The following is a 288,358-nucleotide window of genomic DNA, read 5'->3' as shown; positions in this document are numbered from 1 at the left end:
TAGACTGCAGTCCACGGGGTTGCGAAGAGTCAGACACGACTTCACTTTCACTTTCACTTTTCACTTTTGTGCATTGGAGAAGGAAATGGCAACCCACTCCAGTGTTCTTGCCTGGAGAATCCCAGGGATGGGGTCGCACAGAGTCGGACTCGGCTGAAGTGACTTAGCAGCAGCAGTGGCGGTGGGAACAAGAGACCAGCCTCTGACCAGGGAGACGGGCTGGGAGAACTTTAGCAGGAGCTCAAACTGTTGACTGCTCATGGATGGGAACAGGGTGCACGTATGGAGTAAAATACAGCAACAGAGGAGAAGTGAGGAAGAACATAAAGGGGGACTGTGCAAAGTCAGGAACCGGTCCTTCTCATACACTTGCAATAGGAAGGTATCTGTTGGGAAAGGATTAGGTGAGGAAGGATCCTAAAGTAGAGAAAATAAAGGGAAGAACGAATGTCTCCAACGTTTGCTGAAATTAATTATCCTGAGATTTCAGGAGGAAGAAACGGAAGGCGGTTCTGAAGCCTGTGAAGTTTCGAAAACAAAGCAAAATGCAAACAGAAAGTTTAAAAAATAAAATCATGTTTTTCTTGGAGGAGAAGCTGGGCATTAACAGACAGTTTGATGACAGCAGGATTTGAATTAAGGGGTTTACTTTCAATCTCTAAGAGGAAAGTTTTATATGACATAGATGCAAAAGACATTAGTGGGTGTTTGGGCCACGATACTGGGTTTCAGTTGCAAAGGGGAAAAGAATGATCAGCACATCTCAGATAAATACCAACTAACTGTGCAATATTTTATTTGAGATTTGTATTAGCCCTAATCAAGAAAAAAAAAAAAATAAGGGACTTAGTGAATTTGACTCCGTGGGAAGTCTTGAGAATTATAAACCTAGATTTCCCCCATGGACTAATTTGATATTAAAAATTAATAAATAGAAAGAGAGTCTGGGGACATTAAGATTCATTGCCACCATTTCAAATCATGATCCACACCATTAGAAAAAAAGAGCTTGGGACTTGGAATTCAGGAAGGAGAGGGGGAAAGAAATGACTGATGGATGGGTGCATAAGAAGGGACGGAAATGAATGCTGCAAACCAAATAACTACACAAAGTGTGAGAAAATTAAATGAACCATAGGGTTTGAAGGATATGTAGGTAATGAGGAATATGAGATAATAAGACATTTAAAAATAGGAAATTACTATGGAAAGTGAGGATGAATGATGAATTACACGGGAGAAGATTAAGGGACACAGGAAGGCAAAGAAGAGAGGAGGTAGTTGAGATGGAAACAAAGCATGATTAACAGCTGGAAAGGGCAGGCATGAACCCCAACCTTTGGAGAAAATGCCTAACCTAGAAATAAAGGAGGAAAAGAAGAAAAGAGTTCAGGATTAACATGAGATCATGCGGACAATAGAGGAAGCAAGAAGTGTCATTAGTCCTCAGGAAGGAACGCTTTTCTAGAGAAATGTATTAGTCTGGGTTCTCCATTCATCTATGAGTAGAATTGTCTTCATCTACCTTTTACAAAATGCTGAATTACAAAATGAGTGCTATTAAAGGAAAGAAAAGCCAAGCACTGTTAGGGGAGTTTGAAGAAAAGATTGCATCTAGAACAACTGCAGTGGAGACTCAGTGAGCCAAGCTATTCACAGTCTTTTATATAAAATTTTGAAATTCAGCCTCTTAATGAAAAAAAAAAAACTGGAGAGAATTTATTCAAATAGAAATGTGGGCCATGATGACAGGGCGGGGCCGGGGGGGATAGGTGTTAACTGTTTTAAGTATTTTAGAATATATTCTTCTACAACATTTTTTTCCTCATGAAGTGAGTGAGATTAAGTTAAAAAGCTTCTGGATATTGCTTGAAACACATTGCATGAGAGGGTTTAGAGCAATGTAAAGTATTCCCAGTAGTAGAAATAGCATTAATTTTTCAAGAAGATTAATATCTGGATTAGGTTTAAATGCCTGTGATTATCGTTCCGCTTGTTCATGTTTGTAGAGTGGGTTCCTTTCAGCCAGACAGTACCAGACCCCCTTCGGAGGGAAGCTGATAAAGCAATTTAGGTGGAAAGGCCTAATGAGATAATGATGCGAAGGCCAGTTAACACCTAATAAGAACATAACCACCAGGGATGATATTGTTGCTTATTAATTATAATGATGATGTGGAGGAAGGAGGCAAGGTGGCACTCATTTAGCAGAGAGCACTCAGGAGTAAAGCTGTTTTCTCAAAGGGCGAGTTGCAGGCAGTGGAGAGTTAGAAGTAGGGCAACATGTAGCCGAGTTTGAAATTTATGGCCGTTGGGTTGCACTGGCGACCACGGAGTGGGCGGCCGGGCAGGAGGTAACAGATGCCTTCCTGATGGGGACCAGAGCTGGAACGGAGACTGCTGCGGTTGCAGGGCCGGGCCGTGCTCAGAGGCAGAGGCTTCAGGAGGAGTTCTGGGGGCTGCCCGCTTGCCTGAGATTCCACAGTGGTCATTCGTGGGCAGACGGGCCGGTGTCCAAAACTGGACTGGGCGTGCTTCCAGTTCTGGGACCTTCACCTCCCCTCCCCTCCGTCCTGGGGAGTCAGACCCGCAGCGCAGCTCTTCAGCCTGCGTTGGTGCCCTGGCCTGTTGAGGGCGCCCAGAAGGTCCTTCAGGCCTGTCTTTAGAGGCACAGACTTGATCTGTTGCCTTCATCTGCTGACTCGAATGTAAGGTTTCTTGGTGTTAGTCACTGGCCCTGCTCGGCTTTCTGAACTCCCAGTGGGTGTGGTCCACCCGGGGCAGGGAAACTGTATCAGTGGGTGTTTGCAGATGCACTGCTGTTTGTATTAGTCAAAGAGCAGGAGTCGAGGATGTTAGGAAGAAGCAGCCAGGAGAAAAAACATGAAGATTTTGGAAATTTTGTGAGTCCTCAAGGGAGACATAGAAACGTGAAGTTCAGGACCAGTCTGGGGGAGCAGATTCCGGGCCTTAAGGAACACTGGAAACTCGCCTCCTCATTCACAATCTCTCCCCTCACAGAGCAGGTCTCTGTCTGGCCCCTAGAGTTCAGGGTGTCATTCACCCCTCTCTCAGCCTTGGATGCCACCTCTGCAATAATAAGAGGTAGTTTTCCACACCTTCCTCTGCTATTAATTTTACTGCCTGGATGAGGGCCATCTCACAGGATTTTTCTTGTTCTATGTGATGATGTCACTGACCCTGCCATTGAAAGGAAATAGCATTCTCATCATTAACTTTTTAAAGCAAGCGTTTTTTATGTTTGTTAAATGTGTGATTCGAGAGGCAGGAAGTGAGGAGTACTGGATGGGAAGACAGAAGATGCGGCTCTACTTCTGACTCTTCTCTTACGTATCTCTGTTGTTCAGTGGCTAAGTTGTGTCCGACTCTGCGACCCCATGGACGGTAGCCTGCCAGGCTTCCCTCTCTTTCAACATCTCTGTAATCTCGGATAAATCACTTGCCTTTTTGATCCTCCAGTTTCCCCATCCACAAGTTGAGAGTGTGGTGAGGGTCACCTTTATAGTTTTAAAGTTATTTCCAGCCTTAAAATTCTACATTTAAGTATATATATGTATAAGGATCCTACCTGTATTAAACCTTTATGAGAAAAGGACAAATAAAACCTTAAATCCATGGTTCAGAGTGGACAATGAAGTTTGGAGTTACCAATGACCCAATGGCAGAACTATTTACTGAGCAGTAACTAGCTACCTGGCAGGCACATACCAACCTTTAAAGGCAGGTGTTTTACAGGTGAGGATGTAAAGGCTTCAAAAGGTGGAATAGACTGCTCAAAATCCTATAGTTAGTGAAGGGGTGGGGTCAACTTTCAACTCAACTCTTCTTGAAACAGAAGTCCTTGACCTTAATGGCCGTGTGTGCGTCTAATACTTATGTCCCAGACCTGCTGGAACCAGCCACTGAAGTTTTCTTCAATTACAGAGGTTCTTAACTGGTGACGGAAGGAAGGAGCAGTGCAGGAATGGCTTGAGAAATCTGCCCAGTCGATTCCGGCACACACATTTCTCTGCCTCTAACCCCACTCTGAAACATCACCGGGTCAGAATCACAGTGACATGATGACAGGAACAGTACCTTATTGGGAGACTTCCCGCCCTGGGCCAGCTCTCATTTCCGCTTCTGTCAGCATGGCTTGTGGGTAGGCAGAGGCACCAGACACAGTTATTTCTCTTGTCTTCCAGATGGGAAACTGAAGCAAAGAGAATTGAACTTCACAGAACTATTGGTCACAGAACAGTGTGAGGACTCCTACTTTGAGACTCCAGCCTCTACAGAACATTGTCTTTCTAGACAATTCAATTAATAGTGTATTGTATATACAGGAAAAATGCCACTTTCCTCACCTGCAGTTTCCTAGTAGATGTGTCATTTCAGTGACATTCATTTATTCAGAATATCTGTAAAGCCAGCCTCTCTGAATAGTATCAACTGTAATAGCCATTGACAAATATCAAATGGAGGAAAATGATTTCTTAACCAGGCATTTTTATGAACAAAGATGACTTTCTAGAACTTCACTGACTCGTCTCAGAAAAATGTTTCATCAGGGTTGTTAAGAAGATTTAGGCACCCAAAACAAATAGATGCTCTTCATTTTCATATCTTTGAACATATTAAAAAGATTAATTCCTTTTTGAAAATAAAATATTAGCACCTAGAATTTCAAATTGCTTTTCCAGAATTTATTTTAATGCCACATAGACAAGGCCCCAGACTTAGTTTTAATCTACAATTCTTTATAGTGTAAAATGCCTTCTTTTGGTCTTTCTATATTTTGGTTTTTCTCTTTTCTTTTGATGAATAAATTCTAAATTTACTCATTATGGTTGATTTCACTCCATTGCAAAAAGGTAGAAATATCAGTTATAAGATTTGATTAAGTAAGGATAGAATACAATGTTGCCATTTAGAAGAATGAGGCAACTGTAAGTGGAATGATCTCCAAGACATATAGTTAAAAGTTAAAAGGCAAGATATACAATGAGATATATGGTGATTTACCATTTATATAAATACAACATATAAACATATGTTTATATACAATACCCAGCTGTGGAAGAAAATTTAAAGATCTAGTAATAGCGGTTGCCTCTGGGAGAAACAGATTGCTGGGAGATTGGAGGGAGATTCTATATATACCCTGTTGTCCCTTTTATATAATGTATCATGTTCCTGTATTACAAGTTCGTATTTGTTTTATAAAGACAGAGGTAGAAGCCTTTTTATTGAGATGGAAAAACACAAAAGACATATTGTTAGGTATAAAAAGCAAGTTGCAGAATAGCATGGAGAGTATATGGTTCTATTTTTGTAAATTAATTATACATACATACATGTATGTGTAAAACTACACTCATACACAGCTCTAAGGATGTGCATCAAATTGTTAACAGTGGTTCTCCCTAAAGAGTAGAATATGAAAAAAAAAAAAAGAGTAGAATATGAGAAGAGTGTGTGTATATGCTTTCATTTTTTTCTGTCCTATGTATTTCTATATTGTCTGATTTTTTTTACACAGAGCACATACTAATTCACAATAATATATAAACTTATAAACCCAACCAAAGGACTGCACTTGACTTCTACACACCTACAATCAAAACTTCCCAGAGCAGCCCTTCCAGTTGCCCACAGATTGACTTCAGATCTCTTCCTTGACCTCTTCTCTGAAGTTTACTGAACTTTCTGTTCCTTTCTCTTTGCTCTCCTACATTCCCCCTTTTGAGCAGGGCCCAGCTAAGATCATGACCAAGAAACGATAGTAATACTAGTGGTATTTCCTCAATTTGCCCTTTAAATCAATCCAGAATGATGCAGCTAAAATCCCCCTCATTCCTACTTTAGAGACTTCAAACTTGCGTTAAATCTAACCACCTATTTCAAGAAAATTTCTATGCTTTCTAGGTCAACCCTATCAGCATACAGATATGCTATAGCTCTAGTTTCAAACAAATATTTGTTTTATTTTGTTTGCTTGGTTTTAGTGGTGAAAACTCCATTCAACCTCCAAACTCCACATCTTCTCCAAATACTGTCCCCATTTCTCTATACTTCTTTACACGAATTTTCCTTGAAAAATTTGCCTTTCCTTTTGTAAAGATACTTCCTCTCCTCACTTGCATTTCCCCCCCATCCCAAGTCATTCTTTTTTGAAAAAAAAATTATTTATTTTAATTGGAGGCTAATCACTTTACAATATTATGGTGGTTTTTGCCAAACGTTGACATGCATCAGCCACAGGTGTCCATGTTTCCCCGTGTCCCAAAAGCCCCTCCCACCTCCCTCCCCACCCCATCCCTCTGGGTAGCCCCAGAGCCTGGCTTTGAGTGCCCTGTTTCATGCATCGAACTTGGACTGGTCATCTATTTCACATATGATAATATTCATGTTTCAGTGCTATTCTCTCGAATCATCCCACCCTCACCTTCTCCCACAGAGTCCAAAACTCTGTTCTTTATATCTGTGTCTCTTTTGCTGTCTCACATATAGGGTTGTTGTTACCATCTTTCTAAATTCCATATATATACATTAATATACTGTACTGGTGTTTTTCTTTCTTTCTTACTTCACTCTATAACAGGCTCCAGTTTCATCAACCTCATTAGAACTGACTCAAATATGTTCTTTTTAATAGCTGAGTAATATTCAATTGTGTATATGTACCACAGCTTTCTTATCCATTGGTCTGCCGATGGACATCTAGGTTGCTTCCATGCCCTAGCTGTTGTAAACAGTGCTGTGATGAACATTGGGGTACACGTGTTTCTTTCTATTCTGGTTTCCTCAGTGTGTATGCCCAGCAGTGGGATTTCTGGGTCATATGGCAGTTCTATTTCCAGTTTTTAAAGGAATCTCCACACTGTTCTCCATAGTGGCTGCACTAGTTTGCATTCCCACCAGCAGTGTAAGAGGGTTCCCTTTTCTCCACACCCTCTCCAGCATTTATTGCTTGTAGACTTTTTGATAGCAGCCATTCTGACTGGTGTGAGATGTGATTTTGATTTGTGGTTTTGATTTGAACTTCTCTGATAATGAGTGATGTTGAGCATCTTTTCATGTGTTTGTTAGCCATCTACATATCTTCTTTGGAGAAATGTCTGTTTAGTTCTTTGGCCCAGTTTTTGATTGGGTCATTGATTTTTCTGGTACTGAGCTACATGAGCTGCTTGTATATTTTTGAGATTAATTCTTTGTCAGTTGCTTCATTTGCTATTATTTTCTCCCATTCTGAAGGCTGTCTTTTCACTTTGCTTATAGTTTCCTTTGTTGTGCAAAAGCTTTTAAGTTTAATTAGGTCACATTTGTTTATTTTTGCTTTTATTTCCTACTCTGGGAGGTGGGTCATAGAGGATCTTCCTGTGACTTATGTCAGAGGGTGTTCTGCCTATGTTTTCCTCTAGGAGTTTTATAGTTTCTGGTCTTACATTTAGATCTTTAATCCATTTTGAGTTTATTTTTGTGTATGGTGTTAGAAAGTGTTCTAGTTTCATTCTTTTACAAGTGGTTGACCAGTTTTCTCAGCACCACTTGTTAAAGAGATTGTCTTTTCTCCATTGTATATTCTTGCCTCCTTTGTCAAAGATAAGGTGTCCATAGGTGCATGGATTTATCTCTGGGCTTTCTATTCTGTTCCATTGATCTATATTTCTGTCTTTGTGCCAGTACCATACTGTCTTGATGACTGTGGCTTTGTAGTAGAGCCTGAAGTCAGGCAGGTTGATTCCTCCAGTTCCATTCTTCTTTCTCAAGATTGTTTTGGCTATTCGAGGTTTTTTGTGTTTCCATACAAATTGTGAAATTTTTTGTTCTAGTTCTGTGAAAAATACTATTGGTAGCTTGATAGGGATTGCATTGAATCTATAGATTTCTTTGGGCAGTATATTCGTTTTCACCCAGTCATTCTTAAAACCACTCCTCTCAGGCCTTCAGCCTTAACATTCTTCCTCAATTATCCAGTAAATGTCACAACATTTACTTCCCAAATCTAATGGTCAATTTTTAATCCTCATTTTCTCTAGCTCTCAACTAACTGGTTACAATTGGTCACTTTTTCCTTTTTGAAACACTTCTTTCTCTTGGCCTTCTGGACACCTTTCTTGGATTTGCTTCTATGTCACAATCTGCTGCTGCTTCATTTCTTCTTTATCTTCTTCATCTTGAAGTATCAGCACTGCTCAAGGCTCGGTTCTTGTGTCAACCTGCCTTTTCCATTTAAACTCTTCTCTTGGTGATCTCATCTAGCCTCTTGACTTTGAATATCATTTCCATGCTAATGTCTTTCAAGTTTTATGTCCAAACCCCAACCTGGCCCTAACCTACAGGCTCCTTGTCTTCAAAGCCTATAATGCTTTCTGAGTCCACCCTATCTATGTCCCTGAACTCATCCTCTATCACCCTCTTCCTTGTTCTCAGGCCATATTGACCTCCTTGCTGCTTTTTGAACATGCTGGGAATGCTCCCATCTCAGGACATTTGCACGTGCTATAGCATCTGTCTGCAAAGCTCTTTTCTCAGATATCCACATGGCTCAGTTCCCTCCTTTTGTTCTGCACAAATGTCACCTTATCAGAGTGCCTTCCTTCAACCCTTATAAAACAGTACTTGCCTATCTCACTGTGCCTCTTTACTCCTTTATTTTTTTTCTGAGCAGTTACTATAATTTGAAGCACTATGTATCTGTTTGACTCATGTTCAGTTGGTCAGCCCTGTCTAACTTCTTGTGACCCCATGGACTGTAGCCCTCCAGGATCCTCTGTCCATACGATTCTCCAGGCAAGAAAACTGGAGTGGGTTGCCATTTTCTTCTCCAGGGGATCTTCCTGACCCCAGAACTGAACCCACATCTCCTATTTGACTATTATATATATGCCCTGGAATGTAAGCTCCTCGAGAACAGGAACTTTATTTTGTTCACCACAGTATCTTCAACATTAAGAAAAGTGATTATTATAGAGAAAAGTACTAAAAAAATATTTCTTGAATGTTGAATAAAGAATGTTGAAAGAATCACTATAGTTTCCTTTAGCATATTCAAATTACATGAAATTTGTCTTAAGACAATTTACTTCTCCATCTCAACTTTCTCATTTTGTTTTCTTTTTTAAAAATTTGTTTAAACTTTTATTTTGAAATAACTATAGACACAAACTGTGCAAACATAGTACAGGGAAGTGTCATATATCCTTTGCTCAGTTTCCCTCTGAAGTTACATCAGATATAACTATCATTAAAAAAAAATTATTATTAGTTCCTTCATGTCTTTTCCTCAAGTTTTACCTGTTTTCTTCTATGAGCATTTCTACACAGGCTTCCAGAACTCTTCATCTCTTACTTCTTGCCAAGTCATTGATGAACTTTCTTCAACACCAACATCAAATCTGTTCTCCAGGATAACTGTCCTAATCATGGGAGGGATAGAATACTTCAATTAAGTGGGAAAAAAATAAGTTTTATTTTATTTTTCATACCAAAACAAACTGTTTCATCTCTTTATTTTTCATACCAAAACAAACTGTTTCATCTCTCTTAAGGATCTATAGAGAGATACTGTCTCTTCTGTAAGTTCTGAATAGCATCCAACGTGTTTGCTGTTATTTCCAAGAACTTGCAAAATAATTGTTGACTCCAGTGTGTACTTTTATTTCTTTTATGTAACTATTTAGAAAGAGTTGAATAAAAACAAATATATGATTTTCTACATATTCATATTTCTTTAGAAATTAATTATTCTGCTGAGTACATGTCTTTCATTTATTCAACAAATATTTACTGTGTACCCACTATGTGCCAAGACTCCATGCTACAATGGTTTTTATCCCCCAAGATGATCTAGAATAAACATTACCTTTAAGACACTACAAATCCAAAAGGATAAACTGAAAGCTCCTATTTTCCAGGTAAGTGGGTTACTTCCCATGGCAAGGGCATTCATATTCAGGAGACAAGCACATTATTATGTTCTAATAATTGGTTTTCAGTGTTAAAAAAAATTGATGTCCCTTTCAATATGTCTGAAATATGTAAACTAACCTACCATTTGACAAGATAAGATTCACTGATTTAATAATTAGTACAAAGAGGATATGTACTGGGATATCACCACCCTCTATAGTTAAAATGAGCATGTATTAAACACCGTAAAAAAGCTGTCTTCATATTAAATACTAATGAGAAACCTGCTCCATGTCAGTGTTAAGCTATAATCAATCTCTTTTCTAGTATTAGTAGGGTGATCATTTGCCCTGTTTGCCTGAAATATTTTAATTTACACCTGTTGTTCCAGCATAATTGCTAATTGTACCTCCTTTCACTCTAAAAATATCTTAGCTTGGATGAGAAATTACACAGTCAAACTAAGCATTAGGGTCTCTGGGATAAACCATCAAGGCGTCATTCCTATTTATTGGCACTACCTTGTCACAAGCTGTAAAAACAGTTTTCCTTTTGACTGTTTCTTCCTGAGTTGTCACAAAGACCTTCACATAAAATCACTCTGTCCCATTAAAGCAGTTATCGAAACCCCCTTCAGTAATGACCACTTGTTTTAGTTTTCCTCCTCGGAGTCCAAAGATGAAATAAAGACATTGCTTTTGCTGGGTCAGCATCATGATTGTTCAGAGGCACAGCCTTGTACAGGGAAAATTTTGTCTGACTATCTAATCCACAGGAATCTTAAAGAATTTTTTTCCTGAGTAACATTATCTGGTTGAAAGAGTCTGTGACTGACCGCTAATGTTTGCCCAAAGAACGGAAAACCCAACATACTTAATTTCAGTGGAACATATACATTTCTAGACCAAGATATTTAATGTCTCTAGAGTATGACCAGGGAATGAGAAATGGAAAGGTAAATTTGGGTGGCCTTCTTAGATATAATCTGTTAAAACTATTTAATCTTTGTGGTTCACAAGGAAACATATCCTTGAGTTAATGAATGGAAGGACATTTCTGAGATTAAATATCTTTATAACTATTTTCTTGGCTTATTCTAGTAGCAAGCAGCACCACCACTGACTCATTATTTAGTTTTGGAAAATTGATCACTTTGTTTTCATTTGAGGTTGTGTCCTCCTAGCACCAAAGTACTCAATCAATTCAACGTTTGTTTGTTTTTTTAAGAAACATGGGATCATGTTTAGAAACTTGGGATCATGAAGATAAAACAACTAGTGAGGGGCTAAATTGTTTTTACCTAATTTTTGCTTGTTTCTTAACCCATCTGTAAATTATGGATAATTCTGTTGGCTTTTGTCTTCCTAATACAATTTCTATGAGAGTAAATTACATATTTAGTAAAACATTAGAAACATTTGGAAAAACAGAGGCTGGATGAATTTATCATTCTTATTTGTAGTTTGCCTGAATAATTGAATAAGACGAAGTGGCTAAAGTGTGTTTTTCACTTTTTTTTTTTCCTCCCTACTTATGATGAAAGTACATCTTTAAAAAATATTATTACTGACATAGCTTTATTGGAAGATACTAGTGGATCCTGAAAGGTCAATGACACTCTCCCGTTGTTGTTTTAAATCCAGAAGGTATCAGGAAAATCAGGCTCCTAAATTTTTGTTAACCCAAGGGGCTGTGTTGAATAGCTAAAGAAATAGTTTCCTGATAATTATCTCTTTTCCCATTTCAGGCATGAACTCTGCCTCCTTCACCCTACCTCATCTGTACCTCTAGAAAACACATAGTAAAACCTGCAGCGCCCCCTTTCTTATGGGTCAAGATAGCTCCTTTCCCAGGAGTTCCAGGGCCTATTTATGAAACATGGCCTGGGCAGTTTCCCAGAGTCCCACAGTCCTGAATGGATAGGGAAGTTTTGTGATTTGGAAGTAGTGGCATCAAACGTTTGGAGGTCTGATGATAGTCCAGGCTTCTGAGCCAAATGGGAAGCACCACCCCCCCAACACAGACAGGTGTGTGTGTATATACATACATACATACATATATATATTTTATTAGAAACAATGACCTATTCTGGACTATGGGACAGGAACTACCCAGAAAGTACTGTATCTTCTTTTGACAAGGTTATGCTGAGTAGCCTGTTCATATCTCTACAGTTCTCAAGGGATTTACTTGCTATGTTTTAGCCAACAATATGACAAAGATATATTGATTTTCCAATGTGAGAGCTTGGGTGTCAAAACTGAGAAATCTGAGATAAAATCATTTGGTTGAAGAGCTCTAGGTTCCTTGAATATCTTGTTCCTCCAAAAAACCTTGGAGGCTGCTGTAATAACTGTAAGTTTTGCAAATGAGAAACTGGGGCAGAGGGGCAGAGCGGGGGTGGGGTGTTTGTTTACAGTAGAGGGGTGACATTTTTTCACAATATATTTCGCTGGAAGGTCTGCACTCCAGCAGAAGAACCAGCCTTAGGAAATGCTGGTAAGTGGTTCTTGGACAACAGTTACTGATTTTGGAATGGCCCTTCCTCTTGCCTGCTTCCCCTGCCTAGAGGTATAATTTTGTAACCTGGTTACCCAAGGTCCCCTCACTGTGGCCCTCACTGGAACTGATATGGCCTGGACCTTTTCCATTTCTCATGTTGACCAAATTTTCTATCAGATTCTGTCCGCATTGTGCCCCATCACATTGCATGTTTATTTCTGCTTTCAAAAGGGTAGGACATTATCTGGTAATCCAATTAGAATGACAGTAGAAAGGGTAAAAGCAGTTAACACATCACTCCTCTTACTATGGATGATTAGCATTAACTTGAAGATGGTGATGTTTAGTGGTGACGTTTCAGAAGCTATGTTGCAGATTGATGGGAGTAATATTTTAGGGACTTAGACACATTTTTTTTTAGCACCCTTAAAATCACGCACAAAGACAAGTACCTAGTCTGAGTAAGGAAGGCCCCATCCTCAAACCTGGGAGAGTCCAGAGTACCTGTTGTGCATAGCCAGGTCTCATCACTGCTGGCAGGGAGCAATACAGCAGGAGAACGAGCCTAACTGCCTTGTCAGTAGGTAGACCGAGGACTCTACATCCCTTTCTCCTGGGGGTGGGGGTGGCACTGAGGGAAAGTGCTTGGTACCCCTCCCACGTGCACATGCACCCTTCCCCGGGCACTCCAGGCCTCACCCTTGTGGTACCTACAGGCTGATTCCTAAAAGATCAGAAAGACAAATGATTCAGAAGTGCCTGCAGCTGATTCCTACTCAGAATATGTACTCTCACAGTTGCGCCTGTTTTCTTTTAAGTGCTTATGTGCCTCTGATCAAATCTTTCCTCTGCTCTCTGTCCCTTTGAAAGCAGCAGCAATGCTTTACTTCTGATTACATGAGGACTTAAGCCAAATAACTTTAAAAAACGCCCACAGCAGTTTTGATTTGACACTATTTATGTTACATTTTGGCTCTCCTAATCCAAGATTTTCTCAATATCTTCGTAGCTTAGCTGGGACACATTCGCTGAGTTATTGACTGGGCAAGGCTCTGATTTAAGCACTTATGAAAATTTCCCATGTGACTTAGAGTAATTTTCAGTGAGAATCAAGAGTACCATTGTTGGTTGCTAATAATTGCATGGTTTCTGTCTGTAAACACATGTCTTTCACATGCATAAATGCACATAGGGCATAGGATTCCCAGCACTGGCACACACACATACACCATGAATCTCTAGTCTTCATTTACTAATTTTCTTTCATTTCAGGTAACTTCCTCACTGCTTCTATGGCTATTGAATAATAACAACTACCAAAAAAAAAAAAAAAAAAGCTTAGAGAAAACAACCTACAGTCATAATTTATCATTTTTAAGAAAGAATGGCATTAACTAGACACACACAACTAAACAGGGAAACAGATGAGGTAAATACATTACAGAACTACAGCAAACAGCATCTGCTTCATCAGCAAAAGAGTAAATAAGTTTTATTATTCCTCTAAATGGTGATAAAATATGAAGAAATGCTATTCAAAATGTTTTTTTTTTCCCAAATGCAATACATATCTGTGTGTGTAAGCCTACAGCCTTCCTTTCATTAAAACCACAATATTAACAATGTCAAGTGATGACTACAGTGGTGCATAAACCTGCAGTGATGCTGCACTCACAGAGTCTTCAATAAACCTGGGCAGGGGAAAGTATATATGAGAAGAAAACAAAAAGTTGAAAGAATTGTAGATTAGGTTCAAGGCTGTTCCCTGTAGGGAGGAAGATATTGGTTACTGGGATTGCACCACATTAAAAAATAATTCCCATATCATGTAAGTCATTAAATAATAATGGAAGATGATTTTTGAGTACTGCCTGTTTCAAGCACTGTGCTTAGCACTTCACTTGCTTTCTCATTTGAGACTTCTCATTGAGAATTTTTCTGTGCTGTGCTATGCTTAGTCGCTTAATCGTGTCTGACTCTTTGCGACCCCATGGACTGTAGCCCGCCACGCTCCTTTGTCCACGGGGATTCTCCGGGCAAGAATACTTGAGTGGGTTGCCATGGCTTCCTCCAGGGGATCTTCCCAACCGAGGGATCGAACCCAGGTTTCCGGCACTGCGGGCAGATTCTTCACTGTCTGAGCCACCAGGGAAGCCCAAGAATACTGGGATGAGTTCTCCAGGGGATCTTCCCGACCCAGGAACCGAACCAGCATCTCCTGCATTGCAGGTGGACTCTTTACCAGCTGAACTACCAGGGAAGCCCATAATTTTGCTATAGGTGAAACTATTATCATTCCTATCTTACAGATATGTTTTAGAAATGTACATGTAAATACCAACACTTAGATTGTGTGACTTTGAAGTCACCCCAGATCTACATGACTCGGGAGTGGTTTTAGGATTCAGCGTAATACTTTTTCCCTTGAACTTACTATTGATGGGGTCTATCCACTTCTTGATGTTTCTCTGCATGTGCACATGTGTAAAACACATTTTAGGTTCTGTCACCAGTTTTCTCCCTTTTCTATTACCTTCATATTTATAATGGACAAATTTCACTTTGAAGTCTCTTGCCTTGGAATCTCTTTCCAGTATAATTTCATGGTAGTTCACATTTGCCAGAAAGTCACCTTTAGAACTTTCAAAGGGATATTAACTTTTTAAAACACAAACATACAAAAAATCTTACACTCATCATGAGAGAAAGGTTATGTCTCCCGGTGCCATCTTCCAGGTTACTGCATACACCCTGAAGGCTAATGTCATTTCAGCCAGGACCCCACCCCATTCCTTTTCTGTCTTTCTTGTGGCTTGGGGCCTTTACAGCTTTCACATCAGTTTGCCTGGCTTTGAGATCAGGCTCTCTGACACTATACCTCTGTGTTGCTTGGAGAGGCAACTTAAAATATACAATCTCCAGACGGGAATGATTTAGCAAAATTAAAAACAGACAGGGGGCAGAAAAGGCGGGAGGTGTCAAATGTTCCTTCCACCCCACTATCAGTTTGATGTGGTGGCCTTGTTCCTACCTAGTCCCCCTCATGCCATCCACTCCCCAAAGTTAAAATGCCTGAAATGTTAACAGAATACACATGGATAGCGATATGGATATCCTTCCTCTGTCTCGTAACCCAACACATGGAGTTTTAATTGTGGCTTATTTCAACTTAATTTTGCTTCACCCTTAGGATGAAACAAACTTGTTTCAATAGCCCTCAAGAAGTATTGTAAAATGTAGAAGTACTTCAAGAATCTGCTTAGCCACCTCAAAAGAATACTAGTGGATACTAAGCACTTGCTTTTGGAGTGAACTTCCTTCCTCTTTTCAAACACAGACATGGTCATATTGATGCATCAATATCGGAGTTGTTGAATGTATAACAAACACTCTTATTTATTATTAAAATTCTTGGATAAGCAAAAACTCTGCTTTGGTTAGAAACAAATCCAATAGAAAACAGGCAAAAGAGATATGGACTGAGAAGCAATATCATGTAATGTAGCCTTTCCTCAGTCCCTGCCAGAGGTGAGATAAGGTAAAAGGCAGCTCAACAGTGCTGGGAGGTTTTATTACAAATGCAGAATTCCCCAGTTATCCCAGATCTTGGAATCAACCTGGTTCCACATCACCCATTCAGTCATCGTTTGGCCCAAGGGAAAGACTCACATGGTGATGGGATGGCTATCACTGAATGCAGAGATATCTTGCTCCACTGTTTTCAGATCTTATGCTCATTTAAAAATCCACGCCAGACAAAAGGCTACTACAGGTTTTAGGTTGTATCTAATCTCTAGCATGACTCTTGAATAGTGTTCAGAAGTGTTAAAGTGTTAAAGCTGTGTTAGACTGTGACCAACTTTCCAAGTGGTTTCAGGCACAATTTCTGAGTTTTAGTGGGGATGAAAGCCCTTGTACCTTGCTCTAGTTTCTTCTTAGTGCCTTGCATGACTCTCTGCAAGATATGACCCACGGAATTCTGCAGCACAAAAACGATAAGATGTTTGCTATCTTTCATTTTCTGCAAATAGTCTGTATTTACAATACTACTCCAGTGGTTTCTGACTACCGCTTAGGGCAATTTTGCTTAGCCTAGCGGAATGTCCTGGAAACTACTGGCAATGATTTAGCCTCCAAAATTGGAACGCATTAGTAGAGACAGAGAGCCTATGAACAAATAGTGGGCATGTGCCAGAGTAAATATGTGTGGTTCATGAGCTGCGGTTAGAAATGTCTCTCTTTCAGTATGCAGGGCAAAGCTGTTGCCAGCATTTGCCATAAAGTCATCACACAAAGCAGTTTTTCCTCTTGGTAAGACAGACTCAATGACAGAGGACTTCTAGTTTCACAATCGACTGTTGAGGCTGCAGTCATAGGCCATGCAAAGGAGACCTGGACGGAAGGGTCCTTTCCCCAGCTAGACTTTCTCACTCTGCCTACTGCCAAGCTTCTGTGAGAAAGAATGAAATCCAGAAGGGAGTGAGGAGGAGGTTGGAAGGGTGGGAAGAGGAAAGACTCTAACACTCAGAGCTCCTCCTAGGATCTCATAACAAACCACAGAGTCAGTTTGCTTCCTCTCTTTTCCAAACCCCAAGTTGGCCCCTACTGTATGACTCCCTCGAAGCACTTGGTAAGGCTATCACTCCTGGGTGAAGCATTGGAGACACCTTCCTCTGCAGAGTTCTTCAGAGAGGCTCAGAGGCTGAAGGAGACAGACAGATATGGTTTCCACGTTAGGCATTTCCTTTAGAACTTAACTCCTTGACCACACATTACAGGAGGATTTAGTGCGTTTGGATTGGAACAGCATGATTTCTGGTACAGTGTGCATGCGTGCCCTCCGAGCTTGGTGTCTGATTTCATGCAGTTTTTTTTTTTTTTCCTGTATAGACCGCGCAGTCTAAGCAACAGCTGAAATCCAAGAAGAAACCTGTTTTTTTTTTTTTAACCAAAGAAGCCATTAATCAATACTCCATAAGACATTTATTATGGGAATATTGTCGTAGGGGCATGTTTAGTTCACCTTTTAAAAAGGAACATAATGAGATATGTCATTTTACAAAGCCTTGTCATCATACCATAAAAGAGTAAAATATAGATAAATATTTTAGAATCACCTCAGACAGGACAACTTTAGAAACGAAGAAATAAATATGAAATATCATTTCTGCATAATTTATTAAATTTCCTGATTTATTCCATAACTATGAATCGCACAGTTAATTTCAACCAACATTCATTGGGTAACCACTATGTGCCAGGCATTATACTAGGTATCAAGAACGTAGAGATGAAGGTCTCAGGCTTATTTGTTGAACAAACCTACATAGCCGACAACACTTTGTCATATCGAATATATATTTGATTAAAGAAAGTTATGCTTTGTTTTCCTTTCATCTGAAGATCTCCAAACCCTTTCCTCAAAGTCTCATAACCAAGGACTCTGAGGTCCTAATTGGAGACTTAACTAGACTCCATGTCATTGAATAAGTCCAGTCCTCAGTCCCAAGAATCAACAGGCTTTTGCCATAAGTGAAGTTGGTGCTAGAATAAACAACAGGTAGTGGGATTATATGGGCTCTGGAGTGGATGAATCTGGGGTATCTTAAATCCATGCCTCTCAATTTCTCCTTCTGCAAAGTGGGATAAGAATATCTATCTCAAGGTTTCAGGAGGATCAAATAAGTACATGAAATAGGTGGAACATGGTAGCCATTCAATGAACTAAAGTGAGCTGGCCTGAGTACTAAGTGAATGGTGCACCAAGTGGAACTACCAGGCGCTAACCAGGATTTGCTTAAATAAAACTGGATATTGTAGCCTTGCTTTGTTTTTCAGACTCCCAACTTATTTCCCCTAAATTTCACTCCAACAAAAGGCCAGCACATTTCCCTTCCAGTGTCCCAGTTCCCTTAATGCTTAGACTTGTGTTCTTTTATGCTGGCTCCTGAAGATGCTACAGTAATTTTGTCGGCCAAACTTTTGCAAGGAGCACTGCAATCATATGGCTTCTTCACCCGTTTTTCCCCTGCCAGTCACAAAAGAACAGGATGACATGTATTCAGAATGCGCAGACAAAAAAATAACAACCAATTACTGTTAGGACAAAAAGATTTCATGGGGTATATGTCATTTCTATCCAAGGTTCTGAAAAATGCTGCTACATTGTCATGGCTGTATTTGCTACTATGGCACCACCCTCCCCAGCTAGGGATGAAAGCCTAGGTGAAGAATGGAGAGATGTATTCCACACAATGGACATTCAATTCTCTTCAACACAGCGTAACTTTTGATCATTCTCAATTTGGTGATATATATATTTATCATATATATATGTATTTTTTTTTCTTACCAGTAGAAACATGTTTTCCTTGTCCCACCAACTGTATTCTGAGAATTTCATTTTGTATTCAGATCAGTTCAGTTCAGTTGTTCAGTCACGTCTGACTCTTTGTGACCCCATGGACTGCAGCATACCAGGCTTCCCTGTCCATCACCAACTCCCGGAGCTTGCTCAAATTCATGTCCATCGAGTCGGTGATGCCATCCAACCATCATCCTCTGTTGTCTGCTTTTCCTCCCACCTTCAATCTTTCCCAGCATCAGGGTCTTTTCCAATGAGTCAGTTCTTTGCATCAGGTGGCCAAAGTATTGGAGTTTCCGCTTCAGCATCAGTCCTTCCAATGAATATTCAGGACTGATCTCCTTTAGGATGGACTGGTTGGATCTCCTTGCAGTCCAAGGGACTCTCAAGAGTCTTCTCCAACACCACAGTTCAAAAGCATCAATTCTTTGGCACTCAGCTTTCTTTATAATCCAACTTTCACATTCATACGTGACTACTGGAAAAACCATAGCTTTTCTTCCAAGGAGCAAGCGTCTTTTAATTTCATAGCTGAAGTCACCACCTGCAGTGATTTTCAAGCCCCCCAAAATAAAGTCTGTCACTGTTTCCATTGTTTCCCCATCTATTTGCCATGAAGTGATGGGACCAGATGCCATGATCTTAGTTTTCTGAATGTTGAGTTTTAAGCCAACTTTCACTCTCTCTTTGACTTTCATCAAGACACTCTTTAGTTCTTCTTCACTTTCTGCCATAAGGGTGGTGTCATCTGCATATCTGAGGTTATTGATATTTCTCCTGGCCATCTTGATTCCAGCTTATGCTTCATCCAACCTGGCATTTCACATGATATATTCTGTATATAAGTTAAATAATCGGGGTGACAATATACAACCTTGACATACTCCTTATAGTAACAAAGAATTATAGTGTCTGATAAATGATGGCAGAGTCAAAACCTAGCCATCATCATTTCGTTAATCTCAGCCATATTGTATGAGTACATTAAAAGTTGATTTGATGAGTTTTTGATTTCCTTTAAAATCCCCTAAAGGTATAGGGGAGAAAAAAAGATAGTGTGGAACTTGGTGACAGCAAAGCACCAGATTAAATTATTAGAACAGGTTTAAATAACAGGATTTGGTTGCCAAACTGGAGTGAGCAAATAAAACTGCTTTGGTAAAGGAGAATTCTCTCTCTCTCTCTCTCTCTCTCTCTCTCACACACACACAGATCTGTACACTACATTTCTTTACCTGTATTTGCTTCCCCTATCTCGCTTATCCTTGCCTGACCCTGCAAACTTCCAGTATTTAGATTATCTTTACTTTCTATTTATTTTGGTAAAGAAACTCTTAGGCCATTTCAGAGGCATAAGAGAAACACAATTGAGAAATGGTGTAAATCAAACGGATCCACCTTCCTGATCTGCGATGTGGTCAGGGTATCTGGACACTGTCAGGGCATTGTAACCTACATCCCAAAGTGACTTTGTTACATGAAGGGAGTTTAGTTGTTTTTTTTTTTCCCTCTTTGTAACCTTGTGAAATTTCCACATTAAAAAGCAATCACATCTTTCAAACTAGAAAAGATTGTGTTTGGCACTACGGCCTCTGGTGTAATGGATTGAGCTTGTTTTCACTAAAACGAAGTCAGCTTTCAAAACAATCATCTGTAGCAACATTCTATTCCCCAAATAGTATAATCCTATTAACAGCGTTTCATATTTTTTTCCTTTTTTTCTCCATTGTCACTGGACTGACAAGACTGGCCAAGTATCAACGTGGAGAAAAGAACAGAAAGCTTTGGAGGATCTTTTGCCTTGCTAGATCTTAATGGGCCCTTAAATATTATCATCTGTTTCACCTCCAACTAATGTGCTTCATGGAAACACGGTTATCCAGTCACTCAGCAATTCAAGCCATTCAACAAATAGTCCAGGTAGGACAACCAAAGGACAGTGAGTTGCCACAGTTATCCCAGTGAATAAGACCTTTATCAAAATTACATAAAAGTGCCAATGTGCTGAATGAAAATGTATCCCAAGTGGCTGCTGGGAGAATCTTTGCCAGAAGTGTAAATTATGTGGCAATGTCTAAAAGAGCACGTTATAATTTCAGATTTCTCAGGAAAGTGTATTTTTCTTTGAGGCTAAACAGGAGAAAAAAAATATCTTATAATACCCAACTAGATTTGTTTTCTTCTGCCAGCAGGAAGAAAGAGCTCCTAGAAAATGTTTAGGGAGTTCCCAGCCAAAACATACTGTTCAGCTTGGTCTTGGCTTCTTCCAAACAGTATGAGACACTATTTGCATTTAGGTTTATCAGTCAGGAAACTGACAGTCTGTGAGTGCAATGTTCTTATTAAAATAACCCATCCGAAGCAGCTGGAATCTGTGGTCTATTTAGAACTTTCCATAGTTAATGACAGGTCAAAAATATTAACCTAACCCAGGTCCTGTCCTGGACAGACTGCTTAATCTGGGGCTGAAATTCGCGGATGGTACATCTCATGTTCCTGGAGAATCCTCCTTCTAGCCAGTCCTTGGCAAAACCCTTTTTTTAAATTTTTTAAAGCCACTCTCTCCTAGCACAATATTTACACTGTAGGTTTAAGAGTAACTCAGTTCTTCAGTCAATGCAAACTCGATGTTGGTCTGATCTTGTCCTTTGGAAGGCTTTCCCTGGGACAGGAGCTCATGTGAGACTGCTTGGTTTTCAGTTTCTCTTACTCTGTTGGAGAATTGTTAACCCTGACTCTAGAACCCCGTCCTGGGTGTCTCTGTCCCTTATTAGTGTAATAAACTTGGCCAAGATATTTAGCTTTATTAAGTCTCAGTTTCTCCAGCAATTGAACATTTATAATAACATTACCTGGCTAAAAAGATTATTGTGATGATCAAACAATAACAAGAAATTAGCAGTTACCCCTCTACCCCTTAAAAAATAGTGAGATCATTCAACATAAAATCAATTCCTCTATGAGTGAACAACAGCAAATAGTAGAAATAAATGATTTTTTAATTTCAAATCTGAAAGCACTTCACTCAAGCTTTCATTATAATAAAGGGTAATTAGATGAAATAGAGGGTTCTAGGTGTTCACCATTTGCCTCCCATGAATCCCCTAGAGATATTGAGGTTTCCTTACATTACAGATTAAACAGTATTTAAGAGTTGATTGATTTCCTAGACCACAAGAAAAGCAGCAGTTTTCTATGAAAAGTTACTTTTGGGTTTGAACTAGTTTTAGATAAACTGGCAAGGATCATAGAGCTTGAATGAATGATAATTGGCTTTTGTAAGGCTTCCCGCTGTTTAAAATTTTATGGTTATTATTTCAAACCAGTGAAAACAGAAGTTACATTAAAGAAAGAAGGATATTTTTCTTTATCAAGAAGTTTAGTAGTTATGCTGAAATGGATGAATACTTTTCCCTGCTTTGTGTATAAGGCATCTAGTCTTAGGGCAATGGGCCATGTAGCTTATAGAGATTTCAATTTAAAAAGTTAAGTACTGTCTTTCTATGAGAGAAATTTATGTATATAATTTTATCAGAATTTTGAATAATTATACTTAAAGGAATGGTCATCCTGTAGTCATTTGTGAAATTTAATCTCAATTTCATTCTTTCTCAATGGCTGAAATACTTGCTTTTTTTTAATACTGTCTAGATCTAAAACATTCTATAGTTAGTTGGAGATACTAGAAAACAAATGTTCATCTAGATTTAAAAATGGTTATATTCGTAAACCAGCTCAGTTCAGTTCAGTTCAGTCACTCAGTCGTGTCCAACTCTTTGCGACCCTATGAATCGCAGCACGCCAGGCCTCCCGGTCCATCACCAACTTCCGGAGTTTACTCAAACTCATGTCCATCGAGTCGGTGATGCCATCCAGCCTTCTCATCCTCTGTCATCCCCTTCTCCTCCTGCCCCTAATCCCTCCCAGCATCAGGGTCTTTTCCAATGAGTCAATTCTTCGCATGAGGTGGCCAAATTATTGGAGTTTCAGCTTCAGCATCAGTCCTTCCAATGGACACCCAGGACTGATCTCCTTTAGGATGGACTGGTTGGCTCTCCTTGCAGTCCAAGGGACTCTCAAGAGTCTTCTCCAACACCACAGTTAAAAAGCATCAATTTTTCAGCACTCAGCTTTCTTCACAGTCCAACTCTCACATCCATACATGACCACTGGAAAAACCATAGCCTTGACTAGATGGACCTTTGTTGGCAATGTAATGTCTCTGCTTTTTAATATGCTACCTAGGTTGGTCATAACTTTCCAGCTCAGATTTTGACAAATAATTTCTTATGACAAATTGGGGCATTAAGGGGCCATATTAATGGTATATTTCTTCATGACCGATTGGGCTAGGAATGAAGTTTAATTCAAACTAGTTGTTGAAATATCTGAAAATATCAGATTGGCTATTTATTGTTTATTTAATAATATTGTTTATTGTAAACATAATTACTAATGCTTACTGGGACAATTTTACATACCATAAAATCCTCACATTGTAAATGTACAATAATATTTTAAAAGTAGGGTTATAGATTTGCATAACCATCACTACCATCCCATTTTCAGATGAATTGACCAATTGATCCTGAATTTTAGTTTGTTTAGACAGAGTGTAAATGATGAACAACCCAAATGGAAGGGCCCATGTACAAGTTCACCATTCTTGGGTTGTATTACTAACCTTAGTTGCACAGTGATGAAATCATTTGTAGGCAGGCCTGTGAACTTTCCAGAGGTGAGGATATGGCATGAGGAAATACTTTAACACATTTCCTTAAAATGTCAAACTCTGGGGCTGGATCTCTTTCTGTAGACGGTAGATCCAGGACCAATGGCAGCCTCAGTGATTAAGGCACAAAGGTCCAGCACCAGACTTGCTCTCCTGATCCCTCAGGTTCTCTATCTTTTGGTTACCTTTCTTCAGTATGACTACACCCAGTACTAGAAGTGGCTTTGGTGAATGTAAAGTAGGTAAAGCCTTCCCACCACTCTGGGATACTGACTTAGCATTCCTGAACTGTGGTTAAAAGGACGTTTCTACAGCAAGCAAAAGTGGCACTGACCTGAGAAGGTGGACACGGGTCATTTCAGAATCACAGGGCAGTGGGTGATGTGTCCGTACACCTGCTTCTCTGCAGTTGCTTCTCTCAAGGGCTTATCCTGGAGCTTCCAATGTCATCTCAGCCAGGATCTTCACGGAACAAGGGACAGTTTGTAAATATTGGACAGAACTCATAGTTGTACAATGCTGCTCCCTGACGATGATCAGTTTGCTCCCAAGCAACCGGATGTTGACCAGGTCACTGCAGTCACTGAAGCTGGCCTCCTTCACTGTGATGACCGCAGCATGCAGTGGGACAGATCATCTGACCCTCTCTTTCAGACTGCCAAAACAGTTGCTTGTAAAGTAAAAATGCAGTCCATCAGTTCACTGCTTTGATATATGATGTGTCCCCCCCCTCCCTCCCAGCCCACAAGGCCAAACTCATCTGAATGACTTTTCTTACAAAATTGGCAGCCATTTTGGTGACTTGTAGAGGGAGCCTCCCCTTAGAGAAGGGAATGGTAACCAACTGCGGTATTTTCATCTGAGGAACTCCATGGAGAGAGGAGCCTGCTGGGCTACAGTCCATGGGGTCCCAAAGAGTCAGACACAAATGAGCGACTAACACACACACACACACACACACACACACACACACACACGCAGAAGGGAGCCTCAGTGAAAAATAGTGGGCAGCACTCACCAGCCTCATGAACTCAATGATTTAAACCTTATGCTGCAGTAGTCCTGGGTGAAGCACAGCTGCAGGCAGGCGAGGTATTCTCACAACACAATGCCTGACAGGATTCTCTAAACAAAGTAAAAAAGGCTGTCATCAAAGACTCACCTCTCTGGGTCTCCTTTCAGAGGGGTGTGTTAGAAAAGGAGATGGGTTCGCAGTCTGCTGAAAAGAGGTACAGACACACCGTTAAACGTTAAATCCTTTGGTTCCCTTTCAGAACACTAAACCCTGGCTCCTACAGACAAAAGACAGAACCTATGAGTTTACAAAGTTAATTTAGCTCCAAGTGAGAGTAAGCGAGGACATTACCCCATTAACCTTGGACGGACAACTGGGCTTATATCATGGTCTGGAATCTTGCCCTTAAAATCCACAATTGCTGTGTACTACATGATCTCTTGCCTGCTAACAATTACTCCCATGTGGTAGAATGACTTTTCCCCCTGCTCATAATAATATGCCAATTTCCCTGGGGCACAGGTGTCATCCAAAGAAGGCCTTATCTTCTACAGGAATTTTATTTTTCAGAAGTTGGCCAGGCCAGATGGCTACCACTTACTTTAGTGCTTCTAAATTCTCACTAACACTTTCTGGCCCAGTGTGAATATGTAAAAGAAAAACAGGAGGGGACATTGGGATTTTAATACTTTGGTAGAGTGATGGATCGAAGGCCAGAAGTCATGTAAATAAGACATTTCCCTTCTAAGAACTGACATGAATTTTGACCAATTCAAGATGGCAGCCTCTTCACTGGAGCATCATAAATTTCCAGATCATAAGAGAGGGCCATATGATGGCTGGCCGGGTTGAAATAGAACAATGGGCAGTTGAGGTGAACTCATCAACCTTAAAGCCTCAAATTAAATTTGCAGCATAGATGGCAAAATATACAACATTTCACCTTAGCTCCTATCCCATAGTACTCTATGATCCAATGAAGGAGCTTGGGATGCATTTAGACATTGTGCACAACTGAATTAGATATACTGCTGTGCCCTATGGTCACATATTTACACAGTGGTCTTCTCTATTAGGCTTTGGCTCTGTGAGGACAAAGACTGTATCTTAGGCATTTTTGAATTCCCAGCTTTAAGTTCAGGGGCACAGTAAATATTATGAATGGTAATAGTGTAAAGAAACTATAGGCATGAAGGGATACATCCTGAATGACTTGGTGCTAAACTTAGCTGGAGTTCTAAGCTTGGGAAATTTCCTAAATTCAGGTAATCAGGTGACAAATAATTCATCTTCCAATTTTGGCTGACTTCCACCTAAATTTAAGCTACCATGTGTTTGCCTTCTGTTGTGAAACCTGGATCAAATAAAATGCAAGATCACCTTTAACAGATATTACTATAAAATCAGTTAGAAACATGCTCAAAATATACTTGTAATCTTAAAAATCAGTGCAAAAGTCTATAGACACCATTAGTGGTACTGTTGTCTCTAACAACCACAGAAGCTCCATTAAGTTGTCACTAACTTTGACAGAAAGAATACAGAGGTTTTGTTGCTCTACTTTTTGATACCCCATGGCTTGCAGCATGCCAGGCTCCTCTGTTCTCCACTATCTCCCCGAGTTTGCTCAAATTGATGTCCATTGAGTCGGTGATGCTATCTGACCATCTCATCCTCTGCTGCCCCCTTCTCATTTTGCTTTCAGTCTTTCCCAGCATCAGGGTCTTTTCCAGTGAGTCAGCTCTTCGCATCAGGCTGCCGAAGTAACGAAGTAATGGAGCTTCAACTTCAGCATAAATCTTTACAATGAATATTCAGGGTTGAAAGATTTACATATGTTTAGATAATACCAAACCTAAAGGTTCCCACTTCTATGGAAGAGATTATTATCGCATAGTTACTGCCTCCTAGTTATTAAGGCAACTCAAGAAGAGTAAAGCTAATTTTACCTGTTTAACGTACAAGATAATGCTGCTCATACTCATTTGTGTACATAATGGGGTGGCTTGGGATTCTTGGGTTATAGATAAGTTTAACTTTCGCATAATTTGATTTCTACTTGACTTGTGTTAAACAGGTACCTTAAAACATGATTGTGTATATTCCATACTTAATTAACTATACTTTTTACTTCAGGGAGCTCAGAGTGATATGTCAGGTATCAGTTCATTCATTCTCACTACATTTCAATAAAATGGCAATATTCTGATGCTAATTACAGCTTTTAGGGATTGAAGGCAAAGATCAGAATAGAAAAAGAAAATGAAAAAGAAAGAGTATTTAAATTCCTGTGCGCTCTCTCTCTAGCAATAGCCATATGCCAAATATTTATAGTTTGTGCTGTTAGGATAATGCTAGTTGTTATAACAAGCTGGTGCTAAAATGAGTAAAGGCTCACACACAATGGAAGTTTGTTTCTTGCTTACAAAATGTCCTGAATTCATTTAGGCAAGTGGGGAGTGTGGAGGAGGGGATGCTTCTCATCATTCAGGGACTCAGGAGTTTGGAGTTTTTGCAATCTTCAGCATTTAACTTCCAAGGTCATTATAGCGGTTTCTCTGTCTGGTGGCTGGAGGAGAATAATGTCATGACGCATGTATGGAAGGTTTTATGAATGGGCCTAGAAGTGGCACATATCACTTTTCATATCAGCCCCCCTCTGGTCCCCTGCCATTAGCTAGAACTCGGATACATGGCATTGCCAAGATGCAAAGGAGACCAAGAAATTATCTGCCTGGCTGGACAGTGTATGTTGCCACAACTCCAGACCATGAAGGGGAAACAGATTTGGGGGATTAGTTAACTGTCATTGCCGCATAACCTAAGTCAGAGCTAGGCTTTTCTGACCTTACCCTTTAAGGGTTTTCTCCAGTCTGTCCTCTCCCACTGGGGTTACTGAGGCGACGATTTGATGTCAGGACACGTGGGCCCTAACAGACAACAGCAGCCACACTGAGGGTCATGGCTTACATGTGTTTGCTACTTGACCAACTTCTGTTTGGTAAGCCTGGGGCTTCCCAGGCCTTTAGCTGGTGCTAATGCCTGGGTTCTATGTAACTGGGGGTCAAGCTCATTCCAGTGACTTTCTGTGCTACTTCCCAAGGCATCTGTATTAACCAGACTGGCTGGCACCTCTGCCTATTGTATTGGTGGACCTGACAGTGTTTGTTGTCCATCATTTAAAACTCTTTTATAAATAGCTGTCTCTTATGCAAAGTATAATCATCGCCTACCTTTTGCTGTTTATTGTTGGCGAGTCTCTGGGGAGCTAGCAAATAACGGTTCTTCATTTTGAAAAATGATTTTTTTTCCTACTTCTAGCTGTTTCCACCCCACTCTCCCCCTTGCTGTATTATTTCTTCTGATGGCTTGAAAGAAAGTACCTTGAATATGCCTACAGGGTCTGTTTTGATTACACCCATGAGCCAAAAAGAAGTTTTTCCAGGATGCTGAATGATTACATAAATAAACTGTGAAAGACAAATTCACCTGATTCAGATGTCAATAACTATGGCTAACATTTACTGAACATATATATGGTACTTTCCAGGCAAAATGCTGAGCTCTCTATAAACATCATTCCATTTAATTCTAATAATCAATTTTGGAGCTTGATATATTATTTGCATTTTATACATAATGAAACTGAGATAGAGAGGGGTTAAATAACTTGTCTGGGCTACACTACTGGTAAGTAGTAACACTATAAATGGAGCCAATATATGCATGACTCCAAGTCTGGGTTTATCCATCACCATTCTAGTGTCCTGCCAATAGATTATACTCTCAGATCTCCTACTTTCCATGGGTTCGCTATGTACATAATCTATATAACTCATTGGTATTCTTGGAAAATAAATGGTACACTAAATAAAAACAGATATTTCAAGACATTTTTCTTGATCATCTTGTTCCTCCCATCAAATTATATGCACTAAGGAACAGACTGCTTAGAACCCAGAGCACATTTCCCACCAGATGAGTCAAGATTTGCAGCTATAACTATAGTACTTGACAGCACTGCTTAATAAAAAGATTTAAATCCACCTACTACTTTATACTCAATAACAGACTACACTGTCCGTAAAGGCAAAACAGTGTGAGAAAAATGTTAATGTAACTGTTCCCTAGTGGGTATTGATTAAATGTGAGCATTATGAGCTCATTATGTTAGTTAATTTAGATTGAGATTATTAACGCAAGTTAAGTTCAATTTAGCACAACTGACAAAAATCCAAGAACATCAATGGAAGGAATAAATGACACATGTGAGTCATAATAAAATTTTAAGCCTTGATATATCTTCAAGATATTTATTTTCATTTACTTATTCTAACACCATCTGGAGTGAGAAAGGTCTGACTCTGTGTGTGGGACTTTGGGCAAGTTACATAATACTTTTATGGTGTCTCAGTTTCCTCAAGTTTAGAATGAGGATAATAATAGAGCCTAACTCACAGGGTTTATTATGAAGATTAAAAAAGATAATGCACATGAAATATTTGGTAATCACTAATGGGAAGAGCCACTAGAGAAGGGATAGGCTACCCACTCCAGTATTCTTGGGTTTCCCCTGTGGTTCAGCTGGTGAAGAATCTGCCTGCAATGCGGGAGACCTGGGTTCGATCCCTGGGTTGGGAAGATACCCTGGAGAAGGGAAAGGCTACCCACTCCAGTATCCTGGCCTGGAGAATTCCATGGACTGTATAATCCAGGGGGTCGCAAAGAGTCGGACACCCGACTGAGCGAGTTTCACTCACAGGCAATAGCGAGTGCTTGTCTAAGTTTGCTTCGACTCCCATAACAGAATACCACTGACTCGGCGCTGTAATAGCAATTTATTTTCTCACAGTCTGGAAGGTTAGAAGTCTAAAATCAATGTGACGTCAAGGTTGGTTTCCAGTGAAACCTTTTTTCTTGGCTTGCAGGTGCCAGCCTTCTGGCTGAGTTCTCATGTGGCACTTCCTCTGTGTGTGAGGAGAGAACAGAGTACTCTGGTATCTCTTAAAATAACGCTAGTTCTTATAAAGATGCCAGATTTATTGGACTAAGACCCCACCCTATGGCTTTATTTAACCTTAATAGCTTCCTTATGAATGCCAAAGAGTTGATGCTTCCAAACTCTGGTGCTGGAAAAGACTCCTGAAAGTCCCTTGGACAGCAAAGAGATCAAATCAGTCAATCTTAACGGAAATCAACCTTGAATATTCATTGGAAGAACTGATGCTGAAATTGAAGTTCCAATACTTTGGCCACCTGATGCGAAGAACTGACTCATTGGAGAAGACCCTGATGCTGGGAAAGATTGAAGGCAGGAGGAGAAGGGGACGACAGAGGATGAGATGGTTGGATGGCATCACCGACTCACTGGACATGAGTTTGAGCAAGCTCCAGGAATTGGTGATGGACAGGAAAGCCTGGCATGCTGCAGTCCACGGGGTCACAAAGAGTTGGACATGACTGAGTGACTGAACTGAACTGATGCAGCGAACAGCTGACTCAATGGAAAAGTCCCTCATGCTGGGAAAGATTGAGGGCAGAAGGAGGAGAGGGCATCAGAAGATGAGATGGCTGAATGGCATTACCTGTGCAGTGGACATGAACTTGGGCAAACTTCAGGAAATGATGATGGAGAGGGAGGCCTGGAATGCTGCAGTCCATGGGGTCGCAAAGAGTCAGACATGAATGGGCAACTGAACAACAACCTCCTTATGAAAAAGTGAAAGTGTTAATCACTCAGTCATGTCCTACTCTTTGTGAACCCCATGGACTGTAGCCCTCCAGTCCTCTCTGTCCATGGAACTCTCCAGGCAAGAATATGCGAATAGGATGTCACTTCCTTCTCCAGAGGATCTTCCCCACCCGGGGATCAAACCCAGATCTCCTGCATTGCTGGCAGACTCTTTACCATGTCAGCCACCAGGGAAGCCCTAGGCCCTATCTTCAAATATAGACACATTGGTAGAGCTTCAACTTACATATTTCAAGGGAATACAATTCAGTTTACAGCAGTGCTCAAAAATAGTACAATTGTTATTTTTTTCTATTGCTTCATTTTTATTATATATCCATTCATACAAAGCTTTATTTCATAGGGATACGAGACCATGTTAATGTTTTCAAAGTGAAACTCAACTTAGATTCATAGAGGGAATCTCCAGAGCAAAAGTTGTTTAGGAACTGATCAGAGTTAACTGATAGAGTGAGATATTAATCTGATCTCTGAGACATGTAGTGGTGATGTGATGTAGCCTGTATGTGATGCTGTCTATAGAGCACAACATAAAGTCTTGGAAACAGTTCATAGAACTGAGATTTTAGGATATCTTGCATGATTAATGCTGCAAAGCTAATGTTTCTTTCCTTTCACCATTTTTTGTCAAGTTAAAATTGAGCCAGGTCTGTGAGCTCCCATGTTGACTGAATTGGAGATCTAGAGTTGATGCTCAAATGCTTAACTAAACATCTTTTTTTTCCCTCCATTTTGTACACTGTCATCTTCTTTCTGCCTCATCCTAATCAAAGTATCTCAGAGGTGGTAGGACTCCGTGTCTTCAAGAATCAGCATATATTCTAAAGTTCAATGCCTGAATTATTTATTTGGATTTTGGCATTTGGAGGTCATTTTACTGACCATCAAAGATTGACAACACAGAGCAAATGTTAGCAAGATGACAAGTGGTGGCTTCTTAGTCAAAGCAATTTTGAAAGGAAGTTCTAATCTTAAAAAGAGTTCTTTCCAAAGCTTAGAAGTGACAGACTGCCTGGGGTAGGTGGTAGTTTGCTTTGCTGGTCAAAGTCACCTGCATTTCCATGCAGAACAATTTTGAAAGAGTTTTTTCTCCCTTCTTTTGGCAGGACATTTGTCATCATAATAAAGATCTGGTATTTACCAGATCCTTTTAAACAAATAATCTGAAAGCAACAGGAGGAAATCTGTAATAATTTACAATCAGCCCTTAAATTAGAGCTGTTTAGATTTTTCACAGTATGCCTGAAATGAACAAAGTTTATACCAAGTTCAAGACTGCCACAACCAAACCTGTTCTCCTGAAGGTGACAGCTTGCTCCTGACACTGAACCTAAGGCCTGGGGTTCACGCCATGTCCTTAGAGCGGTATCTGCATGTTAGGTCTGCAGCTTTCTAGAGGGCTTTATGGGGGAAGGACCACTCTGGGAAAAGGACTGTTCTCCCCAGAGCTAACATTTTTGTTACATCAGCTTCAAGACATGTGAATCTAGATCTGTGCTTGGGGGATGGAAAAAAGAAGAGTAGAAAATCTGATCCTTAATCCACATAGCATGTAAATGAGGTAAGATGACATGACCGCTGTACCCTCAAGATCCTATAATGGAGTACTATACAATGTGGATGCAGAACTCAATTCAGGAGCTTTATTTCTCAGAAAAGGGAAAGACTACTGTGGACTGACACAGAAAAGGTGAGACTTCAGCTAAGTCTTTGCACTGTTTCATAAATAGTTATTGAATATTTTCTACATGTCACTCACAGAGGTGAGGGGAGGATGGTGATAAAGAATAAATGGTCCCTTGTACAAAAGTGTTATGTTCAAAGGGGGAGAGAAGCAGAAAATATCTGAGAAGGAATTTCAGGTTATAAAAGGGGCAATGAGAAAAATAAACAAGGTATTTACAAGGGATACCTTATAAACAAGGAATAAAAAAGTAAGTTTTAAACAGTGTGGTCAGGGAGGGTCTCCCTCAGGAGGTGACATTTTAGCTGCTATTGGATGGTAGGAAATATTCAGCCATAAGAACATCCAGTGGGGAAGCACCACTGGATTGGGAACCACCAATATGAAGGGTGAAAGTGGTGAAGCTGGATTTGACTGAGCCTTGCTGAGAGCTGTGGGAGCAGACACAGAGTTACTGATGCTGGGCGTTGGGAAAGGTGGTGATTTTAAAAACGAAAATTAGTTAACTTAGAAATGCACTTCATCCTTCCACCTTGGCCCTTTTCTGATATACCTTCCCTGCAGAGGTGTGTTAAGTAACATGCTCAGAGCTCCTTGAAGCAAAGCAATTACAGTGAAACCAAAAGCTGATCATGCCCATCAGCCAATCATTCACAGAGCACCTTCAGATCTGAGAGTTAGGGTCTCTATTTCTTTGTTCCTTTTAAAGAGCTTTCATCTCTTCCATCTCTATAAGAAGAGGGGACAATTTACTATTATGATATTTGTTTAACATTAAAACGTGAACCGTGCCTTCCTCAAGACAGTTAGTAGTGTGTGTGTGCGTGCACGTGTATAATGGCCTTGCATCTCTGAAGTCTGACTTGGGGTGGGCCCCAGCTTCCTTTCCTTGCCTCCTGCCATTCACTCATGTGTCAGCTGAGATCTGCCAGAACCCCTCTCTAATGGTTCCCAGGGCTGTGTTTAGGGCCTTGGAGCCGGGGAGCCTTTTTCATGGGGGCTCATCGCTAGAAGTCCCTTCTCTTATAGCTCTGAGAAAGTATGGCTTTAGTGTTTCTGGTTCCCATTCTTTGTGAAGGGCTTTCATCATAGTACTCAGTACTGGCCCACCCAACTTGGCATTGCATTCTCCCTAAATCAAGTGTATGTGTGGTGGTGTATTATTTCAAATAGGTCATTAACCAAAAGACTCTGTAGTTCCCCTTATAGTGCTATCTTGGGCAGACTATCACCTTGGTCTGTGTTTATTTGTAAACAGCCTCAGGCCCTAAAGTAAAAGAAAGCTTTGTACCCATTAGATGTGCAGGATTAGACCCACATATCCTCCTAATTTACCCTGGAAAGAGGTCTTGGTATATTTTTCTGCACAGACCACAATCTCTGTTCTTGAACAAATTGCTTCCAAGACTATCTTTCTACAGATCAGTTCGTATTTCTGAAAAGATTCCATCAATGTTTTCCTAATGAAAGAGGGGCAAAAAAAAAAAGAAAAAAGATGCCAAATCTTTATAAAAGGTAACTCCTTGATGATAAAATCTTTAGAAAAAAATTCCTAAAGATGAGAACAGGTGAATCAATTGGTCTCTAATTCATACAAGGTGGTGTGGGGTGGAGAGGAGATATGCTAATGTTATTAGGATACTAGATAGAAATGCAAAGTTTCTCATTAATATTCAAAGGGATAAATATAAGTACCAAATTCCAATTGTGGGTAACATAAAATTATAATAAAATTGTACATAGCCAGTATTTTCTGAGAGGGGATATTTCTTATCTCTATGGTTAGAAACAAAATAAAAATTTTTGATGAAAATAAAAGTGACCGTATTAGGACTGTATTGTTAAGGATGCAGTAAATCTGCAGATATTTACTTCTCCCAGTGCCTTTTTAAATTCTGAATTTGAGACTCATAATATTAAATGTGACTCTACACACATCCTTCCTATGAAAAGCTTCACATATTTTGTGGGTATTACCCATTGTGGTATTATCCTGGTGGCTCAGATGGTAAAGAATCTGCCTGCAACACAAGAGATCCAAGTTCAGTCCCTGGGTCGGGAAGATTCCCTCCTGGTCGGGAGAAGGGAATGACTACCTACTCCATTATTCTTGCCTGGAGAATTCCATGGACAGAGGAGCCTGGTGGGCTACGGTAGGACAGGACTAAGTGATTTTCACTGTTTTTCACCCTTATTGGGAGTGAAGAATAGAGAGGGAATTCTGTTTAACTTTTCAGGTGGGGTGTTTATACCTCACCTCAGCAATCATCTGGGTTAGGAACAGAATTGGACATAGGAATGTCCAGTCCAGGGTATTAGTCACTGGTCAGAGAAGAGCTGAGCCGTAAATCAGTGCAGCAGGTTCCATGAGGAAGATGAACAGGAAAGGTGACCAGCCTGTGAGTGACTGTGCTGACCCACTCAGATCCGTGTTGTCAATTACGGCTTCCTGCTGGGCACCTGAGGCTGAGGCAGTTGCATCTAATTGCACCCAGCATTAATGGCGTGTACATGCTCTACTCATCACTGGGAGATTACCGGATTACCTGGGATTAAAAAAAGGGAAGGTTGTCGGATCAGTTGACACCAAGTCCAATTTAGGCTTTAAAACTATAACAACTTCTTGGCTTTTAAACAAGCCCATCCGCAACCTTTCTTTATCAAGGCTAAAAAGCCACCTTGCAAGGGCTTCTCGGAATTGGAAGGCAATGAATTTACAAGTGTTCCTGAGTCCATAATGGGTAGCTATCCAAATTTTAGGTTCCTTGTCTAAAAATCAGGATAATAACATCTACTTCTTAAGGCTGTTGAAGGATTAAACCAGACAAACTAAGTAAAACTCACAGTACTGCCTAGAATATAATGAATCCTCAATAAAAATGAACAATAATCATATACCAGTAATCTTTGGTGCTTTTATTACATTATTTCCCTTTTCTGAAAATATAAGCATTTTCTAAGAATTATAACTTGGTCTCATTTGTTTCAGACTTGCTATAAACAGATAAATGTACTCATCATCCATCCATCCACTCACCCATGCAGAGAGCAAATATTTCTTGAGTCCCCGTTATGTTTACTCATGTCAGGCAAAGAAGAGAGACAAGGTCCCTGCTCCCATTGAATGTAAACTCTTGAGGAAGAGATAGACAAAACAACAACTAAAGATCATACTATTTAAAATGCCAGGTAGTAATAAATAATAGGAGGATAATGACGAGAGGATGGAGAATGAGGAGCAGAGATGGGAGCTGTCTTTGACATAGGTCAGTGAAAGCCTCTGTGGAGGTGACACTTAAGTGAAGGCGGGAATAAACAGAGAGAACAAGGCATCTGATGATCTGGGAAAACACTATTCACGACCAAAGGTATGGAAGAGCAAAGGGGTAGGAAGGAGACTGGCATTTTCAAGGCAAAACAAGACAGCCTCAGGGTCTTAGTTCACTTCTGTTCTAGCAGCCTCCAGGCTGGTCTACCTGTTTCAGTTCCTACTACAGCCAACTCCCCACTCAGCAACCAGGGTGCTTTTTTAAAGAATCATGTTATTTCCCAGATCACAACTTCGCAGTTTTCGGTTTTCTGAGTGGTTTCCCATCTCACTCAGAAAAAAATTCAAACTCCTCATGTGGCTTTCAAGGGTCACCCAAGACCAGCTGGCCCCGCCAATCTTCTCTAGCACAATGCTCCTCCAGCTTCCTCCTCTCCAGGAGAGGGGGAGGTCAGCACGGCAGGACACGGCTTCAGTTCAGTTCAGTTCAGTCGCTCAGTCGTGTCCAACTCTTTGCGACCCCATGAACCGCAGCACGCCAGGCCTCCCTGTCCATCACCAACTCCCAGAGTCCACCCAAACCCATGTCCATAGAGTCCGTGATGCCATCCAACCATCTCATCCTCTGTCGTCCCCTTCTCCTCCTGCCCTCAATCTTTCCCAGCATCAGGGTCTTTTCAAATGCGTCAGCTCTTTGCAGCAGGTGGCCAAAGACACGGCTTAGGAGCCATTGTAGTCAAGTCGAGAACTGAAGGCCAGAGTGGCAGTGCTTGGGTGTTAGATTGCGGATATATTTGAGAGGAACACTGACGGGACTTGCTGAAGGATTATCTGTGGGTTCTGACTTTGTATCTCCTTGGTTTCTCCAAGTTATCAAGTATTGTTAACGGCTGCTACTAGCTTGGACTTCCTGTCCCTGGAAGCCTTATTCCTCCTTTCCCTGGAGGCATTATTTTTCTGTAGCAAACTAAAAGGCAACACATGGAAAACTTGCTTTTTAAAATGGTCAAATGTTCCCCCAGGAAATTTCATCTCTGCATGACCCCAGAATTGAAGACATTCTCCAGAATTACAGAAAAATCTTAGCAATGTGGGTGGACATTCTATGGGTAGATAATTCAGGACCCTTGAGAAGGGATGTAAAGGGAAAAGAGATGGAAATCAAGTGATACTTTCAGAATTATTTATGTATGGCTGTTCTGATACAGTTTTCACTGAAACAGATATTGACAGAATTGACTAAAATACTGTTTTGAATATTTGTGAGTCTATTATTTTTACTATGAAACTTATTTCACAAGGTTGAAAATATTAAATGTATTTTGCAAAAATCAATATTCTAGGCTTGGCATGGCAATGGCCTTCAGAACCATGTGTAATCTGGCTCCTATTACCTCTTTCAACCTATTCTATTCATAGTCTTCTCACTGCCATTTCTAAAAGACACCTCCTTAAGAATTTTGCACTATTATTTTTGCCTGGACATCAGTTCTCCCACGTGCCAAAATGCTAACTCACTCACATGGCTCTAATCTTGCTTAAATGTCACCCCCCTCAATGAGCTGAACCTTGACCATTCTATTTGAACTGCTCTCAGCTCACCAACCTCAACCCATTCCCTTGCTCTTGATTCCCCTCTTATCCAGTTCTATGCATTCTTCAGCACGTATTCTACTACATAATTTACTTTTGCATTTAGTTTATTGTTTGTCTAAGATGAAGTTCCAAGAGGGCAAAGATTTTTAACCTATTTTGTTCACTGAATAGATCAAGTACATATAATAGGGCCAGGTACATACAGAGGTTTTCAGTGAATGTTTGTTGAGTAGATGAAAGAATAACTGAATTTTTAATTTTGTATTAACGTGGTGAGGTAGAGAGTGGAATGAAAGAAATCGCAGGATGAGGACGTAAGCCATATATGCCTACCATAAATTCAGATATACCTTCCCACAAGTAGCATTCCTGACATCCAAAAAAAAAAAAAAGCCTTATGAGGAGGAGACGTGACTGGACAGAGCTACCCAGCCAATCCTTAGCCTCCTGGCCTTAAATCCCTAGGGGCTAAGGATCACCCTCAAGGCCTCCTCCAGAGTACTCCTGAGTAAATAATTCATCCTGAGGAGAAATTTCTAAAATAAGGGCTTCAAAAGAAGTTGGCACCCTCATTGTATCTGACCCCTCCCCCTTTGGACGAGGGCCAGGGTTTTCAGGATATGGGGCTGGAAAAATAGTGGGGCTAATAAAAGTCAAGTCACAGGGCAGCACTGTTTCGTGACCCAATAGCAGAATGTGATGGCTGTTGGGGGAAGGACATTTCCCTATACACCCGCTTCAGTGTGGAAACTATTGGCATGTCAAGGGAAAATGGCCCATTGGGACAGGAGTAGAGAAGTTGCTCCAAGAATTTCATGCATGTCTACTGATAGCTGGGTCTTAACTGCAGGGGGTTTGTACAAACTGCACAGTGATTTCCCCTGGGACCAGAGACCAGAGACCACAGTGTGGGGTCAGGAGGATGGCTAGGAGTGGAGGGATTTAGAAGAAAGTATTCTTCAACCACATAACTAGGGTGGGGGGAAGGCTTAATAACTGGTAGATAATTTCTGTTGCTGGGGTTTCATGATACCAAGACTGGTGTGCTTGAGGAAATTCCCATTTGGTATGCTTATTGCTCGTGGTCACCATCAGACTGGGTCAATTTCAAGTCAAGGAAGGTCTTTCTAGGCTCTATACCACACAGCCTAGTTTGGTATTAATATGCAGCAGTGGAGGAAAAGAGCTCCTTCACTGAGGCATATGCTTAATATTTCTGGTCATTCTGCTAGAAAATAATCCAAAATCCCCATGGACCTGGGAGTTTTGAGATGAGTCAAGGAGAGGACCCAGAATCCTGTCAGTCCTAGAAGGTTTCCTGATCAGTGTCATAAGCTCTCGGTTCCGGGTGGGGTGGTGAAGACATTTCTACTGGATTGTGGAAATCACATTTGCAAAATGAAGTTAGTAGCACCAGAGTAAAGAAATAAGAATTAAGAAGCCCATTTCTCTGCCATACACATATAAACCGACAGACAGCACAAGAAATTGCTGTTTCCTTGGAGGCATCATGGTCCCAAAGTTGTACAACTTCATGAAGAATGATGTCAGGAAAGAAAGATGTAATACTGCAGAAGGCTCCTGTTGAAAGTCACAGGAAGCAAGTTCTTTACATTTAGGAAGTACTGGCCATTTGATGGATATAAACTTTTTGAGGTTCCACAATCTCCTATTTCTTACTGTCCCTGGGTGCCCTAAGTTGTGTTGGAACAACACAAGGTATAAATGAGCACACGAGTAAAAATACACATTTTCCTTTTTGTTTCCTCTTCAGGCAGCAGCAAGCATGCCTGACTTACTGCCGAGTGGTACTGAGGGAAAGAGACATGCCTGAGTGGGGTTTCCTTTCAGAGTTTGGTAAGGTAGACCTGTGGCAGTAGCTCCCAGGTTTGGCAAATCTGGATTACTTTAGCAAGAGCTTTGAAAATTATAATTGCTGTGTTCTACCCTAGACTTGCCTGGAGGGAGAGGAACAGGCATCTGTATTCTCATTAGCTCTTCAAGAGACTCTTGGGAATCCAAGGGCCCAGTGTCTAGAGGTACTATGGAAGGGAAAGCTGGTTTAAGGAATCTCTGAGATTCGAGAGACAGCTCTGTGGGATATGGTGTGTGTGTTTGGAGAAAAGAGATGGAGAGTGACCAGAATTGGAGAGAGACAGAGGGAAGCAGAGCGAAGGAGAGGGAGACTGGGGGCCAGAGATGACAGAGGGAGAGAAAGAGATAGGGAAACAGGAAGGGAGACGCGGAGAGTCTGACAGAGAGACAGGGACAGAAGGAGAGTGGGTGGAGGAGGGGATCTGAGACCCAGACCCAGGACAGACCCTGACACAGAGCAAAAGCAGGTAGCTATGTCCTGAGATGAATAAAAGGAGGACAAAATGTCACCGCCGTTCTCAGAGAACAGTCACCATCTCAGAAATCCTTTGATTCTGGGCCTGATTCTAGAAAGAAGGAAGCAAAGCACACTTACTGAATGCCTCCTATGCATTTGACCCTGTCTTAAGTATATGAGTTCATTCATGTACTCATGCACAACCACGAAGGGCGTCCCACACGCCAAGCACTGTGTAAGGTAGTGGGATTACACAGACAGAAAAGACTACCTAGAGAAACATGTGCTATAATTGAGGGGAGCATACTTTGGGAGACTTTGGGAAGGGCTTTCAACTCATACTGGGTGGGGTGAGGGGATGAGTGAGGGAAGGTTTTCAAGAAGAGGTGGCACTTAAAAGAAATGCTAGGTAATTCTAATATTAACTACTCTGAATAGTTCAGTAAGGTTGGAACAGAGGGAGTTAAGGGAGAGAAAAGAAGAAACAGGGATGGGGGATGATAGAGCCAGAGACTGGAGAGGCAGGGGTGCTGGAGCCAGGTGGTGAGGTGCTTGACTTAATCCTGAGTGCAGTGGGAGATAATGAAGAAGTTAAGGCAGGCAACAACAGGATCACACTTGTGGCCCAGAAGGAACGGCCTGGTGGCAGCACAGAGACTGCATTAGGGTGAAGCAGTGTGGGGAGGAAGGGGTGGACAGGGCTGGAGAGAGAGGAGCGAGTCAAGGACAGTACCCACGGTTCTTTTTTAGCATGTGATTGGATCATGGTGCCACGTACCACTCACTATTTGCCTTAATATAACTCTTTGGTTTGCCTTCACAATTATCCTATGTCATTTTTAATATAGCAAGGAAGAAAAGCCCTGGAAAAAAAAACAAACAGAAAATGGAAGGAAGCTCAAGGTCCCCAAGCTTGTAAGCTGGGAGCTAGGATCCAATTTCAGGTTGGCCTGAATTCTGACATGATGCTTCCAATGACCCAGGCAGATGAAAAACTTAATAAGGCTTAAAAAAGGAAGAATATGGCTTTGAGTAGGCTGCATTCACAATAGAGACAACATGAGCTAAGATCTGAAGAGCAGAATCCCAGTACCTGAAATTTATTCTTGACTGCAGTTCGCATGGTGAGATATGACCTCCTTTCTGACAAGGTTGTCAATGGTCTCTTGACTATGCTGTGCAGTCTCTTTATATCTCACTGACGGCAAATAGGATTGAATCAAGATTTTAGAGAGGAAAAAAAAACTGCTGTTAAAAATGTCCTTACAAAAAAAGTGACATGACACATCTTAACCTTTGTCTCAGAGACTTGCTTAAACCACCTCCAAAAGTAAGTTGTTTAAAAACAGTTATCTTGCTAGAGGAGTTTAGTAAAAAATTAAATTTTTTTTTGATGGAAAATAGATCTTTACCCAGACTCTCGTATGGTAGTAATGTGACATGATGCTTTAAAGAGAGTACCTGTGTACCTAGGCTCTCTAAGCCAAAGTGTTATTATAAAGAAGTCCTCTGACCAGGCCACAGACAGAAATGCAACCACCAAACCTACCTGGGCAACATATGGGTCATCCCTGAAGTCATCAAGTACATCTCAATCTGACTTTGAACTTCTGCTCTTTCTTTGGCTGAAACTGAATTTGGCCTGCATGTCTAATATCTTTGAAATTACCTTTTCCTCTCAGTTTGGGTGGAAACAGTTTCCTCATTAGTGAACTAGCAAACTATTTCTAGCAATCAGGCTTCCCTAATGGTTCAGTGGGTAAAGAATTTGCCTACAATGCCGGAGACACAGGAAATGCAGGTTTGATCCCTGGGTCAGGAAGATCCCTTGGAGAAGGAAATGGTAACCCACTCCAGTATCCTTGCCTGGGAAATCCCACGGACAGAGGAGGCTGGCAGGTTAGTCTATAGGGTTGCAAAAAGTTGGACATGACCGAACAACTAAGCATGCACACACACATTTATAGGAACAGAAAATATATAGGCTATTTGTAACATTTCTGTAATCTACTTTTTCATGCTTTGGGTTGGCTGCATATTAAAGATAGGTTTGATTTAGATTTGCCTCCTATGTTTTTCCCTCAATGTTTACCTTTATCCAACTTGTCTCCCTATATACACTTTTCTTCTCTCACAGAGACAAACACATCCCAGTTAGGAGTTACATTTGTTGGTCTCAACAGTCTGTTGGTTTGTCACTCCCTTTCTTGGGCGTCTACCTGCTGGGGCTTGTGCTGGGGCTCCCAACACCTTGGCTTCCCCATCTGTTGGATTGCCTCCACTCACCTTGAGAGATCACTGTGAGGCATACAGCTCATAAATGTCACCATAAACCGCTCTGCAAAAATATGTCTCAACATCTGTGATGCCAGATTCAGAAGAGCTTGACTGTGTGTGTCTGGTCAAAAGAAAAGTGAGGTGGCCTCTTGATGCTGGACAGCCAAGTGAGGGGCTGGCAGTGTTCACGTTTCTGATGGGCCTGGGCTGCGTTTTCTTCAGCTGTCTTTGCTAGCAGTAACATGCTCTAGTATTCTTTCCCATTTACAGCAGCCAGCAGGCTTACAGGTCAATTCCTTTTCTTTTTCTTCAGTTCCTTAGAAGGGCCCTTCTTTCCCCAGTTTTTAAGAGCAGGGATTTCAGACAGTAACCCCACCCTTGCACAACAGGTCACGTAAATGCCTAGGCGCCACCCTCCCCAGATGGGCAGTAGGCCCATTTATGCAAGAGAACAATGAGGAGATGGTTCCTTGGCATCTGCTTCTTTGGCAATGGAGGAGAAGGAGGTGGCTGAAGCCAGACATGTTGGCTCCATGCACATGCCCAAGCCTTTTATGAAGTCTCACCCTATTGAGCAACAAGAAGGCGACTGTCTCCATGTTAACACTGCCAATGACAATGTTAAAACTGAGTTGGCTAGGTTTTTTTCATTGAAATCCTGGCTCAAAGGGCGTGTCCACGTGTCTGCAAAGCATAAATGGCAAGAACCAAAGAGGAGAGAAGCAAAGTGAAATGACTCCTTTCTTGGCAGGGAAAAAAAACAGATTCCAGGTGAGAATAAAGGCGATTACCACTACAACTGGACAAAGACCTAGTTTAAAGACAATCACCAATCATTTAAACATAGAGGTCTTTAGGTTTCTGAAACTCAGCCACCTATAAACTGAACTAGCTAGGTAACTGTTAATTTACTATTCAGTTCAAATGCGCTTTCTGCCATCATTTTCAAATTCTTCTGCTGAGTTAGAACCATGCCACACCTACTATTGCAGGTATTCATCTGCCTCCTTGCCTTTGTGCCTGCTGGTCTCTCTGCCTGAAATACTGTTTCAGCCTTTTTACACTTGATGGTGGTGGTTTAGTCACTGAGTCATGCCCAACTCTTGCGATCCCGTGGTCTGTAGCTCACCAAGCTCCTCTATCCATGGGATTCTCCAGGAGATCTTCCCAACCCAGGGATTAAACCCCTGTGTCCTGCATTGCAGGCAGATTCTTTACCAACTGAACCACCAGGGAAGCCCTACTTCCCTGCGTTACCCTTGGGGAATGCATATTCACTTTCTAAAGTCCATCTCAAAGATCTCCACCTTTTATGTGCCCCTCCCCCCAGCAGAACTGATTGCTCCTGAGAGGCTCTGTTCAAATTATACCACAGGATTATTATTATTCTTTTTTAATTTGAAGGCTGTTTCTTGTTCATTCTTTATTCTTGGCACTTTGTACAATCCTACATACTGGGCACAATTAACTTTGTCTGTTCTAACGATAGGGAAGAAGCCTTTTAGTTATCCAGACTTTAGTTAATAATTTGTTAAGATGGGCTCTGATTTCTGACACATGCTCTCAATTTCTGACTTCATACAGTTTTTCCCATTTTCATACAATCTGAAGCTGAATGTGGAGAATCTATATTGCTTTAAAAAAAGTTGTATCCAAGTCAGTAAAATCTTCCTTTAGAGTAGAATCTAGGACTTTGGCATTTTGTCATGTAGGTGAAGGGAGAGAGGTTCAAACATGGCTAAGAAAGCCAGTGTAGGTTGAAAAAAAGGAGGAATTATACCAAGAAAGCAAATTTTCTCTCGAGTACAAAATGATGTTTCTTAAAATTGGGTGTGTCAACGAAAGCTACCTTCGGGCAGATTTTACTTGCATAACCTGCATATATTAGAATCTAGAGTTTTGACTGACCTTAGCTTCAAAGGCAGGAATTTTATTTGAATAAATTCTTTCATCCTTTTATTAGATCAATCATCAGTTTTCTTAAGACTCCAGGCACATTTATCTCCCTGCATTCTTTCACCTATAGTAGAAGAAAGCCAGAGATCTGACTTCATTTAGTTCCTCTTGGCCCTTTACATTGACAAATTTCCTTGAAATTAGATAAAGTGAATCCACTTAATTTTTAAGGAGAATTCAAAATGTAAATTAGAGAAACAAAATTATCTGTAGCACTGATACCTGAAGATAACCATGGCTAACATATTTATTGGCTCATTCTTTCAACAACTATTTCTTGGTATATAAGTTTATTTCCAGAGATATTTGTTGCATCTATATGCCCACATCCACATTTTTTTATTTCACAGAAATTGGATCCTAATATCTTTACTGTACTATTTGTATTTAATGTACTGATTGCATACTTCTCTCCTAAGCATTGTTTTATGGTTTACCATGATTCATTTAACCAGTTTATTATTAATACATACTTTGACTAGTTCTAAAGTTTTGATATTTTAAACAGAGCTGTAAAGAATATCCTATAGATATTACTTTGCTTTCTTGTACAGTTGTTTCCTTAGTACAAATTTTTAAATTAAAAATTCTGGGGGAAAAGTGTTGCAATTTTTAAAGATTTTGGTGTATTAGGCTAGCTTTTGCTCAGAAACATGGTATTATTTTTTATTGAATTATAACTGACATACAATATTATATTAGTTTCAGGTATACAACAATGATTTGATGTTTTTATATATTATGGAATGATCTGCTTGATAAGTCTAGTTACCATCTGTCATCATACTAAGTTATTATAATACTACTGATTATACTGTCTATATTGTACATGACATCCCTGTGACTTATTTACTTTATAGCTAGAAGTCTGTACTTCTTAATCCTCTTCACCCGCTTTGATCAATCCCCCGTCCACCTCTTCTATGGCAACCACAAGTTCGTCCTCTGTGTCTACGAATCTGTTTTGTTTCATTTATCTTTTAGATTCCACATGTAAGTTAAGTCATATAGTATTTTTTTTTTCTCTAACTTATTTCACTAAGCATAATACCCTCTAGGCCACTCATGTTGAAGCAAATGGCCAGACTTAATTATTTTTCATGACTGAGTAATGTATATGTACATATATAACATCTTCCTTATCCATTCGTCTTTCAGTGGGTACTTAGGTTGCTTCCATGTCTTGGCTACTGTAGATAGTGCTTCCATGAACACAGGTGTTCATTGGAGGGACTGATGCTGAAGCTGAAACTCCAATACTTTGGCCACCTCATGCAAAGAGCTGACTCATTGGAAAAGACCCTGATGCTGGGAGGGATTGGGGGCAAGAGGAGAAGGGGACTACAGAGGATGAGATGGCTGGATGGCATCACCGACTCGATGGACATGGGTTTGGGTAAACTCTGGGAGTTGGTGATGAACAGGGAGGCCTGGCGTGCTGCAGTCCATGGGGTCGCAAAGAGTTGGACACGACTAAGCACCTGAACTGAACTGAACATAGGAGTACCTATATCTTTTTGAATTAGTATTTTAATTTTCTTTAGATAAATACCCAGAAGTGGAATGGCTGGACTGTATAGTAGTTCTATTTTTTAAGTTTTAAGAAACGTCTGTACTGTTTTCCACTGTGGCTATACTAATTTACATTCCCACCAACAGTGTATGACGGTTCTCTTTTTTCTGCATCCTCACCAATCGTGTTTTTTTTTTTTTTTTTTTTTTTGTCTTTTTGATAATAGCCATTCTAATAGGTATAAGGTGGTGGTATCTCATCATGATTTTGATTTATATTTCTCTGATGATCAGTGATGTTGAATACCTTTTTATGTGTTTGTTGGCCATCTGTATGTCTTCTTTAAAAAATGTCTGCTCAGATCCTCTGCCAATTTTATAATTGGGTGTTTTTTAAAAAATATTGAGTTGTATAAATTCTTCATATATTTTGGATATCCACCCCTTATTGGTTGCATAGTTTGCAAATATTGTCTCTCATTCAGTAGGCTGCCTTTTTGTTTTGTTCACTGTGCAAAAGCTTTCTAATTTGATGTAGTCCCATTTGTTTATTTTTGCTTTTGTTGCCCTTGCCTGGGGAGACATATCCAAAAAATACTACTAAGATCAATCAATTGATAGATCATCCAGACAGAAGCAAAAAGGAAACACTGGCCTTAAATGATACATTATAGCAATGAATTTAATAGGTATATACAGAATATTTCATTGAACTACAACAGAACACATTCTTTTCAAGTGCACATGATACATTTTCCAGGATAGATCACATGTTAGGCTATAGAATAAATCTCAAGAAATTAAGAAGACTGAAATAGCATCAGGTATCTTTTTTGACTACAATGGTATAGGAATTAGAAATCAATTTTAGGAACAAACTTGGAAAATATACAAATATGTGGAGACTAATGCTGGAAAAGATTGAAGGCAGGAGGAGAGGGGGATGACAGAAGATGAGATGGCTGAATGGCATCACTGACTCAATGGACATGAGTTTGAGTAAACTGGGAGTTGTCGAGGGACAGGGAGACCTGGCGTGTTGCAGTCCATGGGGTTGCAAAGTGTCAGACGACTGAGTGACTGAACTGAACTGAAACAACAAGCAACTAAACAATCAATGGGTAAATGAAAAAATCAAAAAGGAAATTTAAAAAAAAAAAACATCTTGTATCACTTGTCTGAGTGCCTGTTTTTCCCATACCTTTACCAACATGTATTATCATTAAGACTTATACTAATCTGATATGTTAAAAATGACATGTTGTTTTAGTTTTTATTAACTTCTTAGTTGTATTGATCATGTCTTTGTAATACTTTGTGTTTCTTCCTTCACAAATTTCCTATGTAATTTTTGCCTTCTCTTTAAGATTAAAGTTATTGCTTTTTCTTATTGATTTGTAAAAGCTCATTATACATTAACTATAACCTCACTATCTAGTAAAGCTATTCCTAAAATATTAACCTTTTCTTTTGTTTATTGTCTTTTAGTTTTTTATTACTCATCAAAGAACTTTCATGAAAAATAAGGGTATTCATAATCTTGCTCTTAATGTGAGTGTTTTTTTCCAAAGGCCTCTTAATTGTTATTCTTCTCAAAAGTGTAACTTCAGAGCCAGAAAAGTGATTGGTCAAACTGAAGATTTAGATAAGCAATATGCTCAGACTTCTTTTCTAACTAAACTGTTTATTTTCATTTCTGTACCTTACTTTTGGTCCTCATGTGTCATGTGAAGATAATTTTATAAAAGATAAACATTTTTATATGCCAAGGGAATATTCTTATAGCTCCACAGTTTGTTGGATTTTTCAGAAATGAGTCCAGGTGATAAATAATCGACATGGTTGGAAAGGATTTTCTTTGCAACTCTGGATAAGGAATGAGCATTGAAGTGAAACTCTAAACCTAGTAGAGAGATGGACACTTCCTGAGTTGAGAAGAGATGACTCTGGTACAAAAACTTCTCTTCAGACTTGAAATATAAATGGATTTTTCAGTTTTCTTTTTTTGTTTGTTTGTTTTCAATCAGGTTATCATAGATTTTCCTATATTATTTTTTATCCAAATGAAATATTTCCTTCTCATCTCAATTTCTTTGTTCTTATTATGAATTTGTTTAAAGTAATAAGTATTCTCCTCCATCCCATTTCTTTGTTTTCTGAACTTGGATGGCTCTCAGTCCATAAGAATTTTTCAAATATTGAGTGTTATTTCAACAAGGATAGAATTATTAAGTATGTATTGTATGTCTTGACCTTTTAAAAAGTTAAACTTTCCCATTATTCACATAGTGTGTGTCAACAATGCAGCTTTGGGAGGCTCAGTCTATCTCAGCACCATCTGAAGTCCTAAAGGAAATTACCAAGAAAAGGAAGCATTGTTTCTTCAACCTAGTAAAAGCTGACATTCTTGCACAGTATTTTGGAAGTAGAATTTCCAGAAAAACCTGTGTAAAAAGAGGTAGCTACTGCAATGGACAATGAGAGAATGTGCATGGAGCATCTAGAAGGGAAGAATACTTAGCCAGTAATTTTATGCATTGGATATTTTTAATGGACTATCAGTTCAGTCACTCAGTAGTGGACTATACTTTTTGTTATTCACAATATATACAAAACTTAAAAAAGTTAGTTATAGTTAGTGTGTTATAAAAAATGTCATAATTTTTCCTGTTTATGAGATTTCTTTTTTAAATTAATTAATTTATTTTAATTGGAGGCTAATTACTTTACAATATTGTAGTGGTTTTTGCCATACATTGACATGAATCAGTCATGGGTGTACATGTGTTCCCCATCCTGAACCCCCATCCCATCTCCCTCCCCATTCCATCCCTCAGGGTCATCCCAGTGTACCAGCCCAGAGCACCCTGTCTCATGCATCAAACCTGGGCTGGTGATCTGTTTCACATATGGTAACATATATGTTTCAATGCTATTCTCTCAAATCATCCCACCCTCGCCTTCTCCCACAGAATCCAAAAGACTGTTCTTTAAATCTGTGTCTCTTTTGCTGTCTCGCATATAGGGTCATTGTTACCATCTTTCTAAATTTCATATATATGCCTTAGTATACTGTATTGGTGTTTTTCTTTCTGACTTCACTCTGTATAATAGGCTCCAGTTTCATTCATCTCATTAGAACTGACTCAAATACATTCTTTTTAATGGCTGAGTAATATTCCATTGTGTATATGTACCACGATTTTCTTATCCATTCATCTGCTGATGGACATCTAGGTTGCTTCCATGTCCTGGCTATTGTAAACAGTGTTGTGATGAACATTGGGGTACATGTGTCTCTTTCAATTCTGGTTTCCTTGGTGTGTATGCCCAGCAATGGGATTGCTGGGTCATATGGCAGTTCTATTTCCAGTTTTTTAAGGAATCTCCACACTGTTCTCCATAGTGACTGTTCTAGTTTGCATTCCCACCAACAGTGTAAGAGGGTTCCCTTTTCTCCACATCCTCTCCAGCATTTATTGTTGGTAGACTTTTTGATAGCAGCCATTCTGACTGGCGTGAGATGGTACCTCATTATGGTTTTGATTTGCATTTCTCTGATAATGAGTGATGTTGAGCATGTTTTCATGTGTTTGTTAGCCATCTACATGTCTTCTTTGGAGAAATGTCTGTTTAGTTCTTTGGCCCATTTTTTGATTGGGTCGTTTATTTTTCTGGTACTGAGCTGCAGAAGCTGCTTGTATATTTTTGAGATTAATTCTTTGTCAGTTGCTTCATTTGCTATTATTTTCTCCTGTTCGGAAGACTGTCTTTTCATCTTGTTTATAGTTTCCTTCGTTGTGCAAAAGCTTTTAAGTTTAATTAAGTCTCATTTGTTTACTTTTGCTATTATTTCCATTACTCTGGGAGGTGGGTCATAGAGGATCCTGCTGTGATTAATGTCAGAGAGTGTTTTGCCTATATTTTCCTCTAGGAGTTTTATAGTTTCTGGTCTTACATTTAGATCTTGAATCCATTTTGAGTTTATTTTTGTGTATGGTGTTAGAAAGTTTTCTAGTTTCATTCTTTTACAAGTGCTTGATCAGTTTTCTCAGCACCACTTGTTAAAGAGATTGTCTTTTCTCCGTTGTATATTCTTGCCTCCTTTGTCAAAGATAAGGTGTCCATAGGTTGGTGGATTTATCTTTGGGCTTTCTATTTTGTTCCACTGATCTGTATTTCTTTCTTTGTGCCAGTACCATACTGTCTTGATGACTGTAGCTTTATTGTATAGTCTGAAGTCAGGTAGATTGATTCCTCCAGTTCCATTCTTCTTTCTCAAGATTGCTTTGAAAAAACAGAAAAAAATATTGCTTTGACTATTTGTGGCTTTTTGTATTTCCATACAAATTGTGAAATTATTTGTTCTATTTCTGTGAAAAATACTATTGGTAGCTTGATAGGGATTGCATTAAATCTATAGATTGCTTTGGGTAGTATACTCATTTTCACTATATTGATTCTTCTGATCCATGAACATGGTATATTACTCCATCTATTTGTGTCATCTTTGATTTCTTTCATCAGTGTCTTATAGTTTTCTATATATAGGTCTTTTATTTCTTTAGATAGATTTACTCCTAAGTATTTTATTCTTTTTGTTGCAATGGTGAATGGAATTGTTTCCTTAATTTCTCTGTTTTCTCATTGTTAGTGTATAGGAATGCAAGGGATTTCTGTGTGTTAATTTTATATCCTGCAATTTTACTATATTCATTGATTAGCTCTAGTAATTTTCTGATGGAGTCTTTAGGGTTTTCTATGTAGAGGATCATGTCATCTGCAAACAGTGAGAGTTTTACTTCTTCTTTTCCAATCTGGATTCCTTTTATTTCTTTTTCTTCTCTGATTGCTGTGGCTAAAAGTTCCAAAATTATGTTGAATTGTAGTGGTGAGAGTGGACACCCTTGTTTTGTTCCTGATTTTAGGAGACATGCTTTCAATTTTTCACCACTGAGAATAATGTTTGCTGTGGGTTTATCATATATGGCTTTTATCATGTTGAGGTATGTTCCTTCTATTCCTGCTTTCTGGAGGGTTTTTATCATAAATGGATGTTGAATTTTGTCAAAGGCTTTCTCTGCATCTATTGAGATAATCATGTGGATTTTATCTTTCAATTTGTTAATGTGGTGTATCACGTTGATTGATTTGCAAATATTGAAGAATCCTTGCATCCCTGGGATAAAGCCCACTTGATCATGATGTATGATCCTTTTAGTATGTTGTTGGATTCTGTTTGCTAGAATTTTGTTAAGGATTTCTGCATCTATGTTCATCAGTGTTATTGGCCTGTAGTTTTCTTTGTGTGTGTGTGTGTGTGTGTGTGTGTGGCATCTTCGTCAGGTTTTGGTATTAGGGTGCTGGTGGCCTCATAGAATGAGTTTGGAAGTTTATCTTCCTCTGCAATTTTCTAGGAGAGTTTGAGTAGGATAGGTGTTAGCTCTTCTTTAAATTTTTGGTAGAATTCAGCTGTGAAGCCATCTGGTCCTGGGCTTTTGTTTGTTGGAAGAGTTCTGATAACAGTTTCAATTTCTGTGCTTGTGATGGGTCTGTTAAGGTTTTTTATTTCTTTCTGGTTCAGTTTTGGAAAGTTATACTTTTCTAAGAATTTGTCCATTTCTTCCAAGTTGTCCATTTCATTGGCATATGGTTGCTGATAGTAGTCTTTTATGATCCTTTGTATTTCTGTGTCATCTGTTGTGATTTCTCCATTTTCATTTCTAATTTTGTTGATTTGATTCTTCTCCCTTTTTTTCTTGATGAGTCTGGCTAATGGTTTGTCTATTTATCTTCTCAAAGAACGAGATTTTAGCTTTGTTGATTTTTGCTATGGTCTCCTTTGTTTCTTTTTCACTTATTTCTGCCCTAATTTTTATGATTTGTTTCCTTCTACTAACCCTGGTGTTCTTCATTTCTTCTTTCTCTAGTTGCTTTAGGTGTAGAGTTAGGCTATTTATTTGATTTTTCTCTTGTTTCTTAAGGTAAGCTTATATTGCTATGAACCTTCCCCTTAGCACTGCTTTTACCCATAGGTTTTGGGTTGTTGTGTTTTCATTTTCATTCATTTCTATGCATATTTTAATTTCCTTTTTGATTTCTTCCATGATTTGTTGGTTATTCAGAAGCATGTTGTTTTGCCTCCATGTTTGTATTTTTAATAGTTGTTTTTTTTTTTTTTTCCTGTTGTTGACATCTAATCTTACCACATTGTGATCAGAAAAGATGCTTGGAATGATTTCAATTATTTTGAATTTACCAAGGCTAGATTTATGGCCCAGGATGCGATCTAGCCTGGAGAAGGTTCTGTGTGCACTTGAGAAAAAGATGAAATTCATTATTTTGGGGTGAAATGACATATACATATCAATTAGGTCTAACTGGCCCATTGTATCATTTAAAGTTTGTGTTTCCTTTGCTAATTTTCTGTTTAGTTGATCTATCCATAGGTGTGAGTGGGGTATTAAAGTCTCCCACTATTATTGTGTTACTGTTAATTTCCCCTTTCATACTTGTTAGCATTTGCCTTACATATTGTGGTGCTCCTATGTTGGGTGCATATATACTTATAATTGTTATATCTTCTTCTTGGATTCATCTTTTGATCATTATTTAGTGTTCTTTGTCTCTTTTCACAGCCTTTATTTCAAAGTCTATTTAATCTGATATGAGTATTGCTACTCCTGCTTTCTTTGGGTCTCCATTTGCATGAAATATCTTTTTCCAGCCCTTCATTTTCAGTCTGTATGTGTCCTTTGTTTTGAGGTGGGTCTCTTGTAGACAGCATATATAGGGTCTTGTTTTTGTATCCATTCAGCCAGTCTTTGTCTTTTGGTTGGGGCATTCAATCCATTTACATTTAAGGTAATTGTTGATAAGTGTGAGCCTATTGCCATTTACTTTGTTGTTTTGGGTTCGAGTTTATACACCTTTTCTGTGTTTCCTGTCTACAGAAGATCCTGCAGCATTTGTTGAAGAGCTGGTTTGGTGGTGCTGAATTCTCTCAGCTTTTGCTTGTCTGTAAAGCTTTTGAATTCTCCTTCATATCTGCATGAGATCCTTGCTGGGTACAGTAATCTGGGTTGTAGGTTATTCTCTTTCATTACTTTAAGTATGTCCTGCCATTCCCTTCTGGTCTGAAGAGTTTCTATTGAAAGGTCAGCTGTTATCCTTATGGGAATCTCCTTGTGTGTTATTTGTTGTTTCTCCGTTGCTGCTTTTAGTATTTGTTCTTTGTGTTTGATCTTTGTTAATTTGATTAATATGTGTCTTGGGGTGTTTTGCCTTGGGTTTATCCTGTTTGGGACTCTCTGGGTTTCTGGGTTTCTTGGACTTGGGTGACTAGTTCCTTCCCCATTTTAGGGAAGTTTTCAACTGTTATTTCCTCCAGTACTTTCTCATGGCCTTTTTTTTTTTTTTTTTTTTTTTTTTTTTGTCTTCTTCTTCTGGGACTCCTATGATTTGAATGTTGGGGTGTTTGACATTATCCCAGAGGTCTCTGAGGTTGTCCTCGTTTCTTTAATTCTTTTTTCTTTTTCCCTCTCTGCTTCATTTATTTCCACCATTCTATCTTCCACCTCACTTATCCTCTCTTCTGCCTCAGTTATTCTACTGTTGGTTCCCTCCAGAGAGTTTTTGATCTGTAATTACATTATTCATTATTCATTATTATTATTCATTACATTTTTCATTATTCCTCAGTTCAGTTCAGTTCATTTCAGTCGCCAAGTTGTGTTCGACTCTTTGTGACCCCAAGGACTGTAGCATACCAAGCCTCCCTCTCCATCACCAACTCCCAGAGTTTACTCAGACTTCTGTCCATTGAGTTGGTGATGCCATCCAACCATCTCATCCTCTGTCATCCCCTTCTCCTCCTGCCTTCAATCTTTCCCAGCATCAGGGTCTTTTCAAATGAATCAGTTCATCGCATCAGGTGGCCAAAGTATTGGAGTTTCAGCTTCAGCATCAGTCCTTTCACTAAATATTCATGACTGATTTCCTTTAGGATGGACTAGTTGGATCTCCTTGCAGTCCAAGGGATTCTCAAGAGTCTTCTCCAACACCACAGTTCAAAAGCATCAATTCTTTGGCACTCAACTTTCTTTGTAGTTCAACTCTTACATCCATATGTGACTACTTCGGCTTCCTAGTGAATATAAAAAGTTATGTTTACACCATACTGTAGTCTCTTAGGTAATCTACATATGCAAAAGCATTATGTCTAAAAAGCAATGTGCATGTGTGCTGGAGAAGGCAATGGCAACCCACTCCAGTACTCTTGCCTGGGAAATCCCATGGACCGAGGAGCCTGGTAGGCTACAGTCCATGGGGTCGCTAAGAATTGGACACGACTGAACGACTTCACTTTCACTTTTCACTTTCATGCACTGGAGAAGGAAATGGCAACCCACTCCAGTATTCTTGCCTGGAGAATCCCAGGGATGGGAGCCTAATGGGTTGGTGTCTATGGGGTCGCACAGAGTCGGACACGACTGAAGTGACTTAGCAGAAGCATGTGTGCTAAGTTGCTTCAGTTTTGTTGACTCCTTGTGACCCCATGGACTGTAGCCTTCCAGGCTCCTCTGTCCTTGGGGTTCTCCAGGCAAGAATACTGGAGTGGGTTGCCATTTCCTCCTCCAGGGGATCTTCCCAACCCAGGGATCAAACCTGTGTCAGCTTTAGCTCCTGCACTGGAGGTGGATTCTTCACTGCTGAGCCACTGGGGAAGCCCAAAAAGCAGTGTTCATACTTTAATTCAAAATGATAAAAATTGCTAACCATCATCTAAATCTTCAGCAAGTTGTAATATTTTTGCAAAAGTAGCATCAACAATTACTCATCACAGATCACTATAGCAAGTGTAATAATAATGAAAAGTTTGAAATATTGTGAGATTAGCAAAATATGACACAGAGACAGTGAGCAAATGCTGTTGGAGAAAGGATGCCAGTAGACTTGCTAAATACAGGGTCACCACAAATCTTCAACTTGTAAAACGTGCAGTATCTGCAGAGCTCAACAAAGCAAGGCATGATAAAACAAGGTATGTCTGTAATGAGTAAGAAACATCAAGAATGGTAGTATTTACAAAGAACTTCTTTGCCTATAGCAAATATTCAAATGCTATAAAATGCCAGCAAACCCTACTGGGTAGTATTCAGATAACATAGCACTCAGATCTCTCAACCCTATGTAGAACTATGTCTCTAAATTGCCAATTTAAAAACTTGTATTGCTTCCAAAACTTATTTCTTGGAATACCACTCATGGGATGTTTAAAGTATTCTATGTATATAAATGTAATAAAATTTATTTTATGTGTGTGACGCACTGTGAGCACCAGTCAGCACCGTAAATGTTTACCTATAACATGGCAACAGCTACCAGTCAGACTGACCACTTAGATCATGACCTCTTATTCCCTCTGTGTTCCTGTCCCCATTCCCAGAGATTCTGGTCAACCTTAACCTTTGACTCTGTATCCACATTCCCTGCTACTGCTTTTGACCTGATGTCAGTGGAGCTCTTCAAATCAGTAACATCTTTACATCAATGGCTATGTTTTAGTTCTTGCAGGATAATTAGATAATTTTTCCAGGTTTCCTAATTTTTCAACAGGTTTTTCTCAAGATTTAGAAAAACACACCATTAGCCCAAGAACTATTAGTAAGGACTTCCCACATGGATGTGCCACCCAAGGCTGATCCCTTCCAGAACTGACCAGGGCTACCACTTGTGGACCCAGGCTGGGTGGAGGGCAGACATGAAGTGGCCACATGGGACTGGGGTTCAGGAACCCTGTATTTTAATCCTGGCTGATTCACTAACTATAGCTGTACAACCTGAAGTCAGTTTTCTAACTTGTCAGGGCCTCCACTTGTATTCCTAAAATAAAGCCTGTTGTTAGTTTAAGAAAACCTGTAAGTAGATAGGAGAAGAAATAACATTTTACGTCTCCGAGGCCTCGAGGTCACCATCAGGAAAACCTCCCAGGTGGGAGGGAGGTCCTCACAAGCCCCCAGAGGAGAGTTGGTGGCTGGGGCTCACTCTCTTATATCTTGTGGATGAGTTCCAGCCAGCTGTGCAGCTGGGAGTGCAGACTGCAGCCAGCAGCACACCCAGCTGGTTCACTCCCAAATTTCCTTTTCATTCAGACGTTTTAGGAGTCTTCATGCTAAATGCAGACCACAAAGGACCTTATTTGCTAGTATATGAAACAATGATAAAGTAATAGTAAAAATGTCTATTAAATTAAGTTCCTAAGTTAAAACCAACAACAGCTGTGATTACCTCAAATGTTATTGTGAATTCCATAGGCTGGGTGGTATGGGAGAGTGGTGTGTTTTTCTTCATAAAGCTAAAGGGGTTGGTGGTAACTATATTTCAGTGAAGATTAATGTTAATATAATAAAAAAAAAATGTTAATTTGTATCTGGGAGCAACAAGTGTTGCTTAATGTAATTAGGTACTGTTTTAGGTTTGTCGAGTTAACTTGTTTGAGTAGGAGTCCTGAATAGTGCAGGAGAAGCTAGATGAGAAAAAGATCTTGGGAAAGAGCTATCTAGTTTTGTCACATTCAAGAGTTTAGCTTACTATGAAACATTTACCATCCACAGAGGGATTAAAACTTCCTGGTGAACAGTCTCAATTTCACATACATATTACTGAAGTAGATTACACAAAATAGAGATACACAGACGTGCGCACATGCACACACACACATACCCTACATTCCCCATCTAGCCTGCTCTTTCTCATCCTTCCCATCTGAAGCATGCCTACAGCCTGCAGGTTCACATCAGGTACTTTCGGGGTATTCCCTCAACACCTTGCCCTTTGCCCAACAGAGCATGACTCTCCAAAGGCTGTGTGTTCTCTGTGAGCACCGACCACATACTGTTCATTTTACAATTGCACTCTTACCATTATCCCCAGAGACTGACAAAGAGAATGATCTCAACACATATTTGCTATGGGCCAGATGCCGAGCCAGACATATCACATAAAAAATCTTATCCAGTCCTCTCAACAGCTTTATAGGATAGAGATTACATTCCAATTTATCTGTGAAGAAACTGAGATCTAGAGATATTAAATAATTCATTGGTGATAACAAAGCTAGTAAGCCCCAGGGAGCTTACTGAGTTTTGAAGTTTACTGAGTTCACTGGCCATGTGAACATATTTGTTGCACTGATTCAGAGATATGAAGGACCTATTCACTGGCCTTGAAGGGCTTTGTTGTTGCTGTTCAGTTGCCAAGTTATTTCTGACTCTTTGTGACCCCATGGACTGCAACACAACAGGCTCCTCTGACCTTCACCATCTCTGGAGTTGGCTCAAATTCATTGTCCGTTGTGTCAGACACTATCTAACCATCTCATCCTCTATCACAACTTTTCCTTTAGCCTTCTATCTTCTCCAGCATCAGGGTATTTTCCAATGAGTTGGCTCTTCATATCACGTGGCCAAAGTATTGGAGCTACAGCTTCAGCATCAGTCCTTCCAATGAATATTCAGGGTTGATTTCTTTAGGATTGGCTGGTTTGATCTCCTTGCTGTGCAAGGGACCCTCAAGAGTCTTCTCCGGCACCACAGTTCAAAAGCTTCAATTCTTCAGCACTCAGTCTTCGTTATGGTCCAGCTCTCACATCTGTACATGACTATTGAAAACACTATAACTTTGACTATACGGACCTTTGTCGGCAAAGTGACGTCTCTGCTTTTTAATGTGCTGTCTAGGTTTGTCATAGTTTTTCTTCCAGGGAGCAAGCTTCTTTTAATTTCATGACTGCTGTCGCCATCTGCAATGATTTTTGAGCCCAAGAAAATAAAATCTGCTACTGCTTCTGCTTCTTCCCCTTCTATTTGACATGAAGTGATGGGACTAAATGCCACGATCTTAGTTTTTTGAATGTTGAGTTTTAAGCCAGCTTTTTTTACTCTCTTCTTTCACCCTCATCAAGAGGCTTTTCAGTTCTTCTTTACCTTCTGCCATTAGAATAGTATCATCTGCATATCTGAGGTTGTTGATGTTTTTCCTGGCAATCTTGATTCCAGCTTGTGTGCCATCCTGCCCAGCATTTCACATGATGAGCTCTGCATAGAAGTTAAATAAGCAGGGTGATATACAGTCTTGTTATACTCTTTTCCCAACTTTGAACCAGTCAGTTGTTCCATATCCAGTTCTGTTGCTTCTCGATCTTACATACAGGTTTCTTGGAAGACAAGTAAGGTGGTCTGGCACTCCCATTTCTTTAAGAATTTTCCACAATTTGTTGTGATCCACACAGTAAAAGACTTTAGTGCAGTCAATGAAGTAGAAGTAGATGCTTTTCTGGAATTCCTTTGCTTTCTCTATGATCCAACAAATGTTGGCAACTTTCTCTCTGGTTCCTCTGCCTTTTCTAAATCCAACTTGTACATCAGGAAGTTCTCAGTTTATGTACTGCTAAAGCCTAGCTTGAAGGATTTTGAGCATAACCTTAGTAGCATGTGATATGAGCACAATTGTACAGTAGTTTGAACATTCTTTGGCATTACCCTTCTTTGGGATTGGAATGAAAATTGACATTTTTCAGTCCTGTGACCACTGCTGAGTTTCCCAAATTTGCTGATATATTCAGTGCAGCATTTTTACAGCATCATCTTTTAAGATTTGAAATAGCTTCAGCTGGAATTCTATTACCTCCAATTAGCTTTGTTCATAGTAATGACTTGACTTCACACTCCAAGATGTCTGGCTCTAAGTGAGTGACCACACCACTGTGGTTATCTGGGTCATTAAGATCTTTTTTGTATAGTTCTTCGGTGTATTCTTGCCACCTCTTAACTCTCGAGTAACAGAGTTCTCTGTACATATTGTTTAGCTGCTAAGTCATGTCCAACTCTTTTGAGACCCTATGAACTATAGTTCCCTAGGTTCCTCTGCCCATGGGATTTCCCAGGCAGGAAAAGAATACTTGAGTGGGTTGCCATTTCCTTCTCCAATGTACATATTGTGTCATAGTTAATAAATTTTTTTCCATTGGTTTCCTATAAGTGGGGTTACTATTGCCTTTTGAACTTGAATCAGAGCTTTTGACCTTCACAAGCCTTCTTTTATGATGAGTTCTATATACAGAGATGCACTCAGCTGGCCTTGTTCCTAGCTACTGCGCCTTGCTTCTTGTAAATCCGTATAGCTTTGGATTGGATTTCCCACTCATGAATTTGCTCTAGGACTCTCATTATTCTAGGATGTTTGAAGTGTCCTTATGATGTGGCAAGGCATGGTCCATGTTCAAGGCTATTTTTCTCATTCATTTCTCCACATTTTATTGTGGACCTCACACAACTGATCTAGGCCTCCCCGTGGGTCAGGCTTTTCCTTTGCTTTTTGTAGCACATAGCTCTCAGGGATTTCAATCTACCTTGCTGACCATGATGGAACAGTGCAGGACTGAAAACAGGTGTCAGCATCTAGAATGGAGATGTTGGAAATCAGAAATGTCCCAAGTGAAAAGTTAACAGGATGTTATGAACAATTAGATGTGGGTGGTAAGGCAAAGAATCTTTGTAAAAAAGGTTTCAAGCTTAAGAGACTATGAGGAAATGGTGCCACCTATAATAAGCTGAGAGAAGGAAGAAGAAGGATTTAGTTTGGGGTAAAAGATATTGATCTTGAGACTTCATGTCAGGTGTGTATGGCAGGAATTTGTGGTTTTACATGGAAGTCTTTCCTGGAGATGGAGACTGGTGATTGCTGATGTTCTATGACTGGAAGGGATTTCAACTTAAAGGGAGGGGAAGGTGGCTTAGGGTGGAACCTTGAAGCCTGCTCACACAATCAGATGCAAAGAGGGCAGGAGTCCTCGAAGGAGATTAAGCTAATTTTGTGAGAAGAAAAGGGGAGAACAAGGTAAGGACTTTGTAAGAGAATCCAAGGGAAAAGACAGTGTCAAAAAGCAAAAGGCCAAATGTCAACGACTGCAGAAAGCCTGAGCAGGAAGAGGGCCAATGAGTCTAAAGATGAGGGAAGTGCTGATCAGCTCAGAAGAACTGTTTCTGGAGAGGGCCAGCCTAGTTTATCTTGGTGCCCTGGAGGAATCGGCTCTTCCTGGGGGAAAGGCAGGACAAGAGCTTGGAATGCTATCCTAGTATGAATCTGAAACCAGCATGGGAGGCTAAGGAGAGTGAGGTATCATGTGGGTCGAGGAAAATGAAAGCAGTGCATACTTAGTCTTGAGATAGAAAGCTCTCAGTTCCATAAAGTTAGTATTCTAAACCAAATAAACACTAAGCCAAATAAAGAGCACAAAGGTTTGAAGCCAAAATAGACATTGCAATGCTCTTGTAATATAAAGTTAACCACATACAGTTATTGTTATAATTTAATCTATTTATTTTAATCCAACAAATTGACATACTTCCAAGAATAAGCAAAAAGTAGTTACACAAATTTGCATAAACTTAAGATCCAGGGCCAGAAAGGCTAGGCCCAAAGATTTCAGTTGGAAGGGACAAGGAATATAAATGTTAATGATGAGTGAAAACTCTGTGATCTTAGCCTGAGCTGCATTCCTTGGCCTTCTCACAACTAACAGAATCTCAGAGATGAAGCAAATGCCCTGGATACTGCAGCAGGCACACACAGAAGCATCTGATTAGAAGTCTATACCACATACATGTCCGGTGGCAGGCTCCAAAGTCAGCTGTGTTCATGCTATGACTTGAGTAAGCGTGGGCAGGGGTTTGAAGACTACAAGAAAAAGCACCAGCTTTCTCTCAATGTAGGGCAAGTGGAGGCCACATTGCCACTTAACCACTCAGGTTTAATTTTCCTCAGAAGAAAAATGAGGAGAGATTGGATGAGATTATCTCTGTTCCCCTCCAAAAGTAAAACTCTGCAATTTTCTGACTCATCTTCTTATAGCTGTTAAAAAATTAAAAATTCAAGATGTTTGCTGAGCTTTTAAATTTGAGAATAAGATGGACTCTAGCAGGTTTTGTAGGCAGAAAAACAGTTACGTAGAATGCTAGTCCTCAAAATTCTTGATTTTGCACCTCTATTGTTAAAAATATTGCTTGACCACAAACTTCAAATGTATGCATATTTACTTATGCGGGCTAAGTCACTTCAGTCATGCCCTACTCTTCGTGACCCTATCGACTGTAGCCCACCAGGCTCCTCTGTCCATGGGATACTCCAGACAAGAATGCTGGAGTGGGCTGCCCAGCCCTCCTCCAGGGGCTCTTCCTGACCCAGGGATCAAACCCATGTCTCTACATCTCCTGAGTCTCCAGCATTCACAGGTAGGTTCTTTACCACCAGTGCCACCTGGGAAGCCCCTATTTATAGTTACACATATATACTGGTGGATTTATATACACATTACAAAAGAGACACAAAAAATGAGAAAAGAATGACCTAAGAATAAAAATAAATCTAAAGCAAACATCTAAGAATCCCTCCCTACCCTACATTTTAAAGTATTATTTTGTGTACTCCACACGGCAAGCATGGTCTTTGGAGACCATTTAGAGATAGGTGTTTGCCACCTTGGGGTTTCCCAGGTGGTGCTAGTGGTAAAGAACATGCCTGCCAATGCAGGACCTGTTTGGGAAGATCCCTGGAGTAGGAAACGGCAACCCACTCCAGTATTCTTGCCTGGAGAATCCCACGGACAGAGGAACCTGGTGGGCCACAGTCCATGGGGTTGCAAAGAGTTGGACATGACTGAAGTGACTTAGCATGCAGCATTTACCACCTTGCACTGAAGACTTAGTAGTGTGGGAAATAACTTTCCTAGCCAGCAACTGTTCTATCTGATAAAAGTCTTCCTAAAACCTAAGTACATTACATTTGGAAATAAAAGAAAATTAATAAAACATGGCAACCCCTTGCTTTTCAAAAAGGCAAACTCTTCCAGACAGTATATCTGAAAGTAACATGGTAAATCTGATTTTTACCAGGCAAAGTCAACAGAAGAATTTGCATTTGAATGCAGCCACATTAATAATCGAAAATCTCCCCAAATCCCAACTACTATACTTGATTGAAAATTATTGAATAAAGAGGCTGAGTATTATCATATCTGTGCTGTAATAATTATTTTTAATCACCAGATGGGTCATTTCTGTGGGTGGTTGACCTGATGCCTAGACATTTCATTTCCTTGCTACCTTCTGTCAACACTGTGCTTGTCCTGGTGCTGTCAGTCGTATCTCTGATGTGAATGTTTACATTTGAGATTTCAGATTATGTAGAATGGATTCACATTCTACTCTGTTCTAGATGAGGGCACTTATGGAGTCCAAGCTATCTGAACTCTAGGACTTCCCTGGCAGCTCAGATGGTAAAGAGTCCACCTGCAATGCAGGAAAACCAGGTTCTATCCCTGGGTTGGGAAGAGCCCCTGGAGAAAGAAATAGCAACTCACTCCAGTATTCTTGCCTGGGAAATAACTTGCACAATGGAGCCTGGCGGGCTATAGTCCAAGGGGTCACAAAGAGTTGGACGTGACTTAGTGATTAAAAAACAATGATCTTCAAATCTTGTTCCCAATTTTCCTATCAGACCCAGGGGAGGCAAGAATGATTTTCCATCAACTGTAAATGGTGGAAAAAAAGGCTAGGTTTACAGGTCATTTCTTTAAACAAAGCTAAATAACTTGACTCAGATAAGAAAAGCTGATTCATATCTACCACAGCAAACATAAGATATATCTCTGGAATGACTTTAAGAAGGCACTGAACCTGTTGGCCCTTTACTAAAAAAAACAGTAGTCTAAGACAAGATCTTTTAAAAATATTGTCTTTAGTAAATATTATTCATTAAGAAAATACATAAATGTATTCATTAAAGTGATTGATTCTCTATATTAGGATTCATCCTCAAAGCATGTAACTCACTTGCTAGAAAACAGCATTGGCAAGAAAGGTTGGGTCTGTTCTGGGACCCAGAATCCTGGGCCAAGGAGATGCAGGGTCAGCTCGGGAACCACACAGGCTTCTAACCATCAACACTGATACATTCTGACCTACTCTGGCCCATTTGTATGGGCCACTGTGGTCAGTCTTTCTCATTCCTAATTGAAAAGGAAGATGAGAAAGGCTGGCGTAGCACAAGTAGCACAAGCTTTCCACTACAGTCAGGACTGATTCAGGAACTAAAGAAGGGTAGCACATCACACTTAACATTTTCTAGACAAAATAATATCTTCATTGTTCTATGGTATAGAACGTGAAGGTCTCACCTGAAGACCTGCTTAAGGATGTGGGCAGACTAAGAGCTCTGTGGGGGAATGTGCTGTACACTGTCTTTGGGTATTCGGCTCCCATTTATATCTTACTTTCTGTCGCTCCTCCCTATACTGAAGGGTTACAGATAAAATTCATATTTCCTACACTCCTCAGCAGCCAGGAGTCTGGATGTATTATGATATGCACTTGGAAGAGATTCAGAAAGTAGATGGGAGTTGAAGGCTGTCTTTTTGCAGGAGTGGTAGCTGACATCTAAGCTCTGGACTCTACATTTCTCTGCCTAGTAAGCAGCTTCAAGTGTGGGAAACCGCCACATTTGTTTATAGCAACAAATGTATGAGTAGTAGCAGTGATTTCCTAAAATCTGATTCACAGCTGACCTAGAAACCAAAATAAGTGTGGCAATCCCTTGACTTATGCTTTTCTAGTCCTTCCAATTATTGTATGATCAACTGGTTTTCTGTACCAAACCCCCTTTTTCTGGAAACATCTAGAGTGGTTTCTGCTTCCTGCTTTAAATTCAGATAGAGACAGACAGACTTTTGACCCTATGCATAGATAAGCTCTGAAGACCACTCTGTGGATTGGAGGGACTCTCTCTTTGGGCACAAATACAAGCCCATTGGTTTTCAGAGCAAAATGTCAGCTTTGCCACTTCAGTAGGGATATTAAAATCTTGAATGCATGTTCTCTATTACCTATTAAAAGCAAATTTACAAAATATATATCTAAGAAAGATATGTTAACTCTTCTTTCCTTTGATTCTTTGAGCTCTATTTCTGTAATGTAATTTCAGTTAAGTTACTGAAAGTTAAGTCAGGGTCTCTGAAATAATGCATATATAAAAATTCAAGTGACCGATTTCTACTAGCATTTATTGCCAGAAAAGCATTTGTTTCTTTTGGTAATCTTGATAATAAGAATGATGTAACCCTCATTTTCTTTCCCTTTAATTTTGCTCTCTCAAAAGCTCGAAGTCAAACTAGGTATCAATTGTAGCACTCTTCCTGGAAAAATTATTTTTGTCTTCTGTCCTCTTGGTTTCTGATCATTTACCTCCATTTTTAACTATTGTACACATTAGGAAATGTGCACATGGAATTTACTTAGAAATAAGGAATAACAGATATCTGTACTATATGTGGGCTTCCCAGGTGGCGCTAGTGGTAAAGAACCCACTTGCCAGTGCAGGAGATGTGATCCCTGGGTTTGATCCCTGGGTCAGGAAGACCCCCTGAAAGAGGGCATGGCAACCCACTCCAGTATTCTTGCCTGGAGAATCCCATGGATCGTGGAGCCTGGAGGGCTACAGTCCATAGGGTCGCAAAGAGTATGACACAATTGAGCCAGTGAGCACGCACATAGGCATGTACTATATATAAATAAAAGTAGGAAGCATTTCCTCCCTACTCTGTATTAGTAACTGCTCTCAGCCTTAGTGCTGTTTTCTATGTAAAGTCTAACAACATCACTTTGTATTTCATAGGCATTGATTAAAAAAAAACCTTTCGGATGGTGTGTCTTGTACATGAATTAAAGAGTGCCAAGGAACTCTTTTGAAAAACAATTATTTTTGCAAGGCTTTACAGTTCTTTACTCCTAAAGCTGATTCACAAAAACATGAATCAAAGAAAAGCAAAAAAGAGTACTGTAAACAGCAAAGAGTTAACTTTAAAAGTACGAGTAAAACCAAACACAAAAATCCCTCTCAGCCTTTTTCTTTCTAATATTCTCCACACACAATTTCCTGTTAGTCTCTCTGACTTTTCTGAGAGATATTATTTTCCTTTCCAGTACCAATTTCAGCAGTGATGGCCTAAAAGGTTCTGGTGCCCCAAGTGAGACTAGATTATAGGACTCCATATGGGGTCAAAGATAGGAGGGTTCTTAAGGATTTTTACCAACAAAATAAAAGCAGTGGGGTTTCACTTCACTTCAAGTAAAGATACCAATACAAGCAAATTCTCCTCTTGTCATATTGATAAAGAAGCAAAAGACTCCTCCTGTTACACTGGTGGGAGTGCTGATAACCTGAGTGGGGAACTGGATCATGAGCTAGCGTGTTCTGTGAAATTCTCTATTCTGATGTATATACACCAAGTTGAGAATGTGCACACACACATACAGATATTTGTGATCAAGAAAGAGATTTTAACTTTTTTTTTTTTTTTTTTAAATAATACATGACCTTTAGTAGGTGCCCAGCAAGTGTAGCATAAATACAACAAGTTTCTGGGAAGGGTTCACCATCAATGATAAGTTTACTTCCAGCTGTGATGTAAGGGATTAAACGATCAGAAGGGGCGGAGGGTGAGCGGAAGGCAATGAGAAACACGCTATCTCTTGCCGGTTTTTTTCTTCTCGAAGGAGTCGTGCTTTCCGCAACTTGCAGTGTCTTCTTGTCTGAGGACCAGTGTCGTGTTGTCTGGGGGCCTCGTAGTCTTCTTATACCTTTGTCTTAGTACTTACTGTCTTGATCCAGGCAAGCTGCTTCTAACAATTGTTAGTAATCTCAATCCTTGGATAGCTGCAATCTTGAAGGAGGGAGGAAGTAATCAGTGCTTTTCAGGATGTTGGAGAAGTGCCACAGAATGTTTGTATTCATTTCTCCATTCCAGTGTCCCAAAAGCCAAACAGGAGTTCCATGAACTAAGAATTGCTCCCATTCACTTAACAGTAGTCTTCTCAATTACATAATAGGTAGAATCAACATTAATTCAGAGAAGCCTTGCTTGCTCTAGAAAACACTGTTTTATTTCTTCAGACCAGGAGAAAATGGTGTTTAGGGCTTCCCTGGTAGCTCAAACGGTGAAGAATCCATGTGCAATGCAGGAGACCCAGGTTCGATCCCTGAGTCAGGAAGATCCATCCCCTGGAGAAGGGAATGGCAACCCACTCCAGTATTCTTGCCTGGAGAATTCCATGGACAGAGAGCCTGGCAGGCTACAGTCCATGGGGTCACACGGAGTCAGACAGGGCTGAGTGACTAACCCTTTCACCCTTTCTCCCTTCAGGGCTGTGACTAGAGGTTTTATCTGGCTGTGCTCCTAGCCAGTACAGCACAGACTTCGCAATCAAGCAAACTTGGTTGACATTCTGGCCACTTTACATCTCTAACCTCAGTATCTTCACATGAGAAACAGGGACAGCAATTGACTCTCATGTGACTGTGAGGATTAAATAAAGTGATGCAAGTATTTAACCAAAGTACAGCACCAGCTAAGACTTCAGGAAGAATGAATTTCTGAGGCAGCTTCAAGGACTACCTCCTGCTGCCTCTGATCTCCTTTTCAAGGTGTCTCGGATTTTGTTGTACATGCAGGCCTTGCTCTTTGGACTGCTGACTGGCTAGTTCTTCCCAAATGTTGTATTTAAAATTAAAGAGGGAATTCATGTGATTAATTGACAAAGCTAATTATTATCTTTTTACTGAACGAAGTCCTTTCATATCATCTGTTAGCTAAGGGTAATTTTATTATGAGATACTTTATTCTGGGACCATTAGACAATGCCAATCAGTTGTTAATTCTTCCATATGCTCTTCTATTAATTAGTCTTATTTATTCAGGACTGAGATTAGGATTACGATTTGGATAGTATTTACATTATTATACTTTAAGGATTTTTTCCACTGGTTTGTGCCTAATTTCAGGGCCAATTGGAATGCTCTTTGTTGAGGATCAAACAAGGGATTCCAACGTTTCAGTAAACTGCAACACAGACTCTCTTTAGAACTGGCTCTAGACTAACTCTTGAAGAGAAACCAGGCCAGAATCTGCTTCCTCAGTGAGCCACATTTCTAATTAGCTGCAGAATTCCTTCCACTCCAAATGGCCCCGAGCACCCAACAACAACGGCAATCTAAAGTAGTTTTTAATTTTTTGGAAGTCAGAGTAGTGAAGTTCCTGTTACATCATGCGAAATGCTGCCCAGCTGTTTGCCAGAGAGGTTTCAAGGCAGCCTTTAACTTTTTGGGTGGTTAATACCTGAGGCAAAATCAAGGAAAGAGACACGAAAGTTCTTGTACTACTTGAGATTAATTATCTGTGTGGTAAGGCTTAAATATTCAGTTAAACATTTCTGACTTGTTCATTTCTCCATCTAGATGGGCATAAGTCAAAACCTGAAGGCATGTTACAGTCAGTGGAGTTTCAGGTACTGATTTTCACAAGTGCTATGGAAGAGGGCACTAATTTTTTTTTAATTGTATTTTTGTACAACAGAGCAGCTAAGAAATAAACCAGGAGTCAGTGAAATTTCACTTATATGAGAAAGTCCAAAGTGTTTTCATATTAGGGTTAGGATAATTTCCATTTCTCTGAAAGTGAAAAACCTAAATCTCAATTTTCTTTATGTACCTAATATCTTTATGTAAAGTATTTAAGGAAATTATAGGAACAAATCAGTCATTTTAATTGTCATTAATTGGTCTTTTTTTTTTTTTACATGAGCTATGCATTTTGTGTGTGTGTGTGTGGCATTATTAGTTTTAAAGTTAAAAAAGCTATGTTTTTAGCTTCAGTATCTGGCCAGGAGTTAACACGTGGCAGGGTAACCATACAATAATTCTGAGAATTATCAGGTTGCAAAAAGTTGTGAAACTGATTTTTTCATAAAATAGATACAGATTACAGACTCCTGTAGAACTTACAGATCAATATTATCAGGAAGGTTCTGAGTCACACAAAGAGAAAGTGTTAACCAAATCAGCATAGAAACGTCTAGTTTTTCTCTTTTTGGTACACAGAACTAAACCAAGGATGGAGGCTATGTGGGCACAGACTCTCTCTACTTCCCCATACCCCATAGATAACAAATTGTGGACAATATGAAACTTAACTGAAAAAAAATACGAGTGATAATGATTCTTTACTTCTTATACCTTTGCTGAAACTCAGCTTAAGAGTAAAATGGCTCTAACATTGATTTTGTAAAGAAACAGTGACCATATAGAACTTATGGAATTAGGATTACGCCAAGTGTTGATAGATTTTAAGGATTATGCCACAAGTATGTCACTTTCACAGCAGAGCATGTCATGTCATGCCATTTGAGTTGTATTTTAAATGTTTGAAATATTCAGAATCTTTTTTTGTCTGAATATGGGTTCTAAGAATGTCTCTGATTTGAACAAGAGATGGGTGAATACCATGGCTTAGAATGCCTACTTTGGAGCTGTTCTCTCTTTTCTTTTCTTCTCATGTTTACTGCACATGAACACAATTTCTGATTTAAGTAGGTGGAGGGCTGAACATAATTTAGGTGAAATCTCACTGCTCATTTCTGTGGACACTGGTATCACCAAAGCATCAGTGCTCAGATGCAGTTCCTGGGGAAAATAACCAGTGCCAAATAGATCTTGGTTGGGAAGGACTAGAGAACATGATTGACTTTGCTCCTCTGGCCTCCAGAAGGCTCAGTCACCTGAGGTCTCAAGTGCTAACCTTTCCATTTTCCCTTTTGAGAAACCAAACCTGCTAAGAACCAATTTAAAGATGCTTCTGTTAGCGCTGATTTCCTTGGTGAAATGTATACAGTTTTCTGATCTAAAAGAGGCTGCCCAGCATGGAATTAGGTGGGAAGGTAAGGGAGAGCAGGGAAATTGGGTATATCCTTCTGATCCTTCCTGAGTGTTATGAAACAGTCGTTTGGATAGAAATAGTGACAGGCGAGCCTAGGAGAAAAACTTCAAATAATATACACAAACACACAGAATCCAGAATACTATTTTTCTGTGTGTGAAAAAGATATGCAACAAGAAGTCACACAGTCTGCTTGTATTAAAAAAAATAAATACGGGACTTCCCTGGTGGTCCAGTGCTTAAGACTCCGCACTCCCAATGCAGGTGGCCCTGGGTTTGATCCCTCATCAAGGAACTAGATCCCACATGCCATAACTAAGACCCAACATAGCCAAATAAATCAATATTAAAATAAAAACAAAAAACCCCCATAAACCCTACATCCTAAAGGATAAGCTGAAATTCAAATATATGGGAAAATTACAAACTAGTACAGATTTGCTAATTTATATTTTCTATGTCTATCAGTTTCCAGGAGCATGAGGAGTCTGAGAATCCTTCAGTCAAACTTAAATGATGATCCATCACATACACGCATATTTTAATACCCCGAGCAGAGAAGCCACAAAGGAGGACCAACTGCTTGGCATTGAGCCATTCCCATGTGAAAAGGCTTTTTAAACACCGTCTGTGTGAAGCTCCACTAGGACTTTGTCAAAGGTCCGCTTTCTACAGATCTTTTTTTTCTGGTAGGGCAGGAGATTTAGGGAATTTCAATTCTAGAAAGTGCACATTGACTAGGAATGTAAGATCAACTCGACTCCCCGCTCTTTCCTCTCGCTTTTGCTCCTCAGCATCTCCCCTACCAGCACATGGCTGTCCCCAAACTGTCCCCGTTCCCAAACCAGCCTCGTGGAGGCAGGGGTGACAGCAGCAGCTCTGCGGTGCTGTAAGGAGGCTCTGTAAGAGTCAACTGCACTTCTGGATTTAGAGTCTGGGGGCCCAGACAGAGCTGTGCTTGTTATCAGCAGAGCTTCCTGGAATCCCCTGCCCACCAAACCACACATGCCATGGTCACGGAGCCTCCTTCCTGACCATTAGACCCGGCTGCTGTTCCCTAGGCCCAGGGCCTCACCTGGACTCCATCTCAGCTTGCAGGGATACTGCTCAAGGGCACATTTCCTGTTGAAAACTGCCTGTCCTCCTGACCACAGAGCATGCGCAGCCTCCCCGTTCTCTAAACGACCAGGGTGCTCCATCTTTTCCATTCTGGTGGAGTTTATCACATTGTACCTTTTATTACAACTCTTCAAATTTTAGAATGTCAGTTTGCTAATGACATTACCATTTCATCTTTGATTCCCACACAGAGCTACTAAAGAAGGAGCTAAAATTCTCCAAGTCTTCTCTGGATCTAATCCGTGCCTTACTCGGAGACAGGTACAAAAGAAATTTGCTGTGTCCTGGTGTTCCGTCAGCCTCTGATTCTTAAGCCTTGCTAGTGGCTACGAGAAGGAAGCTGGTCCCACATGCAGGGTTTTAAGAAAATAATTAGCTGTTTGAATGCATCCTCTAGAAATGAAATTTTGTATTTTCTTTTTTTTTTCTTTTCTATATTACCTTTCTTTTTTTTTTTTTCCCCTTTTAATTAATTAATTAATTTGTTTTTTATTTTTCAGTGGGTTTTGTCATACATTGATATGAATCAGCCATAGAGTTACACGTATTCCCCATCCCGGTCCCCCATCCCACCTCCCTCTCCACCCGATTTGAAATTTTGTATTTTCAAACTCTGCAACCAGGGACCATCTTGGAGGAGTCAAGAGTGAGTAGATGCCTGACAGCAGGAAAACAAACGTTCATCCTGATGCCTTACTGTACTTTTTGGGAGAAAAAAAATGAAGACACCTTAAAATTCACTGTGGTATTTGGGTGCTCATTCATTCACTCAATATCCATTCACAGGTTAGTCATGAGAAATGATTAGTTTTCAGTTGGTAAAATATAATGTATTAGTCACAAGTTTAGTTCAACAGTTTAAGAACTCCAAGGGTTATTAAATGATTCCACCTGTGTTCCTTGTAAGACAGTTATTTTTCCTAGAATGGTGCATCTCAAACTTTAACATGCATACAAATAACCTAGGTGGTCTGGTGAAAAGGCTGATTTTAATTCCATTGGATGAGATGGAATCTGAGATTCTAAATTTCTGACAAACTCCCAGATGGTGCTGGTCCTGTTGGTTCATGGATCTTAGTGGTGTGACCCATGAACCAACAGGATCACCCTCACCTAGAAGTTTATCAGAAATTTAGAATCTCAGGTCAGGCCCAGAGAAGATGTGGAGAATTTTAACCCCTTCCTTAGCACTGTGTGGGAATCAAAGATGAAATGGTATTGTCATTAACAAATTTTCTAAAATTTGAATAGTTGTAATATAAGGTACAATGTAATAAACTACTAAGCTGGAAGGTGTTAGAGGAACTTTTTCTGCTGTGAGAAACTTTCCTTAGCAGTCTAACAGAAGGAGGACCTGTGCATGATCTAGGTTCTTCCTTCCCAGTACAATGCCATGAACAAAAGAGCACCAACTCCTTGAGCATTGATAAAACGAGATAATATCAACTTTGGTTATCTTAAATGAATTAAGATCTTATGAGATGCATGTGAGTGCACTCAACAAATAAAAAGCATCATGAATGGTGTTATAATGATAAGTACTCATTCCATGCTTCAGTGGAAACATAGAGTCCTGAATAAGTTAAACTTCAAAGGGGAAAAAGACAAAATGTTTTGTTACAGATGTTTCACTGGTCTAATTTCTTGACCAACAGTGGAACTGCATGGCTTCTGACACAGCGTGGTGCTTGGGTGAGAGAATTTTCAGAATGCTTTGCTGTGTGAGGGGTGGGAATGATTTTTCCTTTGTAGACAGGATAAACAGGATATCAACAAAGAAACAAATTCCACACAAAGGCTTTGGTGTTAAACTTTGAATGTACATGTTTATCTGACTTGATTTGCATACTAACTCTGGTATTGATATTATTTATTCCTATCTTTTATTGGAGGATAATTGCTTTACAATACTTTTTATAACTAAGTTTGATTCATTTTTAATTGAAGAATAGGCTCTACGGTATTGAGTTGGCCTCTGCCATACATCAACATAAGTCAGCCACAGGCATTCACGTGTCCCCTTCTTCCTGAACCCCCACTCCCGTCTCCCACCCCATCACACCCCTCTAGGTTGTCACCGAACACTGGGTGGGGCTCCCCGTGCCACACAGCAGATTCCCACTTGCTGTCTATGTTACATATGGTACTGTGTATGTTTCCACATTAGTCTCTCAATTTTCATCCCACCCTCTCCCATGTTAAAGATAAGGACCCAAGAGCTCCAGGAAGGCAAGGACTGTATTGTTCTGCCCGTCAGCATATCCTAAGCAGCAGCACAAAAGCTGAAACTGAGTAGGCATTCTAAAATGTTTGTTTAATGAATAAATCAGACTCAGAGAGATGAAGTGTCTTGCTTAAGGTCACATTCAATTAAGTGGTAGAGCAAGGCATTGTCCCAGATCCATTTGGCTTGACCCCTGGAGCTTCTCATTCAGCAGATCTAAGCTGAGCCCAATTATTTGCATTTTTATTAATCATCCCATTGGATCCCTTTGACTCAATCATTTTTGAGCATGTATTTACTAACATGTAATATATGTCAGTCCCACTCTAGGTGCTGACAAGTAAATAAGATATCAGTAAAGAAACAGATTCCGCACAAAGGGTTTGGTATTGAATGGATCCATCAGGAAACAAAACAGGTAAGAGCTTCTGGCCTTACGTAACTTAAGAGCTACGAGACATCAGGCCAGTTTGAGAAGCTGCAGCACACCATGATGATAAAAGGTTCTGTTTTTTCAGTTAAAATTAGCTTCAAGGGGGATTTCATTCATCTCTTCACCATATTTGCTGTGAGAGCTAAGAGCACTCTGGTCAGATGAAAGCAAATACAAAAGGTCTTCTTTTGATAAGGAGACAAAGCTTTTGGGATGGGGCAATGTTTGTGAGTGCATGTGTGTGTGTATGTGGACCTGTTTGGCATCCCCGGCCCTTGGCACTAAATGCCATGAACACCCTCTCACCCTCACTGGGACAACTGAAAATGCCCAGTTCCCCTTTCCTGTTGAGAACTGTTGGAGGGACTGAAAGAGAAAAGTGCTGGTGGAGGAAGACCTGACTGAGCCTCTAAAGACCTTTCAGCCCCTTGAAGATTTTTTGATTCCCCCTTCTGGGGATCAGGCTCTATTTAATTATGTGGAGGTACTTTTTCAAGACAATGTTATGTTTTAATTATCTGTAAAGCTCCCACAGATCATCATTTAAGATTTTTGAATTGTTGCATTGAAGGGTCTTGATTGCTACCATTTAGCATGCATTGCCTCCCTCCCCTACTCTCCTTTTCAAAAGGATGAACAGAAATTTCAGGCGGGTGAAAAAAGTGGGCAAATGATACCCTGTGTTTTAAAAGTCTGCTACTTAAAAACCTGTAGTTACTTATTCGTTTAAATGAGTAACCTGCATAATTGTCATAATTTTAGTCCTTAAAAATCTGTTTTTGCAATGGAAATCTTCATGCAAATCACGGAAATCAGTATAATCAATTGCAAAATTAATAAACCTGGCTGATCTTCAACAGCATTTTTTACTTTGAGAAATGTGGGGGGAAATACCTCCGTGTGTGGTTTAGACCTGGAAGATTTTTAGTAACAAATTCAGAATTGTACGGCCTTACTTTGAAGTTGCTGATGATGCTCATTTTTCTGTCATTTTCTTAAATGTTTTTGGTGCCAAATGGAGCTTTTAAAATGGACAGAAGGCAGCAATTTAGGGAACCTCTTTCAGTGGGGTGGGGTGGGGACCAATTTCTGAAAGAACTTTGCATAAGATTTTATAAAATTTCATAATGTTAACTATTCCTTGTTTTAGAAAAATAGTAAAGCTAGTTACACATTCATGGAAACATGGATGTAAATGGAAAATCAACAGTTCATCTCAAGATTTTCATACTGTTAGATAGGAGGTATGCTTCATTCATTGTCAAAATATCAGGAACAAAGTTGTTAATGTAGGTGCTATACAACAACATAGAAAATTCAGATGTGATTTCCTACTTGGAATCTAAGAAAGCATTTAGTGGAGTTTGTGCCGGGTGAGTGGCAACTCATACTGCTCTAAGAAAAGCAATTAGTTGCTGAAAAATAACTCTATTTAAATAGCCCCAATATAACCATTGCCAAAATGTATTTGTCTGGAAGGCACTATCTGAGTCCTATTAGTGGTGATGACATAAAGGAGGCAAGGAAGATGATTTTAGTCCTTCCAAGGCAGTGTTTGCTTGTGAATATTAATTTTTATTGCCTCATGTAAAGCAGGCCAGGTGTCCCTCCTTAGTCTTCTTCTCCTGAATTTTGCTAGCTAGCTCTCACAAGCTTCTGGAATGCCTACCCCAGAATAGGTCTAGCCTGCTTGAAGCCATCCTAAAGAAGCTAAATTCAGTAATTTCTGATAGTCCACGTCTAGTCTGAAATTAAAGTGTGCAGAAAACTTTAGACACCTGTTCCACAATATATATCTAAACCTGGTCAAATGATATTTTTAAAGGTCTATTTTAAATCCAAGTAACAGCAAAGCATGATGTCCAAATGGAGAACACTTGATTGATTTTTAAAATGGTTTTCATTTACTTTTAGCCACTTTTTAAGTGAAAGTAATAAAACTAAAAGGGAGGGGTACGTTTTCTGTTCCTAACCAGCCTCATTTTATTTGGCCTCGAACAGAACTGCCTCCAGTTTAAGTTCTGCTGATGAAAAGTTGAATGGTGTAAGACAAACTCAGGAGTAGTTTGCTCTGGAAAACCTAAGTCAAAATTGGTTACATCCACAAAAGAGTTTTCATTTTGCTTGGTTAGGGAAAGAAAGAAAATTAATAGTTCAAGCCCCAAGCTCAATTGCTAATATTAACATTCTAAAAGTGGTAATTATCTAAGCAGAACTTGGCAATAAATATATATGTAATCATGATATATTTTATATAGTTGAAATCTAATTCTGAATTATTTTTGTATTTAACACCAAGCAAGAAACATGGTAAATGAACAGAGAGCACTTTTTGAAAACACAGCCTTGTGGATTTAAAAAAAAAAATCTGTTCATACTATTGAAAATGTGAAGGTAAAAATGAGGTTTTTTAACTTCACAGTTTTCTTTTTCTCTATTTCTTTCATGTCCTTGAAAGCAGACTACTTTTTTCATGAACAGTGAAGACACAGGACACAATGAAATATAAGTGCTAGGTAAAGACATATCCTCATTTAACAACTAGCTGCTATAAAAATAAATTATACCATATGACTCAGGGAAGTTGTTAATAATTCTACTTTGTTTACATTATGCTTAGAAAGCAACATGGCTTAATGAGATCAGATATTAAGCTAACGGTATATCTTGGAGTCATAATGTTTTCAAGCTCTGCCAAAACCGTAGGCCGATTGAATGTGGGTAGCTTGTACTGATAGTGTTTTTAAAAGAGGAAATGAATAATGCACTGCTTGGTATAGGAGTTATGCATTTATTACCTAGAGTAAAGGGTATTAAGTGCACACAAATTACTGAGCTGCTTTGAAAGGACACAAATATCATAAATGGGGAAAAATTCAAGAACCATGGAGGTATTTTTACTTAAGAACTATGAATAATATCTATCAACATAAAAACATATAGAAAGAAAGTCTGCAATAAGTGACCAAGTATCCAAAACACCATGTGGTCATGTTCTAAAACAGGTGAGTGTGTTTAGAATTCCTATTTCCTACAATGTAAAATTTCTTCCTGCTCCCTGGGCTTTTTGGATGAATTGGTTAAAATGAAGTGGGCCATACTCAGTTATTCATTTTTACAATTCAGAGAAACATTATACTTCTCAACCTTGGAGTTGCCTACTTGATGTTTAAAATAAATGTGATATTCAAGTAGATAACACACACTCTCATCCACCCTTCGTTAAGAGCATGACAATTGTTAAAGTGCCAGACCAATTTCTTATTGTCTTTATAAAAAATGCAAAGGTAAAAGTTACTGGCTGTAATTTTAGTTGTTATAAACTGGGATTTCTTTAACATATAACATTTAATTAGAGAACAATCAGCCAGCATGGCAGAATATCTAACAATAGATTCTTTACAGAATTTTTTACAGGTTTGTTTTTTGCTTCTTCAAAATCAACTTGGTATTATTTTCTCTCTCTTTCTTTACACTCAAGCTTTGCAAAGTGCCAAAAAATAAAAATAAATAAATAAAAAGAAGCAATCCCAAACACCCACTTTGCCAAATCAGTGAGAAGGCAGGATCTGTGAAATGTAGGAATTATCCATTTGCACAGGAGAACACGTCAGCTGTAAGCACGCAGCTGCCATGTCAAGCAAACACACTTTTTCTAAAGGCAAGGTACAGCATGTGTCAGTACATTCAGCTTTACATAAAAATAAATACACTTCAAAATCAGTAAGACAAGGGCAACAAGAAAAAAATTTTGCAAAGCTTATTGCTAACTACTGAGGAGAATGACGTGATGCTATTTTGTCCTTGCATCCAGAAAGTGACAGAATTTCTAGGGATGGACAGAATGTGCACAGTATAATTGAAATTGGATCTAGATCCAGAAAGGTATTGCCCACCTTGAAGATGATGCTGTCAGATGAGTATAAACTGGAAAAATCCGGTGCTGTAAGATGTGTGCGTAGGTTATTAGGCCCTATTGTCTCCCAAGTTTTCTGTGAAACTAACTCAAGTTAACAATTTTTCTTTCTGACCTAGGCTCAGAGTCACACAGACTTCTACCACATTTTATTGATTACAAGGAAAGAGGATACTTACCTTCCACTTCTTGATGTGGGAATGATAAGGTTTAGAAGATCTTGTAGGAACAGAGATATTCATCTTTGGAAAATGCTGCCAGTGTCTTTTTACTCTGAAAAGGTAATTTTTGCAAACCTGCAGATGGTGATATTTTCAGTAAAAGTACTCTTTGCTAGTAGATAACTGAGGATGAATTATTACAGTAAAAATTAATAAGAGAAATCTAGCAGCCTCTTGACTCCTTGAGGCTAGATCTGTTATTTGTTAGTGATATCTCTATTCCATGGGGCTTCTGGTAGCTCAGTGGGTAAAGAATCTGCCTGAGGTGCAGAAGACCCGGGTTCGATCCCTGGGTTGGGAAGATCCCCTGGAGAAGGAAATGGCAAACCACTCCAGTATTCTTGCCTGGAAAATCCCATGGACAGAGGAGCCTGGTGGGCTTCAGTCCATAGGATCGCAAAGAGTCAGGCACGAATGAGCAACTAACACCTCTATTCCATAGGAATTTGAGTACTTTCCTTCATCATTAGTAGGTTTTTGCTATTTCTTCTACCTCAGGTCTGCCAGTAGGTCTGAATACACTTAATTGAAACTAATTCACTTTTAATACAAAGATTCAACAACGGTGGGGATAATAGAAAAGTAAAGGCCTTAGTTAGGTGAGGAAAGAGGAGAAAATATATTGACACTCAGTTGACAGAGGGGATAAACTATTTTATGCAGTCTCTCTTGGTGTAATGCCCCCCTTCTGTGAAACATAAAGGAGCCCTCCTGACAAAATGGTGAAGCAAAGCTAAGAAAAATACTTGGGAAACAATTTGCAAATACATGGCTCTAGCTGAATGCCAAATGGAAGACGCAATTATAGCTCTTGGATTGGCTTGCCTACATGTCTGTGGTATGGCCTTTGTCTTTGGACCATGGACCCATCAGTGGGACACTTGCATTCAATATTTTTTTTTCCTTTGGTGGGGGTGGGTTTCTGCTTAGCTATCCACATTCCTACCCAGTCTTCACTAGCACCAGAGTGTCCTTGCCTAATATTTGGCAGTGTGAGATAAATCCTTACTAACAGGAATAAAATACTCTGAATTTTCTGACATTTTGGTCCTTACCAGCGAATTTTCACTAAGTGAGAAAAAGAAGTCTGATCACAAAGGTCTGCAAAGCCTCCTGGGCAAATGCTTAGAAATCTGATAGAAACTTTAGAATCTGCAGTACATAGGCACTCACATACTTGAAAGCAGAAGCAAGAATGTGGTAGTGTAAGAGGAATGTTCAGTCCCCAGGCATCTGAAGCCTACCTTCAGAGGGTAAACCAAAAAGGCAAAGATTGTTTCACTACCTGGCAGTCAGTGAAAGCTCATCCTCTGCAAAAGGATTTGGTGGTACTCAATGAAAGGGCTCACTGATTATAGTACTACAGAGTACCCACGTTGGGACTCATCTCTTCAAGATCATTAGGGCTGGCATACTGAAGCTGTTTTGAACGTGATCTTCTGAGATAAGCATTGCTTTGAAATCCAAATCTATGATATTTAAATTATATTTATAGCGAGGCTTCAGAGATAGGTTGTGGTCAGCTTCACGTTACAAGGCTAAGAAAGGGAATGCTTCTTAGTGTTTGGATGAAGATGACACTTATTTTCAACACTCTCAGCTACCTTTCCATTCCAATTAAATACTTCTTGATTTTACAATATTTGGAAGGACTCAAACCCCAACTGATCCTTAAAAAAAGCAGATTAGAGATACAGCAATTATTCCCCAGATAAGAAAAATTTCTAACAATCCTTTAAGTCGAATTATTTACTTGCAAGAGGCTCACCTGTATGGCAAGCACAGCTTGGTGCTTTTGTAAAGTCCTCTAATGCTCTTCTAAAAGAAGCCGTATTTAAGTAATCATCCATTTATACCATTTATATCGGCAGATAACTGCACACCAAGCAACACTTTGTATTTCTTTGAGAAAATTTGAAAGAAACAGATTTTCCTAAAATGGGATTTCAGCGATATTTTGAGTTAAACACAGTGCTTCTATTGTTTCTATAATTTAGAGTCTTTACTACCAGTGAGCAAAGAAAAGCAATGATTCTAGAGACTTTCATAAGGCAGATGATATAGATGGTATTCACTCTCTTGCATTGCTCCTAGTGAAAAACTTCCACTGGGTTAATTAGTCTCAGAAAAAAACTCTTCAACTGTGTACTACACTGCTGAAAACTGGGGATAAGAACAAGTAAGCTACTCCTTGAATAAATAGTATTTCATGGATTCAAGATGCATCAAGGAGGCAAAACCCCAGACTGAAAAACTGAGTTTTTCTGGATAGAAAATTGATACAAAACTGAAACCCAAAACCTGCCTGACTTTTACTTAGCAATTGCTTACTGTGGTTTCTCAATGAGAGCTTTGTATAAACAGATTAACTTTGTTTTCTAAGTGTTTCCGAAGAGCCTGGAAACTAAGAATCAGTAGTGCTTCTGCCCAGCCCTCAAAAACCAACAAACTCTTCCAAAAGCTCCAACACCTGTTGCTGAAATTCTACCACACAGTGGCCTTCATCTTCTATGCCAACAGATGTGAAGATGCCCAGAGGTACCTCAGATGTTTGTGCTTCTGAGTCTCCCGGGGGCACCAGGAAGGGTAGGGAAAATGATTCCGGAATTCCAAAGGTCACTGCTGGATCAAAATAATGAAAATTGCCCACATGTTGGAAAAAAACTCTGATGTGATTACTGGAAAGTCTGGCAATCAGACCAAGAAGAACTAACTGGGCTAGAGTTTCATTTACACTTGAAAAAAAGGGGGAGAGAGAGAGAGAGTGAGAGCAGGAGAGAGAGCGAGAGAGAGAGAGAAAGAGAGAGAGAGAGAGAGAAAGCAAAGAAAGGAATGCCAGGGTGAAAGAGAAATAGTTATTATGTTCTTTAGCCTTCAGGCTACCACAATTAAATTCAAGCAAAAAATAGAGGAAATCTTTACCTGCACCAAAAGGGATCAAGTGTGAACTGCCACACTTATACAATCGTTCATTTCTGAAAATAAATTTAAGAATTTAAGTGATTAAGCAGAGTGAAAATGAGGGTTTTTTTTTTTTTTTTAACAACAAAAGAGACTACAATATATGTTTGACTTTCAAGGCACTTATTGTGCCTTATAATCATTTCCTTACAAATATTTTATTGTAAGAACAGCTTTTCTTTCTAATGTATATTTCTCACTACATTTTTTACTTAACAGTACTGGAACTCTGCATGGTGATGCTAACATGACTATATATAAAAGATGCACTTTCTGCATAAAGTAAACTTGATGGCTATATGTCACAATCTCTGCTTTGATATCTTTTTACTCTGGGTTATTTAGGAGGTAACCTAGAGGCACTGTGGGGCAGTACCCGAGGGGTTTGGAGGCTCTAATTCCAGTTGTGCACTCTTGGGTGCAAGCTTTCCTGCATGCATTACTTCCTCACTTAACAGGAGAACAGGCACCTGAGAAGCAACTGGCCTGGTGTATGCGCTGTGCCTTCACAGGGACTGTCACCCCATCAATTTCACTTCAGTGCGTCCCATTCCAGAACAGAGGCACGACCTGGAGGATCCCAGGAAGGCCACTGACTGAGTCCTGAGGGTGGGGTGAGGCGAGGGGGGAGGTCAGGGGATACTCTTCAGAAGATAAGACTGAGAGCAGAGGCTCTGGTAGGAGTCAGCCAGCAGGAGAGCAGGGAGGGGCTGTGGAAAAAGAGCTTTCAGTTCCGTTTAGTTCAGTCACTTAGTCATGGTCGACTCTGTGACCCCATGAATAGCAGCGCGCCAGGCACAAAAAGAGCTTTAGACAGAGACAATAACATATGTGAAGACCCAGAGGCACTTAAGAGTTTTGTCAAGAACTAGAAACTTTGGAGATGAATTGCAAAAATGATAAACTTATGAACAATATCTATAGTCCTTACCAATGGTTCTCATTCAGCTTTCTTTCTTTTTTTTTTTGTTTTAGTCCAAAAGTTTCATGGAAAAGCAAATGGGTGATGGCCCAAGGCTTTGCTTAAAGTGACAAGTGGAAACTTCTTAGACAACACCAGCACTCCTGAAAGCTAGTGAGGATGCACAGCCCAGGCTTCCTACTATCTGATGCATTTTACAAAATAAGCACATATTTTAGGGTGAGGCTTCTAAATTTTTAATTTGCGTAAAGAAACTCCTGGGGTTTTTGTTAGATTACAAAACTAACACTTTTTTTGTTAGATTTTGATTCAGTCTGGGTGGGTCTAAGACTGGGTGCTTAGGCTTCCCAGGTGGCGCTAGGGGTAAGGAATCCACCTGCCAATGCAGGAGGCATAAGAGATGAAGGTTCGATCCCTGGGTTTAGAAGGTCCCTTGGAGGAGGGCATGACAACCCACTCCAGTATTCTTGCCTGGAGAATCCCACGGACGGAGAAGACTTGCAGGCTTCAGTCCATAGGATTACAAAGAGTTGGACATGACTGAAGTGACTTGGCATGCATGCACACACAGACTGGGTGCAGAATTCTGATTCTGAGACTCTGGGTGGGCCTAAGAGTCTCCATTTAAAGTTCCCAGGTGATGTTGATCCCTGTGATCGAGGACCTCACTTTAAACAGTAAGGTCTTAAAGCACTTAAAGTGAAAGTGTTAGTCACTCAGCTGTGTCTGACTCTGAGGGGCTCTGTTCATGAGATTCTCCAGGCAAGAATACTGGAGTGGGTAGCCATTCCCTTCTCCAGGGGATCTTTCCCACCCATTACAGGCAGATTCTTTACCTTCTGAACCACCAGAGAAGCTCCTTTAAAGCACTTAAGGAAGGCCCAAATAAGGGAGATCAATGTACTGAAAGTTTCAGTATTGTGAATAATTTACTTAAAATACATTCTGTCATTCTCTCTTGCTGACACACACACACGCACACACACACACACACACACTTAAGTTCATCCTGCGGACCTAAGTTCATCCTCCAGACTATACACAGATGTATAACAACTAACCAACCGATAGAGACTATATTAACTTTTCTGGTTATTATCAATCTATAAATGGGTTAAACACATATCCTGTTGACTGCTATCCTTTTTAATATTTATGCACCTACTCTTTTCTTTCTGCTGTGTTCTAGTATCTTAGTGATATAGCAGAGGAATGTATTTAAATATATGTTGCCTCTAAAGTACCTTTATCTTCATAGGGAAAGGTTCAAGGTGCACCAGTATGTCTCTTCTTCAGAAAAAATATCCCAATACACTCCAGATCACTGAACTCACAGAAGCTTCCCCATAGGGCTGACCTGTGAACTTTCATTGGTTTACTTACGCCTCTCTGGCACACACATATTATTAAGGCTTTGAGATTCTTGCTTTTTCCCGTTTGTCAGATCCAGTCAGTATACTGTCCTCAGATAATGGACTGGGGTGTTGTTCTGATTCAATCAAGGCCCCTGTGAGTATGATTGAGATAGCTGGGTATTTAAAGCTATCAGCCTTGCCTGTGTTTGTCCAAATATTCACTCCCCCCAACCCCGATAATGAGAGCCCTATTCTTTCCCAGCTAGTCTCCCATCTTAGCAAAAGAGACCTGGTGGCTTGGTATATTTAAATGAAATAGCAATTCCAACTCTTACTATGAAGCCCTGCCCTGATTCTCAGCCATGTCTGCCTTTCAGCTACATGAGATGAGGAAATCACACAGAGCCACAGAGAATTTCTGGTTCTCTACAACTGCCTTGGGTTGGAAATTCAAGACTTTATGTTTTATTTTCTTTACATACACTCTCCAGAGCAGCTGTAGGTTGTCATTTCCCCACTCCTGACATCTTAGTAATCACTAATGTCACCATAGCAATTAAAAGTCACAGCCATGTTCCCACTAGCGCCTTGATCTCCGTCTTCACGCGAGGCCACTGTTGGTGCTAACCCGAGTGACCACGATGCTGTGTTGGGGATTACCAGTATTTTCCATTTCTCTGGCGCCACGTGCACCCTTCAAAGAGGAGCGGCTCAATCTCAGAGTCCAGTGCCCCGTACCTGGTACCAATTACTTCCTTGGTCAGAGTCCCAGCAAGCAAGCACAGCTCACACGTGAAGCCTAATGATAGTTTAAAACAGGACTAATCCAGTTGCCCCCAGAAATGCCCATCAATCCGTGCTGGCTGCAAAGAGCCAACATTTTCTTTTATTAACTGCATAGTATTACCTTTCACAGGTAAGTTTTATAAGCCATCTAGAATTCATTTCTATATATCATGCAGATTCATTTCTTTCCATAGAATATACCATGAATCTTCCTAAAAATCATCACTGACTTGTGATGCCACCTTTAGCATGTATCGACTTTCCATTCATGCAGATGTCTGTTTCTAGGCTCTGCATTTCATTCCATCGGTCTATTCGTATGTTGCTTTTACTATTCTGGCTGTGTGGTGTGCCTGAATAGCCAGTAGGTGATTCAGTCACCTGTATATAGATGACTATATATAAAGTATGTATAGTGTACATATGTATCTATATAGTATATATGTATCTATATATATGTATAGGTGACTATATATATACATCTATATTCATGTCAGATTCAGTTTTATTAAGATCTCCACACAATCCTTCATGCTCAATTACCAGCAGATGATTTTAAACTATCATCTAGGGAGGGTAAAGGGTTATCTTTAGTACTTTACTCTGCTGAGCAAGGTATACAACACACAGATAAGCTGAATTACTCATTGGTCACCTGTGACTTTCCTTCTCCACCCCCTTCCTACACGGTGCTCCATCTCTCCTTTCAGTAAATACTACGGGCTGAATTGTGTCCTCCTCCACCCTCACCTCATCACCCCCCCACCCCCAAATCCATATGTTGAAGTCCCAATCCCCAGTACCTCTGAATGTGATATATTTGGAGATAGGCTCTTTAAAGAGGCAATTAAGTTAAAATGATGTCATTAAGGTGAGACCTAATCCAATGTTACTGCTGCCCTTACCTATATGAAGAGTAAATGTGGACACAGAAATGTGGAGCGGAAACACAATATTCAGACACAGGGAGAAGCTGGCCATCTACAGACCAAGGAGAGCAGCCTCAGCAGGCAGCAAAGCAGCTGACACCTTGATCTTGGACTTCTAGTCTCCAGAATCGTGAGAAAATAAAGCCACCCAGTCTGCAGTACTTTGTCACGGCAGCTCGAGCAAGCTAAAACAGCCAGGTATTGAAAGAATATCAGTTTGAAGAGGGGCACCCGACAGTTTGGGGAACAAGGTCGTGAGGAAGCAGCGCGCTCTTAGCGGCCGCCATTTCTTCCGCCTTCCGTCTCCATCTTTTGTAGCGCTTCCAACAGCGCTGTGTTGGGACAGAGCATCCGGAGGTTCACAACCTCTGTGGTTCGTCGGAGCCACTACGAGGAGGGTCCAGGGAAGAATATACCATTTTCAGTGGAAAACAAGTGGAGGTTACGAGCTATGATGACTTTGTTCTTTGGGTCTGGATTTGCTGCGCCTTTCTTTATAGTGAGACACCAACTGCTTAAAAAGTAACCCATGAGACAGATAGGAAGAGGAACATATTAAGAGGTGCAGTCTCTTAAAAGGATCAAACCCTTGAACTCAGCATCCTAGATACGTTTGTAAATAAACTTATGGCATAAATCCTTAATGGCTCTTCTCTGAAATATGGAACATGATAATTGAACACGTGCTTACATTTTACTTGGGTAATATTGCGTTATTAGTTTCTTAAATATGTATTTAATTAAAAAAAAAAAATAGTGGCACCCAACTTCAGCTGAGTTCTCATATACCTCAGTCTTGCCCTGTCCAGATCTATGGTTCTAATTTTGGTCTTTTTTTTTCTCAGGAGTAGACTTGCTCATTAACCACGGTTTTGACCTTCCTTTGCAGATTTCTATCTAGCACCTGGAGCTCAAATGCTCCAAATTTAAGTCTTGATGCTTTCCTTCAATTCTGCTGTTCTCTGGTTGCCTCTGTCCTCTATAACGGCCATGGAGAGGCCCAAGAGTCACCCTAGACTTCTGCCCCAGCCTTCCTCTTGAACACACATCCATAGAGTCCGTTTATCCTACACTGGATCTTTCCTCGGGGGTGTGGCGGCTGTTATCCCCTTCACAGGGGAAGAGTGATTGGTGTTGGAGGAGCAAGAGCCTGAGCAGAGTGAGACAGGACTTGCGCTCCGCTCCCCGGCTGTCGCTGCCCTGTCCCCGGCAGGGTCTGCACCCCAGCTGCGGGAGCGGAAGCCCCGAGGGACGACTGAATCAGGCTCTGTTGCCGTCGACTGCATGCTCTGCCCCAAGGAGGCAACGACTGTAGCAAGGGAGGCCCTGTGCTCACAGAGGACCTACGCACTGCCGGTGTAGGCATCTGTGGGTCAGTGCAGAGGCAGCCCAAGGCCGCACCCCTTCTTCGGCGGCGCTTGTCCCAGATCTAGTGCAGAGCTGTGGTGTGGAGTAGGCAGGGGCTGGGCTGGAGGCATGGTGGCTGTACAAACTGAGCTGGCTGTGCCTCTGCCAGAGATCTGGATGGTCTCCATGGCAGTCTTGTCCCAGTAGCTATCTGTCCCAGATCTAGCACTAAGTTGCAGTATGAAGCTGGGGGGAGCTGGGGTGCTGTTGCTGGGAGAGGAACCATTGTGTGCTCCTGTGGGCACGGACACTGGCAACTGCCACCCACCCGGATCACAGTCCAGACCCCTGGTCTGTCTCTGCATAGCTGGACTGAGTCATTTCCCAGGGCTCAGCTCGTGCAGCAAGCTGTGGTGTGGAGTGAGCGCGCTTTCAGTGCTCACTCTGTTCAGAATGGGAAGTGCAGCGAGTCAGCTGCTTCCAGAATAAGGCTCTTGCTGCTTTTACTATTGGCAAGCCAGCACACACACACTCCTCGTGCATGGAGTCTAGGCTTCACCAGCCCTTCTGTCTGTCCCAGTGGGCCTCTGGCAGTCAAGGAGGCTTGTCTCCTCCATGCAGGGACCCAGGACCGTGATGTGCAGGTTGTGGCTTGGAATGTTGGCTCCTCAGGGTGAGGGCCCATCTGTGTGAACCTGCTCATCCTTACAGATCCTTCCCAGGGGTGCAGCTCCCGATCTTTTCTGTCCTATTCGGTAACCAGGAAGATCTTTCTTGCAGCTTTGACTGTTTAGGAGTTCTTCTGCAGATTTCGTTACTTTTCTGTGAGAATCACTCCATGTATAGATGTATGTTTGATGTGTTTGTCAAGGGGATGTGGGGTTCCATGTCCTCTTACTCCACCATCTTGATTTATGACCTTATTATTTAAATTAAAAAGTTCTAATTCCTTAGCAAGGCATTCATAGTCTTTAATAATCTGGTCCAACCTACCACTTCAACATTTTTATTACCACATCTCCCTTTTCCAAGCACCCTTTATGCTTGCCACAACAATAGATTTTTTTTTCACATCTTCCAGTACAAAACATATTCTCACACTTAGGTGTTTTTTATCTCTGCCTGCGATGCCTTTCATTCCCTGTTTTACTGTTAAACTCTACACATCCTCTGGGACCAAATAAATAGATGCTTTCTCCAATAAACTGCCCTTGGAAATTGGCATTCTCAATCGTGATTGGCAGTTTCATATTTTGCACCTCCAATTATACCTTTTGAATCCCATTTCTTTCATATTTATTATATTTGTTTTAGTTTGGTATCTCTGGCCCTTTCAAGGAAGTAGGAAGCTTTGTGACGGGAAGGGCAATTTTTTTGCTCATTTTTCTATACCAACCCAATATATAGTATAGGGCATTGTACACTGTAGGGGATCTTTAAATAAGCTGAAAGAGTATAAGAGTTTGCCAAGTATCAATTCTATATGAGTTTGAAAACATGTTACCATTTAATTAACTTTAGTTCACTTATTTTGTGGAAAATATGACTTTCTCACTCATAGACCCAAAGGCTCATTTCTCTTTTGGCTCTAAAGCAGCTGTTAGAAAATATTATGAAAAATGAAGTGCAAGTTAATCAGAGAAATTAAAATTAAATTTTCCTTGAAATGTCCTCAGAATTAAAATTCAGAGAAACTGTGCAGAAGGCAAAAACATGGTTGCATTTGCCAAATCTAAAATATTTTTAGGAGTATTTTATGGTGATTCTTCATCTTCTCAGGGTTCAGACACAGCCTATGGAAGCAGCAGGTCCACTTCCCTGAATCTACAGGAAATAATATCTGGAGCTGAAAGTGGCCTTGCAATCTGAGAAACAGTATAGTAAAACATATAGGACTTGAGACATAGCCAACACTAAGTAGATTCAAAGACTTCATTATCTTTACCCTCTCCCCCAGATATTTTGAAAGTAGGTCTGGTGTAAGTACCATTTACTGCTAGGACCGGATCCCGTGGAGTCACTGCTTACCCATTAAACACTCTCAAGTTGTGGGATACCTTTTGCCTTAGATTTAGTTATGTTTTTTTTGTTTCTTGCTCTTTTTGGTTTCTGATCCCACTTCTAACTGTAGAGTCTGATTAGTGTTGGAGAAACAGAACCTGTTCTAATCTAACTGTCTTATAGACCACTGTGTGTGGTTTTTAAGGACTCCTGTGGTTTTTAAGGACTCTCTGGCAGTGCCTCATATAGACCCTCAGTCTTTAGAGTCCACAATCTTTTTTTTTTTTTTTGTAGAAGTTACAGAATTTATTTCTCCCAAAGTTGTTTTTCTGTCTGACTCATATAAGAAATTGTAAAGCCTTGACCTTCCTGAGCGTGCTGCACCCATGTCCAGTTCTCTCTGGACTCCAAGTGTCGAGGAAGAAACAACCGCTTTCTTCCAGAGAAGCTGGACTCAGGGTTGGGGACCAGCTGCCCGAGACCTTCCCGCAGGGCATCCTGCCCTCAGCTTGCTCCCCGGCTTCCACAGGTGGGATCTCATCAGAGGGCTAGAGTCCACAATTTGAAGACTGCTGACTTTAATAACTTAAGTCAGCTTAATGGAGGAAATATTACAGTTATTTTGCTCTGACAGCCTGAGTTCTGAATGCTCCCACTCCTTAGTAGTTGATAAGGCTAGATTTCTTAAAACTCAACAAGGAGAATCTCTCTTAGTGGTAGTTAAATGAACTCCACATAGAAAATTTGACAGGAGAACATAAAATATTTGACAACCTCTACTTACTCATACAAACGCTCTCCACAGATGTAGATTCCATTTCTCCACCCAATTCCATATTAACTGTAGAATGAATAAGGAAAATCTTATTGATTAGAGAAAATTCAAATAATGTTATATCTCACTTGATTCTCACAAATATCCCTATGGTGTAGGTATAATTGGGTAAAACCATGTGAAACTGTCATTTGTATTAGTCAAAAATGATTGGCATCAGCAGTTTCACATAGCTAAGTTTTGTTATTATCTCCATTTTACAGATGAGAAACATGAAGTTTGGAGGTCAAGTCATGTGCTGAAAGTTACAGAGCTGCTAAATTGCAGAGCCAGACATAGAACCTAGGAGGCTAAGTTTGTGTGACTCCAAAGCCTGGTTCTCTACCAGGCTGTACCGCCAGGTGTGGATCAGGCTGAGAGAAGAAAAGATGCCTGCTTGTCCTCCCTACTCATTGACACAGCATAGCGTTGGGTAGCATTCCTTGTTGTAGTTATGATTCATAAAGACACATTCAGATTGTGCAAGTATATATGTTCTGGTTTCCTCCCCTATGAGCTTTAGCTCTGTGAAATGAATAATGATTTTATAGCTCTTGACCACGGTTATGAAATTGCTTAAGATACGGATGGCAAATGCCTTAAAAATGCTTGTTTTATTTTTTTTTAATTTATACTGGAATATAGTTGATTTACAACATTGTGTTAGTTTCAGGTGTTCAGCAAAGGGAATCAGTTACACATGTACCCATATCCACTTTTTAAAAGAGTCTTCTTCCATACAGGCCATTACAGAGTGCTGAGTGGAGCCCTCTCTGCTGTACACTACGTCCTGAGCAAAATTCATGTAATCTTTAAGTTCCCAAGGCTGTGATCGGCTGGAAGCTTCTCACGCTGCCTTTGGTTTGTCTCTTATGTTTCCCCCCTTAGATTATGAACTACTCAAGTACAGCTACCCTTTTCCCTTTGAGGCTCCTTCTCAATGAGCATGCATAAATGATGACTGATGTTTAGGACACTGGTATCAGCCTGGAAATGGTGGTGGCCCAACTACAGACAAAAATATTGCTGCCTAGATGGAGCGGCTCAATCAAAAGGTTTTGTGCACACGCTCTTGCTCTAAGTAGGGGCTATGTATCCCTCATTTCTCTAGTTTTACTGTCCCTCTTGTAGGGTTCCTTTTCATGCCCTTGTCTTTTACTTACACAGCTCTGTATCTACAGCCAGTTCTCTCCACCCTGCCCCAGGCCTACAAAATAAGGGCACTTAATTTATGCATCAAAAGTCTGATAGTACACAGAAGGTCATTCACTGAAAACTAAGGGACCTGTTTAAACACTGGTGGTCATGCCAATTAGTGTGATTGCTGGCCCAGGGCCTGAGAGAAACTACGTTGAGCTGAATAGAAACCAAGCTATGAGAAGATTTGATTTTAAATAAGGTTTGAAAGTATACGTCTCTGCTCTGGCAGCAGATTTCTTTCATGGCGCTATTGTGAATGGCTACCAGTTGCATGAAATGAATAAACACAGATAATAGGGCTATGGAGATTGGTTGGGGGGCAAGTCTGTGGGAATAGCGTTGTTAGTAGGGGGATAGATGTTTTTAGTTTATCTTCACTGTTTTGTTAGACAACATGAATTATTTTGAGATGTACCTTATTTATTTTATAATTCTACCACACCTGCCTCCCCCACCCCTGAGACCAAGAGAAGGAGCAACAGATTCCTTTGATTCTGACTCTCTGTTCTAGTCTCACTAGAGTTTTGTTTTGTTTCTTTAATTAAAAGATACTCGACATATAACATTGTATAAGTTTAAGGTGTACAATGTGTTGACTTGATACATACAACATGACTATATATTGTAATATGAGATTACATATTGTAATATGAGATTATTACATATACAGTTACCACTGTAGCATCAGTTGGCAACTCTGTCAGGTCACACAATTATTATTTCTTTGTTTGTGGTGGTTATAATTAAGATCCCTTTCTGGTTCTCAACATGCCAGAAAATTTGGAAAACTCAGCAGTGGCCACAGGACTGGAAAAGGTCACTTTCCATTCCAATCCCAAAGAAAGGCAATGCCAAAGAATGTTCAAACTACTGCACAATTGCACTCATTTCACATGCTAGCAAAATAATGCTCAAAATCCTCCAAGCCAGGCTTCAATAACATGTGAACCAAGAAATTCCAGATGTCAAGCTGGATTTAGAAAAGCCAGAGGAACCAGAGATCAAATTGCCAACATCCGCTGGATCATAGAAAATGCAAGAGAATTCCAGAAAAACATCTACTTTGGCTTCATTGATAACACTGAAGGCTTTGACTGTGTGGATCACAACAAACTATGGAAAACTCCTAAAAAGATGGTAAGACCACCTTACTGGCCTCTTGAGAAACCTGTATGCATGTAGGTCAAGAAGCAACAGTTAGAACCGGACATGGAACAACGTACTGGTTCCAAATTGGGAGCAGAGTATGTCAAGGCTGTATATTGTCATATTGCTTATTTAACTTATATGCAGAGTACATCATGAGAAATGCCAGGATGGATGAAGCACACACTGGAATCAAGATTGTCAGGAGAAATATCAATAACCTCAGATATGCAGAAGACACCACCGTTATGGCAGAAAGTGAGGAGGAACTTAAGAGCCTCTTGATGAAAGTGAAAGGGGAGAGTGAAAAAGCTGGCTTAAAACTCGGTATTCAAAAGCTAAGATAACGGCATCATTTCACGGCAAATACATGAGGAAACAATGGAAACTGTGACAGATTTTATTTTCTTTGGCTCCAAAATTACTGTAGATGGTGACGGTAGTCACGAAATTAAAAGACACTTGCTCCTTGGAAGAAAAGCTATGACAAACATAGACAGTGTATTAAGAAGCAGAGACATTCTTTGCTGACAAAGGTCCATCTAGTCAAAGCTATGGTTTTTCCAGTAGTCATATACAGATGTGAGAGTTGGATGATAAAGAAAGCTGATGCTTTTGAACTGTGGTGTTGGAGAAGCTCTTGAGAGTCCCTTGGAATGCAAGGAGATCAAGCTGGTCAATCCTAAAGAAAATCAATCTTGAATATTCTTTAGAAGGACTGATGCTGAAGCTGAAGCTCCAATACTTTGACCTCCTGATGTGAAGAACTGACTCATTAGAAAAGACTCTGATGCTGGGAAAGATAGAAGGCAGGAGGAGAAGGGGACGACAGAAGATTAGATGGTTGGATGGCATCACTGACTCAACAGACATGAGTTTGAGCAAACTCTGGGAGCTAGTGAAGGGCAGGGAAGCCTGGCGTGCTGCAGTCCATGCAAGGAGTCAGACACAACTGAGTGACAGAACAACAATAGTGTTCACTACACTGTACATTAGGTCTCCAGAACTTATTTATCTACTGCATGCAAGTTTGGCCAGAACTATTTTTAAAGTTGCTGTGGATAGTTTCCCTTAAAACTGGTCTTTCTCTATCTTTGACTGGCCTGCCTCACATTTTCAGACAATGGACACCTTGGGCAATTGATAGGATGAAGCTTGAAAAGTTCTGTACTTGTGTAGTGAATAACAAGAAGTGGTGCAGTCCCTCTGAAGTACAACCTCTGGCTAATCCCTCTAAAGTACAACCCCCACTCCCATTAATTTCCTTATCCTATTTCTAGTTGGCAGCCACTGCTCAGTATCTCAAAGAGATGGCAACTGGATTTAGTGGGACTTCTCTAAATCCCAGAGTCATGATATTCTTATACTCGTATGACTCTATTTCCACTTACATTAATCCTTTAGTCTTATAAACGATATCAAGACAGTCTCTACGTTGAAACAGCTATGGAGGGTATTAAAAAATAAACACAAAGCTTTCACTGGATGACAGCCTTCTTTAGGTTGGGTTTTACATTCTGATACAAATATAGAAGAGGGCATATAATGTAAATGTACAGTAAAAATAATAAAATGAACAGCAATGTACCCTTCACCTAGTCTGAAAAATAATAATGCCTCTGAATCTAACATAACAATGCCTCTGTATTTCCTTATGCTACGAGTCCTTCCTAATCCCATCACCTCTTGGCTTTCAGAGGTAACCACTATCCTGAATAGTTTTATTAGTTTCCTTGCTTTTCTTTGTGGTTAAACCACATTACCACATATATATGTATCCTTAAATAATAAGTCACTTAATTTCACGAGTTTCTGAATTTCATATAAACTGAGTCACATGTATATGTATGCTTACGTGGCCTTCATTTTTTTTGCTCAACATTATGGCTTTGAGATTAACTTGTGTTGTTGTCTATAGCTGAGTTTTATTTATTTTTATTGTTGTATTTAATCTGTTGTTTGGCTGCAATTGTTTTTTTTAGCAACATGGAACCTTTATTTTAATGTGATTACTGTACATCTGCAGTATTGGAGTAATCCTTTTACAAATGGAACTAGAAGAAACAATGACAAAACCAAACTGGCATTTGATGTGAATCCGCAGGAGTTTAAGGTTCAAATCCAACCAAGAAGTTTGCTACAGTCTCTTTCAGCTTTGCATCTGATTCTTCTGAGATCTTTCCATCGGTCCTGATTTTGCCCAACAGGGCTTGATGTTGGCTGATAACATGAGACAAGAAAGCATTCTCAAATTTTGTGATCTTGCTGGGCTCCAGCTTGTCAAGATACCCCCTGACACCCACATAGATAACAGCCACTTGCTCTTCAATAGCCATGGGAGAATACTGTCCTTGCTTCAGCAGCTCAGTCAAACGAACACCACGACTCAAGAGTTGTTGAGTGGCAGCATCAAGGTCAGAACTGAACTGGGCAAAAGCAGCAACCTCACGATACTGAGCCAACTCCAGTTTCATGTACCTGCCACCTGTTTCATGGCCCTGGATTGGGCAGCAGATCCGACACGGGACACTTGTTGATGAATATGTGGGTTATTAAATTGTATACTCTTTTTAATAATACTACATTAAGATATTAAATAGAGAATTTCTAAATGAAATATTTGCAACCTGTTTAATCAGATTTCCTTTTTGCCTGAAATGGCTATATGCAATTCAACTGAACTTTCCTCTAATTTGTAAACTGCTCAGGCATTATCATAGCAGTCACTTTGAAAAGATATTAGTGATAATGCCGCTAAAAGGGCACATCTGCTGCAGAAAGACAGAAAAATTCCGTAGTGGGTTGAATAAGTGTTCCCCCCCAAAAGTCCATGCCCACCAGGAGCCTCATTATGTAACTTATTTGGATCTAGGGTCTTAGCAGATATAACTAATTAAGATGCGGTCATACTGGATGAGGGTGGGCAGTAAATCCAATGGCTGGTTTCCTGACAAGAAGAGTGGGCACAGAGAGACACAGATGTACAGAGGAGGAGGCCATGTGACTGTGGAGGCAGAGATTAAAATAATGTAGTTACAAGCCAAAGCATGCTAAGTATTGCTGGGAGCCACCGGGAACCAGGAGGAGGCAGGGAAAGCATCTTCCCTGGAAGTTTCAGAGGAAACATGGCCCTGCCAATTGATTTCAGACTTCTAGGACCCAGGACTATGAGAGAATAAAATTTTGTTGTCTTGAGCCACTCAGTCTGTTATCATTTGTCATGGCAGCCCTGGGAAACTAAAGCTCTAAGAACTCTATGCCTCTATGAATGAAGATGGGTGAGATGCACCTTATGGATCTTTGTGTTCCACAAGACTCTGCCTAGTTTCCCAGATTCAAAACTCTTAAGCAGCTGCGTCTTGGTTTGCACACAGGGCTCCGTGGGCACCTCCTATAATAGCTTTACAGTCTACACTGCTATCCACAATGGTCCCTCTGCAGCTGGCTGATGGAGTGGAGGTCAGGTTGTACAGCTCCTGATGGGCTGCACTCAGTGAGTCCAGGCAGTGATGAGGGCAGGCTGACATGGCAGGACTTGTCCTCTGCAAGTCCTTCCCACTGTGTCTGAGTGGTCCTCCCCAGAGTCCCGGAAGAGGCCACATCTGGATGGAGGTGATTAACCTGGTGGAAGCTCTGACTGCCTCAAGTCCAGCTGATCACACCAAGGGCTGACCAGATCACACTGGCTGCTCCGTTCTCAGCAGAAAGTCTCCACATGTACCTGTAGGGCAAAAGATGCCACTAATGCTTGTTCACCTCTGTTGGCTCTTATTATTTTATTTCTGGCTTCTGAAGAAATCCTTTACTTCTCAACAGTTCTGCTACAGATTTTTAAACATTTAAAATGTTTTATTTGGCACAATAACCTGTGCTGTATTAAAAGCTTTTCTTCAAACATTTAGTCTATCAATTTGAGCCTAGCCACTGAGAGCTAGAATTCAGCTGGTCTTTGCAAAAAGGTAGTCACAGTTAACCATGAACCACATTCTACTGAAGAAATATATGTACTGTATATACATATAAATTATACAGCCACTATACAGAATAATATGGAAGCTCCCTTAAAAACTAAAAATAGGATTACCATATGATGTAGCAATCCTGGGTATCTACCTGGAGAAAACCATAATTCAAAAACATACATGCATCCCAAACTTTGTTGCAGCTCTATTTACAATAGTCAGACATTGAAGCAACCTAAATGCCTATCAACATAGGAATATTAAACATAGGAACGGATAAAGAAGATGTGGTGCATATATACTATGGAATATTCAGTTCAGTTCAGTCACTCAGGCGTGTCTGACTCTTTGCGACCCCCATGGAAGGCTATGACTCTTTGCAACCCCCATGGACTGCAGCATGCCAGGCTACCCTGTCCATCATCAACTCCTGGAGCTTGCTCAAACTTATGTTCATTGAGTCAGTGATACCATCCAACCATCTCATCTTCTGTCATCCCCTTCTCCTCCTGCCTTCAATCCCTCCCAGCATCAGAGTCTTTTCAAATGAGTCAACTCTTCACATGAGGTGGCCAAAGTATTGGAGTTTCAGCTTCAACATCAGTCCTTCCAATGAACACCCAGGACTGATCTTCTTTAGGATGAACTGGTTGGATCTCCTTGCTGTTCAAGGGATGCTCAAGAGTCTTCAACACCATGGTTCAAAAGCATCAATTCTTCGGCACTGAACTTTCTTTATAGTCCAACTCTCACATCCATATATGACTACTGGAAAAACCAAAGCTTTTACTAGATGGACTTTGTTGACAATGTAATGTCTCTGCTTTTTAATATGCTGTCTAGGTTTGTCATAACTTTTCTTCCAAGGAGCAAGCGTCTTTTAATTTCATGACTGCAGTCACAATCCGCACTGATTTTAGAGCCCCCCAAAATAAAGTCTGTCAGTTTCCACTGTTTCCCCATGTGTTTGCCATGAAGTGACGGGACCAGATGCCATGATCTTAGTTTTCTGAATGTTGAGCTTTAAGCCAACTTTTTCACTCTCCCTTTTCACTTTCATCAAGAGGTTTTTCAGTTCTTTGCTTTCTGCCATAAGTGTGGTGTCACCTGCATATCTGAGATTATTGATATTTCTTCTGGTAATCTTAATTCCAGCTTGTGCTCCATCTAGTCCAGCATTTCTCATGATGCACTCTGCAAACAAGTTAAATAAGCAGGTTGACAATATATAGCCTTAATGTACTCCTTTCCTGATTTGGAACTAGTCTGTTGTTCCATGTCCAGTTCTATCTGTTGCTTCTTGATCTGCATACAGATTTCTCAGGAAGCAGGTCAGGTGGTCTGGTATTCCCATCTCTTGAAGAATTTCCCACAGTTTGTTGTGATCCACACAGTCAAGGGCTTTGCTATAGTCAATAAAGAAGAAGTAGATGTTTTTTCTGGAACTCTCTCACTTTTTCGATGATCCAACAGATGTAAGCAATTTGATCTGTGGTTTCTCTGCCTTTTCTAAATCCAGCTTGAACATCTGGAAGTTCACAGTTCAAGTACTGTTGAACCTGGCTTGGAGAATTTTGAGCATTACTTTGCTAGCGTGTGAGATGAGTGCAATTGTGAGGTAGTGTGAGCATTCTTTGGCATTGCCTTTCTTTGGGATTGGAATGAAAAGTGACCTTTTCCAGTCCTGTGGCCACTGCTGAGTTTTCCAAATTTTCTAGCATATTGAGGGCAACACTTTCACAGCATCATCTTTTAGGATTTGAAATAGCTCAACTGGAATTCCATCACCTCCACTAGCTTTGTTTGTAGAGATGCTTCCTAAGGCCCACTTGACTTCGCATTCCAGGATGTCTGGCTCTAGGTGAGTGATCACCCCATCGTGATTAATCTGGGTCATTCCTCAGCTATAAAAAGGAATGAAACTGCCATTTGCAGAGACATGGGTGGACTTGGAGACTGTCATACAGAGTGAAATCAGAAAGAGAAAAACAATTATTGTATATTAACACATATATGTGGAATCTAAAAAAGTGATATAGATGAACTTATCTGCAAAGCAGAAATAGAGACACCAGACATAGATAACAAAGGTATGGGTACCAATGGGGGGAGGGGCGAGGTGAGTGGATTGGGAGATTGGGATTTTATACAAATTCCCTGGTGGCTCAGACAGTAAAGAATCTGCCTGCAATGCAGGAGCCCCAGGTTTGATCCCTGGGTGCTAAAGACCCCCTGGAGGAGGACATGGCAACCTGCTCCAGTATTCTTGCCTGGAGAATCCCATGGACGGAGGAGCCGGGTAGACTGCAGTCCACGGGTCACAGAGTTGGACACGACTGAAGCTATTGAAAAGGAGCACAACGTATAAAATAGCTAGCTAATGACACAGGGAACTCTACTCAGGGCTCTGTGGTGACCTAAGTGGGAAGGAAATCCACAAAAGAGAGGATATATCTGTATGCAAAGCTGCTGATTCACTTTGCTGTGCATCAGAAACTAATGCAACATTGTAAGGCAACTATACTCAAATAAAACAAAATTTAAAGAGAATCATATTCTCCTGAATAAGTATATGCATTGTAATCTGTTAGCTGTCCATGTTCATTCTTTAATTCAATAGTCACCTACATAGGTAAGCCAGTGTACTAGATACTGTTAGGAATCCAAAGACAACAGAATCAACTTGAGACTAGCAGACTATAAATCAGATAAGTATCTGGTAATTTTGTTTATATTTGGTTGGCCAAAAAGTTTGTTTGGGTTTTTCCATAACATCTTAGAGAAAAACTTGAATGAAATTTTTGGCTAACCCAATAGTTTATTCATGGCATCATTATGGGTATCAATTTATTTAATTACACATTTAAAAAAAAAAGGAATTTCTTTCCATTTTTGTTAAAGGAGAAACATCCAAATATGGCTATAGATTTAATTGATCATAATATCTTAACTTCCCTGGTAGCTAAGATGGTAAAGAATCTGCCTGAAATGCAGGAGACCTGGGTTAGGAAGATCCCCTGGAGAAGGGAAAGGCTACCCACTCCAGTATTCAGGCCTGGAAAATTCCATGGACTGTATAGTCCATAGGGTTGCAAAGAGTCAGACACAACTGAGTGATTTTTACTTTCTTTCAATGTCTTATCTTGGGATTACTTATGAATTAATCTGCCAGTTACAAAGATAACTTTAATAGCAAATGCCCCTACTTTAAGTATAGTCAGATAACCTAATTTCATGTAATTAGCTTCCTTTTTGCTTTAGGGAATGTAGTTGTTTGCTCTTGTATTCTTTTCAAATGTTAGTTTGAAAGCTATTTGTGTGCACCATTGGGTACACGTTTCTTTAACAATAAATAGCAAAGTTGTCATTAACCTACAGAAAGGAGGGCTGTTATAACTCTGCTTTCCTGAACTTGAGGCACCAACTTGATTAGAGAAGGGAAACTAAAGCTTCCACTTCTCTCCACTCTTTTCCCTCATCACAGCTGATCAAAGTCCCTTTTCCTATACAATCTACCAATGGGGAACAGATACTAGCTTGCATGAAATTGTATAGTGAGTGATTGAGAGGTCAGTCTCTGAAATTCAAGTCCTGGTTTTGAAACATCCTAGTTTGTATTACTGTGGCAGGCTCTAAATTCAAGCTTTGGTTTCCTCGTGTAAAAAACTGGGTACAATAGCATGTTTTGTAGGACTAGAGTAAATATTAAATAGGGCAATATATAAAAAGTGATTACATATGTTATCTGGCATGAGTTGACTGTTAAATAAATGTTGATATGAAGCTATGTCCTATGTGGTCCAGTCTTATAGCAGTATAGCCATCAAAGCCTGGAAGTTGAAAAAAATCTAATATGCTCAGTCTCCTTACTTATATTTAATAAGCCCCCTGAAGAGGACACATAGCCTTCAGCAACATTTCTTAAATCCTTGTTGCTTTTATACTTAGTCAGTTATTTGACTCACCTTAAAACTCCTGCCCCATAGACAAAAGAGCCTCTCCTCTTTTCAGTCTTCCCTCCTCACACAATTTTGAATCACAAAATAGCAAGGAAAGACTCTTTGGAGAGATCTGAAGCAGAAAATGAGCAGGCAAAATCAAAATTCTCTTAAGTGATTGTTAACCACTATCTGATGATGATCAAATGGCCAACAGACTAATGTACAAAAACTACTTCTACTTTCTCCCATCACATTTTATCACTTTGGATGCCCTTTTAAAAACCATCATTCAGGATCTGCAGCCAGAAAACTGAATCACTGACCAATCAGATTCAAAGTTTTGAATCTGCTAGTTTTGAAATTGCTAGTTTTGATGGTCACGGGAGTAGGCAATTTTGGAACACAATGCTCCAAACATTAATGAGAAACCATAATACCATTTAAAGTATGACGTACATTTGTATTGCACTTTATAATTTTATGAGTGTTTTCACATGTTATTTAACCCTACTCCCCACAAAAATCTTGTGAGGTTGGCAGATTGAGGATGGTTGTCTCATGTTTAATAAATGAGGAGACGAAACCCCAGGAGACTGATGTGAGAGGAACCGCAGTGAATGGCTTCAGCCAGAGTCAGGTGGGAGCCCTGGTCACCCAGCAGGGAGGCTGAAGAGGGGCAAAGGAAGGGAGGGCCCCTCTTGGCCCACCCTGCCACGGATCCCAAAGAGGAGAGCATCCCATTTGGTACTGACGCCTTGGCTTGATGATTCTTGCCATATACGCTTCCAGGCACTTTGTGGACATCTTACAACACTGACACAAATGGAATTTTATCTGCAAAACTCATTAGCCTAAGAGAAAATTCTATTAACACTTGCCTTACCTTTCTTCTTCTCTGATATAAAAAACACAAATGAGTTAGAGAAAAAATTATTTTTTTTTTTTGAGAAATAGGGAAGATTTTCTTAGGTTGATTTTTAATAACTAAGGATTGTTAAATATGTCTGTTGTGGTTTTTAGAGCACAAGGATACCACAGTAAAGTAGGATCTTTTATCCCCCAGTAGAGAGCAATGGTACATTTTATTCAATACATTAAATTACGTAGACATTAGCCACAACATGTTGATTCAGCTTCACAGGAAATGAAAATCAATACCATCTGTGTGGATGGTGGCTTCACATCACCATAGCACACACTGTAATGTGTTCATTGCGTCTCAGCTCCAAAACCTCATTTTGTTAGAATGATATTATTGTAAATTTTTAAAAAGTCATTTAATATGCATATAAAAATCCAAATCAAGAAGTAGTAGGTTTTGAATCCAGATTTTAAAAGCAATATTCTCCAACTGCTTTGAATTTGACTCGCATTTGATAAATTTTGAAATTGTCATGAGATACAGATCTTCAAAGGATGTAAGATATGGCCCAAGTGCCTAGCATAGAGTCCAGTGCATAACAAGTGCTCAAATTTTTTCTTTTTGAATTAATGAATCAGCGCAAGATCCACTACTATTTCATAACATATTCTTGGAAAAAAAAGAAACCTCAGTGTAAATGTACCCACTGACTGCAAGATGCACAATAATTTTTAAAATGTGAAAAAAAACCCGTGATTAAGAATTTAGGGAAAGTAGCAGTTGTCTTAGGAGACGCAGGTATAAATGCATTGGAAGTTTGAAGAATAAAGAGTTTAATTTCAGACGGAGGGACTAGATAACTTTTTAAAATGATAGCTGTCAGGAGGGGCTGGTGGGATGGGCCCTTTTTGTGGAGCTCCAGAATTCCCGTGCAGGAGGGCTTAAAGGTAACAGTCTGGTTGGGAAGAGGATGGCTGAGCAACTAAGGAACTTGTTCTAAACATGCATCTGTTCAGCAAGCACGCTGACTCCCTTAGATTGTGTGTTTATCACCTGGAGGGTCTGGATTGAACTGGAGGTGAAACAGGGTTGATTATGTTGGATTAAAATGTTTTCCATTTTGGATATATAGGAATTTATGTCTAGAGCTGTACCTTTGTCTACTCTCTGTTTTTCTAGTTGGCTATACCTATGTCACTGTGGTTAGTCTCTGGTGGCTCAGAATCTGCCTGCAATGCAGGAGACCCGGGTTCGATCCCTGGGTTGGGGAGATCCCCTGGAGAAGGAAATGGCAACCCACTCCAGTATTCTTGCCTGGAGAAATCCCTGGACAGAGGAGACGGGCTACAGTTCATGGGGTTGCAAAGAGCTGGACATGACTGAGTGACCAACACTTTCACTTTCACTTTTTAGTGTAAGAGACTCAAAATCATCTTAGTTGAAAATAATCTCTGTTTATATTTATTCTATACTGTTACACTTCATCAGCCTCTTCTATATTCAGGAAATTTCCTGAGGGGACATCTTTGTCTTATCCATCTTCATACCCACAGCATTAGTTAGCATAGAGCCTGGCTTTCAGTAGGTGAAAATAAAGCTATCTATTAAAAGGAATGCCCTTGAAAAACATGGATGGTATGGTTAATTCTTTTGGGCATGTTTGCACATCAGGTCCTCTTTCATTTTGTAGACAGAATGATGAAACAAGACCAGAGGCCAACTTAGAGTCATAAATAAACATCAGAAGAAAACCTGAGCTAGAATCCAGAGCATTCAAGTCCTGGTAGTGTATTTTGCACCATATTCTCCAAGTTCTAGCAAAATCACATGGATGTTCCTTGCATATGAATATGTCCTTTGTAGAAACTGTGACGTTATTCTTTCAAATCTTTAAAAGTCAGACATGCGCCTTAAGCTGGTTTTTGGAGGGTAGGTTTTGACCTCTCTTGTGACTTCTGTTACATGCGTGTGCAAGACAGCTGATGTGGGAGGGTGTTCACTTGTTTCCATATAATTATATGCTATGGAGCCTCATCATTTCTGCTTCTTTAGTCCAAATTTCTTAACCAACTCCTTTCAAATTGGATCTTCAGTACAGCCATTTCAATTCTATAGCTTCAAAACAAAGTCATTTTAAGCCATTCAAACATGGAAAAAAATATGAACGATTTCTGAAAGCACAAAGCAGCCATTTTCTTCAAACTCCAGTAACTGAAATAACTGAAGAGATTTAGTTCCAATTGCAAATAAATTCGCCTTTGGATTGAGATGAGGCAAGAAAAATATCAGACCCAAAGGTCGAAAGGAACATTTTGGAGTAAGTTATAAACAGAAAATAGGCATTTAGAATGGAAAAGCTGAACTCAACAATAAGATGGGGTCATGGCACCTTGGTAAGTATTTTTTATTATTTTTTAAAACTCACTGTGTTAACCCAGGGCTTTATTTTCACTGAGTCTAATTGAGAATATTTTAGTGATTTTTGTGTGTGCATGTGTGTTTAAAGGATCAGGGAATGATACTTTGTACTTTGTTATGTCTTGTTTCAGAGAAATTTGAAGCTTATAGAAATCTTGGGCTAGATTTCTTCTCCATTCCCTACCTCTTCCTAGAAGACTTAGGCCAAAAACTACCACTCTCTGTGTCTAGTATGGCATCAAATTCTCAGGGAAAAGTAACTGTTTAGAGGAACTAATTTTCCAAAATGCCCAAATTTCTTAGACTTCAAATAGTTCCGATGGAAATGAATACAAATTGCAAACTTGAAAGGTAGATAAGATGATTAGATGTGCCTGTCAATAGATAATTAACAGAAGCACATTTGTGATTTATTGGAAAGTGCAAGAGCAATTGGAATGACTTTTGTTATTCTGCAGTTGCATGTTGGAGTTAAATCCTGTGTTTTTTGGAGCTGCAAAAGTCTGTAGTATGATATTCATCAGCATTTTAAATGTGTTTATTGAGTGAAAGGTCTCTAATTAGGAATTTGTTCTCATTCCAGTTGATTCAGGGTTAAAATGTGTTTTTTCACCAGCTACTTAAAAAGAATTTCTAATCCAGTGATTCCACTTCTGGCTATTTATCCAAAGAAAACAAAAACAGGAATTCAAAAAGATATATGCACCCCAGTGTTTATTTATCATAGCCAAGATATGGAAGAAACCTAAGTGCCCATCAATAGATGAATGGATAAAGAAGATATATACATACACACACAGAGACACACAAACACACATGCAATATGGAATAGTACTGAGGCATCAAAAGAAATCTTTTGTGACAGTGTGGATGGGCCTAGAGCATATTATGCGAAGTGAAAGAAAATACTGTCAGAGAAAGAAAAATACTGTATGATTTCACTTATATGTGGAATCTAAACGACAAAAATTAACAAATATAATCAAACAGAAACAGAGTCAGAGATACAGAGAAAAAATAGATAGTTACCAAAGGGGAGAGGAGTAGGAAGAGGAAAGAAATAACTGAGGGAGATTAGGAGGTACAAACTTCCAGTTACAAAATAAATGAGTCATAGCTATGAAATGTACATTGTGGGAAATATCATTAATAATTATGTAGCTTATTTGTATGATGACAGATGGTAACTAGACTTATGGTGATCATTTTGAAATATATAGAAATATTGAATCACTATGTTGTGCAAATATTCAAACTACCATACAATTGTGCTCATTTCACGTTGGCAAGGTCATGCTCAAAATCCTTCAAGCTAGGTTTTAGCAGTATATGAACCGAGACATTCCAGATGTACAAGCTGGATTTAGAAAAGGCAGAAGAACCAGAGATCAAATTGCCAACATCGGCTGGATCATGGAGAAAGCAAAGGAATTTCAGAAAAGCATCTACTTCTGCTTCATTGACTACGCTAAGGCCTTTGACCGTGTGAATCACAACAAACTGTGGAAAATTCTTAATGAGACGGGAATAAGCAGACCACATCACCTGTCTCCTGAGAAAACTGTATGCAGGTCAAGAAGAAACAGTTAGAACTGGACATAGAATGACCTCTTGTCCTAATTTTCCCAAAACTGCCCTGTAGCTTCTAGCAGTATCAGGGGTCTGGCCTTTCTGGAATCTGTCAGTCTCCATGCGTGTACCCTTGCTGTTCTCTGGGTCTGAAAAGTCCTGCTCATTAATCTCAGCTTTGAGTCAAGACTCAAACATTACTTCCTGGACAATGGGCCACGCTCCTTTCGCTCCCCGCATCGGCAGGTAAGGCAATCCTCTGACTGTATTTGCTGGTTGGTCTGCATGTGTGACTCCTCAGCAGACTGGAATACCCTTGGGGACAGGTGTTTTGTGTGTCTGTGTTTTTGAAACCCTGAAACCTGGCATAGTGCTTTACATACGGTATGTGTCCTTGAAATATTTACTGAGGGGACAAGTATATTCCTTGGTATAAATCATAAACATAACTTTAGATTTCCCATACATCTTGTAAGATTTCTCACGTATATCTCACTTTCAGGTGCAATTTTCTTTACATAAGCGATGTATGCCTAAAAACATATTTTTAATTCTGTGCATTTAATAAAATTATAGATCCATGCTGCATTGTCCTATAAAGGAGTTGCTAGCCACATGTGGCTACTTAAATTTAAATCAGGGAAAATAAAATAAAAATTAAGTTCTGCAGTGGCACTAGCCACATTTTAAATGTTCAATAGCCACACGTGGTTTGTAGCCATTTTACTAAATAGCACACACAGAGAACATTCCCATCATTGCAAAAAAGTGCACTGGACAGTGTTACCTTAGAGAAACTGGCCATCTTTGGTAATGTTTCAAATTCTTCTGTAAATAGTAGTCATATTCAAACTAGTTACTTTTGAAAAACTGAATGCTAATACATCCAGGTTTTAAAACACTAGTCTTAAACATGTTACATTCTCTGTTACCAATATTTTAAATAACCTTTTACAAATATTTTAAATAATCTATGTGGTTGTTCGCAAAGAGTTGGACACAACTGAACTGCTGAACAACAACAACAACGTTGCTGTTCAGTCACTTTGCAACCCCATGGACTGCAGCACGCCAGGCTTCCTGTCTTTCACAATCTCGTGGAGTTTGCTCAAACTCATGTCTGATGAGTTGGTGATGCTATGCAACCATCTCATCCTCTGTCATCCCCTTCTCCTACCTGCAGTCTCTTCTAGCATCAGGGTCTTTTCTAATGAATTGGTTCTTTGCATCAGGTGACCAAAGTATTAGAACTTCAGCATCAGTCCTTGCAATGAATATTCAGGGTTGATTTTCTTTAGGATTGACTGGTTTGATCTCCCTGCTGTTCAAGGGACTCTCAAGAGTCTTCTTCAGCATCACAATTGGAAAGCATCAATTCTTTGGTGCTTAGCCTTCTTTACGGTCCAACTCTCACATCCATATATGACTATTGGAAAAAACCATTGTTGTTATTCTGTCACCAAGTCCTGTCCTGACTCTCTGTGACCCCATGAACTGCAGGAAAAACCATAGCTTTGATTATATGGACCTTTGTCAGCAAGTGATGTCTCTGCTTATTAATAGGCTATCTAGGTTTGTCATAGCTTTTCCTTCCAAGAAACAGGTTTCTTTTAATTTCATAGCTGCAGTCATTGTCCACAGTGATTTTGGAGCCCTCACCAAAATAAAATCTGTCACTGTTTCCACTTTTTCCTCTTCTATTTGTTGTGAAGTGATGAAACCGGATGCCATGATCTTAGATTTTTGAATGTTGAGTTTTGAGCCAGCTTTTTCACTCTCCTCATTCACCCTTATCAAGAGGTTCTTTAGTTCCTCTTCACTTTTGGCATATCTGAGATTGTTGATATTTCTCCCAGCAACCTTGATTCCAGCTTGTGATTCATCCAGTATAGCATTTCACATGGGGGTACTTTGCATATAAGTTGAATAAGCAGGGTGACAGTACATAGGCTTCATTTCCAATTCTGAACCAGTTCATTGTTGCATGTCTGGTTTCTGGTTCTAACAGTTCCTTCTTGACCTGCATGCAGGTTTCTTAGGAGACAGTTAAGGTCTGGTATTCCCATCTCTTTTAGAATTTTTCAGTTTGTTGTGATCCATAGAGTCAAAGGCTTTAGTGTAGTCAATGAAGCAGAAGTAGATGTTTTTCTGGAATTCCCTTGCTTTCTTTCTGATCCAATGAATGTTGGCAGTTTGATTTTTGGTTCCTCTGCCTTTTCTAAACCCAGCTTGTGTATTTGGAAGTTCTCGGTTCACATACTGCTGAAGCCTAGCTTTAAGGATTTTGAACATTACCTTGCTAGCATGTGAAATGAACGTAATTGTATGGTAGTTTGAATATTTTTTGGCATTGTCCTTCTTTGGAATTAGAACGAAAACTGACCTTTTCCATTCCTGTCACCACTGCTGAATTTTCCAAATTTGCTGACATATTGAGTACAGCACTTTAATAGCATCATCTTTTAAGATTTGAAATAGCTCAGCTGGAATTCCGTCACCTCCACTAGCTTTGTTTGTAGTAATGCTTCCTAAGGTCCACTTGTCTTTACACTCCAGTATGTCTGGTCTAGGTGAATGATCATACTACAGTGGTTATCCCTGTCATTAAGATTTTTTTGGGTATAATTCTTCTGTGTGTTCTTGCCAGCTCTTATTAATTTCTTTTGCTTTTGTTAGATCCTTACCATTTCTGTTTTTATGTGTGCCCATCCCTTCATGAAATGTCCCTTTGATATCTCCAGTCTATATTTAAACATAAAAAGTGTTCAGAAAAATAAAATATTGAGACTAGTGAATCAACATGATGACCTCAGTGCACCATTTTTATTACTTCTCCCTCCTAAGACACCACTAAAAAAACAACAGCAAAAAAAATGTTTTCAGTGCTCTAACTACACAACATGAAGAGAGTGGGACAAGGATCATCAGTGGACAAGAGGATTCAAGGAGTCTATGAAATATAGAAAGGTAAAGATATTGGAGAAAGTGGCAACCTATACTATACTAAATCTAGAGGGGTAAACATCTTCATACTTAGAAACATTTGATGCACAGGAGGTCAGGAATGAGTTGTGAAATGAAACAGGAAGATTTGTTAAGTCTGTCAGCTGGAGAGAAACTACAGCCTGGCAATGATAAAGGGAGCATTATCTATATCTGTCTCATTGTATTTTAAAACGTCAGGGGTAAAGAGAGTTTGGAGCGAGACAGAAAGGGGCACCTACAAAGTAAGTTCAGGCCAGAAGCTTCTCACTAGCAGCACTGGGTACTGGAAGATAACGGAGCAAGGCTCTCAAGGCATTTTATCTGTTAGGCAGGAGGACAGAATACATTTTGAGACATGTCCCATATACCTTTTCTTAGGAAGTTCCTAGAAAAACAGCTGAGTAATGAATAAGGATATGTTCCTATGGTGGACTAGACTGTTGCTTCCCATTTCTCACATCTTCCCTGTCACTGACATATACATTCATGCCTGTGTTTTCCTGCTCCTTTGATGTTGGGTTTGCCCATGTGATTTGCTTTGGCTAATGGGACACTGGTGGATATTACATGAGCAGAGGCTTTCAATATACTTATTTGGCTTGTCTTTCTCTCTCTTTTTTCATCTTCCATGAGAAGAGCACGCCCCAGATAGCTGCTGGCACCGCATGAAAGATGCATGGAGCAGTCTTGAATTCAACCCACATTCTGAAGCAAAGTGAGAACAGTAAATGTTTGTTGTTGCCATTGAGATTTCAGGGCTACTTGTCAGGCAGCTTTACAGTTACACAGCATTTTTGCAGCAATAACTGCTAAGAAGCTTTGAGGAACAATTAATTCAATTCGAGAGTAGAGGCATTTTTCTTCTGGAATGATAACTGTGCAGCAGACCTAAAAGCAACTGGCCCAGTCGGGAACATGAGGGTTAATGGCTCTGGGAGGGAAGGAGACCTTCAAGAAATAAGAAGAATCAGTAGAACAGAAGGTATGACTGAGACTTCAGAATACCTTTAAGGTGAACGGAAGAGCACAAAAACGAGAAATCCATTCCAAGGGAACTGTAGGAACACAGTAGTCATGACATTGGACTCTCTTTAGAAAAGGAATTTTGATCCTATTACGTTACTAGTGCTGTAGTGAACACTATTTATATAAATGTAATTAAGTAAGCCCCATTTATAGTTTTTTTTTTTTCCCCTCGTGGATATATACTCTACCCAAACTCATCAGGTTGTGAACATTAAATACACACAATCTTTTGTATATCAATCATACCTCAATAAAGTGCTTTAAATAAAAAAGAAAATAAAGAAAAAAAATGGAGGAAAAAGAAAATAACATAGATAAAAAGCCAAAGAGGGAAAAAAAAAATAAACACCTAAAACTATGTTGAAAGTCCTTCAGGTCACCCAAAACCCACTTCCTGAGCTAGAAATACCAAAGACCTAGGCCCAGCCAGGGATATGTATAGGTGCTTGGGATTCCATAAAAATCACTCTTTATGAGGTCATGGATGGCAAGAAATGGGTCTATCAAAGCTAGGGCTAAAACACAGTGGTCTCAAGAAACTTTTCTTGGTCTCAAGAAACTTTTAGCTCTTAAAAAAGGGAGGGAACCCCAAAGAGTTTTCTCTTTATATAAGTTATAGCAACTGGTATTTTCCTTATATAGAAATGAAAACCTATAGGATGCTTCATTGTTCTTTGCATTTATAGTTTGAAAAACTGTTTTAATTTTTTCTTTTTAAAGAGTTCATAAAATCTACACTTAAAACTTAATTCTTCTTCCCTTAAACTCTGAATGATTGGTCTCAAAGTGATGACACAACTTAACTGGCATCATGATCCTATATGAAAATATTCCATTGTGTAAGACACAATAAAGTATATCATTAACATCTATAAAGTTAAGAGGATGATAGCTTTCATCACATTTTCATATATTATTTATAGTTTTGTCCAGTTTCTTTGCAGTAGATTCCTCCTTTCCATGACCCCAGATAGCCTGCCATGTCTATTCCTGTATCTTTAAAGGCAGAGATTGAAACTGTGGGGCAAGAAAGCAAAAAAAAAATTTTTTATAGGTCAAACAATCCATCATGCTTGTGTCTGAATTATTTCAGTGCATGTAGAGGAATCTGGGTGCTAAGCAGGGCTTCAATACCTAAGGGGAAGGAAGCAAGGAGTTCTTTTACTTATTCCTCTCTAACATTCTTTCTTTCTTTCTTTCTGTAGATCTATGTTTCTGACCTGATCATTTTCATTCTCTCTAAAGAATTTTTTAAACATTTCTTGTCAGGCATACCTATTGGCGACAAAATCCTTCAATTTTTCTCAGTGAAAGTATTTTTCCTTCACTTTGGAAGGATTTCACTGGATATAGAATTCTAGGTTGGTGCTTTTTTCTCTTTTTTTGCATGCATTTCTGAGAGAAAGCTTGAGAGAAATTCTTATCCTTGTTGCTCTACTGATAAAGTGTTTTTTTTTTTTTAAACCCCTTTTTGGCTTCCTTTAAGATTTTCTCTTTGTCTATAATTTTATTTAGTCCAAATGTGCTGTGCCTAAGTGTAGAGTTTTAGGTATTTTCCTACATAGTGTTCTCTGAGCTTCCTGGATCTATGGTTTTGTTTCTGTTACTATATTACACTTTATTATAAAACTTTTTTAAAATCAGATTTAAGTTTTTAAAACATAACATGTAAAACTCTATTTTATTTAAATAATTTATATTTTGAAAAAATGTATTCCCTCCAACCTCCCCCATCCACTCCTTGAGGTCATCCCAGAGCACCAAGCTGAGCTCCATGTGCCCTATAGCAGCTTCCCACCATTTACCTATTTTACACATGGTATTGTACATATACCAATGCTACTCTTTCTACTCATCCCACCTATCCATTTCCTGCTGGGTCCACAAGCCCATTCTGAAGGTCTGTCTCTATTCTTGCCCTGAAAATAGGTTCATCAGTACCATTGTTTTCTAGATTCCACACATATACATTAATATACAATCTTTGTTTTTCTCTTCCTGACTTATTTTGCTCTATATGACAACTCAATTATTTTTTTAAAAAAATGACATTAGTTTCTAACCCAATAGTACCTTATAACATTTTTTTCATATTTAGCACTTTTTCAATCTTTTTAACACCCTCCTTCACATAAATATCTAAAAAAACACCTAATTCACTTTATTATTTCTTAAAGCAGTCCAAAAACTTCACAGCAGTTAAATCTGAGTTACTCACTTTCCAATACTTTACAATAGCCAAAAAAAGAAAGAAAAACTCCCCTAGGCTGAAACTTGACTTAAATTTATTTTAGCTGCAAAGGAGAAAATAAAAACTTTGGTTGTGTGTGTGTGTGTGTGTGTGTGTGTGTGTGTGTGTGTGTGTGTTTGTGTGCTGACAAAATTCAAAACTATCATAAAATTAATTTATCCTTATAGTCTTAAAAACATGATTGTTTCTAATGTTGCAATAGTTGGTATTGGGTAGCTCACGGGAACAGGTATCAGGGTAGTGGGGAGGTAGGCTCTTGTTCAAAGGGAAGAATCCTCTTGAGCCTTGGTTTTCCATCTGTGAAATATGCACAACGCCTGCTCTGACTCTTCACAAAGAAAGAAGAAAAATTCCTGATTTTTGGAACTGTAATAGCCCTGAGAGATCATTTTGTCACTTTTGATGAAAAAACAGAGGCAAAAGTGGGTTGAAAACTTTCTCAAGGGCAAATATCAAGGGAACACATAGAATCACTGTATTTACATTTGGCATTGACAGTGCAAAAAGCTAATGTTTTTATTTTTATAACCCCAGTGCACCCTGTGTAAACTCATTTATAACAGTATGAGCCTTATGAGCCACTTACATTACAATAACATATTTCTGGGACAGAAATCTCCTGCTGGTACAGAAAATGTCTGCTTTTTAAGTGGGATCAATCCCCATCTCCATAAGTCATCCAATAACTTCATTATCAGTTCCTCACACCTTGTCTTTTCAGATAGTTCTCAAAATCTTTGGGTATATATTTTTTTATAGTATCTATAAGCCAAGTCAGGATCTGTGCATTGAAAGCTAAATTAGGAGTCAGAAAGATGAATAAGAAGGGTACTCTGGACACAACAAACCTAATGGATGAGGGCACTGAGATGGAAAAGAGTGGTGTGTATTCACTACAAGTCGTTTGCTACTGGACTCATCCTCTTCTGTTAAAAACATTCACCTGTGCTCTTCTTCCTAGAGGCACAAGGAAAAATTTTGTGGGTAGGGAGGATGGGAAGGGGGACACCCTCAATCTCTTACCCTTCCAACATTTAACAGAAGTCCTACTGTTTCTGATAAGGATTCTGGAACGTGCCCCTTCGTGTTGTTGATTCCACCATATTCTTAGTTCAGGTAATCACTTTTGCTTAAATAACTAGTTACTAGATCACAATTAGTCTCTTAACAAGCTCACTGCCCTCAAGCAATGAACTCTCCACAAACATCATTATGTTTCTCAGTCACTTAAATGCTTTCCATCTAAGGACTGAATTCTTTAGCATGGCATTTAAGGCTGATTCCCAGAGCCCACTTTGGCCTTGCCCTTTTCTCCTGCCCTCTGAGCATTCACATTGCTCTAGTTTACTGGCCATCGCTGAGTCATCTGTTGGTGATGCCCTCCTTGTCCTCTCCCTTTTCTCACATGGATAATAACAAATTAACCTTTCCTCTCCCTCTTTCCCTCTTTTTCTCCCTCCTTCACTTATTCATTCCACAAATATGTACTGACACACCTCTATGTGCCAGTCATTGAAGGTGCATTAATCGGCAAAAGAGTTCTTTCCTCATAGACCTTATACCTCTGTGTGTCTGTGCTGGGGGTGACAGAAATTGAGTGCATTACCTAATAAATAACACTGTATATTAGAAGATGATAAGTGCTGTGGAGAAATAGTAAGCTCTAAGTGGAAGGGGAGGATGCAGGGGGAGATGTCATTTTAAATGGAGTGGTCAGAGTAGGTTGCACACACTGAAGATGGCATTTCAGCAAAGAATAGGATGAAGTGAGGAAGGGAGCCATTTGGTTATTTGGAGAAACAATATTCCAGGCAGAAGGAACAGCCAGTGTTAGGGTTTGGTGAGTTCAATGAGCAGCAAGATAGCTAGAGTATCTGGAACACTGTGAGTGAGGAGGACTCAGAAGAAGAGGTCACAGAGGTTCCCCCCAGAGTCCCCTCAGGGACTCAACAACCATCTAGGCAGTGGTAAAGACTTCAGGTTTTATGCTGAGAGAAACTGGGAGCCAGTGAAGGCTCTGGAGTAGAAGAGAGACATTGTCTGATATATATTTGAAAGAGGCAGCAGGGAGACCAGTTAGGAGGCTATTATAGTAATGCAATAGGTAGATGGTGATAGCCTGGAGCAGGTGGCAACACAGGCTGATGATGATTTATCAGATACTGGGAGTGCATTCGTTTTTACACTTTAAACAAATTATCATTAAATAAATTTGACTTTTTTGGGTATACAGGTCAGTGGATATTAATACACATACAGATTTATATAGTTACTACCACAATCTGAATATAGAATAGTATCCCAAACTCCTAAAGCTCTCTCAACCTAACCCTTGTCAAATAATGTTCTCCATCACTATAGTTTGGTATTTTTAAGAAATGTCACATAAATAGAATCATATATTAACATTTTGAGACTGGCTTCTTTGACTTGGTACCATGCCTTTGAGATTCATTTCAGTTGTTGCTTATATTCATTGTTTGTTCCTTTTCATTAATGAGTATTATTTGATTATATGGCTGTACCACAATTTTTTAATCCATTCACTTGGTAAAGAACAGTGGGTTGTTTTCAGTTTTGGGTGACTATAAACACTGCTACTATAAAAGTTAGTGTATAGGTGTTTGAGCATACATTTTTATTCCTCTGGGATATACTCAATGATACAAATGCTAGGTCTTATGGTTATTACATATTTAATTTCATAAGAAACTGCCAGTCCCAGAGGCTGAAACATGTAACAGTCCCACTAGGAAAGTATGAAAGTTCTAGTTGCTTTACATTCCTTACATTTACAGCATCTGGTGTTGTCTGTATTTTTTTAATTTTAGCCATTCTAAGAAGTACATAACAGTATTTCATCATGGTTTACATTTGCACCTCCCTAACTTGAGAATTTGGGAATCAGGAGGTTCAGTGGTAAAGAATCTTTCTGCCAGTTCAGGAGATGCAGGAGATTCAGGTTCGATTCCTGGGTAGGGAAGATACCCTGAAGGAGGAAATGCCAACTGGCTCCAGTATTTTTGCCTAATCCCACTTCAGTATTCTTGCATGAAAAATCCACAGCAGAGAAGCCTGGTGGGCTGCAGTCCATGGGGTGACAGAGTTGGACACGACTGAGGGACTCATTATAGGTGAATTCTATCAAACATTCTGAGAAGAGTTAACATTTAGAGAAGAGTTCTGAAACTCATCCAAAAAATTACAGAGGAAGGAACACTCCCAAAACCATTCTATGATTTGAAAACCAGACAAAAATATCACAAAAAGAAAATTGCAGGCCAATGCCAATGATGAGCATAGATGAAAAATTACTCAACAAAATGCTAGCAAACCAAATCCAACAATCCATTCGAAGGATACATCATGATCAAGTGGTATTTATCCCTGGAATGCAAGTACTCTTCAATATCTGCAAATTGATCAGTATGATATACCATTAACAAATTGAAGAATAAAAACCGTATGACCTTTATCAAAAAAATCTCCACACAGAGGCTGTGGAGAAAAGGGAACTCTCCTACGCTGTTGGTGGAAATGTAAACTGGTACAACCGCTATGGAGAACAATATGGAGGCTCCTTAAAAAACTAAAACTAGAGTTACCATATGATCCAGCAATCCCACTCCTGGGCATATACCTGGAGAAAACCACAATTTGGAAAGATATATGCACCTCAACATTCATTTCATCACCATTTACAACAGCCAAGACATGGAAGCAACCTAAATATCTATCAATAGAAAAATGGATAAAGAAGGTGTGGTACTTATATACAATGAAACATTACTCAGTCATAAAAAAGAACATAGCCATTTGCAGCAACATGGACTGACCTAGAGATTATCATACTAAGTGAAGTAAGCCAGAAAAAGAGAGACAAATACCATATAATATCACTTGTATGTGGAATCTAAAATATGGCACAAATGAACTTATTTACAAAACAGAAATAGAGTCATAGATATAGAAAACAAGCTTTTGGTTGGGGGGAATGGACAAATTGGGAGATTGGGATTGACATATATACACTGCTATATATGAAATAGATGACTATTTCATTGACCTAAAATAGTAGGTCAATAAGGACCTATTGGAGAACTCTACTCAATACTCTATAATGACCTATATGGGAAAAGAATCTAAAAAAGAGTGGATATATATATATGTATAATTGATTAACTTTGCTGTACAGTGGAAACTAACACAACACTGTAAACCAACTATAACTCAACAAAAATTAAAAAAAACCTGTCAGACTATTTTCCAGAGGGACTGTACCATGTAACAGTCCCACTAGCAAAGTATTATGCTTATCGTTGCTTTACATTCTTGTCAGCATCTGTTGTCAGTATTTTTTATTTTACCTATTTTAATAAGTGCATAAATTGAAGAAGGAAATGGCAACCCACTCCAGTAATCTTGCCTAGAGAATCCCATGGACAGGGGAGCCTGACAGGCTACAGTCCATGGGGTCTCAGGAGTTGGGTATGACTGCAACTAAACCATCACCACCAATAAATGCACAGTAGTATTTCATCATGGTTTACATTTGCGCCTCCCTCATTTGCATTTCCCTATACACTTATTAGAATGGCTAATGATGTTGAACATCTTTCATGTAAACACATGTTATTTATATATCGTCTTTGGTGAAATTTATAGTGAATTCTTTTGCTCATTAAAAAAAATTGAGTTGCTTATTGTACTACTGTTGAGCATTGAGAATTCATATTATGGATAGAAGGTGCTGTTTGACATATTTTTGGAAGTATTTCCCCCCCCCCCCCCCCAGTCTCCAGCTTGCTGTTCATTCTGTCAACTTTTACAGAGCAAAATTTTTAAAATTAAAATTTAAAATTTGAGATAATTGTAGGTTTAGATACAGTTTCAAGAAACAATGCAGAGGAATCCCACAGACCCTTTACTTGGTGTCAGCCAACAGTACTGTGCTGTGCTTAGTCACTCAGTCACATCAGACTCTTGTTAGACTCGTAGCCTGCCAGGTTCCTCTGCCCATGGGGTTCTCCAGGCAAGAATACTGGAGTGGGTTGCCATGCCTTCCTCCAGCAGATCCTCCTAACCCAGGGATTGAACCCAAGTCTCCCATATTGCAGGGGGTTCTTTACCAGCTGAGGCATCAGGGATGCCAATGGTAATAGCCTGCAAAATTGCTGCACAATATACAAGCAGAATGTTGACACTGAGATAGTCAAAACACAGAGCTGTTCTGTCACCACAGGCTCTCTCATGTGTAGCCTTATCCACTTCCCTTCCAATCCTACCTCCTCCTTAACCCTGGTAACTATTAATCTCTTTTCTATTTCTATAAATGTTGTTACTTCAAGATTGTTACATAAAATAGGATTATATAATATGTAGCTGTTAAGATTTACTTTTTTTTCACTCAACAAAATTTCATAGATATTCATCCAAGGTGCTGTTTGCATCAATAATTTGTTCCTTTTTATTACTGAGTGGTGTATTCCATGATATGCATGTACCATAAATTTGTTTAACAATTCACCCACTGAAGGACATCTAAGCTGTTTTCAGTTTTGTTGTTGTTAGGTCACTAAGTCATGTCCAACTCTTTGCGACTTCATGGACTGCGAAATACGTTTCCCTGTCCTTCACTATCTCCTGGAGTTTACTCAAATTCAAGTCCACTGAGTTAGTGATGCTATCTGACCATCTCATCCTCTGCGGCTCCCTTCTACTTTTGCCCTCAATCTTTCCCAGCCCAGGGTCTTTTCCAGTGAGTTGGCTCTTCCCGTTGGGTGGCCCAAGTATTGGAGCTTCAGCATCAGTCCATGCAAAGAATATTCAGGGTTGATTTCCAGTAGGATTGGACTGGTTTGAATTCCTTGCAGTCCAAGAGACTCTCAGGAGTCTTCTCCTGCACCACAATTCAAAAGCATCAGTTTTTGGTGCTCAGCTTTCTTTGTGGTCCAGCTCTCATATCTGTACATGACTACTGGAAAAACCATAGCTTTGACCTTACAGACCTTTGCCAGCAAAGTGATGGCTTGACTTTTTAATATGCTGTCTAGGTTTATCATGGCTTTCCTTCCAAGGAGCAAGCTTCTTTTAATTTCATGGCTGCACAAGTGATTTTGGGGACCAAGAAAACAAAATCTGTTTCCAGTTTTATTGTATTATGGACAAAGTTGCTATGAATATTTATAAATAGCTTTTATGTGATAAATTTTCATTTCTCTAAGATAAATATCCAAGAGTGTAACTGGTTGATGACAAAGTGGCTGCATATTTACCTTTTGAAGAAATTATCAAACTGCTTTCCAGGGTGGCTGTACCAATTTACAGTTTCATCAGCAATACAGTGGTCTAGTCTCTCTGCATCATTGTCCACGTTTGGTGCTCACTACTTTTCATTTCTTCCTTCATAGCTCAGTGGGTAAAGAATCTGCCTGAAAGGCAGGAGACCTGACTTCGATTCCTGGGTGGGGAAGATGCCCTGGAGAAGGAAATGGCAACCCACTCCAGTATTCTTGCCTGGGGAGTCCCATGAACAGAGGAGCCTGGAAGGCTGCAGTCCATGGGGCTGCAAGAGTTGGACACAACTTAGCAAATGAACCATCACCATTTTTCATTTTTGTCATTCTGGTAAGTGTGTAGTGATATCTCATTGTGGTTTTAATTGCATTTACCTAATCACAACTGATGTTGTGCTCTTATTTGTCATCAGTATATTCTTTTTGGTGAAACGTCCATACATGTCTTTTTCCCATTTTCTAATTGGATTGCTTTATTTTTTTCTGTCGAGTTTTGGGAGTTCTTTGTCTTTTGTCAGATATGTGGTTTGTACATCTTGTGTTTGTATTCTCTCTTTTTAGAACAACATTTAAAAACTTTTCCTCTCCAGCTTTACTGAGATATAATTGACATATGACATTGGTAAGTTTAAGGCAGCGTTCTTGTTAGCTCAGCTGGTAAAGAATCTGCCTGTAATGCAGGAGACACTGCTTTGATTCCTGGGTCGGGAAGATCTGCTGGAGAAGGGATAGGCTACCCACTCCAGTATTCTTGGACTTCCCCTGTGGCTCAGTTGGTAAAGAATCAGCCTGCAATGCAAGATACCTGGGTTCAATCACTGGGTTGGGAAGATCCCCTGGAGAAGGGAAAGGCTATCCACTCCAGTATTCAGACCTAGAGAATTCTATGAACTGTATAGTCCATTGGGTCACAAAGAGTTGGACACGACTGAGTGACTTTCACTTTCAAGTTTAAGGTATACAATCTGATAATTCAATACATGTATATATTGCAAACATTTAAAATCTTGAGGAAATTTATCTTTTTTACATTTTAAATTTGTATCTATGGTGCATTTTGAGTTATTTTTTGCATATACTATGAAGTTCAAGTTGAGGTTCATATGGAGGCATATGGATATTCAATTGATCCAATACCATTTGTTGAACACACTATCTTTTTCCATTGAATTGCCCAGGAACCTTGTCAAAAATCATTTGGCCACTTTTTGGTGTGAGATGTAGTTCTGTGTTCTTTGCTCAGTTGCACTTATCTATTTGACTATAACTTATCTCTTCATCAACACTACACTGTCCTAATTACCATAGATATCTAGTGAGTTGGAAAATCGGTTAATATGATTCCCTCAGTTTATTCTTCTTTTTCAAAATTGATTTTTCTATTCTAGGTCCTTTGCCTTCTCAAAAAACTTTAAAAATAAATTTTTCTATATCTAAAAAGATTCTGGCTGCCATGTTGACTGGGAATTTTATTAAATCTCTAGTTTGGTAGAGAATTGGCATTGTTAGTATATTTATTCTTCTAATCTATGGACACTGTATGTTTTTATATTTATTCAGGCCTTCTTTTATTTCTTTCATTGGATTTTTGCAATTGTCAGCATATAGACTCTATCATATGTTATACTTAGGTATAAACACAACAAAGCATTTTAAAGTCTTAAAAAAATTTTTTTTTAAATTATTTGTTTATTTATGTTTGACTGTGCTGGGTCTTCGTTGCCACGCAGACTTTTCTCTAGTTGTGGTGCATGGGCTTCTCAATGTGGTGTGGTGCGTGGGCTCTAGAGCACGGGCTCAATAGCTGTAGTGCATGAGCTTAGTTGCTGCATAGCATGTGGAATCTTCTCAGATCAGGGATCAAACTCATGTCTCCTGTGTCAGCAGATGGATCCTTCACCACTGAGCCACCAGGGGAAGCCCCTAACATAGCACTTTTAAGTCTGTTTCTCTTGAAGCTGTAATAAATAATTATGTATTTAATTTCCTTACATAAATTACACAAATTAAAGCTATAGTTTCCAATTGTCATTGCTACCAGATAAAGTATATTGATTTTTCACCTGCTGATCTCATATCCTACCATCTTGTTAAAGTCACTTTATAGTATTAGGAAATGTTTTATTTTCAGAATCTTTGGATTTTCTTATAATCTTATAAACCTCATATAATCATGTCATCTCAAGTTATAAACAGTTTCATCTCCTCCTTTATAATGTATATGGTGGTGGTTTAGTCGCTAAGTCATGTCTGACTCTTGTGACCCCATGGACTGTAGCCTGCCAGGCTCCCCTGTCCCTGGGATTTCCCAAGTAAGAATACTGGAGTAGGTTGCCATTTCCTTCTCCAGGGGGTCTTTCTGACCCAGGGATAAAACTCAGGCCTCCTGCATTGCAGGCATGTTCTTTACTGACTGGGCCACCGGGGAAGCCCATAATGTGTGTGCCTTTATTTTTTCTTGCCTTATCACAAGTAGGGGCTTTCCTGACAACTCAGTTGGTAAAGAACCCACCTGCATTGCAGGAGACCCCGGTTCGATTTCTGGGATGGGAAGATACGCTGGAGAAGGGATAGGCTACCCACTCCAGTTGTTGGGCTTCCCTTGTGGCTCAGCTGGTAAAGAATTTTCCTGTAATATGGGAGACCTGGGTTTGACCTCTGGGTTGGGAATAGCCCCTGGGAAGGGAAAGGCTACCCACTCTAGTATTGTGGCCTAGAGGAGTCCATTTATTGTATAGTCCATGGGGTTGCAAAGACTCAGACACGACTGAGTGACTTTCACTATCACAAGTGGCAGTAAGAGTGGTGTTAACTGACATCTTTGCTTTGTTCCTGATCTGAAGGAGAAAGTATTCAGACTTCTACCATTAAATATGATAATAGCTATAGGCTTTTGGATGTCCTTTATCAACTTAAGGAAATTTCCTTCTATTCCCTATTTGATGAAAAATTTTATCAGGAATTGATGTCAAATTTTGTCAAATGCCTTTTCTGCATCAACAGTTATAATTATGTGGATTTTCTTCTTTGTACTATTAATATTTTACTATTAATATTAATAGTTCATATTGATTGATTTTCAAGTATTACAACTTCAGCCTTGCATTTCAAGTTTAAAATCCACTTGTTTATGTTGCATTATTCTTTTTACATATTGATAGATTTGTTAATATGTTGGTGAGGATTCTTTTGTTTGGGTTTATGAGAAGCTAACTTTGGTAAGCCGTTTAGTATTTCTGAGTTTTAGTTTCCTCAATTCTAAAAATTAATTTTGCTGCCCCTATTTATGTCACAGAGTATCAGTAGGCACAAAATAGAGACCAGCTAAATGATAGCATTTAAAAAATACGTAAAGTGCTACAAAAATGCAAAGAATGAGGATTGGTACTTTAGCCTTTGCTTTGCCTCCTTAACTAAATAGCAAACCAATTTTTGTAGCCTCCTTAGGAGTAGCTTGCTTTTGTTGTTGAAAAATCCCAGTGGGTGTGATAATTTGTGCAAACTTCTCAGCAAATCTGGGATAATTAGGGCAGGTCACCAGGATCTTGGGAAGTTGGTATAGAAAGCTTTGAAACTCTAGGAAACCAGGAATAACATTTCCAAGTAAGTGAAGGACATAGTGGCCGGCTTTTGAAATGTGGTATCCCTAGGGATGCAGGGAACTTACCTGGATGGTGTAGAAAGGCGAAGATGGAGGTCTTACTGTAGTACTCTGGTTGACTCTCAGCAGGGGAGAATACAGTCAAATGCATCACTGGGTGGTGTCTCTCAAACACCTCCAGCCCAGCCTCTGTGAACCTACCTCAAGGCCTTAATCAGGAGGGACTGTAAAAGTTTAAAAGGGTCAGGATTTGATTTCGGCACATGAAAGAGTTTAGTCACTGTGGGAGCATGTACAGGATTTGGGACAGTGATGGTAATTGCTCATACCAAAGAAACCTCTACCTTCCTCCTATCATCAAAACCAAAGCTTTCACGAAAAAAGAAATCAACGCAGATGAATCAATTCCTATAGGACTTGTACCAGCACAGTTAATGGGATCCTAGTAGCTGCTGCAGCAGCTAATGCCCCTCTGTGTGCTGTGCTGAGTCGCTTAGTCGTGTCCAGCTCTGTGTGACCCCGTGGACTGTAGCCCTCCAGGCTCCTCTGACCAAGGGTTTCTCCAGGCAAGAATACTGGAGTGGGTTGCCATGCCCTACTCCAGGGAATCTTCCCCACTCAGGGATCAAACACATGTCTTTTAAATCTCTTGTATTGGTAGGCGAGTTCTTTACCACTAGTGCCACCCGGAAAGCCCCTCTACAAGTGGTTTTTTAAAGTGGCAAGATATCTGCTATATTGACCAGTCTGTCAGTTATCATGGTTCTTTCTTCATCTAAAATGATCCTAAATTTATACTCAGAGATCCTCGCCAAGTCCTTTGTTAATCTAGATGGGGGGGACTGGTGTACAATCTTTGCAACATCATAATCGACAGCATTATGGGGAATTTAAAATCTAATGTCATTATAGATAAAAATAATCCATAAAATTATGCAGAAAATAAGTTCTCAGTCTTGTAGAATAAGGTAAGAGAAGGCATAAACATGTGTAGCTAATTTCTACACAGGTTTACATGGAGAATGCCCCTTGACAGATGTTAAATAAGACAGATTCCAATTATCATCATTAGTCAATAATGGGCTTCAGTTCAGTTCAGTCACTCAGTCGAGTCTGATTCTTTGTGACCCCATGGACTGCAGCATGCCAGGCTTCCCTGTCCATCACCAATTCCCAGAGTTTACTCAAACTCATGTCCATTGAGTCGGTAATGCCATCCAACCATCTCATCCTCTGTCATCCCCTAACAGGGAAGAAACACATCCCCATCCATCAACAGAAATTTGCATTAAAGGTTTACTGAGCATGGCCCTGCCCATCAGAATAAGACCCAGTTTCCCTCTCAGTCAGTCTTTCCCATCAGGAAGCTTCCATAAGCCTCTTATCCTTCTCCATCAGAGGGCAGACAGACTGAAAACCAATAATGGGCTTAAGTTTTAGAAAAGTCACAAGATGCAAAATATTTGAAAACAATGATCTTTTACAGACTGAAAGACAGAAAAAAATCCTGCAGTTCTTCAACTGAATTAGTGAAATTAGGAACTACACATTTAGGGTTGTATGTTTTTAACACATACAAGACGAAAAATAAGATGAAGAAACAAGGTTTATGGCTCAGTGTTAAATTGTTGCTGTTGTTCAGTTGCTAAGTCATGTCTGACTCTTTGTGACCCCATGGACCGCAGCACACTGGGCTCCTCTGTCCTCCACTATCTCCCAGAATTTGCTCAAATTCATGTCCATTGAGTCAATGATGCAATCCAACCATCTCATCCTCTTCACTCTTTTCTGCTCCTACCCTCAATCTTTCCCAGCACCAGGGCTTTTTCTGCTAAGAATGAGTCAGTCCTTCACATTAGGTGGCCAAAGTATTGGAGCTTCAGCTTCAGCAACAGTCCTTCTAGTGCATATTCAGGGTTGATTTCCTTTAGGATGGACTGGTTGGATCTCCTTGCTGTCCAGGAGACTCTCAAGAGTGTTGTCCAGCACCACAATTCAAAAGTATCAGTTCTTCAGCACTCAGCCTTCTTTATGGTCCAACTCTCACATCTGTACATGACTAATGGAAAAACCATAGTTTTGACTATATGAAACTTTGTTGGCAATGTTAAATTACCTATTTGAAAAGACAAACATTGTATTGATGAAAACTACACTTTGGAGGAAGGAGAAATATAAACTTACCATCCATGGGGATAATTTAAAATCTTAGATGAAAATTCTCTGATGGTTCGGTGGTTAGGACTCCATACTTCCACTGCTGAGGGTGTGGGTTCAATCCCTGGTTGGGAAACTAATTTTCCACATCTTGGCTATAAAGCCAAAAATTTTTTTAAATATATTAATAAATAAAATAAAATCTTGCAGTCAGTGGGAGACTTAAAACAGGAGCCAAGCCTATTGACATTTAGTATAAACTAATCAAAAAGACTGTTAGGAAACAAGAAGAAACAGCATCATGGAAACCATCATGGTATTCAGAGTTCCTATAAAGGACAAGAGAATTTTATTCACTGTAGAGAAGAAAATCCCTTGTAAATTCATTATGGCAGTTAAAAGTTACAGATATAAGAATCTTAGGTCTTTGCAGGAGTTCTGAAATCCTACAATGGCTGTGAAAACCATGCTGAGAAAGTGACACTAATCATCTAGAGTAGTCTAGATTGTAGGGAAAGTCAAGGGAGATGAATAAACCACAGATTGTTGTTGAAATGAATCCTAATAACTGAACAGAAAGTGGATCAAAAATTTGATCTTGACAGATGTGTCAATAAAATTGGAAGTATCTCAGTTCAGTTCAGTTCAGTTCAGTTGCTCAGTTGTGTCTGACTCTTTGCGACCCCATGAATCGCAACATGCCAGGCCTCCCTGTCCATCACCAACTCCCGGGGTTTACTCAAACTCATGCCCATCAACTCAGTGATGCCATCCAGCCATTTCATCTTCTGTCATCCCCTTCTCCTCCTGCCCCCAATCCCTCCCAGCACCAGGGTCTTTTTCAATGAGTCAACTCTTCACATGAGGTGGCCAAAGTATTGGAGTTTCAGCTTCAGCATCAGTCCTTCCAATGAACACTCAGGACTGATCTCCTTTAGGATGGACTGGTTGGATCTCCTTGCAGTCCAAGGGACTCTCAAGAGTCTTCTGCAACACCACAGTTCAAAAGCATCAATTCTTCGGTGCTCAGCTTTCTTCAAAGTCCAACTCTCACATCCATACATGACCACTGGAAAAACCATAGCCTTGACTAGACGGACCTTTGTTGGCAAAGTAATGTCTCTGCTTTTCAATATGCTATCTAGATTGGTCATTACTTTCCTTCCAAGGAGTAAGGATCTTTTAATTTCATGGCTGCAGTCACCATCTGCAGTGATTTTGGAGCCCAAAAAAATAAAGTCTGACACTGTTTCCACTGTTTCCCCATTTATTTCCCATGAAGTGATGGGACCAGATGGAAGTATCTAAACAAGCGCAAAATGGAGCTATAAGAAGATCACAAAAGAAAAGCTAAAGATCAAAAGGTTTTGAAAACCCTACAGGATGCTATAGAAAGGAAAGGATATTAATACAGACCATTACAAAGGATGAGTCTGTAGAGCTGACCAAGGTTACGAAGAAAATCTCTCTGGAGTGATAATGGTGAAAAGGGACACAAGGATTGGAAGATATGGGCTCAGGGTATATAGTCTGGGGACTTCGAGTAAGCTCACCACATGCAGGGAATTAAAGAGAGGGTGGCTGACAGAAAAGAATAAAACGTTATTAGGGAATGTGTCTCTCTGTGCCAAGTGCTATCTTCTGAATCCCAACAAGCATATGAGTGAAGGGAAGATTTGCCGTTGGATGAAGAGCCTTTAAAAGGTACATGGCTGAATCACAGAAATCAGAGCCTGGCAAGTGCCTGTTGGGTGGCGGAGTTCACTGCTATCTCATCACACTGCCGCTCCCAGCAGGAGGCTCGCAAATGCTGTGTCCAGTCAGGCTCTGGGCTCGCGGAACAGAGCCCTGGGCGCAGCAGGCAACTTCCAATTACTGTATGAAACACGGGACGCTAATACTCATGTATTAACCGTTTTTGACGGACAGAATGGAAGTTTAGGCACTTTGGAATAATAGTAGAGTCTCTATGGAAAGTGCTCAGGAAAACAGCATATACTCACTGTAACAGTGAGTGAAAACAAATAAAAGGCCAGGAACAGAAGAGGATATCTGAAGTCACGGTCAGAACTAAGGGACTAGCAACCTCAGAGGTGCCTTGGTGGAACTATACGAGGGTAGATATTTAGTACAGTGGAAAGGACTCTATCCACACTGACAACTGGCTTGAATGAAAGACTTGCCCTAATGCAAAATAAAATAATCTGGAATACCGATGTTGTTGCTTAGTCGCTTCAGTCGTGTCTGATTCTTTGCGACCCTATGGATTGCAGCCTACCAGGCTCCTCTGACCACGGGATTTTCCAGGCAAGAATACTACTGGGGTGGGTTGCCATTTCCTTCTCCAGGGGATCTTCCCAACCCAGGGGTCGAACCTGGGTCTCCTGCATTGCAGGCAGATTCTTTACCACTGAGTCACCAGGTAATACTGACAAGTCCTCCAGTATTCCATGCATGTTTAATATTGTTAAAGAGGACATATCATGATATAGTGTTTATTTGTAATGATGGTGGGGTGGGATCATGATGTATATTTGTCGAATTTTAGTTTTGTTCTGGAAACCACTCCCCTCCCCCCAAGGTACAAAACAGAAATATCCTCTTCTATTTTGAACAAGGAGAACACAGAGGGAAGTGGTTACAGCAGTCCTCAGAGCAAACTTAAAGCAACAAATAGAGAGCAGGCATTCCCAGCCTCTTATGTAACCAAGGGCAAAATTTTCCTGAGGAAGTTAGGAAGAAGCAAACATCCTTAAAAATACTATTAATAGATAATATACTCCCTGCTTCAAGGGAACTTGGAGCAACTGCAGCTTCAGTGATTGAGCAAACCCACCCTCAAGAGCCCTGGTCTGAGAAAGAAAGCGTCAGAACTCAAAGGAAAAAAAGAACTCGATCCCAAGGTCTCTGATTAACCACTCCAAGCTAAGAGTTTCACACCTTCCCCGACAGATAAGAGCACTAGGATCATCAGAATCTCATTTGAAGTAAAGCATTTGAAAATAATTATTCATAACTATATGTGTGTATGCATATACTGTATATATAGATTTTATAGCATAGTTCTCATTCCTTAGGACGGGCACTTCTGTTGTCTTCTATTGCTAAAAATAAATATCTGAACTGCAAATTCTGATTATATTGAAAAATTCTCAGCTAAAATTCTATGTAGAGGTGGAAAAATTATTGGAACTACAGATTATACTGTGGCAAACTGTGACTAAATCCACAATCTTGTCAGCGAGGGTTGATTTTTAGTAAATGACAGCACTGGTTTCTTGGGACATTATTTTTATTTTTATCTGTATTAAAAGTTATCTGAAGTTAATTTAGAGATTTGAAATTTCTCAGTCAGAAAAGAGCTTGTAGCAGTATTCTTCTGTTGGTCGTATCCCTACATGTTTATGTTGCTATATCTCATTGACCCTTATTGCCCACATCTCTCATGGAGACATGAGTTTGTGGTTGCAGCCAATCATCTTAAGTCATGTGATCACAGACTTTATTCTTAGCTATACTCCATACTTGCTATGTAATGGGTGAAAAAGAAATCTAAAAGTGTCTTAGTTTATGTGTTTGTTTAACTAGATGTAAGAAACTAGATATTCTCCAGCCTTGGAAGGCTGCAGTGAAGGCTAACAGGCAGATATAAAGCGCTTTAAAACACAACAACCCTAATAACAGAAACAACAATGTGCTAGAGTTCAAAACGAAACCAGTGAATACTGCAGCACCGTAGTTTTCAAAACTACAATAGAGAGGAAAACTTCATTTTGTTCCTTTAAGTGGGGAGGAGAATTTCATCCTTAAAACTATGGACGTTTCCCTGACTTGCAGGTTAAAAGATATTCTAAATTATTATATTAGCAATAGCAACTGAAACCCATCAAAGCCTGATCTTGCCAAATTAGGTGATTCTACATGTATCTGTTGGATAATTTTCAGCACTGGCGACAGCAGCACTTAAAAATTGTGCCATCCAAAATGTGTCATATCAACAACTGATTTCTGATTTATAATAAATGACTGTAATTTACCTGGTCCCTTTAACACTTTTGCTAATGTTATAGCAAATATTGTTAATATGAGTCATTAAAATGTATTGAAAACATCATGATTTACTTTTCTTTGATTTTCTTCTCATATATAGTATGTATCAAGTTTAGGCTTCTATACACAATTATATATTAAATATTATAAATATCAGGTAACACCAACCCTAACTGGCTTCCCTAACTGATAAACCCATCCTCAATTGGGAAATAGGTTTCTAGCATTAATAATAATATAAGCCTCATATGATCTGATTAGTTGACAATTCTGATCTCAAACATTGTCATATACTACCATAGTACTACTTAATGTCCATTCAACAAACTTTATATTTTATTGGTTTTCCCATTTATTAATATAAAGTCTCCTAGAATTTGTAAACTTGTAAAAGCCTTCCCAGGTGGTGGTGCGGTGGTAAATAATTTACCTGCCAATACAGGAGATTCAAGAGATGTGAGTTCTATCCCTGGAGGAGGGGAAGATTCCCTGGAGGAGGAAATGGCAACCCACTCCAGTAATTCATGCCTGAAAAATTTTCTGGACAGAGGAGTCTGGCAGGCTACAGTCCATGGTGTGGCAGAGTCAAACACAACTAAGCGACTGAGCATACAGAGAATTTATAAAAGATGATAGGGAAACACATTTTCTCATGAGGAATAAAATAATTAATTAACAGTTTTATTTTGTTACCAGAAAATATGAGGATCACAAAGGTAGATATAGCAAGATAACACAATTTAGTGAGAAATCCACTAAAAGATAGTATCAACTGATGGGCCCAGGAATGAACTAGAAACCAAAATGCGCACTGGTAATCTCTATCTTAATGAGAAAGATGGGTTTCAAATTAGGTTCCATTCCATGCTTTTTAATGACCAATACAAAGAAGGAATGCCCTCAGTTACGTACACTGCAGGGTCTCTATGATAAATGTAAATACATTGTCTCAGAGAAACCCAACTACTACACATATTAAGACTAGAAAGAAGTTTCTCAAAGAGTGTGCAAAGAAATTGCCCTGACCAGCATGCTTACATCAATCTCAGGAATAAGTTTCCTACGATTGATCCTTAAAGCACCCAATAGCACCAATTTAGTAAAACCAACTTTATAGGTGACTGCAGCCATGAAATTAAATGATGCTTGCTCCATGGAAGAAAAGTTATGACCAACCTAGACAGCATATTAAAAAGCAGAGACATTAGTTTGCCAACAAAGGTCATTTAGTCAAGGCTATGGTTTTTCCAATAGTCATGCATGTATGGATGTGAGAGTTGGACTATAAAGAAAGCTGAGCGCCAAAGAATTAATGCTTTTGAACTGTGGTTTTGGAAAAGACTCTTGAGAGTCTCTTGGACTGCAAGGAGAACCAACCAGTCCATTCTAAAGAAAATCAGTCCTGAATAATCATTGGAAGGACTGATGCTGAAGCTGAAACTCCAATACTTTGGCCACCTGATGTGAAGAACTGACTCATTGGAAAAGACCCTGATGCTGGGAAAGATTGAAGGCAGGAGGAGAAGGGGGTGACAGAGGATGAGGTGGTTGGGTGACATCACTGACTCAATGGACATGACTATGAGTAAGCTCCGGGAGTTGGTGATGGACAGGGAGGCCTGGCGTGCTACAGTTCATGGGGTTGCAAAGAGTCGGACACAACTGAGTGACTGAACTGAACAGAACTGAACTTTATAGAGGACGAGGAATGGGAGTTAGTTTTCTGGGATCTGCTTCCTCAGTGCTGAGGAACGTTCACAAAATAATTGCTACATAAACAAGATATTGTGGGCTTCCCAGGTGGTGCTAGTGGCAAAGAACCCACCTGATAATGCAGATGACATTAAGAGACATGGGTTCAACCCCTGGGCCGGGAAGATCCCCTGGAGGAGGGCTGGCAACCCACTCCAGTATTCTTGTCTAGAGAATCCCAGGGACAGAGGAGCCTGGTGGGCTACAGTCCATAGCGTCGTAAAGAGACAGACATGACAAGCAATTAAGCACACATGAGGATATAAACTCTTACTAGTGAAAGTCTCATAAAACAACAGGTTCAGCTTCCTATCCATATGAGTTCTATTTAATATTCATTTAAAAATAATAAGTGCTATCATTGTCACTCTTCTTGAAAAGCTCAAATGTGATTTTTTTGTCTCTTCCATATATTATCTTCTTTTAAAGAATTGTTTATAAATGCCTTAAACAGCATAGGGTTTTTATGACTCTCCTTGATTAAAAAATATCCCATTTTCCTAAACGTAAGGTGAGTAGGATTAAGTTAAATAATCATTAAGGTGTTTTTCTTTAAACATTTAATGACTTCACTATATGTTATGGTGCCACTTTCTTTTTCTTCTCTTTCTATTTTTTAAAAGCAAAGGAACTGTTCTTATTTTCTCAGAAGCCTCAAAAGGCAAAGGAAAAAATCAGTGTATTGATCCCTACAATGGGTTCCAATGTTATCCTAGTTTCAGAAAGTGTCCAGTTACAGAGAAACATTTTAGTAATCGTAAGGTTCAGACAGACCTTATGTGACCCCTACTCATTCCTGACCAGCAAATAGTTTTTGTTTAACTTCGAAAGAAACCAGACAAACCCTGCAAGGTTACTTGTAATCATGACACCATTCTTAGAACTGCCATGTGCGGGGAACATGCCTTCTTGCTTCCTCCTTCTATCTTCAGTATAAATCTGAAGGACTTTGTTATGGCTCTTATACTTGGCACATCTTAGGCCTATTTAGAACATCAACACCATCAATCACAAAATCTGGGGCCGACCAGCTGGATGAACCCTGGCTATCATGCAGGGGTTATTTGTCATCTGGGCATGTCTGTTTGGTATATAACACTCCTTCAGTCCCAGAACAATTTTCCCCCTCCAAAAATATTCTTTGATTCAGGAAACACGTGATTAATAAAGGACAAGGGTTTAAAGCTGGAGGTCAAGGCTAAAAGTTTTAACCAAACAAGTGCATTGCTTACTAACGTTTGCATCAGCAGTCAAAAATTCCCTTGAAGAGCCCCTGCATTGAAGAAACACAGTCTATTCTAAATGCCATAAATTTCAAGGGACTCCAGCAACTATATTCATCTTGAGGGATTTATTTTAAAATAATGTTGCTCATCTGAGAAATGTTTTGATGCAGAATAATAACACTGCATCAAGCATTTAAAAGGTCCATTACAAACATTTACAATCTAATATAAAAATTAAGGTTGAAAAGACATAGTTTAACCAATATGATATGAAAAGGAAATTTGTTCTATAACATTAGAACAATTTGCATTAAAAATAAATTGTTTCCTAAGATGTCTATTTATACTAAAATGGATTTAAAAGCAACACTCCTTCCTTTATTCTTTTTGTTCTTGTTCATATGCAATCTACAATACTTTATAGCAAATACTTTTCCATTAGACAGTTTCCCTTTTATCCTTGTTTTCCCTTTTTCAACCAAAGGAACTTTGTTACTTGTTTATAGAATATTGAGTTTTCATTTTTCTAAGTGATTGTTATAGTTCCACTCTGTCATAATGTTTATTTGATATTTATGAATTGTTTTTTGTGTGTAATGACATTAAAAAAGCAAATTTTAACAACAAAAATGAACAAATTGTTGGTTAAGTCTTAAAATTATCCTAATACTGACTTAACTGGAAGCGATTCCATTTGTCAATATGGAAAAATGAACTGAATCATGTTCATTTCACCAGCATGGTAAAGGGAGCCACAAACTCCTGTTAGAAATCTAAACAGAGCTTCTCAGAAGAAGAGTGATAAGTAGGTGGTGTCAAAGTGCTGATGATGTTACGTGGCCTCAGGAGCACATGTCAGTCATCACTTGATTCATCTTGTATAGACTTCTGAGTTCCTGCACGCGTGCCATCTGAGGTAACCAGACTTGCTGGAATCCAGTCTCTTTACCTCTCTGCCAAATGCCAAAGGAATAAAAATAGAAACCCAATACAAAACATACTGCATTAAAACTATGCTGCCATTGAAATTCGTACGGGCAGTGCCTTTATTCTGTAGGCTGTGTTAGAATCACAGCCTTGCGGGCACAAAGAGGCTTTCCAAGTCACTTGGTCTGATTTCTCAGCCTACTGCTGTGTAAACTCAGGCTTCGGAGAGGCAGTGGCAGAGGCAAGACTAGCACACCTTCGTCTCCCATTTCCCTGTCTGGCGCCCCATGCACATGTGCGTGTGAAGCTGCTTCAGTTGTGTCCAACTCTGTGTGATCCCATGGGCTGTAGCCTGGCAGGCTCCTCTGTTTAGGGGATTTTCCAGGCAAGAATACTGGAGTGGGCTGTCATGCCCTCCTTCAGGGGAATCTTCCAAACCGAGGGATAGAATCCAGGTCTGTTATGTCTCCTGCGTTGGCAGGTGAGTTCTTTACCACCGAGCCACCTGGGAAGACCTAGTGAACCTGTGCTAAGGTGTAAACCCTTCTTATGCCTCAACTGTTGGTGCAGAATCTTTGGATAAATCTGAGTTGCTAACAGCTGTGCCATATGTTGCTCCACTACTTATGCTAAAATGATAACATTGTATATTTGACTGTTGATGGGGTCTTCTTGGCACTGTACATGCATAATGCTCTCAGTTAACTTAGCTGACCCTGTTAAAAAATGACAATGTGTGCGAGGCCCGAGTTTGTTAGCATTCATTGTTACAAAAACAGGGTTACTGACCTTGTCATATTTAACAGCGTTGATCAGACACAGCAGTGTGAATCCTGAGGGCAAATAAAGAATTCCTGGTGGTGATGTAAGAACTATACTAATTAGTTTCTCCCTCCAATCTGCTACTAAGCATAGAAAAACTGTGCAGTTCAGTTAGAAGACGCACTGAGTCCTGGACTAATAAAACCTAAGGATTTTTATAAATAATAAAAAATGTGTTTCAGCATGCCATTTCCTTTCAGAACAAGAATGACTTTTGCAGAGCAGTGGGCCTGGGGGAAGGGACCACTTTATTTTGGCTGTTGCATCCTAGCCCTCAACAGAATTGAAACAACAATGTATACTGACCTCTCTCTTCCCCACCAAAAAACCCATATAAATCATCATCTATATATATTCTTGTAACATTATTTTCCTGAGAATGAGTTTTCAAAATACTACCACACTCTGTAAAGAACTGTATATGAGACCTAGTTTATATATCTAAGCATTTGGATGTAAGTATTTTTGTCTCAGTAGAAAAACAAGCTAAGTTAATTTTTTAACAACACAATATTACCTTGGTACATCTTGTTCTCCCTTTCCCTCAGGGTCTTACATGAATGAATCAGAAAATTGCTCCCTTATGTTAAGCCTGAGTCTGCACCTGTGTTAAATTCACATGGACTGAAATTGGAGGTGTGGGGGTGGGTATAAATGTCAGAGAAACTAATAGGATGATATATCTAAGTTTGAATTCTCAAATGGACTAGCATCTAATGCAGAGACCATCTATGGGAACATTTTTGTAGGAATATTGTTTCTGAAATTAAGGATATATAATCATGTTGATTAGCTGTCTTCAAAAGTTCTCAAGTTTATTATTAGATGCATCTGCCTCCAGATTTTAGGAAATTCAGATTACCAGATATTCTGGAAATTTTGGAACACAAAATTTTTACTTTATCTTCTTTGGGCATCCTAGGTCACCTTCCAAGTACTAAAACAATCTCCATATTTTAGACATCTTGAGAAAGATCATGAGAAATAAGCAAGTTATTGAAACAAAATAGACTGCAGTAAAGAGTTGAAAGAAGGGAAGAGATTAATGACCTTTAGATTTGCAAAAACAAGCTGACTTTTGGATATTTTGGATACATGGATGAATGGGAGGTGGAGAGAGCATGGGTCAATATCAAAGTGAAAGGAATCAAGTGAGGAAAAGAGACATGGAGAGAGTTGTGACCATATTCTAAGTCTGCTCTTATCCAAGTAAGGAGATGGTTGGAAGGAGTCTGCCTCACAAGGAGGCAACCTTGCTAATGAAATTTTTATTGGTTTGTTTTACGCTGTACAGTACAGCACTGACATTTTTAGGCAACACTGGCCAGGATTTGAGATGCATTCTAGATGAAGACATCCATCTGTTTGAAAAGTTTTGCTATCAGAGGAAGGAAGGAAATGAGAAAGAAGTTTGGGACTCTGAGAAAAGACACTTCAGTTTTATCAACCATGAAGTACACACCATGGAGGACAATTATTTGCATACTGCAATGGAGGCCCGTTAAAGTCCAATCAATTGAATCCAGATGTGAATTTCTTTTGAGATTTTTTTTTTTAAAGTGAGGGTTGCCAAAACTTCATGGGAGCAGAGACCACAAGCTATTATAAGCCAAAGGACTCTCAACGTACAAGGAACATTTTTTGGCTTATTAGAAATCCTACCCCTTTAAGGTTGGTGTCTGGAATAGAGCAGGCTTGTCCATGATAAATTAGTTAAGAGGATATTTACAAATAGCTGGCCCTTGCCTAAATAAAATCTTTCAAAACAAGTCTACAAAAATTGCTCCTGGTAATCACATATTTAGGGAACACTACTACTGATAGCTCATGCTCCTTGTGGCAGGAGGCAAATTCGAGAAACAGCAATCCATGAGAATCCACTGCCTGGCACAGGGCTCAATGAATGGAGTTTGAATAAAATGTAAAAGGTGTGTGTTTAACAAGGTATAAATGTCCATAGGCGTCTTAGACCTCTTAAGAAACTAATAGGAAAGCCCACTAATCTTAGACGTTGATTAGTTAAGAACATTAGGAAACCATCTGGCAGGGGAATTCTGTTGTTCTTTTGTTTTCTTTTCAAATGTGACTAATTTTGATTAGTCAAGACCTTACCTTTGCCTTGGGACTAGTATTAATGAAGAACTAGTATACTCAAGAACTAAAGTAAGTAGCAGTATAAGTAGAAGTATTTTAATTTATTTCCCAAATGTATAGAACACAAGAGTAAATAATTTCTCTATAACCCCAGTCATGTTGACAAATCAATTACTTTTCATAGCTCTACATTCTCTTCAAGTCTACATATATGTATTTTTAAATAATATTACAGGCATGCTACAATATACCATTTGACCATAGGGGATTGGAATGCAAAAGTAGGAAGTCAAGAGATACTTGGAGAAACTTGCAAGTTTGTCCTTGGAGTACAAACTGAAGCAGGGCAAAGACTAGCAGAGTTTTTTCAAGAGAACACATTGATCATAGCAAAGACCCTCTTCCAACAATACAAGAGATGACTCTACACATGGACATCATCAGATGGGTAATACTGAAATGAGATTGATTATATTCTCTGCAGCTGAAGATGGAGACGCTCTATACAGTCAGCAATAACAAGACCTGGAGTTGAATCTGGCTCCAATCATGAGCTCCTTATTGCAAAATTCAGACTTAAAGTGAAGAAAGTAGGGAAAACCACAAGGCTATTTGGGTATGACCAAAATCAAATCCTTTATAATTATACAGTGGAGGTGATGAATAGATTTGAGAGATTAGATCTGGTAGACAGAGTGCCTGAAGAACTATGGATGGAGGTTCATAACATTTTACAGGAGGTGGTGACCAAAACCATCCCAAAGAAAAAGAAATGCAAGAAGATAAAGTGGTTGTCTGAGAAGGTCTTACTAATAGCTGAGAAAAGAAGGGAAGCAAAAGGCAAAGGAGAAAGGGAAAGATATACCAACTAAATGCAAACTTCCAGAGAATGGCGAGAAGAGATAAGAAAGCCTTCTTATATGAACAATGCAAAGAAATAGAGGAAAACTGTAGAATGGGAAAGACTAGAGAGCTCTTCAATAACCAAGGGACCATTTCACGCAAGGATGGGCACAATAAAGGACAGAAATGGCAAGAACTTAACAGAAGTAGAAGAGATTAAGAAGACATGGCAAGAATACACAGAAGAACTATACAAAAAAGGTCTTAATGACTCAGATAAACACGATGGTGTGGTCATTCACCTAGAGCCAGATTTCTGAAGTATGAGGTCAAGTGGGCCTTAGAAAGCACTACTGTGAACAAAGCTAGTGGAGGTGATGGAATTCCAGCTGAGTCATTTAAAATCCTAAAAGAGGACGCTGTTAAAATGCTGCATTCCATAGGTCAGCATTTTTTGAAAATTCAGGAGTGGCCACAGGACTGTAAAATGTGTTTTCATTCCAATCCCAAAGAAAGACAATGCCAAAGAATGTTAAAACTACTGTACAATTGTTCTCATTTCACATGCTAGCATGGTAATGCTCAAAATCCTTCAGGCTAGGCTTCAGCAGTACATGAACTGAGAACTTCCAGATGTACAAGCTGGATTTTGAAAAGGCAGAGGAGCCAGATATCAAGTTGTCAATATTTGTTGGATCATACAGAAAGCAAGGGAATTTCAGAAAAACATCTACTTCAGCTTCATTGACTATGATAAAGCCTTTGACTGTGTGGATCATAACAAACTGGAAAATTCTTAAAGAGATGGGAATATCAGACCACCTTACCTGTCTGCTAAGAAACCTGTATGCAGGTCAAGAAGCAACAGTTAGAACCAGACATGGAACAATGGACTGGTTCAAAATTGAGAAAGAAATTTGTCAAGGCTGCATATCGTCACCCTGCTTATTTAACTTCTATGTAGAGTACATCATGTGAAATGCCAGGCTGGATGAATCCCAAGCTGGAATCAAGATTGCAGGGAGAAATATCAACAACCTCAGATGTGCAGATGATACCACTCTAATGGCAGAAAGCAAAGAGGAACTAAAGAGACTCTTTATGAGGGTGAAAGAGGACAGTGAAAAAGTTGGCTTAAAACTCAACATTTATCAAACTAAGATCATGGCATTCAGTTCTATCACTTCGTGGCAAATAGATGGGACAAAAATGGAAACAATGAGAGACTTTATTTTCTTGGGCTCTAAAATCATTATGGATGGTGACTGTAACCAAGAAATTAAAACACACTTGCTCCTTGGAAGGAAAGCTATGACAAACCTAGACAGCATATTAGAAGTAGAGACATCACTTTGTCAACAAAGGTCTGTATAGTCAAAGCTATGGTTTTTCCAGTGGTCACGTACTAGAAGACAGAGTTGGGCCATAAAGAAGTCTTAGTGCTGAAGAACCGATGCTTTTGAATTGTGGTGCTGGAGAACACTCTTGAGAGTCCCTTGGATGGCAAGGAGATCAAACCAGCCAACCTAGAGGAAATCAACCCTGAATATTCATTGGAAGGACGGATGCTGAGAAAGACTGAGGGCAGGAAGAGAAGGGGTGGACAGAGGATGAGACAATTTGATGGCATCATCGACACAATGGACAGGAGTTTGAGCCGACTTCGGGAGATAGTGAAGGACAGGGAAGCCTGGCCTGCTGCAGTCCATGGGGTTGTAGTGAGTTGGACACGGCTTAGTGACTGGACAACAATGATAGACAGCTTTTCCTAAATAATAGTCTAACGGAAGTCTTGTCATTTGATCATTTAAATATTATTCAATGTCTTGAATTCATGGAGTTTCATGTATGTACTTACCAGTCTGGTTACTTATCATTTGGTAAGAACGTTTTGTTTGTTTGGACTAGAATTTTTTCCTGCAGTCTCAAATAAAACCCAGAATTCGTTTAAACTCATTTTAGAGCTGTGGCTTTTTCTTGTATTTGTTTTAGGTCACTTAGTGTTACTTTAAAAATGTATACTCAAACTTGGGAATGAGAAACTCAGAAATTAGAAAAGTGCTTACTTAAATAGAATCCATTTCAACTTCACCAAATTTAATTCAACCCCAAACTTATTTTCACGTGGTACGTACTATAAGAACGCAAGCAGATGAGGCTAGCTTGTCTCCCAGGACCTTCTGATGTTTACAGACATATGCCTCGTTTTGGACTAAGGCAAAGTTTAAATACAGGAACAAGAAAAATTCTTGGAGAATTTGTAGCTGAAGAAATATAAAGGTTAATCTAAAAGCTTAGGATGAGAGGTCATGATTTATTTTTGTTTGGGTTCTTTTATAAACTCATCTCGATAAGTGACAGAAGTCCTCTGAAGACAGTGAGTTATGCAAGAGTAATTTTACGCTTCTTTTAATAAACAGGAATGTAGAGACGCTCTGAACTCATACTGTGTGTCAGGCTCTGTGCCAAGTAAGTCTTTCCTAGACGACCCAGCAGTGAACAGAGCGGCTTCATGAGCAAAGATCAGCAGATTTGCACAGGACACTGTTCAGAAGTGCCCTGTACTTGGGGCTTAATGTTCTGCAGTTAGGGCCTTGAAATTCTTAATAATTCTATCCTTGAATTTGCAGTTTGTAGGCGAAATCAGATAGAACACTGAAGTGTGCGCTGGGCACTGGATGCCTGGACTCACATGTGTCTGTCCCATGTCTCACCACCCCCACATCTCTCTGCACAGGTTCTCAGCCCCCAGTGCCCCACGACCTGGAGCTGTAGGCAGGTCAGCTCCCCTTCCCATCCCCACACATAGGAAATAAGCCACCCTTCTCCTGGGGTGGCAGCCAGGTTGCAGCAACAAGGGGAAGCTGTGTTCCCTCACTGCCCTCTGTCCCTGCTGGGGACCCAGATATGTCTGTAGGGGAGGATCATGGTCACGTGTGTGCTCCCTGAGGCATCTCAGTGCAGCAAGGGGGCAACTGGAATGACTGGCTGGAGGTCTTTCACCCAACTCTGATCCAGGTACCACCTACGTTCCAGCACAGAGCTAAACAATTCCTTTGGGGTTTATCCATTTGCCAGTGGAATGGGAAGACTGACCAAGGCCCCACATTTTCATTTTGCTCTGGGGCAGAAAAGATATGTAGTTGACTCTAACCCTGATACTGGTATTACTGCTCTCCTCTTCCAGACAGAAAACTGGAGTCTAAGATAAAAGCTGGTAAATGGCAGAGCAGGTGGTCTCACTCTAAAGCCCAATCTTTCTTCCTCATGGTGTGCCACCTCACCTCCCTTGAGGAAGAGCAAGGTGAAATGAGAGGGGTCTAAAGGGCTGGCTTTCTCTGCATGCCCAGTCCTCTGGAGTGGCCTGAAGGTGACCTGGAGCCTTCATTTAGAAACACAGGCCTAAAAAAATAAATAAATAAAAACACACACCTGCACTTTAAGGATTCAAGGTCTTTATAGTTTCTACTGGTGGACAAGTATAAACTCTTAAAGAAAATTCTGAGCTACAGGCTCACTGGTATAACTGAATTTTGTCCCCCTAAAATCTATATGTTTAAGTCCTAGCCCCCAAATCCTCAGAATGTGAGCACATTTGAAAAGAGAGCCTTCAAAGACATGATTAAATGAAGCTTTTAGTGTCTGGTTTTACTCATGTGTTTATACGAAGAGGAAATTGAGACACAAATTCATGAGTTCAGACACAAGAAATACCAGGTAAGGACAAAGTGAGAAGATGGTTATAATATCTGTGAGCTGAGGAGAGAGGTCTCACAAAAAACTAAGCCTATTGTCCCCTTGAGCTTGGACTTCTAGCCTCAAAAACTGTGAGAAAATAAATTTCTGTTGTTTAAATCACCCAACCACTACTGTTTGGTTATGGCAGCCCTAGCAAAGAATATAACCACCAAGACCTTGATATATTAATACATCAATCTTCTGCTGACCAAAAAAGCACAGGACCAAGATTCTATCAAGAGTTATAAAAATGAAGTGCTATCTATAAAAGCCCCTAAGGGAATAAGAGAGAAAATGGGACGGGGCGAAAAGAAAAAATTTAAGACATTGTAGGTAAGTAACCATTTAGCTGTTATCTTCACCTTTATTTAGTTTTTACATAAATAAGTGATATGTGAATAATATATGTTCACCGTAAAAACATTTCTAAAAAGCCTAAATCAGTGGAATAAAAAAATCTTGGTCTTTCTTTACCCCTTTATTCCCCAACTCACTTCCCACTTAAAAAGTAACCTGATAAGAATATTCTCTCAGACCATTAAAAAAATTCATTTAATAATACATGTATATATTTCTAAATATGCTTACTGTTGATTATAAAATAAATGTAATTATACAATATATATTTCTTTATGATTTGTTTCTCTATTTAACAATATGTATTAGAGATTTTTCTCTATCTATGACACCACTTTTCTTATATAATTTTCCTGTCTACCACACACTGTGGTATGGGGCTGTATAATTTATCTAACCATCACCTTACTGATAGATATTCAAGATGTTTCTAATTTCTTATGATCATAAAAAATCCTGCAATGAAGATTTTCATAAATATGTATTCATGACATTTAGATTTCTAATCATCATATTTCTCAGTCACTCTCCTGATTCCACTTTTGCTTCTGGATTCCTTTTTGGAATTTATGGCTCAAACTGTCTTTTCCTATCCGAATTAGGTATGTAAAAATAGGCCGAGATGCTTTTTCTTTAATGCCAATACAACCAGAATTATGTATGATTTACTGTTTCCTTGGTAGAGCATCAGGAAAATGCCTTAACTGTTAAAGCTATGCTGCACATTGTGCCAAGGGCCAGGAGTATGCAGTAGGCTGCAGAGGAAGTTTAAGCTAGTGAGCTTAATGCATACCTTCTCTGTGGTTTGAGGTGGAAAGACAGTATAACTTGGATCTTGGGAATGCCTCAGTGTCCTCCACGTACTCAAGGGGACAGAGCCAATTCAGGATGACATTAGGGATTTTCTCTGGGAGGGATATGCATATATGGCTTTTTCTACTGAGAAGAAGTGAAGTGAAGTCACTCAGTCGTGTCCGACTCTTTGCAACCCCATGGACTGTAGCCTACCAGGCTTCTCTGTCCATGGGATTTTCCAGGCAAGAGTACTGGAGTGGGTTGCCATTTCCTCCTCCAGGCAAGAAGAGAAGATAAGGGAAAACCCCGATAAAGGCTGGGATGTGCAGTTTTTCCCGATTTCGATGTTTTCAGTTCAAGAAGCCCCTGTCCAATAAATAATGGCATCTTACTATAAGGCTCTATGAAGCAACTAGTGGGACTTTCCCAAGAAGAGGCAAGTTAGTTTCACTTATGAATTAGTAAACATAGCCTTTTGGTAAAAAAATAAATATGTGGAATGACTTATTTTAATAGCCTAATGGATGAAGAGGCAAACATATTAAAAAACAATATTTAAAGATTGTAAGCATTTAAAGATGGGTTAAATATATTCTATCACTAGATTTTGGCCCTTCCTTCTTAAGTCTACAAAGCAACAATTCTGAATCCCTTCTCAGTGTCTGAAACCTTCCAGTCTCTGTTCTCTTTGGCAGAACTTCATGCCTCTTGGCTTCAGGCAGCAATTTGTCAAGAAAGCTTGCCATTTTGGCTTACTTCACCTTTATTTCTCGTTTCCTCCATCCACTCAGGCTTCAAAAGCCTCTAATTACCTGTTTACCTTAATTATTCCAGCTAGGACTCCATCTGGTCTCAGGTTCTCCCACTTCTGAGGATCCGAAGTGCCAGTACTTACCCTTTTAGGAGAATCTGCTTTTCTGAAAAATGCATTTCCTCACCTCCACTGTGTCTTGTGGCTTCCATAGCAGGGAAAGGGGGAACCGAAAGAAAACTGGCAGTAGTCTTGGGTGTCTGATTCTGAGCCACAATCTATTCTATTTAGAGAAAACCAAAATCTCTTACATAGACCCCAGCAGAACAAACGGCTTCTACTCAGGCCAGAACTCACAGACTAGCTACTGTGGCAAATATAGGATTGGCCAAAAAGGTTGTTCGGGTTTTTCCATAAGATCTCATGGAAAAACCCAAACTAACTTTTTGGCCAACCTAATATAAGCCATCAGCACTGTATGGGTTTAGTCCATTTCTAGGATCCCCAAGACATTGGAGGTACAGTGGGTTGGCACCCTTTTTCTTTACCAAACATCCATTTCTATCATATCTTTTAGCTCATAAGCATACAGAAAGGCAAATTTAGAGGCCATGTAACCCAGGGACAAAGTCCCCTTCACAACTACTAGTTGTGAAGCTGGCTTAGGTCAAGGTACTACAAAGAAAAGACAGAGATCCCCTCTGTTGCTACTTACCAAATAATTAAACATCTGATTCTGGGTTTTTCTAGGCTGTCTAGAAACTAGACTCATTATTTTACATAGATGTATTGGCTTACTAATGAACTAACTGTTTGCATCCTGATGAATCACACACTCTGTATTTAAATTTATACTTATGGAAATGTTTTGGCAAAAATATTGTCACTAGCCTGTGCCCTGATTAACCTAAGAATTGTTTCTCTCAGTAGGTGCCATCATGAGCTGACACAGACTGGTCAAGTTTAAATCTGATAGAAACAAAAGTCTCTGCCACAAAGCTCTGAGCATCTTGGTATTAAATTTGAATTTGGAATGCATTAAGCCCAAGATACAGTATATAATGCATCACTTAGACCTCCTTAGGTGACATGGAGCATGAGTTCTATTTACTCTCTTTAAAACAGATCAACTCCTTGGTCCCCTGTGAGACTGTCAAGCCTAAGCCTTCCAAAGGGTAGTCTGCCAATCAACTAAATATTAAGCATAATGGTTTATTTTACTTGGAAGTTTTCCACTACTAAGTTCTTTAAAATGCTCATATACTTTTAAATTTATTTAAAATTCAGATTCTCTATTTCTCATTTTATCACCACTTTAATTAGGCATAACAGATTGAAATTAGGTATCATAGAATAACTTTGCATGCTGAGACTAACAATACTGCAATTTATTCACGTGATGATTTTTTTCTCCCCTGTACCTGTCTGAGTCACCAGGCATAAATGAATATGCAAAGAACAGACCTTCATACTTTTGGATTCTCAGATTTTGAAATAAGAAAACTAGTCATTTAGTTTCAAGACTTGTGAACTAATACAAAGTGTCGAAGTCTTTATTTTATGCCTAAGGACTGAAAAGCAAGTTTTGCTGTGCTGCCGGAGAAGCACTCCACAAAATAACCAGTGTGGATAAAAAATAAATAAATAAAAAGGGAAAATATGCCATGACTTATTTGCATATGATAATTTTATAAAACATTCCCCTGAGAAATACCTGAGTGGAATTAATTTGTAATCAGTAGGAACCAGTGGGAATGTGCTCGTCTAAATAAATAATCCAAAATTATTCTTGGGTTGTAAAGTTTGTTTACTGCCTTAACTAAAGTGTGTATCAAACATAAATGCATCAGCATTGGCTGAGGGTTGGGGGAGTCAGGCACAACCTTCACCTCCAGTGTTTTTCATCCATTCTGCTGTTTATATTTCTTGGCAAGAGGTCCAAGCCACAGAAAGATTTATTCCAATATTATGTGTGTGTGTTTGTGTGTGTTCTGCATAGTGGTGGACATTGCTCCTTTTCAAAAGCAGCCTCAAAAGTACAGTTGAATTCTTGAAAACTAAATAAGAGTTTGCTAATTTTAAAAATTACTCTAAAACTCAACACCTCTATAGGCCAAGACTGATGAGTATTCTTTATCCCAGAAACAAAGAATATTTCTTCCCACTTAGAAATTCCCAGTCTCCTTTCCACCCTTCAGATTATCCATACCTGATAGGTACCTATATGTAAGAAAGTCTTGTGCTTTGTGTTGGGCTACAAAGAACTTAATAGACATTGCTTCATTTAATTCTCACAATATTGGAAGATATGTTTAATTATTCTGATTTGTGATCTGAGAAGACAGGCTCAGAAAAGTTAAGTACCTTGCCTATAGCCTCACAGCTATGGAATAACAGAAGCAGAGTTTAAACTCAGATCTGTCTGGATTCCAGAGCCATTGTTCTTAACCACGGCACACTTCTTCCTCCTTCTACTCTTCTCAGGCTGCATAACCCTCTTTGTAGAAATCATTCCCTCTTAATTGCCTGTTTCCTGAAAGACTGCCTTCAAAGTCCATCTTAACCAGATTTATCCAGTATAAAAAGGTTGCTGGGTGGAAGTCCCATCATGAGAATCATGTGGATCTCTGAGCCAGATGGGTGGATAGAAGGATGGATGGAGAATGAATGGCCAAACTTTTCTTGGAACAGAGTGGTCTAGGAGTTAGGTACGGATAATGCTATGTTTACAGCATATACTGACTAATCAAGGGAACAGTCATGGCAGATAACAAATAGCTCCTTCAAAATGTCAAGGGGGATATGTCACCAACAGTCAGTGTATCTTTTATCCCACTAAAAGGAGAAACCAATCTACAGAGAGATGGTATATTATAGCAGTTAAGAGGATGATTTTGAAGCCAGAATGCCTAGGTTTAAAACCCTTATACTAATATGTAATCTTGGACAAGTTATTGATCTCCTCTGTGCCTTCATCTCCTAATCGATAACATGGATATAATAACGGTACCTGTTTCATACGATTGTTGTAAAAAAATATGAGTATATATACTTAGTACCTGGTACATAGTATTCCCTCTTTACGTATTTGCTAGTAGCACTACAGTGCTTTGTATCTGATCATTCCTCTCTCCTGATATCTGACTATGGTCCTAGGTAACCTGACAAACAGTCGACATATAGCTCTTGGTATCTCTCTAGTAGTTCTTGGGTTACTTTAAACTCAATGCCCCTACTATCAGCCTACAACCTAAACATTCCAAACACAGACTGAATGTGTAGCTGAGCTTTAAATATCTCATTATGAATCCCGTCTCCATGCCCAAACTGGGAATAAACACCTGGCTTCAAACTATCTTCAAGGCTTGAATATCTCTCTTTTGTGAAAAATAAAGCAAATAACAATGACAACAATACTAGAACAGCAAGAAAGAAAAGGAAAAACAGAATTTTAAGCCTGCAGGGGTGGCGTAACAGTTACACCAGCTCTCCTTTTATTTTTTTATTTCTTTTTTTTTAAATTTTTTTTTTTATTAGTTGGAGGTTAATTACTTCACAACATTTCAGTGGTTTTTGTCATACATTGACATGAATCAGCCATAGAGTTACACGTATTCCCCATCCCGATCCCCCCTCCCACCTCCCTCTCCACCCGACTCCTCTGGGTCCTCCCAGTGCACCAGGCCCAAGCACTTGTCTCATGCATCCCACCTGGGCTGGTGATCTGTTTCACCATAGATAATATACATGCTGGAAAAACGGAATTTTAAACAAAAAAAGTGAGAGTGAAAAAGGGAGGGAGAGAAAAAGGAAGAGGAAGGAGGAAGGGAGGGAAGCAGAAAGGGAGGAAGGGAGAAATGAACAAAAGGAGGAAGGAAGGATATGTCAAAGGGCAACATAGCCAAGAGCTTACAAGTGGAAAGAGGAGTCTAATGCAGGGTCAAGATTCTGTGTGTGCATGCTGAGTCACTTCAGTTGCGTCTGACTCTTTGTGACCCTATCGACTGTAGCATGCCAGGCCCTACTGTCCATGACATTCTCCAGGCAAGAATGCTGGAGTGAGTTGCCATGCTCTCCTCCAGGGGATCTTCCTAACCCAGGGATCAAACCCATATCTCCTGCATCTCTTGCATTGCAGGCAAATTCTTTACCACTAAGCCATAAGGGAAGGCCCCAAGATCCTGCAACAGTCTTTAATAGGCTCAGAAATATACACCATTTGTGAGAATGCCTGTGTCCTTCTTCCACAATGATGCCCTTCTAGTTACCAGAAGAGTTTGAAAGAGAAATCAACACCTTCTGATGCAAAACATTAGATTTTCCTCCTTATTATTCTAGCAGGTTTCTCCCCAAATCATAAACTTCCATTCAATCTAAGCAGAATTGGACATTTTTTTTAATTTTGAAAAGTTTCATTTTCATTCACTCTCCAATATTTTCTAACTTCCCTTGAGATATATTCTCTAACTCATGAGTCATACAAAAGTGTCTTATATAATTCTCAAATACTTGACAATTTTCCAGTTGCCTTCTCTTTATTATTTTCTAATTTAATTTTCTCTGTTGTCAGAGAAAACTATGTATGATTTTAATCCTTTAATTTTATTGGTTTCATATTTTGTTTGTTTGCTTTTTTGCCCAGAATATGGTTTCTTTTGCTGAAAATATGTATCTGTTTGAAAAAAAAACAAGAGCACTTTGCAGTTGTTTGTTATTCTTTTAAATGTTAATTGAGTATTTGGTTGACAGTGCTGTTCAGTGTATGGGATTTATTGAAAGATTTGACTTCACAAATTTAAGGAGTTATCTAAACTGCAGTTGGGAAATCTTGAACACATCAGAAAATACGCTCTGGGTGCTCTATTCTTATGGACATTTGGTTAAATTCAATGCTGTGAAAAAGCTCTTAGGAAATCCTATTAATATATTCTTGCAAATATGACCTCATTAAATGAGTCTCTTTTCTGCTAGTTTTTATTATAAGTCTAAGCAACAAAAAACTGAAGAAAAAAGATGATGAAGAAATAGTTTTTTTTAAGACAATTGCATGACTAAAATTTATACTCAAATTCTATCATACTGCACAAAGAAGCTTTCTCGGTTAATTCATGTCTCTGTATCTTAGCTTTACTCAATCATGTAAAAAAGCAACATCATTAATTACACAAGTGAAAGGAGGCATTGAAAAAATTCTGCATCCTTTCATTAACTTACAAAAATACAATTAGTAATTATAAGTGATTTCCTGGACAAAGTCCAGAGCTGAATTAAAAATATCACTAACCACAGAGATCTTCATTGGTCCCTTAGAAGAAAAAAATGCACTGCTATGAAGCTTATCTGTTGCACTTGCTTTTAAAACATCAAAGGACTAATTCATAAGGCAGCCACACAACTTTTGTAGTGTTTTTAATTTTTTGTGATCTCTGGGAAATGTGAAGAATGTTCCTTTTTCTAAGCAAAATGAATTTAGTCTAGAATGAGAAGTTATTTCTTCATTCAGAAGGCATGGATATTCTGTCCCCAAAATGAACTTGTTAATTTTTTTATTTTATTCTTTATTTATGATTCTTTAAAATTTTTACAAAATTTATTTATTTTTCATTGAAATAAAGTTGACTTACAATATTGTATTAGTTTTAGGTGTTTAATACAGTGATATACTATTTTAATAGACTATATTTCACATAAAGTTATTATAAAATATTCACTATATTTTCTGAGCTATATATTACATCCTTGTAACTTATTTACTTTACAGCTAGTAGTTTGGGTCTCTTTCATCCCCTCCCCCTATCTTGCCCCTCCCCCACACTTCTCCCCCCTGGTAGCCACTAGTGTGTGTTCTGTATCTGTAAGTCTGTTTCTCTTTTGATATACTTGTTTGTTTTATTTGGATGAGATCGGTTTTTTAAAGGCATGCTCTTTTTTTTTTCAATTTAGGCATATCAATTTTTAATGGGCAACTTATTTATGCTGATTCTAGAAAGATCGAAACGAATTTCCTAAAATAGGGATACTTTGGGACTGTCCCTTCTTGCCTCCCTGTTTGAAGAGACAAACAGTATAGACCTTCCTTGTGGTATGACAAGAGCCGAACACGTCCGGTCAAACATATGGCTCTTTGAAGGCAGCTGTGTGTGTACTGTGTTTGGACGGGGATGAAGCAAGGTCTACTGGCATCAGGCAGAGGGGAAGTTTAGGGAGCATCTGGAGCAGGACCCCAGAGAATTCTCTTACTCATATTCATCTGCTTGCTATTTATGGAAAATTTTAACCTGTTTGACGACTGCTCTCCTTTTTTTCTATTCCCTTTCATAAAAACAATAAACTCAGTGTTGGGAGACTGTTGAATGAACTATAAAATTCAGTCAGTTCCTGATTTGTCAGAATGCAGAGGATCTGCTGGGCTGTTTCTCTGGTATCAGGTTTCAATCTCAGCTTATATGCTGTCAGCCTGATTCCCTTCTCCATTTCTTCAGTTGGGGGTTGAAAATTTAAGGTTAGATGAGGAAATGTTAGGAAGTTAGTCTTCTCCCATCCTGAAGGAGGAAGAGGAGGAAGAGAAAGAGGAGGGGGAGGAGGAGGGGAGGAAGAAGAAGAACGTGACAGGATATCCTCCCTACATCCTTCACCCACTCCCATCCTCCCCTCTGTGAGGAGGAGTCACTTAGTACCATAATATCAATACATGGATGTGATCCCTATGACAGTTCATCAGTGTTAACAGAATGATTTATCTTATAAATCTTCACCCTGAGTAATTTGAAGGTTTCAGGTCCACAGCCTTCAACTCTGTATAATATCACTGTCCCCTTCCAGAAAGCAGTCAGAAACACCAGCTCCCTGGTCTTGAGTATGTAGGCAGTTGCAGGAAGGAGACAGGGAGAAGGAGCCAATTATGGGACAGTGATGAAAGAAGTCAAAGACACCACAAGCAGATGGAGAGATATACCATGTTATTGGGTAGTAAGAATCAATATTGTCAAAATCAATATATTACCTAAGCAATATACAGAGTCAATGCAATCCCTATCAAATTACTGAAGGCATTTTTTTTCACAGAATTAGAATAAAAACTTTTAGAATTTGTGTGGAAACACAAAAGACCACGAATAGCCAAAACAATCTTGAGAAAGAAAAATAGGGCTGGAGAAATCAATTTCCCTGACTTCAGACTATACCACAAAGTTACAGTACTAAAAACAGTTTGGTACTGGCATAAAAACAGACATACAGACCAATGGGACATAATAGAAAGTCCAGAGATAAACCCATGCACCTATGGTCAACTAATCTATGATAAAAGAGGTAACAATATACAATGGTGAAAAGACAGCCTCTTCAGTAAGTGGCACGGGAAAACTGGATATATACATTTAAAAGGGTGAAATTAGAACACTCTTTAACATCATACAGAAAAATAAATTCAAAATGGATTAAAGACTAAATGTAAGGCCAGAGAGAATGCTCTCTGACATAAATTGCAGCAATATTTTTTTTGATCCACCTCATAGAGTAATGAAAATAAAAGCAAAAATAAACAAATGGAACCTAATTAAATTTAAAAGCTTCTGCACAGCAAAGGAAACCATAAACAAAATGAAAAGACAGCTTACATATTGGGAGAGAATATCTGCAAATGAAGCAACCCACAAGGGATTAATCTCCAAAATATATGAACATGCAGCTAAACATCAAAGAAACAAACAACCCAATTAAAAACTGGACAAATGATCTAAAAAGACGTTTCTCCAAAGAAGGCATACAAATGGCCAAAAATCACAAGAAAAAATGTTCAACATCACTAATTATTAGAGAAATGGAAATAAAAGCTACAATGGGGTATCACCTCACACCAATCAGAATGGCCATCATCAAAAAAATCTACAAGCAATGCTGAAGAGGGTGTAAGAAAGAGGGAAGACTCCCACACTGTTGGTGGGAACATAAACTGGTACAGCCACTATGGAGAAGAGTGTGGAGATTCCTCAGGAAATTAAATATAGAACTATCATATGATTCAGCAATGACACTCCTGGGCATATATTCAGAGAAAACCATAATTCAAAAAGATACATGCACCACAATGTTCAGAGCAGCAATATTTATAATAGCCAAGACCTAATGGAAGCAGAAGTTCCAATACTTTGGCAACCCAATGCGAAGAGTCAACTTATTGGAAAAAGACTTTGATGCTGGGAAAGATTGAGGGCAGGAGGAGAAGGGGACGACAGAGGATGAGATGGTCATCAGCAAACTCTGGGAGACGGTGAAGCACAGGGAAGCCTGGTGTGCTGCAGTCCACGGGGTTGCAAAGAGTGAGACACCACGAGCGAGCGAGCAAGCAGCAACAGCAAATGGAAGCAACCTGAATGTCCATTGACAGAGGAGTGGATAAAGAAGATGTAGTACACAGATACAATGGGATACACTCAGTGATAAAAAAGAACAAAATGATGCCATTTATAGCAACATGGATGGACCTAGAGATTGACGTATTGAGCGAAGTAAGTTAGACAGAGACATTTAATATATGATATCACTTATATATGAAGTCTAGACAACATGGTGCAAATGAACTTACTTGCAGAATACAGTCACAGATGTAGAAACCAAACTTAGGGTTACCAGTGGGGGGAAAGGCAGGGGATAAATTGGGAGATAGGGATTGACACATACACATTACTACATATAAAATAGATAACTAATAAGGATCTACTGTGTAGCAAAAGAAGATATACTCAATACTCTGTAATATGGGAAAAGAATCTGCAAAAGAGTGAATATATGTATAACTGATTCATTTTACTGCATGCCTGAAACTAACACAACATTGTACACTAATTACAATGAAAATTTTAAAATAAGCAAAACAAAAGATTTGGAATTACCTGTTTTTCACTTGCCTCTGTTGGCTGGAATTTAATAATTAAAAATTAAATCTGTGCTAAGATGCACCAATATCTATCTCAAAACAAAATACAAAGTAATATTATGTGATCAGGGTGGGATTCCATAGTCAGGGCTGAAAAGTGAGGTATCACCAACTGCGCAAGAATGCCTACTACCTCACGGGTCTAGACACAGCTGCTGGCAGGCTAGCAGGAGAGGAGAGGTGCAGAGTGTGTTCAGAACAAAGGCCTTTTTGAAACTACAGGGTTTTTTTTTGTTTTTTTTTTTTTTTTTAATTTTATTAAATCTAGGGACCAAAATTAAGGCCTCCTCAGTGCAGTTTTACAACTCTGAAAAGAACTGATTGTTCTAAAGCCACACCTTGGTTATTTCCTCAGCAATTATTACAATGAAAGATCATTGTCAGATGCATGTTCAGGAGGAAGAAAGATACCCACTTTGTAATAGGCCTGTATTCAACAGGGGCTGGTGCCCTGGGGCAGCATACCTCACACAGACCTGACAGTCCTTTGGACATGTATTACACTACCGCAGCATGCCCTGTAGCTGGCAGACCCTTAGGGCTGTAAGCAAGAGCTTCTCAGTTTCAGAAAGAGAAAGGGAAGTCAGGAGGAGTTTATTCTCTCTCTCTGTCTCTCTCTCTCTCACACACACACACACACACACACGCACTGCCAATTGCTTTTAGTGTAGAAGACATTTCATCTTTATCATGTGAACACAGACAGAACTACAGATCTTGCAAGAAGATGTAACTTCTGCTCAAGAAGCATTTGTTCTTTTATACCCAGATGGAGTTAAGGGTCCTTAAAATGCTATTACCTGAATGCAAGTTCCTGCTTGAAATAACTACTGGTTTTGAGGAAAGGGAAGAAATATCACAAAAAGAAAGCAAGTTCAGGCTTTTTTGGTGGGTCTTTATGAAAAAAGGCCCCAAAGAGGATATACCTACTCCAGACAATGAAACTTTTACGCTTAAGTTTCAGTTTTACAATGAACAGGTTGTGAATGATTTTTTAAATCATAAATTTTTTTTTTACCCTCTTGACCACCTTTATAATTTTCCCCTACTGCCACAGGCTCTGCCTCTAGTGATCACCAATCTATTCTCTGTATGCATGATTTTGGTTGCTTTTTTTTTTCCCAAGATTCCACATGTAAGAGAAATAAGTTTGACTTATTTCTCTTAGCATAATGGCATAATGTCCTCAAGATCCATCCATTTTGTCATACATGGCAAACTTTCATTCTTTTTATGACTGCAAAATATTCCATTGTGTGTGTGTGTGTTCTTTTATTTATTCAATTTCTTTATCCATTTGTCTATTGATGAACACTAAGGTTGTTTCCATATCTTGACTACTGTAAAGAATGCTGCAGTGAACATGGGGGTGCATATAACTTTTCAAGTTAGTGTTTCCATTTTCTTCAGATAAATACCCCAAAGTGGAATTCCTGATTCATATGGTAATTCTATTTTTAAATTTTTGAGGAACCACCATACTGTTTTCCATACTAGCCACTAATTTATATTCCCAACAACAGTGCACAAAGGGTTCCCTTTTCAAACATACCAACATTTGTCTTTTTGATAGTAGCCATTCTAACAGGTGTGGGATGATATCTCATTATGGTTTTGATCTGCATTTCTCTGATGATTAAACATGTTGCTCAACTTTCATGTACCTGTTGGCTATCTTTATGTCTTCTTTGGAAAAGCATCTTTAAGTCTTCTGCTTATTTTTTAATTGATTTTTTTTTTCTGAGTTGTGTCAGTTCTTTATCTTGAATACTAACCCTTATCAGATATATAATTTGTAAATACTGTCATTCAGTTGGTTGACTTTTTACTTTGTTGATGGTTCCTTTGCTGTGAAGAAGCCTTTTAATTTGATATAGTCCCACTTGTTTACTTTGCTAAGACCTATGTCAAAAGCTTACGACTTATGTTTTCTTCTAGGAGTTTTACGGTTTCAGGTTCTACATTCAAGTACTGAATCCTTTTTGCGTTAATTTTTGAGCATGTTGCAATGCAGTTGTCCTATTTCATTCTCGTGCATGTGGTTATCCAGTTTTCCCCATACCCAGTTTTTTGAAAAGACTGTCCTTTCCCCATTGTATATTCTTGGCTCCTTTGTCGTAAGTTAATTGACTACTGTGGTTTAGTCGCTAAGTCCTGTCAAACTCTTTAGTCCCATCGAGTGCAGCACGCCAGGCTTCTCTGTCCTACACTATCTCCTGGACTTTGCTCAAGTTCATGTCCATCGAGTCGGTGATGGTATCCAAGTATCTCATCCTCTGTGTCTATTTCTATGCCAATATCACACTGCATTTTTAATCACTATTGCTTTGTAACAAAGTTTGAAATCAAGGAATGTGATGCCTCCAGGTTTGTTCTTTCTCAAGATTGCTTTGGCTGTTTAGTCTTTGGTGGCTCCACACAAGTTTTAGGATTGTTTGTTTTCCCGTGAAGAATACCATTAGAATTTTGACAGGAATTGCATTGAATATATAAATTGCTTTGGGTAAAATGGATATTTTAACAGTACGAATTCTTCCAATTCATGAGCACAGAATATCTTTCCATTTATTTGTGTCTTCAATTTCTTTTCTTTAATGTCATAGATTTCAGTATACAGGTTTTCTGCCTCCTTGGTTAAATTTATTCCTAGGTACTTTATTCTTTCTCTTGCATTTGTAAATGAGATTGTATTCTTAATTTCTTTTCAGTAATTTGTTTTTAGATTTTTGCATATTGATTTTTGTATCCTGCAACATTACTGTATTGGTTTATTAGTTCTAACAGTTTTTAAGGTGTTTTTCAAGGTTTTCTGTTTATAATATTATGTCATCTGCATGTAGTTACAGTTTCACTTCTTCCTCTGCTAATTGCTCTCTCAGGGACTTCCAATACTATGTTGCATAAAAGTGATAAGAGTGGACATCCTTGTTCTTGTTCCTAATCTTAGAGGAAAAGCTTTCAGTTTTTCACCACTGAACATATGTTAGTTGTGGGTTTATCACATTTGATCTTGTTTTTATGTTGAGATACATTTCCTCTACACCTGCTTTGTTGAGAGTTTTTATCATAAATGGATGTTAAATTATGTCAATAATTTTCTGCATCTATTGGGATGACCATATCATTTTTACTCTTCATTATGCAATGTGGTGTTATCACTTGACTGATGTGTATAGATGTTGAACCAGCCTTGCATCCTTGGATTAAATCCCACTTGCTTATGGTGTATGAGTCTTTTACTATAATTGTTGAATTTGGTTTGCTAATACTTTGTTAAGGAGTTTTTTATCTATGTTTATCTGGAATATTGGCCTATAATTTTCTTTTTTAGTGGTATCCTTGTCTGTTTTTAATTTGTTTCCTTATTCTGTTTCTTTGTATGCAAAATGAGCACATCAATAACTATATATGTACTTTCCAAAGTTGTCATGAAGGTCAAGTGCAGACAATGAGGTTAGTCAAAGTTCTCCAGAGAAAGAGAGCTAACAGGATCTCTCTCTCTACTTCAGTTCAGTTCAGTTCAGTCGCTCAGTCGTGTCCAACTCTGTGACCCCATGAACTGCAGCATGCCAGGCCTCCCTGTCTATCACCAACTCCCAGAGTTTACTCAAACTCATGCTCATTGAGTCGGTGATGCCTTCCAACCATCTCATCCTCTGTTGTCCCCTTCTCCTCCCACCCTCAATCTTTCCCAGCATCAAGGTCTTATCCAATGAGTCAGCTCTTTGCCTCAGGTGGCCAAAGTATTGAAGTTTCAGCTTCAACCCCAGACCTTCCAATGAACACCCAGGACTGATCTCCTTTAGGATGGACTGGTCAGATCTCCTTGCAGTCCAAGAGACTCTCAAGAGTCTTCTCCAACACCACAGTTCAAAAACATCAATTCTTCGGTGTCCATCTCTCTTTATAGTCCAACTCTCACATCCATATCTGACTACTGGAGAAACCACAGCCTTGACTAGACAGACCTTTGTTGACAAAGTAATGTCTCTGCTTTTTAATATGCTGTCTAGGTTGGTCATAACTTTCCTTCCAAGGAGTAAGCGTCTTTTAATTTCATGGCTACAATCACCATCTGCAGTGATTTTTGGAGCCCCCCCAAAATAAAGTCAGCTACTGTTTCCCCATCTATTTGCCACAAAGTGATGGGACCGGGTGCCATGATCTTAGTTTTCTGAATGTTGAGCTTTAAGCCAACTTTTTCACTCTCCTCTTTCACTTTCATCAAGAGGCTCTTTAGTTCTTCTTTACTTTCAGCCATAAGCGTGGTATCATCTGCATATCTGAGGTTATTGATATTTCTCCCGGCAATCTTGATTCCAGCCTATACTTCCTGCAGCCCAGCATTTCTCATGATGTACTCTGCATATAAGTTAAATAAGCAGGGTGACAATATACAGCCTTGACGTACTCCTTTTCCTATTTGGAACCAGTCTGTTGTTTGATGTCCGGTTCTAACTGTTGCTTCCTGACCTGCATACAGATTTCTCAAGAGGCAGATCAGGTGGTCTGGTATTCCCATCTCTTTCAGAATTTTCTGGCTCTCTCTACTTATACATCTATAGATAGAGATAGAGAGATAGATATAAAAATTTATTATGAGAACTGGCTTATGTGATTGCAGTAGCTGAGAAGTCCCATGATCTGTGATCTGCAAGCTAAAGAACCACAAAAGCCAGTAATGAAATTTTAGTCCTATTCCAAAGACTTGAGAACCAGGGGAACTAATGGTGTAATTTCTAGTCCAAGGGCAGGAGAAGACCAATGTACCAACTCAAGCAGGCAGGCAGGAAACAAACAAGACAAATTGCTTCTTCCTCTGCCTTTCATTCTATTAAGGGCCTCAAGGAATTGGATGATGCCCACCCACCCTAGGGAAGGCAATCTACTTTTCTAAGTCCACCTGTTCATGTGCTAATCCCATCTGGAAACACTCTCACAGACATACCTGGAAATAATGTTTAATTTGGGTATCTCATGGTCCCGTCAAGTTAACATAAAATTAACCATCGCAACCATCTGGGCTGAAGTATAAACTAGTTGTTTATGCCCAATTGTACCTTAGTAGTAGATAAAAATTCTTGAAAAAGGAAAATTGACAATCTGCTCTATTGTAATCAGATGAAACCTTGAACATACATAATGCAGTTTCAAGGAAGATAATTTTGTGCCTTGAGATCAACAAACAAACCAATACCTAAACAAATGAAGTTACTCATCGAATACTAGTATCCAAATAGGTAAAATCTGAAGCTCCTTTTCTATGACTTACTGACTCGCTAATAAAACAATCTTTTGCCATTCTGATATGTAATGACTTTTGCAGATACTCTTGTGAGAAGTTATGTGTTTTTCTTCACTGAGCCAGTCCTTGAAAGATATCCCCGACAGACATCAGGAGGCTAGCCTTTATGCCCTCTGAGTTCAGCAGTCCATACAGGTAGGCAGCCCCCTGGGAAGATATACAGCCCAGGGTTAGGCAGTTTCCTTCTGTGGAGGAAGAATTCCCTAAAAGGAACGCAGGTGTGAGTGATCAACAGGCAGCACTGCTGGCAGCCGGGTGAAGGGCTGCTTCAGTCAGTGTCCCTCCCTTCCCTGGAGGGAAACCCAGGGAGCCGGTGGGGGTGTGGGTGGTACAAGGCAGCAGCCACTGCAGTTTCCCGAAAGTTAGGTTGCCGTTTAGAGAGTATAATTATATTTTAATATATGTTTGCAGATTTATTTTCCTTAAAAGTTATTATTATTTCCACTTCCATTAGCAATGTATGAGAATGCCTATTTCCCTGAATACTCACCAGTACTTGGTATTGCTTTTCAAAATATTTGACAATGATACATTATTATTATTTTAAGTTGCATTTTCCTGACAATTACTGAGATGGAAGGGCCTCACATGTGGCGATACTTGGAAAGACCCCGCCTGCCAATATAGAAGACTTATGAGATCCCTGGGTCAGGATGATCCCCCTGGAGGAGGAAATGGCAACCCACTCCAGTATTCTCCATTGGAAAATCTCATGGACAGATGAGCCTGGCAGGCTATAGTCCATAGGGTTGCACAAAGTTGGACACGACTAAAGTGACTTAGCATGGTATGGCACGGAGATTAAAAGTCTCTTTACTGGTGATATGCATTTCTGCTTCGGTGATATTTTTGTGTCTGTAAGTGTATGGCCTTTACTCATTTTTCTATTGTGTTTCTTTCTACTTAACTTGTAGAAGTGATTGTAAATAAATTATATTTATCCACTGTAATGTGTTAAGGTAGTCTTTCAACTGTCTCTTAAAATCTAACTCTCCACTTCTTCACCTTTTCAGTAAAATGCGTGTGTGTGATTGAATTTATTTTCCAGACAGGGGATTATGAGCCAAAATGTCTGTTATGCTTCCACTTTGTGTTTTTATCCTCTTCTACTGGGTGCATACAGATGACAATGTGTAGGATGGAGCCACAAGATAGAAGGAGCCTAGGTCCCTGAATTACCACCTGAAGTAGCTGCCTGCCAACCATGGGCCTCTGGTACATTTGAGCCACAACACACTTTTGGGATGCACTGTTTGTTTTGTAGTTTAGCTCACAGATTTTCTGTTTCGTTTTGTGTGTGTGCTCAGTTGCGTCCAACTTTTTGTGACCTCACGGACTGTAGCCCACCAGGATCTTCTGTCATGGGATTTCCCAGGCAAGAAAACTGGAGTGGGTTGCCATTTCCTTCTTCAGGAGATCTTCCTGACCCAGGGATTGAACATGCATCTTTTGTGTCTCCTGTCTTGGCAAGTGGATTCTTTATCACTGCACCACCTGGAGTGCAGGTAATGTTGTCTATTTTCTTCCTAGTCTATAATTTGTAGTTGACCATACATCCATCATGCCTTTTTAAAGGCTGCTTAGGGAAAGATACACACGTCAAGGAGTCTCAGAAGAAAGGCCAGAGAAATGGAAGGAAAACCAGGGTAGTGTGGCATCAAGGAAACAGAGGGAAAAGAGTGCTTAGAGAAACTAGCCATGATCAGTCACATTTCATACTGGGAGAGAGGTCTAGTCTGAGGATGCCTGAAAGCTAACAGATGCTTCAATGATTGGTTGGTGCAAAAATGCCTCTGGAAGCAAGATTCCACCAGAGAAGTACAACTATCCCTTGATATTCAAGGGGGATACTAAACTTGGTGAACTTCAAGTCCCTTATTTAAAATAGTTCAGTATATTAGAAAGTTCTCCTGTGTTGAAAGTACCTTATTTGGAAAGTAAATGCTGCCCGAAATGTCCATCTTCTGCTAATGAATGTGTCAAATCCATAAAAAGCCTGAACGGTGACCACCCATGCCCTTGTGTGTGTACCAAGTTGCTTCTGTCATGTCTGACTCTCTGTGACCCCATGGACTGTAGCCCACCAGGCTCTCTGTCCATGGGATTCTCCAGGCAAGAACACTGGAGTGTGCTGCCCTGCCCTCCTGCAGGGGACCTTCCCAACCCCAGGATTGAACCTGTGTCTCTTATGTCTCCTGCATTGGCAGGCAGGTTCTTTACCACTAGCGTCATGTGGCAAGCCCACCCATGCCCTTGAACAGCAGTAAAATCACAGTTCAATCCTGAAATGTTGTTTCACACATATCCTTAGGCTTGGACATCCGGCTGATTCCAACCCCTCTCACTAGGGTTCATCAGCAAACAGGTCCTATGAACTGCTGTTAATAAGTCTAGAGAGCCTAGTTGGCCGTTTACACCTGAACTAACTCTGCCCTTCCTATAAAGCACAACATTCATGAGCCCACTATTCACTATTCCCCGCTGTCTGAACATGACATCAACTTTCTGTTTTTCACTGACACCTTATTCAACTCTTTTGTTTTCTCAGGCAAGCCTCTAAAAATTACTTCTAGGGACAGAACACTCTGGGTTCCTGAATCTCAGGACAGAAGTAAGTTAGCTTTTGCTTGCAAGAAAAAACACTGTAAAATTCTGTTCCACAATCCCAACTAAGGGATTAAAATAAGAAGTATATTTTGATTAATCTTTTAAATTAAATGGCCATGGAGATAATTTACCCACTATAAAAGTGAGAGATGGAAGAAAATTCAGACACGTTGAAAGACATCAATACATGTACTTATTAAAAGTATATGGTGTGTACTTTAAAAATCTAAAACTGAAGGTGACTTTTCTAATTACCTATGACATGTGAAGTCAACTGTCCTTAATATATTCAGAATGACACATTACGAATGAATAGATATTAGAGCTTTCTGCTCTACTGCTCTTAGAAACATTTGATGAAGGACAAGCACTTGGATATGTCACCTTATGTCTTAGAAAAAAGGAATCCTAAGATTACAATAGGAAAAGACAGTCATTCTATGCTACATGCTTGTAGTAATTCTGAGCACAAAATTATTCTTTGAAGAAAACTTTAATGTCTCTTAATTTAAAGTATATAACGTTAAGCTACAGAGTTAAGAAACTTCAGTCTTAACTTGATTCAAAATGCTTATTAGTTCCTGGCAATTAAGCAGCATACACACTATCTATCTATTTTAAGGGAATTTATCTCTAGTTTCTTCTAAACATGTTTAGAAAACCATATTAAATCTAGCATTAGAGGTAAAAATAGAGTCTATTCACTTACTTATGCTTGCCCGTTACATACTATTAAGGCTTAAAGGCATATGTTTTCTTCCATAGTCATTCTATAGCTTATTCCTATTAGTTATTATTAATAGCAAACAAACTAAGTGAATATTCACATTTCAAACAATGCAATTGTCCAGGATTCTAAGACACTCACTTATTCCATGTAATTTTGAATAGATTGCCCATAAAATTATTTTGCTTTTGAACCTACAGAGTGCCTGTACAATGTGCAAACATAGGTAAATAATCATAATGTCATTAAAACATTTTCAGTCTATAATAAAATAATATCAGTGTTTCTACATGCTATGTACATCCCGCACATTGGGTCAGATCTTTCCTGTGGAACAGAATGTCATGGAAGGCAAACACATGGCAGTCTGTGGAGTACAGAACTGGCGCATGTACTATGTGAGTAAATAAGTACCACCCTCTGGGTTCCACTGCCCTTCATCTCTTCTTTTGCATGTGATAGCCACTTTATACTTTGCATTCTTGTATATTGCCAAATGTTCTCTTTTCCTTTATGGAATATGAGCTCTTCTGGGCAAATCTGTATTTCACTCTTTGCTGAGTCCCCCATGTATCCTGCCTGGAGTTGGCTCTCAGCACACTTTTGTTGAATAAATGACTTCCAAGTGATCTAAAGCATATTATATTTTGCTTTTTTAAAAAATTAATACATATAAATAGTTTTATATATGAACAATTTCCAGTGATTTCCCTAGAAGGGGTATTAAAACACTATTTCTAACCCCAATTAATGGGATCAGGAACAAGGAAGAAAATCCCAGTAAATAAGTAGGTATTATTAGCTTTGACACCAGAGTAGATGACAGTTTACATAGGATTAAAAGTGGAACCTAACTATGGAGCCAATTTTGTCAATACTGCTAAATTTCCACATTGGTTGTTAGAAAAGTCATAAACAGGTTTAGAGTGGGCAGAGCCATTCTTACGGTTTGTGGTGGTTTTTCCAAATTGTTCACTAAAATGTTAGTGACCTTAGACATACATCATAGCAGTGTAATGTGCTTTTATTTAATATAATTCCTTCATATTTTCCTACTCTCCCAGTTGGAACAGCTCTGAGTCTCTTTGTGACCCCATGGACTGTAGCTCGCCAGGCTCCTCTGTCCATGGGATTTCCCAGGCAAGAGTACTGGAGTGGGTTGGCATTTCCTTGAACCCAGGTCTCTATCTCTACATATATAACTTTCTAAGCACTCCTCCCTACCCAAATCCAAATAGTTCCCTGCACTTTTTTGAAAGTTTTCTATAAATATTACAACTAATTGCTTAACATACAAAAAGGTGTCCCGGGTGTTACTAGTCTGAAATTTTACTCACACCCCTATGCCTTAATCCCCTTCACGTATCATAGCCTTGTCATGGTAAAGGGGTTTGCATAACTCAGTGAATTTATGATCCATGCCATGCAGGGCCACCCAAGATGGATGGGTAATAGTGAAGAGTTCTTAAAAATGTGGTCCACTGGAGGATGGAATGGCAAACAACTTCAGTATTCTTGCTGCAAGAACCTCATAAACAGTATGAAAAGGCAAAAAGATATGATACTGGAAGATGAGCCCCCCCAGGTCAGGAGGTGTCCAATATGCTACTGGGGAAGAGTGGAGGGCAATTACTCATAGTTTCAGAAAGAATGAAGCATCTGAGGGAAGCAGAAATGACACTCAGTTGTGGATGTGTCTGGTGGTAAAAGTAGTCTGATGCTGTAAACAACAATATTGCTTAAGAACCTGGAATGTTAGGTCCATGAATCAAGGTAAATTGGATGTGGTCAAGCAGGAGATGGCAAGAGTGAACATTGACATCTTAAGAATTAGTGTACTAAAATGGACAGGAATGGGATAATTTAATTCAGATGATGATGATATCTACTATTGTGGGCAAGAATCCCTTTGAAGAAATGGAGTAAACCTCATAGTTAACAGAAGAGTCCGAAATGCAGTACTTAGATGCAACCTAAACAATGACAGAAAGATCTCAGTTCATTTCCAAGGCAAAGCATACAACATCACAATAATCCAAGTCTATGCCTCAATCACTGATGCCAAAGAAGCTGAAGTTGACAGGCTCTATGATGACCTACAACACCTTCTAGAGCTAACACCAAAGAAAAAGTGTCCTTTTCATCATAGGAGATTGGAATGCAAAAGTAGGAAGTCAAGAGATACCTGGAGTAACAGGCAAATTTGGCCTTGGAGTATAAAATGAAGTAGGGCAAAGGCTAAAAGAGTTTTGTCAAGAGAATGCACTGGTCATAGCAAACACTCTTTTCCAACAACACAAGAGATGATTCTACACATGAACATCACCAGATTGTCAATACTGAAATCAGATTGATTATGCTCTTTGCAGTTGAAGATGGAGAAGCTCTAAACAGTCAGTAAAAGCAAGACCTGGAGCTGTCTGTGGCTCAGATCATAAATTCCTTATCACAAAATCAGGCTTGAGTGGAAGCAAGTAAGGAAAACCACTAGGCAATTCAGGTATGACCTAAGTCAAATCCCTTATGATTATATGGTGGAGGTGATGAATAGATTCAAGGGATTAGATATGGTAGACAGAGTGCCTGAAGAATAATGGATGGAGGTTCATAATATTGTACAGGAGGTGGTGACCAAAATCATCCCAAAGTAAAAGAAATGAAAGAAGGCAAAGTAGGTGTCTGAGGAGGCTTTACAAATAGCTGAGGAGAGAAGAGAAGCAAAAGGCAAAAGAGAAAGGGAAAGAAATACCCAACTGAACGCAGAGTTCCAGAGAATAGCAAGAAGAGATAAGGCGGCCTTCTTAAAAGAACAATGCAAAGAAAAAGAGGGAAACAATAGAATGGGAAAGACTAGAGATCTCGTCAAGAAAATTAGAGATATTAATATCAAGGGAACATTTCATGCAAAGATGGGCAAGACAAAAGAGAGAAACAATAAAGACCTAACAGAAGCAGAAGTGATTAAGAAGAGCTGGCAAGAATACATGGAAGAATTATACAAAAAAGGTCTTTAATGACCCAGATAACCATGATAGTATGGTCACTCACCCAGAGCTGGATATCCTGGACTGTGAAGTCAAATGGACCTTAGGGAGCATTACTGTGAACAAAGCTAGTGGAGGTGATGGAATTCCAGCTAAGCTATTTAAAAATCCTAAAAGATGATGCTGTCAAAGTGCTGCACTCAGTAGGTCAGCACATTTGGAAAACTCAGCAATGGAAACAGGAATGAAAACAATCAGTTACATTCCAATCTCAAAGAAGGGCAATATCAAAGAACGTTCAAACTACCACACAGTTGCACTCATTTCACATGCTAGCAACATTATGCTCAAAATCCTTCAAGCTAGGCTTCAGCAGTACATGAGCCGAGAACTTCCAGATGTACAAGCTGGGTTTTGAAGAGGCAGAGGAATCAGAGATCAAATTGCCAACATTTGCTGGATCATAAAGAAAGTAAGAGAGTTAGAAAAACATCTACTTCTACTTATTGACTACCCTAAAGCCTTTGATGGTGTGGATCACAACAAACTGTGGAAAATTCTTAAGAGATTGGAGAATTACCTATCTCCTGAGAAACCTGCATGCAGGTCAAGAGGCAACAGTTAGAACTGGATGTGAAACAATGGACTGGTTCAAAATTGGGGAAGGAGTATGTCAAGTCTGTATATTGTCACCTTGTTTATTTAACTTCTATGCAGAGTGAAAGTGAAAGTTGCTCAGTCGTGTCTGACTCTTTGCATCATGTGAAATGCTGGGCAGGATGAATCACAAGCTGGAATCAAGATTGTGAGGAGAAATAACAACAAACTACTTCAGATGTGCAGATTATACCATTCTAATGGCAGAAATGAAGAGGAACTATGGAGCCTCTTATTGAAGGTGAAGGAGGAGAGTGAAAAAGCTGGCTTAAAACTCAATAGTAAAACAACTAATATCATGACTTCTGGTCCCATCACTTCATGCAAACAGATGGGGACAAAGTTGAAGCAGTGAGATTTTATTTTCCTGGGCTCCAAGATCACTGTGGATGGTGACTGCAGCCATGAAATTAAAAGATGCTTGCTCCCTGGAAGGAAAGCTATGACAAACCTAGACAATGTATTAAAAAATAGAGACATCATTTTGCTGACAAATGTCTGTTTAGTCAAAGCTATTATTTTTCCAGTACTCATGTATGGATGTGAGAGCTGGACCATAAAGAAGGCTGAACACTGAAGAGATGATGCTTTCAAATTGTGGTACTGGAGAAAACTCTCGAGAGTCCCTTGGACAGCAAGCAGATCCAACCAGTCAATCCTAAAGGAAATCAACCATGAATATTCACTGAAAGGACTAATACTGAAGCTGAAGCTCTAATACTTTCACCACTTGATGGGAAGAACTGACTCAATGGAAAAGACCCTGATGCTGGGAAAGATTGAAGGCAAAATGAGAATGGGGTGGCAGAGGATGAGATGGTTAGATAGTATCATTGACTCAATGGATATGAATTTGAGCAAACTCCAGGAGAATGGTGGAGGACAGAGGGGCCTGGCATGCTGCAGTCTATGGGGTTGCAGAGTTGGACACGATTTAGGGACTGAACAACAACCATTCCTTAATACATTTATTTTAATTTGACTTTTTTGCATTCTAGAGCCATGAATAATGATGGCTTGGGGGACACACACTATAATAAGGTCCTTTCTAGCATTTCTATAAGTAAAGGTCTTTGGATCAGTTCCAATAAAGATGTTATTTGTTATATCATATTTCATTCTAACAAATTATGGTACAGTAAAGCTTTGGTTTTTCCAACATCTAACCCTTGGTGTTCTTTTTCTATGATTGATACATTGCTGTGTTGATGGCCTGAAACTACTTTTCCTTAGTTACATTTATAAGTTGTATGAATACCTTACAGAATTTCAATGGTTACTTTTACATTAGCTTAGCTTAACTGGGCTAAGGGATACTTGGGAAAACTGATAAAACATTATTTTGGGGTGTACTTGTGAGAGTGCTCCTGGAGAAGATAAATATGTGAATTAGACTGAGTAAAGAAGTTCCACCCACAGCAATATCTAATCCACTGGAGACCCAAACAGAATAAAAAGGCAGAGAAAGAATAAATTCCCTCTTTTTCCCTTGAGTTGGGATGTCCATCTTTTCTTGCCTTTGAGAATCAGAGCTCCATTCCCCCCTGCAGTTCTTAGGCATTAGAACAGGAGCACACTCTCAGCTCCCCTGGTTCTCAGGCCTCTGGACTCAGACTGAATTATACCACTGACTCTTCTGAGTCTCCAGCTTGAAGATGGCATATTGTGACATATCTTAGCTTCCATAACCATGTGAGCAAATTCTCACAATAGACATCCTTAATATATTTTTATATATCTTCTTGGTTTCCCAGGTGGTGCTAATGGTAAAGAACACTCCTGCCAATGCAGGAGACCTAAGAGATGAGGTTTGACCCCTGGGTTGGGAAGATCCCCTGGAGGAGGGCATGGCAACCTACTCCAGTATTCTTGCCTGGAGAATTCCATGCACAAAGGAGCCTGATGGGCTACAGTCCATAGCATCACGAAGTGACTTAGCTGCTTATTTAACTTATATGTAGAGTACATCATGAGAAACGTTGGGCTGGATGAAGCACAAACTGGAATCAAGACTGCTGGGAGAAATATCAACAACCTCAGATATGCAGATGACACCACGTTTATGGCAGGAAGCAAAGAACTAAAGAGCCTCTTACTGAAAGTGAAAGAGGAGAGTGAAAAAATTGGCTTAAAACTCAACATTTGGAAAACTAAGTTCATGGCATCTGGTCCCATTACTTCATGGCAAACAGATGGGGGAAACAATGGAAACAGTGGCAGGCTTTATTTTCTTGGGCTCCAAATCAATGCAGATGGTGACTGTAGCCATGAAATTAAAAGATGCTTGCTCCTTGGAAGACAAGTTATGACCAACCTAGACAGCGTATTAGAAAGCAGAGAAATTACTTTGCCAACAAAGGTCCATCAAGTCAAAGCTATGGTTTCGCCAGCAGTCATGTATGGATGGGAGAGTTGGACTATAAAGAAAGCTGAGTGCCAAAGAATTGATACTTTTGAACTGTGGTGTTGGAGAAGACTCTTGAGAGTCCCTTGGACTGCAAGGAGATCCAACCAGTCCATCCTAGAGGAAATCAGTCCTGAATATTCATTGGAAGGACTGAGGATGAAGCTAAAACTCCAATACTTCGGCCACCTGATGTGAAGAACTGACTCATTGGAAAAGACCCTAATGCTGGGAAAGATTGAAGGCAGGAGGAGAAGGGGACGACAGAGGATGAGATGGTTGGATGGCATCACTGCTCAATGGACTTGAGTTTGAGTAAGCTCTAGGAGTTGGTGATGGACAGGGAGGCCTGGCATACTGCAGTCTGTGGGGTTGCAAAGATTCAGACACGACTGAGCAACTGAACTCAACTGAACTGCATCTTTTTGGTTCTTATTTTCTGGAAAACCCTGACAGGTATTCCCAGCTATATTATTCTAGAGTTGAAAGATAATTGATCACCAGTTGCTGTGAACTACACCATTCTTTTGTGCATCTCTAACAGCACAAAAACTCATAGAATTCCAGGCCTGAATGGAATCTTGCGGATCATAAGCTCATCCGAGCCAATGCTTGAATAGTCCAATTTCCACATGCTAGTCCCATTTTCCAAATATCCAAAGAGATTTCTCCAACTCAGATGAGCAGTTAAAATTGTCAATTTTTTGTCATGGGATGTAGCTTCAAATTTCCTCACCAATCCAGGTTACTGTCTCCGGAAAGTTCTCTAGATCACATTGAAATAGCAAAGTGTGTACAAGTGTAGTACTTTTGCTTGTTCCCGATCCCACATTATTGTTTTGTCCTATAGCTGTTCAGGGCCTCCTGTGTGCCTGGCACCGTACTGAGTACCAGAGAGACACGGAAACACAGCACACACACCTCTGCCCTCATGAAGCCAGCCGCCTAGATATAATCGATCTGTCAATACAGAGCAAGAAGGTAAGTCAAATTTCTGTCACACCGAAACCTTAGTTTGGGGATTAAATAGTAAACAAAAAGGAGTAGAAAGAACACAGGTCTTAAATTCAAGACAGACCTGGATTAGAATGTTAGCTCTAACAGTTTATTATACGTTATATATTTATTTACTATAAGTAATAAACGTAAAATTGGATGTAAACATCAAAGTATTTTTAACCTATAAAAATGGATATAATACTTATTTCACAGGATTGTTAAGAGTATTAATTCAAACATTCAACGCACATCGCTGGTGCTTAGTAAGTATTCATTTCCTTTCTACCTTTTCCAGTGATTTGTAGAATGCTAGTGTTATATGAAGCAATGTATTGTGGTCAAATTAGTTGGACAATAAAAATGATTAAGCAAAGTCACTTAGGTTTTCTTTTTAATTAGAACTCTTCCCAGAGCTTTTAAGCTTCTAACATGTTTTGTGAATTTCTAAAAGAACATGGTTTGCAGCATTTCCCAAATTTAGACCACAGAACACTTTCTGAATAGTACACAGAATAATGTCTTGTGTTTTTTTCTGAATATGGTGTGAGAAACATTGTCCTAGCGGGATCTTTGGATATGTGGTTCTGCCCCCTGGGCATGTCTGGAAGTATGATTGTCCCTCTGGGTCCTGGGAGGGGCCCTTGCAGGAAAATTTATTCTGAGCAAACAGAAAGTGGGCAAATATTTTCCCGCTGCTTCAAGTAGCAAAACGGAGTCAGCAATGAAGTAAAGGCTAAGCCTTTTTTTTCTTTTTAACCTATGATGTTTAGGTATAGCCCTCAGGTTTCAGAAACCCTGAGGAATTATTACAGTGAAATTACTGTGAGAAATAAATTACCAGGAAGGACGAAAACTGAAGATATTATGTAGTAGGTTGGGCACAGTCAAGAACGCTGTTCCCTTTCATGAAATTAAATATTTCTGTTTATATGATGGAAAATCTGTGCTGATTCATTCTCATTAAGACTCTAGGAAGTTCATCAGAAAAACTTTATAGAGACCTTGGGGAAAACTCAACAGGGGGGAATTTCCTGTTGGGGGCTGGAGGTAGAGGGAAAGAGTACTTTCCCTTTATTGGGGTTTGCTTTGTAATTGGTGTTTGAAGAAACCCCGTTTCTTTCATAGTTGAAGCTAAACAAAATTAATGTTAATTAAAAAATCATGTCAGTGTTCCCAGAGCACAGTCAAGCTGTTAGCTGGGGAAAGGCTTTTCTCATAGCTTTGTTTGCATGGCGAACTGAAGGGTGAGCAGTTTCAACAGGGCAAGAAAGGGAGCTGCCAGTTTATTTCTGGAACACAGCAGGATGTGTTTCAAAAGACACTCAAAATAAAGAGCGAACTAAAAAGTACCAAACATGATCTACTGAAAAAAAAAAAACCCCAGGGATAGAGCCATCTTTGGGACTTGCAGAACAGGACGCTGCATGAGAGTGTGTGTTGTGTGTGGCAGTGTGTGGGGGAAGTTGGGCTTACATTCATGATGATCAGTTTTCTAAAGAATGTACAGTTTGAAAGCCTTATTCTTTGAAGTAGATTGCAGTTTTGTTTTCTTGTATGAATCTGTACTGGGGTCTTTCCATCAGTTATTCTATAAGGACTATTTTACTTCACCCACAGAGGACTTCAATAAATAGATACGTTGCCATCAAGTCCCTGAGGTCTATGGACTTCCTTGGGGTATAATTAATTTGAATGGTTCACTCGATCTAAACAACTATCTCAGACAGTACAAGGGGGAAAAAAAGAAATATTGTATATATTTTTCTGCAAGTTCTGGAGCCCTCTGATTATTTTTTTAAGGTGTGAGTTACATGCTACAGAATAAGAATGTCTAAAATTGAGTTACATTTGAGTACAAGTAAACCATCACTAATAAATTCTGAAACATGAAATGACTTTCAAATTCAATGAAAATAATTATTGGGTTATTTGTTTATTTATGTGTTCCTCATTTCTCTCTTAAATATGAAGTAGCTTATAGCCAAGATCACATATAAAATAAGTCTGATAGAATAAACCCAGGAGTTGGAAATGGAATTTATGAAAAGAGGCAATAGCAAATCTGTTAACCTCACAGGCTAGTACAGCTGTTCTGTGCGAGCATCAATTTTGATTCTGAGTTTCCTGAAAGGCAGAATTCAAAGGGAAGCGTCAAGAATTATTATCATTAGAAATGACGACTCATATAAACAAAATCTCTTTTGAAGGCAAAGTTTGTCTAGCATAAATTCTAAAGGAAAGAAATTTCTTCACATGTGCTTTTCTTTCAGCACCTAACTTCTCTTTTGAAAATTATTTTTACATGTACAAATGATTCATGAATATATTTTAAAACTACAGAAGTATATAGATGTAAAAGTTCAAGTTTTCCTTCACCTTTTCCATCTCACTCTCCCATTTAGAGATTACCTCTATTAAAGGTCTGGTGTATCTCATTTCTGACCATTCTCTAAAACCTTGTTTCTCCCTCCCTTTTCCAAGTATAATGTGAGTCACATATATGGATTATCTTTAGCTTGCTCTTATCTATGTTTATACCTTAAAGATCATTGATAGCAATATAAACAGTTCTATCTTGTTTTATAAAACCACTGTATGGATGTTCTAATATTTATCAGGAACTTCTGCAATGATTGCATTGTATCCAATTTTTCAATATTATCAATAGTGCTATAATAAGCATTATGTGCACGTTTATATTTTCGTGCAGTGGATGATTGTTACTTAGAAGTGGAGAAACAGGGTCATGTGACACATGCATAACAAAATGTGTAATTATCAAGCTTTTGGTGTGGGCAGTGTGTTCCACGACGCCAGTGCTCTTTGGGGAATCCTATTCTATATTGCTGAACGTAATTCCATCATGTGAACATTTTTCATGCCACCTATGGCATTTTCCTATCACATGACATGATAACATTTTATGTGCATATGTGCTCAGTCACTTCAGGTGTGTCCAAGTCTTTGCGACCCTATGGACTGTAGCCTGCCATGCTCCTGTGTCTATGGGATTCTCCAGGAAAGAACATGGAATAGATTGCCATGCCCTCCTCCAAGGGATCTTCTAAACCCATGGATCAAAGCCACGTCTCCTGCATTGCAGGCACATTCTTTACCACTGACCCACCAGGGAAGCCCTCAAAAATGCTGGCGCACAAGGATCAACTCTTTCTGAGGATCTTTGTTTCTTAATGTTTTGTAACGTGTTCATTTCTCTTTTTTCCACTTTTATTGAGATAGAATGGACATACAAAGTTGTGTAAGCTTAAGGTGTTCAACATGATGGTTTGATACATGTAAATACTGTGAAATGATTACCACAATAAGGTTAAACACCGTCATCATTTCACACGATTGTCTTTATGTGTGTGTGTATACTAAGGACATTCAAGATCTACCTTCTTGAGCAACTTTCCAATATACAGTACAGTATCATTAACTAGAGACACCATGCTGTACATTACACCCCCAGAATATATTCATCTTATAACTGGACACTTGTATTTTTGACCAACATCTCTCCATTTCCCCCATCACTCAGCCTCTGGCAACCACCATTCTAACTCTCTTTCTTTATGAGGTTTTTTTTTAGATTCCACATATAAGTGACATTATACAGTATTTGTCTTTGTCTGGCTTATTTTGCTTAGCATAATGCCCTCAAGTTCCATTAATGTTGTCACAAATGTTCTGATTTCTTTTTTTTCCTAAGACTAAATAATATCATATGAAAAGACCCCAATGCTGGGACAGATTGAAGGCAGGAGGAGAAGGGATGACAGAGGATGAGATAGTTGGATGGCATCACTGATTCAATGACTAGAGTTTGAGCAAGCTCCGGGAGTTGATGATAGGCAGGGAAGCCTGGCATGCAGCAATCCATAGTGTCACAAAGAGTCGAACACAACTGAACAACTGAACTGAACTGATACATATAAATTTTACAAATATATATATATACCACATTTCCTTTATCCATTCATTTGTTGATGTATTCATTTATTTCTTGACTATTAACATTAATGAACAGATCTTCCCAACCCAGGACTGAACACAGGTCTCCCGCATTGCAAGTGGATTCTTTACCATCTGAGCCACCAGGGAAGCCCAATAAACAGCATTAGTAAATAAATAATAAGGAAAATTTTAAGTAATTTTTCATTCAGAGTAAAAAATCTTACTAGAAAAATCTAAGTTCAGTAAGTTCCAAGGGAAAATAGATTGAGAATCAGTGCTCTAGATTGTCAATCACAAAAATAAGAAACAATTTGTTATATATAACACAACCACTGAAAGACCCACTTTTATATTTTTAGCCAGTGACACTTCAAGATGATGTGATGTCTGAAAGGAGCTTTTAATAAATTATAGATAAATCTTAGACTGAAATTATTCTTTTCTTACTTGTTTATATATTTCTGAAACGTACTTCCTGCTTCTACATCAGTCCATTCAAATATACACAAACAGAGGTTATGATTCTGCATAGACATACTTATGTTTTTAACTGAGTTTTATGATTTTTATACAGAGTGAAGTAAGCCAGAAAGATAAAGACCAATACAGTGTACTAATGCATATATATGGAATTTTAAAAGATGGTAATGATAACCATATATGCAAAACAGAAAAAGAGACACAGATATACAGAACAGAATTTTAGACTCTGTGGGAGAAGGTGAGGGTGGGATGTTCTGAGAGAACAGCATTGAAACAAGTATACTATCAAGGGTGAAACAGATCATCAACCCAGGTTGGATGCATGAGACAAGTGCTCAGGGCTGGTGCACTGGGAAGACCCAGAGGGAGGGGATGGGGAGGGAGGGGATGGAGAGGGAGGTGGGAGGGGGGATCAGGATGGGGAACACATGTAAATCCATGGCTGATTCATGTCAATGTATGGCAAAAACCACTACAATACTGTAAAGTAATTAGCCTCCAATTAATAAACATAAATGAAAAAAAAAAGTAATGCCTGAGAAGCAGAATGACTCCTTCTAGCCAGGGATCTAAAGAAATACTGAATAAAGAGAGAACCACTGAATCAAATTATAGTCTGCTTAAAAATTCTGAAGTTGTTCCTGGTCCAACTTGGACATAAAAGAAACAGGGCTTCAGTCTTAAGGTAAACACTACAATCTTCCAAATGCATGCTTCTTACTGTCTGAATTTGACATCTTCTAAAACTCACATTCAAATTCAGTTGTAATCTAGAGAAATCTTTCAATTCAATAGTCTCAGCAACTCCACTGATGCAGTTCCATTCTTCCAGCCAACTCACACAAGGGTCCTACATCAACTTTGTTCATCAATTATTCAGTTCAAACTTTGAGTAAAGGAGGACAAAAACGCAACGGCAGTTAATCACTTCAGAACTATAGGCTTTGCAAAGTAGACAAAGAATGGGTATCCCCATAAGCACAGTTATTCACAACACCCATAACCATAGAATAACTTCAAAAATTTGCCCTTGGCCTTTTTTTCTAAATGGGCTTATATTTGATTGGATACTTTTAAGAATTTTGCATGTCAGTAGGAATGAAAACATCTCATCTTTTATCCTATTCACATTTCCACAAGATATTCTCAGAGATTTTGACTTGGGAGATCTGAGGTGGGAAATTCTGATGTGGGGTCTGAAGACTATATTTGGATTACATTGATCCCATTGTGACTTAATTCCTAGACTTCTGATTTCTCAGAGAAATCATTTTCCTCATCTGAAAGGGAACCACTGTACACTCTTGATGGGAATTTAAAACTGGTACAGCCATGGTGGGAAACAGTATGGAGGTTTCTAAAAAAAAAAGAAACTAAAATAGAACTATCATATGACCCAGCAATTCTACTCCTGGATATATATATATATATATATATCCAAAAAAAAAAAAAAATGAAAACCACTAATTTGAAAAGATTACAAAAGATAAATGCACCCCAATGCTCATAGCAGTGTTATTTACAATAACCAATATATGTAAAGCAACCGAAGTCAGTATGGGTTTGTCGCCTCAGTCATGTCCAACCCTTTGTGACCCCCATGGACTTTAGCCCACCAGGCTCCTCTATCCATGAAATTCTCCAGGCAAGAATACTGGAGTGGGTAGCTGTTCCCTTCTTCAGGGGATTAGCAGACATGAAAGTCAGTTCTCAGGAATGCCAGACCCTAGGATTCAAATGACCAAGTTAGGATTCCAGAGAAATGCAACATTAGGATCCCAATCCAGGACAATGCAGGGTTCGGTCCCTGGTTGGGATCCTGGTTGGGAATTCCGAACCCAGAGATCAAACCTGGGTCTCCTGCATTGCAGGCAGATTTTTTATCTGAGCCACGCTGGAAGCCCCAAAGCAACGTAAATGTCCATTAATAGATGAATGGATAAATAAATGAATGGATAAAGAAGATATACAACAATATAGATGGACTTGGATGACATTGTGCTAAGTGAAAAAAGTCAGACAGAGAAATACAAATACTGTATGATATCACTTATAGATAGAATCTAAAGAATATAACAAAGTAGTGAACATAACAAAAAAGAAGCAGGTGCAACAGATACAGAGAACAAACTAGTGGTTGCCAGTGGGGAGGGGGAGGGGCAGTACAGGCGTGCAGGAGGTGGGAGGCACAGATTATTGGCTGCAAGATAGGCTCAAGCATTTACTGTACACTACAGGGAATATAGCCAATATTTTATAGTAACTAAATGGAAAGCAACCTTTGAAAATTCTGTAAAAAATTAAAAGAAAAAAATCATTCTTCTCATCTTACTAGTCTTTAAAGGGCAAAATCCAACAATGATTATAAGAAACCAACAAGAGAGAACTGCATCAGTAATTCCTTTACTTCCTACATTTCCCTAGATTTGAACCCTAACTTGGTCATTTGAATCCTAGGGCCTGGCATTCCTGAGAACTGACTTTCTTGTCTGCATGCTTTTACTAATATTACCCATGTTCCCTCTGGGCTACTATTGACCCACCTATACAGGCAAAACATGATTTGAATTTAATTCTACATCACCACAAATTCTAGATCATGTATATCACCACAACCATGATACTGAGATTGATATGGATCCCAGCAGATTTTTTTTTCTAGCAGATCTTAAATATCCTCTTATGGGATTTGAATCTACAATTGACTAGCAAATTCCAAAGTCTGTATAATGGAGCCATCAGCAATGCATTCCTTAGAGATGTGTTGAGAACATTAAATGAGGTGATATACACAAGGAGCTTAGCATAGTGCCTTAAAACAGAGTAAAGAATCAACAACAGTTAGCCAGAAGAAAAAGAAGTCAGATTCAAAGCAATTCCAGAAGTTCATTGAGGCAGATTTGCAGTGAAGGCTCATTTGCCCTTCTCTCTCCCCTTCCTAGGTTCTGATTCTTCTTGTGTTATATAAAAGTGAGCAAGAGAGGTTACATAAGACTCCTGATTCTCAACACCAACACCATCTAAGTTTGTAAGACTCCGAATTTACATCACCATCACTCCCCAGTTTGTAAGACTGGTAATGTACAATAAGTATTTATACCAACTAACCTCTGGGGGGCACACAGACTAGTGTGAATCCAGAGAGAATAAAAGCAGTTATTCCCAACTTAGTATAGTCCTTATGAGTATAATGCGATTAGGAATGATGCAATAGACTGCTCTCCCTCCAACAGCTTATAAAGAATCCCTTTGATATAATCTTGATTTCCTCATAGGACCTGACCCAGCAAACTGTGCATATCTATATGGTTGGTGCCAGCCTCTGGCCATATATGTTACAAGGTAAGCTAGAGAAGTGCTTACTTGGCCAAGCAGTAGTTCAGTTTCTGAGACCCAACATCAATCCACTGGGTATCCAGTCAGATCCCGCAAGATCCGTACCCTCCTCCAACATAAGGTCTGTGGTGCTCCATCAAGTTCTGGATTTCATCAGCTAATGCAAACAGTTTCTGTCTTCACCATGACTGCATTCCTCAGAATAAGAACTATGCCTTTCCTTGACAGTCTAAAGTCATCTCCATCCAAAGACCTAAAGATACTGTTGAGGTGACTAGCTGGGTACAGGGGATGGAGGAGGAGGAGTTTGTGTGGTGTCAGATCTGAAACACAAAAAGTAGTTTTGAGAGAACTCTGACACTCAGGAACTAGATATAATTATCCATCTAGTAAATCAACGACTTTCTTTCTACAAGACCTGGTTAAGAAGTTGGGAGGATACACCATAGATCCAATTTCTTACTGGACCCAAGTCATCACTCTATACAAGGTTTCAGTGCTAAATACTGGAGCATTTTTTTTTAATGCCAATATATCAGCTTTATCCCAGTCTAATCTCTGCAGGTAGGACCTAGACATCGATGTTTATTTAAATCTCAGAGACTAAAAAGTGCAACCACTGATCCAGTGGTTTCCCCAAACTCAAAAGGTTTACTACTTATTTCATTGCTTATTGTTCTACTTGGTCAGACAGCATATCTGCCTCTTATATGAGTAAAATAAGAAAAAATTTGAGGTACAGGGATTTGTGTGCTCTTGATCTGAAGGAGAAAGATCTTAGCCCTCAGAACCCAGAAAAGATGTGGTCCCTAAGACCAAGCCTGAACTCTCCAGTCATACTAGAGGTCTTCCTGACCAGTACTCTCACGAAATCTTGTTCTACTAGGGGATTCCTGGCCTGGTGGGGTAAAGAGGTAGGGTTTGTGGGGATTTTAATGCCAGAGTCTCAACTGAGGGCATGCAGTGTGAGGACCAGCTTTCTCAGTTGACTCATAAAACTGGGAAACACACAGTTGAAAGTCGTTTTCAGATAGTAAGATGCATTACTCTCCTATGGTGGCTGTAACAGAGTACCACAGATTGGGTGGCTTATAACATGAGAAATTTATTCCCTCACAGTTATGAAATAACAGTTTACAAAAGCTCAAAATCAAGGTGTTGGAAGTATCATGCTTCCTCTGAAGGTTCTAAGGAAGAATGTTTGCCTTTTCCTAGCTTCTGGGGGTTGATGACATTCCTTGGCTTTTAACTACATAATTTCAACCTCTGTCTCCATCTTCACATACCCTTCTCCCCTGTATGTAGCTCAGTGTCTAAGGGGGAACCCTTCTTACAAAGACAACAGTCATTGAAATAAGGACTGCTGTAATCCATTAGGACCTCATCTTAATTAGTCTATATCTGCAAAGACGATCTCATTTACAGGTTCTGGGGGTTAGGACTTAGACATATCATTTTGGAGGGGCATGATTCACCCTACCACACAAGGATTGGTCGTGTAATCTACTTCCTGAGAGAAATCCCTCCTTGTTGCCTTTAACTAACCTCTTGACTCTTCAGGTTTTTGACTTCTGCTTACTGGCTATATATTCTTGCCTTATCTGCTATCCCTCAACCCTAACTCACACCTCCATATGTCAGAGCAACAGCTTTTTTAACTAGGACAAATTTCGCAGAGGATGTTCTCTGTATGTATGCATTAATAATACATGCATTTTACAAATGAGGACACAGTAGCCCAGAGAACAGGATCTACTCTTCCCTGTCTGTCCACTCCAGAAGTGAGTCTCGAATTTTATTCTCATTTTAACTTCTGACCTGAGCATACCACAGATATCTGTTTCAAAATCTGCCCCATTTGGCCACCTCTTCTTTTTTCACTTTTCTATCTTCAACACCTCCCTTGTATGCCAATTACCAAGTTTGACACTTGTGCTTTTTCTCTTTTTGCTAATCCACCAACCTCACTTCTGAGTACTTATTGGCAAAATTCATTAATCCCTAAGTCTTAACCCACCTTAGACTCTGGCTTAAACCCTGTTTTTTTTTTTTTTTTTTCTTTCAATCGAAGAACATCACAAAGATAAAAATTAAACCAGGTCCCCATCATCTATGGTGAACATTTACACTATGAGTTTATTTTTTAGCAGAGTCATAAAAAAGGACCCCAAAGATATGGATCCATTCCATGATCTGTGTAGTCCATGTTCCCTTGAAACCCTCTGAGCCAAACCTACTTCCTCGTTGACCCAAGGTCCTTTATTCTGGTTGCTGCTTAGAATATGATTGGAGAACTTGGGACTTACTACATGAAAGGCAGTCTTCTATTTTTATGTTTGTTCTTCTGCATTAGAAATCCTAAGGGATGGCCTATTCACGCCTCACTGGGCCCTTAACTGAAATACCACTGGGAGCTTTTCCCCTATTTACTGACAGATTAACTGCTGTCTATTTCTGACTCAAATGACTTTTGCTTTCTGTGAACTTGAACAAATAACTGTTAGAATTATTTCCCATTCCTTATAAAATGATATGCTTATTGCTTGCTAATGTTAGGTTTAACAAGGTTGTTACCAAGTGATTAAATATCAGCCTAAATGATAAAGCATTTTATGCTTATTTGGGGCTTCCCAGATGGTTTGGTGGTGAAAAGAATCCATCTGCCAATACAGGAGACACTGGTTGGATCCCTGGGTGGGGAAGATCCCCTGGAGGAGGAAATGGCAACCCACTCCAGTATTCTTGCCTGGAAAATCCCATGGACAGAAGAGCCTGGAGGGGCACAGTCCATGGGGTCGCAAAGAGTCAGATATGACTGAGCGACTGAGCATGCACCCATGCATGCTTATTTTATCGGTTATCGGTACACGTCAATTCAGAAGGCATTTATATATTTATTGGGCACTTACTATGTACCAGCGTTGTAGCGCATGCTGGGAGGCAGACAGTAAATGCCCAATATAGGCCTGATTGATTCAAGTATAAGATATGAGCCCCACTTTCAAGGAATTTAGAGCTTCTGTAGCTAGTAGTACTTTGCTTATTTTGAATCAAAAGCAATGTACTTAAACTAAACGTTCTCAGGCAAATCTAGGCATTAATTAGCCAGAGTAAGAGCAAAGAAAAAGATAAGAAACTAATTAAGTGCTTAGTAAGCACTTAATGTACACTAAATACCAACATCATACTTTAAATTCTAAAGGTTTTATTTGGTAAGAACATTTAACATGAGATCTAGCCTTTCAAATCTTTAAGTAATTTTTAAGTCAGCCATACTATTGACTATAGCTACAATGTTACACAGCAGATCTTTGGAAGATACTGCTTTGCTTAACTGAAAGCCTGTTGATTAGTAAATTACATTTTTCCCAACCCCAGTCCCTGGCAACCACTATTCTACTCTTTTCATTCTATGAATCTGGTTACTTCAGAAACCTCACATAAGTGGAAGTGTGCAGTATATGTTTTTCTGTGACGGCTGGTCTCACTTAGCATAATGTCCTCAAGGTTTACCCATGTTCTGGCATATGGTACATATGCCTTCCTTTTATAAGACTGAATAGTATTCCATTGTATATATATACACCATATTGTCTTTATCCATTCAACTTTCAATGGATATTTAAACTGTTTCCATACCTTGGCTATTGTAAACAGTGTTGAAATAACATGTGAGCACTAATATCTCTTCAACATCCTGATTTCAGTTATTTCAGATAAATAGTCACAGCTCAGGCTTTCACTGTCTGTCACTTGGACACTTACAAGAGCTTCTTTATGGGTCTCTCTGGTTCAGGTCTCTCCCTATTCCGTTCTACCACTGCCCATCTCCACCCTCCTACACATACTACTGCCCTGACTTAGATCATAGAGCCGACCTGAGCCGGTCCCAGTCAGCTTTAGCTGCCTCACCACTCCACCTCTACCCTGACAGTTCCAGGCTCCAGTGAGGCCAAAGTTTCTTACTATTCTTTGAAGGCACCAAACTGTTCTGCACCTTGACCTTTGTACAAACTATCTTCTCAACCTTGCATAAATATCTTTTTATATTCTCCCAAATAAACATCTGTATACCATCAGATAATAAACTCAAATTCAATCACCTAGTGAGATATTCCTTGACTCCTTGAGACAGTGGCATTTCTACCCTCTTCTGTGCTCCTCTTCCTACCTCATGCTGCTGCTAAGCACTTCAGTCGTGTCCGACTCTGTGCGACCCCATAGATGGCAGCCCACCAGGCTCCACCGTCCCTGGGCTTCTCCAGGCAAGAACACTGGAGTGGGTTGCCATTTCCTTCTCCAAGGCATGAATGTGAAAAGTGAAAGTGAAGTCGCTCAGTCGGGTCCGACTCTTCACGACCCCATGGACTGCAGCCTACCAGGCTCCTCTGTCCATGGGATTTTCCAGGCAAGAGTACTGGAGTGGGGTGCCATTGCCTTCTCCAGTCCTACCTCATATATGCCCTTAACACTACTGTTAATGCACTATGAAAAGCTTTTGTTTGCACTTATGATGCCCCTTTAATCTGAGAGCTTCTTAACAGAAGGGCCACTTCTGAGCAACTGTTTTATTATGAAATGTTTTAAGTATTAGCAAAAAGTATAGTTAATAATATAATGAATGCCATGAACTCAACTTCTGGCTTTGTCATATTTGCTTCAGATCTTTTTTTAATAAGAACGTTACATACTGATTGAAGACCTCTGTGTGCCTTCTACCACTTCATTCCGTCTCTTTCCAGAAGTACCCACCACCCTGAATGTGCTTTCTCATGCCCACATATATTTTTGCATTGACTACTTGCGTATGCATGTATTATAACTGCGAGTTTTAAAAAAATGATTTACCATCCTATGTGTATCCGTCCACAATTGAATTTTCTTCTGCTATTGTGTTTTGGCGGCTTAGCCATGTACATATAGAATTGTTCTATAAACACTATCTGATTTATCTGTTTTTCACTGATTTTGAGGCCTTTTATGATTTTTAAAGTCCATGTGTCCTTGGACATATGGAATTTTCTCTAGAATGTAGAAGCATTGGGTTGTAGGTTATGAACATTTCTAATCTCAAGACATATGGCCACATTATTTGTCACAGTGATTACACATATTTATGCTACTTCCAGCAATGTAGAGAATTCTTCTAACTCCCTTTTATCCCTGTTGTGTACCAGGAATCTGGCACACAGGACATGAACTACATCTGTCAACAGTGACTGAATAAGTGAATAATGCTTGAATTTTTAAATGTGAGCTAGAGGAAACAGAAATACAAGTACTTTAAGTGAAATCACCAACAGAAGGCCTTGCTTCCTTGCTAAGTCACTTCAGTCATGTCTGACTCTGCAACCCCATAGCCTGTAGCCTGCCAGGCTCTTCTGTCCTTGGGATTCTCCAGGAAGAACACAGGAGTGGTTTGCCATTTCCTTCTCCAGGAACAGTAGGCCTAGACCTGTGCTATTTAAATGTAAATTGATTAAAAATTAAATTAAATAAAAGATTGTTTCCTCAGTTGCACTAACCAGCCATATTTTGAGGGCTCAAATGTGGCAAAGGGTTACTACCTACTGCAACAGATCACACAGGTAACTTTCTTCACCATGACAGAAAGTTCTGTTAGACAGTGCTGGTCTAGAAAATAGGTCTTTCTCTTTTTCTCTCTTTCCACCTCTTCTACTTCTTGGGCTGGAATTAGTAATTCATGATCTCTCATCTGATATTTTTTTTCAAGTTTTGTTAAAATGCACATAACATAAAATCTACCATTATAACTATTTCCACATGCACACCTGAGTAGCATTAAGAACATTTATACTGTTGTCATCTCCAACACTTTTTCATCTTCCAAACTGAAACTCTGTGATCATTAAACAAAAACTGCCCATTCTGCCCTTCCCCTAGCCTCTGGCAACAACCATTCTACCTTCTGTCTATATGAATTTAACTACTCCAGGTAGCTCATATGTGTAAAATAATAATACAATAATGTCCTTTTGTATTTGGTTAATTCCACTTAATTGCATAATGTCTTCAAGGTTCATCCACATGGTATCATGTATTGAATTTCATTCCTTTCAAAAGCTGAATAATATTCTATGGTATATAAATATCATTCTTTATTGATTTTACCTTTATCTCTGTTCCTCAGGTACCAGCTGGGTGACTACCTAACCAAACAAATGCAAACCACAGCATTAACAACTGGTACAGGTTTAATATAGTGGCCTCCAGATGCAACACTGGAAAGAACAATGCTCTGGTAATGAGGAGTGCTGGGATTTGGAACCCAGTTGCTGCACGATGGCTGGGTGGCCTTGGAAAGTTACTTTAACTCTCCGACCATCATTTTTCTCATCTAATCTAAAATAGTAAAACTTTTCTGTCATTCTAAAATCCTATGGGTTTAAGAATATTCTTCCATGTATTGACTCAAAGTCAACAAGGAAAGTGGATTTGAAGGCATTGCAGTAAGATGAGTAAGGAACATATTTTGGGGGGAAATGGCTTCTAAAACTTTCCAACCCCATACACACCAAAAAAAAAAAAAAAGGAGAGAGAGAGAGAGAGTTGGAGAGGGAGGCAGCTTACACTATGAGCAAGGCCATAATGCATTGGATACATCTATGTGTAATGTCTTCCATCTAGAGTTGAGCATGGGTCTTGGAGAATTTTTACCTATTTCACTTAATTTTCAACTAGGTCTTTGACATCTTCTACAATGACAATATAGAAGAAAACCAGTAATATACAAAAATATTGAACTTTAACTCCTCTTTTGAAAATATTATATGTTAAAATTTAGTCCCATATAATATTTCAAAAGGAGATACAGTTCAATATTTTCGTATATTACTGATTTTATTCCATATTATTATTATTCTATAGTTTATTTCCTTTGACTTTTTCCATTTATAAATGATTCTTTACACTTTGGAGATTCATTTGTTCCTAAGTGCAATTAAGAACTGCCCTGGAAAGTAAACAGTAGCAATGTGGCCAAAGACAGGAGCAGGGACTGATTACATTCTGACTGAGGAATGATGCGAAAGGAAGGACAGAACTCTGAAGGTCTCATCTTCCCACACTTTCTAAATTTCCTAAGTACTTACTTATGTTATCACTGTTATTGTCTCTGAATATTCTTCCATGGACTCTAGGCAAATAAACCAACATGTATTTTTATGCCCGTTTTCTTTATGTGTGTGTTTTGAGGATATGGGCTTCCCTGATAGCTCAGTTGGTAAAGAATCTGCCTGCAATGCAGGTGACCCCAGTTCAATTCCTGGGTCCGGAAGATCCCCTGGAGAAGGGAAAGGCTACCCACTCCAGTATTCTTGGGTTTTCCTGGTGGTTCAGCTGGTAAAGAATCCGTCTGCAATGCAGGAGAGCTGGGTTAGATCCCTGGGTTGGGAAGATCTTCTAGAGAAGGGAAAGGCTACCCACTCCGGTATTCTGGCCTGGAGAATTCCACGGACTGTATAGTCCACGGACTCGCAGAGAAGTAGGACATGACTGAGCAACTTTCACACTTTGAGGACACCTATGCCACTAATTCATTAATTTTAACTGCTGCACAGTATTATGTTTTATAAGTATTAGCACAATTTACTTATTTGCTCTTCCTTTGATGCTTAGGCTGTTTTCAATTTCTCATTGTACAGTACTGCATGAATACATGTGCGGATACTTTTAAAACCCTGATACTTGAGCCAGGTTTAAGAAATCTGCTTTCCTTGTTTTCTGGTATAAAATTTCTATGAACCCCAAAGAGTTAATTCATTCAAACTGAGTTCCTGCTGAGTGTAGAGACGCCAGGTAAAGCAGAGATAAAGTCCATGTTCTTGAGTAGGGACCACTGGAATGGGATAATTATCCACTAATAGTGCAAACAAATGTAACATTACAAGTATTATAAATAACATGAAGGAAAAGTCTGTCACCCTATAAGAATACAACAGGAAGAATGTGCTCTTGGTTCAGGGTATTGGTGTTGGTGTTCCTGAAATGGTGATGCTTGATCTGAAAGGGGAAAAAGAAATGAGACAGAACTAGCCTGGTAAGGGATATGCAGTTGGGCCACGACAGGGTGAGTGGAATCACAAGCAGAGGGAACAGCAGATGTATAGGTCCTAAGCTGGAAGAGAAAAGTTTTTTAGAGAGAACGACTGTGATTAGGACAGAATGAAGGGAAAGAAGATGTGAGAAAAACTTGAGAACTACTTGGGCCAGAGCATACAAAACCTTTCGGCTTTTAGCCTATGATAAAGGAATACCACAGACTGGTCTTAAGCTGGGAAGTGATACTACTGGATTTGGATTTTGAAACAACAAATTCACTGGTTCCAGGATGGTGAAACCTTTGTTTGGATTCCTCCTGCAGTTTCTGCTGGATCTATGTCACTGAAGCTAAACATCTTATATCACTGACAGGACTCATTCCTTCTCTTCAATAGAGACTGAAATGAGAAATGCTCATAAATAGCAGGATCTGTTCTCAGGGCAGGATGCACAGCAGAGAGAGGAAAAAGGTTATTTTCCATGAAGTGGTGAGAATCTTTAGAGAATCAGGAAATGTAAAAGTCAAATGTAAAAAAAAAAAAAGGAAATGTAAGTCAAAGTAAGGGAGAATCTGTATAAACAAGAGAAGAGGCAGGGGAGAGGAAAGAGAGATTGAGAGCCTGGCTTCGTGAGAAACCTCTTGGTCAAGCCAGTGGGTACAGAGATCAGAATGAACCAGGCAAAACCTAGGGGCAAGGCACTAGCAGAGACTTCAGTTGAAATGCTCTCTAGGCAGTCCAAAGTGGACCAAATGGCTCATAAATAGCACAACACAGCAACTAAAATCCTCTAGCCTCTGGGAGGCCTGAGTGCACCTAGACTTAGCCCATGATTAATCTCTTCTCCTTCCTACAAAATCAAAGTCATGATCTGAGACTTGTGGTACCAACATTGTCACGGCTCCTACTGGGTAACTCGCATGTGCCACTCCATGCTTCCTGGGCTCTGGCCTTGGTCTCAGCTCAGAAAACATGCTTGACAACACTACCATGACTCAACCAATTTCACTTCACCTATTATTTAACAGTATGTTTTTCCTTCTCATGCTTTGAACAGATATTTAGTTTCCAAGACAAGGGAGGAAAAAAAAGAATTCCGAGATTCAGTTTGCAGTTAAGGAAATGCTTTGCTTTGGGGAAAGAACTTTTCTAGAAAACAATGATTGTATTTGGCTTTTTCAAAAAGTATGTATTACCATAAGAATGACTCAGCCGCTAACAAAAACACAGTTGCAGAGAAGAAACTGATTGAAGCATAATTGATTATGTTGGACAATTACAAATGCCCTTATTAAATAATTGCATTTAAACCACATGATAGTTTTACAACTGATTTATAAAAACAAAATTGTGAAAGTTTAAGTGACATAATTGTTCTCAGTATCACTACAATTTTCAAATGAAGCAATTTAGCCTTAGAAGCAATTTCACTTCTCATTGTGATGTTATTTTTGTGTCAAGCTGCAAGCTTTTGTTCCACTCCAGAGTTCTAGGAAAGATGATTAACCCTTCCCTCTCCTTGGCTAAGGCAATGATGAATTTTTCTAATATACGAGTCCTTCACATTTTGCTGCAGATCCAGCAGGTTATAAAAAGAAAGATTTGCAGGCCTCCAACTAACTGTATAGTTTCCATTTAATGAGACTATAGCAGCTTCTGTATAGATGTGGGAAATGTAAATCTTTCTTAGATTGGGGCATTGGTGAACTTAGAATAAAAATGGCAAAAACAAAGTATCTTGTGTTTGAAAGTATCAATCAATAATGTTAAGACTTTGCATAGTTTTCTCTCAAAATTATATCCCTACCGGAAGCAATATGGGAAATGGCCCAGTATCTCTGGCACATCTCCTGGAATGTTAATCAGAGGTCTGTATTTTCAGGTGCATGAATAAAAGACCTTGGAACATTCAACAGATAAAAGCCAATACCATTAACATTCCTTTATTTAGTTTCTGTGAATTAAATGGTTTTATACAACTACTGTCTCGGTATCACACACACAATTCCCAAGGCATGTTCCACACTGGTAATAAGAGCTAAACCTGCTGTATTTCATTTCAGTCTTGCTGATAGCATTTATCAGCAAAATCTGGCTAAAACGGAATATGCAACTTAAGCCTGATCATAACTGGTCTGCAGAGGAGGAAAGTGGGGGATTATCTGGAGACTCAGAGCACAAGTATAAGACTGTATTGTCATTGTGTGCTATAGGCCTTTTGGCAAACTGTAGTGTAAGCCCCAGCTGACAGGCCTTTTCACAACTGACAGAGGAAAATATGAAACTTAAATTCTTCATGACAGATAAATCTGCTGAATGAAAGGAAGACCAATAGGATAATGGTGGGACAAAAAACACACTGCTTTTGGGTAACTCCCTTAAATCTACCTCTTTTGTAAATATACAAAATAGGCATTCAATGAATATCTTCTAAACTCCTACCTATCAGCTTTGCTAAGCAAGCTGTTAAGTTGGAATGATAAAATAAGCATCTTTTCTTCAACAGATGAATACAAAGTCTTATAAAACAGGGATGGCAGATTAAATTTAATATGTGGGCATGAAAGATGTTTCCTGGATGACTATCAACTGGAGTAGATTTCTTGAACCAAAGTTGACATGTTACTATTGTAGAAGGCTTATTAATTGAGATATTAAATATACCTAATCCACCATGATTGGGATTTTTGTCAAAGTTTTTTTAAAAATACAACTATTAAGTAATTGCTCTTTTCTGTCAGTGGGTCCCAAACCATGAAATGTAACTAGAGACCATCTCTTAGGATTAATATCTTTGGTCTTTCCAGTGGTGATATATACTTTTTACCCTTGTCAAGGGCCCTGGGGGTCTTTACCTTTCCCATACTAATTTATTTCTGGCATTTCTCCCTAGGAAAATTCACCCGGGTTGGCTATACAAGTTCTGTCTAATTCCAGTGATGGCCACAAACAAACTACCTCAAACCATGAAAGTCCAAATAAACTGAAAAGTAGTGTCCTGTATAGTTTTTTTTTTTTTAATCCTTGCAGGTATTTAGCACGCTGTGTAACCTCACTGCTCCTGGAGGAAGCTTGCTGAGCAGCACTGCTTCTAGGGGGGAGAGGAGGAATTAGCCCAGGCTCTTTAATACAGACTGCCTCTTCTATTAATGAATGGCTGAAGTGCCTAGGTAAATCCCAGGTTGAGTTGATAAGACAGGTCTTGTTAAGAAATCCTAAAGCAAGTTTTAGGACCCAAGAGCAAATCTGGCCTGAACTGGTCCACAAGTAATTTACGGCTAATCCTAAGCATGAAAATCAAGGTGAGAGTGGAAGCAAGCAAAAGAGGGAGAGAGAGAGAGAACATCAGGAGAATGAATGAATGAAAGAAAAGATGACACAGGTAAGAATGCTGAGGGTCATTTTTCTGACCAATATAGGTTCTTCCATTAGCCAGACAGTCCTGGAATGTCTGGCAGCGGGACTACAGTACAGTCTCAGGTCATGGGAATCTTCCATCGGATCACAGGAAGGACGAAGAAAAACAGAGAGTTAGACTGAGACGAGGAGGAGGAGGTGGCAGAGGAGAAGGAGGGGAGCCAACCTGGAGTCTGAGAGAAGAATCCAGGCGCCACAGTGTAACAGCTGCCTCAGGTATGCTAGCCAGTCTCAGCTCGTTCCCAGCTCTTTCTGGCAAGCCCTGGGCTCAAGCGTGCACACAACGCATTCGCGAGTACACACACACACACACACACACACACACACACACGCAGAACTCTGTCTGTTGTAAAGAAGATTCTGGTCTGTCCACAATAGTGCCTTTCAGACACTTACAAGAGAGAATTGGGCTTGCTGGGCACTTTTTTTCATAACTGTGGTAAAATTGTCTAAGACCTTGGTAAATAACAAAATCTACTCACATACAAAGGGATTTAACTTACTCTAAAGATTATTATGTTTTGTCTGCTGGATTAAAATTGCTCCCAAAGTTATTAGAGAAACTCGACATTAGCACTTACTTTTCTATAAAGAAACAAACCACACACACACAAAGGTGCAGCATTATACAGTAATTATCCAAAATGCTACCGCTTGGAATAATAAGGATGCTGTGTGTTTACACAGCATCTTTTTTTCCAAAGAATTCAAATAGCTACACCACTTGTATCCCATTATTCCTATCAACAGTCTTCTGTGAGCTTTGCGGGTGGCAAGGATAATTATCTACATTACACAGGGGGAATAACTGAGGCACAGAGAAACATTCAGGATCACACAGTAAGGAAATAGTAACTGTGGATTTACTATTAAAACATTAAGTGTCAAGAGTTTTGCTGTTCAAGTAAAATATATATTTCTCTTTTCCATCTTGACTCTCCATGACAATTTGCAGCATCTTTCTTTTTTGGGGACTCGTCTTCAATTCCTTTGTGTGTGAGCTCTACCTTAGCACTTATCAGAGTTGTAATACTTCATTTATTTGCCTACCTCTTTCCTGATATATTCCTGAGGGCCAGCATTTGTTCATCTCTGTTCTCCAATGCTTGAAAAATAGCTGGTGCTTCTTAAATGTCTGTTGATTGAATGAATGAAAGAAAGAAGAATGAATGAATTAAGGAACAATTATCTAAAGAATTTCTGACAAGGTAACAATAAGTGGGTATTTGGACTTAAACTCTATGTCTCATCTGATTTTATTTTTGCTGTGACAAGTATGTCCACCTCACAAGTCTCTTAAAAAATCCAGTGAATACATTTAGAGCTGATTCCTTCCCTGCCCGGGCTGTTGAATTTACTGTTTGGAACAATAAACTGAGACTTGCAAATTTAGTAATGCTCCAGATGGTCTATTGTAATTATTTTCTCCATAGCCTCCTTTTTTGATATCTAAGAAAAAGCATTTCGGTGTGGAGATTTGGGGGAGTGTTAATATATAGTTCTTATGCTATCCCCAAACCCCTGTCATCCATGAATTGAATCTTAAGGCCAGATTGTTACTTGGGGGAGGGGATATAGACCCCCAAATAACAGTAGGAACAATGATTGCTTTTCAAGGAGATTACAAATTTAATTCTCTTTTAACATTTTTTGGTGATCAATACAAAAAAGGCAAGGTAATATATGTTAATCTTTACCAGATGTACTTTATGTATCCCCTTACATTGGAAGCCTAGCAGGAGTAGAATGTCACAACAGACATTTACTGAAATACCTGGGGAAATGTAACAAAAAGTGTTAGAGGAAAATGGTCTTTCAGCTAAATTACCTAATATATTTGCTAATGGTATCTGATTTAAAAGCCATAAAAATACCAAGTTAAAAGCACATTAGAAGATGTGTTATATTTATAAGTGTTTGTCACCTTGGCAACAAAAGCTATATTCCAAATCTAACACTAGCTATGATGGGCCAAGACCTTTTAAAATTGGTAAATACTTCTTTATAGCAATGATCTGCTTTTAGCTACTGAGTGTTAGAACTAGAAAAGGCAAGTTTTTCATTGAACAGCAAGTTTTTTTGTGTGTGTGTGTGTTTTTTTTTTTTTTTTTTTACTAGCTTTCTACTATGGGTAAGATTTTTCTTTCTATTAGTAACTATGGTTTATCATTAACAAGTAAAACAACGCATTTTCAAATAAAGCTTCAGTCTTAATTTTTCCCTCTTGTATTCAGAAATGCAGATATAATAACTTGAATATTCCTAAAGCTTATTTATCAGCTCTTCAGTTTATCAACCATAGCACTGACTTTGGCCCATGGATGAAACGCCACAGGTGTATTCCATAAAGTCAACCTTATTCTACAGGAATTTATCCTCCAGAACAGCTGGGTGAAATATATATGTAAGTTTCCATACACCTTTACCTTCACACTGAGCTGCATGGGGCCTGAAACATTATCTTTCACTTTGTGTCACTAAAATTCTACTTCCTACTTACAACTCTTAAAAATGGATGATTCGGTAATGGAAATCCATGCTCTAAAAGGTGGACTTCAGATGGACCTGAAGGAGGTTTAGATAAGGACTCTTTCTATTCTTTGCTTATTTCCTAAGCGCCAATCTGATTTCCAAATCCTATTTTAAAATGTTTGGGCTACATGCCAGTCAAAGATTATAATTCCAAGAGTCTAACTAGATTCCCATGTGGTTGAACCAATTTTCAGAGTAAACCATGGAAAAGGTCTGGGTAAACACACATTCTCTGTGGGCTGTGGCTAGTCACTGAGAGCCTAAACAAGTCGTCTCTGCAGCCAGCTTGGGAAAATTCAAGCCCAACTCGTGATTTGTAATCATGCTCAGCAGGTTCTCAAATAGGCAAGCAACTCAAAGGACTGAAGGCCGTCCCTCCCAGGTAACCTTTCTAACACAAGCAGCGCGTGTCCCTCATCTGCCCAGAGGAATCAGTAAAAGTGCCCCACCATAAAGTCCATGCTGAACAGCACCCCCAGGAATATGTCACTGCCTTCTTTTTATTTTCTGAAGAACAAAGTCTTCTCAGTAAAGAGAGAAAATAAGGTTTAGTTTATGAGACAGAGACGTTAATAGTGTAGAAAGAGAATGTTCTAGAAGAGGACGGGACAAACCTCCAGCTTGGTACTAATAAATTAAGGTAGCAGCTTTGAGTTCAAATATAAACCTATAAACCATGTGAATAAGGATGACAAAATATACTCAAATATAGTTAACCAGACTTACCATACATTGATTGAAAGTGAGGAATCACATGGATTGACATGTATTCTAGTGGTTAAACACATTTTTCATCTGATAAATGTAACTAACCTCTGGAGAGTGTGTTCTGGTTATATCACCTTTTCACTAAGCCCTTTGTTTAACTCCTAACAAATCATTTACCAAGCTATAATCTGTTGGCAAAAGAATTTGTCCATTTTTACCTCTATATAATTTCTAAATAGCCTTGATGGAAAATCACAGTGCCTTGTTTAAAATCAGCATATATTGTATTATTTAAAATATTGACTACATAATCTCATTTTAATGTCCAGAAAATACAAAGAAAAGACTATTGATGGGCTGAACTTCACCAAATGTAAACACACAAGATACTTCGTAATAACTGCCTTAGTTGAGAGAAAAGCACATGAGAAAAATAAAGCATCACTCATCTTTCTTCCTACGGGGACAATAAGCCCATGAGGGAAGAGGTTGATTTTTTTGCTCAAATTTATACCCTTTACATGATAGGGAAGCAATAAATATTTGTAGAATTGAAATTGAATGTTGTATATACAAACTTCAGTAAGTCTATTTTATGCATTCCACACACTATCTACAAGTTAAGGAATGATTGTCTACACAAATATGTAGCCAAGAAAATATGTTAGGAGTAAAATAACATGATCCTTTTCCATTGTGTTGATCTTTTTGTGTGGACATGTTTGCCTTTTAGATTTGAAAGATGAATAAAATTAGGTAAAGAGGATGGGGCCATAGTCGTATAGCCCACAGTGGAAAGTGAGAATTAGAATGACAAAAACATTAAGGAGATTTTCACTTGCTAGAGTGAAAGTTGTAGGTTTGGGGCTTCCCAGGTGGCACTAGTGAAAGTTGTAGATTTAAAGTGAAGGTGTTAGTTGCTCAGTTGTGTCCGACTCTTTTTGACCCTGTGGACTGTAGCCTGCCAGGTTCCTCTGACCATGGGATTCTCCAGGCAAGAATACTGGAGTGGGTTGCCATTTCCTTCTCCAGGGATGGTCCTGACCCATGGATCAAAAACCTGGGTCTCCTGCAATGCAGGCAGATTCTTTATTGTCTGAGCCACCCGGGAAGCCCTGGTTTAGTAGCTTTAAGGGAGCAAAAAATGTAGTTAAGTAAGTAGGGTGGAAATGGCAACCCACTCCAGTATTTTTGCCTAGTGAATCCCACGGACAGAGGAGCCTGGCAGGCTACGGCCCATGGGGTCGCAAAAAGTTGGACACAACTGAGCGACTAATACTATACTATACTAAGTAGGATGGGGCCAGTTGTAGGCCAAAAAAGGAAACTATATGTGAAAAGTCAGACCTTGTATGGATTTCCTGGATGGCTCAGCAGGTAAAGAATCCACCTGCAATGCGGGAGATGCAAGAGACTTGGGTTCGATTCCTAGGTCGGGAAGATCCTCTGGAAGAGTGCATGGCTACCCACTCCAGTATTCTTGCCTGGAGAATCCCATGTTCTGGGGGGTTACAGTCCATGGGGCCACAAAGAATTGGAAACAACTGAAGTGATTGAGCAGTAGCAGCAGCAGCAGACCTTGTGCAGTTTCCCTCACATTATTCCTCATGACACAACTTTGCAATGGGTATGATTTTCCTTACTTACAGACTGCAGAGAGCCTCAGAAAAATTAAAAGCCCAGCCCCCTGGCTCTCTGCAAGTAAAGATGAGATATAACCCAACATTCTTTCCACTCCACTATATTGTATTGAAAACCTGGCAGAGAGGCATAGAGATTAACTCGCATAGAAAGCAACAGCATATAAACTAAGTCCAGAAAAATAAAATCTAAATAAACAATTAAAAAAAATACAAATGGCTCAACAGGACCCCTAACTGCCCTGGGATTTTTTTCATGTATGAAGTTCTTATCCTCAACAGGGTGACCTGATTAATTTTCAATTACAAATTTCAAAGTAGTACAGATTAAGACTGCTGCTTAGAGTATTAGTGTTCATCACTCCGGAAAACACCAGGTCTGATTTGGAAAACAAAAAATATCCTAAAGGCAGATCTGGTTACAGGAATTTAGACATTGTCTTTTACTGGCAACCTGACAAATCTGCTGCCTACTCTTCTCCTTTTGTGGTTTCCATGCTGCTTCCATACACGACACTGGCATCCCATTCGGAAGTTGTTTGTTGTGCTTTGGTTTATGTCTCATACAACAACTGCCCTGAGCCACTTCTAAGAGAGGATAATAATGACAAATTTGAAATTTTCTCCCCAGGAAAGGAGGCTGTGGTGAGAATGTGAGACGGCATTTAAGCAACTAACATTAAAGGCATTTTAATTTTCTGTTGACAAACATGACTTTCCAAATGATTTCCAGTGAAGCTTCTGGGCTGACAGCCATACAGCTTATTGAGGACTTGTTTTCTGGTTTTACAGAAGTGCTAATGAAATCTCTCCTTCTTCTGTTGGTTACTCTCAGTGGGGAAACTAATGTCTTGAAGATCACAGTGCTGTTCGGGTTCCTGGTTCCACAGCCACTGTTCTCACCTTCCTGGTGTTTCTTGCTCCCATCCCCTTAGGCCAGTCTCTCCTAACCCCAAACACGGATGTCAGAGCTGAGAAAGGAGTACTTCCAGGTGCACTGGCCCCAGTCTCAGCAGCTTGCACATCCTTCAGCAAAAGTAGCCTGGTTCTTAGGCCCTAGTTCTCTAACTTGGGGTTTTACCTTTTTTCCAGATCAGTGTCCACCTCGGTCTCCACTACGTTAATGTTTTCCCATGTTGAATACCATCCGTCTTTTTAGCTCAATAGACACCCAGTCTCTCTGAAAGAGTAAAACTCTGTTATGCTCATTATTTTTTCCACTCTGACTTTCTCTTACACTCAGAGTCTGCAGCTTCCCTGGTGCTTAATACTTGCCCTTCTGCTTTCTAGATTTCAACATCATTTTATACAATATCCTCATTTTACAGACAAGAAAATCGAAACATAAGAAAGTTGGAAGATTTGCCTAAGATCTCAATACTAATCATTGGAACTTGGGTCTACGAATTCTGAGATATATATGCTTTTATATTGTTGGGTTAAGGCTCTTAGATGCTTCCTTTTAAGATATTACTCCTTTTTATTTGCACTGTATCTAATAAGTCAAGAAATCTTTGGAAAAGAAAGTTGTCCACCAACTTAAAAAATGTTAAAAATAAAAAGAGAAATGACTACTCATGTTAAAGGATACTAGTCCATAGGAGGTTTAGTTTATAAGTTTTAAGAAGCACATTAAAAAAATATGAGCTTGTTTTATCAGTCATCCTATTTCTAAACTGTTATGATAGACCTCCATTTTATTAAAATGTTCTCTTTCCCTTTAGAGGAATTTTTGCTATAATATAAAAAGTGAGGAATTGCTTTCCATTCCAAAATAGTTGATTTTCACTATTCTGGTCTGTGAATTCTGGCTGAAAGCATGCACATTTTTATTTCTCCACATATACATCTTGCTATATTATTTCCCTCTTCATCACACCTAGAATAGTACTATCATTCCAAAAGAAAGATTTTTTTTTTTACCATTTTCTTCCCTAGGCCATTAAGATGTCAGCAGACTTCTGCTAAGTCTTTTACAGTTTAAGACACTTTACATTATACTAAAATACATGTAAATATCCAGTTATTTTTAAAATCAATAACAATGTTTTAAATGCTTCACATTTAGAGGAACTAGAGATGCCATATGTTCTTCAAGGGTTTTCATTGAACAGAATTTATAACAAAAAAAGCCATAAAGTCTTATCACTATGGATCATTTAATAGGGAATGAAACTAACAAGATGTTACAATGAGACCTGATATGATGGGAATCTGCTGAGTTCTATCCCTCCCACATGTCCTGCCTTTTCTGGAATGGCAGCGGGTGGCACACACCTGGCTGCTCATATTTACAAACTGGGTCTACACGCAACTTGTTTCCGCCTTTAACCCTCTGTTCCTGTTACGTCCCAGTCATCTGGATGTGACCCTGCTGCCCCTGTGTGCTAGGTCACCTCAGTCGTGTCCGACTCTTTGCAACCCTGTGCACAGTAGCCTACCAGGCTCCTCTCTCCAATGGAATTCTCCAAGCAAGAATACTGGAGTGGGTTGCCATGCCTCCTCCAGGGGATCTTCCCGACCCAGGGATCAGAACCACATCTCTTACATCTCCTGCATGGGCAGGCAGGTTCCCACCACGAGTGCCAGCTGGGAAGCCCACGTATACCACTTGTGGAGAACCAATTATTGAGGCATCTGACTAGATGTCTACATTTTCCAGGAAATAACTGAAGTTAAAGACAAGGCCATTTTTTTTTTTTAGTTGTTGTATCTTGTTTAAGAATGTAGTCCCTACTCAACCCTGCTCAGAAATCTTAAAGCTATTCTACTATATTTTTCTCTCAGTTTTAAAATTTTGCAATTCATGGATAAATCATCAAATCATTTTGAAGTGTGTGTGTGAACAGAGTGAAATGTGTGTGTGTATGTGTGTGTGTGTGCAGAGTGAAGTAGGGCTTTTAAAAAATTCCTGTATCAAAATAAATAAATTAATTAAAATAAATAAATAAATAAATAAATAATTCCTGTATCTAGTTTTCTCACCATATTAGAGTGACTAGTTCATGATTTCCCAACTGAGCCTCACTGCCTCCCCTATCATATATGAAGCTTCCATACTGTGTGAGTCTCTTCCTAGACATTCAATTCTGTTCTTTCAGTTTCTCCCAAGTAATAATATCACTTTATCTTATTTTTCATTGCTGTAGAATAAATTTATATCTGGTAAGGCACATCCCCTTACTTTGTTCTACTACTTCTTCAGGAGTATCTTGGTTATTCTTAGTTCTTTGTTACTCCAAATGAATTTTAGAATTCTTAATCTTGAATTAAAAGACTATCTCCTGTAACTATATTAATATCAGAAAAATATTATCATGAGGAAGTCTCCTTAATTACTATGTATTTGAATTCTTATAATACAGCAAAAAAGATGATGCTGTTAAAATGTTGCACTCAATATGCTAGCAAATTTGGAAAACTCAGCAGTGGCCACAGGACTGAAAAAGGTCACTTTTCATTCCAGTCCCAAAGAAAGGCAGTCCCAAAGAATGCTCAAACTACCGCACAATTGCACTCATCTCACAGGCTAGTAAAGTAACACTTAAAATTCTCCAAACCAGGCTTCAGCAATATGTGAACTGTGAACTTCAGATGTTCAAGCGGGTTTTAGAAAACGCAGAGGAACCAGAGATCAAATTGCCAACATCCAGTGGATCATCGAAAAGCAAGAGAGTTCCAGAAAAACCTCTATTTCTGCTTTATTGACCATGTCAAAGCCTTTGACTGTGTGGATCACAATAAACTGTGGAAAATTCTGAAAGAGACGGGAATACCAGACCAACTGACCTGCCTCCTGAGAAATCTGTATGCAGGTCAAGAAGCAACAACTAGAACTGGAAAAGGTCAGTTTTCATTCCAATCCCAAAGAAAGGCAATGCTAAAGAATGTTCAAATTACCATACAATTGCACTCATTTCACATGCTAGCAATACTATGTTCAAAATCCTTCACGCTAGGCTTCAGCAGTATGTGAATGAGACCTTCCAGATGTACAAACTGGATTTTAAAAAAGCAGAGGAACCAGAAATCAAATTGCCAACATCCATAGGATAACAGAAAAAGCAAGGGAATTACAAAAAAAAATCTACTTCTGCTTCACTGACTATGCTAAAGCCTTTGACTGTGTGGATCACAACTAACTGTGTAATATTCTTGAAGAGATGAGAATACCAGACGACCTTATCTGCCTCCTGAGAAACCTGTATGCAGGACAAGAAACAACAGTTAGAACTAGATATGCAACAATGGACTGGTTCAAAATTGGGAAGGGAGTATGTCAAGGCTATATATTGTCACCCTGCTTATTTAACTTATATGCAGAGTATAGGAAATGCTGGGCTGGATGACTCACAAGCTGGAATCAGATTGCTGGGAGAAATATCAACAATCTCAGATGTGCAGATGATACCACTCTAATGGCAGACAGCAAAGAGGAACCAAAGAGTCTCTTGATGAAAGTGAAAGAGGAGAGTGAAAAAGTTGGCTTAAAACTCAATATTCAGAAAACTAAGATCATGGCATCTGGTCCCATCACTTCATGGAAGTAAATAAGGAAACAATGGAAACAATGACAGCCTTTATTTTCTTGGACTCCAGAATCACTGTGGACAGTGAATGCAGTCATGAACTCAAAAGACACTCACTCCTTGGAAGAAAAGCTAAGACAAACATAAACAGCATGTTAAAAAGCAGAGACATTACTTTGTCAACAAAGGTCCATCTAGTCAAAGCTATGGTTTTTCCAGTAGTCATGTATGGATGCGAGAGTTGGACTATAAAGAAAGTTGAGCAACGAAGAATTGATGCTTTTGAACTGTGATGTTGGAGAAGACTCTTGAGAGTCCCTTGGGCTGCAAGGAGATCCAACCTGTCCATCCTAAAGGAAATCAGTCCTGGGTGTTCACTGGAAGAGCTGATACTCAAGCTGAAGCTCTAATACTTTGGTCATCTGATGCAAAGAACCAATTCATTGCAAGAGACCCTGATGTCATGAAAGATTGAAGGCACGAGGAGAAGGGGGTGACTGAGGATGAGATGGTTGGATGGGAGATAGTAAAGGATGGGGAAGCCTGGTATGCTGCAGTTCATGGGGTCTCAATGAGTTGGACATGACTTAATGACTGAACTACAACAACAACAATGCAACATTTATCTACATCTTAAATTTTTAGAGCATTTTTCTTGATGGCATAGGTACATAGCTGTTGATGAGTATATAGAGGAAATACAAGTGCAACATTAGTTTGATCGTTTGTTTGCATGTTCCTACCAGATTAGCCGTATGATCCTTTTCTAGATTATTTTATATTTGTGTAAGTTAGGTTTCCATGTTAGTCAAGGTTCAGTTCAGGAAAGAGATATCACTTCAGGTATTTATAAGCAGGAAGATTTATACAGAAAATGAGTTCTTATGAAATTATAAGATGTGTGGAATGATCAGGCTCTGGGTCTTTAGAAGAGATTGCAGACTAATACAGAACTGATTCATTCACCAGCTACTACTACCGGTGAGACACTTCTGGAGCCATGCCTGAGTCAAGAACCTGTTCCCAGTCTGTCGCCACTGTTGCGGTGGCTTCTGGGCGCCCATGAAGCTACAGTGCAGGGACGGGGAGACGAGAGCAGCCACTCCATGTTGCTGTGGCTGCCATCACCACCACCACTTCTCACCAAGGAAGCCGTAGAGTGAACTGTGGGCATTGTTGAAGAGAAATATGATTTTCACAACCATGTTTATCAGCAGAGATGGTCTAAAAGGGACAGAAAAAGGGCCTCTGCCTCACTTTAGTCTAAATCCTACACAGATGCATCAACGTTTTTGTAAAACCCTGAAAGTAGAACACACTTTTGTCAGAATTACAGATTTTAATATTTTAGTATATAGATCTTTCAGTTATATAGTTGCGTTTTGCTCTATGTTTTAAATATCTCATTTTACAGGCATAGAAAATAAGATACTTCAAGGAATAAAAGGAGAAGGCAATGGCACCCCACTCCAGTACTCTTGCCTGGAAAATTCCATGGACGGAGGAGCCTGGTAGGCTGCAGTCCATGGGGTCACTAAGAGTCTGACACGACTGAGCGACTTCACTTTCACTTTTCACTTCCATGCATTGGAGAAGGAAATGGCAACCCACTCCAGTGTTCTTGCCTGGAGAATCCCAGGGATGGGGGAGCCTGGTGGGCTGTCACCTATGGGGTCCCAAGAGTCGGACACGGCTGAAGCGATTTAGCAGCAGCAGCAGCAGTAGTAAGGAATAAAAAGGGTTTCCTTTCCTTTGCATAATGTCACAAAATGTACACAGAGCCAGTTATGGAAGTCAGTCTTTTGTCAGTATTCCTATATGTGCCTTAATAATTAAAGAGCTCTTTGTCTTTAACTGGCTTTCTTATATAGGAAGTATATTTTGGATCTCATCCATATATAGCACTTATCCTCAGTACATTTCAGAGCTAGCAACCTAACTTACACCTACCTGCCTTATCTGATGTTTGCATCTGTAGGCCCCTGAGCTGTCATGATGACAGAATGATTTAAAATTAATGACAAATTGAAATCCACAGGCCCCCAGAAAAGAAAGTTTCTCCCACACTGCTTAGAAAAAAACGTCATGCCAGTATATGGGAAAGAAAGTTTCTGCCAAAATGAGACTATGACCCACAACAGAATGTGTTCCCCAAAGTTACCACCATGTTATTAGCAAGAATTCTTCAAAATAAATTATGATGAATCTCCCAAAACCTTCAACAGTTGAACATTACCAATATGAGTTCCTCATTGGCTTGGCTCTGGGTCAGGGAAGATCTAAAGAAAATTATTTGTTTCCTTGTCTCTCTTACTCTCACTCCCCTCCCCATTTCACCTTCTGTGATGATGGAGCTAGTGTTAAAATTCTTTCTCTCTCTCCATGGTCCACTATTTCCCCATTCTACTAATGCCCAGCTATGCGACTTCCTTCAGTAAGGTTGACAGATGTCATGGGCACTTAAAGTGGAAGCTGCTGTGTGATGGAGCTTGCTCTCTCTTGAGCCTCTGCCTTTGCCATGAGACAAACATTCCTCAGCTAGCCAGTTATTCACAGAAAGATGGGAGACAGAGTCTCTTGGCTGACCTATAGACCTGCATTTTGAACCCAAGAAGCCCAGTAGATTCCAGCCAGCCTAGAGCAACTGATCACCCCATGATTTGCATTTGCATGAGCAAGCCTGGTAGAGACCAGCAGAGCTGACCTACAGATGCACGCTAAATACATGATTATTGCTGTATGTCACTGAGATTTTGTGATTGTTTGTTATTTTGTGTTCTTGCAAAATACACAGTGGCTAACGGGTTCACTCCTAATTCCCTCTCCCCTCTCTCTCTCTCTCTCTCTCTCCCTTTCTTTCCTTGTCTTTCATCATCTTCACTGTTGAGAAGTGTCCCTCCTCAACTGATGCTGGTCCCTTAGTTATAATAACTGTCTGCTAGATAATAACTTAAATCCCAGGTAATCTACTTTTAAAGTTTATTACAGCAAAGGAAGGAAGTGCATGTAAAAGGATTTGAGCAGGCAGTTCTCACTAGCCATGCCTATTTTTTAACAGGCGTTTGGAAATGTTTTTGTGGTTGCTCACTTGTACCTATCACTATCATGGTGATTAATTTTCACTATAACACTATGTAGGATGAAGTGAGGTATATACTAAAAGTGATATTGAGGGTAACTCTGACATGTAAGTCATTCATTATCCCATATTATGGCATTTTCTAGGATATCATTCATTGTGAGAGGAATCTCAAAAAATCCAAGCCTGTATGTACAATATGTAACATCTTTTCTTCCCCTGATCTCTTGTTTGTTCTGTTTTTTGTTTTTTTTCCAGGCTGTCTATTATGGAGCAGTTTGCCAGGCACAGAGTTACCATTCCCTTCTCTCCTTCACCATGTACATGTCAGTTGAAAATGTGCCAAGTTCCAGATACAATAGAATCATAATACTACCACTGTGCTTCTAGATTAATTAATCATAATGAATGAAATTTTTCTTGATTTTGTATGCCAAGCCTGGAAGCATAACTCAATTACATCTTTGACTTCTGTAGCCTGAAGCAACCACTTAAACTCAGCTGTCATAAAGCTTTTGGAGTGAGATCAAAAAACACTAAGTAATAATAATTTTAAAAAGATTTTTAAAAGGAATAAGAGGAAGTAAAAAATATTCTTTAACTATATCAAAGGAAGGGTATATATGTATGTATTAAAGAAGGGCACAATAAAATATTGTTTCCAAATATGAGAATCAAATGTGATGACACTGCCTTAAAACATCTTTGTTTTCTCCTCCCAAACCATCTGGAAATAGTGTTAGGTATAAACAAAACCCACATTGGAACACTGAAAGGGAACGCTGAAAACCTCAATGAAGACTAAACTAATTTGAAATCTGTCAGAACTTATTTTCACTTTCAGAACTAGGAAATCATTATGAAACCTCTAAGTTACTCCTGCAATATAGACTTTTAGCTCTGTTTTGCTCTGTTTGCTTGTTTCTAGTGTAAGTGCTATCTCCTTGAGGGCTCTCTGTATATGAAGCCAAATTATCTGTGGTTTAAATTTATCAAATCCACTGTTTTTGTTTATTGCAAAAATTAAAATGACCATAAAGAAAAATATAAGAATCCTCTGTAATCCCAGCACTTATAGATATCCCCAGCTAATATCTGGGTGTAAATAACCTCATTCTTTGTTACCCAAGTTTTGTGTGTGTATAAAAAAATCAGATCATGTAATACACATTGTGTTTACTTTTAATGAGATAGCAGGAACATCTTTCCTTGTTATAATACTCTATGTCCTTCTTTTAATGACTAACTCTCAAGGATGTTTCATTGAATCCCAAATTGCTCAGAAATAAATAACATTGATGAACATCTAGCAAGAGGATAGTTTCTGCTTGCAAAGACTTTGTCTGAGAATACATCTTGGATCTCCAGTATTATTGAATGACAACCACAGAATTCTAAACTTCAAGTTCATCCCCCATGATTACAAGCCCTTGAAAACTAGAAATTAATAAGCCTGGTATTTCTGAGAGAATAGTTCCACTTTGAGGATGCTTTTTCTGTATCCTCTGAAAATGATATCGCTGCATTCTTTGCTGCCTTGTTGCTGACACCAGTGAGACATAGCTTTCAGTACTACTCTAAGCATCCACTCGATCCCAGGCATCCATCCCACTGTGACATGACAGAAGCCTAGCGACTTAAATGAATATCTCCATGCTTCTCAGCAGCAAAAAGCTGGAGCAGCTGACAATCTACAGAAAACATATCGAATAGTAAACACCTTTCATTCACCTGTAGAATGATTAGTAGGAAGGATTAATCTGGGAAGAATTAGTAGGAAGGAGACAAGAAGAAGTGTATGTAAGTTTCAATCTGCAACAAAAGACGATGCAAAGAAGCATGAGGAAGATGGGATGGGAATAATTATCTGATCAGAATGATGAAAATACAACACAAAAGCCACAGGAATCTATTAGGGTTGAAGGGGGAAAGTGTAAAAGAACCAAAACAGTTTCATTATAGGAATAGGCCTCAATCTAGAAATTAGAGGTGCTTTGATGGTGACTGGAGACTCCCAGTGAAGCAAATCCATTTAATCTTTGATTACCACCTTTAGCCACCGTGGAATAACTGTAGATTTAATTTTAGGTTGAATTTATGACTTTAAGAAAAGTATTTGTTTGAATTTTTATCCCATTTAGACTTTTAATAATCATTTTATAAAATGGGTGTCAACCCTGCCCAAAACCATTCTCCATGGATGTTAGCACACAAAACACTGTATATAGTAGACATTTATTCATACTTTTTTTTAAATGGAAAACTAAACATCAGACTAGTTATAGTTACATATGTGTTCAATTTTCCAAGAAAAATATTCCTACTGGTTTGCAATTTGGGAAACAACTATTGTGATGACATTTCCTACCCATCTACCCTAAAGTAGCTATGAACCAATTCATTGTTCATTTAATGTAGCAATTTTCACAATACAGAATCAAGTGGAAAATCTGGAATTGTTTCCCATCATGCTCACCTTATGACTCTAAGAGACTTAAGTCCCAAAGGGAATGGCAACCCACTCCAGTGTTCTTCATTGGGAAATCCCATGCACAGAGGAGCCTGGCCAGCTACAGTCTATAGGGTCACAAGGGTCAGCTATGACTTAGTGACTGCTGACCAAACCAAAGAACACTGTTAAGGATTAGAAAAGTCTTCCTCTGCCCAGGATGAGACTGTTTACTTAAACTGAGGCTTCAGTCTGTTTCCAGCAGAAAATAGCAGCCAAAGTCCTATTGACTGACTAGCTAATTATCCTTATGCAAGGTCTTTGTGCTATCGCAGTTGTGTAGGCATTTCTGAGAGATGATACCCATAATCAAATAGAAAACCCATGAAAATACTTTTTCCCATGGCAAAGCCTTGGTAGCAACTCTGGCTCAGTAATTCATAGGACGAGGAGACAAAGTTCACCAAGAGAAATCTACTTGGGTCTCATGCATGGCTTCATGGGCCATTTCTCCTTCACCATTAATCAACCTACAGAGACCCCTCTTTTTTTGAATTTCCAGAGAATTAGGCTTTTTATTCTGTTTCACTTGAAACGGAATTTCACCTAAGTTCTTCAAGGACAGGTGTCATAGTATAGGCTTTCCAGCTACAATTGGTGGGCGTGTACTGACTTCTTACAATGTACTCATTGTGATTACTCAGTGATGCTAAGACTTACATGCGATAGCTCCCTTCAGCATCCTTTTCTCTGCTCATCCTGGGAAAAGCAATGCTTGTTAGATGTTAGATAAGTTGCTCTTTACTGTTTCTGTCAGATATTATTCACTGAGGGACAGTAATGTGCCTTATGGAAATACAGTGAATTGCCTGTTTCATGGCACTAGTCTGAAAGCATCCTTGAATTCAATTCAACAGCCTGACTGCCAGGTGGCTCTTGAAGCCATGTAAGAAAAAAAAAAAAGAAAATGGGATTCTTATCTGGGAAGTGCCATACTATAAACGACAAGCATGATATGCTGACTGACTGACTGGTAGGTGGATTATGTTAACACCTGAAAAGCAGAGATTTGCTGAGAGGAAAAAAGAAAATAATTTTACTTGCAAAATTTGCCTAATTGTAAGCTTCCTAGATTTTTTAAATAGGCTTTTCCCCATTTTCTTTAAAAGATTAATGGTCTTAATCCAGACAAAACTGTAAAGTAGTTGAATTTAACTGTCACTCATCCCCTTTCTACCCACTCTCCCACTCAGAGAAGCCACTTGTCCAGATCATGTCTGTGGTTCTCCCACCTTATCTATGCCCCTCCCCATTAAATACCATTTGAGGGAAGAATTTGATACTATCATTCACATGGGATAGAAAAAAAAAAATTCCTCTGGAATGTGAGCTTCACAAGGGCAGATAGTTTTTTTTTTTTTTTTTTGGCCTATTTTGCTCATTGGTACATTCCAAGCACCTAGACAGGAACTGGAACACAATACTCAGTAAATACTTGCTGTTGAATGATAAGTCTCAATGCTTTTCCTGACCCAGGGGTAATTGCAGTTTTCATTTTATATTCTCATGTGTGTGTGTAAGAAAGAGGGAGAGGCCAACTGGGCTACCAGGAGCTGAATTGAAGGCTTGAGATATCCTGAGTCTCATACTGTTATAGATAAACATAATGTGTACAAGACAAAACTGTGAGAATTCTCTCCTCCATGGCCTGTTCTCCTGCTCCTCTTGAGAGGGAGGAGAGGGCTGCCTCAAAGGAACCCAGGGAGGAGGTGAGGCCATGTTGTGAGAAGCCACACGGCAATCATGCTGTGGGCCTGCTCACAACCAAGAAAGAAGATGGAGTCTGAAGTTGTAGCAAATGCTGAACTCCACCCTTAGGAGGTATACCATGATCCAGTAGACCCAGAAGCCCAATGCAAATCCCCGAGAGGATAAAAGGAAGTTTTCCAGAAAAATTCTCTAGTACCACCTACAACCTTCTGACATTGCCCAACTCTGCTTGGTATCTGACTCAGTTTCACTGTGAAGTCTGAATTCTGGAACAACATCAGACAAAGCTCTCAATATATGTGCTGTGACTCCCTTTTCCCCTCCCATGACTCTGCTTCCCAGATTGTAAACATAACCTGACTCTGGACATGCAGGTGTGATGCTGTGCAACATATTCCAAGGCCTTGGCTCTGCTTTACTCAGTGCAGGGGGCAGCAGGTGGGTTTCCAAATGCAGGCCTTTAATCTCTAACATCCTAAGGAAAGAATACTCAAAATATTTTAAAATTTTATTTTCTTATAATTATTTCTAAAGGTTAATTATTTCTAAATGTAGAAATCATTATTTCTACAATGATTTCAAATGTAAAAAGAAAAGACATAAATGAAAACTACTACAATAAAAGTTAATGCAACAGAAAAGTTTAGGAAATACTTATAGAAATAATTTATAGTATACCATTTCTTATAAAATCTTCCTCAACCCGGCAAGTGGAGTGTGGATTTGCTCTGCCCAGCATTACTTCTCTTGGTCACAGAACAATCCTTGCCTTCTGGGGAGCATCCCCTCCCCTGCAAATACTCATGAATAATGCACATATGTCTGGTCATTCTGGCAGACCCTAGCAGACCTCAACATAGCACTTCTCAGGGGGATTCTGTAGTCTCCCTCGACACAGCTTCTCTACATGCTGGGAACTTGTTTTATCTTTGTTTCCCTAGTGTTTAGTATAGTGCTTGTTATTGGGTTGGCCAAAAAGTTTCCGTATGGAAAAACCCAAAGACCACGTGCCATGGAGCAACTAAGCCTCTACGCCCCAACTACTAAGCTTGTGCTCTACAACAAGAGAAGCCGCTGCAATGAGAAGCCTGGATGTCACAACCAGATACTAGCCACCTCTGGCTGCAACTAGAGAAAAGCCTGTGCAGCAGTGAAGACCCAGCACAGCCACAAATAAATAAATAAGATCATTTTTTAAAAAGCTCTACAGATGATTCTGATAGTGCTAAAGGACCACTGATAGTGGTCTGATAGTGCTTTGAGGACCACTGATCTAGAGAGGTTGAAGTAGTAAGATGTTCAAAAGCTATGTTCTTTTGCCCATTTTTATGTCTGCTCCTAGATACTCTATGCTCAGGATACTGTAAGAGCTAGGAAGTGTGATCTCCAAGTCAACATTAATTCTTTTGGGGACCCCACAGAAAATAAGTGAGGGCCCTAAAGGGTCTTGATTTTAAAAAGAAGGGTGAAGATTATCATTTAAAAAAACTGCTTACAATGTGAAGTTGATTTCTTAGAGAAATTTGAATTGCTTGCTAAACAAACAATGTGTGAACATTTGGGAAATGACACAGGAGTCTAGAACTCAATCTGGATTAACTAAGAAAATTGATGCCTTGGTCTTTATTTATGCTTTGTGGGGCGATAGTGTTAAATACATTGTTAGTCTATAAACTCATTTGTTTTAGAAGTAAACATGCCAAAACTCTGAAGACTGTTGTTTTTCTGATCACACTTATTGTAATCATTTTTGTACATCTCTCTTCTGTACTAGATCACAGGCTTCTTTGTAGCTCCAATGCTGGCACTATTTCTGGCACATAATTTCACATTCCAAATGTTAATGTAAATTGAATCAAAATTTATCCTTGTGTAGAAGATAAAAAATACAGGCTAGGTAATAATAAACATAACTAAAAATGTAGCCAGGAGTATAAATAAATGTAATCTTATGCTTTGTACCTACTAAGTGTTTGATAAACAAATGTTGAATGCAATTATATCAAATGAAAGCTAGCTGAGTATCACAACAATTTTTGGTCTGTTGTTAACTCAATGTTTATACAGTACACTGGATATGAGGTATCAATTTCTTCCACAGCTTAATGTGACTTATTTGAAAGATGACAGAATAAATATTCAAATTTATTTCAACATTTTAGAATGCTAGTAAAAGGCCAAATAAGTGAAATTTAATTAGAGGTATATGAAAATAAGATTTGGAGACAATTTGGCTCAGTAACAAATGAAAAATACCAGGTGGCAGATAAGACATTTGCTATTGTCTTCTATTATTGATTCTCTGTGGGAATTATCCATTTCCACTCTTATTCCATGATTCAGGTGGCGCTGAATCCATCCCTCAATATTGGAAGATGACCATGACTCAGGCCTGGCCCATGAGAACATTCCCACCCTTCAACCAGCATGTTTGATTCAAGAACAGGCATAGTGATAACTGGACTGGGATTTTTGATGGAACTGTAAATATACTGATCATCATGGTATCATGAGTGGAAAACAAACATTCCAGGCCAAAAGTTCAATTTTCCATAATGTTTACTATGCTCTGCCATGAGCTGTATATTCTTTTATTTGGAGATGATATGCAGAAGGCTGCTCACCTAGCAAAGTGAAGAGTTCTTTAAACCCATTTCTTAATAAAGCCACTCCTTGGCCCTATTAGATAGAAGTACATTAGTATAAGGGCAGAGAAAGAAAAGTGTTAAGCGATGTAGTATGTGTGTGTGTATGTGTGTGCACAAGAGAGAAAGAGAGAGAGAACTTATGCCATCATATGACAACCTGGAACCAGACAGTCTGAAATCTCCCCCTTGTCGTTTCATTTATTTACACAGCCATCATACAGCTGCACAGCCTGCACAATCATATGTGATAATCCTACTTATATAAAGCCAATAAACTGTCTTTTTGTCTTTGACAATATGTAAAGTTCTGTGTGTTTAAGAAATGAGGCCCATTACAATGTTCTGCTAAGCAGCGTCTACCTAAGAATCATCTTACTCTAGGTACACAATGAGATCCATAAAGACGTTGCAGAATCCATGAAATTAGAGTTTTGTATTTTTCAGGAGTTTTGTCTTTACACTGAGTTAGGTCAAATTTTGGAGCAAAGCTTCTTTTCTCCTTCCCCTAACTCTCACTCCTGGCCACCTATGCAAGAGGAGGAGGGCAGCAAAATAAATAATTCTTTATCTAGAGAAAATTTGTAGAGAGTGAGGCAAAGCGCAAAGTGCTATCATAGTTACTCCTGGAATATTCATAGGTTGGATGCTATTCATATTTATAGATCTGAAAAAGAAGCTACTGAGAACCAGAGTGGAGGGAGATTAGGCACCTATTTATCTGACATTTAAGCAACTCCAAGTTTAGAGAGGATATCTGAAGATTTAAAATAAGTAGCTATTAAGCTTTAGTACATCACAGCTTATAGGTCATTGTGAGTTGATCAGTCATCTGAGTGACTTGTTTGCCCCAGGAGGACACAAAGGTGGGAAAGAGAAAAAGCAGTCGCATCTGTCTGATAAACTCTATCTCCTCTCATTCTTAATCTAATTCCCTAAGAATATTATCTGCCTTTCTTAAAACTCGAAAATCCAAATGTCAGTCCTCCTTCCGTCAAAATACTATCTCATTGGAATTTTCAGGTCTCTCCCTATTTTAATAAAGGAAGAAAGAAAACGTCTGAGGTTACTCTTCTTAATTTTGGGTTAAGGAACTCCAAAGATGTTCATCTTAGCAGCTTTCCCATCACTGTGGATGTGTCATATCCGTAATAAAGATTCAATAAGTGTGTGACAGATGAAGGAAAACACTTTCCATTTGGCGACACAATCTCACACTTTCCATTTGGTGACACAATCTCTTGCACCACCAATGAGTTCTTGAAACGTTTTAACAATCATGACCATTTTCCTTATTTTTACAGCCTTAATACATTTATTTCATCAAAAAGCTAGCTAACTTTGGGGAGTTTAGGCCCCAATACGTTAGAGAACAGGAATGATCATCTCTGCCAGATATAGAAGGGACTCAGAAACAGGGGTTTGCAGTTACAAATGAATACAAGCCTCTTGGTGTTGAAATGCATTTACAGTTGGCAAATCATTGCTTCTTCTTTTTAGAATAAAATTTTCTTTAAAAGACTCAAAAAGCTTCTTGACATCAACTAGCTTGTAAGAAACACTATTTTGATTATTTAAATTTAAACGAATCAAAAACACATGGGTTAAATTTCCCTTAAAATATATACGGTTTTTAAAATGAGAGGAAAAGTTGCTTGGCAAAAAGCAGCTTGGCTTTTACCGAACCCAAAACTTTTCAAAAATAGTTTAAGCTGCTTGATGAGCCCAAACCATGCTTATTTAAACTATGGTTTTTTAAAAATGAAAGCCAAAAAGATATTTAATAAAAATACTCAAATTATAACTTTTTATAAAATATTTTTAATGAACGGTTTGAGAGGGTTCAAATAATTCACTTAATGGATTCCACAGACCCATAAGATTCTTTGAAATTGACTATAGAAAATTACATTTGGCTTAATACCTTCAGACCTTTTCTTTTTGTGAGCCATAGATTATCTTTAACCTATTTAAAAAGTGGCAACATGCATTAATATTGGAAACATTCTCAGACAAACCTGACACTGTGAAACTGTTTGTAAGGCGCCCTTATGGTTTGTTGTCACTTTTTCAAAGCTGTTTGTTTTTCAAAGAAGACATTTAATTAATTCAAATTGCTTGGCTGATACCATTCAGTTCTCCTTTTCCTTTCCCACTGCTCCCTTTCTTATCCTATTCTTACCCCTAACCAGAGAGTCTCTAAGAATATTTTTCTAGAAATATGCATGGTATTAATTCCCTAAATTCATTATAACTCAGGGCAAAAAAAATGCCTGTTTTCTACAATCAGTATCAATCAGTCATTCATTCATCTAAACATAATTAATTAAGTATATACTATTTTCAGCAACCCACTCCAGTATTCTTGCCTAGAGAATTCCATGAACAGAGGAACCTGGTGGGTTACAGTCGATGGGTCGCAAAGCGTCGGCCCCGACTGAGCACATCAGCAGCATTTTCAGTGTTGGGCTATGGCACATAGCCATACTTAATTGCCCAAAGTAACTCACCTAATCAGGTTTGACATCAACTTCCACAGGTAAGGGATATTTTGAAGGATAATATACCTACCATACCACATGGACACCCAGTTGTGGTGTCAGAGTTAGAATCTGACCAAATGCATATCTTAGTTCTAGTCTTCAAAGGGCTTGCTAATTTATATTTTAAAACTACATCAAAATCTCCTTTCAGAGTTACGTGAATGAAGTGCTATTGAGCTGGTTATGGACACTTTTGTACAGGGAAAGATTTCTCCTTGAACAGCTGTTTTCCCCTTAGTATCTTAATTTCTCCCTAGCACAATGTTGCTGAATGAGATTTTCTACTTGCCATCTATTGTATCCTATTAATTTTTTCCTTAAGAAGCTTAAATTTAACTAGACTCAACAATACCCTAGCCTAAAAAATCTATTTTTCCAATGTTGCTAATTTAAATTTTCTCTTTGAGAATAATTGTTACGCTAAGACTGAACTTAATTTATGTTTACATTAATTTTTAGATACTTCTGTGAGGTTCTTTTTCTAAAGCAATGTGATGTATTCTTTTTTTTCCCCTTCTCCCATAACTCAACAAGTCCTAACTGATTTTATTCATTTGCCTTGGAAAAAATTCATCTTTTGGATTAAACCAAGCATGGAAAATCTAAGCCTCAAAGGAATATTTTGGAAGATGGTTGTATAAACAAAAGAAAAAAAGAGCTTGGGATTAGAAAGATTTAACATTTAACAACAATGTCAGCTAATTCAGGGCCACAGAAGAAATAAAGAGAACATTAGTTTGTTCTTAGTGATGATAATAATAAAAATAGCTAACAATATTTGCAACAGTAACAATAAGAAGAAAATAGCTAACTTTTATTGTACACTTACTATGTGTCAACACTGGGTATATTACCTCAACTAATCCTCACATCAATAATATAACATAGGTACTACTATTATCTGTATTTTCCAAAAAAGAAAACCAAAGTTTTAAGAAGTCAAGAAATGCAACCAAGATCTCCAAGTTAATACTCTATGGCTGAGTAGATCTAACTAACTCTAGAATTTAAAACTAATCATTGGGATAGCCCAGTGGTTCTCAAGAGTGGTTCCCAGAACAGCAGCAACTGACCTAGCAATCAGGAATTCCAGGGGTTGGTCCAGTGATGTGTCTTCTAACAATACAAGCTTAGGTTTGATACACACTGCATTATCCTATGTGTCCTCCAGCAATTTTCTTTTTAACCAAAAACTCTTTCTTCTTTTCACTTTTTAACTGAGGTACAGCATACATAGAGTAAAGAGTATGAAGTACACTATTTCCTGATTTTGGAATCTCTATGAATTTTTGCTTGTTTGCTCGTTATTATAGGTATTATGTTTAGTGTTGGATTTTGTTGCCTTTCTTTAAAGAGTGTTGGATTATTTTTGATAGGCTGTTGTTACTTGGATTTTATTTTGATCCCTATGAGACTTGTCTGAATTTTTGGAGTGGGCCTAGAGCAACTGTTACTATAGGGATAGTTTAGCCCCACTACCAAAAATGTGACCCATTGGGGATCTCTATTGAGTGCTGCAGTTAACCAGTGAGGAATCTCTAGTTTGGCTGATAGGAAAAATTTCAATCCTTATGTCAATTTTGAATTCAGCTTATGGCTCTGTTGCTCTTTTCCTGACTTCAGAGAGTTTTGCCTTATGTGTTCAGGTCTTAGTGTTCAGCAAAATCCCAAGGGAAATTTTGTGGAGATTTCTGAAACTCTTTTCTGCTTAGCTGCCTTCCCATCGTAACACTTCTCTGCTACTTCTAGCCCCCTCAGAATCTCTGAACTCTGCTGTGTTCTCGTTGACATCCTTCTTCCTGTTCTACAATTCAGAATGTGCCTCCAAGGAGTAAGCTGAGCTGTTCATGTGACTTAGTTTACTTATTACCCTTCTCTTGGGGTCCACTCTCCTATACTTTCTGTTGTCCAATGTCTAAAAAGAATGTCTATTTTATAAATTATTCCATGTGCTTTACACGAAAAAGTAAATCTAGTACCTATTACTCCATCATGGCCTGTAGTGGGATTTTACTACATATTTTTAGAAAGGAATTGTCAAGTTGATTCCAATCTTTTTTTTAAAAATATATATATAAAGTCAAAGGATTTAGAACAGCCAATACAATTTTGAGAAAGAACAAAGTTTAACTTACACTACCTAATTTCAATATTAAAGCTATTAAAGCTATAATGTGGCATTAGAATAGACTGTGTATGCCCAGTGGAAGTGCTATCACCCTAAGAGGGTTAAAGTTGATTCCTGGAGGAAAATACTCATATTCTTTTCATGTAAAAAGCACACATACACATTTATAGTACATAACAAGTGTATACATAAACATATTTCTGGTATTAAAAGTCCATGAGGGAGAGGGGCAATAAGAAATTAAACAGTCTAGAAAGACCCTGTTGGGGGGTAATAATCAAAAGAGGTTGAGAAATACTGAAACAGACAATTATATCAGTGGAACAGAAGAGAAAGTTCAGAATAGAATCACACATAGTGGTCAAAAGAGTTTTAGTCAAGCCACCAGTTAAGAAAGTCTTGCTAAAAAATAACGATGTAACAACTAGATATTCAAAACTGTGCAAGAAAATGAACCTCAACCTCTATCTTTATCCACTCACAAAAATTTCTCACAATAGTTCAAAATGTAAAACCTAAACACCAAAGTTTCTCTAAGGACATACTAAGGAATATCTCCACAAACTTGGGAAAATATAATAAAAACAAAGATTTTTTAAGGACATAAAAGTATTAACTATAAAAGAAAATATTGATAAATTAAACAGTTCATATCTTCAAAGACACACTATTAATAAAGCAGATAAACAAACCACAGACTGGGAAGAATGTCTGCAACGTACATAACATAGGCAGAGTACACAAAGAAGACTTACAAAAATAACAATCAAAATAATGATTTTAAATGAGCGAAAGACTTTAATAACCACTTAGTAAAAAGGTGTATATATATTAATAAAACCAGGAAAAGATGGAAATCTAACAAAACACTCTTTTACCCTCACTAGAATTATTAAAATGAAAATTATCGATATCTAGTTATTTTATCAAATGTAGGCAAATGCCTGGAGCAACTAGGACTCCCCTACACTGGTGGTGGAAGTGTGAAGTGGAATGACCTCTTTGGAACACTGGTTTTCATTTCCTTATAAAGTTAAACGTACATTCATAATAGGATCCAGCAATTACACTCAGATATCTACCCAAGAACAATGAATACAAATGTTTATAGCAGAGGTTCTCAGCTGAGGATAAATCTCCCCACTGCCCTTCTCACCACCCCAAATCAAGAAACATTTGGAAATGTCTGGAGACATTTTTTTTTTTTTTTTTTTTTTTTTTTGGAGACATTTTTGATTGCTACAGCTGGCGACTGCTACTAGTGTCTAGTAAGTAGAAGTCAGGCATGCTGCTTAAAAACTTGCAGTATACAAGTCAACTGCCACAACAATGATTCTCCACCCCACAAGTCAGTAATGCTGAGGCTAAGAAATCATGGTTTACACAAAAACTTGCAAATGAATGTTCAAAATAGCCTCATTAATACTAGCCCTAACTGGAAAATCGCAAATACCTATCAACAGGTGACTGTATAAACAAATGGTGGTATATTCATACAACGGAATAGTAATTGGCAATATGATGAAGCAAGCTACTGAAAAAGATGCAACAATATGGAAGCATTTCAAAAACATTTTGTGGTGGAAAAAGCAAGACACAGAAGAGTATGTTTGATTCTACGTAAACAAATGTCTAAGGAAGACAAGACAGAGAGCACATAAGTGGTTTTCGGGAATTAGACATAGCAAGAGGCAACTGATTACGAAGAGGCCTGAGGGAGCTTTTTGGAATGATGGAAATATTCTATATCTTGATTGTACTGGTGAATACATTGGAATATACTTTTTTCAGAATTGTTGAAATCTATGCTTAAAATGAAGGCATCATATTGTGCATTTATTTCCCCTCAATAAAGTTAGTTTAAAATAAAAAGTCTGTAGGAATAGTATAGTATCTGTAAAATAATTTGGAATAAATGGATATCTGAAAAATATTGAGTCTTCTAATCCATGGGTATGATTTATCTCTCCATTTATTTGGTCCTTCTTTAATTTCTCTCAGCAATTTTTTGAGTAGAAGTTTTACACATCTTTATTAGATTTATTATTAGATATTTGATATCATGATGCTATCATAAATGGAACTTTAAAATTTTCATTTTCCAATTGTTCATTGCTATGTCTGATTGCTTTAAACTTACAAAGCCCTGTAGAACTACTGATACGAGGGGGGAAAGCTTCAAACAAGGATAGGGGCACCATTCCTAAAACATGAATAAAGAGATCTGATTTTATTTATAGAAACTGGTTCTAATGGGACCTAATGAAACTTAAAAGCTTTTGCACAACAAAAGAAACTATAAGTAAGGTGAAAAGACAGCCCTCAGATTGGGAGAAAATAATAGCAAATGAGGAAACAGACAAAGGATTAATCTCAAAAATATACAAGCAACTCCTGAAGCTCAATTCCAGAAAAATAAATGACCCAATCAAAAAATGGGCCAAAGGACTCAACAGACATTTCTCCAAAGAAGACATACAGATGGCTAACAAACACATGAAAAGATGCTCAACATCACTCATGATCAGAGAAATGCAAATCAAAACCACAATGAGGTACCATTACACGCCAGTCAGGATGGCTGCTATCCAAAAGTCTACAAGCAATAAATGCTGGAGAGGGTGTGGAGGAAAGGGAACCCTTTTACACTGTTGGTGGGAATGCAAACTAGTACAGCCACTATGGAGAACAGTGTGGAGATTTCTTTAAAAACTGGAAATAGAACTGCCATATGACCCAGCAATACCACTGTTGGGCATACACACCAAGGAAACCAGAATTGAAAGAAACATGTGTACCCCAGTTTTCATCACAGCACTGTTTATAATAGCCAGGACATGGAAGCAACCTAGATGCCCATCAGCAGACGAATGGATAAGGAAGCTGTGGTACATATACACCATGGAATATTACTCAGCCATTAAAAAGAATTCATTTGAATCAGTTCTAATGAGATGGATGAAACTGGAGCCCATTATACAGAGTGAAGTAAGCCAGAAAGATAAAGATCATTACAGCATACTAACACATATATATGGAATTTAGAAAGATGGTAATGATAACCCTATACGCAAAACAGAAAAAGAGACACAGATGTACAGAACAGACTCTTGGACTCTGTGGGAGAGGCAAGGGTGGGATGTTTCAAGAGAACAGCATGTATATTATCTATAGGGAAACAGATCACCAGCCCAGGTGGGATGCATGAGTCAAGTGCTCGGGCCTGGTGCACTGGGAAGACCCAGAGGAATCGGGTGGAGAGGGAGGTGGGAGGGGGGATCGGGATGGGGAACACATGTAACTCCATGGCTGATTCATGTCAATGTATGACAAGACCCACTGCAATGTTGTGAAGTAATTAGCCTCCAGCTAGTAAAACTAAATGGAAAAAAAAAAGAAAACTGGTTCTAGCAAATATAATGTATTGTATTTTCTCTACTGTCTGCTAGGTTTCCAGCACATTGACTACCAGAGTGGATCAGGCTAAAACATATCACTTATATAGTGAGGTCCCCTCACTTAGATCAGGACACTTTGTGTGGCAGCCATGGAGGTTCTCTGCTCATATCTGCCTTCAAGAAACAGCTTCCTGTTCATTTGCCAGGAATGCAGTTAGCAGACAGAGCTTCGGCATCCTCATTCTTTTTTGAGCAGAGGCAAGAGTCTTCCTGAGAAGTCCTCAGCCAGTGACTGGGCATGGCAAGGTTCTTGGCCATTCTGCCCAGTGGAGCCTCCTCAAACTAGGTATCTATGTTCTGAAGCTCCCTACTAGAGTGGCCAAAACTTTGTTGGATTTCTGTCATGATCAGAGGCTCCTGTTGCTGAATTTGGCTTCCTTGGGCTCTTTTTCTTGCACAGGTATCAGAATGGTGTCTCAATCTGAAGGTTTTCCCTGCCCATCAGACTCTTTCCTCCTTTAAATTGCATACATTTCCTCCTCCGCTCCCTTGGTCCCATAAGCCACTTGAACTACACTCCATTTCAGCATCTACTTCTCAGAGGATGTAACTGAACTGCAACTTCATGATACCTTTGAAGAAACTGAAATCTTTGCTTCAGTTACCCTTGCTATCAGGCCCACCAAAATTTACATTCCTCTCACACTCAAGTAGGAAATGGAAACTCACTCCAGTATTCTTGCCTGGAAATCCCATGGAAAAAGGAACTTCGTGGAATACAGTCCAAGGGGTCACAAAGAGTTGGACACAACTAAGCAACTTAACATGCATGCACATGCACTTATAACCCTCAAGATGTGGCCTTTCTCTCCCTTCAAAGTAAGAACTTCTCTTTTTCTTAAGAATTCATATCCAACTTTGGCACATCCTACTTCACTTTTGGAGGTTGGTTCCTCTGTAAGATTCTGCCTCTTTTTCTAGAAGGGTCTGAAGAGTCCTTATGCATGGATTACAAATCTCATCCAACAGATTTATCTTACATATGAATCTAAAGAGCCTCTTGATGAAGGTGAAAGAGGAGAGTGAAAAAGCTGGCTTAAAGCTCAGCATTTAAAAAAACTAAGAACATGGCATCTGGTTCTACCACTTCATGGCAAATAGATGGGAAAACAATGGAAACAGTGACAGATTTTATTTTCTTGGGCTCCAAAATCAATGCAGATGGTGACTGCAGCCATGAAATTAAAGACGCTTGCTGCTTGGAAGAAAAGCTATGATCAACGTAGACAACATATTATAAAGCAGAGACGTTACTTTGCCAATAAAGGTCTGCATAGTCAAAGCTATGATTTTTCCAGTAGTCGCATATGGTGAGAGTTGGACCATAAAGAAGGCTGAGTACTGAAGAATTGATCCTTTGAACTGTGCTGTTGCAGAGGACTCTTTAGAGTCCCTTGGACTACAAGGAGATCAAACCAGTCAATCCTAAAGGAAATCAATCCTGAATATTATCTGAAGGACTAATGCTGAAGATGAAGCTCCAATACTTTGGCCACCTGATGCGAAGAGCCACTCATTAGAAAAGACCCTGATGCTGGAAAGATTGAAGGCGGGAGGAGAAGGGGATGACAGAGGACAAGATGGTTGGATGGCATCACTGATCCAAAGGACATGAGTTTGAGAAAGCTCTGGGAGATGGCGAAGGACAGGGAAGCATGGTGTGCTGCAGTCCATGGGGTCGCAAAGAGTCAGACACGACTGAGCAACTGAACAAAAACTGATCCTTAGCTCTCTTCCCAAAGACTACATTTTATTTTACCCATGAGTCCATTTACAGCTGCATAGGCAGCAAATTAGGCTTTCCTGGTGGCTGAGATGGGAAAAAAAACCTGCCTGCAATTCAGAAGACAAGGGTTCAATCCCTGGATTGGGAAAATCCCCTGGGGAAGGAAATGGCAACCCACTCCAGTATCCTTGCCTGGAGAATCCCCAAGGAGAGGAGCCTGGCGGGCTATAGTCTTTGGGGTCGCAAAGAGTAGGATACAACTGAATGACTAACATTTTCTTTTTTTGTTTTCAGGCCACAAATTAACCTCCCTGCCCATCATGCTGCAAAATCACTCTCTCATTGTCTTGAAACACTATTAAATTTTTGACCTCTCATTGTAAGTCTTCTTTAAAAAAAAAATGTACTGCCAATTCTTTATTCTTGGTTTCAGTTGTAAGATTAAGAAAGGAAGAAAAAAACAGAGTATTTTTCTTTTCAAAAGTTCTTTAATGAAATATGTTGTTTGAAGGCTTTTATCCAAGTCTCTGGGGTCTATAGAGGTAAGGATTTCTGGATATCTCATCTCTCATTGGTTTTCTGAGTATGCCCAAGACATGGAGTGGTTCTTATTTAGACTCTAACAACATCGCCATGCTCTCCTTCCATTCCTGTGTGGTCTTTTCAGGAAAGAGTAATTACCTTGTGGCTTCTCCACTACCATTCATTCATTCAACAAATATTTACTCAGCACCTACCGTGTGCCAGGCATTTTAATGCATATTTCATTTTATTACACAAAATAAAACTAGAGAGAAAAATTAAAGCAAAGCACAATCATCATATGAATTTTAAAACCTGGAATAAAAGAGGCTTTCTGTTTTGTTTTATAGCAACAGGTCAAGGGAAGGTTGTATAAAATGGGTGGTTCAGTTCAGTTCAGTCACTCAGTTGTGTCTGACTCTGCGACCCCATGAACTGCAACACGCCAGGCCTCGCTGTCCATCACCAACTCCTGGAGTTTACCCAAACTCATGTCCATTGAATTGGTGATGCCATCCAACAATCTCATCCTCTGTCATCCCCTTCTCCTCCTGCCTTCAATCTTTCCCAACATCAGGGGCTTTTCAAATGAGTCAACTTTTCGCATCAGGTGGCCAAAGTACTGGAGTTTCAGCTTCAACATCAGTCCTTCCAATGAACACCCAGGACTGATTTCCTTTAGGATGGACTGGTTGGATCTCCTTACAGTCCAAGGGACTCTCAAGAGTCTTCTCGAACATCACAGTTCAAAAACATCAATTCTTCTGTGCTCAGCTTTCTTTATAGTCCAGCTCTCACATCTATACATGACTACTGGAAAAACCATAGCTTTGACTTGATGGACCTTTGTTGGCAAAGTAACGTCTCTGCTTTCAACATGCTGTTTAGGTTGGTCATAACTTTCCTTCCAAGGAGTAAGTGTCTTTTAATTTCATGGCTACAACCACCATCTGCAGTGATTTTGGAGCCCCCCAAAATAAAATCAGCCACTGTTTCCACTGTTTCCCCCATCTATTTGCCATGAAGTGATGGGACCAGATGCCATGATCTTAGTTTTCTGAATGCTGAGCTTTAAGCCAACGTTTTCACTCTCCTCTTTCACTTTCATCAAGAGGCTCTTTAGTTCTTCTTCACTTTCTGCCATAAAGGTGGTGTCATCTGCATATCTGAGGTTATTGATATTTCTCCTGGCAGTCTTCATTCCAGCTTGTGCTTCATCCAGCCCAGCGTTTCTCATGATGTACTCTGCATATAAGTTAAATAAGCAGGGTGACAATATATATCCTTGACGTACTCTTTTTCCTATTTGGAACCAGTCTGTTGTTCCAGGTCCAGTTCTAACTGTTGCTTCCTGACCTGCATACAGGTTTCTCAAGAGGTAGGTCAGGTGGTCTGGTATTCCCATCTCTTTAAGAATTTTCAACAGTTTATTGTGATTCATACAGTCAAAGGCTTTGACATAGTCAACAAAGCAGAAACAGATGCTTTTCAGGAACTCTCTTGCTTTTTCTATGATCTAGCAGATGTTGGCAATTTGATCTCTGGTTCCTCTGCCTTTTCTAAATCCAGCTTGAGCACCTGGAAGTTCACAGTTGACATATTGCTGAAGCCTGGCTTGGAGAATTTTGAGCATTACTTTACTAGCCTGTGAGATGAGTGCAATTGTGCAGTAGTTTGAGCATTCTTTGGCATTGCCTTTCTTTGGGATTGGAAAGAAAACTGACCTTTTCCAGGCCTGTAGCCACTGCTGAGCTTTCCAAATTTGCTGACATTGCGTGCAGCATTTTCACAGCATCATCTTTCAGGATTTGTAGGGAAAGACAGTAGAGTTAGATAATCTGTTGTTCACTTAATGCTTCGCAGTAGAAGCATCTATGCCAAGCTGCATCTCAAACTTCACCTATCCAAAATAGTTCTCCCCATATGCACACTCTAAACCTTTCTCTCTTAAAAAATACCCTATTTAAGTAAACGACAGTTGCTTTCAGTTGCTCAGATAAAAATCCTTAGTCATTCTGCTCTCTTCTCTTTTATACTTCATATCTAGTCCATCAGGAAAACCTACGGACTAGACTCTACCTTCAAAAACTACCCAGAATCTAACCACTTACCATATTTCCCACAATACTCTAGTCCAAGCCACCATCATTCCTCCCCTTTGTTACTGATACATCCTTCTAACTGATATTCTTATTTCTGTTCCTGGAAATTCAAGTTTACTCTCAGGAGTACCCAAAGAGCTCCAGGGCTACTCCTCCACCGAAAATTCATTGCCTCTCCACCTCTGAGTAAAAACTAGAACCAAAGTCCATCCAATGACTTTCACAGCCCTATATAATCTGCTCTCATTTTCTCTCTGACCTCTCTTATTCTCTTCTCTGCCCCTCTTCACTCTCTTCTACCCAAATGATCTCCTTAGTCACTGAGCATATATCTGCCTCAGGGCCTTTGCCCTAACTAATCCCTCTGCCTGGACTGCTCTGCCTCCAAAGATCCACCTGGTTTTCTCCTTAAATTTCCAATTTTACTCAAATTTTGCCTTTCCAATGAGGCCTTCTCTAGCCATTCTGCCTAATTTTCCACATATCCTTAACCCATCTCCCCCAAAAGATATATCCAATCCCCATTTCTCTTTCAGCTTTTTCCTTAGCACTGATATCTATCTAAATCCTATATATTTTACTAATTTATTTCATTTACTTATGAATAAGATTGCAAGCTCCACATAGCATGAATTTTTATGTTTGTTCAGTCTTATATACCTAGCATCTAGAACAGTTTTTAATACATAGTTGGCTCTCAAAAAAATTAGTTGAGTGAGTGAATCTTTAGATAATATAAGCAAAATTCCAGGATGGAATGTATCTTGTTTCTATACTGAAAGTTCAAAGTCATCTCTTTTTTTAAACAAAATCAATGCTTGTAAAGCTTAAATGCCTAGCATCTTTATTTACATATGTATTTTTAAAGGGATCACTTAAACCATATTTATACAAACTATATTTATACTAAATATAGTATACTATATGTAGAAGTCCTACTTCTAAAGGTCTCTATAGAAGGAGAGTCCACAACTCTCTCAGTAACTCTACTATATAGTTCTCATTATCAAAATTTTATTATTCCAGCCCATCTGCTACAGTTTGAATGTTTGTGTCCCCTTGACATTCACATGTTGAAATCTTAATGCCCAATGTGATGGAATTCGGAGGTGAAACCTTTGAGGATACTCAGGTCATGAGAGAGGAGCCCTCATTAATAGGAGTAGTGCTCTAATTAAAAAAAAAAAAAAGAAAAAAGATCCCACAGAATTCCCTTGCCTCCTTGAGTCATGCGAGGAAGCAAGAAGAAATCTATAACCTGGAAGAGGGTCCTCACTCACCTATGCTGGCACCTTGATCTCAGACTTTCAGCCTCCAGAACTGTGAAAAATAATTTATGCTTTGGACTTCCTTAGTGGTCCAGTGGTTAAGAATTATCTGCCAATTCAGGGGACACAGGTTCAATCCCTGGTCTGGGAAGATCCCACAAGCTGAGGAGCAGCTAAGTCTGCACACAACTACTGAGACAGGCTCCTCTAGAGCCCACAAGCTGCAACTGCTGAGCTGGCATGTTCTAGAGTCCATGCTCTGCAACAAGAGAAGCCACCGCAGTGAGCAGCGTGTGCACCACAGCAAAGAGTAGCTCCTGCTCGCCACAATAGAGAAAGCCCGTGTAGCAATGAAGACCCAGGGCAGCACTCCCCCCTGCCCCCCAAAAATACATATATATATAAAGATAAATCTAAAAAAAATAAATTTATGTGTTTATAAGTTACCCAGCCTGTGGCATTCTATTATAGCAAGTGGAATGGACTGAGACACCATTCTAATAATTTTAGGCCTGTGTTTTGGCCTATTTCTTTATGTTTGCTTTCAGTGAAAATGGGTAGAATTGGCACCTTTTGTAAATTAATCTCTTCTCCAAATTGAATCATTCTAGTTATCCTAACTCTTCCTTCAAGTTTGGATTCACTAGCTCCCTAGCCAAGAAAAATTTTGTGGCTCTTCTGTCAATTATGTTCAAGACTGGTATCCTTTTAGTGAGAATTTCTCTCTTGGGCAAAAGTTTTGATAACTGTAAGACCACTTCATTGAGACAAGTGGAGAAACACACACACATCCCTTCTTATCTGCCACCATAAACTGGTCTCATAACTAACACAATGCACAGAGTTTGCTTTATATCAGTTTAGGATAATATCACAAACAGCTCCATCGACACCACCACGATCCTTGTTCAGGCCCCCCAGCTTCTCCTGATCTGACTTCTGCAGTAGCTACAAGTAGTCCCCTTGTCTCATCACAGACCCCCAAGTTCTCGTCCACACTGACCACCATTACCTCAGAAAGAAATCTAGATTCTCAGGATGACACAGAAGGCCTTTCTTAATCTGGTCTCTATCTCCTTGTCCAGCCTGACTCATCCTCTCAGGCCTTGTACTTTAGATTCTGCTTACTGAACTAACTAGAGCTTCATGAGTATACCACACCCTTACAATGGCTTGTTTCTGTTTATGATGTTTCTTTTGCCTAACTATCTTCTCCCAACAATCTGCTTGCCTACAGATCTTGGTGGGGGGTGGGGGAGGGTCCTGGAAGGGGCTTAATATAGAATATCTCTCTTTCCTATTTCAGTTCTGAATAATTTGAAAAATAAAGCAAAAGATGAAGGGGTTGGGAGATCAAAATAGCATATAGATTAATTACTCTTGGAGCTCAGACTAGAGGTCAAGGCTTCTAGGTCTATGAACTCAGTGAGGATGCTTATAAAGAACACCAGAGTTTGACAGCTCAGTAGCCCACTGCAGCAGCAGTGGGTGGAACTTAGCTTTGCCCGGTGGTCAAGGGAGAGCCTTCTCCAGTGACTGAGGGGGACCTGGAGAGGTACTATTACCTGTGTGCCCTACAGGCAGTGGACCTCAGCAGGAAGAAGAGCGAAACTGGCCCTGGTAAACCCAGTGATGTTTTGTAAACTTTCCATTTGAATCGGTCATTTCCCTCTCACGAGGACAGACTAAGTAAAGAGGCAGAGCGAGGCCAGGAACGTGATTTAAAACATCCTTTCACATGAACACCAGAAGTGGGAGAAAGGCAGGCCTGTATAACAGTTTTCAGACCTCTCTTCAGTTCTTGCTCCTATGTGTATCCCCTTCTAGCTTCTAGTTAGAGGTTGAGAGGCTCCTTTGCCTTGTCAGTGGCTCACAAACAGGGGTAGTTTTTTAGCCCAGAGGAATTTTGACAGTGTTGAGAGACATTTTTGAATGTCTCAGTTGGGAGTAGGTAGGCTACTGGCATTTAGTCAGTAGTGGGCTGCTGCTAAACATTCTACAATGCACAGAATAGCTCCCCCAATAAATAATTATCTGACTCAAGCACTCAATAGTGCCAAGGCTGAGAAACTTTGCCCCAGGCGAACACTGCCCCTAGCTTGAGCTCGCCCGCCTTACCTCTGTAGAGTCTCCCAAAGCAGGCATTATGTGCTTTAATTTTTGATTTCCAGTACTTAGAGGTGAAAAATAAACTTTCGTTGAAAGACTTAATGAATAAATGAGTCAGGCCATAAAAATTAAAACTACAAGGAAATAGTCAACCAAATCTCTAAATGATATAGAGACTGGTTATATCCTACGGCTGTGAATCTGAAGGTGGGATGTACGGTGTCTGTGATTTTCTAAAATTCCGTGTAAAGTATGTTCATATCGGCATTTTTCTGAGTAGAGAACCTAGATTTTATCAGATTCCCAAAAGAAGGCTATTGTTCCAATAATGTTAGCAACCACATTTAACACACTAGTTAAAAATTACACCTTGATAATTACTGTGTCAGCCCTCTTTCCAGGAAACGTCTGGCTGTACCTGTCTGCCATGAAAGGATTACCTTGTGGTTCTGACTCATTATTCCAAAACTTAAGAACCACAAGTGCTTGTTTTTATGCCCAGAGGCTCCCGCCTTTGACTTTTTCATTGTTCTGCTATTGTTTGTGACCCTTAGGTCACATTTACTGTATTGACACATAAAAGTGAAAGTGAAGGTCGCTCAGTCATGTCTAACTCTTTGTGACCCGGTCGACTGTACAGTCCATGGAATTCTCCAGGCCAGAGTACTGGAGTGGGTAGCCTTTCTGACACATAGGTAGCCCTCAAATATTGTGTTCTGAGTGTTTCCTTAATCTCACTCCAGTTTGATTGTATTTCTAATTATGCATTGAATTTACCAAGACTACATTAAAATTTAATAGGGAGATTAGAAATTATCTATTCAATGCCATTATTTTACAGGTGACAAAATGAAGGCCCAAAAGAATTAGGTCAGTTGTTCAATACCAGAGAAAACTGCAAGGATCAAAAAGAGATCTCCTGTTTCCTGGTTAAATCTGCTTTTTAGCAAATAAACTGATGTTTTAACTATCATGACATTCCACTCACTGGTGAGCCTATCTTGCTTCTTAAGCAGCTCTAGCTCCTGTGTGTTACAGAAACTGCCTGCCATTTCCTAAGACCTGATCACAGCAAAGAAGGAAAAATAAATGAAAGAAGACTGACAGACAATACCATGACTGAGCAATAATTACTGACCTTGGAAGAGGTTCCTTGTACATAACGTCTTAACACAGAGTTCTTAGAAAATAAGGGCTTCTGAGGATGTTCTCTTTTTCTTAGGTGCAAACAGAACTAGCACCAGACCCTTGTACGTCCCCAGGGCTGACTGTATGCATTGGGTCTCACTTGGACAGGTCCTGCGAGCTGGGGTCTTATATCATGAATTCCAGAGGAAAGGAAAGTTATGCATTTTCATTCGAGGCCAAAATGATCACTAGGTAAGCAAATTGGCATCAGGGGAACAGAATCTCATCTCCAAGGAAAGGGCATGTGTCCACACATCACCTACTTTTGACCTGTTACTAACCCTGCAATTCAGAAACTGCTGCTCTACCCTATTACAGACATGAGGTGTCTCTTAAAAACTAGCTGCTTTCTATCATTGTGGCCACCTAGTAGCCATGTTATCTTCACCTAAATGGTTTCTATTTCTAAGCCTTGTTTTCCTCTTTTGTAAAAAAGATAATAATGACAGCAACTACCTTACGTCACTTAGCTATTGCAGAGAACCCAGTAAGCTCATACTAAATGTTAACTATTTATATTTGAATATTTTTAATTATATTGTTTTGGAGGGTGGTAATACTCTAGTTAACCATTATATTTTTTCAGCTTCTTAAGTAGTTAATAAAATCTGTTTGGAAACTGAGTTTTCTCTTTCAATAACTTTGGTAAAAAACCTTCCTGACCTGATATTTCTGATGAGAAATTTGCTGCTAAACAAGAGAAGTACAGCGCTTAATTTCATGCTGGCAATTTACTAGTCAAAATTGCTGTATAATTACCCGATTTTCCAATTAACCTATACAAAGATTCAATACCTGGAGGATATACACTTGACTAAATTAGTTTTAATTTATGTTTAGTTTTACAAGTTACTTTCAGCATTAGATTTTATTGATTCACCAAAGTTGTGCAGAGTAACTGATGTGGGAGTGTGGTGCTGACTGTGCAGAGAAATCTGCATAAGGAGAAGAAAATAAAAGTATAAATGAGCATGTCTTAATTGATTTGACTAGTTATTAGAAACAAAAATAAACCTTTCCAGTTAAAGCTTTAAAAATAATTGGTTCTGGCTTGGTTCTTACAGGGTGTGTGTGTATGTGTTTACATCCTATATTTTGAATTATGGGAGAGTTTGTATGAAAAATTAGAGAATAAGGCATTGGATTTTTTTTTTCTTTCAGACTCTGGAAACATGGTTATGTTTATTATATTCTTGGGTTCCTGGCTTTATGCAGATATGTTTTCATGTTTTATTTCTTATTTTTCTCCTTTCAATCCCAATATCCACTCCATTCACCAACAGACATTCTAATTTGCTTAACATAGTCTTTGATATGCACATATCTTTGAAAACTGCATTAATACGTGCATCACTTTTGTCACTAACAGTATGTTTATGACATCTATCCATGTTGCTGTATGTATGTCTAGGGTATGATTCTAACTGCTATATGGTATTCCAAATATTCATTGGTTACATTTTACTTACGTTATTCCCCTAGTAGTTGCACCTGCATTGTCCCCATTCTTATTACATACCACCCAGTATGTAACTATTTATGGGTCTGTGAGAATATTTTGTGGGATATAAATGAAGGAACACGATTTACAGGAAACTGAATAGAGAGATCTATATCTGTATACTTTTTAAGCATAAGTAGTGACAGACCGCTCTCCAGAATGGTTCTTCCTATTTCCAACTCTACTTCCAGTTTTCCCTTTTCCTGTTACCACCTAGATTTTACTTGATATTATCTTGCTTCTAACTTTTGCCTCTCAGATCAGTAAAATACGATATTAAAAAGCTATTTAAATTTTCTATTTTTTCCTGCTTACTAGCGAGGTTATCTTTTCAAACACCTACTAGCTATTTAGATTTTTCATTTTGTGAATCATTTTATAGCCATGGTTCTTTTTACCCTCTGCATTTTTTGGTTTGTAATTACTAGAAAAGTTCTTTGTTTATTCCAGTTTTAGAGCTAGCAAATATTTTCTTCCAGTGACCTGTTAGGTTTGTCTATAGTACCCTTCACTAAACAGAAATTCTTAAATTTTATATAGTTATAGCCGTCAGTTTTGGGCAGTATCATTTGTACTTCATCCAAGAAGCCATTCCTTAGGATGGAGTTAGAAAATATTCCTTTACATTCCATATATTAGCTTTATAGTTTAACCTTGCACTTTTTGCTTTTTCATTTATTTGGAGTTATCTTTGTATATGGAATAAAGTAAAAGCTACCTTATTCTTCTTCACATGGTAAACCAGCACAGACAGAATAATATGGTAAAAATTTATTTTTCTCTACTGCTTTATAATGCTTCCTCAATCATAAACTAGGTTTTCTATACCTATCAGTCTGTTTATAAGCTCTCTGTTCAATCACATTGGTCTCTTTGTCTGTTCTTATACCAATACCACATTGCTTTTATTGCTAAGGTTGGAAGTGTATCTTAAAGCCTAAGCTGAATCATCCAGCTTTGCTATTCTATTTAAAAATTTACCTAGTAATTTGGAGACTTTTATTCTTCCATATAAATCTTAAAATCTGAAAACATTCTGCTGGAATTTCACTAACATTTTTAGGTCAATATTAAGAAAAAAATGTTATGTTGTTATTTAATTTGTTTACTCAGATTCTCTTCTTACATTCTTACTAGAGCTTTAAAATTTTCCGTGAGCTCTTGTGTATTATATATTAAGTTAGTGCCTAGACACCACAGTTTTTATTGTTACCATAAACGGTATCTCCTTTCGATTACTATATTTAGCTAATTATTGCTGGTTGAAGTTTTTAAGCTGATGTTGTTTGGCAAATTTGCTGAACTCTCACAACACTTTTAATATTTCAATATTTTGTCTGCTAACTCCTTTGAAATTTTTTAATATAGACCTGAAAAATGGCAGTTGTTTGTTCCTTTCTAATCCGATATCTATTATCTTGTTTTCGAGTACTACTGTATGGCCAGAACTCCTGTTATCATATCACATTATGATTGCAGCCAACTTTCAGAGATTCTTTATAAAGTATGATGTTGGTTATAAAGGTTAGTAGATATAAAGTGGATATAAAGTAGCTAGTAGATATAAAGCCTATCTTTATATCTATGGAAAACTTATACTTTTTTTAAGTTTTTAAAAATAGTCCTTACCAAATCATTTTTCCAGCAATTTGAACAACAAAATTTTTTTTCTAATCCCTTAATATATAGATTTTATGTTAAATCACCTTTGTATTCTCAAAACAAAACCTTCTTGGTCATATTTTTGGTTTTAAAAATACACTGGTTCTACTAGCAAATAACTGTGCTTAGAATTTTCTCATCTGTGTTTATAAGTAATATTGCTTCTTACACTGTTCTCATCTGGGTTTGAAATCAAGATCTTACTAGCATGGTAAATTTACTTAGGCTGCTTTCCCTCTTTTTCTATTTTTATGGAATAACTCATATAAAGTTGAACAGTTCTTTAATAATTCAGTAAAACTCTACTATAAAATTGCACAAATGCTTTGATTACCATAAAAGTTTAATTGTATTAGTCTATTAAACTTTTCTATTTCTTCTTGGGCCAGTTATACATTTCATGTTTTTCTCATAATTTATATAATAAAAATATCAAATCAATATCTGAAACTAATATATATCTGAAACTAATATAATATTTTAAGTCAACTATACTCAACAAAATAATAATAAATAGAAATAAAAGAATATGCATTCTTTGTTTGATAGGCATACATTTCTGTACATATCTATTAGTTCAAATATATTAGCTGTTTAAACATTGTAAGTTGTTTCTTATTTTTGACTCTTGAAGGATCAGTTACTGAGTTATGTCTTAAAAATTCTTCACGTGTAGTACTACTTTCAATGGTTGAAATTTGCCTGATAGGTATTATTCTAATCTTTCAACTTTTTTGGATTTTTTCATTGTAAATTTCTTTCTTCTTAAGAACATGTTGCTCAGTTTTGTTCTCTTTTTGGAGCTGAACATTTACTGGTGAGTTTATTCATACTGATCTTCATTATATCATTCAGTCGTGTCCAACTCGTTGTGACCCCATGGATTATAGCCTGTCAGGCTCCTCCATCCATGGAGTTCTTCAGGCAGGAATACTGGAGTGGGCTGCCACTGCCTTTGCCGGGGTGTCTTCCGGACCCAGGGATCGAACCCAAGTCTCCTGCACGGCAGGCAGATTCTTCACCATCTGAGCCACTAGGGAAACCTCGTTATTATTTACTAGGACTGGAATGGCAAACCACTCCACATTCTTCCTGGAACATGCCATGGACAGAGGGGCCTAGCGGGCTATATAGTCCATGTTATCGCAAGAGTTGGACACGACTGAAGGACCAAACCACCACCATCTCTAAAATTTGTGTTTCTTTATCATTGTTTTTGTGTTTTATCTGTTTTCTTTATTTCCTATGGCATCAGGCGGCTCTTGCGCCTTGTTTACATATTCTCACCCTGCATTTTAGTCGCCTCGCCTATCTTGGCGTGATCAGCTTTACAGGGGTATGTCCTAACAGTGCCTGACTCAGCTGCATCTTCGAACTCTCGCTTCTTGCTTTCTGCCCCAGGGCTTATCTGATACAGCAGCATGGCATAGTCTGTTTATTCACGGGCAGACCCAAAGTGTCACTTGGCAGCTCATGGGCACTACACTCTTCTTTCAGTCCTTGGGGAGGCAGACAATTGCTAGGAACATTTTCCACAGCTTCTTAAAATGTCCCATGAGGACCACTCTTTGTCCACAGCTCCATAATGCATTTTGGCTTTTCCTCCCTTCTTTCTATTTCCCTCCTCCAGTCCCCCACTCCTACTCACTGCCATCCCTTTCCCAAATAAACTATCTGCATGTAAGCCCTTGTGTCAGATTCTGCTTTCTCGGGGATACCTAGCCTAAGACTCTAACTTGCTTAGAAATATGGAATTTTCTTCAGCTAGTTTGAAAGTTACATACTAGCATACTAGAGCATTTTATTTTTCATTGATACTTAATTTATTAAAATGAATGCTTTCCTCATTAATTTCATCAGCTAATAATATCTATAACTGCCACTCTCTCATTTACAAAAAACAGATTTAGTTCAGCATATATTCACTTTTCTCTGGTTGCTCTGCTTCTGGTGATTTTTGTATCACATAGGCTTTGTCTGGAATTATTATAGATGTATCTTGTTTCTCTTCCTGATTCTTGCATTTTCTCTTTTCTTTATTTTTGGCCACATTGTGCAGCATGTGGGACCAGGGATTGAACCCACGCCCCCTACATCGGAAGCATAGAATCTTAACCACTGGACCACCAGGAAGTCCCCTGATTCTTTCTTTCTAATATGAAGCCAAACTTTACTCCCTATATAGCTATAGAATCCTGCAATATCTATCTCTCTCCCTCTGTAAATATTTGTCCAAGAGTGTATGTAATGAGAATCTTCTGTTATATATTTTCTCAGTCTTACATCACTGAGAATATAAAACCTGAAGTTCAGAGATCTTTTTAACACTTTGTGTTAACCAGTAACACAAATATTACCCTATTATCTTATCCATCTAAGGTTGTTGTTGAGAAGTTATATAATAACAATAGCTAATACTTACAGAATGCTTATCATGAGCAAGGGAATGTTCTAAGCGATTTACATGTATTAACTCATTTAATGTCAATGATAGCAATCTCATTTTTGTTCCATTACAGGTATAATTCCCTGTTCCCATTCCTTATCCCCATTTTGAAAGTTTGTAGAACTTTTCATTTTTGGCTGATGGTCTTAAAGTGTGAGTATATTGCTCCCAGATTTGATTTTTGATTTCTGTTTTCATCTACTCAACTTACCAATTCATGAATTTTTAAAACCTAAGGTATTATATACTTCCTTAGTTCTGAAAAATTCTAGCTTATCATTTCTTCAAATATTTCCTTTCCTCCATTTATTTGGTTTTTGTTTTTGCTTTTTCTCCAGTATTATTAATAAACAATTGACATATAACATTGTGTAAGTTTAAGGTGTACAATGTGATGATTTAATGTACTCATATATTGTGAAATGATTTACCACAGTAAGTTAGTTAATACATCCATCACCTCACATGATTACCATTTTTTTCCTTTTTTTGTGGTGAGAACACTTAAGATCTACTCTCTTAACAACTTTCAAATATATAGTACAGTATTCTAAACTATAGTCACCAGGCTGTACATTAGATAATCAGAACTTATTCATCTTATAACTGGATATTTGTACCCTTTTACCACCATCTTCCTCTTTCCCTCACTGCTCTAGCATGTAGTCACCACTCTACTCTTTGTTGGTATAATACAACGTTTTTGGACTTCATGTATATAATTGAAGTCTCATACATCATTTGTCTTTCTCTCTCTGACTTATTTCACTTGGCATCTACGCTGTCAAATGGCAAAATTTTCTTCCTCGCTTTCTTTGTTCCCTCTTCCCAAGACTCCTGTTACATAGATCTCAACTTTTTAAACAAATTTCTATCTTCTGTATCTTATGCCTTTGCTTTATACTGTCCTGCCTCTGCTTCTTGGGAGAGTTCTCTATCTGCTCTTCCAGAGGTCACTAATGCATCTTCAAGTGTATTGAGCTCTTTAACTCTTACGTTCTGATGTCCATGTTTCTTCCACTGATTCATTCTTATAAAGAACCGTGTGTGTGTTGTGTTCCTAATACTCTCCCTTAACTTCTTCGAGGATTTTTATTTGGCTTAATTTTTTTCTTCTTCTCTCTAGTGCATTAATTGTACTTTATCTATTGTCAGTTGTTCAGATTCTCTTCTTTTAAAAGGCTTACACCTCAAAAAATTACTTCTTTAGCTGGTAACGTTTCCAAGGTGAAGGAGCAAAAGTCTAGACCCCACCTAGGATCCCACAGAGTGTATTTAGCACCAGAAAGGAGATATTCCTCAAGGAGGGTCTATGGTGTTATGTCACCCTCCTATCACTCACTCTGCTTGCTCTCCTGACCATCAAGTAGGCAGACTGCTTTGAAATCTTCCTGTGCCTTGGCATATGGAACTTTTTTTTCAAGAGCTGCCTCTCTGAATTGCAATCACCTATTCTATGGGAAATAGGAAGTGGAGAGGGAGGAAAGTATCAGCGTTCACCCAAGATAAAAAGCTTTCCCTCAGCTGACTCTGATTCAGGGCACAGAATGGTCTTCTGCTCTAGGCTACCATGGTCCTCTCACCCAGGCCTAGCCTCCCTCTGTTCTCCCAGGAGTTTCTCACAGTTTGAATGTCAGGTTCTAGGATTCCTCAATCTTTTTCTTCTCCCTTGGCATCCTCAGGAGTGGGTCAGGGAACTTAGAGCTAGATCAATTTCTTGACCAGTACCAGCCAAGTACTTTCTGGGAACTCCCAACTGTATCCTCATTTATAAAACATGTCTAAGAAAACATTTCCCCCAGAAATATGTTCAGGCTGTCTTTCACCCAAGAAGTTTTACAGAGGTGGAGGTTTTATGCCAAGGTGTTGAAATTTCAGAAAGAATAGAGCCAGGGCAAGATAGTATGATAGGCCTTGATTAAGTACATATACCTCAACCATATGTATTGGCTTCCAGTACCTCTGCAGAGGCTTTTTCACTCATTTCCCCCTTTCTTTTCTTCTTTTTTTCTTCTTCTCTCCCTGACCCCTACATCTCTCTCCCTTCCTCCCTCTCTCTCCTTTCCAGCCACCCCCAGCCCCCTGAAGGTAAAATAATCAGAAGCTGTTTGCCCAGCAACATGAATCCATACAGTAGGACTCAGGTAAAAGCAGACCTGCAGCAGGAAGTTTGGTGGAAGGGCAAAGAGAAACACTTTGGTCAGATGAGGGTGTCTGATTTGAGCTCCAGAATCAAAGTGTTACAATATAAGCTCCCAACAATAGGTGATTCTTATAAGGAGAGCGTTATACGGTTCTTCTTTGCTCTTCTAATTATAATGTCCCCTCTGATTTCTACCCATTAACGTGTTTCTTGCCAGAAACAAGCCAGATGATTGAGTAACGACAGCTGGATTAGTCACTCCAAATTACTTAATAGTTTAAAAGAGAAAAAAATTACCAGAAATCTGTAGTCAATTTTTATTTTCTCCCAAAGTGCAAAGTTGCATGGGACTATCCAGGAAACGTTATTTTGTTTGCATTCTACATTTATGTAAATTCACAAGAATAAATGTTTCTAATGATATTATCTTCTCTCCTTTGTAAGTAGATTATTGACTGTTACACTTTCCAAAGAAGGATTTCACCAAATAAGGGCCTTTGCAAATGCAAATGGCACACAGTCGCTGAATAAAAAATAAATCTACCCCCAAAGAGAAAGTAACTGCTTCTCAGTAATGATAACGTTATTCATTTACCTCAGACTTTTTTCTTCAGATATCCTCAATTCACTCAATATAGAAAAAGGCTTTTAGAGTCAGGTTGTTTTGCATTTTTTGACATCTGAATTCATTTCATTGGGGCCAGAACCTATCCCACCTGTTAATCTGGCCTTCTAAGCATGTCATCATCATTCCCTCCCTACTTTCTATACCACTATCACATCCATGGGCTTCCCTGGTGGTGTAGCGCTAAAGAACCCGCCTGCCAGTGCAGGAGACACAAGAGACTCGGGTTTGATCTCTGGGTGGGGAAGAAATGACACAGGGAAAAAGACCCTGTCCCTATCCAACATGACAATTTCTTAGGGAATGTTAGAGTGTGATAGAGCTGTAGAGAGGTGGACATAGTGGGTGCAGGAGTACCCAGGACAGGCATTTAATCCTGTCTTGGGGGACTATGGAAAGATATTTGAAGAACAAATTGTCTATTGTTAAATCAGTATGATTATAGAGAGTTATTCAGGTGAAAAAGGATTGGTAGATAGCATTATGGGTAGAAGGAACTAAGATGAGCAAGAAAGAGTCAGAATATTTGGAGAGTTGCCCGCAATTCAGCATAGCTGAGGCATTGAATGTGAGACAGAAAGAGGAGGGAGATAAGGCTGGAGAGGAAAGCTGTGTATAATATGAGCTGAAACTCATCTTGAAGGCAGCAGGGAAGTAAGCAGTATCTTTAAGCAAGGGCATGACAAATCAGATTGTCAGAGGTTTTGTTTTGTTTTTTTAAATTAAGATAGAATTGAAATATAAATGATATTAGTTTCAGGTATACAACATAGTGATTCAATATTTATATATATTGTGGAATAATCACTGTAAGTCTGGTTAACATCCATCACCACATATAGTTACAGTTTCCTTTTAGCATGAGAACTTTTAAAATCTACTCTGTTTGTAACTTTCAAATATATAACATGGTATTATTAACTATAGGCACCACGCTGAATATTACACCCCCAGATGTTGTTTATCTCATAACTAGAAATTTGCACTTTTTGACGACCTTCACACATTTTTTAGCCCCTCTGGCAACCGCCAGTCTATTCTCATCTATGAGTTTGGTTTTTTTTAAAAATTCAGATTCTACATATAAGAAAGGTTTGGTAGAAACCAACACAATAGTGAAAACAATTATCCTTCAATTAAAAATAAATAAATTTTTAAAAAAAGGTCAGATGAAATTTGTCTTTGTCTGACTTCTTTCACTTAGTATGATGCCCTCAGGGTTCACTCAAGGTTTGCAAATGGTAGGATTTCCTTATTTATGGCTGAATAATATTACATTGTGTGTATATGGTGTTATATAATTACATACTATACAATAATATAGTATATATATTTTTTTCTTATTGATTTATCCATCAATGGACACTTCAGTTGTTTCCATGTCTTGTCTATTGTAAATAATGCTGCAATGAACATGGAGGTGCAGATATGTTTTTGAGTGAGTGTTTTCATGTTCTTCAGATAAATTCCCAGAAGCAGAATGCTGAATCATATGGTAGTTCTACTTTTAATTTTTTGAGCAAATTCCATACTGTTTTCCATAGTGGCTGCACCAATTTATACTCCCACCAGTAGTGCACAAGTGTTCCCTTTCCTCCATATTCTCTTCTGTTTTAAATATCTTAAAATGGGTTAACTTTTTAAAAGATCACCTTGGCTACTCTGTGGACCACAGATTAGAGGGAGATACAAAGAGATGCAAGGAGACCAGTTCAGGCGGCCGTTGTAATAATCCGGGAGAGAGATGGATGTGGATCAGACGAAGGCAGTGGAGAAAACAGATGCTTTTCAGAGATATTTGGAAGTGAATTTAACAGGATTTGGCTATTAAGTGAAATAAGGGTACAAAGCAAATATTGGTGTCACTAGTTTGGGGAACCTGGGAGGAAAAAGAGGAGAGATGGAGAAGAGAAGAGTGGGACAGGAGCAGGATGAAGAGGTGGATGATGAAGGGTGCTCGGGAAAGGATGCACACCTTGATGCTAATTAAACAAAAGGGCCTGTACATATCACCAACCAGGCATGTAAGGAGGACCTTCCCAGGACCCTGAAATCACTCCACCATGGTGGCCATCTAGCCTGTTCATGTGGTGTGATGGGTGTGGCGGCTAAATTCAAGCTGGAAATGGGCCTAGGAGGAGTGCTACGCCTCAGCGTTGCTTGAGACAAAGATCAAGTCAGTTGTGGTTACTACAGGTGGGACACAAAGCTGCTAAGAATAAGACTGTGGGTCTCTGTGCATTCTCTCCTAGTTGGGCTTAGTATAGTGAAGGTTGTTAACAACTCCTTATTCCTTAAATACACATCCACTGGTGCGGTTCCTGAGAGATGCAGCTCATCCCTACTTATTTGATGTTGCCAAACTTCCAATACTCTATCAACTAAAAAATGAAAGAATTAAGTCTGAGAAAGTTAATGTCAGTTTAGCATTAAAAAATTATCTTCCTAAACATCAAGTGATGATAGAGGACGCAGAGACTGCAGTGATGCAGCTACAAGCCAAGACCACAAGCATTTCCGGCTACCACAAGAAGCTAGAGAGAAGCATGAAGCAGATTCTCCCTCAGAAGCCCCCAAAGAAAATCAACATCGGCAACACCTGGATTTTAGACTTCCGGACCCCCAAACCAAGAATATAAACTTCTGTTGTTTTAAACACCCTTTAAAAAATGATCTTCCTTTTGAGGAAACCGAAATTGATATTTAATCTGTATATCTTGAGAAATAAAATTTCCTTTGCTGGAAGAACAATGAAAATGTGCTCTTCATATTTTTTTCTTCATAACAACTAAAAACAAAGACAGACTTCCAGAATTTTTATGTTAATATCAGCGCTACTGGAAGGTTGCCCCGAAAGAAAATAGTGCCCACAGGAATGAAAACAACATAGCTCAAGAAAAGCAACTGTGTACTTGATGGTTTGCAATGTGTTCAGTTCCTAGGTACAGATCGGCAACTCAAAGTCCTTAGCAGTGCAAAGGGGCATTAGATCACCCACCGCCTCCCAACTCCCCTAACCAGGGCAGGATTCTTTTCTCTGGTATGTTCATAAGGACTCTGTTCAGTCTCGTTTTAAAGGTCTTAAGCTTGGAGGTTTTAATCATCTCTTTTAAAAGACTCTTCCCTCCTATCATAGGAAGTATGTCCTTAAGGGAAATTCACTGATACTTAACCCATATTTTACTTGTTATAATTTCCTATTACCCTAATTAATACCTTTCTCTGAGCCTTTCCTTGTGACTCATTCACCAGGTATCATCTCTTCCTCTGCGGAGTTTTTGCCATTCAGATCCCTTGCATGTGGACAGTTATCCTGAGTCTGTAGTCAGCTTTAATAGTTAGGAAATGTTTAAGCCTGCAGTACTAATAAATCAGCTCAACATGTAATTAGAGGCTTAACTCTGTGAAGAGAAGATGTAACCCATTTGTTAATAACATCACTTAGGTCTTTTGAAAACATTCTTGCCTAAAATAACTGAGTCAAATTAAGAACGAGCCTTTAACAAAATGTCAAAATGATGGCCTTCTAGGAGAGTATGAGCCCAGTTCCTTCACTGAAAGTACAGCTAAGAAGGCTCTGTAGCTTTCTGCTAGCCATTCCAGAGGCAAGTTGACTCAGCTTCTCCAAAGCTGATTAAAATTCATATGTGATTAATATTCATTGATGTGCTAGATGCTTTTGTTTAATCCCCACATTACACTCATTTTATAGACTACAAGGCTAAGAGATGTTAAGAAATGTGCCCAATGCCACCCAGTTGGAAGTAACAGATTCAAGGTATAGACTCAATTCTTTTGACTCTAAATTCTGAGCTCTTGAAATGTCATTCACCTAACTGCGGGATGATAAAATGATTACTTAATGGGCTTGAGTCTCTCCACCACACACAAGGCCTCAGCAAAATATCTGCTTTGTATTTTCTATTGTGCCATAAAGCACATGGACATTTTTACAGATGTATAAGAGCCATGTAATTCATATTTTCCACCTTGTAGTAATCCATGTCTCCTTGCTCAACCTACTTCACATTACTCATTTTGTATTCTTGTACATATAGCCACTGACCCCTTTTATAGCTCAGGTGCTCCAAAAAGTTTTCCCAAAGATCACAGAGTAGAAAGTGGCTAAATTCAAAATCAAACACAAGTCTCTCTGTCTCCAGAGCTCTTCCTTTATTTATTTGTTGGAAGTGAATAAAGGAAACCCTATTTTGCTTTCTTATTAACAGTGTTGTGGGGAAAAAAAACCAAAGAATGATTGCAACTTGTTTTACAAAGTAAAATATGCTAGTGAAGAACCCAGATTATCGACCTATTCCTAGGAATAGTGTACATGATGAACTTTAAGATTCACTAAACCAGTTTTTTTGTTGTGTAAATCCTCCTCCTGTCACTGTCTTAAATATGCAATGTCATCTCTTATGCATTGTAATCTGTGCAGCTAGTTCTAATTCTACTGCTACTCAGATAAATTATGTTTAAAATTGAAACCAATAATTTTTAATAAAGAGATCACTCTGTATAATCAAATAATATTTCAAAAGAACATGTAACCTGACAAACACTACCTCGGCCAGGGTGACCAAGGTCAACGTTAATGGTGATAGGTTATGTTGAGAGCACCTTTGATGTCATGGGATGAAAATGGCACTTTATCACTGTGGTCTTGCTCTCAAAGATGCTAATCCCAGTCTAATTATGAGAAAAACATAAAAAAAAAATCTCAAAAGAGGGACATTCTTAAAATACTAACATAAATATAGATATAGCCAAAATAAAAAAACTAAGCACTTCTCAAAACTATCAAGGTCATCAAAAACTTAGAAAGTCTCAGTAGTTGTCCCTGTCAAAGAGGAGTCTAAGGAGACATGATGACTAAACACAACATCATATCCTGGATGGGATCCTGGAACAAAAGAAGGATAGTAGGCAAGAACTAAGGAAATCTCAATAAAGTATGGACTTTAATTAGCAATAATGCATTGATAAGGGTTCATTAATTATGACAACTATACCATACTAAGGTAAGATGTTAATGATAGGGGAAACTAGGTATGGGGTATGTGAGATTCTCCATAGTATCCTCATGATTTTTCTATAAATTTAGAGTTCTAAAAAAAGTTTACTTAAAACTAAAACAAAAGAGCAAGTATGTAGGTTCTTGCTTTGAACAAATTCCTTAAAATGTGTATTCTCCTTCTCTTGTTCTCATGTTTTTTTAAAAATTCTAAGAACACAGAAAGAATAGCATCTTTTTCATCCATAGGAAATAAACTTATCATGGAAGTGTAATAACTTAGACTATTCCCATCCTTCTATCATAAACAAAAATTAAGAAATTCAGGGCTATGTTTCTTTAACTTTATTGCTAATTAATTATGATTCTAAAAAAATCATTTTTCCATTTGTAAAAAGGATAAAATTCTGCCATGTGGGAGGCTTATAAAATTTAATGAGATGAGATAAACAGATAGTGCATGAAAAGAATGACTTTAAGTACTGAAACATGCATATTATCATATGTATGATAAATAGCTAACTTGAAGTTGCCATACAATACAGGGATCTCAATCCAGCGCTCTGCGACAATCTAGGGGGGTGGGAGGGGTGAGAGGTGGGAGGGAGGCTCAAGGAGGAGGGGATACACGTATCCTTACGACTGATTCACACAGCTGTATGGCAGAAACCGACACGATAGTGTAAAGCAATTATTCTCCAATTAAAAAGAAATTAGAGCATTCCAATATCAGAGCTTTTAAAAATCATCAGTTTTCATTCATTTCTACAGCTGACCAGAAGATTTTACTTTGCTGTCAGCAAAGACGCCTATAATGATTTTATTCCTTGTTGGGTTTTCTTCACACAAATGAGCATGCACTTACACTTCGCTTAAACACCAGGACATGCTGACACAGGAATTGCACAGACAATCCACACCCTGGCTCCTGCTCAGTTTTTAAAGTCCAGGACACAGTGTAACCCAGCAAGGCACTGTTTCATGAATCAGCCCCTTGATGCGAGGAAAAAGTCCTTGGCAACCCGGCTGCGCTGCTCTAAGGTAAGAGAAGTGATTGCCTAGGGAGAAGATATCAAGGCCACCACATGTACAGACTTATTCTGCCCAGGAAACGAGGAATTTTGCTTTGCTTACAATCAGCCCTAGAATTCAGAATTAAGCTAACTTATTGTTCTAATATCCTAAAAATGCATGCTTTTCATAAGACCCTAGGCGCTAGCTTTCATATTTGTGCTTGCTTTGCCTCTGCTCGCCATCCCTGCGCCCTTGAAGCTAATACACCATTGCTTGATCTCATCAGGTAATATGAGGTAAAGTGAGGCAATCAGCTGTTCAATTCAGTCACAGGTATGAGTGTGGAAACAACCCCATGTGTAATCAGAAGTCACAAGACAGGAAGGGCAACTGCAGGTTCTGAAAGCAGACCTGATTGGGTCTATGCCAGAAACTAGGCCGCCTGGTTTCTGGGGTGGGGTATGGTCATCAGTTCTATGCTGTCTGTTGTTCTTAGGCTTTCTGCTATCAGTGGCTGATTCAAGAGAATCTCACCTGGGGGGACCAACCAACAAATCACCTCCAGTCTCTGGCCCAGGGTAATTTGCAAGTGCACCTTTTTGTCCCTCATGTAGGCCTGTGGAACTCATGCTGATAAAGACTCGGGACTCGTGGTAGCTACTGACAAGAATTTTATGGAAAATAAATTCACCAAGTTTGGTGCCTTGAGTTTTAGTATTACATGACTTGAAAATTATAATACTGAATTCTATAGCCTGCATTTCTTTTCTCTTTAATACTGTTCTTACCCATCTTTCCCTAGAGACTCCTGTCTTCTCATCTCCAAGACTGTCTGTGAGTGAATCTTATACTTTTTTGTGAACTGTATAGACAATGGACACCATTTCTGCTTTAAAAGTTTAGACTAAGTACTAAAGGAATGAAGACACCAGAAAAGAATGTAATAAGCATGGAGAAAGTTGTAAAAGCTAATAAATCATATCAAATTCTTCCAGTCAAATTCCCTTTGGCTATGATGACACTATTTGGCTTTCAGTTCTTATTCGTAAGAATCAAGTTCAGAAGAAATAAGGAAAAGTGTTGACTGAGTTCCTATTTGTGGGTAATAGTTATTTTTCAGGAACTCCCATATGTATGTTACCAAACTCAGTGGGCATTTTCACAATACAGGAATCAAGTCCTATGAACATACTGGATACTCACATCCCTTCCCAGAATTTTCTGAATGCTAAGGAGTTATTCAATCAATATACAAAACAAAGGAGAATTTGACTTCAAATTTTATTTTTATCATTTGACTCATAAGAGCAACTAAACAGAATTTTATTAAATATAAATGTGATTCTGAAACAAATGCACAAGACTGCATGGCTTGGTTTCCAATTTCATTACTATATCTCTGCTCAGCAATGTTATGTGGACTCAAAGTTTTGTCTAGGATTTTTTTCTTCACTTAGTCCTTAGATTCAGAATGCCATTTAACAGAGGCTTACATTCCATAAAGTCACCAGATAATACAAAATATTTATACTAAGAAAGTTGATTTTTTTTCCTCTAGATATGGAACTCATGAACTAAGGACAACCTTGGGTTTAATGACTATGGAATCAGTGAACAAAGCAAAGAGAATGTTTTGAAGCTGAGACAGTTACCCGAAACTTCCTCTTACAATTGTGACTTGACAGTTACATCTGCCCAGGAGCCTAAACAACCCCATCAATGGTCCAGGAGTTCTTGGTTTAATGATATGCCAAAAAATTCTTACTTTACAATTTTCATTTTTCCGGATACTTTATGAACCCACATCTTTTGAATTCTACATTTTAAATCCCACTGCAACTCTCTTTATAACATTTGGATAATGGAATGTTTTACATTCCATTTACCTGACTTCCTATGCGAAGGGAAGGAAGTATCTATTTATATTCATTTCTGTTAGTCCACAATAGGATTCACCTTTTTTTTTTCCCATTTACGTTCTAGCTATTTTGGTCTGTTTTATAGATCCAGTTACTTTAATAGCATATAAGAGTAACTCACCACATTTCAAATTTGTATTTATATCATCAGTTGAATGAGTGTGATAAGCACAAATGAGAAAAATGGTGTTATAAAATCACAAAGAACCAGCATCTAGGATAAGAATTGCTTTGGTCCTCATCCTATATGTGTGAATGGGAGAATCAACGTAGGATAATTATATTATCCTTAGTACTTTAAGATACAACAGTAAGTGAGGGTGTATAGTTGAACAAACCTATCTTGTGGTCAGTCATTACTGTCGTGAGGTTTTAATTCAGAAGACATTTGTTTTGTTCTAAATACAGTGTTTACAAAGCTTTGACAGACTGGCAAGAAAGCACCCAGAGAGGAAAAATTGTATTATAATATTAATAAATATATTGGAATAAACATAGCCTCTGAAGTATTTTTACCTAAATTTCAAAATGCTCTTAGAATCAAGAAATGGTGCTGGGATAACAGCATATGCATATTTTTAAAAGAGAAGGAAGTTGGACCCTTATTTTATACCAGATACAAAAATTAACTGAAAATGGATCATAGACCTAAATTTTCATGACCTTGGATTAAACAATGGTTTCTAGATGGGACTCAAAAGCACAAGAGATAAAAAAAAAGAAAAAATATAAATTGGATTTCATTAAGATTAAAAACTTTTCAATGGTAACTATATGAGATGATATGCTAATAAGCTTAACTGTGGTAATCATGTCATAATGCGTATATATACATATTAAATCATCACTTTGTGCATCTTAAACATACACAGTTTTTATATTAAAATTTACAAATAAGGAAGATTTAAAACTTTTGGCTTCAGTGGAATCATCAAGAAAATGAAGACAATCCACAGAATGGGAGAAATTGCAGATCATATATTTGATAAGTGACTTTTCTCAGAATATAGAAAGAACTCATAACAATAAAAAAGACAACTCGAAAAAGCTTTTAGCAAAGTTCAACACCCATTTATGATTAAAAGAAATCTCCAGAAAGTGGGCATAGAGGAAATATACCTCAATATAATAAAGGCTAAATATGACAAATCTACAGCTAATATTATACTCAGTGTGTTGGAGAACCATTTCCTCCAAGATCCACTCTTGTCATTTTTATTCAACATAGTTTTTAAAGTCCTAGCTATGGCAATCAGAGAATAAAATGAAATAAATGGAATCCAAACTGGAAAAGAAGTAAAACTGTCAATGTTTGCAGATGACATGATATTATACATAGACAATCCTAATGAGGCTAAAAGGAAACTGCTAGAGCTCATCAATGCATTTGGTTAAGTTGCAGGATACAAAATTAATGCACAGAAATCTGTTGCACTACTATACATTAACAACAAAAGATCAGAAAGAGAAATTAAAGAAACAATCTCATTTACCATCACATCAAAAAGAATAAATTATCTAGGAATAAACCTACCTAAGGAGACAAAAGACCTGTATTCTGAAAACTACAAGATGCTGATGAAAGAAATCAAAGATGACACAAATAGATGGAAAGATATATCATGTTCTTAGATTGGAAGAATGAATATTGTCAAAATGACTATATAGTCCAAGGCAATCTACAGGTTCAATGCAATTCCTATCAAATTACCAACTGGCATCTTCATAGAACTAGAAGAAAAAAATCTTAAAATTTGTACAGAGACACAAAAGACCCCAAATAGTCAAAGCAATCTTGAGAAAGAAAAATGAAGTTGGAGGAATCAGATTCCCTGACTTCAGACTATACTACAAAGCTACAGTCATCAAAACTGTATGATGCCATCATAAAAAGAGAAATATAGATCAATGGAACAGAACAGAAAGCCCAGAGATAAAACCACCCACTTATGGTCATTTAATCTATGACAAAGGAGGCAAGTATGTACAATGGAGAAAAGACAGTCTCTTCAATAAGTGGTCCTGGGCAGGGAACTCTACTCAATATTATGTGGCAACCTGGATGCAAGGGGAATTTTAGGGGGAGAATAGATACATGCATATTATGGCTGAGTCCTTTTGCTGTGTACCTGAAATTATCACAATGTTGTTAATTGGCTACACTTCAATATGAAATAAAATGTTAAAAATAAGTGGTACTGGGGATTTCCTTGTAAGTCCAGTGGTTAAGACTCTCTTTTTCCAATGTAGGGGGTATGGGTTTAATCTCTGGTCAGGGAACTAAGATCCCACATGCTGCAGTGCAGCCAAAAAAAAAAAAAAAAATAGTAGCGCTGGGAAAATGAGACAACTACATGTAAAAGAATGAAATTACACCACTCTCTAATACCGAGCACAAAAATAAACTCAAAATGGATTAAAGACCTATGTAAGGCTGGACACTGTTTGACATAAAACACAGAAAGACCTTTTTCAAGCAGTCTCTTAGAGTAAGGGAAATAACAAAAATAAACAAATGGCACCTAATTAAACTCAAAAGCTCTTGAAGAGCCAAGGAAACCATAGACAAAAGAAAAAGACAACCCACAGAATAGGAGAAATATTTGCAAATAATGCAACCAATAATGGATTAGTCTCCAACATTTACAAACAGTTCATGAGGTTCAATATAAAAAATCAAACAACCCAATCAAAAAATGGGCAGAAGACCTAATAAACATTTATCCAAAGGAGACATACAGATAGCTAAGAGGCACATGAAAAGATGCTTAACATTGCTAATTATTAGAGAAATGTAAATCAAAACTACAATGAGATATTACCTCATACCAGTCAGAATGATGATCATGAAAAAATCTACAAACAGTAAATGCTGGAGAGAGTGTGGAGAAAAGAGAACCCTCCTACGAGAAGATAAATTGGTACAGCCACTATGGAGAATAGTATGGAGATTCCTTAAAAAACTAAAAATAGACCTACCATCAGTTCAGTTCAGTTCAGTTGCTTAGTCGTGTCCGACTCTTTGCGACCCCATGAATCGCAGCACACCAGGCCTCCCTGTCCATCACCAACTCCCGGAGTCTACTCAAATTCATGTCCACCGAGTTGGCAATGCCATCCAACCATCTCATCCTCTGTCGTCCCCTTCTCCTGCCTTCAATCTTTCCCAGCACCAGGGTCTTTTCAAATGAGTCAGTTTTTCGCATCAGGTGGCCAAAGTATTGGAGTTTCAGCTTCAACGTCAGTCCTTCCAACGAACACCCAGGACTGATCTCCTTTAGGATGGACTGGTTGGATCTCCTTGCAGTCCAAGGAATGCTCCATATGATCCACTAATTCCACTCCTGGGCATACATCCAGAGAAAAATGAGGTTTGAAAGAATACACGCGCCTCAGTGTTCATTGTAGTGCTGTTTACAAAAACCAAGACATGAAAGCAACCTAAATGTCCATCAACAGATGAATGGATAAAGAAGATGTGGTACATATATACAACGGAATATTACTCAGCCATTAAAAAGCATGAAATAATGCCATTTGCAGCAACATGGATGAACCTGTAGATTATCATAAATGAAGTAAGTGAAGTAAGTCAGAAAGAAAAAACAAATATCATATGATAATGCTTATATGAAGAATCTTAAAAAATGATACAAATGAACTTATTTACAAAACAGAAACAGACTCACAAACTTAGAGAACAATCTTATGGTTACCAGTAGAGAAGAATGGTAGGGTATAGATTGGGAGTTTGGGATTGACATGTACACACTACTATATTTAAGATAGATAACCAACAAGAACTGACTCTATAGCACAGGAAAATCTGCACAATATTCTATAAAAACCTAAATGGGAAAACCATTTGAAAAAGGATATGTATAACTGAATCATTCTGCCATATACCTGACACTAACATAATATTCTTTTTATTTTTTTTTTTGAAGGTTAATTGCTTTACAGAATTTTGTTGTTTTCTGTCAAACTTCAACATGAATCAGCCATAGGTATACATATATCCCCTCCCTTTTGAATCTCCCTCCCAGCTCCCTCCCCATCCCACCCCTCTAGGTTGATAGAGCTCAGGTTTGAGTTTCCTGAGCCATACAGCAAATTCCCATTGGCTATCTATTTTACATACGGTAATGTAAGTCAAACTAACATAATATTCTTAATCAATTATGCTCCAAAATGAAATTTAAAAAAATCTTACTGACCAATAAATGTTTAATCTGAAAAGCTAAAAACAGAAAAAAAGATAACTCAATTTTAAAGTGGAGAAAGGATTTGAATAGACATTTCTCCAAAGAAGATATCCAAATGTCCAATAAGAATTTGAACAAGTGAACATTATTAATCATCAGGGAAATGCAAATCAAAACCATAATGAGATAATACATCAAAACCATGAGAATGACTATAATCAAAATGACAATGACAAGTGCTGCCAAGATTGTGAATAAACTGGAACCCTCAAACATTGCTGATGGGAATGTAAAATGGTACTACACTTTAGAAACAGTTTGATAGTTCCTCAAAAAGTTAAATAAACTGTTACATGAGTCAGCAAATCCACCCCTACAGAATCCACTCCTAGTTATATCCCAAGAGAAATGGAAACATAAATCCACATAATTTTATAACACCCAAAAAGTGAAAAACAACCCAAATGAGCATCAACTGATGAATGAATAAACACAATGTGTTGTGCTCAAGCAATGTTATATTCAGTTCAGTCATTCAGGTGTGTCTGACTCTTTGCGACCCCATGAACTGCAGCACACCAGGCCTCCCTGTCCATCACCAACTCCTGGAGTTTACTCAAACTCATGTCCATCGAGTCGGTGATGCCATCCAGGCATCTCATCCTCTGTCATCCCCTTCTCCTCCTGCCCCCAATCCTTCCCAGCATCAGGATCTTTTCCAATGAGTCAACTCTTAACATGAGGTAGCCAAAGTATTGGAGTTTCAGCTTCAGCATCAGTCCTTCCAATGAACACCCATGACTGATCTCCTTTAGGGATGGACTGGTTGGATCTCCTTGCAGTCCAAGGGACTCTCAAGAATCTTCTCCAACACCACAGTTCAAAAGCATCAATTTTTCGGCACTCAGCTTGCTTCACAGTCCAACTCTCACATCCATACATGACTACTGGAAAAACCATAGCCTTCACTAAACGGACCTTTGTTGGCAAAGTAATGTCTCTGCTTTTTAATAGGCTATCTAGGTTCGTCATAACTTTCCTTCCAAGAAGTAAGCGTCTTTTAATTTCATGACTGCAATCGCCATCTGCAGTGATTTTGGAGCCCAAAAAAATAAAGTCTGACACTGCTTCCACTGTGTCCCCATCTATTTCCCATGAAGTGATGGGACCAGATGCCATCATCTTAGTTTTCTGAATGTTGAGCTTTAAGCCAACGTTTTCACTCTCCTCTTTCACTTTCATCAAGAGGCTTTTTAGTTCCTCTTCACTTTCTGCCATAAAGGTGGTGTCATCTGCATATCTGAGGTTATTGATATTTCTCCCAGCAATCTTGATTCCAGCTTGTGCTTCTTCCAGACCAGCGTTTCTCATGATGTACTCTGCATATAAGTTAAATAAGCAGGGTGACAATATATAGCCTTGATGTACTCCTTTTCCTATTTGGAACCACTCTGTTGTTCCATGTCCAGTTCTAACTGTTGCTTCCTGACCTGCATACAGGTTTCTCAAGAGGTAGGTCAGGTGGTCTGGTATGCCCATCACTTTCAGAATTTTCCAGTTTATTGTGATTCACACAGTCAAAGGCTTTGGCATAGTCAAGAAAGCAGAAATAGATGTTTTTCTGGAACTCTCTTGCTTTTTCGATGATCCAGCGGATGTTGGCAATTTGATCTCTGGTTCCTCTGCCTTTTCTAAAACCAGCTTGAACATCTGGAAGTTCACAGTTCACATATTGCTGAAGCCTGGCTTGGAGAATTTTGAGCATTATTTTACTAGCATATGAGATGAGTGTAATTGTGCGGTAGTTTGAGCATTCTTTGGGATTGCCTTTCTTTGGGATTGGAATGAAAAGTGACATTTTCCAGTCCTATGGCCACTGCTGAGTTTTCCAAAATTTCTGGCATATTGAGTGCAGCACTTTCACAGCATCATCTTTTAGGATTTGACATAGCTCAACTGGAATTCCATCACCTCCACTAGCTTTGTTCGTAGTGATGCTTCCTAAGGCTCACTTGACTTCCCATTCCAGGATGTCTGGCTCTAGATGAGTGATGACACCATTGTGATTATCTGGGTCATGAAGATCTTTTTTGTATAGTTCTTCTGTGTATTCTTGCCACCTCTTCTTAATATCTTCTGCTTCTGTTAGGTCCATACCATTTCTGTCCTTTATCGAACCCATCTTTGCATGAAATGTTGCCTTGGTATCTCTAATTTTCTTGAAGAGATTTCTAGTCTTTTCCATTCTGTCATTTTCCTCTATTTCTTTGCATTGATCACTGAGGAAGGCTTTCTTATCTCTCCTGGCTACTCTTTGGAACTCTGCATTCAAATGGGAATATTTTTCCTTTTCTCCTTTGCTTTATGCTTCTCTTCTTTTCACAGCTATTTGTAAGGCCTCCTCAGACAACTATTGTTGACCATCAGTTCAATTCAGTTCAGTTCAGTCGCTAAGTGTCTGACTCTTTGCAACCCCATGAATCGCAGCACGCCAGGCCTCTTTGTCCACCACAAACTCCCGGAGTTTACTCAAACACATGTCCATTGAGTCGGTGATGCCATCCAGCCATCTCATCCTCCATCGTCCCCTTCTCCTCCTGCCCCCAATCCCTCCCAGCATCAGGGTCTTTTCCAATGAGTCAAATCTTCGCATGAGGTGGCCAAAGTACTGGAGTTTCAGCCTCAGCATCAGTCATTGGAGACCATAAAATGGTAGAAAGTATCGATATATGTTATAACATGGATGAACCTTGAAAATGTTATGCTAATGGAAAGAAGTCAGACCAAAAACCATACACTCTATCACTCCATTTGTATGAAAAGTCTAAAATAGGCAAATCTATAGAGAAAGTAGATTAGTGGTTGCCAGGGCCTGGTAGAAGGGGAAATGGGAGTGACTGCTAACGGGTACTGGGTTTCTTTTAGGAGTGATGCAAATGTTCTGGAATTAGTGATAGTTCCAAAAATGTGACTATACTAAAAACTTGTAAACTGTACACTTTAAAATGGTAACCTTTGCCATAGGGTATATGAAGTCCCCACACTTTAAGGTAAAGAAATTATGGTTTAAAAAGGTTGAGAACTTTAAGACTGATTAAACCCATAGGTCTCAAAATGCCGGCTGCAAATCACCAGCATCAACATCACCTGGCAACTTGTTAGCGACACACGTTCTTAGGTTACATGCCAGGTAAAATGAATCAGAACCTCCGGAGGCTGGGTTCAGGACTCTGTGTTTTAACGAGCCCTGCAGGTGATTCTGATGAACACTCAGGTTTGAAAGCCACTGGGTTAGTTACAATTTTAAGGCCTCATTGCTCTTCCACTCACTAGATTCGTAAACTTTGGCAAGTATCTTGACCTTTCTGTGCCTCAAATTATTCATCTGGAGAAATGGTTCCTTACAAGGTTATTATGAGGATAAAATATTTAAATACAAGTAATGTGCTTGGAAGACAGTTTGCCACTTAATGAGTTGAATACTCAATAAGAATCAGTTATTATTCTATCAATCAAATGCAGATCCCCTAATTTGGTGGAATTGAGCCACCTATATGTTTAAATTTTCTAGCAGCCACATAAAAAAGTAAAAACAAACTAATAATAAAATAATTTATTTCACCCAATGTATTAAAAATATTAGCATTTCAACAAGCAATCAATGTAAAAAGTGTTTAAGATAGTTTACATTCTCTTTTCCAAACAGAGTCAACAAAATCCAGTGTATTTTATACTTAGAGTACTTTTTGATACAGACTAGTCACATTTCAGTTGCTCAATAGTCACCTGTGACTGGAGACTATCATACTGGACAATACCACTCTGACATAAATGCTGAGCTGTTTACCCTCTCTAAAGTTCCTGTGCCTTTAGCACACAGTCCCTGCCTGAGGATTTTCAAGGAATGGATGGCCAGATTGGGACAGGTCAAGAAGCATCTTTTTCTGACCATGTCTCATCTTAACAGGTGATGCTGGGTTGCAGACAAGCCTTCAACACATGCTTTTTGCCCAAAGATGGGCACAATAAAGGACAGAAATGGTAGAGACCTCGTAGATGTAGAAGAGATTAAGAAGAGATGGGAAGAATACATAGAAGAACTGTTCAAAAAAGATCTTAGTGAACCAGATAACTATGATGGTGTGGTCAGTCACCCAGAGCCAGACATTCTGGAGTGTGAAGTCAAGTGGGCCTTAAAAAGCACTCCTGTCAACAAAGCTAGTGGATGTATTGGAATTCTGGGAGAGCTATTCAAAACCCTAAAAAATAGTGTTACCACAGTGTTGCACTCAATATGTCAGCAAATCTGGAAGACCCAGCAGTGGCCACTTGACTAGAAAAGGTAAATACTCATCCTAATTCCCAAGAAGGTTAATACTAAAGAATGTTCAATACATCAGATAATTACACTCATCTCCCATGCTAGTAAGATCATGCTTAAAATCTTCCAGGCTTCAGTTCAGTTCAGTCACTCAATCGTGTCCAACTCTTTGCGACCCCATGAACCGCAGCACGCCAGGCCCCCCTGTCCATCACCAACTCCCGGAGTTTACCCAAACTCATGTCCATTGAGTCAGTGATGCCATCTAACCATCTCATCCTCTGTCATCCTTTCTCCTCCTGCCTTCAATCTTTCCCAACATCAGGGTCTTTTCAAATGAGCCAGTTCTTCCCATCAGGTGGCCAAAATATTGGAGTTTCAGCTTCAGCATCAGTCCTTCCAATGAACACCCACGACTGATTTCCTTTAGGATGGACTGGTTGGAACTCCTTGCAGTCCGAGGGACTCTCAAGAATCTTCTCCAACACCACAGTTCAAAAACATCAATTCTTCAGCGCCCAGCTTTCCTTATAGTCCAACTCTCATATCCATACATGACTACTGGAAAAACCATAGCGTTGACTAGACAGACCTTTGTTGACAAAGTAATGTCTCTGCTTTTTAATATGCTGTCTAGGTTGATCATAACATAGTCTTCCAGGCTAGGCATCAGCATTACGTGAACCAAGAACTTCCAGATGTCCAAGCTGGGTTTAGAAAAGGCAGAGGAACCAGAGATAAAATTGCCAACATTTGCTGGATCATAGAGAAAGCAAGAGTTCCAGAAAAACATCTACCTCTGTTTCATAGACTATGCTAAAGCCTTTGACTATGTGGAAGCTCTTAAAGTGTGGAAAGCTCTCAAAGAGATGGGAATACCAGACCATCTTACCTGTCTCCTGAGAAACCTGAATGTGGGTCAAGAAGCAACATTTAGAAGTATGGAACAACTGATTGGTTCAGGATTGAAAAGGATCACGACAGGGTTGTCTGTTGTCACCCTGTTTATTTAACCTATATGCTGAGCACATCATGAGAAATGCTGGGCTGGATGAGTTACAAGCTGGAATCAAGATAGGTGGGAGAAATGAACAACCTCCGATATGTGGAAGATACCACTCTAATGGCAGAAAGCAAAGAAGAACTAAAGAACCTCCTGATGAGGGTGAAAGAGGAGAGTGAAAAAGCAGGCTTAAAACCAAATATTGAAAAAAACTAAGATCATGGCATCCAGCCCCATTACTTCATGGCAAATAGAAGTGAAAAAAGTGGAAGTAGTGACAGCTTTCCTCTTCTTGAACTCTAAAATCACTGCAGATGGTTACTACAGCCATAAAATCAGAAGACGATTCCTTCTTGGCAGGAAAGCTATGACAAACCTAGACAGTGTTTTGAAAAGCACAGACATTACTCTGCCTACAAAGGTCTATAGAATCAAGACTATGGTCTTCCCAGTGGTCATGTACAGTTGTGAGAACTGGACCATAAAGAAGACAGAAAGCCAAAGGATTGATGCTTTCAAACTGGGTGCTGGAGAAGACTCCTAATAGTCCCTTGGACAGCAAGGAGATCAAACCAGTCAATCTTAAAGGAAATCAACCCGGAATACTCATTGGAAGGACTGATGTAAAGTTGAAGCTCCAGGATTTTGGTCACCTGATGAAAACAGCTGACTCATTGGAAAAGTCCCTGATGCTGGGAAAGATGGGAGGGCAGAAGAAGAGGGTGTCAGAGGATAAGATGGCTGGATGGCATCACCGATGCAATGGATTTGAACTTGGGAAAACTTCAGGAGATGGTGAGGGAGATGGGGGGCCTGGCATGCCGTGGTCCATGGTGTCCCAAAGAGTTGGATACGGCTGGGTGACACCACCACCACAACAAGAACAAGTTCTCAACTACATGTTATCAAACAAGAATGATCATGTAAACTGCCTGTGGAGAATCTTAACAGAGTGGCAGATTACAGGTTTTTGCATGTTATTTGCTGTGGTATTCACAGGGTCTAGAAAACTTACCTGGCACAGAGCAGGCACTCAACACATTTTTTTTTTTAAACTAATAAGTGAACAATGCTTTTCTAACTTAACCTTTTAATTTTATTACCATTTTTTCAAATATCTGAAAACATCTAACAATTCCTTTAACATTGCCCTTACTTCTCACAAAGCAGATCCATTTTTGTCTTCCAAATTGATTTTTAAACTCTTCCTTATTTTTAAATATTTATCGAGCCCCTAGTAAAGACCAGGTTTCTTAGAGGATGACCCATAACAGAACTGCTGATATTAGGAGTTTATTTTCCATGAAATAATACATATTTCACGTATGTACAGACATCATACAAGAATTCCAAACAAAATTTTGTTTGGATTTTTCTATTGCTGGCCTAACAATAATTGGAAGCAAGGAAGCAAATATCTTAAGAGTTTCAATATTGATGAGCATTCCTTATTCTTAGTATAGTCTAACACATATTTACACATTAAGGGTCCACGCCACTGGATAATGCTGATGTTATTAAAACGTATAGACTGAAAGAGCATGCAGAAACACTGTTGATGTTGGGGTGGAGTGGTTTCCCAGGGAGATTGGTACCTGCTTTGAATTAGTTTCTTCTGAGTTCCTAGGAGTCCTGAAGATGGTGTGTGAAGTTTACTCAAAGTAAAAGATGAGGTCCTAAAAACAACCTACAAGGCCTACCAGACCTCTGTAGTAATATTCCTTAAGCTCACTCCCCTCCAGCCACACTGGCTTCCTTCCTGCTACTCAAGACACTCCAGGTTTCCTTCAACCTTCCTCCTGTGCTTTAGGTTCCCTTGGACTGTATTGCTTTTCCCCCAATATCTACTTGGCTACCTCCTTTTCTTCCTTAAGTCTTTTCCGATGTATTTCCTCCACAAGTTCTACCCGAATTTACACATTAAATACAGTAAGCTGCCTGGATTCTACCTCTGCCGCTCCTTTTCCTTATCCTACATTTCATCCCCTTTAGCACCTACCAACCTTTAACTTATATTATACTATGTTGTTCATCGTTCCTCACACTACTGTGTTTAATAAAAGCCACAGGAGCAGAGATCTCGATTTTTTTTGTTGTTGTTTTTCACTGATGTACCCTATCCTAGAGCAGTGGCTAGCCTATAGTAGGGGCTCATATCCTTGTAGAATGAATAAATGAATTAGTTCACTCATAGACCAGGCTCTTTAACAGATTTCCCTTTCAATTTTTGAGACTGCTCTAGCATTAAGACCAGCTGGGAGGTTTTGTGAGCCTGTATGAAAAGTTGAACTCTCCCAACCTGTTGGCTGGGCTTGCTCACTAAAGGTTCCTGTCTCTGGATGTTTTTCTGTTGGGCAAATTGCCAGAGCCTGAATTTGTCCACCTTGGGATATTATGCAAGATTTAAGTTCTTTTATTTTTTCTTTTTGGATGGGCCTGTTTCAATTTTGACTGACTTTACTGTTTTGTCTGGGGCTTTATTCTTGCACTGAGTTCTATTTTTCTGTGTTGATCAGGCAATTTAGCAACTATTCTTCTCAGAGCTATGGAATAGTAGAAATTAGAGATGGAAAAGAACTCACAGTTGATCCAGTCTATTCCCCTGCCATTGAAGTCTTGCTTACCACAATACAATGTCCATGGCTTTGTTGAATGAGGTTTTAAATGTCCTCAGAGATTCCTTTGGGCGCCCACTCAACTAACCTAATACTCCTAACAATTAACAAAAATTCTCAATGTTTGTCTAAACTTTCCCTTTCATATTTCCATTTTATTTTTCCTATTGGTACTCCAAGGTAGCAAGCCCTTTTTCTTTGGGGATTTTATACCTTTCAGAGAAGTATAGACTTACATTTCTGCTCTGTTCCCTAGCCAATCTAATACATGTGTTCCTCCCTTAATCTTTTTATATTGTCTTTAATTGTATTTTTGCTTATTGAATTCCTTCAAACTCTTCATCTTAATTATTAGTAGGTGTATTTTCACTAGGCATCTATTGAACTACTGTAACATAATGCTTTTCCTTCTGAAACCTGAAGACAAAGCACTGCCATCTACCATGTGAAATTGCAAATATATACAATTCATTGCCATAATCAACTAGGGTGTATTTATTCACCAGAATATTAAATAATTTCTGTGCAGTGCTGTTCACTTGATTTTAAAATTTTGATAATTGTGTAATATCAGATATCTCATTGAAGTCCTTTGAACTTTTGTTTTTATATTTGCAAAAGGAGAGAATATCTGTTTTAGCCTCCTTTGCCATAATCTTATAATAGTAAATATAAGACTATAGGACTAGAAAGAGATCTTTCAGAGAGAAAAAAGCTTTCATTTCCCAGCTTTCAGATATAATCACACAGGTTAAATTATTTTCAATACTATGAAGTTCAAATGGCACTCTTTTTTTTTTTTTTTTTGTTTACAGTAATTTATGCTAGATCAATGTATCTCTAACTAATTCTACTAAAGTGAAAATTTTTTAAATTGCCAAATGCCATTTATAAAATACAAAATCACAGGCTGGGTGAAGTAGTAATGCCAATCGCTCTAAAATTTTCAAATTCACACTTTCTGTTTTTATCTTGTCTCAGATGGGCAATTGGTCCCTGGACCTCATTTTGAGTAGCCTTGATGAATAATCACACTCCTTACATTTAGATTCTGATATTTTTCAACATAAATATATCTCTTCTGATGGTTAACATAATACTTGCTTTCACTATTCAGCTTGTCTGCTGCTTTCCTTGAAAGTTAACTTTTAAAAAATAGAAGAGTCAGTCAATTATTTCTCCCAAACATCCCGTTATGTGTTTTCCATTTATTTGTGCTCACTTTTTCAACATGTAGTAATTCTGAATTTATTTCATAAAATCAAATCTGAATGAAAAATACTTTTAAGAAAGAAAAAAGCAATTTCTTGGAGTTTATACCAGGTCAGTGAGTTATAGGATGGTCTCTTGGTCACAAATGCAAGTAGTTTCATTTTCTGGAACTCTCACTAGTCTCTAGCAGTCCTGACCAAGGCCACACTGATAGTGGGCAGAAATCCATCAATCCAGGAAAGATTAAAAAACACTCTCACTTATTTCACCCTGTCTGGCACTCTGCCATCAATCTGTACCTTTTGGATTTAAGACACAGATTATATGTCAGCAATAACCAGAGTAGCTATTACATAAGCTGGTTATGGGATGCCATGTGCTTTCAACTGGCATCTTTTATAGTTTGGGTATAACAAAAATTTAGTTTTAGCACACTTTTCTGAAATAAACTTCTCTTACTTTTAGTGGGTTTTAATTATTTTTAGAGGGAATTAAATAAAAATATACTAAACTATCATTTCTTCAGGGAATTAAAAAAATAAAATTTAAGGGAAAACATGAAATGTGGGGAAATATTAAATACAGTAAACTGCACAAATGTAATGCATAAGTTAGACACTGAGCTTTTTATGATCTAAGAATCTATTCCAAGAAAAAGAAAACTGAAATTTGAAGACTTATGAACTTGTTTGAAAAATAGTAAAAAATAAGTTTCAGCTGGTCAGAGAACATAGGAAAGGTACAACACAGCAGAAGGGTAAATAAAAGCAGAGGATGAGTGAGGCATTGGCAGTGGAAAACTTTAAATACAGGACATTTTACACTTCTTTTAAAGGGATTTTTACAAAGGTAAGGAAAAAGTACACACACATATAATACATATCAATATCAGAAAAGTGTATTAAAACAACGTATCAGATGAAGTTTTCTTTACACAGTTTTCCAAGAGCAAGCATATGGCTAATGTGGATTAATCACTAATGAATTTAATAAAGTGAACAGATTATTAGCTCTTAAAGCTAGTTATTTTGTTTTCAAATGTTTCAATGTGCCAGATGTTTCATAAAAATAGTTTTCATTATTTAAAATGATTTATGAAGCTAGATGCCCAACTTTTATTTCTGTGTTAAAATTTAAGAGTTAAAAACCATTTAACAGACAAACAGAATTTGCAGTTACTGAACGTGAAAAGAGCTCTTAAAATGCTCCTCTTCACAGCCATTCTCGTTCCCATAGAAACCAATGTGAGATCCAGGAAAACAAGGTAAGTTCTAAAATAATCACCATTATAAATACCCATTATATAAATGTAAATACAGGCAATTGAAATGATTTAGATGATTTTGAAATTGCATATCATTTCCCAAACCATAATGATTCCTTCAGAGTGGTTCTTGTCTGTCATATAAATACAGCATTTACAAAATTTTAAAAATTCTTATGATTTACTTGTGAGACCATAATTGCCTTTTCAAACAAGTCTTGGGCATGCAAATATCAATTTTTGAACATGTATTTTGGTGCAGGATGGATCTTTTATTGGCCAGGCCATTTCTTTATGGTAGATTAAGTACTTATCATTACCAGGATTTGAATTTTACGTAACCATTTCTCTGTTCATTATTAATTGCTCAACAATGAGATCTAGAGATTTTAGAGAGTTATTTTACAACTACAATTTTTCACTTTTTTATTTGTCCAAGAATTTTGTCATGATAAAAGATCCAAGATATCTTTTATTGACATTGTAATTCTTCTCAAAGTCCAGAACCAATCATTGAGTATAGAGTACTCATAATATTAATGAAGATGCGAATGTGAGCTGTTCACAGAGATATACATCCCTCTAAGAAGAGCTAAGCCTCCTAGTGTTTGAGGAGCAAGAAAACTTCAGAGGAAAAGTCCCAACAATGAGAAGCAAACACTTGAATTTAGTGTGGCTATTGAAGGAATTCTGGACATAACACCCTAAAATATGCTGCTTTGGTATATTGATTTTAAGCTTGAAGGGACATGAAAAATGACAAGACAATGGAGAAGCTTTCTTTGAAGTTTACCTGCCTAAAGACAAATCCTCCAAAAGGAATTCAACTGTCATAAATCTTCTTCCTAGGACTGACTCTCATCACATGGGAAGAGACTAGATGTCCAATTCAAATCCAGACAAATTGTCACAAACTATATCTCCCATCTATTCTTCAAGAGCCCATTTATCATTCTTAAAAATCATTTACTCTCCCCTAGGTGGACTGATGCTGAAGCTGAAACTCCAATACTTTGGCCACCTCATGAGAAGAGTTGACTCATTGGAAAAGACCCTGATGCTTGGAGGGATTGGTGGCAGGAGGAGAAGGGGACGACAGAGGATGAGATGGCTGGATGGCATCACCGACTTGATGGGCATGGGTTTGAGTAGACTCCAGGAGTTTGTGACAGACAGGGAGACCCGGTGTGCTGTGATTCATGGGGTCGCAAAGAGTTGGACACGACTGAGCGACTGAACTGATCTGAACTGAGGTTGCCTATGTCCCCCACTTTCTTCCTCTATTATAATAAGACAGTATATAAGCTCTCAAATCTCAGTGCTTTTGAGGTGTTCCCTTTTTTCCTGTGATGCCCTGCTGTGTGTTATAATAAAAAATAATAAATTTGTTTATCTTTAATGCTGTTAATCTGCCTTTCATAAATTTATTTTATAGACCCAGCTATTGAACCTAGGAGAATAAAGGGAATGTTTTTTTCTCTCCTACAAAGTTAAAGACACCACAACAAGTTATGGACTAGTTACACAGTATTGATAGATGAATCAGTTTTCAGAAACTCAGATATTTTCCCTTACATTTCACTGAAACCCTTGATTCTTAAAAGGTGGTCCCCAAACCAGCAACACTGACATTGCCCATGAGCTTGTTAAAAATGTAGAACCTCAGGCCCTAGGCAGACAAGATTAATATAGATCTGAACACACATTAGAGTTTAGAAACACATCCAGTCCCAAATATTTGCTCCAGAAAAATTTAGTTTTATTCTAGTGGACTGGTGGAAGCTAAAGAAGCTACTGTCCAGGATGTAAATATAAAAGGAGAAAGACCATGTCTGCAAGTGGCATCTGCAGAGCATGTAGCTCAGAGCAGAATCCATAAATAAAGTTAAATAAGTTTGAGAAAAGAGAAATGGAAATTATCTCCTTAATATTGAAACTGGCGAAACTCCTTAATTTTGAAAATTTTGAAAAAATTTTCAAGTTTTGTTTTTAAAAGAAAACATTCTTTTATTTTCACCCACTCCCCATAAGCCAAGCCATTAAAATATATTATGCATACAAATCAATTCAAAAGGATTAATGATTTAAATGTAAGACCTGAAGCTATTAAAAACTCCTAGAAGAAAACACAGGTTAGCTTCCAACTAATAAAAATAAATGGAAAAAAAAAGAAAACATAGGGAAGACCATCATGACATTGGTCTAGACAGTTCCTTGGAAGTCATGTCAAAAAACACAGCCAACAATAGCAAAAATAGGCAAGTGGTACTACATTGAACTAAAAAGTTCTTTACAGCAAAATAAACAGTAGAGTGAAACAGCAGCCTACAGAATGGGAGAAAATATGTGCAAACTATATATAACAAGGGGGGACTCTCCAAAGCATACAAGGAACTCCTACAAGCCAACAGCAAAAAAAGCACAAATAACCCAATTTAAAAATGGGCAAGTGACTTGAGCAGACATTTTTCCAAAGAAGACATACAAAAGAGTGACAGGTATGTGAGAAGGTACTCAACATCATAAATTATCAAGGAAATTCAAATCAAAACCACAATGAAATATTCTCTCATATCTGTCAAGATGGATATTATTTAAAAACCCTCAAAAAGTAACTTGTATTGACAAAGGTGTGAAGAAATTGTAACCCTTATATAATACTGGTGGGAATGTAAAAGTTGCAGCCACTCTGAAAAACAGTATGGAGATTTTTTTTTTAATTACAAATAGAACTACTATATGATTCAGAAATCCCACCTCTGGACATTTATCTGAAAGAATAAAAATCAGTATCTGAAAAAGACAGCTCCACTTCCACGTTTACTGCATTAACCACAACAGCCAAGATGTGGAAAAACCCTAAATGTCTACTGATGAACGCAAGAATAAAGAAAATGTATATGTACAATGGAGTGTTATTCATCCTTAAAAAAGAAATTCTGCCATATTTGCCAACATGGATCAATCAGGAAGATATTCATGCTAAGTGAAATAAACTAGGCTTAGAAGGACAAACACTGAATGATTCCGCTTATATGAGGCACCTAAAATAGTCATACTCATAAAAACACAGAAGGTGGTTGCCAGGAGCTGGGAGGAAAGGGAAATGAGGAGTTGCTTTTCAATCACAAAATTTCAGTTATACAAAATGAGTCAGTTCTAGAGGTCTGCTGTATAACACTGTGGCAATAGTTAATAATACTGTATTGTGTATTTAAAACTGTGTTAAGTGTTCCTACCACAACAAATTAAAACAAACAAAAACACCCAACATAGATCACAGCAGAGTTCAGAGCTAGCTGCAAGTGTCCAGTGTTGTAACCCAGAGATACCCTCATCTTTATTTTCTAATATCTCATCCTTTCCACACTTCCCCTGCTTTATTTCCACGGCTGCAAGTGGTTTGGTTTGACCCACCTCCTTTCAAATTTTTGTTTCTTGTGGAGTTACATTTGCATTTATTACCAATGTATGTAAAATTTCGTATATTATGACTTTGGTGGGGAGAGGAGGGTCCTGAAGGTATGCTTCATGGATTTAATCTCATCTAGAACCTGCCTTTTGAAGACAGGGAGAAGCTGCAGCAAACTGTTGTGTTCTGGTGGCTAGAAAAGGCAGGTAAAAAGATAGCTACAACAAGGCAAAAGTCCATTACTGAACTTTGATGTCAAACATTGATGCTGTTGGAAATAAACTTTTCTTCTAAACTTGAGGAGTTTTATGCATTGACATAAGGTGAGAATCAGCATTATTCTCCTCTCTACTTCAAACTATTACTATTTATTGCCTATTTACCACATGCCAGGCACTCTTCTGAGTATTCTATATGAAATAGATCATTTAATCCTTACAACAACCTTACCGGGAAGGTAATATATAACTCCCACTTCCAAGATGGGTAAACTGAGACTCAAGAAGGAAAGTAATTTTCTAGGACCTCTCAAATGATAAGTAGCAGAGCTTGAGTTTGAACTAAGGTAGGGTGACCCTGGAGTCAAAGCTTTTTCCATACTTTGAACAGACACTGTAGACTTGAGGTGTATGTCGGCCTCTTCAGTTCTTCATGGCTGGTCAATTAGCTGTTATTTCCTAAAATCTAAAGGAAAGTGCCTTTGAAATCAGTCCTTCCTTTAGATATCAGCCATTTGATAATCCCTCACCTGGAAAGAAATACAAAAAGGACAATCTTGATGATCCATTCTGCCCTGTTACTGGTCAACTCCACAGCAAACTTAAGCATTCAGGTATTTGTGATTTAACTTTTATTATGTGCATCCCATTCGCTCCTCAGTGGACCACATTTTGTCAGAACTCTCCAGCATGACCTGTCCATCTTGGATGAGACAGACTGAAAACCACAATCACAGAAAACTAACCAATCTGATCACACGGACCACAGCCTTGTCTGACTCAATGAAACTACGAGTCTCATCTCATTCTCCCCAAATTTCCTAAACTGTTGGTCATGTGCTGAATATGTTAGCTTCTTCTGATATTAGTCAATTTCTGGTTCCAAGTGATTTAATCACTATTGAAGGATCAATTTGGTGTTCCAGTCATAGACTGTCACGGTGGAAAGATACTATCATTTACGCCAACTCACACTTATTGTTAAATTCCTAAAGACGACATATCCAAGAAGATGAAAGACATTTTATTTTGTACTCATTTATTAGCACTCACTTCTTTTGAAAGACTTCCTTGGCCTTGTTGAGGTCCCCAGAACAAGCCACCAAGCTGTGTTGCCCTGTCTTCCCAGCTCGGCCCCATCTCATCCAAACACTGATGTTTCTCTGGGCATCATCTTCTAACATCTGAATCAGATTAATACTTGCTTTTGAACTGGAGACAGGTCTGATTTAGCATGACATCATAGACACCATTTCCTTCACAGTTATACATGGGCCTTTCCCACCTTGTCTGTGCATTCTGGGTGCACCAGAGCTTTGCCCTTTAACAGCATGGTCTTCACAGACTCTTAGTTGTCTCCAGTACTGTCATTACCTGCCTTTCCTTCAGCCACAGGCTACTTTTTCTGTGTGACATTTTCCAATTTTCTTTGCAGGAGGAGGGTCTTCTGTAACTGTTTTGCCATTATTAACTCTTTCAGTTTGTGATTGGTCACCAGCAGTCCCCTGCAGCTGAGCTGCTATGGATTATACAGTGGAAGTGAGAAATAGATTCAAGGGATTAGATCTGATAGAGTGCCTGAAGAAGTATGGACAGAGGTTCGTGACATTGTACAGGAGAAAGGGATCAAGACCATCCCCAAGAAAAAGAAATACAAAGCAAAATGGCTATCTGAAGAGGCCTTACAAAGAGCTGTGAAAAGAAGAGAAGCAAAAAGCAAAGAAGAAAAGGAAAGATATACCCATTTGAATACAGAGTTCCATTTGAATACAGAGTTCCAAAGAATAGCAAGGAGAGATAAGAAAGCCTTCCTCAGCGATCAATGCAAAGAAATAAAGGAAAACAATAGAATGGGAAAGACTAGAGATCTCCTCAAGAAAATTAGAGATACCAAGGGAACATTTCATGCAAAGATGGGCTCCACAAAGAACAGAAATGGTATGGACCTAACAGAAGCAGAAGATATTAAGAAGAGGTGGAAAGAATACATGTAAGAACTATACAAAAAAGATCTTCATGATCCAGATAATCACGATGGTATGATCACTCACCTAGAGCCAGACATCCTGGAATGTGAAGTCAAGTGAGCCTTAGGAAGCATCCCTACGAACAAAGGTAGTGGAGGTGATGGAATTCCAGTTAAGCTACTTCAAACCCTGAAACATGATGTTATGAAAGTGCTGCAATCAATATGCCAGCAAATTTGGAAAACTCAGCAGTGGCCACAGGACTGGAAAATGTCACTTTTCATTCCAATCCCAAAGAAAGGCAATCCCAAAGAATGCTCAAACTACTGCACAGATGTACTCATCTCACACGCTAGTAAAGTAATGCTCAAAATTCTCCAAGCCAGGCTTCAGCAATACATGAACTGTGAACTTCCAGATGTCCAAGGGTTTAGAAAAGGCAGAAACACCAGAGATCAAATTGCCAACATCCGTTGGATTATCAAAAAAGCGAGAGAGTTCCAGAAAAACATCTATTTCTGCTTTATTGACTATGCCAAAGCATACTGTGTGATCCACCATGTGGATCATCACAAACTGTGGAAAATTCTTAAAGAGATGGGAATACCAGATTACCTGACCTGCCTCTTGAGACATCTGTATGCAGGTCAGGAAGCAACAGTTAGAACTGGACATTGAACAACAGACTGGCTCCAAATTGGGAAAGGAGCATGTCAAGGCTGTATATTGTCATTCTACTTATTTAACTTATATGCAGTGTACATCATGAGAAACGCTGGGCTGAATGAAACACAAGCTGGAATCAAGACTGCCGGGAGAAATGTCAATAACTTCAGATATGCAGATGACACCACCCTTATGGCAGAAAGTGAAGAAGAACTAAAGAGCCTCTTGATGAAAGTGAAAGAGGAGAGTGAAAACGCTGGCTTAAAGCTCAACATTCAGAAAACTAAGATCATGGCATCTGATCCCGTCACTTCACGGCAAATACATGGGGAAACAGTGGAAACAGTGACAGACTTTGTTTTCTGGGGCTCCAAAATCACTGCAGATGGTGATTGCAGCCATGAAATTAAAAGATGCTTACTCCTTGGAAGGAAAGTTATGACCAACCTAGACAGCATATTAAAAAGCAGAGACATTACTTTGCCAACAAAAGTCTGTCTAGACAAGGCTATGGTTTTTCCAGTAGTCATGTATGGATGTGAGAGTTGAAATATAGAGAAAGCTGAGTGCTGAAGAACTGATGCTTTTGAACTGTGGTGTTGGAGAAGACTCTTGAGAGTCTCTTGGCCTAAAAGGAGATCCAACCAGTCCATCCTAAAGGAAATCAGTCCTGAATATTCATTGGAAGGACTGATGTTGAAGCTGAAACTCCAATACTTTGGCCACCTCATGCGAAGAGTTGACTCATTGGAAAAGACCCTGATGCTGGGAAAGATTGAGGGCAGAAGGAGAAGGGGACAACAGAGGATGAGATTGTTGGATGGCAAAACCGATGTGATGGACATGAGTTTTAGTAAGCTCTGGGAGTTGGTGATGGAGGTCTGGTGTGTTGCAGTCCATGGGAATGCAAAGAGTGAGACATGACTAAACAACTGAACTGAACTAACTGAACTGAATGTGCATCCCAAAAGGAACTTTAGGTTTCGTTTGCTTGAAATAAATGGAATCATCTACTGTAAAATCTGCTTCTGACTTGACTTTCTGTGAAGCTAAATGTAATCAACAAATTACAGAGACTGTTACCAAAACACAAGTCCATGTGCTTGACACACAGTGAGGCCAAACAATACCTTTAATAACATTAATGGTCTTGCAGTAACATTTGCCTGGCTAAAGCGTAGGCAATAACAGCCCACACTAATGGCCACATGGAACAGAGAAAGGTGTACTGAGGGCCCTGAAAGGAGATGGGTGGCTCATGCCTTAAAAACCCCAAACTCTCTGAAAGTTCTCAGCAAAGCTGTTTCCTAGGAAAGGTTAGGGAGGGTGTGGTGAGTTGCTGCAAACTTCCTGGTGTCAGATACTGTGTTCTTGACATCAGGTAATGGTCAGGTAATTTGCATGTTTGCTCAGCTGCTCAGTCATGTCCAAGTCTTTGTGACCCCATGAACTGTAACCCATCAGGCTCCTCTGTCCATGGGATTTCCCAGGCAAGAATACTGGACTGGGTTGCCATTTCCTTCTCTAGCAGATGTCCCCAACCCAAGGATCGAACCAGCATCTGGTCAGTTAACATGTTCCTGCCAATCTCTACCAAACAAATGTTATTTTCTGTTCTGACAACAAAGGGCCAGGTCCCCAGACACAACGTTCCCCCTCCAAGGTCCGTGCCTGGCTGAGAGGAGGCAGATCTCAGCTGGCAGCTCCCTCAGGACCAAGTCCCCAGGCCCCACAGCCATCATCACTGACGGAGCCAGGTACCCAGGACCCAACTGGCCCTCGGCCTCCTCAGGCTGCCCAGAGGGTAGGGGCTGGGCCCACAAACTAGGTCCCAGGCAGACAGCTCCCGCCATTAGGTTGCAGAGGCGGAGACAGGGAAGAGGTTCACCATTGCCTCAAGGCCTGGGCCTGGCCAGTGGGTGGCCTTGGCGAGGGCTCTGGAGACCTGCAGACCACAGCTTTAACCAGTTCCCTGGGCCCCCCAGGTCAGCTGCCAGCTATGAACCATGTGAGCTGGAGAGTCCCTGAGGGAAGCCAGAAGCCACCTCTTACCTCACACTCCAAACGACCACTCCACCGGCCAAGTGGAACGGCCCCACTAACGGTCGCTCAGTGACAGTTGCTCGTTTGGGGGAGGGGCCCACTGTGGTGCCTGACCAATGGCTGAGCGACTGCTATCAGTCTCGTGGGTAACCGTTGCCAGGTAACAGTGTGACAGACACAGCAACAGCCTGTGCTAATGGCGGCACCGGGCCCACCTCTATTATAGCATCATCTGATATGTAGGTAAAGGCATAGTTTTAACTGTTAATACGATGCTTCTCATTAGAGTTGTGAAGGGTTTCCCCTCCAGAGAGCTGAGTCAATGCTAAGGTTGTTTTCTTCTTCATTCTACTGCTTGCCTTCTGCAAGTCTACCCACATTTTATGTTTCTGCCTTTTTCCTACATGTGTGTACACTTAGTAGTGGTAGAAAGAAATGATTCCAGGGGTTCTTGTGTCAACTGCCGATCTCTTCACACATTGAGATGGTTTGTTTCCTATCCTTATGAAAACTTCACCACTTCTTAGCACTGTGAATTTGGCCACATCACAACCTCTCTGTGCCTCAATTCCTATAAGCATAAAAGGGATTTTTTCTACTCATTTCAAAGGGCAGTTGTGAGGACAATTCAGTAAGTAAATACACAGATAAAACTTTGCACAGTACTTGATACTTGTTGAAATCTGAAAGTGTCAGTTGCTCAGTCTTGTCTAACTCTTTGCAACCCTATGGACTATAGCCCATCAGGCCCCTCTGTCCATGGGATTTCTCAGGCAAGAATACTGGAGTGGGTTGCCATTTCTTTCACCAGGGGATCTTCCTGACCCAGGAATCGAACCCAAGCCTCTCGCATTGCAGGCAGATTCTTTACTGTCTGAGCCACCAGAGAATACTTGTTAGCTATTATTATTATCATTATAATTGACTTGCGGAGGACCTGACTTACTTGCAAAATATCACCAAGATATCATCTAACAAACAAAACTCACATTCTGAGACTTTTAGGGTTGGTATGGAGAATCTGAGATATTTAAAATGTACTTCAAAGAAACTAAGTGATTTGCCTAAACTCCTGTTTAGTAGGAATTGGTCCATCAAATACATGTTCAATTTAACTAAGTAATAATGCTGCTTACACTTTATTAATAGCTGCTACTGCTGCTAAGTCACTTCAGTTGTGTCCGACTCTGTGCGACCCTATAGACGGAAGCCCACCAGGGTCCGCCGTCCCTGGGATTCTCCAGGCAAGAACACTGGAGTGGGTTGCCATTTCCTTCTCCAATGCATGAAAGTGAAAAGTGAAAGGGAAGTCACTGAGTTGTGTCTGACTCTTAGCGACCCCATGGTCGCTAAGAAAATCCATGGGATTTTCCAGGCAAGAGTACTGGAGTGGGGTGCCATTGCCTTCTCCGTATTAATAGCTACCATTTTCCAAAGTTTTTCCATAGGCCATGGCTATTAAAATAAGTTGTTCATTGTGCCACGTGCCATGATGACTAAAATGAAAAGTTATTTCAGTGGTTCCAGCATTCTGGATTTAATGAATCAGTAAATTTTTTTTAAACATCGGATTGTTTTTTAAAAATTAATTTGTTTAAATTGAACATATTCTATTTTAGGAGAAAATCATTATATGTCACTCATTATTTTTTCTCTGGTTAAAAATTGATACAAATATCATGATAAATCAAATTGAATAATAGGTCCAGGAACTAGAAACTCTTGACTTCGTGGTCAAAAATTTTATAGCACTTCCAAAATGGAGATAGATATACATCCTATAACACAAAATTCACCATTTTGAAGTGTACACTTCAGTGGATTTTAGTATATTCATTATACTGTAACCATCATCACTATCCGGTTCCAGAGGACTTTCATCACTCCACAAAGAAACCTTCCACTTATCAGCAATTAGTCCCAAATCTCCCTTATCCGTCTCTTAGTAGGCATTAATGTCTCTATTTCTTCAGATATGTCCTTTGGAATATCTTTTATCTATGCACAAAATGGCTGTCTCAGATATGTGATCTGGTTTTCATTCTTTGCTGCCTAAATGAAACTGCCTGCCCAAAGCTTTGCCTTGGTGGGTGGGTTGCCAGGAGCATATGTAATATGTATAACAGAGGGTAGAGTAGAGAGTATGAAACTCAAAGAGACCTCACTGTCTACATTTACTTCCAATTTTAAATTTTCCTCATCTTTTCTTTCAGTAATTTGGTATTTAGTTATATAACATGCCAAATTACATACACTTTGAACTTAATTTGAAGACAGCTAATGTTTTCAGTAATCAATACAAATAAAAACAGTATTATGAGAACCATTTTATTTTTAAAAAATTTACGTCTAAGTTCCCAAATTCTGGTCCAAATTTGTGCTCTTATTTCATTGCTCCATCATCTGTATGTGCACACACATTCTGTTCATTTCTCAGACAATTTTATTTTAAAATAGAGATTCAAATGTATTACATTTCACTATGATTTACCTGTTTACTTGTCTCTGAGTGGAATATGAACTCCTTGAAGGAAGGCCTTTGTCTATGTTTGATTTGCAGCACACTGCCTGGTACATGGTAAAAAATAATGTTGAATGAAGGAATGTGATTTAAATACATAAACAATTCATCAAAACCTACAATAATACCCAATTATATGCATATACATATAATTGGGTATTATAAAACAACTCCTCTATAATACCACCTGTGTTAGTTGCTTAGTTACATCCACTCTTTACAACCCATGGACTGTAGCCCACCAGGCTCCTCTGTCGATGGAATTCTCCAGGCAAGAATACTGCAGTGGGTGGTTATTCCCTTCTCCAGGGGATCTTCCCAACCCAGGGATAGAACCCAGGTCTCCTGCATTACAGGCAGATTCTTTACCGTCTGAGCCACCAGGGAAGCCCAATATTGTATACTACATATACACATATCATCTAATGTTTTATGTAGTTCACAACTATATTTAAAATAATACTCAGTATTTGAAAAATTCAAAATGACACATTTAGAACACCATAAAACGTCACATGTATAGAGTTTTACATAGTATTCTAATACCTTGTAAATCAGTTATTACATACACATATACACAGCACACTGTTTAGCAGGGTATTTACCATAGTTTAAGCACAAGACAGAAGAAAATTGAACAATGAAAAAGCTTGGAGATTAAGGTCAGGCAAACAAGCCTGCATTTGGATTGTTTAGCACTACCTGAGTGATGCAGGCTATTCTTTCTGAGTCTGAATTTTTTGTGCTGTGGAGACATTTAATTTCATGGTTAGGGAACTGGTTTAAGGGTGGAGTTAATCTAATTTAAGAACCTGCACTTGGCCGACCTTTGACGAACTTTAACAAACACTTCATCCCTCAGCCTAAACCAAGTAACGGGGTTTATTTTTTCCACACATTAAGAGTCTTTCCCAGTCAGGGAAACCTACCGTGTTTCTCAATCTGTCAAGTCAGAGAGTCCGGGTAAAATGGCAAAGGCACAAAACAATCCATCTTTCTAACTCTGAGTAACTGCTAAACCCGCAGGAAGCGCCGGGCGGACCTCCAGTATCCCAGCATTCCTTGCGCTACCCGGTTGCTCTTCTCCCCTATCTCTATGGTAGAGTCAGCATAGAGGCGGCAACGGCAACGGCGGATCCTGCTGCGGTGAGCGAGAACGAGGGTTCTAACTCTCTTACTCGCCTGAGAGCTTTTGGGCTCGTGGGGTCACGATGTCAGAGAAAAAGCAGCCGGTAGACTTGGGTCTCCTGGAGGAGGACGACGAGTTCGAGGAGTTCCCTGCGGAAGGTAGGCCGCGGCCCCTGAACCTCGTGGACCGTGACTCAGGCCTCCGAGTGGAGGCGGTGCGAGAGAAGGGCCCGGCCGGGGGGCGCCGGTGGAAGTGAGGGCCGTGCTGTTGGGACTCGAAGCCCTGCTCGCTCGACCCTTCACGGCTGGCTTCGGGTCGGAGTGTCACGGTGGGATTCACCTCAGCAGTGAGGCTAAATGCTGTTTCCTCACTGGGAGGAGCCACGGTGGTTCCCTAGCCCAAATCCGGTATGGTGTGTCCTATTACGCTTCAGCTCGGTTACCCGCCGCCTCGTTCGTATCTACATAATCCCTTTTTCCTTTATTTATTGTTGTCGTTATTTTATTATTTGTTTTAGCAGTCTTCCTTTGCCTTGAACCGTTCCAGAGTTAAATTGTTCCTAGTTAGACCAGTGCTGCTTACTTTCAGGATTTCACACATGAAGAATGGGAGGATCAGGTGTTGATGCTTAATACCCGTTGTTGCCTTTCCCTTGTTCCTCATTCATTTTTGATCACTTAAAGTTTTAGAGTTTATAAAACCCTAAGACGTGTGCATTTTTGTTAGCTTCTAGGTTGCCAAGAGGAACTTGAGTTATGTCATTGTAGGTAATAGCAAATAGGTAACAGTGACTGAGTGGTTGCTTGTCTTGAGTCTTTTGCTTGTATTAACTTAATTCATCTTCACAAGTCTAGTAAGTAGGAACTGGTATTAACATTTTTCAGATAAACAAACAGAAGCTTAGAAAAGTTAAGAAACTTGCCCAGTGTTGCATAACTGGCTCGAAAAAATGGACAGCTGGTTCAGTTGACACAAGCACTCTTTAACTCTTTAGCGGTAGAGCTTCTATTTGTTAGATCGTTGTTGCCAGTTAGATTTCCAAAATTAATTGGTTTTTACGGACTAATTGTTATGCATAGGATAAATATTTGTCTCCTAATGAAAGCAGTGGCCTTTCTGAAAGTGGTAGAGAATTGGGGTTGATGGCGAACAAATCTGTTACATTAAACAGTTATTGCATCACCACAATCTTCCTAAGACTCCTACTGTGCATAAAACCACATAGCTGTAACATTTGTTATTTTTATTTATAGTGTATTCTGTTTAGTGGAAGAAGACATTAGAGCACATACTACACAAATTCATAAACTAACTCAAAAGTACATTTATTTTCAGTTCTGGGATTCATTTTGTATTGTTTTTTGTTTTGGTAGTGGATTTATCTGTCCAGACATATTTTCTTGATCTCACTTTCAAATTGGTTCATAATCCTCAACTGTGAGCTGCCTAGTAGAAAATTGGCTTATTGAGATTAGTATCTGCTTATAACTCAAACTTAATATTTGATATAGTTAGCATTTATTCATTGTTTATCAGATACAAGATACAATATTAAACACTTTATCTACATTTTATACTCTTAATTTTCATAACTCTAAGGAAACTGAGGCTCAGAGATTGTAAAAGCGTGTCATTAAGTGGTTGTTAGGATCTGAATCTGGGTCCCCAGCCCAAGCAAAGTTCAGCCTAAATCCCTAACATTTAGCAAAGTGCCTGGGACATGGTAGATGGTCAGTAAATGCTTGTTGAATGAATGAACCTGTGTTTAAGATAAGTACTTGAGAATTGACTGATTAAAAAGTATGGTGGCTCAGATGGTAAAGTGTCTGCCTATAATGCGGGAGACCTGGGTTTGATCCCTGGGTCGGGAAGATCCCCTGGAGAAGGAAATGGCAACCCACTCCAGTACTCTAGCCTGGAAAATTCCATGGACAGAGGAGCCTGGTAGGCTACAGTCTCTGGGGTTGCAAAGAGTCAGACAGGACTGAGCGACTTCTCTTTCACTTCTTCAAAGATAATTGTGTACCTGATGATACATTTGATGTTTCAGCAACTTTCATCAGTTTTTGAAGAATATGTTATTCTTGTACTTAGTTTATTTTGTCAGCATCAATTTATCCAAAATATTGGTAGTTACATATGTTTAAAAAAATCTTATTAAAGTTAAAAGGGAAAGCAAAGAATATTTTTCCCTCTGAACAGACTGGTTTTCTTTCTCAACTGGTTTGTTAGCATAAGTAACTCACCATTTATTGGTCACCTTACAGAAAATTTACCATCTTCAGGTTTGAATATGTGGAACTTAATTCATTCAGGAAACTTTCTGTTTAGAATGAGAAATAACATTTGCATGTTCATATTTTTTATGTTCTCCAGCTTATAATTCAAACAGGTAAAGTCAGAGAAGTACTGTTCAAAGCAGTACTTTGAAACTGGCCTGTTTTGAATCTTTCAGTATTTCAGTTTTCAGATCAGCTACTGGTGCCCTGAATTATTTTTCAAGCCTTTTCCCTTCTTTGGAGATTCTTTTCCTTGTGATTGTCTTTATGGTAAATATGCCATTGATAAACTTGCTAGCAGATAATGCTTAAAATTGCCTATAATCATCTGGTTGGTTTATAGGAGGTCTTACTTTCAATGGCCTGTTGGGTTCTATGCTCCAGAAAGTGGATGATGTCCATTATCTAGGGTAGCTTTCAGTTAAGAGCCCATTTCATGAAAGCCATTGCTGAAATTGTGTATCTTTGGTTTGACTAAAAGATTGTAGGTCTTTTGAGGGTATTGTTGCTTCATCTCATTCTGGATAAGAATGTGTTTGGTAGGGTGTCAATTCAGTCATAAGGAAAGGGAATTTCTGTTTTAGAAAGTAAACTAAAATAATGTGTTTTCATGGAGACTTCATTGTTTCTTCTAAGTAGGTCGTCTTCAGAGCAAGGTGTAACATGTAGGATGATTTTCTGAAGGTGCAAGGGAACAAATGCTCCTTTATCAAATGAGATCTAATTAAACTTAAAAGCTTCTGCTGCAAAGGAAACCATAAACTAAACAAAAAGATTACAGATGAGGAGAAAATATCTACAAATGAAGGGACACTCTCCAGACTATTTTAAACTTTAAAATTGTGGATCTGTATTACATTGTTAGTCTTCACAATTCTAATTGGTGGATATGTAATCTGGTCATACAGAGAAGGCAATGGCAACCCACTCCAGTGTTCTTGCCTGGAGAATTCCAGGAACGGGGGAACCTGGTGGGCTGCCGTCTATGGGGTCGCACAGAGTCGGACACAACTGAAGTGACTTAGCAGCAGCAATCTGGTCATAAACAGGAACTGTTAAAAATCACGTTTAGGATCTTCATGAATTCTGCAGCTTCTTGACTATATAAACTGCTTGAGTATAGGCTTTATTGGAAGACTTTCCACATTTTGAGGATGATCATAATAGTTTTAGAGGCTTGGAATGGTTAGAATTTTAGAACTGGAAAGCAACTTAAAGTCAAGAGAAGCTCTAGCACTTGTCAAGATCTTCCAGCTAGGTAAGTAGTAGCAGGGTGGCGCCTAAAATTGAACTACTCTAATATATTTGAAATTTTAAAGAATTTTGTAAATCAGACATACATTGAAAAGCTATTAAAATATTTTCATTAATCTCATTTCTCTTACAGTGAGAAGTGGGTGTGAGTAAAAATGGGAAGAACAAGTGAGCTTTTAAGTTCTTTTATTCACTTCTTCCTGTGCCAGAATTGAGAGGATTTTCCTCCCTTTTTTGAGGGGAAGGAATATTTAAAATGAACCTGATTTTGCCTTCAGAGGCAATGATGTTTACAAGAAATTACTGTTACACTTAGTAGTCTGCGCCTTTTCTATAAACCAGTGGAACTGCTGTGCTAGCTGAAGCAGACTGTGTGCTCTGTCGATTCAGTCGTGTCCAACTCTGTGTGACCGTATGGACTGTAGCCCACCAGGCTCCTCTGTCCGTGGGATTTACCAGGCAAGAATACTGGAGTGGGTTACCATCTCCTCCTTCAGGGGATCTTCCCAACCCAGGGATTGAGCATGCGTCTGATGGTTCCCTAATGCTAGTATTAAGCACTTGCTATGCATAGTCCTGCACAAGGAGGAGTTGTCCTATGAAAAATGTCACTGAGAAATATTTATGTGAACATTGGGTACCAACTGAGCTAAACCCTCAACAAGAAGGTTCCTTAAAATCTTAAATGTTGAAAGTAGACACAGCTAATACCATGCCAGATACTATGCTAGTCAGTTTACCTAGAACCAGAGGGGCTTTGGTATAGTGGACACGTAAACTAAATCACGTTTAAATTAGTTGCATGGTAGTAGCAAGAAACATAGAATTTATGTTAACTAAAATCTTTTAAGAAAAAAGAGGAATAATAGTGAGGGATTTCCCTGGTGGTCTAGTGGCTAAGACAGCTCCCAGTGCAGGGGGTACGGGTTCCATCGCTGGTCAGGAAACTAGATCCTGCATGCCACAACCAAGAGTTCCCATGCTGCAACTAAAGATTACACATGCCACAACTAAGATCCGGCGCAGCCAAATTAATAATAATAATAATAAAAAGAGTGGGTCATGCTTCAGTCTTATATATATTTTTAAAAAATGATAAATATAATACATCCTAAAGTACATATGTGATTTCTGTTCATGGTAATCATGTGCAAGAAGAAAGTTTTTGAGCCCCAGGATGGAATCTGGGATCAGACTTATGTTCAGAATACACCATTCATCAACTTTTAACTTGTCAACCCATAGTAGTTACTTAAATTCTTTAAAATATTTTTGCAGCAGAATATATAGGATGATTATATAAGTAGCTGTTTATTTATTTAAAAGTTAAACCTATAAAAAGGTATAAATTTAAAAGTGAAAGCACTGTTTCTCCTGCTTTCCCCCAAAACAATTCCCATGCTTCAGTATAACCAGTTAAACACTTCTTTTAGTATCCTTTCAGAATTTATATATGCGATATATGTGTGTTTGTATGTTTCCTCACGAAGGACAGTATTGTATATACTGTTTTTCTACTTGCTTTTATGTTATATATCTTAGACATGGGTCACATTAATATAAACATCCATCTCATGCTTTTTAATAGTTGTGTTCTACTAGTCCATTGTATGCACATTAAATAATCTATAAATATCTATTGATAGCTGGTGGTTTTAGGTTTTTTGTTTGCTTGTTTTTATGCTTTGTTTTTTTCTGTTACAGAGTATATTGAGGTGAATATTCTTATATCTTTGCTTTTGTTCTTATTTGTAAGATAAATTCTTAGAAGTAGTCAAATCAAAATTCATTTTTAATTTTTAAATATAATTTTTATTTTAAAAAATTGCAAACTTACAGAATAATTGAAAGTATAATACAAACATCTCCCCCTGCCCCAGCTACTTGAGAGTAAGTTGCCAACCTGATGTTCATCACCTCTGCATATTTTAATGTGTATGTCCTACAAAGACATAACCTCAGTACGATATACAAAATTGGAAGTTAACACACAGATGTATAACTATCATCAAGTCCACAGGTACCTTTCAGGTTTCTTCAGTTGTTATAACAATATTTTAATTAAGATCATGGATTACATTCAGTTGTCTCTTCTGCATTCCTCTTGTCTTCTTCAGTCTACAGCAGGTGTCTCTGTTTGACTTTCATGATTTTGATACTTTTGAAGATTATAGGCAAGTTATAGTATGCTTCTCAACTTAGATTTGGCTCATATTTCTATATGATTAGATTTAGGTTCTACATCTTTTATGTGCTTGTATAAAACCATGGGTTCAGATAGATATCTCTAGTTTACAGTTCAACACCATAGGGCTCATTCTAGTTTATTCCCTTTCCACATCTGTAACTCTCTTCCCCAATAGTGAGCAGCCTGGCTCCTGTTATCATAAATGTCTATTGAGTGATTGTCCTTCCTAACCAATGTTTGTTGCCCTCTCCACCCCACAGATCCCCTTGTTATCTCCCTTGGGCTTGAACATTTTTATGCTAGGCCACTGTCACCTCTCCTTCTAGTCTCAGATGGTTTCGTCACTCTATCTTGGCTATGACACAGCAACCACACAACACTGCCCCTCCACAGGAATGCACTCCTGGCTCTGCTTGAGCTCTGACACCTTTTCAGAACCAGGTACCTTTTGAATTTTGACATAGTCCCAAGTTGCCTTTTACAAGTGCTAGTTGCTCAGTCATTTCTGACTCTTTGCAAACCCCCATGGACTGTAGCCCACCAGGTTCCTCTGTCCATGGGATTCTCCAGGCAAGAAGACTGGAGTGGGTTGCCATTTCTTTCTCCAACTACAGTTCACCTTTTCCCTCAGAAGGTTACCTACACTCCATATTAAACATTTTAGCCTTTACAAACCCGAGGGATGAAAATGGAATTGTATCATTTTGATTTGGATTTATTTCTTCGAGTGACATTGACCATTGCATTTTTTCTTGAATTGTTACCTTCTTAATCCTCAGTTCCTTCATGTAATTTGTGGATAATAACTGGAGTCATGTAAAGCTTATATGATTGTATCAGTCTGTTTGAGCTGCCATAACAAAATACCGTAGATTGAGTGACTTAAACAATAATGATTTATTTTTTTGCAATTTGGATTGTGGGAAGTCTGAGATTACGTGTTAACTTAATCAGTACCTGGCGAGGGTTCTCCTCCTGGCTTGCAGATTGTTGCCTTCCCACCATATCCTTACAGGGTAAAGAGAAAGAGAGCTATCTGGATTCTCTTCTTCTAACAACACTAATTTCATTATGAGGAGTCTACTCTCATGATTTCATACTACCCTCATTACCTTAAAGTGCCCATCTCCAAATACCATCACAGTGAGAGTGATTAGGGCTTCAACATATAAATTTCAGGGTTGGAGGACACAAGCATTCAGTGCAGGAGAGTGATATATTTTATGTAAAGCATAGAGTTTGGCACGAAGTTGATATTTAATGAACATTAGTCCCCCCTTTTTTCCCTCCCTCCTAATCTTCTTAAGGATTTGGATTTTTGCTTGTTTGGTATTTATTTAATTTGAACCATTTTTGACAAATATTTTGTAATTTTCAGTTCAGTTCAGTAGCTCAGTTGTGTCCGACTCTTTGTGACCCCATGAATCGCAGCACGCCAGGCCTCCCTGTCCATCACCAACTCCCAGAATTTATTCAAACCTCATGTCCATTGAGTCGGTGATGCCATCCAACCATCTCATCCTCTGTCACTCCCTTCTCCTGCCTTCAGTCTTTCCCAGCATCAGGGTCTTTTCTAATGAGTCAACTCTTCGCATGATTTTGTAATTTTAGATGTATCCAAAATTAAACTTGTTGAGCTTGTTTATTTTTTAGTATTAAAAACTTATAAATTAAAAAACATTGTCAAAAGTTTTTCCAAAAATATTTTAAAAAATAGTTGGGTATTTACATAAAATATGAAGAGATGTACTGGCACACATTGGTACAGGAGATATAAAGAAACACAGTGGAATGAAAAACCCCCAGTCAAGATGCTAGTGCTTGCCAGAACTTTGTGAGAGGTGTGACTCAGGATATTAAACAGTAAAACTACTTGGAAAAACTATTTGCTTATATTTAACTTAGTGGAATGAAGAAGCTTTAAGCAGTTGTGATTTAAATGGTGTTCAGCATTATGTAGTAATGTTTTTAAGCATAATCCATTGAAAGATGTGCTGAACAGTGAAAATGAGGGGAAAATAGAAGTTTCAGAAACTATACTTACACTCTTCTGAAGTATTAAAAATTCACCAAATACTTTTTTCCCCCCAATTTTCTGTTCGATTTTTGATGTAATGCTTGGTAGAAATGGTATTATCTTCATTCTGGATCCAGTTTCTCTTTTTTAGCTCCATCACCCCTTAAATTTCCTTGCAGTGGTTAGCACGTAATAAATTATTAATTGAATATATGTTTGTAGAGTGCTTCCTATAAATCTGGCACTGAAAGGTGCAGAATGAGAATGATTCTAGCTGCCACTTATCAGTACAAAGTACTTTAGATAGTTTTATGTAATCCTCAGCATCCTAATGACAGTTTTATAATTGGGGTTCAGCAAAATAACTTAACCAAGGACAAAGTTAACTAGAAGCTGCATTGAGTCAAATTTGACTCTCTAGGTAGATATTTGTCTTTGAATTTAGTGATATAAATGTCAGTGGAGATACGGATCAGTAAGTTTTCATGCCGGACTTGTCTTTTTAGTATTTTGCAGGTGCTTATCCTGTGGGGAGGGCTCCATGCCTTTCTCTCCCCACCCCCAATTAAACCAGAACACCTTTGCTTTTGACTGTGTTTATCTCTTGGGTTTCTGGGTAAGATTTTGCTTGGCTTCCTTCCAGTGGAAGGGGAGTTACTGGTGGTGTGGGGATTAAGCCATTGATAGTGAAGTGCAGCAACAGTTTAAAAGAAGGGGAAATTATTTCCAGTTGTGTACCATGTGAGGCAGCAGCATTTGAACAGAGCTTCAAAATGTAGAAATGTAGGAAAGGGATTTCCAGAGAAAAAGAGGAGGAGTAAATAGTTGGAGGTAGAAAATCAGTGTGTATGTGTGTTTTATTTGACTGTGAAGTTGTTGCGCATGCAGGTAGTTTGAGGCCTAATCGGGGAAAGCTTTAAGCCACATGACCAGTTTGGGCCTGATCCTTAGGTAGATGAGAAGGGGGGAGGATTGTTTGTTTGATATGTGTAAGTTTCCTTAGGCAATAGGCAGTTTAGGAAAAATTAACCCAGCAGAATTAATTTGAAAGGATAGAAAGAAAGAGTCAGGGAAGCTAATTAGCAAATTGTTCAAATAGCTTAGTTAGGACTGCTGCTGCTGCTGCTAAGTCGCTTCAGTCGTGTCCGACTCTGTGCGACCCCATAGACAGCAGCCCACCAGGCTCCCCCGTCCCTGGGATTCTCCAGGCAAGAACACTGGAGTGGGTTGCCATTTCCTTCTCCAGTGTATGAAAGTGAAAAATGAAAGTGAAGTCGCTGAGTCGTGTCCAACTCTGTGCGACCCCATGGACTGCAGCCCACCAGGCTCCTTTGTCTATGGGACTTTCCAGACGAGAGCACTGGAGTGGGGTGCCATTGCCTAGGACTAAGGGCCTGTAATAGGTTGTTACTAGGAAAGAATGATGCAGAAAGAGCAAGGAAGCTTTGGCAACTAGTGTGGGAATAGGAAAAAATCAGGGATTGTGATTTTGCACTTCCATGACTAGTGGAAGACCAATGGTGGAAAAGATAAGAATAGTTAATGACTTTGGGGAATTTTATAGAATTAAAGAGAACTAAAGAACTAATCAACAAAGAGGACCAAAGTCAGCGTGTTTGTAGTGGGATTTGATACACACACACACACACACACACACACAAACGCACACACAACATATATTGTTGTTGTTCAGTCGCTAAGTTATGTCTGACTCTTTGTGACCTCATGAACTGCAGCATACCAGGCTTCCCTGTCCTTCACTGTCTCCCAGTGTTTGCTCAAACTCACGTCCATTGAGTTGGTGATGCCATCCAACCATCTCATCCCCTGTTGCCCACTTCTCTTCCTGCCCTCAATCTTGCCCAGCATCAGGGTCTTTTCCAGTGAATTGGCTCTTCACATCAGGTGGCCAAAGTATTGGAGCTTCAGCATCAGTCCTTCCAATGAATATTCAGGGTTGATTTCTTTTAGGATTGACTGATTTGAACTCCTTGCTATCCGAGGGACCCTCAAGAGTCTTCTGCAGCTCCATAGTTCAAAAGCGTCAGTTCTTCGGTATTTAGCCTTATTTATGGCCTAACTCACACATCCATACATGACTACTTGGAAAAACCATAGCTCTGACTATACATACCGTGGTTGGCAAAGTGATGTCTGCTTTTCAATATACTGTCTAGGTTTGTTGCAGTCACAGTCCACAGTCATTTTGAAGCCCAAGAAAACAGTCTGTCCCTGTTTTCATTTTTTCCCCATGTATTTGCCATGAAGTGATAGGACTAGATGTCATGACCTTAGTTTTTTGAATGTTGAGTTTTAAGCCAGATATGTTTAATTTTAATGAAAGGAATTATTTTTGAACTTCCTTTTTTAAAAAATGTCGCAAAAATTGCAGATGATTATATAAGTCATCTTGAGCCTCTGTTTCATACTCTGAACCACAAACAACTGAAAGTTCACCAGTAGTCTGGTAGCAACATCGTTTAAGACTTGCTTTTGGTTGTTTGCTCTGAAGTTCTTCACTGACATTTTTGATCCTTGTTGGAGAAAATTTAGGTATAGTACAATGGTGCTATGCTCTCTGTGATTTCCTAGCCGCTGGGTATGTAGATGTTTTTTGTATCATGATAACCTACAGAAATGAAATTTTATAAAAAAAGTTTGATATGTTTTATACAACTTAAGCAGGAACATGTGTAAATTTATCTCAGAATGACTAGATATAGTGTGGCTTTATTATCATATTTATGACTGTAATGATGCTATTTGCATCTGTTGCTGTTTCACCTGTGGTGGTGAATGTACAACTTAAAACTTTTTTTTACCTTTCCTTTGTTTCTTTTATAAAATTTTTCTTCTTGTAATGTTCTGTATATACATGCACATTTTTTATTTGAAGGAACTTTGTTGGAGATTAGTTTCTTTATATTCAAAGTAGTTTTACTGTTAAGGAATGAATGAAGCTTGATGCTCCTGAAAATCGCTGTAAAATAGAACATTAGCAACTCTATTTGTTATAAATAGAATTTCCTCTTTACTTTTCTCCAAAGTGGTATACTTCATACTTTCAAGAAATTTCAGAATGTTTGTTGGAGAGTGGGGAGAGTAAATACTTTTAAAAACATTGAGAGAAAAACTTTTTCATACTTAAATGTCAAGGTGATACTTAGATGAAGTATTGGGATCTTTGATAACTCTGATTTTTGAAATTTAAAGCTAGTCAAAGATATAATTCTCACTGGCAACTGTGAACAAAGCCAAATTTGAGGCAGAGTCTCAAATAATTTAGGGTTGCTAGAAACTTATGTATTAGGCATCTGTTATTGGTTATTTCCAATTCTGACTTCTTAAAATATGGTAATTTTTTACCAGTACACATCTGGAGGTCTGCACACTGAAGTAAACACAGCTGTGGTTATTTAAATGATTAATCACAATCTTGGCAGTGCATTTAGTGCTGAAGATACAGTGTGTACTTTATAGTCATCTACATGTTGAAGGAGGGCATTAGACATAAATCAGGTATCCTTGTTTGATTTTTATTATTTTGCCCTTTTTAAAGAAAGAGTGTTTCTGAGTTTAATGCTTTAAAAGTAATTATGATTGCATGGTTATCAATGCATTGTTACAATGGAAAAGTAAACACAGTTCAGAGATGTTTTGCAGAAGTCTGCCAAATTCAGAGATTAATCAATCACATTTTTATGTTGCATACTCGTTTAGTTGCATTTACATATATTGTAGTTTATATATATTGTAACATGTATAGTATGGAGGACTTGTAAGAGCTGGAAATAAATTTGGGGATATTATACCCTATTTAAACTTTTTATGTAATATAGTTCATTCAGTACATTCCTAGATAATAAAGAAAATCTTTATTTACAGTTTTTGTTTAAAATAGGTTATAGATTCTGGTTCGTCTTTGTATGCTCCCTAGTGTCGTAATTATGAAGTACTATATACTAATACCGAAGAAATATAGAGCCATTGTCATGAATCTTTTTTTGTGTATGTGTTCTACCTAAAATTTTGCAATGCTGTTTTTTCTCCATTTATGAGCCATCTTCTTTTTCTTGGGACTTTATTTCTGCTTTCTTTCTTTTCCTTTTCTTGCCGTTAAAGCTACATGAAAGGGTTGTTAACAGAGAAAGAGATGTGTGACCCGTATGCTAAATGATCATCAGAATTCAATTTGATAAAGTGAAAATTGTGCTAGTCTTAAAATTTTTAAAAAGACCCTGTTCAGGGACTTCCCTGGAGGTCCAGTGTTTAAGACTCCACGCTTCCACTGCAGAGAGTGTTGGTTTGATCCCTGGTCAGGAAACTGAGATTCCTGCATGCTGCAGTGAGGCTCTCCCCCAAAAAAGATAGTGTTCAAGCTAGTATTTCCCATGTTATTCATATGTGAAAGAGTTAAGAATTGGAATTCCTACAAAATAAGTTATTGGCTTAACTCAAATATATTTATAAAGTCTGGAAGTTGAGGTCATGAAATAATGTTAGAAAAAAGTTAATAAATATTTTTTTGTAAAATAGTCCTCTTTCTCTCTCTCTCTCTCTTTTTTTTTTTTTTTTTTTTTGGTTAGTGGTAATGGTGGTGATTTCCAAAGAGGGGTATGCTATATAGTGATCTCTAAGGCTTTCTCTGTTTCCAAAATTCTGAAATTTTAAGTAATCTTCAGTCATTTTATAAAAACTTGAGGTATAATGCCAAACTTTGCTACATTGATTTAATGAAGTGATTTTGTATGAATTTTTTATACTGGAAGGTGTTAGTGTAATTAAATCAAGAAACAAAAAAATCCTAAACTGTCCATTAGTGTTGTTAGATAGCTCAGAGCTATAGGTTATAGGAAGACTGGAGGGGATGAGGACAAATAACATTTTATAGTCATTATTCACTTGCAATGAAAGGGATTTTGTTGTTATTTAGTTGCCAAGTCATGTACGACTCTTCATGACCCCATAGACTGCAGCATGCCAGGCTTCCCTGTCCATCACCAACTCCTGGAGTTTACCCAGACCCATGTCCATCGAGTCGGTGATGCCATCCAACCATCTCATCCTCTGTTGTCGCCGTCTCCCCCTGCCTTCAGTCTTTCCCAGCATCAGGGTCTTTTCCAGTGAGTCAGTTCTTCACATCAGGTGGCCAAATTATTGGAGCTTCAGCTTCAGCATCAGTCCTTCCAATGAATATTCAGGGTTGATTTCTTTAGAATTGACTGGTTTGAACTCCTTGCAGTCCAGGGGACTTTAAGAATCTTTAGCACCACAGTTCAAAAGCATCAATACTTTGGCGGTCTGCCTTCTTTATGGTCCAGCTCTCACATCCGTACATGACTACTGGGAAGACTCATAGCCTTGACCAGATGGACCTTTGTTGGCAAAGTCATGTCTTTGCTTTTTAACACTTGTCTAGGTTTGTCATAAAAGAGATAATGGATTGCATTTTTCCATTATAAGTTCAACATGCAAGAATTTGAATTTCTGTGATTTGAAGTGCCTTATTGAATTTTAGTTAAAAGATAAAATCATGAGGTTGATTTTTAGTGATTTAGTATTAGAGAAATATATCTACTCTTTGAGCTCCTTTTTAATTTAAAATTTGATCTCAAGCTGCAACCCATACCATCTTAATGTTTCTGTTGTATACTTAATGCTGCAATTTCTGTCCCCTTTATTTTTGCCTTAAAACAGCTCCCTTCTTTCTGAGATTTCTTTGGTCTTAGAAGAAAAAAAAGAAAATTTGTATATAAGAATTTAGAGAGTAAACAGTTTGTTATTGATTGCAATGACAATATGAGAGTAAAAGTATTCTTTTATCCCTATACCTAGTGATTAACTCGTGACTTAACGAAGTCAGTTTGCTTGTTTATGAATATTCAGAAATGTTATTTTTTTAATCTTTAATCTTGGAAATAGAATATCCTTTTTTTTTTTTTTGCCAAGCTGTGGCTCCCAGGACTTTGTTCTCTGACAGAGGATGGAATCTCTGCCCTCTACAGTGGAAGCACAGAGTTGTAACCACTGAACCTCCTGGGAAGTCCCTCGGTACACTATTTTTTTTTTTTTTTTCAAATTTGGTTGCATTAGCTTTCTGATTGCTCTTTCTTAGACTGAAGGAAATCCTGAGTGTGATTTTCTTTTCTCTAACTTCTTAATCTGTACTCACTATAAACTGTAGGTGGATTCATAAATAGAATAAAAACTTTCAATTTGAAAGGTACTTCTGTAAGGAAGGAGAACATGTAAGGGTATCTCTATCTAGCCCAGTCAACTTAATTTTGAGATGTAGTTAATATTTAGTATTGTTAAGTATTACTGTTGTTAAAGACCTCAGAAGAGTAAATAGGATTTGAATTTAGATCATTAAAAATATTTCCTCTTTGAGAATAATAATGTTACTGGAATATACAAAAATATTTATGCAGATAAAAATCAGTATTTTTGATTATTGAAAGCTTACTAATGAATGCCTTATTCACTACCCTATACAGAGGATTGAAACACAAGTGAGCACACACATTGCCATTGCCAATACATTTGCCTAAGTTTCCTAGGAACCTGAAATAAATTGCCTGAGAGAAACCTCCATCTTTTCAGGCATTGATATCTTAAAGAAATTTCCCACATGATGTCTCTTCAGGGAGCACTCAAAGAGATGATCATGTATTCTTACAGTAAATACAGTTGAGAATTTTGCATGACTCATTCACAATACATGATATTGTTGATCTCTTCTGTCTTGAGATTTATACTCTTGATTCCACTGAAACCACCCACTGCCCTGAGATTGACCACTCAGAGGAAGAGAACTTGAGAAACGTAGTTCCATTTACCCACCATTTTTTTGAGGGCCTACTCTGAGCTTTCCTGGTGGCTCAGATGGTAAAGAATCTGTCTGCAATAAAAGGAAACTTGGGTTCAATACCTGGGTCAAGAAGGTCCCCTGGAGAAGGGATTGGCAACCCACTCTAGTATTCTTGCCTGCGAAATCCCATGAGCAGAGGAGCCTGGCGGGCTACAGTCCATGGGGTCACAAAGAGTCCAACATGACTGAGCAGCTAACACACTATGTGCCCAGTACTCAGCTCTAGATATTAGAGTTCCAAATTTAATAAAATACGCTTCCTACCTGAATGTTTTGAATAGTTGCTTATGGAAATAGTGGTGGTCATTTTGGGCATCAGTGAAAGATAAGTATAGAGTAAGGAGGACAGAAAAAGACCACTAGTAATTCATGATAGTAGTTACTTACTAGAACCATAGCTAAGAACATTTTGATCTTAAAAAAAAAATCAATAAGAAAAGGAATGAGTTAGGCTTTTCATGTAAAGTACATGCAGATTTTAAGCTATTTAGCAATGGTTCATATTGGTATTATATTTATCATATTATGTACCTAACAAAATGTTTTAAATGCCATATGTCAACATCATGAAAATGCTTTCATGATGAACAGAAGAAAATACTTCCATTTACCTGAACCAGAAAGTTGGGAGGCATCTTAGCTATCCTTTCTCCTTCAACTCTCACAATTACTCATTAAGTCCTTTTCATTTCAGCTCAAAAATCTACTTAGTCTCCCCTCCCTATTATTGCTGCCGTTATGTTAAATTAAGAGCGATTATTCCCTTCATGAACTACTGAAAAGTGTCGCTTGGTTGTGTCCGACTCTCTGGCCTCATGGGCTGTAGCCCGCCTGTGCATATGCACAGCAGGTATTGTGTAGCTTAAGAGTAGAGAGAGAAATGAAAGTTTTTACTCTTAAGGAGCTCAGATACTCTGAATGGATATAGACATATAAACTGAGAATTACGATTGTACAGAATGTAGGTGTTGTGACAGAGATATACATGAAAGAGGAGACCTTATCTCTGAAGGAAGAGAAGAGGGGGAATTAGGAAGGCTTCCAGAGGTGATATCCAGACTGGTTTTTTTAAAGCTGTTTTTCTCAGATTTTGAAACTTTTAACCCTGTAGAAGTTTTCGAGGGCACAAAAAGGGGTTGTATAATGGGTGAAGGGATCAAAAGGTACACATTGGCAGTTATAAAAATAAGTCATGGGAATGTCATGTATAGCATGGCGACTGTAGTTACTGATACTCTGTGGCATGTTTGAAAGTTGCTAGGAGAGTAGATCTTAAAAGTCTTCATCGCAAGAAAAAAAATGGTATGTATGCTGGTGATGGATTTTAATTCGACTCATTGTGGTGATCATTTCTGTGTATACAAATATCAAATAATGTATACTAATACCTACTGTTACATGTCAATTACAGTGTTATATGTCAGTTATACCTCAAAAAAAGGTCAGCAAACATCCACATTTCACCAGTTAACATTTTGTCATATTTACTTTGTCAAAATATGAGAAGCATTTGCAAGTAAATGCAACAATATGACACTTGGTTCTTATATATTTCATCATGCATGTCTTAAAGAATAAGGACATTCTCTAAGACAATTTTACAACCATGTTTAAGAAAGTATTAAATTCTGCTTTTTATTATTTGTGTATGAGTTATCTTTTTAAAAAATAATTTTATTTATTTTTTGCTTTGCTAGTTCTTTGATATTGCATGCCCTTTTCTCTAGCTGTGGTGAACAGGCTCGTCCTAGAAGTGGATTTTCTTTTGTGGAAGATGCTAGGGTGTTCAGGCTTCAGTAGATGCAGCTCTTGGGATCCAGAACACAGGCGCAATAGTTGTGGCACACGGGCTTAGCTGCTCTGTGGTATATGGGTTCTTCCCAGACCAGGGATTAAACTCACGTCTCCTTCATTGGTGCTGGCTCACCACTGAGCCACCAGGGAAGCCCTGAGTTATATATATATATATTTTTTTTTTTTAGCAGTTTTGAATTCCAGGCTGATATCTTCCTGCTGCTCAACTTACTTCAGTGTTATTGGTGCTGTGTTTTGAAAGACTGTGTAATAAACCTTATAAAAATAAGCTCAAGGAAAAATCAACAGTAAAATATCCTCCGGAAGTTATAATAAATTTTCATGGCAAATAGAATTTTTTGTATTAACTACTATTTTAGATTATCTGCAAATTCAAAAATTGAGAAGATAAGATAGCATCAATTGAAATTTAAAGAAGAAGATTCCTGTTTTCTCATAAATATGGTTTTAGATGTTTTGAATTGAGAGATTCTTAAGTAGCAAGCTTTCTGAAGCTTTTGTCTTTATGGAAATAAAATATGAGAAATACTTAGCATTTGTTTCTGTTTTTTAGACTGGGCTGGTTTAGATGAAGATGAAGATGCACATGTCTGGGAGGATAATTGGGATGATGATAACGTAGAGGATGACTTCTCCAATCAGTTAAGGTAAGTTTTAAGTCAAAATTTATATAGCTTAGTATTGTAAGTATGGAATTTGTAACTTATTTATGACAATTGACCTTTGAAATATTTTTGAATTATGAAAAGTAAGATACATTGCCTTCATCTCTTGTGTTTCTAAACATGAATTCTTTGGGTAATTGCATAGAACTTTTGTTCTTTCTAGTCTCTTTATAAAAGTAGTTAAATAGGAGCATATTTATCTTTTTATCCTTGTGGGTTTAATTCTGTCACTGTTAATTTTCTACCAATATTGAACAACTCAGCAGAAATTAGAATCGTGAAGTACTCAGACCCAATGTATTATTGATGCTCAAACTGGGATGGAGATTGAGGTGTTGGGAATGTACTTTTTCTTATTCATGTGCAGTTTAGTTCAGTAGCTCAGTTGTGTCCGACTCTGTGACCTCATGGAGTGTAGCACACCAGGTCTCCCTGTCCATCACCAACTCCCGCAGTTTACTCAGACTTGGGTCCATTGAGTCAGTGATGCCATCCAACCATCTCATCTTCTGTCGGCCCCTTCTCCTCCCTCCCTCAATCTTTCCCAGCATCAGGTTCTTTTCAAGTGAGTCAGTTCTTCACATCAGGTAGCCAAAGTATTGGAGTTTCAACTTCAACATCAGTCCTTGCAATGAACACCCATGACTGATTTCCTTCAGAATGGACTGGTTGGATCTCCTTTCAGTTCAAGTAACTCTCAAGAGTCTTCTCCAACACCACAGTTCAAAAGCATCAATTTTTCGGCACTCAGCTTTCTTTATAGTCCAACTCTCACATCTATACATGACCACTGGAAAAACTATGGCCTTGACTAGACAGACCTTTGTTGGCAAAGTAATGTCTCTGCTTTTCAATATGCTATCTAGGTTGGTCATAACTTTCCTTCCAAGGAGCAAGCATCTTTTAATTTCATGGCTGCAATCACCATCTGCAGTGATTATGGAGCCCCCCAAAATAAAGTCAGCCACTGTTTCCCTATCTATTTGCCATGAAGTGATGGAACCGGATGCCATGATCTTAGTCTTCTGAATGTTGAGCTTTTAAGCCAACTTTTTCACTCTCCTCTTTCACTTTCATCAAGAGGCTCTTTAGTTCTTCTTCACTTTCTGCCATAAGGGTGGTGTCATCTGCATATCTGAGGTTATTGATATTTCTCCTGGCAGTCTTGATTCCAGCTTGTGCTTCATCCAGCCCAGGGTTTCTCATGATGTATTCTGCATATAAGTTAAATAAGCAGAGTGACAGTATACAGCCTTGACATACTCCTTTTCCTATTTGGAACCAGTCTGTTGTTCCATGTCCAGTTCTAACTGTTGCTTCCTGACCTGCGTACACGTTTCTCAAGAGGTAGGCCAGGTGGTCTGGAATTCCCATCTCTTTCAGAATTTTCCACAGTTTATTGTGATCCACACAGTCAAAGGCTTTAGCATAGTCTGTAAAGCAGAAATAGATGTTTTTCTGGAACTCTCTTGCTTTTTCGATGATCCAGCAGATGTTGGTAATTTGATCTCTGGTTCCTCTGCCTTTTCTAAAACCAGCTTGAACATCTGGAAGTTCACGGTTCATGTATTGCTGAAGCCTGGCTTGGAGAATTTTGAGCATTACTTTGCTGGTGTGTGAGATGAGTGCAATTGTGCAGTAGTTTGAGCATTCTTTGGCATTGCCTTTCTTTGGGATTGGAATGAAAAGTGACCTTTTGCAGTCCTATGGCCACTGCTGAGTGTTCCAAATTTGCCGGCATATTGAGTGCAGCACTTTCACAGCATCATCTTTTAGGATTTGACATAGCTCAACTGGAATTCCATCATCTCCACTAGCTTTGTTCGTAGTGGTGCTTCCTAAGGCCCACTTGACTTCCCATTCCATAATGTCTGGCTCTAGGTAAGTGATCACACCATTGTGATCATCTGGGTCCTGAAGATCTTTTTTGTACAGTTCTTACATGTATTCTTTCCACCTCTTCTTAATATCTTCTGCTTCTGTTAGGTCCATACCATTTCTGTCCTTTATTGAGCCCATCTTTCCATGAAATGTTCCCTTGGTATCTCTAATTTTCTTGGAGATCTCTAGTCCTTCCTATTCCATTGTTTTCCTCTATTTCTTTGCATTGATCGCTGAGGAAGGCTTTCTTATCTCTCCTTGCTTTTCTTTGGAACTGTGCATTCAAATGGGTATATCTTCCCTTTTCTCCTTTGCTTTTCACTTCTCTTCTTTTCACAGCTATTTGTAAGGCCTCCTCAGATAGCCATTTTGCTTCTCTGTATTTCTTTTTCTTGGGGATGGTCTTGATTCCTGTCTCCTGTACAATGTCATGAACCTCTGTCCATAGTTCATCAGGCTCTCTGTCAGATCTAGTCCCTTGAATCTATTTCTCACTTCCATTGTATAATCATAATGGGTTTGATTTAGATCATACCTTAATGGTTTAGTGGTTTTCCCCGCTTTGTTCAATTTAAGTCTGAATTTGGCAATAAGGAGTTCATGATCTGAGCCACAGTCTGCTCCTGGTCTTGTTTTTGCTGACTGTATAGAGCTTCTTCATCTTTGGCTGCAAAGAATATAATCAGTCTGATTACACAGGTCATCTGGTGATGTCCGTGTGTAGAGAGTTTATAAGTATAATTGGGCTCCATCTCCTGTCATGAAGGAAAAGAGACACACAAAGCTGAATGAATTTGGTGACTTACTACCTAAATCTTAGATTGAATCTTGGGTGTTTTTTTCCTTGTTGTAGTTGTAAAATAAGGAAGAATAAATAATCTACATTGATATTGTTAAATGGCAGTGGAAGCTATTGTTTAAGAAATTACATCTATTTTAAATAGGAAGCATGCGGAGGACAGTTTTTATAATCTTCAATTTCCTGGGGTGGGGGAGAATGCAAACATTTTAGTTAAATTTAGCAAAGGAAGGGATAGAATCAAGCTTGTGCTGATGTCTTGACTCCTAATCCAGTGCTTTACCACCAGCCCATATCATCCTCTACATCTGAGCAGAAGACAAAGATGATTCATATGAATAAGCTCTGGCTTTAATATTATTCATGGACTTTAGGTCAGTATTTATATTATAAATATCTAAAAATTTTAAGGAAGTGAAAGAGTTTGGGGGAAATGAATAATATATATCATTCCTACCGTATATTTTTTTTTTCTACCGTGTAATTTTTGCATTGCATTTACATTAGATAGTGTGATAGTGTCTAAGCTAAATTATGCTTAAGAACAAATGTCTTTTTATATAGATATAATGATATAGGTGGTGCACATTAATTATACTTAACATTTGTACAGTGTTTTATAAATTGGCCCCCACATAATTTTATTGTGAACTTTTATAAAATCTAATATGTGGCAGATCAGTTCCTGGTGATACTTGGAATGGTAGTTTAAATAACTGAAATTGATTACAGGACTAAAAATCTTTTTGTGCAAATGTTTATACAGTGCAGATCGGCAGGACTGAAATATCAGGTTGAAAAAATTACTTAAACTTGTAAAAAGTATCTTTTAAAAGTGTTTGTGCCAATACACGTTTTTGGAATTTTTATATCCATATTTAAAGTTAGGAAAGGGAAAGGAGACGGTGGGACGGATGGAGTGAGTGGCATGGAAACATATGCCATATGTTAAAAGATGGCCAGTGGACATTCACTGTTTGGCTTGGGCAGCTCTGACCAGCGCTCTGTGACATCCTGGGGGGACGGGATCAAGGGGAGCGAGGTTCAAGGGGAGGGGATGTATACCTGTGGCCAGTTTGTACTGATGTATGCCAGACACGAACTCAATATTGTAAAGCAATTATTCTTCAGTTAATAATAAATAAGTGAAGTCTTATTTAATACTTTATATTACTGTATTTATTTTGCCTACATATAATTAATACAGGATAATTCTCATACACCCTTAAATTTGATTAATAACTTTTTGTTAGGGTGATACATATGTCAGTATGAAAAGTTATCTCTTTTTTCTTTATGTATAAATAACAGTATGATTTTAAAAATCCCTGAAAGTTTGGTAGCAGTTTCTAGTGTTCTTAGCCATATGGTTAATGATACTTAAAATTTATGCTTAAATATTTATTATGAACAGAATAATTATACAGTATTTGGAGAATATCACTAATTCCCTCACATTTCTTCCCTAAATAGATTTATCAGAAAAATAAGGAATATAAAACATAGGTTTACTAATGGGAAAGCAAAGTTTTATTGTCATTATGTTGATACACATCCAGTTTCCTTCTTAGGGACTAAAGTAAAACTGTTTGGTAGTATTTTAAATTGGTGTTCAGGCTGTTAGCTCATTTATTTATTTATTGTGTTATTTCTGAAAATCATCTTGTTTCTTTATCATAAAGAATGCCTAGTGATGTTGTTCTTTTGTCTTTCTTTATAGAGCTGAACTAGAGAAACATGGTTATAAGATGGAGACCTCATAGCATCCAGAAGACGTGTTGAAGCAGCCTAAACATGAACTGTTCACTAAATTCTAGAACAGAGAGCCCAGGATGGGATACTTAAAAATGTTTATTTCATTACCTGTTTTGATTTATTTTTGTTTTTGTAACACAAAAAAATAAATGTTTTGATCTAATTTTGGTTTGGTTCGGAAGTCTTCATTTTTTGACTCTAATCATTAATTTTCTCATTGTGCTTTTTCCAGAGCTTTATTATAGACAGCAAAATTTTCTCGTAATGATTTTCTTTTTTAATGAATTCTTTTTTTTTAATGTTAACTGAGGCTTTAAGAGGTTAAGTGATTTTGAGGCTAGAATTCATCTGATTACCAATTCAGTACTTCTCTTAAACATCTTAGATTAAATGTTGGTCTTATTTATAAATTACTTCTTTTAAGTTACATTTAACCTTAATTTCATCTATATTTTGAAAGCTTAGGCATTTACTGACATTTCTAAGGTGACCCCTTCATAACCTGTGTTTTTAAAATATTAGTCATTTTAAATTGCTGTAATTAGTTTCTGAGCCATTAATAATAATAATAGTTGATAATATTATTAGTACTTAACATCCAGAGTGGTTTGACCACAGTTCTAAGAATGATGTCTCTGTCACAACTGAGGAAGTGGACTCAAGACATTTTGTTAACATATACACATTCTTTTTTTTTTTTCCATATACACATTCTTATATACCATGTAACAGATTCAGTTAGTACAATTAAATTTCTGCACAGTGGTTACTATTGCCACATCTGCTTTTGTGAATGGTGAGGTTTAATTTGGTAAAGGATTCTTACAACATTCAGAATGGAGCTAATATATATAAAAGCTATATATATATATAGCTATATAAAAGCTATATATATATATAGCTATATATATATATATAGCACTTTTATTAGGAATATTTTCAAATTTTAATGTGTTACTTGTTTACAAGTAGAATCATTGGTACTCTTGAGTATCTGAAATTTATCATGAGATAGTATTGACATGAAAAAGAGGGTTGGGCACTTCAAATATCATTTGAGGTGTGTCTTGAAATTATTTGGGGCATAGATAATTTTATTCTTCTAAGACAGGCATGCCTCTGCTTTGTCCACTAGATGAAACTACTAGATGAAAAGATGGAATAAAAAATAAGAAAGAACTTTGGAAATTATTTTTTTTAATGATTTTTTTAATCATATAATGAAGCACAGGCAGCCATACTAATGTAGCTTGTGAAGAAATACGATGTACATTTTCTCGGTATTATGATCAGTGATTATAAGGGCATCCTTAGACTCCATGTCACCCTGACAGTGTCAGATTAGTACACAGAGGGATGGCCATCCCCTATGCCTTGAATTTAAATTGGTGAGGTACAATTTTGAAATTTCATAGGAATTGGGCAGAGATTTTAATGGGTTACCTCTAGTTTGTCAATGTTTTGTTCTTAATTTTTCAAAATTCAGTTTAGGTGGCTTTCTCTGAGTACCTGATAATTGGTATTTGGCATCCGGATGATGAAGCACATCAGTGGCAGAAGGTTAGACCAGCCAGACAAGCTGAAGAAAATTCTCTCTATGGATTTTACGGTTAGTTGATATTCTTTGACTTTGGCTCTTCACAATGAGTCTGTGAAGCAAGCACGAAGGGCCTGTTTATTGTAAACATTTTATCAAATAGAAAACTGGATCTCAGAAAAGATAGGAGATGAAAGGGTCCAAGGTTGCTTTTGAATTGCCAGATATAGACTCAAACCCAGGTTTTTAACATTATAGTTTTTCATAATCAATTCTAATTGAATCATTTTAAATTAAAATTGTAGGTGTAATAGTGGTCAGGTGTTTTGTTTGTTTTTTAAGAGTTTTCCTCTTTTATTTTTTCTATATTTTATTTATTTTTTGGCCACACTACAGATCCCTGCTCCCTGTAGTGGAAGTGTTGGAATCTTAACCACTCGGCCATCAGGGAAATCCCTGATGGTCAGTAATTTTCATCAGGCCTTGGATTAAAACTATTGCCATTGGATGCCATACTACTCCCACTGAATATTTAACTTAGAGGACTATGATAATGAGCCCTCTCTTTTGAAAAATAGAGTGTGTTAATAATGCTTTTTTTGTGTTTCAAGATCTGCCTCATATTTTTTAAAGGTACTTGTATCTTTTCTCTCCCATGCTTAACCTTAAGTTAAATGATGGAACATTATTCACCCTTTGGCAGTGAGCTGACAATTTATACTACTTATAGTCCACCCCGGGGGCTCAGCGGTAAAGATCGCTTGCCAATGCAGGAGACGCAGGAGACTCGGATTTGATCCCTGGGTGAGGAGGAAATGGCAATTTACTCCAGTATTCTTGCTGGGAGGGAAAATCCCATGGACAGAGGAGCCTGGCAGGCTACAGTCCATAGGGTTGCAAAGAGTCAGACCAGAGTGGATATGCATGCAGTCCACTCACATATATGACATTAAGGAGTTGGACTAAAGTTCTAGAGTTCTCTAGCTACCTTAGTGGTCTCTGTCATACTCCACTTTTAAATCTGCCCTAGGTCCACTTCTTGCTTCATCCGTACATTAATCTCATCCCATCTCAGGTGCTTAAAACAACAACAAAAATAGCTCTATGATTTGATTCTCTATTCTTGGTCTTTCCCTGAATCCCCAAACTCATATATTCAGCTGACAGCTGCATCACCTCTCCAGTGTCTAATGGGTATCTTAAAGATGGTGAAGGAGAAGGAAATGGCAACCCACTCCAGTATTCTTGCCTGGAGGAGTCCATGGACGGAGGAGTCTGGCGGGCTGAAGTCCATGGGATTACATGACTGAGCATGTGTGCACGAGGGTGGAGGGAGATGGGTTGGTAGCAATAAAGTGGTAGAACTAAAAAAAAAAAAAAAAAAAGATGGTGAAAGAGAAGCCTTGATAATCTTTCTCAAACGTGACCTTTCCTCTAGTCTTCTGCATCTCAGCGGGTGGCCCCTTTATCCCCATGCTGAAGCCAGCACTGTTAGAACTTCTTTTGAATCCTTTTTTCTCCCAGTATTGAGTCCATTGAAAAACTCTCGTCAACTCTGTCTCCAAAGAATATCCTGTATAGTTATCATTGCTTGCCTACTAGCAGCGTCCATTTCCCTCTTCCTCTCTTCTAACAGATACACATTTCCCCCTCTCAGATATCCATCCTTCATTCACATAGACCGTGACTCAAGGCAAGCCAACACTAAACCCAGTTCATCTGTATAAATGAATGAATGAGGGGATGGACTGATTTTCCAAGTGTAAGCTAGTGAAACAATGGGCCAGAATCAAAATTGCAAAGGGGAATTCTGGCTCTTGAAATAGCACATAAAGGGAGGCTCTTCCTCTGCATATGAATAAGGGAGCATCTAATCTCAATTGTAAGTGGCAGTCATCTAGCAACCATACCAGTTTGAGGGTTAACATGATTAGAAAGCCTGGAGAAACAGTTCTTTGATGTCATTGAACCTGCTCTAGTGCTAGGCTTCCTGTAGAAGAAGCCTACAAATTTCCTGGACATTGAAGACATCTTAGGGTGGAGATTTGGTTTCTAACGTATGTCCAGAATCATTTACTTCCACTTACTAGTGTCTTAGTCTAATCGACCGCCGTTGTTCACCAGGACTTATTGCAATGATCGCCTGACTGGTCTCTGCCTCTGCTTTCTCTGTCTGGCAGTCTTAATGGGAAAAACACAGGAGTCTTGTTAAAATTTAGATCATTCTACCCCTTAAATGCCATCAGGGGCTTCTTAAAGCAGCATATAATCTCAACTGCTTATAAAGCCAACATAATTTGGCTTCTCCTATCTCAACTTACATCACTTGATTTTTAGTAATGTAATGTTTTGGTCACTTAATGAAGAATTAAAAGCTCACCTAAACAGAAAATGATTATACTACACGTAGTTGACTTAAACATGGGAGGGGCCTTTATTCGAGTTGTTGCCTGGAATACTTGCCTTCTTCATCCATAAAAGTCAGGCTTTCCTAGCCACTAAGCTAAAGTCAGTTCAGTCACTCAGTAGTGTTCACTCTTTGCGACCCTGTAGACTACAGCATGCCAGGCTTCCCTGTCCATCACCAACTCCCAGAGCTTGCTCAAACTCATGTCCATCAAGTCAGTGATGCCATCCAAGCATCACATCCTCTATCGTCCCCTTCTCTTCCTGCCTTCAATCTTTCCAGCATCGGGGTCTTTTTCGGCGAGTCAGTTCCTCGCATTAGGTGGCCAAAGTACTGGAGCTTCAGCATCAGTCCTTCCAATGAATATTCAGGACTGATCTCCTGAAGGATGGATTGGTTTGATCTCCTTGCTGTCCAAGGGACTCTCAAGTCTTATCTAACACCACAGTTCAAAAGCATCAGTTCTTCAGCACTCAGCTTTCTTTATGGTCCAACTCTCACATCTATACATGACTACTGGAAAAACCATAGCTTTGACTATACGAACCTTTGTTGATAAAGTAATGTCTCTGCTTTTTAATATGCTGTCTAGGTTGTCATAGCTTTTCTTCCAAAGAACAAGCGTCTTAATTTTATGACTGCAGTCACCATCTGCAGTGATGTTGGAGCCCAAGAAAAAGTCTGTCAGTGTTTCCATTGTTTCCCTGTCTATTTGCCATGAATGATGGGACCTGATGCCATAATTTCATTTTTTTTGAATGTTGAGTTTTAAGCCAACTTTTTCACTCTCCTCTTTCACTTTCATCAAGAGGCTCTTTAGTTCTTCACTTTCTGTCATAAGGGTGCTGTCATATGCATATCTGAGGTTATTGATATTTCTTTGCATATCCCGCAATCTTGATTCCAGCTGTGTTTCATCCAGCCTGGCATTTCACATGATGTACTCTGCATATAAGTTAAATAAGCAAGGTGACAATATACAGCCTTGATGCACTTCTTTCCCAATTAGGAACCAGTCCGTTGGTCCATGTCTGGTTCTAACTATTGCTTCTTGACCTGCATACAAATTTCTCAGGAGGCAGGTCAGGTGGTCTGGTATTCCCATCTCTTTTAAGAATTTTCCATAGTTTGTTGTGACCCACACAGTCAAAGGCTTTAGCATAGTCAGTAAAGCAGTAGACATTTTTCTGAATTCTCTTGCTTTTTTTGTGATCCAACCAATGTTGGCAATTTGACCTCTGGTTCCTCTGCCTTTTCTAGTTCAGTTCAGTTCAGTCGCTCAGTCATGTCCAACTTTGCAACTCCTGAACCGCAGCACGCCAGGCCTCCCTGTCCATCACCAACTCCCAGAGTCCACCCAAACTCATGTCCATTGAGTTGGTGATGCCATCCAACCATCTCATCCTCTGTCATCCCCTTTTTCTCCTGCCCTCAGTCTTTCCTAGCATCAGGGTCTTTTCAAATGAATCAGTTCTTCACATCAGGTGGCCAAGTATTGGAGTTTCAGCTTCAACATCAGTCCTTCCAATGAACACCCAGGACTGATCTCCTTTACTATGGACTGGTTGGATCTCCTTGCAGTCCAAGGGACTCTCAAGAGTCTTCTCCAACACCACAGTTCAAAAGCATCAATTCTTTGGCATTCAGCTTTCTTTATAGTCGAACTCTCACATCCATACATGACTACTGGAAAAACATAACCTTGACTAGATGGACCTCCAGTCTAAATCCAACCAGAAGTAGTTGATCCATAAGAGGTTACCTGCTTTAAAAAAAAAAATGCTCTTCAATAATGATTTTTCCTTTGATGTTGCAATGAAAATGATTAGAAATGTATGTTTTCAGAAAGTAATGGTGAACAGTGACCAGAATATTGACTTGGCTTTGCTCTCTTATGTAGTTGTCTTGGGTGGGATTTCACTTTATAGTAGCTGTAGTTTGAATCCACTTGTCAGGTGGAATCACTGTATTATTACTCTTCTTGTTCCACAGATGTCATGGAATTAAATGAAGTTAATATTTCTGCCCTCTTTGTATCCTTTGACTACTGTTTATTATTCAGGAAGTATTAGAACAGTATTAGTGATGGCAATAAGGTAGGATGACATCTTAGATTAAAGTAACTGTTAGAAAAAAGTTATCTCTTATTGTTAAAAGATACAGTATCTCTACTCTATTTCCTGGTCTTTG

General features: G+C 38.8%; 1 protein-coding gene, 1 long non-coding RNA gene and 1 pseudogene across 2 annotated transcripts; 2 read left to right on the top strand and 1 right to left on the bottom strand.

The window, feature by feature from the left end:
* Positions 1-49,637: 49,637 nt before the first annotated feature.
* Positions 49,638-260,579, bottom strand: LOC136171003 (uncharacterized). Its single transcript, XR_010663730.1, has 4 exons — positions 260,501-260,579; positions 259,542-259,618; positions 182,452-182,536; positions 49,638-53,051 (listed from the first exon to the last, which is right to left on the bottom strand). It is a non-coding gene; the product is annotated as an uncharacterized lncRNA (long non-coding RNA).
* LOC136171030 (cytochrome c oxidase subunit 7C, mitochondrial pseudogene) lies at positions 82,059-83,240 on the top strand (annotated as a pseudogene).
* A 73-nt stretch (positions 260,580-260,652) lies between the features above and the next one.
* SEM1 (SEM1 26S proteasome subunit) lies at positions 260,653-282,387 on the top strand. The gene is made up of 3 exons (XM_065939699.1): positions 260,653-260,858; positions 277,678-277,771; positions 282,190-282,387. Exons 1-3 carry the CDS (start codon positions 260,783-260,785, stop codon positions 282,230-282,232), a joined length of 213 nt encoding a protein of 70 aa, XP_065795771.1. The 5' UTR covers positions 260,653-260,782; the 3' UTR covers positions 282,233-282,387.
* Positions 282,388-288,358: the final 5,971 nt, after the last annotated feature.

This window comes from Muntiacus reevesi, chromosome 6 (assembly GCF_963930625.1).
Source record: "Muntiacus reevesi chromosome 6, mMunRee1.1, whole genome shotgun sequence".
In the NCBI taxonomy this organism is placed as follows: Eukaryota; Metazoa; Chordata; class Mammalia; order Artiodactyla; family Cervidae; genus Muntiacus; species Muntiacus reevesi.
This window is presented reverse-complemented; position numbering and strand designations above follow the sequence as displayed.

What these genes read in the sequence shown, in the direction of transcription:
- SEM1 (XM_065939699.1), top strand. Translation starts at nt 260,783, where the DNA reads ATGTCAGAGAAAAAGCAGCCGGTAGACTTGGGTCTCCTGGAGGAGGAC. An exon ending in CGAGGAGTTCCCTGCGGAAG is followed by an intron (nt 260,859 to 277,677) that starts GTAGGCCGCGGC and finishes TCTGTTTTTTAG; the next exon opens with ACTGGGCTGGTTTAGATGAA. An exon ending in GACTTCTCCAATCAGTTAAG is followed by an intron (nt 277,772 to 282,189) that starts GTAAGTTTTAAG and finishes CTTTCTTTATAG; the next exon opens with AGCTGAACTAGAGAAACATG.